The 288,358-nt window shown below is 42.2% G+C and overlaps 2 protein-coding genes across 6 annotated transcripts; one reads left to right on the top strand and one right to left on the bottom strand.

Annotated features, from left to right (window-relative positions):
* The first annotated feature begins 48,511 nt into the window (after positions 1-48,511).
* LRCH1 (leucine rich repeats and calponin homology domain containing 1) lies at positions 48,512-250,177 on the top strand. 5 transcript variants are annotated; one of them, XM_043578789.1, is made up of 21 exons: positions 48,512-49,103; positions 146,413-146,557; positions 168,745-168,871; positions 185,763-185,868; positions 191,113-191,249; positions 191,980-192,107; positions 193,448-193,511; positions 197,191-197,296; positions 199,085-199,212; positions 200,497-200,564; positions 202,919-203,005; positions 207,423-207,512; positions 207,608-207,644; positions 211,837-211,890; positions 212,615-212,687; positions 215,576-215,680; positions 223,922-224,031; positions 225,093-225,230; positions 229,586-229,663; positions 234,033-234,034; positions 236,199-236,223. In XM_043578789.1, exons 1-21 carry the CDS (start codon positions 48,797-48,799, stop codon positions 236,206-236,208), a joined length of 2,100 nt encoding a protein of 699 aa, XP_043434724.1. In that variant the 5' UTR covers positions 48,512-48,796; the 3' UTR covers positions 236,209-236,223. The 5 variants fall into 5 exon arrangements, with proteins under 5 accessions (XP_043434724.1, XP_043434722.1, XP_043434721.1 ...); XM_043578787.1 differs by lacking the exons at positions 234,033-234,034; positions 236,199-236,223 and adding an exon at positions 247,634-250,177; XM_043578786.1 differs by lacking the exons at positions 234,033-234,034; positions 236,199-236,223 and adding an exon at positions 239,040-240,346.
* Positions 250,178-263,070: 12,893 nt separating this feature from the next.
* On the bottom strand, positions 263,071-288,044 carry ESD (esterase D). The gene is made up of 10 exons (XM_043578785.1): positions 287,848-288,044; positions 284,178-284,240; positions 283,567-283,641; positions 282,904-282,992; positions 279,307-279,405; positions 276,952-277,076; positions 275,792-275,911; positions 273,951-274,049; positions 271,828-271,995; positions 263,071-263,979 (listed from the first exon to the last, which is right to left on the bottom strand). The coding sequence occupies exons 3-10, from the start codon at positions 283,632-283,634 to the stop codon at positions 263,899-263,901; spliced, it is 849 nt and encodes a 282-aa protein (XP_043434720.1). The 5' UTR covers positions 283,635-283,641; positions 284,178-284,240; positions 287,848-288,044; the 3' UTR covers positions 263,071-263,898.
* Between the last annotated feature and the right edge of the window lie 314 nt (positions 288,045-288,358).

The following is a 288,358-nucleotide window of genomic DNA, read 5'->3' as shown; positions in this document are numbered from 1 at the left end:
AGGCCAAGTATGAGGAAGCCGCCTGGTCAGGAACACCTAGACTGCATGATCACTGTTTGCAGACTGGTCTCGGAACACCAGGCCTTCTTCCCATGAGACAACTTAGAGCAGGTGGGGTCCCTGAGGCCCACGGGGTATTATAACCACCCCCTGCTACCACTGGGGGTGGGGGGCGGTGCAGCAGCCACCTGTCCAATATAGGCAGAGCCCCCACCCGTGGGAAGTCTCACCCAGCTTGTTGTCGGGGCAACCCTTGGTGAGCACACCGGTCATTTTCATAACATGGGCTCCTTGCATAACTATGACAATTCCTTCCAGACTGCCGATCAGACTTTCAGCGGTGCCTGGTGCGAGAATTCTATCAAAAGTCATAGGCTGACTTCACAGTTCTGCTTCTCTTGGGCCCTTTCTGCTGCTTCGGCTGATTCTTTCCCCTTAATCCTTTCCACGGTGTTTCAAAACCTTACCTCAATTTCCCACTTTCTAGCCTTGTTATTCTGAGTGTGGCCCTGATACGAGCATTATTTAGATCACTGGGAAGCTTATTAGAAATACAGTATCTCGGACCCCACCCCAGACAGACCAAACCAGAATCTGCTTCCTAAACAAGACCCTCAGTGATTCATACACACGGAAAGTTGGGGAAGCGTGGTCTCCTGGCACGGCTTCTTGAACTATCTGTGGTAAAAAGCCAGGGCTCTCAATTTCCAGTCCACCTAGGATCAGCACTTCCGTCAAGTAATTCAACACGAATTACCAGAAATATGAGTTCAAAAATACATAAAATAAACAAGCTCCGTTATTTTATCGTAAGCCTCAGCAAACTTCAAATTGCCTTTCAGCACACGTAACTGTAGCAAAAACAGAACAAAAAAGAAAAGAATCACAAAAAGTATGCAGGTTTATTGAAATGTGGATTTCGACAACGAACAAAGAAAATCTGTATTATGCTCATAACTTTTGGCGGTTATAACTAAACAAAAAATTAGGAGTGAAATAGTTTTCTCAATATTAAACATATCTATACCCGCTTTCAGTGAATGTTGTGTATATCAATATTTAAAGTTTTTTGTATGACAAATATATTTGCCTCTTGCTTGTTACCTATATTGCACTGATAGAAACTGTTTGGTGAGGATAATCTATATCTAAACTATTTCTGTTTTGCCTTAACGACACACATAGTAGAGCTATCAGTCTCAAAGACGTATGTTAATAAGAATGGAAGAAGAGATTTCAAAGGAATTTTAGCGAAAAAAAAAAAGTATGAGGCTGTATTCTCGAAAGGTTTTTCTTTGTAAAGTTTATTTACTTAGAGAGAGTGAGCGGGGGAGGGGCAGAGAGAGCGAGAGCGAGCGAGAGAGAGAGAGAGAGAGAGAGAGAGAGAAAGAGAGACAGAAAGGCGTGTGGGGGGAGAGTCCCAATCCACACTGGCAGTGTGGAGCCCAAGGCAGTGCTAGAACTCACGAACTCCGTGATTATGATCTGAGCCGCAATCTAGAGTTACTTAACCGACTTACCTTACCTTAACCGACTGGGCCACCCAGGTGCCCCACAAAAGGTTATTTTTAACCTTTCCTCAGTATCTGTTCTTCTGGAGAATTCTTGGCCATTCCTGGATAAACTTGCTTCGTGACATAGCTCTTTCTTTTTTTTTAATTTTTTAATTTTAAGGTCAACACTTCCGTGCATAATTCCCGTTAACCTTTTAACAACTTTAGTTACTGACTTTAGTTAGTACTATTTCTTTTGCTGTCACAGAAAGCAAGCTGAGATTCACTTGGGTGCGATTCCATGGGCTTGAACCCGGGAGGGCTCCCTACCCGGCCCCTGTGAAACAGCGTGCGGGTTAAGTAGCAGGTCTGATAAAAACATCGCTGCGAGGAATGTCATCTGCCTTCATTCTTTTGCTGCAGGTTTCCTTCAAAAATCGAAAGTGTGTAAGTTATCAAAATTGCCCGAAGTTGCCTGCAGGCTCTTAGATTCTCCTTCTTTTCAGTCTAAAAATAGTTATGAAGCAATAATGCTGCCGTAGAAAAGTAAAAGTTGGAGTGATGAATTCTTTATTATTTCTATTTCTCTTGTTGTTTACGTTGTTTTGAAATTACAGTGGATTCATGGCAGCGTAGAGGTCAGCACCAAAATACGAGGGTTATTTTGTTTAAAGATTGTGTGTAGAAATTGTACAATAAAAAAATGGTCATGTTTTGTACTTTAAAATTATTTGATAGATGTTATGTATTGTAAAGGGCTAACAGTTTGGCCTGGATATGCACTCACCATGTTCTGACTTAGAAGTAACATGTTTTATCTATCTGAGAGTTTGTGATAAAAGGTTAAGCATTCATTTGTTTTCTCTAATTTAAGTTAATTGACTTTGTTAGTATAATTGTTATTAGTATAATTGTTATTCCGACATTTCTTGATAGTGTAGTGATCAAAACGTAAAGATAATTACTACCTGATTTCAAGACTTAACATAAAGTGGGGTGGCTGGGTGGCTCATTCGGTTAAGCATCTGACTTCGGCTCAGGTCATAATCTTGTGGTTTGTGAGTTCGAGTCCCACACGGGGCTCTGTGCTGACAGCTTAGAGCCTGGGTCCTGCTTCGAATTCTGTGTCTCCCCCTATCTCTGCCCCTCCCCTGTACATGCTCTGTCTCTCTCTCTCTCTCAATAATACATAAATGTATTGTTTTTTTTAATTTAAAATTAAAATTAAAATTAAATTAAAAAAAGACTTAACATAAAGCTACAGTAATCAAGACTGTGGTTTTGGGGAAAGGGTGGACATATAGAATGATAGAACAGAATAGAGTCCAAAAATAGACTCAGACATATATGGTCAGTTGACTTTTTGACAAAGATGGAAAGGCAATTCACTGAATTCACTGGAGAAAGGACAGTTTTTTCAACAAATGTGCTGGAACAGTTGGATAGCTACATTAAAAAAAATAAACCTTGGGGCACCTGGGTGGCTCAGTCGGTTGAGCTTCCGACTTCAGCTCAGGTCATGGTCTCGAAGTTGAAGAGTTCAAGCCACGCGTCGGGCTCTGTGCTGACAGCTCAGAGCCTGGAGCCTGGTTCAGATTCTGTGTCTCCCTCTCTCTCTGCTCCTCCCCTGTTCATGCTCTGTCTCTCTCTGTCTCAAAAATAAAGATAAATGTTAAAAAAAATTTTTTAAATAAAAAAAAAATAAACCTTGATCCATACTTCTCTCCATATACAAAAATTAACTCCTACACGTACATGTAAAACCTAAAACTTCCAGAAGAAGACACAGGAGAAAAATCTTTGTGACCTCTGGGTTATGAGTGGATACTTCAGAAATGACACAAAAGTCACCATCCATAGAAAAATGACATGGTGAACTTTACTGGAATTAAGAACGTCTACTTTTTGAAAGACTCTGTTAAGAGAATGTGAAGACAATTCAGACCGGGAGAAAATACTTCCAAATTACATATTTGATAAAAGTCTTGTTTCCGGAATGTATCCAGAACTCTCAAAACTCAATAGTAGGAAAACAATCCTTTTTTATAAAACTATGGAGAACAGACTTGAGTACCCCATTGACCAGAGATGATAAATAATGGCAAATAAGGACACGAAAAGATGGGCATCGTTAACACCATTAGTCATTAGGGAAATGCAAAATTAAAACCTCAGTGAGGTGCACACCTACCAGGATGGCTGTCATTTAAAGACATGGAACACCTGATAATATCAAACGCAGACGAGGGGTCATTGCGCTGCTCACAGGTTGCTGGTGGGAACACAAAATGGTACAGCCACTTCGAGAAAGAAATTGGCAATTTCTTATACAGTAAGCATCCGCTTACCATATGACCTAGTAATCCCACTCCTAAGTATTTACCCAAGTGAATGAAAATTTATGTTCCCATAAAAACCTGTATTACAGCAAATTGCCCCAAATGAGAAAACGCACAAGCTTCCCCTAGCTGGGGAATGAATTCACAAATATGATACCTCCATACAATAGACTACTACTCAGGGATGACATAGGAATGAATTACTGATCTACATAACAACGCGGACGAATCTCAAAAAGGCGTGAGGCCAAGTCAAAGAAGGGCTGGGGATACACCAATATGCTTTGTCAAAATGCGCGGGACTGTTTACTAGTCAAGGAGGAATTTTATTGTATTTTACTGTATATCTTAAAGAAGAAAAAGAATAATAATGATGTTTTAAAAAACACCCACTGCGAAGACCCGAAGGGCTGGGCTTTATGTCTGAATCTGGTCTGCCTCTGCCACTCCAAGTTTTTAACAACTGCCTCCCACGTGATCTACATGCATTCATTTGAATAAATCTATGGATCTGAGTGAATTTAGAGTTTCAGGTAATCCACCATAAGTTAAACTCAATAAAGCAAAATTATTTTCCATCTCTTCTTGCTTAACCCTTTCTTCCCAGTCTCACTTACACTTAGTTTCCTTCTCCTCGGACCACCCACGAGGATTGGTACCCTGTTTGTTTTGACTCTCCATCCTGGAGTGATATTCTCGATCTCCAGTACTTTTCAATCACCACTTATATGCTTGGGAATCTCAGATCTGTGTTTTCAGCTCAGACTCTTCCTTAAACTCTGTTCTAAATCAGGACAACCATTTTTTTTTAAAATGTTTTATGGGTCAGGAATTTAGAAAGGGCTCAGCTGGATGCTTAGTATCCATCCTCCAGCCATCAGTTATGTCGCTGGGACTGGAGGAGCTACTCGATGATGGCTCCTTCACTCACCTGTCTCCATGTGGGAGGGGACAGCTAACTACTGCCGCGGACTCTTGGCTGGTAGGTCGGCTGGGCTGGTCCATCAGAGCATCTATCCATAGTCCTTCCATAGACATGATCTGGGCTTCCTGTAACGTGCCACAAAAATGGTAATTCTTTATGTCATCAAATTTCATTAAATTGTGCCTCACAGTTTCCAAGATAGCGTTTGAGAAATTCTTTGCCAATTCATGCGGCAAAGTAGAAAACACAGCATTGGGGGGGGCGGGGGTAGCCACGTGCCTCAGAAGAACAAAGAACAGATTTTAGCACTCTCGTGGAGTTACAAGTGGGATTTAAGTATGATACTGCATCCTTAACGCATCCTTAAATGCTTGCTCTGAGCAGAGCTGCGTGGCCAACTGGAATACTCACCTGAGAATCATCACCTGTGATAGAAATAAGCTTTTCCGTTCTTTAGGCTACTGTATTTTCAAGTCTCTTTGCTACAGCGCGTTAACCTTGCTCTAACTCCTACGCCCGTCTTACAGACAAGGAAATGAGGCTTGAGCGATCATACACTTTCTAAGTTTTTTCAGCTGGAGTGCAAACCTCCAGGTGATTCCACTCCAGGTATTAGAGACTGTATTTTTCCCCCCTGAAATTGGCTTCGCTCTGCTTTCTCTTCTCAGAATTTCGAATCTTTCCATGAACTTTCATACGAGTTTACTGCAATTGATGAAGGCAGTTAATGAAACTTTTAAGTCAATATAAGGTTTATGCTCTGGAAGGTGGAGTGCTAATAATAAATAAAATATTGAACATTTTTTTTTTAAGTAGTGATCTCTTGCTTATCAGGATGTTACTACCAGGTAAGCTTTTGAGGAAAAACCACAGTTGGTTTCCATCCACTGAAAACCACAGTCTCAGTGATAGTGAGCACCCTAGAGAGAGCAAGGATGATGGACTACTGAAGAAGAATTTAAGGTAGACATCAGGAAGAACATATACCTTATACAGTCAGAGGAAAACATGATGCATAAATATTCATATGAAATATTCTATAAAAATTTTGAAGACCTTGATAGGCGTTGTGGTAGCAGTCATGACAGCTGGGAAGAATGTTGTGTAGTCATTTTAACACTTAACTCTTTACTCCATCAATCATCCCATGAGGTAGATAATTGTAACAATTTCAGGTGTTTGGAAATGGACAGATGAGGTAACCCTACAGGGTGCAGTAACTCCTGGTTACACCTCCAGGAGTTGTTTGGTTGTTAGGTAACAGCCGATCAAGCTTGCCTCTCTGACAGGCGTGGGTAGATGAGACGGAATGGGTCTCCATCCACAAGACTCCACCTGAAGTAGAATGACATCCAGTTCCCTTTGTCAGCCGTGAAATCTGATGAGTGGTCATGTGCTGAGAGCTATAAACAAGTTTATAAAGAGCCAGGATATAAAAAGGAAGACAAATCTAAATACTCTTCCAAATGCTTTATAAGTTTTGAGTGTATTTCCTACCATTAGGTTTTTTTTTTTTTCCTTTAGAGAGCACAGGAAAAGTGAAAATAGTTAAGAAGCAAAAAAAGACATTGCTAGTAGAACTTGCATGTAATTAAATGCATAGAGGCAGCTTTTGGGTGTCAACCCAAGAAGGATTGGACAAGGGAAAGAAGACAGGCCGTCTGCAGGTGTCCAGAGTTCAGGGAGTCTGCTTGACCACGGCTAAATTTCTCACCATTATCAAGTAGTGCCTAGTTCTCAAAGATGAGCTAAGCAGCAAGGAGCCATCTGTCGTCTCCAGATTGGATACACTCAGAAGTCTTATTGATTTTGCTTTACATTTAAAGGGGATTGGTACCATACAACAGCTTTGTGTTCTTGGAAGGATGAGCTTTGTTCACCACGGAGTACATCTAAATGCTGATCAGGCAGATTCCTAGTGGTTATTAATACCTGGTGCTAATAGCCAGCTCTGAGAATACTTGAGATAATTATGCATGGCTTCATTTTGTCATGTAAACATTCCAAGAACCCAAACCACTGACATCTATCTCTGTCAGCATCATAGGCTTGGAGATGGGCGAGGCCTCGATTGTCCCTATCCTTGTAGGACTGAGTAGGAGGTGGGTTGTTTGGATCCAGACCTAGATACAGGGTATACGAGAGGATTCAATTACTACAAACAGGGTGTGGGTTGGGAATTGGTCTCAGTGTCAAAACACAAGGCCAGTTCTCAGAATTGGGGAAGTAGCCTGAAGTTAGATCAGCAACAAAGGAGGACTGATCCTTCGGCCAGGAATGTAAGTCTCAACAAACAAACTTTAAATCCGCCAGTTGAAAGTCTGGGTGGGTCCTTCAGGCTGGGGCAGGACTGAACCTACATATGGGGACCCAGCTGCCCAACTGGTGAAGAAGAAGGATAAAGAGGTTAGGAACCCAAACAAGGCCCGCCACGGAGGGTTTGCTCCCGTCAATTGTGGGGAGATGATTAAACCCCAGAGATTTGAGTTCTGTTAAGATGAATTTATATAACAAATCTTTGCAGATAGGTATTCTGAACCAGGTTTCCTTTTTGGGATAGGTCTCAAATGTGAATTAATGTGTCATCTAGGGCAACCTTTACAATCCCTCCATCTAGCCATAAACCAAAAAATCCTTCAGAATAGTAGTCCCCTGAACGTTTTTAAGAGTTGCCTAAAACTATCCATAATTTTTGAGCACCTGCATTTGCATTAATCTATTTATAAGTAATATGCCTGCACAATTTTCCTAAAATAGTCTATATATCAAAAAACAGAAACAAAGAAACTTAAAAAGGATGAAGTAAAGAATACATGGAAATTCTAATACGATGCTGTTGCACCCCAAAGGATTATCTGGGGCCCCCTTTGGAGTGAACACATTCCGTTTTGGAGGTCTCTCCTTTAGAATATTAATGGGGGGGGGGCGCCTGGGTGGCGCAGTCGGTTAAGCGTCCGACTTCAGCCAGGTCATGATCTCGCGGTCCGTGAGTTCGAGCCCCGCGTCAGGCTCTGGGCTGATGGCTCGGAGCCTGGAGCCTGTTTCCGATTCTGTGTCTCTCTCTCTCTCTGCCCCTCCCCCATTCATGCTCTGTCTCTCTCTGTCCCAAAAATAAATAAAAAACGTTGAAAAAAAAATTAAAAAAAAAAAAGAATATTAATGGGGAATGACATGGTCTGAACGACATGACTGAACTTTCAAACTACTTACGCCAGGTCTGGAAACATGATTTTTCTTCCTCCCATCCATCAATTTGACAGTGCACGCCCTATAGAGTTCTATCTTGGGCATTCTGAATTATTCTGATTAATGGCAGACCGCACCGGCCTCAGATGGCAATGTTGTTCGGCCCTGATCATCATATCGAAGCTAGAGTGTGCTGCTTTATTTTCTGCACAAAAAGTATGAGGCTCCAGCTGCTGAGGTCAAAGGCCAAATGAGACGTCACCAGATGCTGAATCCGGGAATTCTCCTAGCACCTGGGGCTCAGGCTCAGAACAGAATGTATCCACTTTCTGACGATCTGGGGTCCTGGGATCAGAGGACAAGCACAGCTGGACAGAAATATGCTGCCAAAGCCATCCTGGAAGTGCCTTGTAGGACTGCACGATTGTAGCTGTTACCACCTCCAGGCCCTTAAACATGTGAGTCTGAGCCTCAGACACCAGCAGAGGCCCTGCTGAACCCCCAGACTTGCCGAGGAATTCAGAAAGGCAGTTTGATATCTACTTCTCCATAGACTCTTAAAAGAACGTTGTTTGTTGAGATGTAATTCATATTTCATGACATTAACCCATGTAAACCAATGCAGTGGTTTTTTGTATATTCACAGACGTGTGCGACCATCACCATAATCAAGTTTAGGACGTTGTCATCACTACAAAAAGAAATTAACAGTTGATCTCCCTAAAGCCCTGCCATTATTTAATCAGCTCAAAAGATCCTCCGTTGTGGGGCTTTTTTCCACGTTTCAAATTCTCAGAGGAGAGAATCTGATCGGGTGAGATGTCTTCCCTTACGAGAGTCCCTTCTGGCTAGGAACAGAGTTGCCCAGCACAAATACTATCAATGGGTGCCTGTCCCTCTGTTGGGAGCTACACAAAGGTAACCCACCAACCTCCTGAGCCTTTATAGTACCCTCTTTTTTCCCCACCTCTAGGCTGTCTGCTCTGCAACCCATCTTTCTCACTACCACCAGATCATCCAAGAAAATCTTTCTGAGAAAGTGAGTGTGAGGTCACATTCTTGACGTCAGGTGTGATCTCTCCTGAAGGAAGCGAGCTTCCTAGAATCAATTTCGCATGGAAACTTGATCCTGGGAGATGGACCTAAGGCAGGCAGGTGAGGGAGCTGGGCCTTTCTCCAGTCTTTCATAATCAGAAGAGCACGAAGAATTAAGCCCTACAGAAAGCGATTTGAATGACTATTTTCTCAGCAGTCCTGAGTCTGTAGTTAGTTCCATTTGAGACACACAGTAAAGAAGTTGATTTGTTAGAAATGCATTGGAAGCCTTAAGGCACTAAGGGTTAATATTTTGGGGGAACTCTGGTTAAAAAGGGTCAGCAGACTTTGAGGAGGTTAGAGGTCTAGGCATGTGCTTCTGAGTGGTGGTTGTCCAGGGGGTACTCCCCCTTCCCCCATCCCTTCTCACTCATGTAAACACATCTGCGTGCAGGCATGTGGAAGCTAAGGGAGGACTTGGAACCGAATGGGACCACACCTTCACATCCTGAGAGCAAACCACCTTTTATCAATTGTATAATCCTACTATGTTTATTGTTGTGGCGCCAGAGTTTAATCAAATCTTGCTTAACGTCTTTGTCAGATCTTGGGATTACCGAACCATTGGAAGAGCCCTCTGTCCAGCTTGGTCCAGAGATCCCCTTGCGACCTCATAATGCTGGAGCTGACTGCCACGGACCCATTAAAAAGTAAACGTGGACCTTGGGGAATAAGATCTCACGGGGGTTTTCTTTTAATTCTTAATAACAGAGGATCTGGATATTTTCTTGAAGATAAAGAAAGCAGAGATACCTAATTAAAACTCTCTCAGCCGCTCATCCCCATCTGTAGGGTAGCTTGGAAACTTCCATGCCTCCCTCACCAGCCAGTCACAGTCTGGACCTCGCTCTCCTTTTTGTTCCCTCTGCAACAGCCCATATCTTAAACACACGTACCTTAAACCTGTGCCTTCCTCACTCTGCTCTCTTTGCTCATGCTCTCTGCCTCTCTCCTACTCGTTCTTCAAGACGCTGTTCAATGTCACCTCTCCTATGAAGTTATTCATCCATCCTCTCTCCTCCCGACAAAATTAGAACTTTCTCTATTCCAAGCCCCCACGGCCCTTCACACACAATTCTGTTGCATGACTCTCCACATTATTAACCTCACAGGCTCCCGCCAAAATCGTGTATTTCCCAAGGGTAAGGATCTCTCCACATCGAGCAAATTATGTCTTCACAGGTGTCAAAGAATGTTATTCAGTGAATCCACATAAAGAAATTGCACTGATAATTTTTTGTTAGGAGGGAGTCCACCAGTTATTTCTAGCAATCAAACATAAGAGGCAATGCTTGCTTCTAATTTGAGAAAGGCAAAGAATTTTCCCAGAAACCTTCCCAAGAAACTGTCATCGCATCACAACTATTCTGATCAATTCAGAAGAAGTGACTTTTGCCCGAGTTACTCTAGTAACAGGGTAAAGGATGGCTACTTAAGTGGAACTATTGAGATTAGTTGAATTTCACTGAATTATTGAATTTTATTATTGAATTTCACTGAAACAAAATGCCAGCATTATTCTGTGCTGCACAAGATCTTCTACAGAAGGCTAAGGCTCAGTACTGTAGGGGTGATGGTCAAGTGTTTGTTTTCTTTCTCTTTTAAAATTTTTATTTATTTATTTATTTATTTATTTATTTATTTATTTAGAGAGCAGGGCAGAGAGAGAGAGAGAGAGAGAGTGGGAGAGAGAGAATCTTAGGCAGCCTCCACGCCCAGCCCAGACAGTCTCACTACTGTGAGATCATGACATTGGCAGAAATCAAGAGTGCGACACCTAACTGACTGAGCCACCCAGGTGCCCGAGGTGTTTTCTTTCTTTGTCAAAGAGGAGAAAAGTGAATACTGAAATCACTTGAGAAAAAAAGTGGAGAGACTACAAGCTGTTTGCCTGGTTAGTGACGATGTCTTTCTCGGCATAAAGTGTCACGTAGATCCTACATGCCGTTTAGTGTGAGGAATTGTTATTCATCTTGCCCTAGCAGCATTTGGAACTCATTTGAGTTCTATAGGCGCGTGTTCACATACCTACAGTTGGAGTATCTGATTTCATTCTCCAGAGCAATGAGGAGACCTCACAGACTGCAATATAAATATGAGACTTAAAAAAAAATTTTTTTTAATGTTTATTTATTTCTGAAGGAGAGAGAGACAGAGTGTGTGGGGGGGGGGGTGCGCAGAGAGAGACAGGGAGCCACAGAATCCGAAGCAGGCTCCAGGCTCTGAGCTGTCAGCACAGAGCGCGACGCGGGGCTCCAACCCACAAACTGCGAGATCATGACCTGAGTCAAAGTCGGACCCTCAACCAACTGAGCCACTCAGGCGCCCCAAATATAAGAGACTTTATACAAATCAAGATTTGATCCCGAGGGAAGGGCAAATAAGAAGAAAGAAACAAAACACAACACAAAAAGTAAACAAAGTTAAAAGAAAGAAAAAAAAAGCAGACAGCAAGTCTGCAAAGGGAGAGCAAAAGCGTGGTTTTTGTTATTAGGATTCCTTTTGTTTTCATTCTCAAAAGAGTCAGCCAACTTAAATTTCCTTTTGCATTTATTTCCCAAGAAGGCACTTTTGGTGTCCAGGGAAAGTGCCAAGCTGAATCGTTTAGAAAATCTATTTACTCCGGGTAAAAATACTACACAAGCAACCACTTTTGTTCTTGCTCCAACTTCTTTTCTCCAATTTCCTATAGGGATTGGCGTGAAAACCCCCAAACCAAAGGCTTAAGTGCTGGGTCTCGGGACAGCAAGGAATGGAGTCTGGGAAGTCACATCCCACTCCTCATGGGAGGGGCCAGAGGTGAGGAGCTTTGAGAGGTGGTGTGGGAGGAAAGAATTGCGTGCCGAGCCCCACCCCGTCCCCCCCACCCCCACCCCAGGAAAGATGAGGAAAGACGCAGTGCACCCTTGACCTAACCTTGCAGGTGGTTAGAAGGGTGTTTTCCTTTACTTTATGCTTGTACTTCGAGAAACAAGCCTCTTACTCCTACACTGCGTCTCCCTGTCACTCATATGTTCACTGCGTAGTTCCTCTTTTTTATTTTTTTAAGTTTATTTATTTATTTTGAGAGAGACACAGACAGCGTGAGTGGGGGAGGGGCAGAGAGAAAGAGAGAGAGAATCCCAAGCAGGCTCTGCGTTGACAGAGCAAAGCCCAACGCGGGGCTTGAACTCCGGAACCCTTAGATCATGACCTGAGCGGAAGCCAAGCATCGGACACTTAACCGACTGTGCCATCGGGTGCCCCAGTCCCTCCCACCTTTTTCAACTGGTGTCCTAAACTTCAAATTCATATATCTCAGTGCCCCCGAGATACTCATCCTCTTCTTGTTCCTTCTCTCACTGCCTTCCCAGCTGCAGCCTCCTGGTCCCGGCACCCCTGCTCCCCCAAACACAAAGGCAACACATCGAGAAACTATCTCATTTCCGCACTGTCCCTAAACCTCACCCTCAACCCTGGTGCCAGGCCACCAGTTACTAAATTCCGGTGAATTTCTCCCCGGGCTCTTTCCCACTTCCTCCCAACACCCTCTCTTCTTCCGCTGCTATCATCATTTCTTCCTGTATAGCACTCTGTTGTGTGCAGCAGGTGCTTCAAGAATGTTTGGTTTTGACTAAATGAAAATGGATCTTCCCATTAATTTGCCATAGGGTGAATGCCTGTCTCAGATTCCTTAGAGCTAGGCTGAAAAAGCAAAACAGAGCAGGATCTCATGAGATGGCTGAGAGGGAGGAGTGTTAAAAGGGGATATAACCCAAATTTCCTCTGCTCTCATCAGCCTGGAGGATGGAGAGCAATCAGTTAATATTTCACAGCGCTCCCCATCTGTCTGGTCTTAACCACCCTTTTGAGCTAAGCTCTGCCCACAGAGTAATATACAATGATCTCGATCCGTGGCTTACAGGAGTGCTTCTCAAAAACCCCAACTGTCGGCAATCTTGTTAAAGTACAGATTCTGGTTCAGGAGGTCTGGGGTGGAGCCTAAGTTTCAACATTTCTAACAAGTTCCCAGGTGATGCCGAGGCGGCTGGGGTGTGGGCCACACTTTGGGTAGCAAGGGCTTGGATCATCTCTTTCAGGGCAAAATCTCTTTGCCACCAACTCTGGCACTGTCGACCCTGAAACATTAAAACTGGCTTAAGGCTCCACAGTGTCCAGATTATGCAGCTGCGGCTTCCCGGCAGTAAGGACTCTCGTCCAAACGGGAAAGGCTCTTGGAACTGAGAAACTCTCAGACAAGTCCTCTGCAGGCTCAGAAGGCATGTTTTGAGGCAGATGGGCAGTATTTCAGGACGGGACCTTTACGCAGGTATGGGCGTGCTGCAGAGACCCAGCAAACATCCAGAGGCAGATAGGAACAGCACAGCAAGAAGCCGTTGCCGCGCTGGCTTGAAGTGATGGGGACTTGCCGAAACCTGGGGCCGTCAAGGCTGCCACACCACATCCTCTGAGGCCACCTGAGAGGAAATCCTCAGCTATAGCCAGAGCCACAGTGATAAAGCAAGGAGGAAGGAGGCAGGGGCGGGTGGGTGGTGGGGATACCCCAACCCGGCTCCCCTCAGTGGTGAGTAGGGTTGGCCAACTCCAGCTGGAAGAGAGAAGGTAGGGGGCCCTGTGACCCAGTCCAGTGGGGGGCAGTAAAGACCAAGAAGTGGATATGGGTTGGTTGGTGAAAAATAAACACTTCATCAGCCCTTGCAATAAGAGATTCAGAGTGGGTTGAGAATTCTCATCCTTTTATAGAAATACATGGCTACTTTAAAACATACCATCCCTAAGGACAGAGTGGGGGAAAGGCCACCGAGGCCAGGCCAGGCCCAGCAGTAAGCAAGCAATAGGTGTGGGAACCATCTCAGGCAGTCCTTGCCTATTTTGGCTCTAGCCACTACACGGAGAATCTGACCCCAAACTCTCCCACTTTACCCAACAAGTTCATTCTTTAAAGGGCTCTGGGCAAATGCGTACGAGCTCAGTCCTAACTAACGTTGCTGGCTTTTCCAAGTAAAACCCCTGCTTTCTTTTCCAAGGAGCACTATCGTGTCTAGGAAAAAATAAATAGGAGAGAATGGTTTCCGCACACTCAGACCCCCTCCAGATGCATTGAAAACTCAGCGAAGGAAGCCGGGGCAAACCGATTATGGGAAAACACGTAGGACGTTTGGACAGAAATGTTACCTGTGAGTTTGTCCCAACAGAGTCATAGCAAACTGCTGAGGCTTAGCACATCCAGCTCAGGAGCGTAAAGGATTTCTCTGACCCCATTGCCTCAGAAAAGCTCAATAGGTCACATTTCCAGCTTGGACCACTAATGCTCCTTTGGCTTTCCCTTCCTACACACAAAATTTCAGAAGTCACTGTGCTGCTGAATTTCCTTTGGTAGCAGAAAAAACAGTCGTCGTTGAATGCAAGGAACTGATCTGACCTGGAGTCAATGATGTCTTCCTGCAAGTGACAAAAGCCTGTTTCCTCCAGCTGATAATGACACTCTGGAAATGTGTTGGACATGCATTTCAGAAGCAAATAATCCATGGCAAATATGCAGCCTTGTGCCTTAATCGATTGAAAATGAAGACTCCTATTTCAAGACCGTTTTTTTCTATTGGGGCCAAACACATATAACAGAAACCTTCCAATGTGGACTATTTTGGGGGTGCTATTTTTGTACTTTACTTCATTAGTATTAAAAGAAAATTAAGGGGCACCTGGGTGGCTCAGTTGGTTAAGCATCTGACTTTTGATTTCAGCTCAGGTCATGATCTTACAGGTTGGTGAGTTCAAGCTCAGAGCTCAAGAGCTTACAGGTTGGTGAGTTCAAGCTCAAGAGCACATCAGGCTCTTTGCTGACAGCACGGAGCCTGCCTGGGGTCCTCTGTCCCTGTCTCTCTCTGCCCTTTCCCCCCGCTTGCTCTCTCTCTCAGACTAAGTAAATGAACAGTTTAAGAAAAAAACCTTTTATTGAGGTATAGTTAACACACAATGTTATGTTAATTTCAGGTGTGCCACATAGGATTTGACAACTCAAATTATGCTGTGCCCACCGGAGTGTAGCTACCATCTGTCATCATGTTAACCATTTTTAAGTGTATATGGTCAGTGGCATTATGTACATTAAGAATCACATTTTAAAAATAAGTTGCTAAAAATGGGCCCCTGGTCTCTCTGAAGAAATACACCCAACAGGGGTAATAAAGAGCTACAGCTTTCATTCTGGACAAGAAGGGGAAAATGTGAAACTTCCACAGGAGTAATGTTATAAGCCTAAGCAAGAAAAAAAGATCCCAAATCCCTCTTTTCCAGGTAGGGAAGGCGAGTGAGGGTATTAAGGGGCTCTCCGCTCATCTTTCATCAGCTTCAGGAAAGTTCCCTCAACCTTTGCTGGATACACCTTTGCCGGATAACACTGCATTTGCAAGATTCGCTGACAGGAAGTGCATCTTCCTACACACGGCAGGAAGACATTCCCCTGACCCCACACAAAGGAGTATGGTTTAGCGGGAAACTATACCGTGCGTTGGTAAAAGCTAGACCTTGGAGTCCGAAAGATCTGGTTTGAGCACCAGCTCTGCTGCTTCTGGTATTGTTGTAAGACACTCAAGCAATTTGCATCTTTTTCCTACCTATGAAATGTGCGTTAGCGTTACTGTCTACTTCATAGATCGTGGGGGATTAGGGTTCAATTAAATAAGAGAGTTGGTCAGGATGATAGGTTCTGCTGCAGTAACAAACGAACCCTGACATTTCAGTGGCTTCACCTGAGAAAAGTTCACTACCTGCTCATGTCACAGTCTGAGGCCGTGGCTTTCCTTCAAGAGCGCTCAAGAACTTGGGCTGTTTCCAAATAGCAGCTCTGACATCCTGGAGGTCTTAGCTTCCTGATGAAGGGAGGAGTCACACTGGCTCTTTACTGGCTTGGCCTCCAAGTGACTATGTCCTTTCTGGTTATGGCCCATTGGAAGTAAGCCTATATATATTAGATATTAGAGTCACAGCAAAACAACAGGTGACGTACTCTAAAGGGCCACTGTTTAATGGATTATTTACAAAGCTGTGAGCAAGGTTAAGAGACACCACAAGGGATGCTGAGGCACCTCAGGGCTACCAACAGCTCAATCCAGAAAATCCTGGACTTTCCAGTACCTGAAACTCAGGGAGGGGATGTGAAATAGGGGGTGGGTAGGAATAAGTAGCCTAAATTATCTTTTTTCCCCGTCCCTCTACCTCTTGCTGCTGCTTCCTCGTGGTCGAACTCTACTACAAACCAGAAGTCAGTGGAGCCTGGGTGACAGCATTCATTCAAGGGGAGCTTTCTGGGGTCCCAGGACAAGGGTGGAGAAGTGGGTCTGGGGCAACAAATGGAGAATGTTCGGCAGAACGTGCAGAAGGCTTAGCAATGTGCTGAGCACGTAGTTTGCACGAAAACGAGAGAAGGAAAGAAGTCAACGGTTAACTTTACCTCTGACAAAGAGAAATTCACGTTTGCTAAGGAGAATGTTTCTCTCAACAGCACAGATTTCTCAACAAGGGCTCCGTGTCCAAACTGGGCTGTCCTTCCTCCCTCGTAAAAGATGAGTTTGACAGGAAGAATAGTGTTTTGTTTGCAAAGTGAGAAACATTGATAGCTCTGCCCCAAAGTACTTTATCTGCTCAGCCCGCAATTACAACCTGAGTTAGGACTAAGGGCCCAGTTACACTGATAAGTTGCTGTTACTGTTTTCATTCTTTAACTTGCCAACAAGATCCTCTGTTCCCTTATCTTGTCCTGGGGTCGACCCAGTAAGAGCAGGAGAAGTTGAAATTCTGACACTTCAAAGCACAGGACATTGTGAACAAGCTCACTAGTTGTTTGAGTTGGGCTTCACTAGGCTGGACTCGGGGCCAAACTTTCCAAAGTCGAAAGCTTGGTAACACGGTTTCTGACGTCTCCTCATATGTAGCTTCTCATCTGCGTGTAAGGTGAATGATCTTTTCCAAGGATCAAATGCATCCCTGGTTTCCTTCCCACCGTGGTGTGTTTTGATGTCAGAAACTCATAGACGGTTCGAATTCGAAGGAAGTTTAGAAGTCATTTTGCCCCACCTCCTCCCATGCCATTAATGCCTTGAAGAGATTGGGGGTCCGCTTTTGCTTGTCCGCTTTCAGTGACAGGAAGCTCCCTGAACTAACACCGGCCCCATCTTTGCGTGTGCTTGGACTCAGGGATGGGGCTTTGCCACCATTATCTCCTTCGCTGCTCTCGGTTCTCTGATGTTGCTGCTACCATTTGCCCCACTTCACAAAGCAGGAAACCTCTCACAAGGCAAGAGAAGTGACTTGTCCAAGGATACACAACTAGACTGCCGTGCGGCAGGAGTCCAAACCCGGGTCTGATTTCCCCCAAACCCCAAGCTTTTCTCCGGTGCTTTTCAGGACCACCCATTCCCACCGGGAGTCTCTGAAATAGTCTTACCTGTAGTCCCCATAATTTTAGCTAATTATTCTAAATTTTGCGTGACATCGAACAATGGGAATGAAAACTCTCTTAATGGGACTATCCCATTTTATACCACTCTACCATCTAGGAAGCGCGTCAGAGCACTTCTCAACAGTCCTGTGAGATAGTCAGTGTAATCTTTATTTTACCTGTTAGAAAGCTGAGTTTCAGAGAGTTTACACGTGCTCACATGTGCAGCCTCATGGTGGAGCCAGAAACAGAATCCATTTCCTTTAACTCCCGGTCCTGGGCTCCTTCCATCCCACGATGCCACTGACTCGGTAAAACGTGAAAACTCAGTGTATTGGCTGTTGTTGCAGACTCCTCGAAGTGCCTTTGTCTGACCATAAGGAGAAATCACTCTGGCCCCGGTTTCCGTACTACTTCCTGTCTTTTTTCCAGCACACCGTGGCCTCCTGAAACGTTGTCCTGAGGAAGTTCAGACTCCCTGATAATAAACCCGTCCCATGCCCACGCCTTAGATCTGAATCCCGATGAGAAATTCTGTCTCCATCAACTTTACCACTTGACCTTGGTCCAAACTAGTCCTGGCGCTCCTTGGTCAACACTGTTCCTGAGACTGGATCTTAGGGACAGGAGCGGTTCAGACAGCAGGCAATCTTAGGGCCTTCACCCTTGTACAGTAGTACAATGATGCTTCTCTTTGGTTCACAGGATGCCAAACAGCTGCTTCCAAATATCCAGGTGCTTGGCATCTTGTAGAACAAAACTTTGGTTCATTGGCCAAACATCCCATTATCATCTAATCAATCAACACATGCCATAATGTTTTGGCATTCCGAAGACATTATGCTTAGAAGTGATTAGATTTTACTATTTCAGCCTTCAAAAAGTATCCCACAACAAAAGCTCCACACTATTTTCCAGCACACAAATCTTCTTTCCCTGTTGCTTGCCAGTCTGACAAACAAAAAAGGTCCCCCACATTTTACAAACTCTTTAATCAGCTAAACACATCTGCATCAAAGGCCAACATGTTCTTTTGTTGAGTTACCAGAGGAAAAAGAAAGTCTTGGTTTTCTCTGATGTGATGAAGTTCAAACCAGTACAAACAAGACACATTTTAACCTCCTTTACCCTGTCTTTGGGTTTATTTTATTTTTTAATTGAGGTGTAAATGACATATAACATTGTATTAGTTTCAGGTATACAATGTCGTGATCTGACATTCGTACATATTACAAAATGGTCACCATGATAAGTCTAGATAACATCCATCACCGTACATAGTCAAAATTTTTTCTTATAATGAGAAATGTGAAGATTTATTCTGTTAGGAACTTTCAAATGTCTTTGGTTTTATATCCTGTACTTTACACAGGTTAGTCAATGAAAATTATTTCAGTTTTTCCTAATTGTTTTTCTCTTACCCGGCTACTTGGAAACACATTTTCCAGATAATTCATAACGAGTCCTTGAAGCGGTCTCCAGTGAACAAGATCTTCAAGCTTTCCCTCCAGGAGAGATGATAGTTTTTTCCCCCCTGGGAGATTCCAGATACAACCAAAGCTTCTTTACTTCCTGCTGGAGCTGTCAATCTACTGTTACTCAAATTCCTAACAGTATCCACTTTGTATTCAGCTATCACTACATTCGTCAGACTGTGCTGAGTGCTTTGAAGACGTCATGCATTCAGTTCTCTCAAGAAGCCATTTTAAAAACAAATTTATTTATTTTTTTTAGTCATCTCTGCAGCCAACGTAGAGCTTGAACTCACAATCTTGAGACCAAGAGTCACATGCTCTTCTGAATGAGCCATCCAGGCATACCTCCCAAGAAGCCTTTTTGATATATGACAGCATACAGAGGGTCATCACTTTGGTCAAGGTCACACAGCTACTGGGCATCAGTGATTATTGGTGGTGATCGCTGGGGCTCCAGAGCCTATGGGCCTAACCCCTCTTTCTTCACTGGCTTTCAGAGTGATCATCTTCAAACACAGGATGGAATCCACTAGCCCAGGGCATGAGGTCCGTCCCAGGATGCCCCTTCCTTGTCTTCATATGCCCTGTGCTACCATTCCCAGCATAAACCCTGAGGTTCATCCTCACAGATTGCAAGTGTTCCTGCCAAGCACTCCCTACTCTCCTCACATGCAGCATCGTACTTGCCCAAACTCATACTCTACATGCTCAACATCTTTCCATGGGACAATTCCCACTCAGCAAGCAAGGACTACTCCAAAGTTAATTCCTCCCTGAAGTTCACCTGACTCCCTGCTGGTTTCCCCTTCTTCCTTGACCATGCTTACAAATTCCTTCCTGGGTTATAGAACCTAACACATTTATTGTCCTTTGAATCCTAGTACATGTTTTGAAATAATTTGTTTGCTCATCTGGCTCTCTCACCAACCTGAGAGCTTCTTGAGGACAGGACAGATTGCATCCCTGTGTTTCCATGGCCTCTCAATCAGTGTTTATTAAATAAATGATGAACTAAAAGTATACAAGTTATGAGGATGTGTGAGTGATTACTAACATTTAACACTTCCATGGAATGCAAAATGTTCTAAATTTGTGCCTCTACAGGTTTCTTAGAATGAGCCTCAATTCTTGTCTTCACAATTAAATTAGCCTTTAATGAGAGAGAGACAGAGAGAGACAGAGAGCTCTTTCTCTCTGCATTCCAAAATCCCAGGGAAGGACCTGATTGACTCAACTCTGACACTAGAGCGATCACCACCAATAATCACATTACTCTGACATGATTATTCCCACGTCATTGGGAGGAAGTTGCGATTCTATTCAATGAGACCGGGGGTGGGGTGCTGAGCTAAGAAAACAACAGATGTCCACTATAGTCTAGGGTTGGAAAACAATCTCTTACCGGGGTTGGCAAACTCTTGTTTTTTTGGTCATCCCTCTCCATCTTTTGGAGGTTTTCATAAAGGCCTCTTAAAAGACCAAAAGGTCACCAAAACTCAGAGAAATGCCTTTCTAATAGATGCATCAGGGTCTGAGATTTTGGGGGGCACAAAAGCCTTCTCCAGAGTTTTAAAATTACCTCATGTAGGGAGCTGTGAAGGTCCTTTCTCAGAAAGCCAGAGAATTCTTTTTTTTTTTTTTTTTAATGTTTATTTAGTTTTGAGACAGAGACAGAGCATGAGCGTGGGAGGGGCAGAGAGAGAGGGAGACATAGAATCCGAAGCAGGATCCAGGCTCCGAGCTGTCAGCACAGAGCCCAATGCAGGGGCTCGAACTCACGAACCGCGAGATCGTGACCTGAGCCGAAGTTGGACGCTTAACTGACTGAGCCACCCAGGTGCCCTGAGAATTCTGCTTACTGACAGTACTATTTGTGTCGCTGGTGGAAGTTTCAGGGCAGTGAGGCTTTAACAGTAAAAATCTGTCAGCACCAACATACACAAAGCCAATGGAATCTAGAAGCGCTGTTCGTGTTGGGCTCAAGTCATTGCCCTGTGGCACCACGCGCTGTATTTGAGAACAGTCCACAGAGTCTCTCCAAGCCCTCTTTCCTCAGCTGTAAACATGGAATAAACAACACAGCTGAGTTGCTGGGAGCACAGAGGAAAAATCAAGTGCAGAAAGCACTCGTATATGAATGTTATTTGCTTGTGCCATTTTAGGAAGAAAATGGAAAATAATTGAAGCGCTCATTTAAAAGGGAATATGGTAAATTAGTTTTGTGTAACTTCTCCTCTGTTGGCATTACGTTTTTTGCAGTAATCAAAATGAAAACTATACCAAAAAAAATGGAAAAATGACTGTGGCACGTTGAATGAAGAATATCAATGGTATATTTTTCCATCATAAGTTTATAAACAATATGTATGCGTAGGAAAACAAATGAGAAAGGGGGTCAAAAGAACACAATTTGGTTTTTTGGGAGGAGGCAGAGTTGGGTGAGTTTTTTCCTTCTAGCTTGATTTCTGTCAGTGTTGTCTGTGCTTGAAATTATATTTAAAAAAATCCTTCTTTAAAATGAAAGAAAGCAATTAAGTTTTTAAAGACATTTTTAAAAAATAATTGTTTATTTTCGAGAGAGAGAGTACAGGGGGTGGGGAGCACATAGGATCTGAAGTGGGCTTTGTTCTTGAGCTCCATGCAGAGCTTGAACCCACGAACCTTGGGATCATGACCTGAGCCAAAGCCAGACACTCAACCACCTGAGCCACCCAGGCGCCTAGAAAGCATTTAAGTTTTGTCCCTGATTTCTCATAGGTGTCCGCTGAGAGAGGCAACCATGGGGTTCTTGGCCCTTTGCCTGAGTCCTATGGAATTCTGTTAAGTCTTCATGGAGTCCTGAGCCCAGGGAAGAGACCTAAAGGCGGAATTTCCCAAACGCTGGGATGGATGAAGACATACTGCATCTTGGGGCGCCTGAGTGACTCAGTCGGTTAAGCGTCTGACTCTCGATTTCGGCTCAGGTCAAGATCTCATGGTTTGTGAGTTCAGGCCCCACGTTGGGCTGTATGGTGACAGCTCAGAGCCTGGAGCCTGCTTCAGATCCTCTGTCCCCCTCTCTGTCTGCCCCTGCCCTGCTTGTGCTCTCTTTCTCTCTCTCTCAAAACTAAGCAAATAAACATTAAAAAAAAAAAAAAAAAAGACATACTGCCTCTTAAATAGAGATGGACACGGGGAGGCCGGGCACATGTGGGCGAGTTGGTAGAATTCCCAATATTTTCGCCTGCCCGCCACCTTTTTGCCCTTCTTCTGGTATCTGTGCCCAGTCTTCCTCTGGGAGACCTGCTCCTCTCCATCTCAGTCGACGTGTCCCAGGTGGAGATGGGCTATGGAGGTTTAGAAGTCAATCGGCACTTCCGTCAAGAATCATAAAGGCCTCGAGATTTTACCCTGCACACGCACACACACAAAACTATTACTCGCAGCCAAAGCAATAGCTAAAGTGTCGGCAATAGCTATTTGCTCTGCTCTCCCGAGGTCCAATGCCACAGGGTGGCAAAAAGGGACAGAAGACGCCTGCACACGTAGTGGGTTGTGCTACGGCACAGAAATTCAGAGCCCTGGGCCCAGTACGTTTTGAGCAAGCAGGGAGCACTGTTGCCAGCAAGTAAGTCTCTTCTCTGCACCCCCCCACCGCCATGAGAACGACAGGCAAACTGGGGGTCCTTGACCTACTCAGTTGCCCACGTGACTAGCTCCAGAGCTGCTCAGGAGAGGAAGGACAGACGCTGCGGTCTGGCACACCCAGCAGGTGCATTTCAGATACTCAGGGCCACGCACCCCCCAACGGTATCAGTTTTGCTTGGCCATATACAGAGGTGTGTGTGTGAGCCAACGGGAACTAGTGAGGTGAAATAAAACCATCGAAGCTTTTGCTTCAGATGACAGACAACTTACTTCCTGTCTCACCTCCTCCTCACATGAGAGTTTAGAAGAGCCACCTTGTGCCCAGTAGAGAAAAGTCGGTGTGAGAATCGCACCTACTCAGAGAATGCAAAATTGACAAACGGAGACGTCGGGAAGGTTGTTCTGATGTCATTACTTGAACGCGTGTAGAAAACAAGGCTTAAAACCAAGCCACGTACCTACAGAATTTCCATTTGTGGAAGGCAATTTAGGTATAGTTTTCTGTCACTTGCCAATAGAGACCTAATGGACACAGAGACCAATGCAAACCTGTATTAGCCAGGGTTCTCCAGAGAAACAGAACCCGTAGTGTAGCTAGATGATAGCTGGGTGGCGAGATAGAGAAAGAAAGAGAGAGAGAGAGATTTATTGTAAGGAATTGGCTCAGGTGATTATAGAGGCTGACAAGTCCCAAGGTTGGCAGTTAGCAAGGCAGAGATACAGCAGAGCTGATGATAAGGCTCTAGTCCACATCTGAAGGCCTGAGACCAGGAAAGCTAATGGTGGGTTTCAATTCTGAAGGCCAGAAAAAAAAACCCCGTGTCTCAGTTCAAGGCTGCCAGGCAGGAGGAACTGTCTCTTACTCACAGGAGGGTCAGTCTCTCTGTCTTCTCCAGGCCTTCAACTGATTGGACGAGACCCACCCACATCAGGGAGAACCATCTGCTTTACTCAGTCTACCAATTCCAGTATAAACATCCTCCAGAAACACCTGCACAGACACACCCAGAATAACGTTTGGCCAAATGTCCAGGCACCTTGAGGCCCAGTCAAGCTGGCACATAAAATTAGCCATCACAACACTTTTATTGTGAAATTATATTCACCAACTGTTATGTATGTGCTTACGTCTTTTTCTTTGGTGGATCCTGAAAGGCCCTAACTAATTCAATTTTGCAATTTTTATTCTTCCAGACTCTTGGGAGACAAAGGGGCTCCTTCGATGAATCGTTTGTTGACTCATTTCATCCAAGGTTTTCTTAGGGGTTTTAAGAACTTAGAACTGTGTTTTCATAGTTGCATTGTTCCTTAGGCTAAATTGAATCTCCTGGGTAGAGCCTTTCCCCTTTATTTCCCCCTTATTCCCCCATACACACCTCTCCTCTTCCTGAAATAAAAATGGCGGGCAAAAACCAGGGGGAGGGTAGATAATTTTTCAGGATTAAAATCTATTTGGCTTTCTCATGCTATTTTAAGTTCATGATCCTGTTCAGTTGATATTCATTTCACATGCCTGGCTTTCATCACAATGATTACCCATTTAATTACATTTTAGCTGAAACAGCCAGATAGCATTTCAGTGAGGTTGAGACAAACCTGAGCCTCACTTCCAGGCTTTTCTGAATCCTTCTATTTCTCTGTGTTATCTTTACAGGCAGACTTTAATACGGAGACGACAATGTAGATAATTAGCCTTCTAATGGTGCCAGGTACATTAAAATATGGCTTGATTTCATTTCTGTTCCACATTACGTCTTCACACATGGCTCATCCAAGTATTTCCCCCCCTGTAGGCACTTCTTCTCAAGGGGATCAGCAGTCCCTCTGCCAGAGGACCAGTCAGCCAAGAAGGAAAGTATGTGAATGAAACCTCATTCAGGAAGGAAGGGGGTTTCTTTTCATTTTTTCCCAGGGCTCTCCATCTTGACTGTAGAGTGGAAACTCCTGGCCTCTCCAGATGCTGAGGAATTTCCCCCAGCCCCTCAGCTCTCTGGGAGAATTGAAAGGAGGCTTGCCTCTCACTGGCTCCTCTCCACGGTCCCAGACACCGATAGAAATGGTGGAATAATGGCTCCGTCTCGTTTATCTGCCAGCAAGCAGAGAAGGTCTGCCCCTCATCTCCTCCTCAGGGAGCTCAACAGAGGGCTTTCCCACCCTGCAAGGGGAGCCCTGAGTCCTCTGCTATTTGACTTGTGACGGGTGAATTTGTCAGGGAGAATAGGAGGCTCAGGGTTAGCCTTGGGTTAAGCCACAATCTCTAAGACACCAGCTGTACTTGAAATATAGCTGTTGAGGGGCGCCTGGGTGGCTCAGTCGGTTAAGCGCCTGACTTCAGCTCAGGTCATGATCCCACAGTCCGTGGTCCATGAGTTCCAGCCCCGTGTAGGGCCCTGTGCTGATTGCTCCGAGCCTGGAGCCTGCTTCGGATTCTGTGTCTCCCTTTCTCTTTGCCCCTCCTCTGCTTGTGCTCTGTTTCCCTCTCAAAAATAAGTAGACATTAAAAAATAAAAAAAAAAAAAAAGAAATATAGCTGTTGTTGTATTGCCGCTAAGTGTGGCTTCTTGTCTCTTTTTAAAATTTGGTTTAGAATCTGGAGGAGAGACTAGGCAACAGCTTCGAGCCCCAAACCTCCACCCAGGACATGAGAGAACTGGCAGGGAGTGCAGTGGGCTGGTGTAATAACATGGTACCGAGTTCCCAAGGAAAGACGAGCATGGAAGTCTAAAGCCGTGTGGAGCGTGGGGACCTGTTTTCCCCCTTCCATTCTTTTCTGCGTCCCATCAAACACGTAAGGTGGTTTTGACTGCAAGATATTGTGGACAGCAAGTGAGTCACAAGCCAGTCTTTGGAGTTCCCTTTAGCTTTAGCCTCTGAGATGCGAATGCAAACCATTAAACAAAAACACAAATGAGTGTCATTTGTTATTACGATCAAGCTTATGAATATGAGACCTCCAAAAAAAAAAAAACTAAACATAATTTAGGGAGAGATGTAAAAAGAAAACCTGAATAAATGGAGGAGTGGCATGTTCCTGGAAAGGAACACTAAGTTCTATAAATGTGCTAATTATTCCCAAAATAATATGTTGGTTTCATGCAGTTCAAATCAAAATCTCAATGAAAAATTTTGGACACTCCAGAAAATGATTTTATTTCCCTCCTCAATTTTTTATCATGAAGGACTTTTAAATAAACATAAAAATTGAAAAAATAGTAGAAAGAACACCAAAATATCCACTTAGATTTGATAATTGCTAATATTTACCTATTCATGCATGTTTGTGTGTATGTGTATGATTATACATGTATTTATGTGTATATATACGTACACTATATTTATATACACATACCAAAGGGGTGCCTGGGTGGCTCAGTCGGTTAAGCGTCCGGCTTCGGCTCAGGTCATGATCTCGTGGTTCGTGAGTTCGAGCCAGGCATTGGGCTCTGTGCTGACAGCTCAGAGCCTGGAGCCTGTTTCAGATTCTGTGTCTCCCTCTCTCTCTGCCCCTCCCCTGCTCATGCTCTGTCTCTCTCTATCTCTCAAGAATAAAAACAAAAAACAAAAAAAAACTTACCTACACATACCATGTATATACATAATTGTACTGTGTTCTTTATTGTTGCTGAATCCTGTGAAACCAAGTTGTAGACATTGTTACACTTCACCTTAAATATTTGGATATCCGTGTCCTCAAAATACAATTTCCAATATAACCACAATGACATGATCATGTCGAGAAAATTAATAATGATTTCCTAATACCTATTTCATATTTAAATGTCTCAGTTGTCCTGAGAATGTCATTTATTGCTGCATTTTCCCCTTCAAATCAGAACCTAATCACGCATCACAAGTCACATTTTGTTACTATGACTCTCTAGTCTCTTTTATTGTAGAAAACAATCCCTCCATAAGATTTTTCACATCTTAGGCTTCTGGAAATTAGTTTTGTTATTTTGAACATCATTTTGATCTTCTGAAAGCATCAAGCCATGCTTTTGGCCTGGACGTGTCTGATTATCTCTTCATGGTGCACTTTATCTTACTCTTCTAGACTCTGTATCTTGTAAAAAAAATTTTTTTAACATTTATTTATTTTTGAGAAACAGAGACAGAGTGTGAGCAGGGAAGGACTAGAGAGAGAGAGAGAGAGAGAGAGAGACACAGAATTAGAAGCAGGCTCCAGGCTCTGAGCTGTCAGCACAGAGCCCGAGATGGGGCTTGAACTCACAAACCCTGAGATCACGACCTGAGCCGGAGTCAGACGCTTAACCGACTGGGCCACCCAAATACCCCTAGACTCTGTATCTTCTAAACAGGCTTGATTAGATTCAGAGTAAACATTTTTTAAAAGGCTATTTTATTTATTTTTGAGAGAGAAAGAGAGAGAGAGAGACAGAGAGAGGGAAAAAGAGGCAGAGAGAGAGAGGGGGAGACAGGGAATCCTAAGCAGGCTCTGTGCTGTCAGAGCAGAGCCTAATGTGGGGCTTGAACTCATGGACCATGAGATCATGACCTGAGCTGAAATCAAGAGTTGGACACTTAACCAAGCCGCCCCATTAAAATATATTTTAAAGTTACCTTTGCTAAGTCACATGAACACACACACACACACACACACACACAACAAACTAGCATGGCTTCTTCCAAAGAGAGCTATGAACACAGTATTGACAATGCACTTGTTGACTCTGTTCCATTGTTTAGGATCATATTAGAACAAAGTCCCTTTCAGCAGAAGCCTATTCAACAGGCATATTAGAGAAGGACGGATGATGCTTGCAGTTGAGAAGAAAGAAACAAAACAAAACAAATTCACACAAGCAAATAATGGGCCAGGATGTAATAGGGCTTTTCCCTGCTCTCCTGGAAGGCAGTCTATTTACTCAAGAGTGAGTGTCAGTACCAGCTTTGAAACTAGAACAAAATACCCCACTGATAGCCTGAGTGAAGGTCATGAGAGAATGACGGGGAGAATACGGTGCAGTCCCAGGCAAACCGGGACTGGGGAGGAGAGCTGGACCAGAAGCCAGGGCATGGCTGCTGTGCAGGCAGAGGGACGAGGGGAAGAACACAGTTGTGTCATCGCACTGTTTCCGAGTCCGTACCTCTGTGTGTCTTTCTCCATATGTAGACCTAACAGGAAAAAAAATTACTACCCCTATTCCTCCCACCCCAACCCTGAAACTCTAATGGGCTCTGGAAACAGATAGATGGTGTCCTGAAAAGGCCTTTGTTCTGCTCTCTTCCTTGATGGGTTTCTGGCAGCCGGTTGGAAAGCAGGGGTGAAGAAAGCTAAATCACTTTGTCTGACAGAGTCACACAAACGGTACACAGGGGCGAAGTGACGATATCACTGCTGTTGGCGGTGGCTATATGGGACCCCTAAGGACAGGCCAGCCTGAAGCCAGCCTTTCTGGGTGAGCTACCCTGTGACATTCTCAGCTGGGCCCCTCCCCCTCTTGCTACAGCTGATCTCCTAGAATGAAGAGTGGATTCAATTGGATTTGACCTCCAGGGTGGATTATTTTCTAATGTAACCAGAAAAAGTGTCCTCTTCCTACTTTTTAGGAATGAAGAGAATACTTTGATAACTATAATGCTGGCATGGGAGTTGAGTAAAACTGTCCCATTGTTGGGGCGCCTGGGTGGCTCAGTCGGTCGGGTGTCCGACTTCGGCTCAGGTCATGATCTTGCAGTCCGTGAGTTCGAGCCCCGCGTCAGGCTCTGTGCTGACAGCTCAGAGCCTGGAGCCTGTTTCAGATTCTGTGTCTCCCTCTCTCTCTGACCTTCCCCCATTCATGCTCTGTCTCTCTCTGTCTCAAAAATGAATAAACGTTTAAAAAAATGCTTTTTAAAAAAAAAACTGTCCCATTGTTTTGCTGACAGTATTGTCCTATGCTCACTTCCTCTTCCTCCCTCCCAATGGCAGCACAGACAATGTGGAAGGGACAATTCACATAGTTGTACAGACTCAAAAACATGGGCTGAATAAGCTGTTCTTGAGAGAAAAGCATAGTCCACACCTCTTAGATAGGATAATCTAGTTCAGATAATCAAATTTCTCCAATAATGGTTCACCTCTCTCTTTTCATGTTTTTCTTGGAAGTCCCAAGCTCCAATCGATCTCTTATTATTTCTTGGTGATGGAAGCATCTGGGTTCTACCTGAGAGGAGGCATCCAAATTAGATATGGTGCTATACACTTACGTCAATTGATCAAGAGGGTTTTCATTTGTAGTAATTGCACAATAACTCTTGAATGCTACGCTAAGCCTAAAGCAATTATGGAATATGATTATATCAGCCGACTGCCTTGCTTTTCATCATCCTGCAGTTAAATGTTTGCAGCATGCATTTTGAGCCCAGGCTACAAACTGGCATAAAAAGCTTCTACTCTGTGTACTTTTCCATAGTTAAAAACAACAACAACAACATTCCTTTAAGGCACACACATTCCTTTAATAGTCGTATGCTATTGCCTTTTTTTTTTTTGCTATTGCCATTTTTTGATAAAAACAAAACTGTGCTCAGAGCATAAAATTCAAATAGTAGAAATAGTTATGTTAATAAAAGTAGCTAACAGTCCTTCAGGGCGTCCTACTCATTAGGTACCAGGAATGATACAAAGCATTTCATAGACAGTATGGTATGGTAAGGACTGTCACTGTATCATACCTGCCGTAGGATCCCTGAGGCCTGTCGCCACACTGGGCACTAACCCTGTATTTGGTGGGTCACAGGGAAGTGTGAGGAATCTAGGGGGAGGAGCCTGGCAGGTGATGTGGGTGTTTCTGGGGGGGAAGAGGTGGGGAGTATGTTCAGGGCAGCTGGTATAGAAGTGTTGCCTATTTGAACAACCAGTACAGGTGAATCCACCTGCTGAATATCATTAAATGCTGCCGGGCCCTGTGCTACAGCTCCTATTCTCTACACAACGCTGCAGGGAAATCCTTCATTTACATCCATTTACAGAGAAGTATATGAAGGTTTACAGAATTAATTCATTAGTTATTGAATTAATTTTAATGTTTATTTTGAGAGAGAGAGAGAGAGAGACAGTGAGAGCGGGGGGAGGGGCAGGGAGCGAGGGAGACACAGAATCCGAAGCAGGCTCCAGGCTCTGAGCCATCAGCACAGAGCCCGACGTGGGGCTTGAACTCATGAACTATGAGATCATGACCTGAGTCGAAGTCAGACACTTAACTGACTGAGCCACCAGGCGCCCCAAGGCTTACAGAATTTAAAGACCTTGCCCAAGATCACATGGCGAATACAAGGAATTAACTAACTTAAAAATTAATGGATTTGGGGGGGCACAGTTTTAGGTTTATAGAAAGGCTGAGCAGAGAATATGAAAGTTCCCATATACCCTCTTGCCTGCACACCTTGTTTACCCTGTTATTAACATCTTGCATTAGTATAGTACCTGTGTTATATTTCTTAAGCCAATATTGATATGTTATTATTAACCTAAGTCCATAATTTACCTTAGCTTTCACTCTTTGTGTTGTATATTCTATGGCTTTGGACAATTGTATAATGGCATGTGTCCCACATTACACTACCGCACAGAATACTTTCACTGCCCTGAAAACCCTTGGTGTTCCTCTTCGTCACCCCTCCCTCCTGCCCCCCGCCCCCTGGCAACCCCTGATCTATTTACTGTCTCCACAGTTTCACCTCCTTCCAGAATGTCAGATAGCTGGAATCATACCGTCTGCAGCCTTTTCAGAGTGGCTTTTGCTGACCAATATGCACTTAAATTTCCTTCAGGTCTTTCTGTAGCTTGAAAGCTCATTTTTGCTCTCACTGAATCAAATTCTGTTGTCTGGATGCACCACTGCTTGTGTATCTATTCACCTACTGAAGGACATCTTGGGTTGTTTCCAAGTTTTGATAGTTTTGTTCATGAACATTCAGGTGCAGGTTTCTGTGTGGACATACATTTTCAACTCATTTCTACAAATGCTTAGTACAATTTCTGCATCACATGGTAAGAGTATGTTTAGTTTTATAAAACTGCCAAACTGCCTCCTAAAGTGGCTGTACCTTTTGAAGTCCCACCAGCAATGAGTAAGAAAAAATGAAGTGTTGAATCACTATATTGTACACCCGAAATTAGTGTAACATGATGTGTCAACTATACTCAAATAAAAGACTTAAAAAAGAGAAATAACTAACATTTATACGGAATTGTATAATTTACAAAGCACTTTTATCTGTATTAACTGTACCCGGATCACAGAAAGACATATGTCTCCCAAAGTAAAGTCCATAAGTATGTTGTAACGAGATGATGGACTTTTATGTGTAATTGTCAGTATGAAATAAAGGCTACTACTTATTTGGAATCTATGCAGTGAACTGCAATGGTTTACTTTTTTTAAATTTATTTGTTTAATTTATATCCAAGTTAGTTAGCATATAGTGCAATAATAATTTCAGGAATAGACTCCAGTGATTCACCCTTACATATCACACCAAGTGCTCATCCCAACAACTGTCTTCCTTAATGCCTCTTACCCATTTAGCCCATCCCCCCACCCACAGCCCCTCCAGCAACCCTCAGTTTGTTCTTTATAAGGGTCTTTTATGTTTTGTCTCCCTCCCTGTTTTTATATTATTTTTGCTTCCCTTCCCTTATGTTCATCTGTTCTGTGTCTTAAATTCCACATATGAGTGAAGACATATATTTGTCTTTCACTGACTAGTTTCACTTAACATAATATCTCCCGTTCCGTCGTCGTAAATGGCAAGATTTCATTCTTTTTGATTGCTGAGTAATACTCCATTGTAGGTATATAAATACCACATCTTTTTTTTTTGGTCATCTTGGATGAACATTTGGGCTCTTTCCATACTTTGGCTATTGTCAATAGCACTGCTATAAATATTGGGGTGCCTGTGCCCCTTCGAAACAGCACACCTGTATCCCCTGGATAAATACCTAGTAGTGCAATTGCTGGGTCGTAGGGTAGTTCTATTTGTAATTTTTTGAGGAACCTCTATACTGTTTTCCAGAGTGGCTGCCCCAGTTTGCATTCCCACCAGCAACACAAAAGAGGTCCTCTCTCTTCGCATCCTCGCCAACATCTGTTGTTGCCTGAGTTGTTACTTTTAGCCTTTCTAACTGGTGTGAGGTGGTATCTCATTGTGGTTTTGACTTGTATTTCCCTGATGATGAGTGATGTGGAGCATTTTTTTCATGTGTCTGTTAGCCATCTGGCTGTCTTCTTTTGAAAAGTGTCTATTCATGTCTTTTGCCCATTTCTTCACTGCATTATTTGTTTTTTGGGTGTAGAATTTTTGATAAGTTCTTTATAGATTTTGGATACTAACCATTTATCTGATAAGTCATTTGCATATATCTTCTCCCATTCCGTTGGTTGCCTTTTAGTTTTGTTCATTATTTCCTTTACTGTGTAGAAGATTTTTATCTTGATGAAGTCCCAATAGTTCATTTTGGCTTTTGTTTCCCTTGCCTCCAGAGACATGTTGAATAACAAGTTGCTGTGGCTGAGGTCAAAGAGGTTTTTGTCTGCTTTCTCTTGGAGGATTTTGATGGCTTCCTCTCTTACATTGAGGTCTCTCATCCATTTTGAGTTTATTTTTGTGTGTGGTGTAAGAAAGTGGTCCAGGTTCATTTTTCTGCATGTCACCGTCCAGTTTTCCCAGCACCACTTGCTGAAGAGACTGTCTTTATTCCATTGTATATTCTTTCCTGCTTTGTCAAAGATTAGTTGGCCATACGTTTTTGGGTTCATTTCTGGGTTCTCTATTCTGTTCCCTTGATCTATGTGTCTGTTTTGTACCAGTACCATACTGTCTTGATGATTATAGCTTTGTAATATATCTGGAAGCCCAGGATTGTGATGCCTCCAGTTTTGGTTTTCTTTTTCAGGATTTCTTTGGCTATTCAGGGTCTTTTCTGGTTCTATACAAATTTTAGGATTGTTTGTTCTAGCTTTGCGAAGACTGCTGGTGTTATTTTTATAGGAATTGTATTAAATATATAGATTGCTTTAGGTAGTGTCGACATTTTAACAATATTTGTTCTTCTAATCCATGAGCATGGGAATATTTTCCCATTTTTTTGTGCCTTCTTGATTTCTTTCATAAGATTTTATAGTTTTCAGTGTATAGGATTTTCATCTCTTTGGTTAGATTTATTCCTAGGTATTTTAGGGGGTTTGGTGCAATTGTAAATGGGATCAATTCTTTGATTTCTCTTTCTGTTGCTTCATTATTGGTGTATATAAATGAACCAATTTCTGTGCACTGATTTTATATCCTTTGACTGCTGAATTCATGGATTAGTTCTAGCAGCTTTTTTGGTGGAATCTTCTGGGTTTTCCATATGGGGTATAATGTCATCTGCAAAGAGTGAAAGTTTGACTCCCTCCTTGCCGATTTGGATGCTTTTTATTCCTTTGTGTTTGATTGCTCAGGCTGGGATTTCCAATACTATGTTGAATAACGGTGGTGAGAGTGGACATCCTTGTCATGTTCCTGACCTTAGGGGGAAAGCTCTCAGTTCTTCCCCATTGAGGGTGATATTAGCAGTGGGTCTTTTGTATATGGCTTTTATGATCTTGAGGTATGATCTTTCTTTTTTTTTTTAAATTTTTTTTTCAACGTTTATTTATTTTTGGGACAGAGAGAGACAGAGCATGAACGGGGGAGGGGCAGAGAGAGAGGGAGACACAGAATCGGAAACAGGCTCCAGGCTCTGAGCCATCAGCCCAGAGCCTGACGCGGGGCTCGAACTCCCGGACCGCGAGATCGTGACCTGGCTGAAGTCGGACGCTTAACCGACTGCGCCACCCAGGCGCCCCATCTTCTTCTATTTTTAATGACTGCCTTGCTGGATAAAGAATTCTTGGTTGCATATTTTTCCGATTCAGCGCATTAAATATATCCTGTCACTCCTTTCTGGCCTGCCAAGTTTCTGTGGATAGGTCTACACAAACCTGATCTGTCTTTTCTTGCAGGTTAAGCACTTTTTTTCCCTTGCTGCTTTCATAATTCTTTCCTTGTTCATGTGTTCTGTAAATTTGAGTATGATATGCCTAATTGATGGTTGATTTTTGTTGAATCTAATGGGAGTTCTCTGTGCTTCCTGGATTTTGATGTCTGTGTCTTTCCCCAGGTTAGGAAAGTTTTCCGCTATGATTTGTTCCCATAAACCTTCTACCCCTTTTTCTCCCTCTTCATATTCTGGGACTCCTGTGATTCAGATATTATTCTTTTTTAACTAGTCACTGAGTTCTCTAAATCTTATATCGTGCTCTTTTGACTTAGTTTTCCTCTTTTTTTCTGCTTCATTTTTCTCTAAGTTTGTCTTCTATATCGCTGATTCGCTGCTCTGCTTCATCCATCCTTGCAGCCATGGCATCCTTTCGAAAATGGATCTCAGTTATAACATTTTAAATTTTCGTTCTGACTAGATTTTATTTCTCTTCTCACTGTGGAAAGGAATTCTATGCTTTTTTCAGCCCCAGCTAGTGTTTTTTTTTTTATCATGATTCTAAATTCTGGTTCAGACATCTTGCTTACATCTGTGTTGTCATCTGGCTGTCATTTCTTCCTGTTCTTTCTTTTGGGATGAATTCCTTCATCTTCTCATTTTGGAGAAAGAAAAAATTAATAACATTAAAAATTAAAAATTAAAAACAACACAAAAAAATCAAAGAAAGGATGCTAGATCATAGGTGTGTGTTTGTCAGGTTGTTGAAAGAAGAGAGAAGATAGATGCTGTTGACAGAATAGAGAAAAAAGGGAAAGAAAAAATTTTAAAAAGGGGGAAAAATTAGGAAAACACTTGAAAATTAAAAAAAAAAGCGATAATGTAGAACTAAATGAAATGATGAGAGTAAAATAGAAGTTAAAAATTTACCAAAAAAATATGGTAGAAAAAAATTAAAGACAAATCTTTTTTATAAAAAGTGAAAATAAAAATAAATGTTTTCTCTTTCTGTATTCAAGAATAAGAAAAGAAAAAAAATGAATAGATGGACCAAAGAACAGAATGAAATATGAATGAAATTACATCCAGTTTCCCCTAGAAGTAAAACTATGAAGCACTCTATACTGTAAACTAAGCAGGTGGAGAGACTTGTGGTGGTCCTCTAGAGCTTGGTTGGTATAGTTGGACGGGGCTTGGTGTAATAGCTCTGTTCTCCATTAGATGGTGCTTCTTAGCTTACTGGATCACTGTAGATCACTGTGGCGCATGTAGGCATGTATGCGCATGCATTGGAGAGGTGAAAATGGCGTCACCCAGCTATCCAGTCTCTAGCATCAGAATTCTGTGCACTCCCCAATCAGTAATCAAGCACCCTTCTTTTGTCTTGGCTTCTGTCCAATCCCAGCTTCTACACTGTCCGTGACCAAGCTGTCAGCCTGCTAAGCAGCATCTCCCTGCCGAATTTTATCTCAGATGGGGCTGTGTTTTCAAACCCCTCCCTTCTGAGGGCCCTGTGCTTTTGATCCACTGGGACTCTCTAGGGGAGGGCCTCCCAAGCAATGGCTGGGGTGCAGCCAGCCCCTCGGGAACATTCACCCCATTGCACTGCTGCAGAGGCCCAGAGACTGCAGCTGGGTGGCCAGCCTGCCCCAGAAAAAGTTCATGTGATCACGTATCAGGAGCATTTCAGGGATTATGGTAAATCACAGCACACATCTGGCACCAGGCTTCACTGTTCTCTAATGTCCTTGTTACAACATCAGCAAACATGGCTGTTCTCCGGGGTCTGCTGGGACCTTTGCCTGTAGGGAGACCACACAGCCTCTACCAAATGTCCTCTCATCAGGGGAATTGCCTTTCTGCATGTGGCCCCAGGACACCTCAGATCTCACTGTCTGCTCCGAGGGATTCACTCTTCCCAACAGAGCTCCACCAGGTATCGAGCTGTGGAGTTTCAGACTCTGTGCTACCCTGTTTATAGAGTCTTAATGGTTTTGAAACCCTCTCCTTTCTCGTTTCTCCTTTTCTTGTTCAGCCCCGTATGGGTGGTTTCCACTCTTTTTCTTTCTCTCCGTCTACTTTCAGCAGAAGTATTTTTCCTGTATTTTCCTCCCTGTCTCTGTCCTCTCTCTACAAGCAAAAACAGCTCCCTACCCTCCACAGCTTCTCTCTCCCCCAGTTCACCTTGCTGCACCATGTACTTACTGAGTTCTGTGGGTCAAGTTATGCAGATTGTTATGTTAATCTGCAGATCAATTTTCTAGATATGCAAGATGGTTTGGTACTGATCTAGCTGCATTTCAGGGACAAGAGAAGCAGAAAACTTCCATGCTGCTCTGCTATCTTGGCCCCTCCCCTGAAATAGTTTCTTTGTATTTTTATCTTAGTTAACCTGCATAACAATCTTCAAAGTTAGCCATTGTCATTCCCATTTTCCTAGAAAGGAACCTGAGACTCAGAAGTCAAATATATTGCTCAAGATGACAAAGGAATTCAAATCCTGGGCTACCTGTTGCCATATCCTGGGTTCATTACTGTCTACCACATTACATTCCCTCAAATTATCAGGGAAAATCGTGAAAGACTTTGAAAAGGGGAAAAAAAAGATAAAAGTATCCCTGAGTGTTCTGTCTAGTGCATGCTTCTTAGTTATCTTCCTTTTCACTGTCTCAGAGCTATTTTACAACTCAGTAAATTACAGAAAGCTAATCATAATGCAAATGATTCTTGTCCACAGAGTTGCAAATTACTTGTGTCTGGTGGAGTGCAATTGATAATTGCACTCTGGATGGACTGCTTTTTGTTTCTGTTTGTAAATTCATTTCTTAATTCTTTATCTGCCCGTATAAGTGTGTATTTGTTTCAATTGTCCTGTGAAACAGCTGAAATACCTTACAGGTCCAATGATTAGTTAAGGAGTTAGATACATACTTTGACATGTGTTTCCATTTTCTATTGGTATGACAATCATGATTTTACCCTTCAAGATTATCTTTTAACAGAATGTACTTTGGAGGCACCTGGGTGGCTCTCAGTTGATTGAGCGTCCGACTTCAGCTCAGGTCATGATCTCACCGTTCGTGAGTTTGAGTCACACGTCAGGCTCTCTGCTGTCAGCATGGAGCCTGCTTCAGAGCCTCCGGCCCCCTTCCTCTTTGCCCCTCCCCCCTTAAAAATAAATAAACATTTAAAAAAAAGAATGTATTTTGCATGTGTATGTACCAATAGAATCAGAAAGTGTCAGTATTATTTCCTTCTCATGGTTCCTTTTTCTACTTTAGGGATCTACAACATCAGCATATGAGGCAGGGTGAAAATTTTGATCACTCTGGACTTTCCCTAAATCTCACCTTTTGCGATTGATGGTTGAGGTGGTCCTTCTCTGAATTCTTTCCCCAGTGCTACCGCTACATTATTTCTCATTATCCCCTGAAACATTTTCTCTTGTTCTGCAAAATTAAGATTCTCTGCTGATTGATACTTTAAAAGCAAGGTGCTATTAGTAGGGGAATATACAATAGGAGCCTAATTAAGACTTTTAGAATTGAATTTAGGTGTGTATTTCACACACCTAATTGCATGAAAGATTTTATGTGTTTTGTGGATTCTTCAGGATACTCGTTTCTTCTGCCAGCCTCAGGCTCTTCATTAGCCATTTCTAGTTTTATTCTCCTCTGACGAGGCAGAGGATACTTAAGAGATATATCTTTCTCCGGGTGAGAAATGTCAGAAAACTTGGTAGAACAGAAAGATGAAATTGTTGAATTGTTGATTCAACTGTAATTTTGAGAGTCATGACATTTCAGAGAACAAAGATCTTAGCCATGAACCATCCAAACTTTTCATTTAACACGTGTGGAAACGGAGTTCCAGAGAAATTACATGACCGGGCCTCTGTAACACAGCTGACAGGTGACCTTGCCAGAAATAGGGCTGCACCCTCATTTCCAGTTCAGTTCTCTTTCCATGACACACAGCAATTCAATGACCTTGACCTTCGAGAACTCCAATTAGCACAATAAGTTAAGAAATAACTATAGTATGCATTAGTTTCCTGAACTTCTCTGATCTTATGAAATCGTGCAGTTTATAAAAGCTTATTGTTTTACTCATTTGAAGGAAAAATGAAGGGCAAGGTTAATGGTGGCAAATGCGCACTTAAATTACAGCTTTCAAAAATAAATTTTAAGTTAATATCAGACTTCCACTGTCCTCATTACCTGGACTAGGTCATATGACTGTCACACATTCCACCTCTTCCATTTATGAAAGCCCTCTGGGATTTTCTCTTAGCTTGCTGAAGTTAGGCAAGGCTGGTTAATTGATGCTGAACACATATTTGTTTGCCTACTTAATTCAATAGTTAATGACTAAGAAAATAGTCCATTATTAAGAGCTCTGAATTTAATATCTCTCATTTGCATTCAAATTATTTTTTAAGTTGAAAAGGAAGTTTGGGGGCGGGGGGTAGTGAGTAAGAGCCTGGCCTTATTTTTAGAAAACCTCAAGCCTAGAGGAACCCTTGGACTTTCAGGCATGATAAAGAGAAACAGTTATTATAATGCAACCATCTGGACCCAAATGGTTCCAGTTATGGGGAAAGACACGTATAATTAGAAACAGTGGAGAACAGCGTAAGCTAATCAGTAGCAAGGACTTGAAAGATTTGTGCTGATCAGGAAGCTTCTGTCCACTATCTGGGGTCTGGATTTTAGATGGTCCCATTCCCACCCCCAGTGTGCACACAGAAGTGCCAACTGCACAAGGTAATCAACATGCTTCCCAGTTTCCCATCTGAGGATATGTGAAGACAGGAAGTACCCGCTTCAGTTACAGATCTCTTCCAGTCATAATTCACTGAATGACCTGAGTAATCTAGAACCCCTTGGGGATAGTGTTGGGTGAAAAATCTGCTTAATATATCCACCGAACTCAGTAGCAAAGCCTTTGCTTCCTGATTTTTAACCCCGCAGAAGTAATAGGCTGTTAGATAATATCTGTGCCTACGTGTGAAACAACTCGAACAGCGCTAAGTTGCTAGGGAAGAGGCGGGTGACGGGTGACTTAAAGGTAACTCAAATACGTTTATGTCATTTACCACACGCTCAGCCCTACGTGGGAGGAACCTCGGTCATTTGTGTCCTGGTTGCAGACTCATGCAAAAGAGATTCCTTGTGTCATTCAGAAGTGAGTCTCACGCTGGGAAGTCTCATGCTGTTCCTGGGGGCAGGTCTGTGCCCCAACCCATAGGCGGGTGCCCGTATCCTGCTGTTGACATATGGTGCCCCATCATTAGCCAGATGGCAGAAATGCTGGAAAAGACCTGAGCACGCATGAATTATCTAACCTGGACTGTGGGAGGCCATTAGGAGGGCTGGGCGGGGATCAAATCTGGTGTGAGGCTGTGGAAGCCAGAACAGGAGTTTAAGTCCATGGTCAGCAGGGATGAATCCTTGTCACCAGCATCACCTCAACTACCCTCCACCTCTACTTCTGTTTTGGAAGACAGTTCCAATGTCACACAATTCCCTCTGTGCCCAAAGGAGATACCAGGGGTTCAGGGGGAGAAAAACATGCTATATCTAAAAAAACCAGAATCTTTTCTTTTCTTTTTTTAAAACAGAATATTTCCCAAGATAGTCTTGTGGAACAAACTATTTTTCTTGATATGTATATTTATTTATTAGTAAGGAAGGTTTATTCAGAATCAGAGTTGATTAGATGATGCTTGACCAGCCCTAGAAGGTTCAGAGTAACTCTAATACCTTTGAATTGTATACAAAATGGTGCGTGTAGGAGTTAATGTTTATTTTTGTGGCAAGAGGGTGTCTCTCTTGTCAAAGAACCTCAAAGGATTTGAAATACCCGAAATGCTTTGTGGCCACTGGTATAAAGGCCAGGGAAACCCAGCCTTTCTAATCATGGCAAAAAGTATCCTGAAGGGTCACCGCATGATGTGGATGTCAGGTAACACATGGCCTTGTATTTTGCCTGGCCCTTGGGGACTTACATCAGTCCTCAGCTAGCTGAAGGCACACTGCCTGTCATGTTTCAGAGACAAGTAGCTAGTCCCATCTCAGGTCCCTCGGACTAGCTCCCATGAAAGCCCTTACCCAGCACCCGTCCTGCGGGCTAGCACCCTAGATGACTCCCCTTGCATAAAGTCCTATTCAGGCAAAAAGCAAATGAACCCCACTGATAGAAGGGCAAGAGCATATGTCCAAACACGGCAGGTAGCAGCGTAGCCTCAGGCGGGACAGGGAGAACGCAATGGACAGGAAATGACCTGGGGTCTAGCCCACATTCTGCACCGGCCAGCTGCATAACACTGGGTACTTCACCTTCATATACTTATTTCAGTGTCCCAATCTGTAGAATAGGGAAGTTGGACTGCATTCCTGAGGACCCCCTAGCTGAGGACATAACACACCACGTACGAACTCCCTGGTGGGCCTCTGTCTGCAGAGACGTTATGAGAGAGAACCGGTCTGTTATTGGGAGCTAGTTCATTTTTCCATCTTCAGCATCAAGCTCCATGTTTTAAGACATGTTGGAGTTTTGCAATCCATAGAAGGATTAGAAGCAAATGGACACCCCCAAGAGGAAAACCATCACTTGTGGGGAGTATCAAGATTTCAGTGAGAGGTTAATGTGCTAGTTAGGGCTGAAAACCAAAGATCAAATATTTCTGATTACAACGGGGTGCCTGTTCTTTGGCTTATGATTTGGAAATATGGCTCATAAATCTCCCCCACCCACCTTCAACCTCCAGTTCTGCTCTTAGCAGATCATATATATTTCGATTTTTGACCCTTTGCATCTAATCCCTAAGGTGCATTATTAGTGTTTTCACTTCGGTGTCCTGACTTTTTCACTCCAGACTCAGAGGAGGCCTCTGAGTCCTTCTAGCCCTCCTGGATTCCATGCTTCCCATCTCCCCCCTTTTCCCGTATGTTAACCCCCCCCCCCCCCCCCCCCCCCCCGCCCTACTTCCTCCCGCGGGGCCCTCTAGTCTTCCCCTCCTCGCCGGCTTTGTCCTGTACTCTCAAGTTTTCTCAGATCTTCCCTATCTTAAACATTGAAACACTTTGCTCTGCTCTATTTGCCTGTTTAGTCACCTTTTCATCTTTTTTCCTCCCTGAAATCTCCAAATCCTAGGGTAAGTCGCTTCTATCTACTGTATCTACTCCCTTTGCTTTCTTACCTCTGCCGTCTGGACGTTCACAAGCTATCCTGGAAGTGCTTTCTCGAAGATGGCTTTCCGTGTTCCCGTCTCTTTGTCTCTGGCATTTGATATAACCGAGGGAGAGGAGTGCCTTCCACCACCGACGTCCAGCGTCCAGCGCTGATGGTGGTTAGAAGCCACTGGGCTAACCTCGGCTAGGCACGGAGGCTCTGTTCCCTCTTCCTTCCCCGCATTTCTCTTCCACCCGGTCTTCCGCATGCCCTGTGCCTCCCTGGCACTTCTGGTCTATCCCGCAGAGCATGTTATCACTTACATCTTCCTCAGGACTCTCCAGCAGTTCCTCAAGCACTTTTGATCCAAACTCAATCTCCTCAATTGGTATTTAAAAAATGTAACTAATCCGCTGCTTAGAAAGAGCTACAGAGGCACTAATAAAACATTTAACTGGAAAAAAAAAATACCGTGGGAAAGAAACATCTCTCTCCCAGCCCATTCTCTTAGTTTTCTTTCCCAGATGCAATCACTGTTAGCAGTTTCTTATATATCCTGGCAGAGATATTCGGTGCCATGCAAGTGCTTCCTGATTGGACTACAGCTCACCACTCTGACTGGGGCTCTGTCCTTTATCCCAGCCACCTGGGCTGGGGCCCTATTTACCTACTGGACGTTTGTCCCAGGGTTGGGCTCTACCATACACACTCCCAGACACCGGTTTGTGATTTCCCTCAACTCGCATGAATCTGAGACTGTCCTTGCCCTCACTAGATTGTCTGGGGCTTGGGGGGGGGGGGGGTTGGGGGCTGTGATAGACCTGCAAATCACGCCCTCCCCTGTGACCTCTGTGAGGCGTTCCAGTAGTCCTTCCTGGTCAGTCCTCCGTCCCAACCCCACTAATTTTGACTCTGCTGTTTTCATATCAACCCGAAATTGGAGACGGTTCTAACTGGTTTTGCATCTGAACCATGGTGAGTTATCTGTTCACCTGATTTGCCAGGAAGTAAGAATGAAATGACCATGTTACTTTGCTTCTGAGCTGTCGCTTCCTTGCCGGGCCTGATTCCTAAGCCCAGGTTGACCCCTCTTCTAATGATGCCCTGGAATGATTGGAGAAAGAACTTGAGATTCTCCACATCTACCCTTTAAATCCTGCGCACATGAACAGCGATAACATCTGGGTGCAGAAAGCTTAATGCCTTTATAGCCAGAGTGCATTTCCTGCTAAATCCAAGGAGAACAGCTCCTCTGGGAGACACTCTCTAGTTCTGCAACTGACTAGACAGTAATGACAGCCCTGCCTTTGGAAAATATCCCTGTAATGACATCAAGAGTCTTAAAAACTGCCTTTGGGGAACATAGAAATTACTGTTGTCGTTAGATGCGCAGTACCTTAAGTACAAATAGGAAGACGTTCTTTTGTTCTTTTAAAACCCACCTAATGAACAGCAGGCCTGGAATGGCATTTGCTGAGGAGGTGCTACATTCGTGACGCTTGGCATCATTTTAAATATTGACTTGGAGGTAAATTTTGATCTGTTTAACAGTGATGCATTATAGATACCATCAGGAGAGAGATTATCCCAATCTAGAGTTTCACAATGTGTGGACTAAGGATGACAGTCTTGTAGGAAGAGGTTTAGCAGTCAAATAAAAATATATGAGAAAAGCTGGATATAAAGCATTTCTCTTTCTTGCATGTCCACGATGCACATTAGCCCATCAAAGACTCTGAGAGGTCCTAGAGTGAAATAGCCTCTAAAATTTTCTATTAACCTAAACTTACCTGGCAATGAAACCCTTTATGCACAATGCCTATTAACAGCCTAAAGAACTTTGGTTCAGAGGAACACATAATGGACAAAAATGCTGCTTCAGTTTATCCAAGCAAGTGAAGCAATTTATTTATAAACAAATAATTGGTTCCCAGAAATGTTTCATGTATTCATTATATAGTAGTCCCCCCTTTATCCACAGGGGGGTACATTCAAACACCACCCCCCTCCTGCAGTGGATCTCTGAAATCACAGATAACACCAAACCCTATACTGTTTTTTTTCCTATACGCACATAGCTATGATAAAGTTTAACTTATAAATTAGGCATGGTAAGAGATTAACAACCATAACCGTTACTAAAATAAAACAATTATAACAATATTGCTGTGAGATGATAAAATGCCGATGTGATGACACAAGGTAAGCTGAATGACAAAGGCATTGTGATGTAGGGTTAGTGAGGCTGCTATTGACCTTCCGATGATATGTCTGGAGGACTATCCACTTCCACACCCTGGTTGACCACACGTAACTGAGACCACAGAAAGCAAAACCGTACATAAGGGGAGACCACTGTATTACACGCCAATAACATAATATGCCATTATATTATAAACCAGTAACACCCAGTATAATACATGGGTGAAATATTTAGGGGCACCAAGCACAGTGAACATATTATCTAATAGTATCTATAATCGAATATTTACATTCACATCTTCAAAAGACCAGTTACTCAAAAATACACTTATCAAAATATAGCTGGTTGTCTTCAATCCTTAGTTTCCAGTGGCTCTTCCTCTGGTCCCCTCTTGAGAAACTTCTGACAGGACCTGAGGGTCAGTTATTGGTCACTGACATGTCCCCCCCCTTCGATATCAACGTAATTAAGCCTAAAAAACTCCTTTCCTCACTATCAGCTTCACACCTGGGTGGTCCAAGCTTTCTTTCCCACACAGGCTCTTTCAAAATGCTATTAATCTCTCTGAAGTTCTAGGTCAGAATATTGTCTTCTTGCCACACTGTTGGTTATGATATTTCATGTACGTAATTTATAACATATTGCTTGAAAATAATTTAAAAAATCACACAAAATTGGCATTTTTATGAAATGAAATAATTATATTTATGAAAACGGAACAAAGATTAAAGCCTATTAATTCGTTCATTCCTGGATAACTCCTCTGTTGGCATTCAGGGAATGTTCTAGAAGGCAGCCTCTTTGAGAATCTTATCTTGATGGCCCAGATTTTGTGTTTTTTTATTTAATAGGAACTGCAGTGGAAAGGAGAATGGAAATAAAATCTCCCTGGTCTAGGAGCCGGGGCTCTCACAGTCTGGGAGAAAACGGGAGAAAGAGGCAGGGTAGGGTCTGGCCACACGGTAGTGGCTGCTGCTGTTTTTCTCCGTGAGAAGTAAAAATGAGCCCCTATGAGGGGACTGAGGATTTGTGTTAGTGGGCTGGAGTGAAGAGGGCAAAAAAGCTGGATCCAGACAATAGGCAGCTGTGAAATATTTCAAAATCCAAAGGCAGGCAATATCCTCTTTTCAGACTTATGATAAATTCTGGAAGTAGTTTGTAGGTGCTTTGATTTCACAGTAAGTAACTTTAAAAAACTTAATCTGAAAGCTGACTCTAGTCGCCTACCATTTTTTTCCCCAAGTAAGAATAAACTTATTTGCCTAGAATTCATCATTAGCATTGTTTGAAAAAAATAAGAAAGGCACCATCCCACATGTGCACACACCGTCCAACATTTACATTTGATGTTTGAAATCAAATGCGTTCAGCTTTATGAAAAACCTGGTACCTTGTCCTAATTTTTCTCATTTTGCTAGGTTCACTTTGTCACTGACCAACTGGTTCAGATTAGTGTTTTGGAATGCTAGAAGAATCTCCTCAACATGTCCGAGATAGCATTATTATCTTTAGAGAAATTCATGTTGGTGCTATTGGTTGCCTTAGAATATACAAACGTCTCAGACAACGTTATTTGTTGAACCTTCTAGAGAAAAAAAGGCCTGAGCTCTGTCCTTGATGTACTTACAAATGAATGAATACAACACACTCTGGTCATTTCCAGATAAGCATTTACTGAATAAATACTTACTGACACAGTACAAAGAGAATACTCAAGTATGAGATCATGTGGAAGGAGTAACAAAAAGGGTGGTGTTAAGCAGGGAATGTTCTTGCTCCTTTCTTAAGAAAGAGGAAACTGAGGCCGAGAGGTTGGAGGATATCGGGGTAAAAGGATGTGAGTAAGTCCTGGCTCTGGCTGTCAAGGACTGCTGTTGTGACTGTGGTCATTGTGTGTTTTGCTTAAATTTTCAGGAGAGTCTGACAGGGAACTCCCCTGCTTGGGGCTGACTGGATCTTGTGTCAGCCCCTTTTACCTAATTAGCTGTGGTTGGAGGGGACAGTCAGGACCGTGAGGGACAAACCTGGGTGACTGTGACCGTCTCTTCAGCAAACGCTTTGAGTTCCTACCAAAAGAGAATTCTTGGTGGTTTTCTGAGAAGGTGGTATACGCCAAAGAGCCCTGCTCAAATCTATCTGCTGTTCTTAATAAGTTTGAGTTTTATAAGCGTGTCCATGGCTCTATTTTTCAGGCAGGAATAAAAGAGTTGGGTTTTAAATGTGGAAGAGTCTGGGATCTTTTCTAAGCACAAGAGGAATTTTTTTTTTTAATTCTGAATGTTTTGATTTATTGATGAAACTGATTAATTTACTCCTACTAGCCAATATTTTTTAAAAAATTTTTTTTCCAACGTTTATTTATTTTTGGGACAGAGAGAGACAGAGCATGAACGGGGGAGAGGCAGAGAGAGAGGGAGACACAGAATCGGAAACAGGCTCCAGGCTCTGAGCCATCAGCCCAGAGCCTGACGCGGGGCTCGAACTCCCGGACCGCGAGATCGTGACCTGGCTGAAGTCGGACGCTTAACCGACTGCGCCACCCAGGCGCCCCTTAATAGCCAATATTTTAATCTGAGAGTATTTCTATTTCCCCCATTTTCTCAATCATTTGAATTCTGTTAACTTTGTAAAATGATTGAAAGGTACTAAAGACAAAGCATGAAAACAATCTGCTGACATTATCCAAATAGTTTATACACGATTATTTGTGGACCATCCCAAAATGAGGTTATACAGAAAAACAAGGGGGTATAAAGACTAAAATATGGTAAATCAAATATATTAATTAGAACTCTTGGTTGCACTGACAGAAAACCAAATAAAATTGACTTAGGTGAACAACAGAATACATTGAAAATATACTAGATATCTCATAGAAACTAAAGATGAAAATCAGGAACAGTCAGAATCCAGGGTTTGAACATAATCATGATCCTCTTATCCCCTGGGTGCTCTGTCATTTGGTCAGAAGTCCACTTCTGGACTAATCAAGACGACCACCGGGGGGGTCAATGTCATGTCATAGCACGGCTACTATCAAAGAACTGTATGTATGGAGTGGGGAGTGTGAATGGAAAGAGGGTATTTTCAGAAGATGTAAAAAAGAGTATAATAACAAAACAGATATGTCCATCTTATTGAGAAAATAGAGAAGCAAGATAGCAAGAGAAAATAGCTTGTCAAGTTCTTGAATGTTTACAAATAATCAAGGTCAGTTTTAAAGGTCAAGTACTGGGGCGCCTGGGTGGCGCAGTCGGTTACGCGTCCGACTTCAGCCAGGTCACGATCTCGCGGTCCTTGAGTTCAAGCCCCGCGTCGGGCTCTGGGCTGATGGCTCGGAGCCTGGAGCCTGTTTCCGATTCTGTGTCTCCCTCTCTCTCTGCCCCTCCCCCGTTCATGCTCTGTCTCTCTCTGTCCCAAAAAAATAAAATAAAATAAAATAAAGGTCAAGTACTCTCCTCCAATTGAAGGAAAAACTCCTTCATTCAGGAACATAATTTGAAAGACATATCAACAAATGGTAAGCTGTCGATTGTGCAATAGATAGGTTTATTGTACAATTGGCCTGTTGTGCAATGCTTAGTTACTAATATTCATTGTGCACTCATCATACACAAAAGTACTATTCTAGATATGGGGTGGGAATTACAAAGATGAATGGGTCCCTCCCCTAAGGGGTTTACACTTTAGTAATCTGTAGAAGAAAAAGCAAACTATAATAACTTGGTGAACCTAACATGAGGATCCATCACTTGTTAAAAAACAAATCCTGAATTCCTATTCTATCATTTCCTCTAAAAAAGAATCTGCGGTCTTAAAAACAACAACAACAACAAATGATGCTCTATATGGTGCATCCCCACAATTTGTGGTCTGAACTAAATTTGCAATTTGCTGGATGTCCTCACTCATACCTTGCATACTAATCACACAGCCTTACCACCTGGTCTCAGCTGAAGGTATTAATTGAAAATTTTTTCTGTGTCTGTTTCTCACTCATCTATTGGGGAAAGACCATGAAGAAAGGGGAAGGTAGGTCAGTTTTTAGAAGTGATGTAAGTGTTCTTTTATACATTTATTATTATTATTATTATTATTATTATTATTATTTTCAAGCCTGGTTTTTAAACGTCTAGGAAGGAGGTTGAGGGGAAAAAAAGAGGTGGTGAGAGAGGAAGTTGGGGGAGGAAACCAGCAGGTGGCGCTTGTCTCCTCCGATGAGATAAGAATATTTGACTCTACCTAGAATCCTGTAGGATTTAAGGGTCCACTGTGCATGCAGTCAATGCAAGTGACATAGATCATGTCGTACTTTAATGCCGAGTACATGAAGTCACAAGTTCCAGCCTGTTATCTAGGCCATCATCTTTCTGAACTACCATTTAAAAAATGGGCTCACCTATCCCCCAGGTTGTAGTATTTTTGTACATGTATTCTCACCTCTCCTAGCCAAGTCGCTTATAGGGACCATCAAGACTTGGTTATCTCGCGCAAATAAAGGCCCCAGAGAGCTAGACTTGAAACTCCGGAAAGGAGTGGGGCTTTATCAGTCTTCACCTGGTCCGCCCTAAGGTGTCAGATGTTCTGTCGCCACCGGTGTGTTAGCCTTGGTCTGGGCAGAAGGTGAATTTGTACATGTCAGTCCCCATGTCCTTTGGAGGCAGCAAGAAGCATCACGAGGACACTTTGACGGCACCTGTGAACAGGCTCAAAATGTGCTGAGTTACTGGCTAGTTGGGGCCACTGGTTTCTTACCTTTCCCTGCACCATCCAACTCTGGGGCTCAGTCAGCCCTAGTCAGCCCTCCTGTGACAATGGATTCTGTCTGCCATGAAAACTGCCCTCACTTTGAAAGTCTTTCCTTCCTTTCTGTGTCTGTAGTTTTCCCCCATCGCTCAGAAAACCTACCCTACTCTTGTCTCTTCTCCAGCCTGGGAGTACATAGGAAGGAGGCCAACCCTATAGTCCAAGGGCTGCAAGTTCGTATCCAGCTCCGCCTCTGACTGCACGGGTGGCCTTAGACAAGTTTCTTAACTTCCTCTGTGGTCTGGGAAACAATTTTTCCGCTCATGGGATCCCTGGATTAACGAGATTAATTTGTAAACTACTTAGACCACCGTTGGTTCCTTGTAGGTGCTCCGATGCCAGGAGCAGGGATAGACTGTTGGTCTGACCGTACAGTGAAAAACTGCCTGTCGGGGAACTTCGGGTCAGAGAGGCAGAGTAGTTCGCAAATTTGAGATCATAACCTTTCACCTCCCCATGATCTCACTGTATTTCAAACCCCATTTATTGCCTCGCTGGCGTCTTCTGAGACTTCCTAAAACCTCCGGTCTCCCAAGATACCCTGGGCAGCGAAAAGAACCCCAGGGGCCTTCGGCGTCTAAACCAAGGTGACCCGCTGCAGGGGTCCGGCCCCCCTGACGCACCCGCATTGCCGGGCGGAGCGCAGCGAAGCCGCGGGGGCCGGCCGGGCTCCGAGCGGAGGAAGGCTCCGGGCTGGACTGACAGCTTGGGGAAGGAGGAGGAGAGAGCGGGCGGCGCGGCGCGGCGCGGCGGAGGAGGGGAGAGCCGCGGAGAGGAGGGAGCAAGGGCGGGAGGAGACACATGCGCGCTGCCTGCCGCCGCCGCCGCCGCCGCCGCAGTCCTTAGCTTCCCGGGGACAGGAAACCTTCGAGACCGAGCTGCCACTGCCGCCTCCCCGACTGCCCCCGTTCGGCGCGCCTGCCACACCCTCCTCCCCTCTTCCACGATCTTTCGGTGGGGCACTGCAGGGACTCGGCCCGCGCTGCCGTCTCCCCCTCCCGGGGGAGCGCTGTGACCCCCCCCGCAGGAGCGGCGGGGCGGGGTGGGGGGGCCCGGGAGAAGATGGCGACGCCGGGAAGCGAACCCCAACCTTTCGTCCCTGCCCTCTCGGTGGCTCCTCTGCACCCACATCATCATCCCCACCACCATCCCCACCATCAGCACCACGGAGGAACGGGAGCCAACAGCGGGGTCGGGGGAGGCGGCGGCGGCGGCAGCGGGGGCTTCAACCTGCCCTTGAACCGGGGGCTGGAGCGCGCGCTGGAGGAAGCGGCCAATTCCGGGGGGTTGAACCTCAGCGCCAGGAAATTGAAGGAATTTCCCCGGACCGCGGCCCCCGGTCACGACCTCTCGGACACGGTGCAGGCAGGTGAGAAAGGGGCGAGGGGCAGGCAGGGGGTGTGGGTGACGGGCTGTCGCGCCATCCCCCCGCGGCGGCCAGTCTGAGATGTGGCCTCGCTGGGGGTCCTCTGGCCGGTGCTCTCCCGGGTAAGGGGCACGCGTGGGCGCCGGAGAGGTGGGCCCGGCCGAGGGCACGGTGGCCACCGCCTCGCCGGGCGGCCTGCGGCGCGGCGCCGGGAGAGCCGGGGTGCGCCTGGTCGCGGCGGCGCCCGAGAGCGCGCGGGTCCCCGGCTCCGCACCCCGCGGCGGCCGCGCCGGGGCAGTGGCGGCCGGGCAGGCACTGGCGGGTGCGCCGCGAGCGCGCCGTGGAAACGGGAGGTTTGGGGCGGCCGCGTCGGCTTCCCGGGCCCCCGCCCCGGGCCGGGGAAGCCGAGCGCCGCGTCCGCGCTTCCGACCTGGGCAAGCGCTCCTTGCGTCCCGGCGTCGCCGGTCGGACAGGAAAACCCAGACAAAGGTGGCGCTCCCGGGGCCAACCCCAGGGCAGCGGCGCGGTGCCGCTAGGCCCCCTCGCGACATCAGCGAGCGGCCGGGCGACTTGGTGCAGACTGCGAGGAGGTGCCAGGCTTCCTGTTTCTGCGCCTGTGCGAGGGAAGAGCCGCAGCCGGTTGTCGCGACTCGGAAGGGGCAGCCACTGCGCCGGCGGTCGGCTGGGCTCCCGCGTTCCTTGCCCCTAGCTAACCGCCCACACCGTTTGGTCGCCCCGCGGAGGCCCCCTAGTTCCCAGTAACCGGATCTTTGCGGGGGCCCGGGACGGGACGGCAAGGCATATTAAAAGAAAAGTAATTAAAGTGAGCCGGTTTTCCTGTGTGAGCCCGACAAGTTGTAACTCGCGCCAATGAGCAGCCAGCTCTTTTCAAGTTATGTCATGTATTGACATATTTCTGAGACGTCTGCTTTCTCTTTGGTAGCTGGAGTCACTGGAGCGGGATCTATAAACAGGAAGGAGGGTGGTGGAACTCGATTCGGGCCTTGGTTTCCGACCATCCGGTTCAGCTTCCCCGGGGAGGCTTTGTATCTTGGCAAGCGCCCAACATTTCCCAGCGCAGTGGGTGCCCCATTTTGGAACCACTGCCCACCCCTCCTGGCTGTCATCACCTCCTGGGCCGAGTGTCAGACCCCTCGGGTACTGGTTGGCTCAACTCTCAGCTCCAGATCTCCCAGTTTTCTCTCGTGGGGGAAGCGGGGGCTGGGCGAGGGAGCAAGGCTTTAGGAGCTTACGTTTCCAGTGCTTGCTTTTTGTTTTTGACTTCAATTCAGTAAACATTTATTGAGCGTCCTAATGAATATTTAGAAAGAATTCCAAGTTCGCTGGAGGCAGAAAAGGCTCTTGAGGGTCATTACGCTTTGTGATTTGGGAGGGAATTTCCAGAGTTGAGCTGTCAGCAGCTGGGGAGTCTTTTGATGGGACCTCTTGGTTACATTTTTCTCAAGTGGAAGTTATTCCAAGAATTGCCTGAATCATTAACTTAAAAAAAATCTGTTAAGTTCTACTTCCCTTTTGCTATAGTACAGTATACCAGAGACTATCGGGAAGGACTGGATATGGAGCTGGCATGACCAATAATATATGTTTGTACCTTCAGTAGGGGGGCTTCAAAGTTGCTCCCCGGCTTTAGTTATGCAGACGGTTACTCCCAAAGCTGAATGAACGTGATGTGTCTGCTGAGTTGGCATTTCTTTGAGACCCATGCTTTTAAAAGCAGGGACCATCTTGTTCAGTTAAGACCTTGCCATGTGAGGTAAATGCTCAACAGCATTCCTGTTCTCCTCTCTGTTTTTGCTTGTGGTGAACTTGGGTTGTGAGCTTTGCCAGTTTTTAATTATGACCCTCCCTTGCATGTTTAATGCTCAGAAAACTCTAGTTAAGACTCAGAGTCTTAACGTTAATTTCCCAACAGCAACAACAACAAAAAATGCAACGTTAGTTATGGGCCAGGGAATGTCACCAAAGTTTGTAGAAACTTCGGATATCCCAGAAAAGATAAAGCGTATTTAAGGTAGCCAGCCATTTCAGGTGAAATTTGAGTACCCCGGTGTATTCAGGGGTTGCTTCTGGCAAAACATCTTTGCCTCAGGTCAACAGCTGGCTGTGAACCAAATGCATTCTGCCCTTTGTTCTAAAGAAATATTTACTGGTCACTGTTCTTTATTTGGAAAAGCAAAAATCAAAATAAAGCAAGAGTTAAAGTCACCCCCGGTTTGCACGGTGTTCTAGCAGAGTGCCGAGGAAGAGGAGTAATGCGTATGATAAAGAAAGTGGTTTTTCCTGGGTTAATATTTACTTTTCAGAACAGCTCTTGAAATCAGAATGGCACATGAAGATTCTTAAAGACCCAAGCTGTAAAGTGTACCTTCTCATAAGTTTTGTAAAACAGGGAGTGACACAGAAAGCCTTTTCTCCCTGTTGGGTTGTGTAATACAGGCCATTTGGTTTACTCCTTGTAAAAGTACCTCTTCTGGCAGCCCCGTATGCAGAACTGCACTCTGGGGCAATGTAGCCGACCTGAACGGAGTTGGAAACTGAGATATAAGTGCAGAAACATAGAGGCCCTGGGCCACTGAGTAGATAGGTATCTAAGCTCTGTCACTAAAGTGCCTACGTATTTTTCACAGGGGAAAAAAAACTCCCAAGCCCTCACTTTGAGCCTATTGATTTACTCATATTTGAGTCAGAATAGTTTTGTTGTCAGAAGTTAGTCTTTCTGCAGGTGAGAAAGAGAAAGGCTCAGCTGTGCAGGTGTGGTGGCAGAGGTGACATTGGCTGAACGGGAGAAGTGTGAACCGAAGAGCCGCGATTAGCGCTTGGCTTTGCCGTGTGCCGAGTCCTTTATCTGCACTATTCCTGCTCAGTCCTCACTGGAATCCTGCTCGTATCCTCATTTCCAGCTGGGGAGATTGCGATTGAGAGATGTCAGGTACTGTGCTCAAGATCATACCCCTGGTTAGATGGTGAGCCAGTGATTAGACCCTGATGGTTTCACTTTGGCATTGATGTTCTTGACCATTTTCCTCTGAAGCAGAGAAGAGGTGGAAGGAGCAGAATCCCAGAGGCTGTTTGGAGGTTCATTCAGCCAACATTCATTCCCCAGGTACCTACCAAGCACCTCTAAGGGTCAGGCGCTGTTCCAGGCACCAGGGATACAGCCGTGACCATCAGAGAATCCGTGTGTCCCTTCATAATGGAGTCCCCGTTCTATCTGGAGGGGGATCGGGAGAGAAATGAGGACATTGATTTTGCAGAATGAGTAGGAAGATTTACGGTATAAATATAGTATCCCTGTCTTAGAAATAGTCATGCTGCGTTGATTTAAGGTGACTTGAGGTGGTTTGCAACAGTAAGAGCACAAAGGGTGATGGGTAATACAGACTGAAGCACAGAACTGGGACTGATAAAAAAGGACACAGATACGTGCATCAGGAAAGTGAACGTTTTTCCCCCAATGCTGATTTATTAAGTGTGTCATTTTGGGATGAGAAGTTCAAGATGGTGTGGAATATGACTGAGAAAACACGAATTGAAAAGAGGAGTAAGAAAAGAACGTGTCTGTCTCAGATCGATTGCAGGAGGTGCTAGAAAATAAAAAGCAAGCCCTTGGACTTGATGGACAGACAGTTGGTAAAAACTGGTGTCATTAAGGAGAGGGCGGAGTATATCACAGCAGTATCTTTTCGAGGCATTTGGAAGCAGGAAACACCGGACGGGAAATGGAGAGCCTACTCAGGCAGGAATATAGAAGTCTGGCATAAAAAAATGACTCTCTGTGACCTGTATGTGCCCATGCGGAATGTGTAGGAGATTGCAAGGTGAAGACAAGACAGGAATGCATGAGAAGTTAGGTAATAGTTCAGGAAGTTGCCGGAGCCTCAAAGCGGATCAAAGCGAGATGCTGAATAGCATAGATAGACGTTGTCTGCGAAATTCAGAAGAAAAGGTTTTTCCAGTTAGGCTGGTTTGCAAAGACTTTCAGAGCAGAGGCAGGGTTTGGGTGAGGTTTTGTAGGATGGATTGGTTTTGGATAGAAGTGCCCATGAGCTTTCTGCGGTCGAAAAGATGTTTCTGTGATGGGGAGTGAGAACCTGATGCTCTAAGATCTGTGCATAAAACAGAAGGAGAGAGCATTTAAGCCTGTGCCTCTGGTCATGTCCTCCCTCCCCACTGTCACCATGTAATGATCTAACAGAGAGCAGGGTTCTTAGGACCTTTTATTTGAGGACTCTGGAGATGGCTGAGGCCTGGGATTTGTCAGCCTGCGGGACTCACACCCTAGTCTGTGTGAGCTAGCTCTCTGAAATGTCTGTATGGACTCAGAGACTCTTCTCTGAGATCTGTGGGCAGGCTTATCTGCTGAATGCTGACACCCCCACTCCCATCCTCCAGCGACCAAATCCTTGGGATATCAGCGCTCTCTTAGTCACTGGAATTCACACGGGACTTGATACAGCAATCTATGTATTGTCAAGAACACGTTCTGTTCCATAAATTGGGCCACAAAGACTTTTCATTACATGCGTGATGAAACTTTGGAAATCATGTGTCTTCTTTTTTTTTTTTAATTTTTTTTTAACATTTATTTATTTTGAGACAGAGATAGAGCATGAATGGGGGAGGGGCAGAGAGAGAGGGAGACACAGAATCGGAAGCAGGCTCCAGGCTCTGAGCTGTCAGCCCAGAGCCCGACGCGGGGCTCGAACTCACGGACCGCGAGATCGTGACCTGAGCCGAAGTTGGACGCTCAACCGACTGAGCCACCCAGGCGCCCCTCATGTGTCTTCTTAAAACGTACCTGCTTTGATAGTTACATCTGGTTTCACATTGTTTTTCTGCTGTTGTATTGGATTTATTATTGCCGTAGCTGCCATTTGTTGTGGTAGTCACTCTCATATAAATGTCTGTACTTACTACACGTATTCCAAATACTTCTCCATTCATAAATGATCATTCACAGCCTTTCCTTCACAGTATGTTGTCTTCTGTTGATCAGTTCCTTCCTTGTTAAGGCGTAGAGGGCTTCTAATGGTGAAAGCTTTTAGGACATCCAGAACTCCACGTATATGGCGGCTTCGAATCCCATCCCTATGTGCTCTTACGTGTGTCTCTGTGTGGCAGAGATGGTCTCCACAAACACGTTGCTATTCTCAGTGCTTGCCTTAGAAGCTGCTCTTTATTGAAGAGACAGGAGCACACTAATCAAGTTTCTAGAAGAATAGCGTACGATTATAGGCCACACAACCTCCGGGAATTTTTGGTCTGTGCCACTTTATGAAGAAATGGCCCAGGGTTTGACCTTCATCACTGAAATGATCCCACTGGATAGTTTGTCCGTCACGGCGACATCTTATTTGATTTTTGGTGAGTATAGGTCATTAGGCCAAAATTGGGCACCTCACCACTTAAAAGTTTTTACTCAAATTATTGACTAAAAGGTTTTTTTTTTTTTTTTGAGTTCTATGGCAAACTTCAATTTTTTCATGCTGTGGTTTAGACATTCTTTTGTGGTAAGCATTTCAAGGGTAAAGGCCTTTTGAAGTCCGTGTTAGTGTTGATCAGTTCAGAGGTCAATTTCCTTTTACTCTTGTCCTTCTGGGGTGTCCAAAGACTTTTTCTGTCCTGATACTTAGCTTCATCATTGCTTGTTTTTAAACATAACTTTTTTCCCCTCTTTGTGTGTACTTGCCTACGTTTCCCTTTATGTCTATTTTTCTGTATAAATATACAGAAATATAAAAATATGCAAAATAAATATACATAAAGGTATAGATAGGTAGTAGATGGATGATAGATAGAAAGATAGATAGATAGATAGATAGATAGATAGATAGATAGATAGCTATTTTGTGTTTAGAGGGGCAGCATTTACTTTCTCTTACTCAGTTCTCTCCAAAAGTCACCCCCACCCCTCCAGGTGCTGCACCGATTATGTTTTTCCAGAAATAACAGAAATGCTATTAACTCAACTTACTGTCCCTGGCAGTGGGTTCACCAGTCAGGCCACATAACTTGAACTCTTGTGTAAGCCTCACAGAAACCTGTTTGTGACACTCCTTTCCAGATTTGGTTTCGTATTTTGGAAAAGGAGTCTTCTGCCTGAGAGATACATCAGGAGAAACTGCCCTGGGCTTAGATCTGGTAATGCCACTAATTTGTGAACTCTTCCAGTGACTGAGTCAGTTGTTAAGGATTAAGGCAATTTGGTGTTAATTGCAGTGATTATTTCAAATTATAATATTATAATCTATCATAAAACGTTTAAGGATATAAGGCATAAAACCCAACTATATATTTACATACCTGATGCCTTTATTTATATGTAACCTGTAGGAGGAAGTCTAGAGGCTTCTGTTACAGATACTCCTGGTTGTTTGGTTTTTTTTCCCACCAGAATTCCAAAATTTGCAGTTGCTGTGATATTTCAGACAGGTTTTTTGTTTTTGTTTTTGTTTTTTTTCTATAAGATGGGAATTGTTCAACCCAAAGAAAAAAATCAGCAAAAACAAAAAAAAAAAAAGGTCAGAATTCCACATAAGCCTTAGTTTGGGAAAACTAGGTCTACCAATATAGACAAGCTGGAAGCATGCCTGTGTTTTCATCTTAATTTAAGAGTTCGGTAGTATTGCTTCCATATACTGTAGTAAGAAGTCATGCATTTGGAAACCATCTGTTCCCACAAAGTAATTCAGAAATAAAGTGAGATTGTTTACATGAACAGAAAGTTGACGAACTGTGAGAATTTGGTTTCTCTTGCATACGCCAGCAATGCAATAGAGGAGAAATGCTTTTATAATCAGACTGCTGTCTGTGTTCATAGTTTTTCCCAACCGTATCCCCCTTTATCGGCCACCAAGGAGGATATAGGTAAGGGGAAACAAAAACGAAGTAGAGAAGAATGATATTTGATTTACATGACAAATATAATATATTTTTCTGTGATGAGAAATTGCTGCTCTTCTGTTTATATGCTGTCCGTTTACAGTTCCCAAGACCCTTCCAGGGCATTTTGGTTACCAGGATCAGGCTCTGTGGGTTTGGAATCTTCCTTGATGCTTGCTTTTCTTCCTTGGGCTGTGTTTCCTCAATCTTTTTGCTGGAGGGGGGTCATAAGACCTTGAGAGATGAATAGGGCCATGACCTCTCAGCTCAGTGAGTCTTGAGTTTCCTCTTCACTGTTGTCCCTGCATGGGCAGGAAACGACCCCATCTTAAGTTTTTTAATCCTCTGGTTTCTTCGGTGGCCTTGCTTTTGACAGCTGACCCCTGCAGTGCAAGACACGGTGTTTTGCTACACAGCGTATTCCTCTAATATCCTTTTGTGTTTTTGATGTTCATGCCATTCAGTGTTAGGAGTGACATCAGTATGTGTGACCTGGTTCCATCAGCGTAGCTGATTTGACTCACGTTATCTCTGCAGGGAACAGTGACAAGTTAGAGAAGGGCGTCAGCTGCAGACTGTCTGACTTGACTTTCCTCTACATGGCCTTCATTTAGCTTTTCCAGGCCATTTCCCTCACTTGCCCCTCCTGCCCGCCCTGTAGGATTCTCTTTCTCCCACTCTCATTTCGGCAGATCCCCAGGCCTTCCCCAGGCTCCACAGTCTCCCCGCCAGCCCTCCTTGCAGATCTGAGCCCTGAATCATATATGACCCCAAGGCACCTTTGCAGTATTTCCTTATGGCATTTTTGGCTAATTATTACCTGCTTCCTTTGGTACTTTTCCCGTGTTTAAGTGGTTTCTCTGCCTTTATTGGCCTGGAAGGTCTGGCTAGGCAGGGTTTTTTTTTTTTTTTCTTTCCTTTATTTTTATATGTGCCCTCCATGCCTATCACAGAAAGTGCTAGATCTACATCAGTGGACTGTTCTATCTCCTCGTTCCTGCTCATGGCCCACTCTTAGTCTCTGTACTTTTAATCCATCATCTCGGATCTGACCAGATAGCTTAAACCCTGAGCATCGGTGCCCTCACCGGCAGAATGGGAATAATATGTATTTAGTAGAGCTATTGTGAGGACAATAATTATATGGATACCAGAACATTATCAAGTGCTTTCTCTGTGCCAGATGTTGATCCTAGTGCTTTATATGTAAACCTATGTATTAAATATGTGTACTCTAGGTATGGCCTCATTTAATTCTTGCTAAGTGTTCTAACTATAGTAGGAACTCCCTAACTCTTCTAGCTGTTATCTGGATTCCTCCTGACCTCCTGTGTCTGGTTCCCGTTCATCTGCTTCTGAAATGCCTTTCTTGACGACTGTGGCTTGAAGAGGGAGTTTAGTTATCTGGAAAACGTCCATTCACATCTCTCCCTCCTTCAATGACTGAGGACACTGAGGCCCAAGGTCACACAGGAGGGCGGTGGGTAGGCTCCTGAACCAAGGCAGAGTCTCACAGCCTGACACCAAAGAGCTGTTTCTGTGGAGCCAGGAGGCTACCCCGGCATAGATGGAAGAACTCCTACCCTTCATAGAATTCTCAGGTCACACTTTTCTGGACCCGCCACATGGACGGTTGCTCAAAGACCAAAAACTACTGTGAAATCTTTAATAACGTATGGTTTAAAACCAGGGAGAATAAGATATATAACTAATAGTGGTTAAAGATGAAATATGTTAGTTCAGGATTTTGCTGCATGTGGTTTGGGGGGCATGCATGGGCCCCAGGTAGATGGGATTCCAAATACTGAAAGGCGTGTTGGACAGTCCCCGGCCTACAAACTGGAGGCCCGCAGCAGTCTTTCATTTCAGTGTTTTTCTTGGAATACATTTTCCTGTGGAAATAAAGCAGTAAGTGGTGGTTTGGTTCTCCCGCCAACCGTCTATTTAACCCTGGCAGCGATGGGCCTTCATATTAATGGTGGTTTCTCATTGTTTCTTTGGAAAAACGCGGCGTTAGTTGTAACATGAAATTGTGAATCTGGAGATCTTGGCATCAGGCTGTGAATGAAGCCCCTTCCTCATGGGGATAATTCCCTCTCCTTTTATCCTTTCCGACTGAATGCCAGAAGGTTTCCCTCCCCTCCTCCAGGTCCCTGGGTCCGTGGGTGCTCCTTCCCACCGGTATGGGGAGCTACGGTTGGCCCAAGTCAGAGTGTCTGCTCTGGGACTCCACAAGGGAGGGTCTGGCCCAGCAGGAATTTAAACACTTCTCTCCCAGGGGTGCCTGGGTGGCTCAGTCAGTTAATAAGCCTCTGACTTTGGCTCAGGTCATGATCTCACGGTTTGGTTCGTGAGTTCGAGCCCCGCATCGGGCTCTGTGCTGACAGCTCAGAGCCTGGAGCCTGCTTCAGATTCTGTGTTTCCCCCTCTCTCTCTCTCTGCCCCTCCCTGGCTTGTACTCTGTTTCTATCTCTCTCTCAAAAATAAACATAAAAAAAAAATTTTAATACTTCTCTCCAAAATTTTTATGTTTTTTATGTATTATCTTCTCAATTTATTAAGTTTAGAATTTTGAAGCAAGTTCCTGAATCTCACTGAACTTCAGGTTTGTGATTTGTGGGAAGTGAAAATGCTCTTTACCCCTCAGGGCTGTGGCAGTTCCTGAGGGAAGGTGCAGGACCGTTTTCTTCAGTAAAATAAAGAGTTGGAAGTTGTTGGCATATTATTAGCATACGGGCTAAGAGCACACTGTGGCTGGCTCTCAGTCCTAGCTCCACCAGGACGTGGCGAGTATTTAACCTCCCTTGACTCCGTTTCTTCAGCATAAAATGAGGGATAACAATCACAGAATTATCGTGAGGAGTAAGTAAACGAATATACGTGTAAAGTGCTTAGTTCAGTGCCTGGCATTGACCTTTGCCATTATTTTTATACTCTATTATCTTTAGAAAAGATATTCAGGTTTTTAAAAAAAAATGGTCATTTATTTATTTTTTGAGAGAGAGAGAGCACAAAAGCAGGAGAGGGGCAGAGAGAGACGGAGACCCAGAATCCGAAGCAGGCTCCAGGCTCTGAGCTGTCAGCACAGAGTTCAACATGGGGCTTCGAACCCATGGACCTCAAGGTCATGACCTGAGCCAAAGTTGGACGCTTAACCAACTGAGCCACCCAAGCGCCCTGAGATTCAATTTTTTAAAGCACAAAAAACCTAAACTCCTGGAAATTTTGTGACATTATAAAATGATTTTAATATCCAGAATGCTTGCGTATACGTGCTTTCACTGTGTGTAAGCATTACTGATACTCTTTGGCAGTCTTTGGAAGATGGTGGAGTAGGTGGGATTTATTATTCCAGCTCTACATAGAGCCAAATTCTATGTAGTGAGGAAACCCGGATTAGAGGGTGAAATGGTTTTCCTTGGGTTATGTTGCTATAGGGCGGTTGAGCCAAGACAAGGTCTTCTGAGTTTTTATGTGATTTCTATTCAGCTAGCAATATAACAGCGTTCTTAGGTCTGATTTGATTTTATCAGGACAGAGAAATCCTGTGGGGGACCAGGCTGATGAGAAGAATGAGTCCAGGATCCTCCCAGTAAAGGATGGGGAAGTGTGTTCCAGTGCCACACTACGTATTCAGGCCAGGAGTCTGGGGACCAAGACGAGGCCAAGAGTCTGGGGACCAAGACTGGTTTTTGGCCTCAGGATTGGAGGGTGGGAAGGAGTGGGTGAGGCCTCAGAGGAGGGCTTGCCTTGCAGCTCCCTGCCCTGTGCAAGAGTCCTGACACTGATTTAAGAGTTTTCCAGATGGGGCACCTGGGTGGCTAAGTCTGTTAAGCGTCTGACTTTAGCTCAGCTCATGATGTCACGGTTCGTGGGTTTGAGCCCTGGTTGGGCTCTGTGCTGACAGCTCAGAGCCTGGAGCCTGCTTAGGATTCTGTCTCCCTCACTCTCTGCCCCTCCCCCACTTGCGCTCTGTCTGTCTCTTTCTCAAAAATAGACATTAAAAAAAGTTTAAAAAAGTAAAAGCGCTCTAGAAAATATTTAAAAGCCTTCTAGACAAATAAGTAAATGAATAAATAAATAAAAGCTTTCTAGATTAAAATAGATAACTTTTTATGCTCTTGGCAAAAACAATTTGTGAATCTTTTTACATTTTGGCAACTGCTCTGAGGATGTTTAGCAATTAATTCTTCTATAAGATGTGAGAGATGTCTATGAGGAGGCAAAGCTTTAAGAATGGATATATAGACTTCAATGCTTAAAGGTATCTGTTCTTTTCTCACTGTTTTCCTGGCATCCGGCATTTATTTTGAACTTTATTCAGGTATTAATTCTTTAAAAGGCTTGTGATAGGTTCAGTATCATCCTGAAGTTACTGGTAATGGAACTGAAAGGGGGATGTCCTCTGGATCCAGGTTCCTTAGGAATATTTCTTCAGTCTTCACGACCAGCTTGCAAGGTAGGTACTATCCTTGTTGCCGAGAAGGAAATGGGTCAGTTAGGCAAGCTTATGGTAGGTTTGTAGATCCAGTAAAGACAGAGCAGAACCGGAGTCTGAACTCTTGTGGAAAGTTCTGGAGTCTCTTGCCAGGCTCTGTTACGGTGTCACTGAATATGTACAACTGGAGGAACAGACTACAGGAGGGGATTTTGTCATGAGAATCAAGGCCATAGCATTTTGACAGGCAGTCCCTGGGGTGACTCAGATAACGGAGCTTGAGCTGGACTCAGACTCTGGACTACTTTCTTTCTCCCACTAGTCTGAAAGCGGGTGTGGGGACACAGGTACAGGTGCAGCGAGTTCTAATCCTCACCTGTGCGTAATGGCCAGTTATCAGCTCCATTCTGAGGACTGCCTTTTAAAGAAGCAACAATTACTAGTTTCAAAAATTCTCCAAGGTTTCTGTTGTTTAGAAATGTAAATACACATTAGGGCTTTTAGTTTTGGTATAAAATTTTGTTAGGCTGTATATAACACGTGACCTAATTGAACAACCCATTTAAACATTACTAGATTTTTTTTCCCTACTATGAGAAATGAATGAAGAGCCATTGGGTGAGTGAGCAAATAGTTTACTTTCTAGAACATTCCCTGTGTAACACAAGTGTTTATATTCTAAAAGTTTTATTAGGTAGTAATCATTGATTTGGTTTCTAAAAATGCGTATTACTTTGTCCTACAGATCCTTCAGTACACTAATTAATTGCTTTTGCAATCTTATAAATGGGATTGAACAGCAGCCCATTTTGGCTAAAATGGCAGCATGGTTTATGGCTAAATAACCAAAATTTTTTGTGTTGATGCAAATTGATCTAAGTCACAGGAATCTGATTGTTCAGTTGAAGGCAGATAGACGTCTCTTTGTACAGCTCCCTCGGAGGTGTGGGTGATAATCTCTGCATGCAATTTTAGGCAATTATATGTGTTTTTCTGGCCTTTAGAAAGCCTGGATAAATGAAAGTTAGCTTTAGTTGTGCTATTCATTCCTGTGGCTGTAGTCTTGCAATAAACGCTGGCTGTGGTTTGTTCAGATATTTACAATTAATGCTTTCCTGTATCTATGCAGTACTTTAAAGGAAGCTATAACTTTGTGCTCGCTAAGGTGCCTAAGTCTGATCTGGTTTATGAAATTCAGTTGGTGGCTGTACAGGCTTGCTTCTGCACCCCTCCCACCCCCAGAGTCCTGATATCTTAATGAGGACTTGGTATCTCAATATGAAATTTGCACAGTGGGAGTTCTGAGGTAATATGCCCTGATAGAGCCCCCAGTGTCTGCCTCTTAGAGAGGGGATGACAAAGAGAGGGTACCCCAGCTAAGTGCTTGCATAATCAGGCAGCCTGCGTCTTTCTAAGGTGGTTGTTTCGTTTCATTGTGTGGGGTGCGTTGTGCTCTCTAGTGTGTCAGTGTCTCAGGCCCCTTCTCTCCTCTGGCTGCCTTGTTTGTAACCTCTCACTTCCACACGGTAGGTTGCTTGATGAGCCTCATGAGTTTTGGATGAGAGACGTCGGCTTTCTAACATACCACTTTGTGATCTGCAACACTTTGAATTTGGAAGAGAGCATTTGGTCACTGTACACATCATAAGACGTGCTCTTACAGGGTGCACATAAGTAGCCTCATGCTAAGTCCAGCTTGGGTTATACCGCTTGCGCTGGCTTAATGGATGATAGCAGCTCCTGATTTGGACGCTAAGTCCTATGATCACTCCACTCATACGGGACCATAGACACCATCTCTCTCTCTCTCTCTCTCTCAAAGTTTATTTATTATTTTTTGAGTGGGAGGGAGAGAGAGAGAGAGAGCATGCAGAGGCAGGGCAGAAAGAGAGGGAGAGAGAGGATCCCAAGCAGGCACTGCTCAGTCAGCACAGAACCCGATTTGAGGCTCCAACTCACAAACTGTGAGATCATGACCTGAGCCGAAATCAAGAGTCGGAGGCTTAACCAACAGAGCCACCCAGGTGCCCCACCATCTCTCAAGGATAAACTGAAAAGGAGACCAATGAAGTGACTTGCACATCCCCCTGCCCCTCCTCCACGCCCCTCCCCAGTGACTGTCAGATTAGATCAGGTCTAGAATCAGAAGATTTTATCCTGGCCATCTCTGTCAACTGCCCGTACTGCTATGCTTTGGCTGTATGTCCTTTGGCTGGTTCCTCTTTTTAACTTTCACACCAAGAAACCCTCACAGGAAGGTGTTTGGCATTCATTGTTAATTTTAGTGGGCAAAACGCAGTACTCATTTAAAATGTTTGAAATATAGTGTGTGTAAAAGGAGTCTACAGAAAATGTGGGCATGATTTAAATGATGATAGTGAAATAGACACAGGGCAGAGAGCCGGCAGGACGCGGACTGGGGGTGGGGATGTGATCACCTGGGAAGGTACAAGGTGTGGTGCAAACAGTCTGTGTCTTGATTGTAATGTGGAGTACCCAGGTGTGTGCATTTGGCGGCACTCAGGGAACTCTACCCTTGCAGATGGGGGCATTTTTTGTTTATAAATTGTAACTTAGTAAAGTAGACCCATTATTCAACTTACAAAGTAGACCATTTGCAATGTGTATTTTAGCTCTTTGCGTGCTGTGTATTCCCGTTGACGGGCTATTTTAAAACACAGAATAATTGGGTCTTTATGGCCGAATCAATGCCTCACTGTTAGAAGACTGATATTTCTATTGTAGTGGGCAGATTCTTTGATCTTCATTTTCTTTATTTTGGAACAGCCTGTTAACTGTCTGCATAGACATACTATAAAATATTCTAATTCTATTTATGAGTGGCATTTTATTTTATTGATGGACAAAACCAATACTGAGTTGTTTTCTACGACCACTGGGCTGCTCATGTCGGCTAATGAAGTCCATGGCCCAAGAGCATTGGTTGTATGTCTCTTGGGTTCCAGACACTGTGGAGACAGGATCCCATTCTTCTCCCCAGCCTATATGATAGGTGTCATCTACCTTATTTAAAAAAATTTTTTTTGAACATTTATTTATTTTGGAGAGAGAGAGAGAGAGAGTGCTTGTGTATAAGCGGGGGAGGGGCAGGGAGAGAGGGAGACACAGAATCCGAAGCAGGCTCCAGGCTCGGAGCTGTCAGCACAGAGCCTGACGCGGGGTTCACACCCACGAATCCTGAGATCATGACCTGAGCCGAAGTTGGACGCTTAACTGACTGAGCCACCCAGGCGCCTCTGGTGTCATGTACCTTAAATGTCATCAAGTACAGAAACTGAGGCTTGTGGGTATTAAGCAGCTTGCCCAAGATCCCCACATGGGATGTGGGGGAGCCGGGGTGTGAATCTCATTTGTCTGACTGTAAAGCATTCCCCTTTCCCACCATGCACACTGTCATTTAGAAAGGACTGCCCTTTCCTGGAGAAAGGGGAGCACTTTGTCTACTCCCTGGCTGTAGCTGTAGCACAAAGACCATGTGGCATATCATTTCCAGACTTCCTACATCACACCTGTGACTGGCATACCCCTTGCCCAGCCTCCTTCTGTGGCTCTCTCCTGCCTGCCCAGTCAGGGTCAGCCGCCTGCTGGCAGATCTGATGGGTCCTGGACTCTGGCGCCACCCTTCTTGTCCCACTGGGTTTTCCTCACACCCTCCTCAAGGACCCCTGGGGCTCCAGCTGCCTTTTCCTGTCGTGTCCCCATATGTTCTGGGTTAAGTGGCCCCACTTTGCCTTTGATCATACCTTTGCTTTCCTCTCTATTTGCCAAGTAAAATAAAACAGAAAACAAAACAATAAAAAGTAAAACTCCAGTACTCCAGTGCCTGTCAGTCCTCCCCAAATCTCAGCTCCTGCCGCTTCCGTGATGTCCCCGATCCCAGTCTCCTACGCTCCCCGTTCACCTCCATCTTCTCTGAGCTTCAGGCTTTGGGTCTGAACCAGGTGGTTTAAGTGATCAGGTCCCTCAGTTATTCTTTAATTTCATGTCTGTTCTTCCCAATTCAGAACAATAAGAATGATAATCGCTTTATTTATTGGGTCTGGTGTGCTGTGCACATTAGGTGGCTTTTTTCCAGCAGTCCCCAAGGAGGTAAGTATATGTTTTCTCCCTATCTGACGGATTAGGAAATTGAGGCTCAGAGAGGAATGTCCAGGTACTAAGTGGAGAAATTGAGATTCAAATCCAACTTGACTTGAGTGGTCACATCCTACTCTTGACTCCTGGCAAACTCCTTGAAGGTAGTGGAAAGAAAAGAATGTGACGTTTATTGTTTCTTTACCAGAGACTGGCATAAAAGGAAGTCAGTTCATGTGACTTTTACACTAAGGCTAAAAATTAGGTATCATGGCCTCCGAAATCCAAGGCTCAATTTTTAAAAATTTTTTCTTTTTTTTTTACATTTATTTACTTTTGAGAGAGAGAGACAGACAGAGCACAAGTGGGGGAGGGGCAGAGAGAGGAGACACAGAATCCGAAGCAGGCTCCAGGCTCCCAGCCATCAGCACAGTGCTGACACGGGACTCGAACCCACAAACTGTGAGATCATGACCTGAGCCGAAGCCGATCACTTAACCAAGTGAGCCACCCAGGCGCCCCCCAAGGTTCAATTTAAATGATTTACTCCAGGTCACAGAGCTGATAAGTGGAGACATCAAAATTAAACCAGGTCTTTCTGCCCCTAGACATGCTTTGCTCTGTGCATGAAAAACTCCATCTATATTTCTTTCTCTTAATTCTCTCCAGGGCCTTTTATTTCCTTTTTTGTTCTCTCCAGGGCCCAGGTGGATATTAGTGAAACCTTTCAATTAGTGTTAGGTTGATTGAAAAAAAAAAAAACAGGTTCCCTTTTTTTTCAAGTGTAGATCCTTGAGTGGTGGGCACCAACTCTCTTCCACACTTGGCCTTTTGTGCCATGTAACTGAGCGGTGCTGGCTGTGTGCACTGGGTTTTCTTGAAGTGGGCCAGGTAGGTCATCTTCCAGGGCTGTGGGGGCTCCTTAGAATGTACATGATGTGAGAGCTTTACCAGAGTGAAATAGCAAAGCGCTCAAATCACCACGTCTCTGTCACTGGCTTCCGTCTTTTTTTTTTTTTTTTGCTGTGACCATTCAAGGGGTTGGAAACCGCGGTATTTGTTCAGGTCGTGGGCTTGGAGACCAGGTATTCAAGTCGGCAACGGATCACACAGCAGTGTGCCTAGTGGCTTGGAACCACATTCAAGGCAGTTAAGGTTAGGGTTCTTGCGTTTCTGCCTATTGGCCTGGTGACCTTGGGCAAGTCACTGGGAAAGCCCCGCCCAGTACCTATTTCAGAGGGCTTTGGGAAATTGAGTATGTAAGGCATGTAAAGCAGTGCCTGGCGTATGAGAAACACTTCGTAACTGTCAGCTAATATTACTTGTTCCTTTTGTTTGCTTCTTTGTTGTCCTTCTCCCCTGCCACCGTCAAATGCTGGCAGAGACCTTGTTTGTCTTTTTCTCTTGTAACAAGTACCGCTAGTTCCCAGGACGGTGTCTAGCCCATGGTAGGAGCTTTGTAAATATTTGAGCTCAATAAATGAATAAAGTGGACACGTGAATGAATGCCAGGCTCCATGCTGGATGATTCGTATACAAGTGCATAGAGTGAACACGGTGCCTGACTTCGTGGAGCTGCCACTTTGTCTAGTGGAGAGGAGCCTGGACATATATCGTGACCAATGGTGACAAGTGACACACAGGGAAAGAGACTATTTTCGATGGCACGATCAGGGAAGAAGTGGCATTTGCAGACCACGTTGTATGGTTGGCTGATAAACGGCATACCTTTTTCTCTTCATCTGTTTGGAGATTTAAAATAATTATTTGTGGGTCCCCCTCTCTGCTTTTTAAAGCAGTTCCATCTCAAATATTTGCTCTCTTCAAACATATAAACCATTATGTGCATGTTCTAAGGTTTTTAAAAGGAAGGCAAACAAACCTCAGCGTTGTAAAAGATTTTAAAAAGTCAACCAAGTAACTTAAAACTGTTTATGATAAATACGTGTTTACTTTTGGTTGCTTGGTATTAATTTTTTTTTTCCATTTTGGTGTGTGGGATATTTATTGGTTTTTCTTCATCTTCTCCTGGTTCGTTTGGATAAATTCAGCCAGCAAAATTCTTTTGGGCAGCAGTAATGTTAAAGATTCTGCTTAGTCTTAGGATGAAATTTACATTAAATATTTACATTCTTTTTTTTTAATGTTTATTTATTTTGAGAGAGAGAGAGAGAGAGAGAGAGAGAATCCCAAGCACGCTTTGCGCTGTTAGCCCAGAGCCCAACGTGGGGCTCGATCTCACAAATCCCATGAGATCATGACCTGAGCTGAAACCAAGAGTTGGACGCTGAACTCGCTGAGCCACCCAGGCGCCCCTACAAGTACATTCTTGAATGTTAGAATAACAGATTCTTTTGGCTAGTGGGCGATGAGATAACTTGAAAAGATCGAGTCAAAGTATGCCTGACGGATAAGAGCCATTCTTTAATTAGGGTCCTGACTCTGGCTGACCATAGGAAGCAGAGAACCGCTAGAAGGCTCTGTGTTGCTTTCCTCCATTATCACCAGCATGGCAAAGTGTGTCCTCCACTGCAGGTTAATTAATGATCTTACAGGTGTGGAGTTTGAGCTCAGCTCCGCATCCCAAACTTCGGTGAAGTTGCCTGCTGTGTGACTTGGTTGCACACAGCCGTGGGGTATGCGTGCACCGCCATCTATCTACACAAAGCCCTGTTACTCGGCCTTGTGGTTAGGGCACTGGAGCTGTGCTTGGAGGGGCTTTTCATCCCTATGCTCTGCACTCAGATGGTTCTCTCTCTAAGCTGAAGGAGACGTGGCTCTGTCACGTAGATCTACTAAACTAAAAGTGTGTTTGAGAGATGGGTACACAGTGCTCTCTTTTCAAAGCCTTGGACAGGGCTTGTGGTTTTTAGCTTCTGGAGTTGACTGAATGTTAACAAAGCTTCTTGAGCCCTGTCTAGCGCCTTGAAGACAGTGGGAAGTCAATGTGTGCTCACAGGAGCCATTTATCTATCTATCTGTCTGTCTGTCTCTTTCTCTCTGTCTCTCTCTCTCTCTTAAAGTAGGCCTCATGCCCCGTGTGGAGCCCAATGCAGGGCTTGAACTCATGACCCTGAGACCAAGACCTGAGCTGAAATAAAGAGAGTCAGATGCTGCCCAGGTGCCCCAAACACGGGAGACATTTAATTTGGATTAATGATAGGATCCATTTGAGTTGAATGATACAGCAACTTGCTCAATTTATGTTAAGTGCATCATCTTGTCTTTCTCTCTATTTAGATTTTTCTTGAAATGCTTGTTGGAAGCTCTTTTTGGCCTGGATGCAAGAGTGAGGCTGGCTACTAAGCCCTTGAGCTCATGCCTCTGGTAAAGTAGTAAGGAAGCTCTTTTGGGAAATTCAGAGGGAGTGAACATGATGAACAGGAGCGAGGGCCAAAGCCCTGGCAGGGCTGATACAAAACAGTACATCGTCCGCAAGTAACTAATGTTTGACTTTGGAATGCATCTTTGTTTTTGGCAGTGGGTTTGCCTCCTGTGTTCTGCCTGGACAAACGTTGGGCTTAGTCGGCATTCCTTAAGCACGTGCTGATTATGGCCAAAGAAAGTGGCAGCCTTGAGGTATGCTGGTGACCATCTGGATTAGACATTTGCTACGGACCTTGTGTTCATATAACACCTCCCTAAGCTAGAGAAGCAAGAAACCGAAAGGCACTTTTAGTGAGGTTCTCATGAGTGGTAGCATGTTTATGCAGGCCCCAAATGAGAATGTTCTCTTCTCTTCTCTTCTCTTCTCTTCTCTTCTCTTCTCTTCTCTTCTCTTCTCTTCTCTTCTCTTCTTTTCTCTTCTCTTCTCCTATCCTCTCCCCTCCCCTCCCCTCCCCTCCCCTCCCCTCTCCTCTCCTCTCTCTTCTCTCTTCTCTTTTCTCTCTTTCCTTTCCTATCCTATCCTATTCCCCCCCCCCCACTTTTTTTTTTTTTCTGTAGGATTCAGGTTCTCTCCGTGTAAAAATTCCCAAGTGACACAATTTAAGTTCCTTTCCTTCTGATAACATGGAGTCCTGACCAAAGTTGTCACTTGCTGCTGGACTCTACAGAAATAATTGTGTTCTTTAAGGCGATGATCAGTGTATATTCTGAGACCCAGGAGGGGCTATCACGACGTGTTCACAATGCTATTGTTGACTGGAGCTCTGAGTTTTAAATGTGGTCAACTTTGGTGCCCTTTGAAAGATTGGGGAGCATGCTGCTTCTCTTTGGATGTCCTCAACCACTCTGCCCCAGCCAGAATTAGAGGCTCCCTCGTGTTCCCATGCAATTTTGTACTTTATGTCCCTCATTGTGTTATATTCTCTATTTCTCTGTCCTCAGCATCTGAGCACAGTGCTAGGCCCACATGGGGATTTGTGGTAGTTTTCCATTACGTCATAAGAAATTGCCACAAAAAACGTAGCCACTTAAAACAACACAGCATTTGTTATGTCACAGTTTCCCCGGGCCAGGAGAAAGGGCACGGTTTTATGAGGTCCTCTGATTTGGGTCTCACAAGACTGTCATCAAGGTGATGGCCAGGGCTTCCCCCCTCTGCTGAGGCTCAGTCTTCTTCCAAGTTCATGAGATTATTGGCAAAATTCACTTCCTTGTGGTTATAGAACTCATGGTGGCTTTTTTTTTTTTTCTTTAAAAGAGGGTCCCAGTTCCAGGCCCTCTTTAAAAAGCGTTGCCTTGGGGTGCCTGGGTGGCTCAGTCGGTTAAGTGTCCGACTCTTGATTTCAGCTCAGGTCATGATCTTGCGGTTCCTGAGTTCAAGCCCTGCAACAGGCTTCCAGCTAACAGTGTCAAGCCTGCTTGGGATTCTCTCTGCCTCCCTGTCTCTCTCCTCCCCTCCCCTGCATGCTGTCTTTCTCTCTCTTTCAAAATAAATAAACTTCAAAAACATGTTTAAAAAAAAAAAAAGCATTGCCTTAGGGCTCAGTCGGTTTAGTGTCTGACTCCTGATTTCCGCTCAGGTCATGTTCTCACGGTTCATGAGATCCAGCCGTGCGTCAGGCTCTGTACTGACAGCAGAGAGCCTGCTTGGGATTCTCTCTCCCTCCCCCCTCTCTGCCCTTCTCTCCCTCCCTCCCTCAAAATAAATAAATAAACATTAGAAAAAAGCACATTGCTTGATTAAGTCAGGCCCACTCAGGAGCCTCTCTCTGTTTATGAATTCAAAGTCAACCAGTTGGGGAACGTAATTACTTTTGCCAGATCCTTTTGCCGTGTAACATAATCATGGGAGTAATATCCCGTCAGATTCACAGGTCCCACTCATATTCAAGGGGAGAGGCTTATACAGGATATACATAACAGGGGGACAGAGATCTTGGGGACCATCTTTAAAATTCTGCCTACCAGAATGCATGCTCAATAGTGTTGAAAGAATGAATGAATGAAATGAATTAATTTTGACAGATGGCAGCATAGCGACCGGCTTTATTGTAAAATGCGTGAGAGAAGGTATTGAGGTCCTTACTGCAAAATGCAGTTGCGTTTTATCCCAAGTGAGCTGTTTCCTGGCAGCTATAAAGGCATAAACAGAAGAGAAGAAATACAAGAAAGCAAGGAAGGAAAAAGAAAAGAAGGAAATTGCGTCTTGGGCTGATTTCAGGAGGCAGCTCCGAGGAACTCTACCCACCCTCTGGTCTGCTGATGTTTAAAGTTGGTCAGAGACCAAGAGCTAGGGGTATCTTCTCAGTTCTGCCCCTGGGCTTAGCCACTCTGGAAGCAGAAAGGTGGAGGCAGTCAAGGGCACCCCCCCCCCCCCCCCCCCGCCGCCTCCTGTCAGCTTTGCTTTTAGTTTCCAGAGACGGAGTCTCTGCCGTAGGCTGAAATAAAAACCTGACTCTTTATTCCATCCCTTATAACCACATGCACATGCGGTATCTCTTGGAACCCTCCTGCAGTGAGATGCATTAGGTGTGGAAAGGAAGCCTTAACTTCAAATCTCCTGGCTGTGGTTGGCTTTAAAAATCAAATTGAACCATGGCCGTCTGTGTTTAATTTGGAAGAACAGAAAGGATGTGTGCTTTGTGGCGCCCACGTAGTATAAAAGTCTCCATGACATAATACCACTCTGCCCAGCCTTGGAAGCTTCCCGTGCAGACAATGGCTCTGCTTCCCTGACAGTTCCCAGGCATGGGTGCCACCTTGTGTAAACAGTGCTGTTTTTAGTGAGTTGCAGAAGCAAAAGGATGACACATTAATAGCAGCTGGAGGGTCTCATTAAAATTGGGAGGAAAATATGAAGACTGGAGCCTGGTAATGTACAAACAGTAAAAGAGTCTTTGTCTCATCTGATTAACAATTGGATACATTCTGGTTGCCTTTCTGGATTGTAAGAACCAGCATTCTGCCGGAAGTACTGTGTTTTTCTTCTCTACAGTAGCCTATCCCTGTTTTTCAATTCTCTTATTCCCTCCAAAATTAATGTGCTGGTCCTTTGCAGTCCCTTGAGAACCGAAATGGCTTTGGTGGCTGGCCTCCATGAGCTGGTGGAGAATCAACTAGGCTGAATTTGGGAACACCTGAATTATGCAGTAAGATGCTAACATCTTGGGAGGTGGCAGCCCGGGGTTTGGCTCTCCTGTCTGGAAGGGCGGGGACGCAAGCTGTGGGAGAGCTCTCTGGGGAGGAAGAGTGTTATTAATGATTTTAACTGGCTGTCTCTAGCTCTGCAGGGAAATCTACATTCTGCTAAACGTTCCCTCCCTCATGAAGAACGTGGTTTTCCCAGGTGTGTAGGTGGGGGACTTGTTGTGTGCAGGGCAAAGGGGCTGCATTTTCAAGAATTTGTATGTAGACTTGGCAATGAAAACAAAATAGGCCAAAGGAATGGTCTTTGGAAACCTGGTCTGGTTGACTCAGCCGAGCAGGAGTGTGGTCATGTGCTCGACTGCAGCATCTAATTATGGGCAGAGATTGCAGACTGTTACCTGATACGAGCCCACCGCACACAACTTAACTCTAGGCTGGACCTTCGGTAGTCATCAGTGATTTTTTTTTTTTTTTAACCCATCAGAGAGATATTAATCACTATAGAATGCCATGGATCAAGATGCCAATATTAGATCAATTGACATGCTCTGTGTTTCTTGCCTATGGTTATTTTTTCTGTATCGGGAATAGTGTTTCCATATATGCCCATTTTATAGCTAGTGAGAAAAAAAATGATCTTTATATTAGTCCCTCTTCCAGCTGAGTTGAATAGAGGGGAAAGCCGGCTCCTTTTCTGGGGCTGGTCACTATCCGTCTGATGATGTGAACGATAAAGAGGTAATAACACCTCCGTAATCACAACAAAGCAAATAACCTTTAGTTTCTTTCCTAAATCACCTTACCACATTTCACCATATTCACACCTTTCAGAGTTAATTTTTCTGCAGACTCACCCAAAGGCAGCTAGCTGCCTGCTGTGTCTCTGACCTACATCAGCAGTGTGGACATTGAAATACTTGTCAGTTAAATCTAATTTCAGAAACATCTGTCTCATTGTTCACCATCTTGCAACTTAAAATATTGAACCATGAGGTGCCTGATCTTACCTCCTGCATTGTAACTTTGTTAACTTTGTGTAACTTCAGGGTAATTTGACAAGACTATAGTCTGTACCTGAGAAAGGCAGGTCCAGAAAGTGGCTACTGAAGGAGCCCAGGGCAAGGGAAGCTCTTGGGCATTTTGGCATGAACATTTGTTTTGAGTTTCTAGCCCCAAGGCCTTTTCATAGAATTTGTTTCTCTCCTGGCCGCCCCCCCCCCCCCCCCCGACCCTTGCCTCCAGTTTTTAAAAAATTAAGTCTCTTTTAACCCAAACATTCTTATTTGGTAGTGAGCTAGCTCTGGAAAATTGCCTTATAGAAGAACTATTTTCTGTGAAGAAGTTTTAAAATGACTTCTATCACTTGTGATCAGATTATAAGCTGACTATAGATGTTTCTAAAGATCTGAAAATAATAGAAAGAGCTTCATTTATTTTACTTTTTCTGATCTCCTTACTGGAATCCCGTGTTGTTGGAATGGGATATGAAATCCTACAGGGTGCAATTTGCAATTTGCATCCTAACCAGTAGTTGAAATGACAAGAGCAAAACCACTAAGAAGCATAAGGGATTCCGTGGCTTCTTGTAGTGTTAGCATGTAGCACATTGCTTTGTGTTCCAGGGGCACTGACATTGGAACTGGGGACACTTACTTTTTTGATCTGGGACAGATCTGTAAGACTGATAAATGACCAGTGAATGTATATTTTACAGCAGGGCTTGAATGATGAACTTGCTTGTGAGACCAAAAGAAGTTCCTTCCTTTTTTTGGCCTGGACTGATCCTGCAAGATGTGGATTAATCAGTGCAGATGTATTGAGAAAACCTAATGTCACCAGAGAAACATTTCTGACGTGCAAGATGGACCAAGATGGGAAAGCTTAAATGCATTGCAGTGACCTTGGAAGGGACAGAGCCTTAGGGGCAGAGTTCTTTCTCCCAAAGAGGAGCAGAACACAGGGGGAAGTGGTAAAAATTCCAAAGTTTTCAGGGCTGAGTCAGTTCTAATGAAGCTCCAGGAAAGGGAATTTGTGTACAGGGGCTGTCTTTGGGCCTTTGATATTGTTATCATCATTTTTTAAATGCTTATTTATTTATTTATTTATTTATTTATTTATTTATTTATTTAGAATACCAAGCAGGCTCTGTGCTGTCAGCATGGAGCCTGATGCGAGGCTCAAACTCACGAACTGTGAGATGATGACCTGAGCCGAAATCAAGGGTCAGACGCTTAGATGGCTGAACCACCCAGGCGCCCCTAGGCCTTTGTCGTCGTCGTCATCGTCATCATTATTTTATTACTGTTAGTAGCAGCAATGCTTCAGATATTGGCATGTGCAGCTGGAACTCATCCTCTTGCTGGTAGATGTACCACTGAGTAGGCTTCTAGATCGCCTCACCAGTGGGTCTAGCATTCACCTGCATAATGAAATAAAGCAAGACACAATCTCTGTAGCACGGTGGTACCAGAAACTGGGTCCACGTTCCATTTCCATCCTGACATTGGAACCTTGCCGGTGTTGGGGTTTTGTTGGGTCCTCATTGCCTCAACGAACCCCACGGCGGCAGGGGAGCTCTTGCCTCCCGCCTCTGACCCCCTACCCCCTTAACCCCCTGGTTCACTTTGTACACTGAGTGGAATATGGCATTGGCCGTGCCTGGAGCATCTTAGGGAAAGGCTTAAAGGGAGGTGAGGTAGGAAGGCCAGGGACAGAAATGAATGCAAAACCACAACGCGCAGGGGAACGCGCAGGAGTTGGGATGAAGGCAGTGGGCCCACAGGGTCTGGAGATGGGAATTGAGGGGTGGGGCTGCAGTCAGACCAGCAGCATCCACCCAATGTGTGCCATGTGTCACCCCGGGCTCCACGCACACGGGATTTATTGGTTCACCAAAGTCTCGCAAAGGCCCTGGAAGGCGAGCTACCATCACGATCATCCCCAGCGTAGATACGAGGAATCTGTAGGCAATCTTCCTGCTGTGACGTGGCCCCTTCGGGGGCACAACCCCAGCAGTTTGGCTCTAGTTTATGCCCTTAACTGTTACACCGTCTTGAAGACAGCAGGGGGCAAAAATCACAACCAAAGCCGGCTTCGTCCTTCAGGTTATTCCAGCCACCCTGCCTCTCCTGAGTCGTGGGGCTTGAACTCACAAACCACGAGATCAGGACCTGGGCTGAAGCCGGACACTTAACCAACTGAGCCACCCAGGTGGCCCTCCGTATCCACCTTTTTAAAAAGTTTTTTTTTTAAGAAAGTGAAGGCTGCAAGCTAAAAGCTGTTCATTTCACAGGACTCTGGCAGTTGAAAAAATCTGACTGAATTGTAGGACACAAAGGACCCTTGTTACCAGGCTTTTCCACCAACGGGAAAACAGCTGTTGCTCTCGTCTTTTCTATCATTTCATTTTTCCAGTGGCCAAGTGGTTGCTTTTGAGTTCCTGTAGATGTCTTCATGGGGGACGAGCGTGGTTTGGGTGGAGTTAGACAGTAAGTGTTACCAAGCACTTCACAGAGGTTGTTGAGCTCGGGAATAAAGGCCCTACCCCAGCTCTCCCAACAGCGTGCACCACAAAGACTTACTCTCTCAGAAAGAAAACAGAGGACAGTTCCGTTCAGCCAAGGGTGGAGCCGGGAACTTAATCCATTTCTCAAAAATGTATTCCCAAGAAATCCATGTTGATCAAAGCCAGAGGCATCCAGTGTCTGTCTGTTGCAATCTCAAGGAATATTCTGCCACGGATTCTCCAAAGACTGATCTTGATGTCATAAAATTGCAAACCTTTTTATCTTTAAAAGTTTGTCAAGTCTCACATTCCACGTTTAATTCTGACAGCTACTAAGACAAATCATTTCTAGTTTCCCTCTTTTTCAAAGGTGTTGGTGAAATTTGCTCAATGATTGCTCATCCTCCTCAATCAGCCAGGTCAAAAGCACTAATATTCTGGTCTTTTCTGGGTGCTAAAGAAATATAGCCCTGAGAATCCTGGCCAAATTTAAAAGAATGGATTTCACTGTACCAAGACATTTTTATCGTCAAGTTAAGTCAGTGATCTATCTCATGCATGGGGGGTCTTGGTTGGGGATATGGAGTGAGGTTTTGTCCATGTTCTGTGGCTTATCTACCCTTCCTCCCTTTTGTATGGAAACCTTCTAATTCAGAAGCCACTCTGTGAATATTTGGCTCTAGAGATGCCTTCGGATTCCTGGCTGCACGTGTGAATGTCAGTACTCACATATGTTAGGTCTAAGCAGTTGAGAGTCCCTAACCTCCTTCGGTTTCTCTTCTGTTTCATAGAGTAGATATTAGATGTTAGTGATGTGATTTGATCTGATTAGATCCCTACAAACGTTTGACCTTAATCATTTATTTGTATCATTTGTTAACATTTCAACCAAGACTTTTTTTTTTAGCTACCAAGATGTTAAACTGCATGAAGTCAGGAAAGTTCATATAATGTGTTTTCCCTTTATACAGAAGAATATTTTCTAGGTATTTTTTTTAGAGGTGATGTAGGTAGTGGTTAAGGACCTGACCTCTGAAGTTTCCTTATACAGATCCTGGCCTGGCCACTTGCCAGCTGTGGGGCCTCAGGCAAGTTCCTTAATCTTTCTGGGCCTTATTTTCCTGTTCTGCAAATTGAGGATGAGAAAGGGATGCTGGGAGTTTTAAGGGGATAATCCACCTAAAGCTCAGTACTTGACAGACCGTAGACATTCAGTAAATGCAAACTAATATTTTTGTGTTCCTATTCATTGGTATTTTATAGTTTTTTAAATTATTTTTTTATTAAAATTTTTTTTTAATATTTATTTTTGAGAGAGAGGGAGACAGAGTGTGAGCAGGGGAGGGGCAGGGGAGGGACAGAGAAAAAGGGAGACACAGAATCCAAAGCAGGCTCCAGGCTCTGAGCTGTCAGCACAGAGCCCGACACGGGGCTCGAACCCATGAACCATGAGATCATGACCTGAGCTAAAGTCAGATGCTTAACTGACTGAGCCACCCAGGTGCCCCTATAGTTTTTTAAAACAGCTTTTTAGTAGTAAACAGGGAAGTGATACACGTGGACCGATACAACGAATTTTTGAATGGAACAACTAAAATAGTGAAATCAAAACCTTATTAATCAAAGAATAATTGAAGAAACCAGATGTTTAGCCTAGAAAAGAAAAAAAGAAGTGTACAAACAGTAGTAATGTTCCAGTATCTCAGGGGAAACCTGTAGCTTTTGTTAGAAATTTATCTTAAAAAAATTTTTTTTTAATGTTTATTTATTCTTGAGAGATAGAGACAGAGCATGAACAGGGGAGGGGCAGAGAGAGACACAGAATATGAAGCAGGCTTCAGGCTGTCATCACAGAGCCCGACATGGGTCTCAAACCCATGAAATGCAAGATCATGACCTGAACTGAAGTCGGACACCTAACCCACTGAACCACCCAGAAGCCCCTAGAAATTTATCTTAGTGAGAAAAATCACATAAGATTAGAAAAACATATTTGTTAGTAAAAATTAATCTGTCTGTAACTTTATCCAAAGTATGTATGATTCTGAAATTCTAGGCAATGGGACCTAAACTCAAAGACAAAAGGATAATTAAGACATTTAAATTATAGTCTGTTCAATTTACCACTGGGATAGTTATAATTTTAGTTACAGAGTAGCTTTCTTCTGGGGAACCTAAATTTCCTTACACACATCCGCCTCATTCCTTCCCACAGCAAGTTATGTTAATCTCAGTGTTTCTCACTTGATTTAAGATCTTGCCGCCCACGGTGTGGTCCACGGATCAGCAGCGTTGGGATCACCCGGGAGCTCACTCAGTCACGCAGCCTCAGGCTTCACCCCAGACCTCCTGAATCCCATCTGCCCTGCTGTGTAGCCTGTGTTGCTGATAGAACAGAGACGCCCACTCCTTTCTTTCTGATGATGATGCACTCTGTGAAGACGTCCCACACCCTGTGTTCCTCTCCTTAGGCTTCTTAACTGTGCCCCCGTGTGCTTTTTTTTGAGGCTTTGTCCCCTGGATTTCTTCCTAAGTGCTCTGAACTTCATAGCTCTTTATTTCTTAGTTTTACCAGGGCATTTCAGTCTGGTGACAACTGTATAGTCAAAACCCACGTGGTATCTATTTAATAACGTTTTGTAAAGTACCACTTGTTACGAAAATGAAGTGGATCATCCTGAGCTGAAGCTATATGTAAAATATGGGTGGAATTTGTGCGTCAATCGGGAACTGATGGGGAAGGTTATTTTGGTCTGCCCTAAAAGTTACTCTCCAAGCTGCTTCCACACGACCAAGCGCTGACAGAGCAGAGAGTTGCGAAGTTGCTTCACTACTGGAAAGTAAACGGAAATTTATGGGATAACAGTGACATTGAGTAGAAGTAGTTTGTTAAGAGAACTGTATTTTTCATAGGTAACTGGAAACATTTCCAGCTTTTAAAATGAACAGATGTCTTTTTCTCTCGTGATTAGTAAGGTTTTAGAAAACGAGCAGGGGTCACTTGGTACAATTTCTGACATATGGTTGAAAACCTTGTGGATCTCTTTGTTATTAATAAGATGTCTTAAAAGCAGCTGGCACGTGTATATTTCTGCTGTTCATAAGCATACATTCTGTATTTCTCTAATTTGCAACAGTGTTGTAGTAACGAGTGTGGTATGAAATTAGTTTTCCTGAATGTGCTTTACCTACGTATGCATGATTCACTCAGATAATTTTCATTCTGCAGGTTACGTCTATCTTTTTGGTTGTAACTGGGTTTACTGGGGATAAGAATGAACATGGTCATTCCCCCCCCCCCCCCCACCCCAGGACATTGGTATGATAAATGTCATTGCAGTACTAAGAAATCCTTTTCTGCTGAAGAACAACCACAAAGACTGTGGTTTAAGACTTTCTAAATTTTTCTTTTTTTTTCCTTTTTAAAATCTAAACCATATATTCAGATTTGGTTGTGCTTCCCGGTGTCTGCTTTCAGATTTTTCTCGACTTCGTGTTCTCCCGGTTCTCAATTATGAATCAGGCCAGTACTGGAAACAAAACTTGCACTTTCAAATTTTGAATTTTGAATTTTGAAACCCTAAAAGCATCATGCATTCTTTTCACAGGCCAGAGCACACAGACATGTGTATTGATCGTGTAGCGGCTAGAAATAGTTTGACCTATAGGAGACACAAAACACATGACTGTTAGAATAAAGAGAGGGCAAGACAATGACAGGAGAAAGACCGGTGGGTGTGACCACAGAGATGGCACATTTTGCTAAATTCAGTATGGTACTTGTTGCCCAGAAAGCCTTAGGGAAGGCCACACACGGGGTCCATGGCTGCCTGTCACATGTGGTTGACAGCCCTAGCCAGGCTGAGGAGAATGTCACTCATTTGTTTGTTCTTTCAGCCAACTGTGATTGAATTCCTTCCCTGGGTTTTGGAATTGGGCCGTAGCCGCAGCAGTATGTGTATGGGGGTCAGGATAGGGTCCTGCTGTATTTTGTCCACACCAGCAGCTCTCCCTAGCATCAGGTCTCCCCAAGCAGAAAGGATTGTTAGACATTTTGTGTAGATGTGGTTCACGTCACCCAGGGTTTTTGTTTCAGCTTCAGCAGAGGGGACAGAGACTCTCAACTGGGTCTTGATGTCTTTATCGGGACATCGAGGAGTAAGTAGGCCATTAAATGACCTCAGTCGTACCTTCTAGCTGAGACCCTTGAGATGCATGGTTTGCTAAGGATCAAATGCTATAAGAAGATGCTACAAGAAGCTTGTAAGTCTAGACCTTTCTTTACCAATCCCAGTTGCTGATGTTGTAAATGTTCTAACAACACCTCCCTCGGCATACTGCTTCCTGAAGACGAAGTTTATCTCCATTTGTCCTGATTGTAGAGGAGAGTGGAGGGATGGCCTTAGGAGCCATCTTTGTTCCTGACCTTATGTGCCACACTTCCGTTAGTCACGGAACGGCACATTTCTGTAAAGAAGACATGAATATTTGCGTTCTGCAAAGGCCGGGTAGGTTGCTTTGCAATTAGAATGTGCGGATTGTTTATTCCTATTAAGGGAAAAAATACTGAGGCTTGATAATTGATTTTTGGCACTGATGAATCAAGGTGGATTAGACAACCCCTTAGGACACTCCTGATCACCTTGCAGTATGGGAAAGACATTGTAGAAGAAGGAAATCAGCAAGGGTGTTGGAACATATTGTGGGTGCCCGAGAGGAGGTGTTTGACTCAAGTTAAGTTTTAGATGGTCCCTGATTTAGGAACGGGTCTCTTAGTAAATGCTTTTCTTTTTTTCTTTTGTGGCATTTATTAGTCAGGAATCAGAAGCACATTTCATTAGCCCTCCCTTATCTGTACTTGCTCTTCCCATAGTGTCATTTGCCAGAGGCAGGTGATCCTCCCTCCGAGGCACCTTCCCGAGGTCAGTAGTAGCGTGACACTACGTCACGGTGCCTGCTGCGTCGTCAACTGCATTTCGTCTCATCACGTGGGCATTTGCTTATCTCCTGTCCTCACAGGAAGGAGGAGTAGAGTGCGGTCAGACCTTCTGAGAAGGACAAAGAGACCACACTCCCATAGCTTTTATTATAGTATAGTGATAAAATTGTCCTATTTTATTATTTTTCTTGTTAATCTCTTACCGTGCCGGGTTCATAAGATAAACTATCACAGGTGTGTATGTATAGAAAGGACACAGTATATGTAGGGTTCACTGCTATTTGTGGTTTCGGGCATCTACTGGGGGTCTAGGCACGTATCCCCGACAGGTAAGGGGGCCACTACTGTGGTTTATTGTTATTGTGGTGGTTTTAGAACAAGCTTTTAGAGATGGATTTCATTAAATGCTACTAGTTTTGTTGGAGAAAGATTGAAACAAATCTACCTTTTTTTTGATACCTGTGACACTATAGACCTGAAATTAGGTCTTAGGTGAGGGAACTCTGCGAAACTATGAAAATACATGTATCATTCATGTTATTCTTTGTAGTGTATGAAATAAATAATCTCCTTGGGGCGCCTGGGTGGCTTGGTCGGTTAAGTGTCCGACTTCGGCTCAGGTCATGATCTCACGGTCCGTGAGTTCAAGCCCCGCGTCAGGCTCTGGGCTGATGGCTCAGAGGCTGGAGCCTGCTTCCGATTCTGTGTCTCCCTCTCTCTCTGCCCCTCCTCCGTTCATGCTCTGTCTCTCTCTGTCTCAAAAATAAATAAACGTTAAAAAAATTAAAAAAAATTTAAGAAAAAAAAGAAATAAATAATCTTCTTTCTTTCTTTCTTTCTTTCTTTCTTTCTTTCTTTCTTTCTTTCTAACAGAGAGGGTGAGGGGCAGAGAGAGTGGGAGAGAGAGAGAGGGAGAGAGAGAATTCCAAGCAGGTTCCACACTGTCAACATGGAGCCCGATGCAGGGCTCAAATTCACAAACTATGAGATCATGAACTGAACTGAAACTGAGTCGGATGCTCAACCGACTGAGCCACCCAGGGGCCCCAGCCTCTGCTTCATCTTCTCGATTGCTGAAACTAGTTTTAGTGTTTCCATTTCATTTTCAGTATCACAGAGTATTTCAGGGATAGTGGGACTATGATTATTAGCATTATAAAGATATTTAAATATAATTTAATATGAAAAAATCAAAGGGATGTGCAAATTTGAGGCTGTCTTCCCCCCTTATGGGTAAATCCAGTCATAGATCTCTGATAGAATTGTAAATGCCGAGTTACTTGATTTTTCCTGACCGACTTATCTCAGAGTATTTATATTTACAACATGCTGTGCATGAAACTGTGAAAACCTGAACCATACAGTTTCATTATCATATAAAGTTATAGAATGTTTTTTATTTACATAGTAAATCTGGGATAGATTATAGCAGAAACTCCTATAAATCTGAGATACTGAAAGTGGTAGCAGTTTTCAGAGATAAATAAGTAACTTATTAGTCTGAATAAACATCTCTCTGCTAGTTACAGATAAATAATCCATAACTTTCCTTGTTCACCCCTTTGAGTTTCCTTATAGACATACCTACTTCGTTTTCACATGCTTAAGGTCTTAGCAGTATTTTGCCCCACGTTCCCCACCCATCTTTTTATTATAAAGGAGTTCAAAATAGAGAAATTGAACAAATAGTAGTACATTGAACATCTATACATCTACTGCCTAGATTCATTAATCACTGTTGTGCTGCATTTGCTGTGTGTGTGTGTGTGTGTGTGTGTGTGAGGGTGTGAAGGTGTGTACATATATGTATATATTTTTGCTGAATAATGGGAGATAAATTGGAGTAAGCAAATACCATGATGTGTACCCCTTACTTTCTTAAATGTCTATTTTCTAAAAATAAGGACAGTCTGCATAACCACAATAAAATTTCAAAATGTGAAAATCAACAATAATTTTTCGTGACATCTGATATCTAGCCCGTATTCAGATTTGCCCAATTAGCTGCAAAATTACTTTTCTGACAGTTTATTTTTTCCCTGAACTAAGACCCAGGCAGTGTTTATGCCTTGCAATAACATTTTGGCCTTTATTCTAGAGTCTAGAGCCGTTCTCTTACATTTTTGTGTGACATTGACTTTCAGAGACCAGGCTGCATGCCGTGGAGAATTGCCTCACACTGAGGACACGCCTGATGGATGGTTTCCCTTGGGGCCATTCGGTTTTCTTTCACTCCTGTATGTCCTATAAACTGGAAGTTGGGCAAAAAGTTTGGAGGTTGTTTCTCTTACCTTTTTTTGGGGGGGGGGCGGGGGTAGGGTGGAGGAGCTTAAGAAAAAGTGAATGCTGTCTTTTCAGAACAAATTTCCTTAAAACCCAGGCATCTGAGAGAATAAGTAGAGTGGGGAGAAATAAAGACTTTATTGGAAGGCAATACTTGTAAGCTTATTTATTTACTTTTGTTACTTTATTTTTGAGGGAGAGAATGGCAGAAAGAGAGGGAGACAAAGAATCCAAGGCAGGCTTCCCTCTGTTAGAGGAGCGCCCAACACAAGGCTTGAACTCGCAAACTGTGGGATAATGGCCTGAGAAATCAGGCGCTTAACCCACTGAGCTGCCCGGATGCCCCAGTGTTTGGGAGCTTCTGATTAGAGTCTCTTCCTTATTTCAAAAGACCTGAAGGAAAAGTCCCTTCCTGTCTCCTGTCCTTTGGCCTTCTGTGGCACCTGGCCTGTGTGCCCCCAGTAGATCATTTTCGCAGTGTGGCAACTGTTGTGTGTCCTTTTTGTCTTGCCTCTCAGCCCACGAGATCCTGACAGCAGGAATGATCTTGATTTTATTGGAACAATTCAGTGTTACCATATTGAATTACATTATTTTGCTAGTTTATTTTTATTTAAAACTTTCTTCTTAAGAAGTTTGGGGAAAGGAGTTTTCTGGATCCACGACTTAGTTGTCTCTGCTGGGCGTGTGGATGTTTTCTCAAATACTGGATGGATTCACCCTCTCTCTCCTGTCCTTAGTTTAGCCAGTTTGACACGTCTGGTCTTCAGATACTCCCAACTGAAGTGAGAAGGTAGGTGTGTGTATCAGCAGGTGTCCTGGGTTTTAGGAGTTGACGTGTATCTTCTCTGAAACTAATTTTCTGTTGCCTGTGGTGCTGTTTCTCTTAGCGCTTTGCCTGCTATTCCCGCGGAAACATGTGGACTCTCTTTTATTCTCACAGAGCTTGGGATATCAGTTAGACAAAGTCCGTTCCTGCAGGGACATTCTCATTGGCTCTATGGCCCTAAAATGTTGTGCAAGTATACTTTTTTTGTGTGCCCTACAACTTAGCCTAAACTTTGCTATAAATGGCAATGATTCTGAATTGCTTTGGTTCCATGCCAAATGCTGGAAATAATTTTGGGATGTAAAAACAGAGCTTTCACATGAAAATATTTATTTTACGGGCGGTTGATAAGCACGCATGTGTGTTCTTCATTTTCATAATGAATTAGTTCCTTTCTTCAATTGCAAGAATAAGTCTTCATTACTATCTAGTTTGTTGGAGTGGAAGTGATTCCAGTAGGATTATTATGATTTCGTTGTGACTCGCTTCTGGAAAGGCATCATGGAGTGAATATTTTAATGAGATTTGAAGAAAAAGAAATAGTCTGTTTGACCGTGCACTTAATAAGAGGAAAGGCGGCTTTCGGCATTCGGTTAAGTATCATTTATTTAGGCAGTGCTTGAGGCTAGCCACCAGGTTCCTCGTGGCAATTAAGACGAGAGTCTGGATTTCAGGGAGCTCTCAGTCTAGCAAACCTAATTAAATTAGAGTTCTTTGACCAGGAAGGGGCCGCAGAAAGTCATCAGATCCAGCCTGTTGCCTTAAGGCAAGTAAGATATTAACTGCTGTTCCCAGGTGAGCCTTTGAAAGCCGTGGTGCTGCTTTGAACAAATAAAGGAGAAGAGGGGACGGCAGCCTGGGCTGTCTTACTGCACTTTTCCTTTTCATGTAATGGTTTTATTTTCAATTCAATGAACTAGGTTGATATCAAGGACAATAATATTTAGAGCTTGAGAAATTAGAGGAGTTCGGTCATCGGTTTGCAACTTAATGACTTGCCATGGAGCCCTTCTTAAACTTTGTAATGGAGCTGGGTGAAAAATGTCCCTAGTTTTCGAGCCTTCCCCAGTGTCATGTGGTATTTAAATAAAAATCTGAATTTTGTTTTACAGTGTTAGAAGAGCCAAAGCTTCCCACCCAGCAGTACTTTCTGTGACTCAGTCCTTATTTGGAACTTAGTAGCGGGATGTTGAGATCCTACAGATCTTCCTGGTGTGCACAGTTGGATAGAGTTTTGAAGTATCATCTCATCCCATTAATAGAGAATAATGGTCTTCGTGGCTTTGGATCTCTGTAAAAACAGAGGAGGGTTCCTGATTCCTGCTGTGGCTAATAGGCGGCATGCCCTTCCAAGAGACTACATCACAGTGTAACCACTTTGTGGCCCCTGAAAATGTAATGCCTGTGACAGTGCCCTATGATATATGCCACTGTATTTTATTCCATCCTTTTAGCTTTTAGACTTCCCCTTTTTCAATTTGGAATAGGCAAGGGTGCAGAGTTCTTGCTCTGTATCTTGCAAGGTGTTACGCCCTTCGTATGGATGCTGGGGTTCCCTGTGACTGCCATCACTGGACTTTGTGGAGTCACACTGACCTGGATAATTCGCTTAATCCCTTGATGTCTCTGTTTCTTATCTATAAAGTGAGATTAAGTTGCTAGACTGTGTTGAGCTTTTAGGAAGTACGTCGTAAGTGGTACTTAGCGTTACTCACACCGCCTACGTTTCTGCTAGTATTATTATTCTAAACCCCTCATTTGGTCATGTCATTCCTCTTCCCAATCTGTGTTCTTAAAGCTGAACAACCTTCGGTGATTCCCTCCTGCTTATGGGTTAAAATCTAAACCCCTTGGTTTGTCGTAGGAGGCCCCCTATGATCGGCCTCTGTCTTAGCTTCCTGGGCTCATGCTTCCCTTCCTGCTTGGATTGGTATAGAAAATGCGGACCAGCTGTCATGCCGAACCTGCTGCTGAATTTACGGCTTCCGGAGTTTGTGGGTTCTCTCCGCCTAAAACTCCCTGGTGATCTGCATTCTTGCCTAATCTTCTCTCCCTGCCCTGTCCTCTCCAGTTTCCACCTGCGCAAATCCCCTTGTGCCTTCAGGGTCCTGTGCCCAAGGTAGTGGCCTTTCCTACCACTTAGGAAAGTGGCCTTTCCTACCAAAAAAAAAAAAAAATTTTTATTTCCCTGAAAATAATGTTAGCCTCCTCTAAATTGCTAACCCTATATTTATAGCTCTCTTAAAACCCTAAGGAACTTTATTTAGAACTCAGATCATTAAGACATAGTAAGAAGTGTTCAGTATTTTCATTTCTTTAAAATGAAAGTTAATCAATGTACAGTTGGCCCTTGAACAACATGGGTTTGAACTGCAAGGATCCACTTATAAGTGGTTTTTTTCAGTTAATACAGTACAGTATTATAAATGTATTTTCTCTTCCTTGTGCTTTTCTTCCTTTTAAAGTTTATTTATTTTCGGGGGGAGGGGCAGAGAGAGAGAATGAGTGGAGGAGGGGCAGAGAGAGACAAGAGAGAACCCCAAGTGGGCTTCCAGCTGTCAGTGTAGAGCCTGACCCGGGGCTTGATCTCATGAACCGTGAGATCATGACTTGAGCCAAAACCAAGAGTTGAATGCTTAACTGACTGAGCCACCCAGGCACCCCTTCCTTATGATTTTCTTAATAACATTTTCTTTTCTCTAGTTTACATTACCATAAGAATACAGAATATAATATAAATAACATACAAAATATGTGTTAATCGACTGTTTATGTTATTGTGTGATTATTGACCAGTAAGGCTTCTTTCTGGACACAGTAGGCCATTAGTAAACTTTTCGGGGAGTCAAAAGTATACGTGAATTTTGCATCGTGCCTAGGGATTTGTGCCCCTAACCCCTGCGTTGTTCAAAGGTCACCTGTATTTTCAAACATTTTTCAAAAAGAATTGAAACTAAAACATTTGTTTTTCTTTGGACTTTTTTAAAATTTGTTTTCCTAAGAGCTGAATTGATTAGACAAATTTAGTTAACTAGAACATGTCATTCTTCAAACATTTCTTCGAATCCCAGCACTTGGTAGCTGATTAGGTCATGCTAGAGAATACAAAGGCAGCAATGAAAAACTCTGCACAGAGAGTCACTGGATTTTAGAGCCAGGAGAAACCAAAGTGACTTTCGTGAACCGTCATTGTGATCTGAATAAAGCACGATCTCATGTAAGCAAGGCGACGTTCTGAATAAATTTATTCTGTGAGTTGATCCGAGTGGCTAGTTTCTCTAGCAGCCGTCTCGTAAACCAGGGGGCACACTTGTACATTTGCGGTGTGACCCCCTAGTCCTGCCCTGCCAGCAGCACCATCCGGGTGGGGACCATTCGTCCCGTGGGAAGGTCCTGAGGTGGGGACAATGCTACCCTTACATCAAGTCCAGGGAGCAGTGAATTTCCCCTGGTGGACCCATATTTCACTTCCCGTCTTTGGTCTCTGCCACTTTCGTCTCCTCTTCTGAATTTTAAAATCACCCTGGTTTGATTTCCTATTTGTTCACTGTGGAAATTTTGGTTCGGCAGGCCCACAATAATGATAGAGAAAAAACACTGTGTTTTTTTGTTAGCTATTTTTTTATCATGTATTATTTCCTGTACAAAGCCAATTTTAATTTGATGTGGTGAAGTTTAGAGGTATCATTATGAATTAAGTATTATAACTTCAAATGATACAAGATTTGAATGAGATAGTGATGATGATAATATTACTACTACTAATAAAAATAATAAATAAGGGTTAACTCACATATAGCATTTACTATGTGACAGGAACAGCTTTTGGGGTTTTATGTATTTGGCTTACCTAGTTAATTCTCACAGTAATCCTACAAGATAGTGATTATTATTATCCTCACCAAAGCTCAGAGAGCTTCAGTCACTTGGCCAAGATCACCCAGCCAATAAGTGGAGGATTTGGGATTTGAACTCAGGCAGACTCCAGGAAACGAGTCAAGATATCCTTTGTACTTTCCTTTATACCCTATAATCTTATATTTGGCCCTGGACCCTTCCTTAATTTTAGAAAAAAAAGTGGAAAATGCAAATTTAACAATTAAGTAAAACAAACATGTATTGTAATAAATTCCCAAGCTGATAGGGAATTGTTCCCAAGGTTTGTTTGCTTATAAGGTGTTTAAGAAAGACACTACAGGACAGACGCAGGACCCTTGTTTTGGGGGCCAGTGCTAGTGCAATTGGCTCAATGAAAATACATGATTTCTTGTTTCCCAGAGAATAAAGATCCTTCGACTTAAAGTCACGGTCATGCTGCCTCCTTGAGACGGGTAGGGCCCTAGGACACATACCAGGTGCCCTGGGAATTTGGTGGGGGGAGAGAGGACTGCCTGCTGAATGCGACAGTAGGCTTTGATAGCTAAAGTTTCTCAGGTGAACTGAATGAGTCCATATTCCTTCCCAAGTGGCTGCTTCAGTTAGCTGCAGTGAACGAAATCACTGAATCACAGTGGCTGCAAATTCTGAAGAAGTCACTGCCCCTCCTTTTCAAGTGTATGGTTGGTGCCTTCTAAAAATAAAACCTATCTGGCTCTGAAATGTGAAGCCTGTAGTAAGATCAGATAACAAGAATGTAATTTAGGAGAACCTGATTGGCTCCCGTTATACCACTGCTGGCCCCAGATTCCGCCAGGAACCATATGCCTTTATGGCAGACTGGAACGAAGGCACCATTGGGTTCCACGTTTTCTTTCTCTGGGGCACCCAGAGGGAGAATCGGGCTGGTGCCAGCTGTTTGAAGAAACCGCAGCTTTTCTGACGTGCTGCCTGTAAAACTGCCCGGATCAGGTCACATGCTCGCTTCCTCGCCACCGATGTCACACACCCACTCGGCATCCCTGTAACATTTTCAGATTCTTTTCCAGGTCGTATGTCCATGTTGCACACGCAGAACGGGTAGCAAAGGAAGCGCTGTGCGGCTTTATATTCATGTCAGCATTTTCACTCAGGACTGGCAATGGATATAAACTAACCTCTGTAGCTCTCCTAGGTTTATTACTGACATCTGTTCTGCCTGAACATATCCAGCTGGGGCTGCAGCCGCATCTGCACTTTCAACTTCCACCTACCTTTTTGTTTTGAATGTAATTTTAGATTTTGTTTGCTTTGCATCGTGAACTCAGAAGAGAAGATGGGTTCCAGCTATGACTCAGGGTGAGTTCCTGTGTCCTAATTCTACATTTCTGGAGCATTTGCACCTGACAGGAATTGACTCAAGGAAACAAAAGAGAACAGGAAAGGCCCTAGGCACATACTAGTTGGCCCAGACACAGACTGTTGCCGGCGACGGGCACAGAGCAAAGGCAGCCACATGAAATCAAAAGCATGGCTCAACATTTGTTCTTTGAATATTTTGTGTAGGAAAAGGGGTGGTAAAGGTGGGAAGGCAGTTCTAAATGGTGAGCATAGCCTTACGATTAGACGCAGGGAATCATAACTTTAGTGCTCAGAAGCTTTTTGAGTTGTGATGTCAGAAAGGCTTTGAAAAAGTAACCAGTTTTGAGATTTAAGAAAAGCAGAAGTGTTAGAGAGCAGGGCTTCCTAGTTTAGGAAAAGACTGACAGGAAGGTGGGGCTGAAAGCTGTCCAGCTGTGATGGAGGAGGGAGACAATAAAGAGTGGCTCCCTCCCTGGAAGCATGCATGGCTTAAGTGATACGCTCTTTGATGCTAGCAGAGCGTATGGCTGGTGAATTTTGAACTTGCCGTGCAGCTCTGAAGAAACGCTGTGATCCTAACCAACGCCCAGGGTACCTGGTGCCTCTCCCATGCCCCTAAACATTTTCTGCTTGGAGGAGGCAGCATGATTTGGTGCAGTCTGAGGTAGTGACGATAAAATCAGAGTCTTTACTTCTCCAGAGAGATAAAAAATTACTTGTTATTGTGCAGGGATCTTGTATCAACTGCATTATGTCGGTCATGTTTCCATTTTTATAGTGTAAGACACCCAGTGTTGCCATGAATAGTAAATAGAAGAAAGCTGGGCATTTTTCAGTCTTGAATTTTATCTTAAGCATATGTATGGAAATGAAATATTCAGAAGAACAGAGACATCTTTGTTAGCGTGTGAAAGAATGCCCGTGAATTCTAACTTGAAGTTACACATTCAGATGAGACTTTAGAGGCATGAATAGACAAAGGGGACGAGATGAGGAAGTGCTTCTGGAGATGGTGGGAAATCCCGTCGTAGGTAGACCGGTGGCTGTTGATTGGATCAAAGTCATGCACATGGGGTTGATGTTGGTAGCCAAGACTGCTGGGCCTGTGGTGGTCACCAGTTTGCCCAATCCTTGGGCTGCTGAATTTGGGGAGCCAGGGGAGTATTTCCATTGTCTCTAGCAAGCAGTGCAGCTCAAAATACTTGAGTTTTCAAATGGATTTCAAAAGGGTCACCCCTAATAGGTTTGAATAGATTTTGTATTTATTAGCATAAGTTTAACTCTAGGAGCGTTCCCAAGTTGGTTAATATCATAGATCATCATTTGTGGGTTCTGTTTTTGCGAATTTGCCCACTTGCTAAGGTTTATGTGTAACCCCTAATCAGTACTTACGGTACTTTTGTGGTCATTTGCAGCCCAGTGGCCAAAAATATGAGTTCCTGAAGGTTGAGTTCAGACTAGGCCATGCTCTGCCTTCTTGCTTCTTCTCTCGTATTGTGTCTGTTACAGTTGGGCCACATTTTTTTTTTTTTTTTTTTTTTTTGCAATTTCTGTACTTTTTAATGTGATGTCACTATTTAAAATGCCCCAAGCTAGTGCTGAGTGCTACCAAGTGTTCTAAGTACAAGACCCAAAGAATACAAAAACACTAATTCAAAGGGATACGTGCACCCCTATGTTTATGGCAGCATTATTTACAATAGCCATATTATGGAAGTAGCCCAAGTGTCTGTTAGTTGGTGAATGGATATATATATATACAATATATATATATATATAAAACATATATATATTTATAATGGGATAAACAAGAATGAAATCTTGTCATTTGCAATGACATGGGTGGAGCTACAGAGTATTATAAGCAAAATAAGTCAGTAAGAGAAAGACAAATACCGTATGATTTCACTCAAAAGTGAAATTTAAGAAAGAGAACAAAAGAGCAAAGGGAAAAAAAAAAGACAAATCCAGAAACAGACTTAACGATATAGAGCACACTGATGGTCCCCAGAGGGGAGGCAGGTGGGGGGGATGGCTGAAATAGGTGATGGGGATTAAGGAGGGTACCTGTGGTGAGCATCAGGTATTGTATAGAATTGTTGAGTCACTATATTGTACACCTGAAACTAATATCACGCTGTATGTTAACTGGAATTTAAATAAAAGCTCTAAGAAAATAAGGTGCGTGTGTCTTTTGGAGAAAATGTGTACGGTAGGCAGTTTTTTTTAAGTTTATTTGTTTGTTTAGAGAGGGAGAGAGAGCACACAAGCAGGGCAAGGGCAGAGAGAGAGAGGGAGAGAGAGAGAATCCCAGGCAGGTTCTACTCTGTCACCATGGAGCCTGACGTGGAGCTCGAACTCACGAAGCACGAGGTCATGACCTGAGCTGAAATCAAGAGTCGGACGCTCAACCAACTGAGCCATCCAGCTGCCCCTATAAGGCAGCTTTGTTCAGACATGAGTTGATAGTGCTGTTGGCTGTGGGTGCAGGGCTAATGGATCAGCAACGTATATCAAATAAGGGGTTTCAAAACAGAAGCACACATAGAACAAGGTCATGTATTGATGGATTGACTAAAATGTGACCAGAGGTATGCAGGGAACCTAATCCTGTACGTCCCCTAGTAACAGTGCTTTGGTATTTGCTAATCCAGTGTTGAAGGTGACCTTATGGGGCAGAATTACCATAAATAATGGGGATCAACCATATGTAGGAGCACTTTCCTTCCATCCCACCTGTCTCCTTCAATTTCTTGGAGCATAGATCATTAACCGTAGTACTTCACCACCAGTACCAGAAGTTCTGGGAGCCTGTGGGAGGTTCCTGGTACCACTGTGTAGTTGGTTTGTCACCATAAGTGTGGAAATGTGTTGCTGTGCTGGTCCCGAACCACACATCTAGCAAAGTGGAGCGGAATTTAAACTTTCCAGTTTCTGAGCCGGTTTCAGAGTAATTCCATGTATAGTGTACTTTTTCCTCTCCAAGTTCCAGAAACACCACTATTTCTTTATGTGTAAAATGGCCTCTTTTGAGCAGCCCTGGGGGTGGTTTCCTCTGGTGCTCTCGCAGCCTGCGTGCCCCAGTTCAGTGTATAGTTGGTATAAAAATAGGCAACACAGGAACTTGGCCATCCGTGGGAGATGGTGGCAGATTTAGAGAAGCTCTTGATTCTGAATGGATGGTATTCTGCAGGTTCAAGAAAAAGTCTGGCTTCAAAAAATTCGGTACTCCCTCTGGCTTCTTCTTTTACAGTTTCACACCCTATCCACCACCCCATCCCACCCTCCGAAAGAGAAGAGGACACAAACAAAACAGCCTTGTCCTGTGTTTTGAGGAAATGGTTTTGTGAGGCTGTTTGGTTAGACAATGAATTAAAGTGTCAGGACTTCCGGGATGGGCTTTCAGGAAGGGAAATGTATGTGCTGCAGAGCCTCGCTCAGCTTTTAACAAGTTGCCCTTTGCTTACAGAACTGTGGGTAGCACCACGGTCTACACACCCCAGGAGGAAACACTGAATTGTGTGTGTGTATGTGTGAGTGTGTGTGGGGATCTTTCTTTCTTTCTTTCTTTCTTTCTTTCTTTCTTTCTTTCTTTCTTTCTTTCTTTTTCTTTCTTTTTTCTTTCTTTCTAATGTTTATTTTTTGAGAGAGAGAGAGACAGAATGCAAGTGGGGGAGGAGCAGAGAGAGAGGGAGACACAGAATCGGAAGCAGGCTCCAGGCTCTGAGCTGTCAGCATAGAGCCCCGACACCGGGCTCGAACCCATGAACTGTGAGATCATGACCTGAGCTGAAGTTGGTCACTTGACCGACTGAGCCATCCAGGCACCCCTATTTATTTTTATTCTTTTTAATGCTTATTTATTTTTGAGAGAGAGATAGACACACACACACACACACACACACACACACACACAGCACAAGTGGGGGAGGGGCAGAGAGAGGGAGACACAGAATCTGAAGCAGGCTGCAGGCTCTGAGCTGTCAGCACAGAGTCAGATGTGGGGCTCAAACTCAGGAACTGTGAGTTCATGATCAGCTGAAGTTGGACACTTAAGCAACTGAACCGGGCACCCCTATCTATCTATCTATCTATCTATCTATCTATCTATCTATCTATCTATTTATTTATGTATCTTAAGTGAAATACGCATAAAATGTATCATCCTAACCAATTCAGTAGTGTTGAGTATATTCATGCTGTCTTACGGCCAGTCTCCACACCTTCCCTCATCTTGCACAACTGAAATTCTGTACCCCGTTCCCCCTGCTCCCAGGTCCTAGAAACCACCATTCTGCTTTCCGTAAGCATGGATTTGACTATTCTCGCTACTTCAGGTAAGAGGATTCATCAGGTATTTGCCTTTTGGGGACTGGCTCCGTTCACTCAGCATATAGTGTCTTCAAGGTTCATCTAAGTTGTAGCGTGTGTCACAATTTCCTTTTAAAACTGAATAATATTCCCTTGAATGTATATATTACACTTTGTTTACCCATTTGTCTGTGGATAGACACTTGGGTGGCTTCCACTTCTTGGCTGTTGTGAATAATGCTGGCATGAACGTGGGTGTAAAGATCCCTGCTTTCAGTTCTTTGGGCATGTACCCAGAAGTGGAATTGCTGAATCATGTGGTAATTCTATTTTTAACTCTTTGAGGAACCACCATGCTGTTTTCCATAGCCGCTGCGCCATTTTACATCCCGTCAACAGGGCACGAGAGGCCCAGTGTCTCCACATCCTCTCCGACGCTTCTCATCGTTGTTGTTTTGATAGTAGTCACACAAAGGGGTGTGAGGGATATCCCTGTGGTTTCGATTTGCGTTTTCCTCATAATTAGTGATGCTGAGCATTTGTTCATGTGCTTGTTGGCCATTCGTGTATCTTCTTTGGAAAAATGTCTTAAGTTCTTTGCCCATTTTTCACTTGGGTGGTTTTATTGTTGTTGAGTTGTAACTTTTCTTTATACGTTCTGGATATTAAATGCTACCCAGTGTTAAATGTGGTAGTTATATTAAATGTGAAAGGTGTTAGTCCTTTCAAAGAAAATGTCCCTATTCTATTTTCTCACACTAGGGCATTGCCTGTGTGACATTTTGCCTCTGTGGGATTCAGGAGTCATCGTAATGCTTTGTGTTGCGTATTGACTACTCGGGCCAGGGTTTTAAATGTAGAAATTTGAACATTTTTACCCTAGTAATATCTTTATGGTTTGGGAATGTGGCTTCCTGTCTTTCAAACCTTGTTGTTATTTGTTTTGTTTTGTTTTTTGGCATGTGCCTTGTAAACACCTGGATTTGAAATCGTTTAGGTGTTTTACAGTAGTTTGGGTAGTTGGATTACTTCAAGCCAAGAATAACAGGGGCACCTGGGTGGCTCAGTCGGTTAAGCCTCCCTAGCTCTTGGCTTCGGCTCAGATCACAATCTCACGGCTCATGGGATCGAGCCCCACATTGGGCTCCACGCTCCCTTTGCTGCTACTACTCTAAATTGAGTTTACTACAGAGCCCACAACAGTGTTTCCAAGCTTTTGAAACCGTGACCCCCCCCAGTAAGACATACACTTTACATCCTGACCAGTTTCACACACCCGACCGAACCTAAAGTACTTGTTGTAATGAGCATCATCCTTGCGAAGGATATGCGTTTCCTTTTTTGTGGGTGTTCTGTGGCAACAGTCAACTTTTCTGTTATGGTCGATTGCCTGCTGCTGGGGATTCTGTTACATTTGTAAGCCGTTTGATTGTAGAAGCCCTGCTAGCTCTACTTGCTCATTGAATTTTACCTGCGTTGCTGTTCTTGGGAGGTGGGAGCAGATGGAACATCTCATAGAAACAGCTTTGTTTGGAGGGAGAGGTTGTTCGCCAAGCAAGGCCCAGCGGGATGGGAATCACACAGCAGCCCCCCTGCCCCTTAAAAGCACAGGTTCATGGCCACTGGGAACAGCATGCTGTTACCGGCCTCGAGGATATTTAAGGGGAGAAATTCTTACTTCTCTTTCTTTCTTTTCTACACTTATTAACACAACGTGTGGAGGAAACGCATCAGCCTCAAGTCTGGTAGTCTTTTAATTCTCCCTCTTTTCTCCAGTGCCTTTTCTTCCTTCCTACGGAAAAGGGAGTTCCATGCAGCCAGAGATAAATAGACTGGATGGAATGATGTGAGGGGGAACTGGCTTGGGAGGTGGAGACTGCCTGATGTAAAAGTTTATGTTTGAGGCGGATAGGGAAAAAGACTCTTTAAATTAAGGAAAAGTAAGGTTACAAAATTTTAAAATGATGAATAGAGGGGATGATTAGCAATCATCTCGTTGGTCAAAGGTAATTAGAGGCTTTTAAAAGATTCAATGGCGATTCTGTGTCTCCCTCTCTCTCTGCCCCTCCCCCGTTCATGCTCTGTCTCTCTCTGTCCCAAAAATAAATAAATGTTGAAAAAAAAAAAATTTAAAAGATTCAATGGCATGTCCTCTAAGGTTGATTCAGTATTTTCTGGAATTCTGAATTTTCTTATCCATTTGAAATCCAGGTGGGGCTTGTCACAAAACCATAAAAGAATTTGAGTCTTAGGTTAATAAGGATTTCCGTAGCGATGTTTAGGTGGCCGGCCACCCCATACCCGCCAACCCCAGCCCTGTGGAGTTTCTGTTCTTGCCCTGTGAAGATCCCGCAGGACCAGAGTGCTTTCTGTGGGTGGGAGGTCTCTCTGCAGGGTCACCAGAGCCTGGGATGTTCGGAACACAAGCTTGGCTCGCATCATGGCGTCAGCACTTCTGTCTAACTCTTGACATCCAACTAATGAGTCCAAGTTTTCAGCCACTTTCTTTTTTATTGGGAAGAAGGAGCCTGTCTCACAAACCTGAGAGTTAATAGCTGGTGTGGTGTAGTTGAGTTTGTAACCTGGATGTTTCTGGGTTTGGCCACTTGCAAGCATTGCCATGTAAATTAGAGATCATGGATCCAGTCATTGGTTTAATCAGTGGTGACTCTGGCTGTGGATTCAAAAGATCAGAATTTGAGTCCCATCTCTTTCCGTTCTAACTGTGGAGGCTTGAGGAAGCCACTTAATCTGTCCATGTTTCAGAGGTGTCAGGAGGATGAAGTGCAGCTATGAATAGCTGGTCCTGAGGAATCTTTGGTTCAAATTGAAAAGAGCCGACATTTTTGAAGGTGGGAAGGTCTTTGGAGATGATCTAGCGTCATGTATAACTGAGACTCAGAGAAATTTAAGTGCATTTTGGTTGTTCCCTTGCTGTAGCAATGGTAGCGCCGTGATTAGCACCCAGAACATGTGTCATTTAATCTGGAATGGGGTGTCCACTCAGGGTTAAGAGGACTGGTTTTGGATTAGTCTCTAGTGGGTCAGAATTATTCCCCTGCACTTTATAGTGTCTGTAGCCTTAGACAAACTACTTAACTTCTTGGAGAAAGTCTTCTCACGGGATTAAATAAAACTAAAAGTCTTTTTTTTTAACTCATAGGGGTGTGGTGAGGATTGAACGGGGTAAATTTATGCAAAGCGCTGAGCACAATGTCTGGTGCATAGAAAATGCGTAGTGTCATTATTATTTCTTAATCCAAGGGCATTGCTTTTGATCCCCCTCCAAGCAATATGCTTCTCTGAACACCAGACTGAGGTTCTGCATGGTCAGAGTGGTTTTGATAGCCATTATTCAGTACTTAAAAAACAACAAAAAAAGTAAATTTAAATAAATTTCTTTGTTGTTGAACACATGGCTATATTTTTATAATAAAAAATCTGTGTGTTGTGGCTCCATCTTTTTTTTTTTTAATGTTTTATTCATTTTTTAAGAGAGAGAAAGAGCATGAGCAGGGGAGGGACAGAGAGAGAGGGAGAGACAGAATCCAAAGCAGGCTCCAGGCTCCAAACTGTCAGCACAGAGCTCAATGCGGCGCTCGAACTCACGAACCGTGAGATCATGACCTGAGCCAAAGTCAGACGCCCAACCAACTGAGCCATCCAGGTGCCCCCATGGCCCCATCTTTTAAATAACTTTGTGCCTGTTGCGGTTGATATGATCTAGGAAGGAGAAGCCCTCTTCTTCATTATATGCTCAAACAGAGATATGGACAATCTCCAGATCACTTCTTTCTGGCATGGCACTGTATTGGGAGCATGGGTGTGTCTGATCACGGAGGGAGTAACAAAGCCACACTGTGGAGTTCTGAGGTATTGGGAAGCTGTCCAGTTTCCTCCTGACCCTGACTCAGGTCTTCCCTGAAATCTTCTGCCAGCCCCATTCTCTTTCTGTCAGCGGCCTCCTTACATAACCCAAAGGCTTTGTTTCCTGAGCTGATGTCTGCAGAGGCGTTCTGTGTCTAATAGAAGAGAACTAGGAGGAGAGTTCATATGTGTCACCAGAGTGAGTAGTTTAAGTGGAAAACTGTGGATGCTTACATTGAATGCCATCAATAAATTTGAAATTATACCTACCATAGACGACTTAATTCTTTTTTTATTACCAAATGTAATTTGCCAAATTGGTTTCCATAGAACACCCAGGGCTCATCCCAACAGGTGCCCTCCTCAATGCCCATTACTCACTTTCCCCTCTCTCCCACCCCCCGTCAACCCTCAGTTTGTTCTCAGTATTTAAGAGTCTCTTATGGTTTGCCTCCCTCCCTCTTTGTAACTTTTTACCCCCTCCCTCTCCCCCATGGTCTTCTGTTAAGTTTCTCAGGATCCACATAAGAGTGAAAATATATGGTATCTGTCTTTCTCTGCCTGACTTATTTCACTTAGCATAATACCCTCCAGTTCCATCCACGTTGCTGCAAATGGCCAGATTTCATTCTTTCTCATTGCCAAGTAGTATTCCATTGTATATATAAGCCACATCTTCTTTATCCATTCATCAGTTGATGGACATTTAGGCTCTTTCCATCATTTGGCTGTTGTTGCAAGGGCTGCTATAAACATTGGGGTACATGGGCCCCTGTGCATCAGCAGTCCTGTATCCCTTGGGTAAATTCCTAACAGTGCTATTGCTGGGTCATAGGGTAGACAGACAATTCTATTAGAAAACTCTTTAAGTACTGGCAAGTTTTAAGTATTTAAAAATACTTTTTAATCTCCTTCGCCTCTTTAAATCAGATGCTTTAATATTCAAAGTACCACGAAAGAGGTTATGTTCTGAAGACCCCAGTGAAACTCTTTAATTTCAATGATACACAGATTTTGGGGGGGGGTACAGTGATAGTCTCTAAAATCATTTGTCCTTAATTGGACAATATTAACAATAACATAATAATAACAACAATATTGTTGAACTTTCCTTTCAAAATTAGTTTGTTGATAACCACCCCCCCCCCCACTTTGTTATGCTGGCTGCAATTTCTTCCTTGTGTTATAGAACACCGTGAAGGAGTATTGATGAAACTGAGGGATGGGCTTGTCAGATTTAGCAAATAACAGTACAGAACACTCAATTTGCCTTTGAATTTCACATCAACCATGAGTTTTTTGAGGTCTAGGTATGCCCCGTGCAAGAGTTAAATAGCAATTTCAGATAAACAGAAAATAATGTTTTTGTGTACCTCCCATGCAATATTTAGGACATAATTACACTAAAAAAAAAGATTGGCTATTTATTTGAAATTCAGATCTCTCCATTTTGTGTGTGTGTGTATTTCCCACATGCAAGGCTTACGTTTGTCTGCCTTTTCTCCCCCATGATGCCGCATAAGCATGAATTACAGCTGGAGCAGAGCAGGCTGAACTGGTTCTTGTTGGTCTTGTTCTGCCCTCAGCTTCTGAATTCCTACGAGGTTTATCTTTTTCTAACCTTTTTTTCATGATCCAAGGACTGAGATGTACTGGAACAGCCTGATGGGAATTTGTGACCTGCTTTGAGGTAGGTGAACTAAGAGCATAAGTGCTTTCATTTCACCCCAGAACTATCCAGGTTTCAACCCTTCACTCTGAGGAAGCAGACAACGTGCTGACCTTTATCCAATCAGCAGCAGGCAAACTCTATTAGTCCTAATGCAGTGATGAGGGAGAAGGGTGCATGTGAGAATGTTCTGGGCCATATTGGATACCGGCTGAGGTGTAAGTAAAAACTCAGATCTGGGGCTCCTGGGTGGCTCAGTCGGGTCAGCATCAGCTCTTCATTTCGGCTCAGGTCCTGACCTCACGGTTTGTGGTTTCGAGTCCCACGTTGGGCTCTGTGCTCACTGCGTGGAGCCTGCTTGGGATTCTTCTCTCTCCCTCTCTCTCTGTCCCTCCCACACTCGTGTGTGCGTGCTCTCTCTCAAAATAAATAAATAAACTTGAATTGAAAAAAAAAACAAACAAAAACTCAGCTAGATGAGAAAAACGTTGGGCTGAGTGGCAGGCAATGAAGTCACGGCACTGTTTCCTCAAGAAATCAGCCCATGAAGTCCCCAGGAGGGGCAATCCAGTTAGCACAGGGCACTGCTGAGAAGTACAGCGAAAGAGCCCTCTTCATCTCCCCGTTCCAAACCTTAGCCGTCCTGAATTTAAAATCATTTTTCTCCAAGGAAAGTTGGAGTGACATGAAAACACACGTGTCTGGAATTATCTCTCTGAGCCCTTTATAAACAAACAGACCAAGACTTGGAAGGGCACACCTTAGGTTACAGAGTGTTTTCCTGGGCTGGTCTCCAGAGCTTCCTGACTCTGGAACAATGATGTGTTCTTTCCATGCTGCTTTACGTATTTATTTTACAGCAGTCTTGTGCTTTTTATCCACTCATCTCCACTTGGAAACGCACTTGTGGGCTGCGGGAGCAGAGGTACAGAAACTGTGAAGTGTTTTCTGTTCAGAGGTTCCGTAGACCCTGTGTGTCTGGTTCTCAACAGCTGCTGCCCCCCATCCTCTTTCCTTTCCTTCTCTCCCACCCCCCCACCTTCTTTTCTTTTTTTTTTTTTTAACATTTATTTATTTTTGAGACAGAGAGAGACAGAGCATGAACGGGGGAGGGGCAGAGAGAGAGGGAGACACAGAATCGGAAGCAGGCTCCAGGCTCCGAGCCATCAGCCCAGAGCCTGACATGGGGCTCGAACTCACGGACCTCGAGATCGTGACCTGAGCTGAAGTCGGACGCTCAACCGACTGAGCCACCCAGGCGCCCCCCCACCTTCTTTTTCTTAATAATCCTAGCAGATTTTTTTCCTCATCATGTGCCTATAAATATTTTTGTTGGGCATTCTGGAATTTCTAAACATCCTGATAGGGGAAGTTGGGTATTTCTTCATGGGACGAATTCCTTAAGGAGAGAGTTGCACAGTTTTGATTTTTAGTTTTCTTCTTTCATTCAGTTTCCTTTGCTGTCTAGAAGTGTTACATTTCTGGTTATAAGGCCAGCACCAGACTATAATTTGTGATAGTGGCTGGAAGGTGTGACTGGAGTTCTTACTTCAGGTTTAATGGTGACAATTCACTTGTAAAATACAAGATGCTAGAACTAGGAGGTTTGACCTAGTCCAACACTTAGCCTCACTGGAGGAAATGGAGACTCAGAGGCGTGAAGTGACTTGCCCAGAGTCACACAGCAGTTAGTGGAAACTCTGTGAGTGGGGCTGGGTTGCCGAACTCCTGAGCAGAGCTCTCTCCCAACTGTTGAAGAAACAAGAGTTCAGTTTCATTGAGATGTTCCCTTAAGTTCCCCATTTCTAATTTGGACAGGTTTTTGTTTTGTTTTGTTTTGTTTTTTGTTTTTGTTTTTTTGGGTGGCAGTCATTCTGAAATGCTCTGTCTTCTTAAGTCTAAACTGATGATATAGAATCTCCTTTAGCCTTTTCTCAGTTTCCTCCTCCTCCTCCTCATTATCCTGTGAGCATCATTTATTTGTAGCTTACTACCCAGATGCCCTGTGCTAGCATGAAATACTGAACCCTCTGCCCTCGGTTACACGAAAACTCCAGGATGACAGGCCTTCTTAGTGCATAGGTTTAATACTGTAACATTTTGGTATCCTTCCTCCTTGTCATTTATCACTTTTTGTTCCCTTCACTGGTGATATTTATAATGGCATTTCCTTGCTCCCCAGTCTCACTTTGCTGCTTTTATTTTTGTGGTGAACCAAGAAATCCCAAGCCCCTTGGAAGTATGTGTGTTTTGTTTATATTTTCGTAGAGAGTTGTCTGGAGGAGTGGGTACCTTTTTGTGACTGGTGGGATTTGGCAAGGATTTTTACTTTATTTTTGTGCTTTTCTGTAAATTGGAACTTGTTTTTAAAACAAAGGCTAAAATTTTTTGTAATTAAAACGAGGCTATTTTATTTGGAAACTTAATGTGCTCCAGTGGTAAATAAATAGATTCTGAGTGAGGATTGCTCTTGCCCTGAGACCATGATCCATTTTATTTCTTCTCATTGGAGAGGTTGAAGCAAAGTTCTACAAACTTTAAAAAAAATTTTTTTTTAATGTTTATTTTTGAGAGAGACAGAGCACGAGAGGGGGAGGGGCAGAGGGAGGGAGACGCAGAATCCGAAGCAGGCTCCAGGCTCTAAGCTGTCAGCACAGAGCCCGACGCGGGGCTTGAACTCACAAATGGTGAGATCATGACCTGAGCTGAAGTCAGACGCTTAACTGACTGAGTCACCCAGGCGCCCCTAGTTTATTTATTTATTTTCGAGAGAGAGAGCACGGAGAGAGAGACAAGAGAGACAGAGAGACAGAGCACAAGTAGGGGAAGGGGCAGGGGGAGAGGGAGACACAGAATCCGAAGCAGGCTCCAGGCTCTGAGCTGTCAGCACGGAGCCCGATGTGGGTCTCGAACTCACAGACTGCAAGATCATGACCTGAGCAGAAGTCAGATGCCTAACCAACCGAGCCACCCAGGACGCCTACAATTGTTTTAAACTAAGCCCAAGGGCCGCCTTTACTGTGATGTCATTGTCTGAATAGCCACCTTCCGCTTCCTGTCTCAGCTCAGACTCCAAAACCCTGCTCTGGTACTTGTAGTGTGCCATTTGCTGTTTTCCATTTTTTTTTCTCCCTGTGCATTTCCTGTCCTCTGCTAGGCCTGTGCCGCTGTTATCTTAAGTCTTCCCCTTAGTCTCTAGTGCTAGCCATGTGCTCAGTAGGTACCCAGAAGTGATATTTATTGCAGTGACTTGTCATTTTCCACGGTTGCTTCCCTGGGGGAATCTTAGATTTGTCTCGATGGTTGAGGCTGTCTGCTGAGTGATTCCAGGGGTGTGAGAATCTGCTACATGTCATGCATGTTAATCTGTCTAAATATGTAAGATGTTAAGAGATTTTACATTAGACAGGCCCCCCTCAGCGTTTCTGGATCTATAGGGCAATCCAGCTTTTAGGGGTGGAGTAACAGAGGCAGAGAAGAGGAGTTTGGGGTAACCAAGGTCATGTAATGAAACATAATTGAATTGAAAAGACTTGAACCTAATCTGATCCATTAGTAGGCTGAAATTATATATATATAAATGTTTTTGAATGAAAACCCCAATTTCTAAGGGCCTTTCAATTACACTGAAATGTAATTCACTAGTGTGGTAGGTCAAACAATGACCCCACCCCCCAATAGATCTCAAGTCCTGATCCCTGGAACCTGTAAATACATTACCTACCACAGCAGAAAGGACTCTGTAGGTGTGATTGAGTTAAGGATCTTGAGGTGGAGGGGTTATCTTGGATTTTCCCCAGTGAATCTAACGTAATAACAAGCATTCTTCTTGTCGGGAGGTGGGAGGATCAGTCAGAGAAGGAGATTCAGTTGTTGGGATGGAAACAGAGGGGCCGGTGACACAGGGCCAGGAGCCAAGGAACGTAGGCAGCCTCTAGAAGCTGGAAGAGGTGAGGAGTGAGCCTCCTGGAGGAACCCGGCTCTGCCAACCCCTTGCTTTTAGCCTTGTAAGACCCATTTCTAACTTCTGACCTCCACAACCGTAAGGCGATAAATACATTTGTGTTGTCTCAGGTTGCTGAGTTTGTGGCGATTTGTTACAGGGGCCGTAGGAAACGAATAGAGCCTGCTATTCAGAAATTTGTAGTTTCTGGACTCCTGTTGGGCTATGAGCACCCAGATACTTAGACCTGAAGGAAGAGAAGGGGTTCTCACAGGGTGTGGGGCTAAAGAGCTTTCCATTTTGACATATTCTCAAGGGGTCAAAAGAAGATCCCTCATAACACAGACTCTCCCCCCCCCCCCCATACACTTAACACTCTGCAGGAACACATACACATACATGCACCTGCACTTAGGTGGAAACAGTTGAGAGAAAGAACGCATATTTCAGTTGGTTTTAACTGGCTGAGTGCCTTGAGTGTTCAGATGCTGCCCAGAATCTGAAGAATATGCCCAGGAAAAGGTAGATACAAGCTGTTGCCTCCCTCAGGTTGAAACCAACACTGTTCATTAACATACGTGGTGTCAGGTATTTTCTGTCAGAAATAACCAACCCCTTCCTTTAAACATTTCCACTTTCCATACAACACATTTAAATTTTGGTCCCATTTTACTGATATCATGCACAGCATAATATAAGCTCTCAGGCCCTAAGACACCTTGGGGAACTAAATGACATTTGTTACCTACCAACCAGGGGAACAGCTTCCGTGCAAGTGAGGGCTGGGGTTGGGTGGGGGCAGGGCGGAGAGGGTCAGTGGGACAAGGGAGGTCTCTCTGTATGAACTTAAGCTCTGGGAGAAGGATCTACGACACTAAGTGCATCTGTTTGCCTTTTGTTTTAAATTTTTTTAATGTTTACTATTTGTGAGAGTGAGAGAAAGACAGAGTATGAGCCGGGGGAGGACAGAGAGAGAGGGAGACACAGAAACAGAAGCATGCTCCGGGCTCTGAGCTGTCAGCACAGAGCCCGATGTGGGGCTCGAACCCACAAATTGTGAGATCATGACCCGAGCTGAAGTCGGATGCTTAACCGACTGAGCCACCCACGTGCCCTGTGTTTACTTCTAATACTGTTGATAATTACCAATTAGTTTTGAAGCAGAGCTGAGGGCAGGGCATTTTCTGTGCTCATAGGGCAGTCTTGACTTCCCTGTCCATGAGCTACCAGTTTTATAGCCAGAGTTGAAAGGCGATGAGTCACTCTGTATTCACAGATTAGGCTACGAGTTGCTGTTGGATGCACTGTGACCCCATGGTACAACCAAAGCGGTCTAGGATTTGTGAGGGGGGATCGTGGGTCACAGATGCCTTCCTAAAGTGACCAGAACTGGGGGCCCAGTGGACATTTATTTCCCATAGTCCAAATCCAGTTTTGTTTCCTAATCTCTTGTGTGAACAGCAGTCACAGGGCAGAAGAAAAGTGCAGGCATGTCCCCAAGTCTTTTCCAGATGTGGTGCAAAGAGAGAGAGGGAAGACAGTACTCTCATCAGTACAGTTGATTTGCTTTGGAATTAAAAAGAGACTGACACGTTGTTGTGGCTGTTGCTGACCATATTTTCCACTGACAGTGCCGTGTGTCATTTGGGGTAACTTTGACTTTTATTTCCACTCAATTTGAGGAAAAGACCACGAGACACAATTGGAGTAAATTCTGGAAAAAAGAAGTAAATGCATTGTGGAGTGCTATAAAGTCTTTTCATAATGTGTTTGATGAACATGCTTTTATTTTCCATCATTCTTCAGGAAAGTAAATGCACTGCATATCCCTCTTTTGAGCAAAGTGGCCAGAGAACGATGTAATCCTCTTTTAGAAACTTGGCCTGCCCTCACTTGCTCATCTCATGAAGGGGACGAGGGAGGCGTAGAATTGTGTGCTCGGAACTGTGGGAGCCAGCTGAGGGAACCAGGTGGAGGCAGCCTCTTCCTGATCATTTCTTAGCATCCACAGAGCCTTACTGACTTGAGGTTAGTTGTTCATGACCTTCAACCTGTCATCATACTTGAAAACAGGATCGGTAATTTCTACATAGGGTGGGCATTGAATACCATACCACGTCAGTCTGCTTCGTCTGCTGAGGTCAGCTCCTTTGTCACATGCTCCACATTTGGGCTTGAGCATGAGGCCCGAGGTCTGTGTACCTTCCCCCTTTTGGGGTGCTGTCCTGGGATGGAGTCCCAGGGCTGTTGCCGTGGGAAAAAACATCTCCATTCTTCATCCTTGAAGGGTGACAGTTTTGCTGACAAGACCTGAACCTTAGTTGTCTCCAAGTTTGGGAACCACTTGTGTCCCCTGCTATTCACTTGCATGATCCCTGTGATTAAAAACTGTATTTTGAGAAGGCTGACAAGGGTACAAGAGAAAAAAAAAATCAATGTATTTTTATAAACACTTGACGAGTAATCTTTTCTCTTTATTTGAAGGGTTAAGAGTTTACTTAAGGAAGGTCGCATGGAGAGCTTCAGAATTTCAGAATGAAAAGGGGGGGGGTCTTAGATTAACTAACCAAGTAGCTAATTGATTCATCCAATCAGAAAGGCTTCTCGAACACCTACTGGGTAGAGGGTTTTGTGCGGAAATGCACTTACATGTTGAGCACAACAGATGTGGTTCCCGTCTCAGGGAGTTCACGGTCTAGGGGGTTAACAGACAATATTCAAATAATCAAAAAAATTTATCACTAACCAGACACTAGAAGAATGGTGAGTCCACCAGAGGAGGGGCTAGGGGGCTCTGAGAGCAGAGGTGGGAAGGGAACCAGTTCTAACCTGGGGAAGGGGGATCAGGAAGATGAATGGGGATTAATCCACAGGAGGGAGCAGGTGATCTGGTTGTCCACCGTCCAACACACACACAGCTACTTCCGGGTTTCGCAGGCAGGGAAAGGACCCTTTTGACATCTTCAATAAATGTCCATACAGAAGGAAGACCTGTGAAGAAAGGAGAAAAGGTTGTGTTTGTATTTTACGTGTCGTGGTCCTCAAGATGTCTGGGAGCTAGCGTCTCCATTTCCTTGTTCTTTGCTTTTTTTCACTGTTCATGGCCTGTGTTGTCAAATCACACGAAAGAGAGCCAGGAGGAAGTGGAACGCTCACTTCTTAGGCCTTACTTTCAATTCTGGTGCAGAATTATTTGGGAGAGAGTTTGAAATGATAATCCCAAATGATTTCTCCCTTTGGATGACTGTAGAAGCTAATCACGCAAACCTTGTCTTCAATACTTAGTTGTATCCAGTTCTCTATGTTTTGCTCCTTACTTTATATTCAGAGGCAGATTTCCTACAGTAATACTGATTTATCTGGCCTCTTTCAGACCATATCATCTTGTTTGTTTTGTGTTTTTTTAAGATGAGAAAAAAAATGGTCACTATCCTGTGTATTTTTTCCTTTTAAAAACTTGTAAACTTGTATTAATTTGCTCACCCACACCTCCCTCCCCAGGGGTAATAGCACAATATCTTTTCAGATATGTGTTCATCTGGTATGTTCTGCATCATCTATTATGCCAGGACATTTAGGTACACTCTGTATATAATGACATCAACTGCAAAGGGATTAGGAAAACGGCGTAGAATGTAATTTGCTGATTCTGCTAACATACATATTGAAGAGATGACATCACTGTAAAATGTTATTTGGGAGACAGTTTTACAACCAAAGTTAGAAACAGCTTTAGAGGTGTGGAGTCTAGAAACCTTCGCTTTTTTTTTTTTAAATGTTTATTTATTTATTTATTTTTTGAGAGAGAGAGAGAGAGAGACAGAACATGAGCAGGGGAGGGCAGAGAGAGAGGGAGACGCAGAATCCGAAGCAGGCTCCAGACTTTGAGCTGTCAGCACAGAGCCTGACGTGGGGCTCGAACTCACGAGCCTTCGAGCTGTGAGATCATGACCTGACACGAAGTCGGCGGCTCAGCCGACTGAGCCACCTAGGCGCCCCATTAGAAACCTTTGCTTTTTGCTCTCGGTTAGGATGACCATGGTTTGGGAAGCTTTTGGAGAATGTGGCAGCCTTGTGTCCTCAGTCGTTTTTGCGTCTGAGAACCAGCCTTGCAGTTGTCATCTAGTGAGGTGGCCCTACGCCCTCCAAGCCCCCATGCAGGTCCTCCGTGGGTCTTCCAAGATAACATCTATTTAGGCTACTAAGGGCCAGCCTTTCTCAGCCTGCCCACATTGGAGTGAGCCTTGTTTGGACTGAGCTACCACAGCTCCCTCCCGTGGGCTCCTCTGGACATTGAGGGGCTGGTCCATGGACCAGACCTTCTGGAAAACACCTGTGTAGCATCCAAGCGCCACTGTGCTCCCATGACCCAGAGCTGCGCTGCCCAGGGCTATAGTCCGTGGCCTCATTTGGCTAAAGAACACTTGAGATATGGTGATACATATGAGGACTGGGATTTAATTTAATTTAAATTAATTGTAACTTATACTTTAAAACTGATAGATCAGTGAGTGGAAAACTTAAGCATGTGAGTTTACTTTTTCAACTGTTAATTTTATGCTCAAATATTTCCAATAGGAATTCAGCACCCAAACTGAGATGTCCTGTCAGTGTAAAACACACACCGTATTTCGGTATTAGAAAAATGTTGAATGCGTGTTGAAATGGCCACCCTTTGGATATGTTAGGTTAAGTAAAACAGATGATTAAAATAATTTTACCTTTCTAAAAACTGCAGCTACGAGAAAATTTAAAATTACTAAGTGGCTTGCCATATTTTGATTGTTGGGCGCTGATCTAGAGCTTACTGAAGGAAAGGTACAAGGGCCCTCTTCGTGGGGGTTGTGTGAACGTGGCATTAAGTGCGAGGAGGCACAGTACGAACCCCCTCTACTTGGTAGTATCAGTATCGCCGAAGGCAACAGGGCAATTCCTGGCCTTAAGGAGACCTCAGTTTTCCTCAGCGGAATAAAACGGACAGACTGTTACATTGGACAAGAGGTAGATGAACTTACATAAAGGATATGAAGGAAGCTTTAATAGTTAGGCAGTGAAATACAATAGGTCTTTTAAGAAATTACTTTTATGTGTGTTGCTTTTTAAGGGGAATCCCTACAATAAAAATGTGTATATTTATGGACACATTTATTAAGGTGTGAACATATGAATAAATGAGTTTGTGTAGTTTTATCTTTCTGTCACACAGTTTTAAATGTATATAAGCAAGAAATAACTTGATATAAGGAAGACATCACTTGATTTTCCATCATGCTGTGGTACTGGGCCAGTTGGATTATGGGCTCCAAGTGTAAATTCATAAAAAGAGCTCACAGTTTGGTTGAAACCTCCACCTCTTCGGAGAGATGGGCTTGTATATGTGTTGATTTTGAAGCACCCACTCTTGGCGTGAGACCAGTTTGATCACTTTGAGAACCACTACCTTTTCATCTTGGTGTTTTCTGGGGAAAACGTGTAGCTCACGTACCAGAGCTGTTCATGTGACTTAGGCTTAATTTTGTGTTTTCGAAGCAAAATCATAGGGAAAGGATAATTCTGTACTCTTTGTGCATGCTTGTTAGATACACAGATGATTTCTAAGAAGACACTAAAATGTTATGAAGATAACAAAGCTGTTTCCTTGCTTATCTTTAAGGCTGTGTATTTTGTTGATTATGCGTTTGGTCAGTTAAGAACCAAAATGTGAGGAAAACACTTTCATTGTGACCTCTTGAAATCACAGAATGCAACGATTGTTCGTGAGGCTTCCTGGTTAAGTATATGTGTATAGGTGTACCTTGGTGGATCATGTAATTTGTTGAAAGCCCATGATATTTCCTACTCATCTCCAATGCAATATATATAGTTTGCTATTTATGTACTTGGTCAGTTGTTAAAGAACCAAATGGAAATCACTTTCATTTTGACCTCTTTAAATAATAAATCACTGCATGATTTCATCATACTTACACACACACACACACACACACTTAATCATACTTACACACACACACACTGATGGATGACATAATTTATAGAAAGCCAATGAAAAACTGCAGAAACCTGTCATTTATACATTATGATTTCAGATCACCATTGTAGATACTACCTGATTTTCAGTTTCCTTAAACAAAAAAACAACCCATGAGCTTCTCAATTTTTGGTTACCTCTCTCTGCTTTCTCTCTATCAGTCATCACCCTCCCCAACCCCACTCATTTCTTCCTTGATAATAAAACCCCAGCTTTGCTCAGTCCTCTCCCATCCATTGCTCTAGGTATGTGGTCTAAAACATGATTGGCCAGAGCTTTCATTTCTCAGCCTTGACTGCTCCTTAGAATCACTGGGAGATCTTTCAATTCAGATGCTTGGGCTGTGCTCACAGAGATTCTGATTTAGTTGGTCTACCTAGCTTAAGCCATTTTGAAATAGGTTCTTTATGACATGTAGCTGAAAGCATTCTAGTAGACACAAGATCAGTAAGGTGACCACAGAATTTATCATTCAAGTCTGATATGGTTCTAAATGTCTTCAGAATTCCTACTTCCCACTCATGCTTTTGAGGTGGCTTGGTGCAAACACATTCTTTTCTAGCATCAAAAACACTAGCAGGTTGTTTTGTTTCATAAATGCTGCCCACTCTTTCTTGGTGAGCCAGGTTGTATGCGGTTTAGTCTCGTGATGCTGCCCTCATTAATTATGCCTTTTGAGGTAGTGTGGAGTGATGGTGTGTGATCACTGAATTTTGGGGGTCTTTCGTCTGGCTCCAGAGAGATGAAATTGTTAGCGAACGACTAGAAAAAGAACATGAAAAGAATAGGGAAACGTGGACATGAACAAAATTTTCATGACCGTGAAAATGCGATACACGAACAAAATGATAAAACGTAGATCGTAAACATCTGTCAAACAAATCCTTGTAAGGAAAACATTTTTAAAAAAATGTTGACTTCGTAAAAGACTGAGGTAACCAAACCGTTCTTAGAAGAGCATGCACGGTTAAGGGAAGATTTAAGAAAGAAGGTCTTAATAAAAGCATAGATGCTCTTTCTCAATCCCCTCTAGAATTTTACCTTGAGTCACGTTTGCTGGTTGACATTTTTGTTTTTCCTTTGAAAATGAATAGTTGCTGGATACTCCTTGTTTCTCGTACCTTGTATATTATTGTGTTAACTCTCTCTGCTGGGGACTTCGAAACTTAGATGAAGGGCATTAGGACATTCAAGATGGGCAATGACGTAAGACGGACTTACTCAGTTGTAGATCACGGTGCCATATCAGAACATTCTGTCCCGGGGAGAGACAATAGTGACTCAGAAACTCCTGTTGGAGTTGTATTATAATGCAGAAAACCATTCCAGAATGGTTTGGGCATCTGGGATACTGACTTCATTCCGTGGCCACATGTCCTTATAAATTTAATTGTCAGGGTGCTGTCCTTTTTAGGGCTATGCTGGTTGCATGTCCACACTGATCAGTTCATTGCACAGCAGTGAGCCTGAGTTATTGCTCTGATGATTTAGTTCTTCTTCATAAAAACAGTTCTTCCATGGCTAAGTGGCAGGAGATGCAACCAGCACCATTTTTGCTTTGTAAAAACCCAGCATTAACCTTCCTTCTGTTCTGACCTTCAGTGGTTATGTGTTAGGACCTGCTTTTGTGTTATTGTTTCCCCAGAATACAAGAGATTTTAAGTGCAAGAGTTTTAGACATGTTTTGGCTCCCAGGAATGGGTTTCAATTGTGTTTTCTTCCAGCACATGCCCAACTACGGTATTCAGTGTGGATTGTCTTAAAAATCACTAACTCTTATGATGATGATGATTATTATTAGGGGTTTGATGGAGAAATTTCCCAACAAGTTTTATGTTTTGAGTGTCGGTGGGGAAAACCCGCCAGCTGAGGTGCCTGGTCACTCCCCTGCCTTTTCCTCACCCTTACACTCCTCTGGAAGGCAACTCTTGTAGTTACGGCTTGCACACAATTTGAGTAACTGCCTTGGATTTCCCTCCTAGAGTAATTAAGCATCGTTTCTTGGAAATGTAAGCATGAGACTGAGAATTAAGTTGTGGTAACACATTTGGCAGAGGAATTGTGTATTGGGAAAAGAAAAATATCCTGGAGTGAGTTTCAGTTTTGCCGATAGGGGAACCGGCTTTATTTAGCGAACTGGAACACGACAAGACCCTGGGCCCTGATGGCAGTACTTTCTCTTCCCAGACGAGTCTACCTGGGCACAAGACCAGCTTCCAAATAAAAAACTTGAAAGTAAATGGCACAAAACAGAGACAGAGCCCTTTCAATAAAGCTTTTATACTATGGCACCATAAAAATAATTTATTTGCTATCAAAAGAAGCTTAAAACAGAACCGCTGTCTGATGGATGGCTTTTCCTCTGCCCTTAAGATGACAGTATCTGTCACCCCAGTCCTTGGCTGTAAGCCTAACCTATAAAAAAAAATAATAATGGTGTGGTGGGGCACCAGCACCTACTAGCAGGTGGCTTATCTATTATTTAATGAGTTTCTAAAAATGAAAGTAAGTGTAATTTCTTGAGTCACTTACTTCTAGATTCTGCCCAGAGAAGTTTAAGTAGTATCATATTGAAGAACAGGAGTGAACTATCGTTTAAAAAAAAAAAATGGCCCAGAATAAAACCTCCCTTCTCTGTGAAGGTAACTGATCTGAAATATTTTTGTATATGTGTTTTTCAGGGGCAGCATAACACAGCATTCAAAACTCTCAGTCTGTCTGTGTCAGGTGGACAGCTCTGTGGGCGGGCTTCTGGCTGACTGGATATGTGTTTTTGGTTGTTTACACTTGGATGCTTTGGATGGGAATAGAAAGGGAGTCAGCCTTTCATTTCAGGCAGAGGAGTGTGGTGAATTAGACACAACTTTGGACTCGGGTCCCGGAGAACTTGGTTCTCATCCCGGACCAGTTACTTACTAGCTGTGTGGGCAAGTCACTTCATTTGTCAGAACCTCCCTCTTTCCTTTTGTGAAGTCAGGATGTCAGCTCATTTGTGTGGTCCCTTCCAACATTGTGTTTTTGTGAGTGGGAGCCTACGGCATTTGAAGTGGGAGCCCATAAAGGGTCATCGGAGCTGTATAGTCTTATTTGCTACTCAGAGAGGCTGAGAGAAGCCGGGAGGTGACATAGAGCAAGGCTCTTGTGGGCCAAGTCCCCACTTCAAGCCCCCTGAAGGTCTCATGATCTTGGAGGTCACTGGTCCTTCCCTAACCCTTCTCTTTAAAACACATGTGTCGACGGGGCGCCTGGGTGGCTCAGTCAGTTGAGCGTCTGACTCAATTTCGACTGAGGTCCTGATCTCAGGGTTGTGGGATTGAGCCCCGTGTCAGGCTCCACACTCAGTGTGGAGTCTCTCTCTGTCTCCCTCTGCCCCTCTCAACGGCTCATGCGTGCATGTTCTCTCACTCTCTCAAAAATAAAATTAAGTTAAAAAAAGGCACGTCAGGCCTTTTCTCTATTGTCATTAAGCTGTATTTCCGTCTTATTTACTCAGATTCTTCATAAAGAATGATAGCTTTTTTTAATAAATTAAAAGAAAGTTTTTACTTATTTTTGAGAGAGCGCAAGCAGGGGAAAGGCAGAGAGAGAGAGAGGGAACAGAGGATCTGAAGCAGGCTCTGCAGTGATAGCAGGGAGGCTGATACGGGGCTTGAACTCATGAACTGTGAGATTATGACCTGACCCGAAGTCGGACGCTTAACCAGCAAAGCCACCCAGGCGCCCCGAGAATGATAGGTCTTGAGAAAGTTTCTGGAGCAAGATAAAAGCTCTCCTCCAAGGTAGCTCCCCTCCCCGCCCCCAAGCTATTTTTTTCGTAGGAATGGTGGGGTATCATTTCCTTCTTTTGCATTTGTTTGTTGGTTCATTCATTCATTCAATAAATGTTTTTGAGGGGTGCCTGGGTGGCGCAGTCGGTTAAGCGTCCGACTTCAGCCAGGTCACGATCTCGCGGTCCATGAGTTCGAGCCCCGCGTCAGGCTCTGGGCTGATGGCTCAGAGCCTGGAGCCTGTTTCCGATTCTGTGTCTCCCTCTCTCTCTGCCCCTCCCCTGTTCATGCTCTGTCTCTCTCTGTCCCAAAAATAAATAAACGTTGAAAAAAAAAATAAATAAATTTTTTTGAGAGTCTGCCGAGCACTGGGTATTACTAGATACTTGGACACAAAGACAGGTAGGACAGGTCCTACCTTCAAGAAGCTTTATACCTTGGTAGCGACGCCCTCAATGTGTTACATGAGCTCTGTATGTGTGTGTTCATATATATGAAATTATAGCTCCTTCAAAGTTTAGCAAAGCTTGGTGTGTAGCAAAATGGCACTGAATTTTGCTTTGATAATTTCCCCTCAATTTATAAAAAAAGTTGCTGCAAATGATCGTAAAGAGAGAGTCCTCTTCGGCATTCACTGTGGAGATGATGTTGAGGACATCGACCTTACACTATGGCAGCCCTCTCGTGGGCATTTCTTCGAAGACTAAGTTTCATATAAAATGAAATAATAATAACGACAAAACTTAGTGTGCCCTCGGAGGGATTTTTCCCCTTTGTGACTGTACATTTTCTCCCTTGTCATTCATGTTTTCTTGTTTAGTTTGGCCCTGAGGAGGCTCAGAGCTGAATTCTGTTGTTAAAGTAGCACTTTCCTGCCTCTGTAGCTCTCCCTCTATTGTGTTTCCCTGTGTGGGTTTTACTATTTTATTACTACTAGGTAAAATAATAACTACTATATGGATAGTGCTTCATAGTTTACAAATATTTTCAGAAAAAGTCTTGTCAGATTCTTGGGATCCATTAGCTTCATAAGTCCCCATTTAAATATTTTCTTCTGATTTCTTTTAGTTTGAGAAGTTGGGTTTGAAGCAGTGACCAAGAATTTCCAGGAAATCCATTAAGGAATGAGTTATTCACCAGAACAGGCTCAAAGTTAGGACGTGGGTTTACAGGACACAGGCAAGGAGATGGTAAAGTTATATAAAGAGGAAAATACTGCAGTATAGAAATCATCTTTGGGGTAATTTATTCATCTAGAGAGATCACACACAAAGCTCAGTGTTTGAAGTCAGAAGAAAGGAGAGTGAACATTTGGATGGAAGTGAACAGTTGGATTGGCACGACTTTTACTACTGTTTTTCCTTTGGAAGATGGACCAAATTGTGAGCCTTGTGGATTTCATGTGTTGAGAATTTTAGCTAAAATAGATACTTATGTTGAGACATTTCCTAAATTCTACACCCACATACTCAGTCTTTGTGTTACTGCCAGGAACACATTTTCCAAAATGCCAGAAATTGCATTTTACTCTTTAAATATTGGGTTTAAATATATATTCAAGAGAAAGAGTGCATTTAATTTACTTTTGGCTCAGTAATAATTGAAACTATGAATGGAGATAATGTAATTGTTGTCTGTATTGGTTGTTAAGATATTTGGACTCAGTAACACATTTATGTGTTTCCAAATTTGACAGATAAAGGGTGCAGAGTGCAAACTCCTTCCCATGTCTGTCCCCAGGCACACAGGTCACCTCCTCCTCTGTCAACTGGTGTCAGTCACCAGTTTCTTGCATATCCGTCTGGCTATGCCATAGAAAAGAATATTATTTTCTTCCTTTTTTTACACTGATGATGATGTGCTATGTTCATTGTTCCATGATGTATGTATTTATGTTCGCTTAATTCCTGAGGGGAAAAAAAGGAAAAGTATAGAGCAAATGGGGAGTCTGTGGTATTCCCCTCTACAAACGAGTGTGGGGGCTCAAAGGACAGTGTTGTAATAATCACAAAAACCTTGATTAGGTAATCAGTCAGAACATGGAGCTATGTAGTGCTGAGGTGACTTGGGGATGATCCACCACGTTTTTGTGAAACAATGGTGACTTATGGGGCCAACGTATGGAGGAACTTGCTGTTTGCTTTATTATTTATGGGGAATTTTGCCTTTGGGTTTGGACATTGCCATGCTTCTCATTTAATCTAAGTTTTAGTTACGGCTGTACTCAATTAGTGCTTATTTCCTTTTTTCCATTTTACAGAGACATTGGGTAAATAACGTATGAGCTACTTTATTTCGCATGGGAAGCTCACTCTCCTTGGTTGGGAAATGTGGGACGTTCACTGAGTTCTTAGTGAGTTTAAGGTAAATTGTGGGCTCTGAGAGCAGGGACTGGGGCTTGGCCTGCCATGCCCACCCATGCTGCTTCTCTTCAGTTGACCCCTCTCTTCATGTTTTACACCTCGGCACCCGGGACATTTTGGCGTGGTAGAGCTATGTGTGAGCACAGTTTCTTGTACCCAGCAGGCTTATTATCCTTCTCCTCGGCCCAGATGGACGATCGTTCAGCATCATGTAAGCACAGTGAATCAGATTCCTCCACCTGCAAAATGACATTCGCCAGTCTGTGGGAGGTAGGGTGCAGGTGCCCCAGCGTGTTGTCTGTGTCTGTTCACACACCCGTCTTTCCCACGTAGCTGTGAGTGGCTTCGGGGCAAGCGCTGTGCTTACCCCTAGACTCTGGCACTTTACGTAGGATGCCGTGCACGCTGAGTGAATGCAGATGAAGCTGGCTCTCCAGAGCTCAGTTCTGAGTGTAGGACACTTGAGTACCGTATAAACAAATTTAGACCTTGGTTGGGGGCAGGAGGAAACAGTAAAGGAGATGCATGCGGGAGGTGGGGCAGGAGCGTGGCAGGCCTCCATGGGCATTCTCACAAATTATTCCTAGTGGCCTCAGGTGAGGGGAGACTTTGGGGTAAGGGGCTAGTTCGAAAGCTTTTGACAAAGGTGAGGGATGATGGAGCTCTGCGTTGCCTAGTTCTCATTGCCGTAGCTAGGTTTCTCAGGAAAAAAGTACATCTTCTATTAGATGTATGCAGTATTCACAAGTGAATAAATCTGACATTGGGACGGCACAGAGAGCCCAGTATCGTAAAGGAATATAGGGAGTTAGTAGCTACCTTGTAATCAGGAAGGATAATATTTTTTAAACAATTGATTTTTTTTTTTACACTGTATTATGATAATAAAACTGAAAACTCGTCAGGCGGCTGAGAGGTTTGCATTCGTCTCTTGATCCTGCAGACATTCATTCACTCATCTAGTCCCGTTCTGTGCTCATGGAAGCCAGAAGAATTTAAAAGATGGTTACGATACAGGGTAATTATGCCTATGTTTCAGATATTGAGCTCCAAGGGTAAGGAAATCTTGCATTATTCTTTATGTAACAGAAATGTTTATGCAAGTCTGTGTGTAAATCAGCCCTGAGTAAATTGAATCAAATGGAATGTGCTGACAGAAGTTGCTATTTAAAAAAACCCAGTGATGAACCTTTTGTGAGATAAAGAACTTCTAAAAACTGAAATCCAAATAAGTACACGCTCATTTGCGTGGTTTTTCCCAAGGCAGAGTGTCCTGTATCTTCTGTGTTGATTGAATTCTGGTTGGCCAACCACCTGGTTGGTTAATGGGGTGCATACCATGAACCAAGTCAGTGACACTGAAGTCCTCCAAAGGAAATAAACTAATCTACCGTTGTACGAAATCGGCTGTTAATTAGGTTTTAAATTCTCCAGCTTGGGTGAGTGTGATTGCATCTTTCCTAACAGACAAGCATCTGCAAGTGCAAATCCTGATGACATCCCTAGCAGCAGGCATTAACTTGCAAACCCTTGTAAGTGGATTGCGTTTCCAGTATCAGGAAAGCTTCCTGACTCTTCATTTCACCATGGAAGTTGGGTCCTAGAAGACTAAGTACGACCAGTACCACTCCAACAATGCCGATTTTTTTAATAAACCCAAAGGGAACTACCAAAGAACCAAAGAACGTGTAAGTTGGAAGGAAAAAAAGAAATTCTCAGGTTGTTGACTTATTTACAATTAAGGCATGCTAGAATTAGGCTAAGAAAATTACTCTGTAATTTAAACTACCGTGACAGCCTCTAGAAATGACCAGCAGCATTCAAGAGCACCGCGGTCAGGCTGGCATTTCTGTCTCCATCTTTTTACATTTGCTTTCGGTGTTGTAAAAAGTTTGCCATTAGCTATTTCAGTAAAGCGGCTTTGTTGTTCGATCATACCGCTCGTTGAGCCGAAGCCTTTTGGGAAACAGCATTTGGAGAGAGACCCATGGTGTCATAGCTGATCCCACTGGCACGTGTCCCAGAGTGAGCAGGGCTGGAAGCTTTTAGCGTAGTTGAAAGATGCCAGTCTGTCATTTGCATCCATTGAAATTGAGCAAGAGATTTCGGCTTGAGTTTTATGTTATGTTATACCACCAAGAGCAGCTGGTGAAGGGCTGCAAATTCCGTGTAAGCCGGGACCTATCAGCTGGTGTGTTTAATGGAATCCTGCTTCATCTTGGGAGCAATTTCTGGGGCGTAATAATAATAATAATGCACACTCGTGGTGAAAGATGATGCTCGTGGTTTTAGAACGTGCAGACTGAGTAGGGGTCTTGACATCAAGGTGGTAGTGGGGGAAGGCAAATATTCAATAAAAGGATCGTGATGAGGAGAAAGCAGATACTTTCTGGGATAAGGAAAGCCACGAATATGTGATCAGTTTAAGAGTTTTAAGTAACATGTTTACAAAATGTGAGCTTTACAGCACTAGTAATAGTAGGCAAAGCATCCAGCCTCTAGCTTCGTTTAAAAAACTCTACTCCTGGGGCGCCTGGGTGGCGCAGTCGGTTAAGCGTCCGACTTCAGCCAGGTCACGATCTCACGGTCCATGAGTTCGAGCCCCGCGTCAGGCTCTGGGCTGATGGCTCAGAGCCTGGAGCCTGTTTCCGATTCTGTGTCTCCCTCTCTCTCTGCCCCTCCCCCGTTCATGCTCTGTCTCTCTCTGTCCCAAAAATAAATAAACGTTGAAAAAAAAATTTAAAAAACAAAACAAAACAAACAAAAAAAAAAACTCTACTCCTTCTTGGAGGGTCACTTGCTTTTGTTCAAAGTCAACCTTTTCCCCCAGGGATGTGTTTAATTAAGGCCATCATCTTCCATTAGTGATGATGCCAATTGGATCATTCTTTTCACTCTTCCTGTCCTGCCCCCTTTACTTGACTCAAAAAATAATTTGTGCCACCATGTGGCTTGTTTTTAACTTGCAAAAAATTTTCTGCAGGACTGAGTTTATATGAGATTTTAAGATTTGTGGGCAAAATAGAACACTCCATTGTGAGACCTTCCTTCATTCATTTTTGTCCTCTGGTGCTTGATTTGACTGGTGCGGAGTTAAAGAATGGATGTGTTCCACGCCTTATTGAGGAAAGCACTGAGAACTGGCCAGGTCCCACTTAACTTAGTTTCTGAATGACAGGGCTTTGGCACGCCCTCGGTCTCTCCCCATTCCCAGCCCATCCCACCTCATTAAGACTTGGGCTGTTGCAGCTGACAAATCTCCATTTTCAGTGGAATGCATGCCTTTATTTTTTTCCCTGCTGAGAAGGCATCAATGCCTCTTAAAATGGTGGCTTGAATTTGTTGGGAGTTGGAAAAATCTTGCAGGGAATCAGTGGAACATGGAGGGATTCTGTTGTGAGAATGTGCCAGGGGGCAGGGCAGTCGAGGGAGCTCCTTGCAGACTTGAAATTCAGCCGCTTATACTGGTGACATAGTCTGTTTTAGGGTGAAGAAAAAAAAAGAAAAACCATAGTAACCCCTTTGGAATGACCTAGGGATGTTATGACAGAAGAATCTCAACATAATGAGTTTATTCCAATGATTCCAAATAGGTGAATTACTTTTTCGAGATCTGTTTTCACCCTGGTTACGTGTGCAGTATTTGCCTGTGGAGTGGAATGCCGTATGCAGCAGATTGATTGTGATCTGTAACCTTCCTACCACGGAAACTCTCCCTGTTACTTTCTTACTTAAAAAGTTGCAGTACTGGGGCACCTGGGTGCCTCAGTCAGTTAAGCGTTTGACTCTTGGTATCAGCTCAGGTCGTGATCTCACAGTGGTGAGTATCGGGCTCCACGCTGGGTGTGGAGCCTACTTAAAAAAACAAAAGCAACAATGGGGCACCTGGGTGGCTCAGTGGGTTAAGCGTACTACTTCGGCTCAGGTCACGATCTCATGGTCCGTGAGTTCGAGCCCCGCGTCAGGCTCTGTGCTGACAGCTCAGAGCCTGGAGCCTGTTTCTGATTCTGTGTCTCCCTCTCTCTCTGACCCTCCCCTGTTCATGCTCTGTCTCTCTCTGTCTCAAAAATAAACATTAAAGATTAAAAAAAAAAAACAAAAGCAACAAAAACCCCAAAAGCCAAACCTTAACTTTGACCTCCCACAGCTTCTGGGTCATGTGCACAGAGACCCTTGATAGTCAGTTCAGCCTTCTCTTCAGCAATGCCCCTGTTCTGACCAGGTTCTAACCATATCCACCTGATTACCAGCAACCATGGCAGTATGGTTTTATCTGTTGCCAGGATGCCAGCCCTTTCCCTGGCCCAATGCTCAATGATGCCCTTGGCCTGTTGAGGTTTAAGCTTAAGAATCTCCTCTTCCCTGAGTCCCTCAGCCTCAAGTTAGGACTATCCTCTCCCAAACTCCCCTCACATCCTATATGCGCCTCTGTGTTCCAGCTCTTCATTGCTGTGGAACAGATCACCCAAAACAGTGCCTTAGAACAGTGGCAGTCATTTATTTTGCTCATGAATCTGGAGCGTTGGCTGGGCACAGCTGGGCAGTTCTGGCCTGCGGTCTCATGTGGCCACACACATAGTGGGGCGCCACGTCCCCTCAGAGGTTCCTTTGCTCATGGTTTGGTGCTGAGACCTGGAAGATTCCTACAACTGGCCGTCGGAACTGCTGGGGCTCCTGGGACATCTCTGTCTCTCTCTCTTCCCGTGTCCCTTCTCCATATGGCAGCCTCAGGTAGCTGCATTTCTTCCGAGATGGCTGAAGGCTCCTGGAGTGAGTGTCCCAAGAGAGACTGGCAGAACCTGCCTAGCCTTGAAAGTCACGCACGGTTGCATTAGCAGCACTGTATTCATGGAGATGGGTACAAAGACATGCTCATGTGTGGGGCAGTTACACAGACCCCACCTCTTGATGGAAGGGGTGTCATAGAATTAAGGGACATGGTTGTTTTTTTTTTTTTTTTTTTAGATTTTGAACTGTAGTAAAATACCCGTAACATAAAATTTACCATCTTCACCATTTTTAAGTGCCCGGTTCAGTGACCTTAAGCACATTCGTATCATTGTGCAGCCATCACCATGTTTATCCACGGAGCTCTTTTTGTCTTGTAAAACTGAAACTCAGTATGCGTTAAGCAGTAACTCCCCATTTTCCCATCCCCCTGGCCCCTGGGAACCACCATTCTACTTTCTGTTTCTACTTCCTGTAAGTGAAGTCCTATGGTAGTTGGCTTTCTGTGGCAGGCTTATTTCTCTCAGTGTAACATCCTCAAGATTCATCCAAGTTATAGCCTGTGTTAGAATTTACTTCCTTTTGAAGGCTGAATAATATTCCATTGTATGTATACAGTAAGGAGGTTTTATTTAACCATTCATGTGTCGATGGACACTTGGGTTGCTTCTGCCTTGTGGCTATTGTGAATAATGCTCCCTTGAACATGGCTGTACAGTGAAGGCCATGTTTGAAAATCAGCTCACCGTTACGGTTCGTTCTGTCTTTTGGTGTCCTTTTTCTTCACTGCCCTGGAAATACTTGAGAGCAGGAACAGTGACTTTCCAACTTTAAATCCCTAAGGCCCAGCAGAGGCACAAAAAATATCTATTAGCCGAGTCACGAATGGATCAATGGATGCATGGATGGATGGATGGATGGATGACAACTACTACAGAAGATAGAAGGTTTCATTTCTGAAGTGTGTCAATGGCTATATTGTGTGATACTGAAGATGGGGCCATCCCATGATGTACATCCTAAAGTAGCCACTGCCGAGTTGTACTCTATTATTTTAGTATCCTTATTGGATAGCACCTGGTACAGAGTGAACATTTTATAAATATGGGTTGAGTTGAGTTAAATTGCAACTGGGAAGTGGAATTTGTAAGATGATGTTTTAATAATCTTTCATCATTTTCTGTCTTCCATTGTGCATAACACGTGATCCTGTATGAGTAATTTTGTGAGTAATTCGAGGAGTCGTGAAGTAGGACCACTTCCTTGGTGTGTTGACTAGTTTCCATTGAGTTACATTTGAAGCCTGCAACCTTGATCATGACACGTTATGTGCCAATTGTGTAATATTAGACTTGGTTTTCATTGCCTCCCTTTTAGCCCTTTTCACAGGCAGGCATGGGTGGTAGCAGTTCTTTCTAGAGCACAGGCCCCTTTACACTGGCAGTGACTGTGGATGGCATCGTGGCTCATAATCAAATTCATGCATAGTCTGTGTTGCCCTTTCATTTTTGTTAAAATTTAAAGACCAGAGACGATGGAGGACATCTGTTAATCTATCAAATAAACAGCCAGGGCGTCTGGGTGGCTCATTCGCTTAACTGTCTGACCCTTGATTTTGACTCAGGTCATGACCTCTTGGTTGGGGGTCAGCTCAGCTCTGCCCTGAGCGTGGAACCTGCTTGGGATTCCCTTTCTCTGTGCCCCTCCCCTGCTCATGCATGAGTTCTCTCTCTCTCTCTCTCTGTCTCTTTCTCTCTCTCTCAAAATAAAAAAATAAACACTGAAAAAGAAACAACCTTCTTTGCTTTTCTTTGCCTTCTTTTATTATCCACCCCCATCAGAGGGTCATGCAAAAAAAAAAAAAAACCCACAAAACAAAAATGAAAATTAAAGTGATCATAATATCCTGATTTCCTGTTTTATTATAAATGAGATAAACACTGGGTAGTGTTTTCCTGTAATTTCTTCCTGTATGTTCTTCAAATTAATGTTTGAAGAATGGTTGGGAGTTTCCATAGGCCTCATACATTTTTTATTTAGACAGTAGGATAAAATGGAACAGCTTTGGATTTGGAGTCAGATAGGCTTAAGTCTGGATTTTGGTTCTGTCATTTACTTGTAAATGTTCTATTTGGAAAAGGTAGAACTAATAATAGTGATCTCTTGGCCAGTTGGAAAGATTCAGTCCAACCCAGTTGACCTGTGTCTGAAAGTCTATGTGTTTCTAGGAAATTTGATAGTAACAATTTGATCTTCAGCATCTGTGTGCTTCTGTATTTGTAAATATAAACATGAAGAAAGCTGAACCCGCCATGTTTCTGGAAGCTGAGGTACCAAGAAGGGATGGTTCTGCTTTATCTCTTTCTTTTTGCTTATCATGGCATTTGAGATAAGGCTGGATTTTTATTTGACAGTTGGGGAAGTTGAGACCCAGAAAATTAGGTGGATGATGCAAGGCCCCGTAGCACATGAGAAGCAGAGCCAGGGACTTTGTCCATCGTTATACTGTATTATTTATTATATCACTGCCCATCCTACCATTTTCCCAGTCTTCCCCCCACCTCCGTTGCAATCCCAATTCACTGTACTTCAGTGCACTGTGCACACACACACACACACACACACACACACACACACACGCTGGATGGCAGAGATCAAGAAGGATGCAGTGTCCGGCTTGTTTTCCACGGGAGTCTGCCAATACTGTTCCAGGTTAGACATGGTCGATGCTTGTTGATCACTTACAACAATAGCATATTTGGAAGAGCTAAATATAATTCCTTCTTTCTAGGTTTTCCTTTTCATTTGTAGTTTTTGGGCCCGTGTGACAGACGTCCTCGAGGCACCCACATGATTTTCTCTTTCTGTCCATTTCCACGGCCTGCATCTCTGCTATAACTTAACACAATTTCTGAAAACCTCACCTTCTGCAACATCGTGCCATCAAATGAACGTGACTTATGGGAGATATATATATAGGGTTGGGGCCAACCACTCTAAATCGATGCCACTTTGCAACCAGAGGACTAACAAAAACGATAAAAAGCAGAGTAAAAGCAGCACAGTTCACAAGGCGTATTAAATTCTTACTGTATGCATACGTATTTGGATAAACATGACTTGAAAGTATGAAGAAATGGGGGATGCTTGATGGAAGGGGATGGAAGGGAGGAGATGAAGCCAGTGAGGATTGAGCGATGAGAGGGAAGTGAACAAAGGTCTCAGAGACTTTTGTGCAGAGGGGTACTTAAAGGACCCGGGGCCCAGGAACCTCAGGCTGTGCGGGGAATGGACGCATGGGTTCTTGTGCTGTATGTATGGAACATCAGCTTCACTGCGTGGTCTGTGGAACGTGTTATTCATGGGCAATTTCAGATATTCAAGTGGCCCATTAACTATCCCTGAACCCTGGAAAGTAAATAGAGATCTCTCAGAGGACTTTTCCATGGAACTTTATTTAATACCTTGTTGCTGTTAAACTTCGGAAACCATGTGACAAAAGGCCAAGGACAGCGTTGCGGAGCTTCTCAAGGGTGTACAACCTGGGGCAAAATCAGTAAGCAAAAGGGCAAACTGATGAGATGGGATCGAATCCTTTGTGGGGGCAAAAGACACCTTTCCCCAATGAAGGGAACAGTATCAATGAATACTGTCTTCTCAGGGTCTGTAGCCCGTTTCTGTCTTTTATTTTCTATATCTCATTTGTTATTTTTAACTTTTTAAAAAATACTAATACTATGGAAATGCATTCTGTGTCACCTGTGCACCAATCAAAAATAGGTATAAACACCATGAGTGCCTCTAACTGCATGGTTCTGGAAAGGTTTGAAAATGATGGAAAGTGGCTGGCTGAAACTGGCCATGGGCACTTGACTGGGGCTCCTGAGTAACTTGACCTTCAATTCTGTCCTCACCAAACCTCTCACATCTTCAGGCCCCATCATGTGGGAGCTCAGTGTATCCCTGTATCTCACAGAGGTCTCTGCTGGGTAAGTTGGGGGATGGTTTATGGCTTTCTGAGTCTTTGGGGTTGGGGAGGTGAGAGAGAGGGCTTTGTAGAATAAGATGTGACAGGAGAGACTAGAAAATGGGGCTAAATAGGAGCAGGAATATGAACTAGGAGCCAGCAACACAGGCTGGAATGTGTGTCCTACATCTCTTTCTGGGAGTAGCTTGCTAGAGTAGCTCTCAGACACTAACCACGATATAAGGACTGTTTGACCAAGAGCCACATGTGTGGGCCACCCTGCAGAAGTTAGGAAAGGCAGTCATCTCTCAAAGCTGGATGGAGCAGAGGTGTCCCCTAGTGGGTGGTAATTGAGCAGGTCTTTAAAGAATGGACAGGGTTGGGTTAAGTGGAGGTGGTGTGACTGTAGGGAAGGAAAGTGGGGTCGAGAAGAGTTTTGGGACACGCGGAAGATATGGAGCGGTTCCTTGGGGCACGTGAGGATGATAATTGTGACGTCCACAGACCTCATTCCTGGAACTACAGGGCAACTGATCTCTTTTCTTTTTTCTTTTCTTTTCTTTTCTTTTCTTTTCTTTTCTTTTCTTTTCTTTTCTTTTCTTTTCTTTTCTCTTTTCTTTTCTTTTCTCTTCTCTTCTCTTGTCTTCTCTTATCTTCTCTTCTTTTTTTTCCTCCCCTCCCCTCTCCACCCCTCCTCTCCTCTACTCTCCTGTTCTTTTTCTGTTCTTTTTTTTCTTTTCTGTTCTCCCCTCCCCCCTTCCCTTCTCTTTCCTCTCCTCCCCTCCCCTCTTCCTCTTCCCTTCCCTTCCCTTTCCTTTCTTTCCTACAATAGTCCTACCAGTCCCTCAGAGAATACTTATTGAAAATTAATGGTAATGGCCATATGGGAAGTCTCAGAGCTTATCTAGGATTTGGGTCCCTGGAGCATAATTGGTGGGTGGAAAGCAGATGGATGGGGCAAGAATATTGTTCTCCTCCTACCAATGACAGTTGATTATAAGTTATAAAAATGGGCATTTCCCTTGTGGTCCTAGGTTCTAAGATTATTGAAGGTTATTAGTATTTATTATGACTACTTCTTCAGCAAATGGACCAAAGAATGACATTATTTAGATTTAACAGGGTTGGACTTATGGCTTTCATAAACCGGGGTTCTCTGAATCTAAATATGTCTTATTTTACCGTGGCCCATCGTATAAGAATCCAAGGTACATTTACTACGTCTCTGAGGTCCCACAGTTGGATAAGAGCTCCACCCAATAGTCAGTTCTGTTTCTCTTTCACTTGCTCTCTGCCAAGCTTTTGTGTGCAGTAAGATATAGAGCCTGGGAAAGGACTGCATTGTTTGTTAAATGGAAATTAAACTCAACGTTGAGATTTTGGATATATGAAGAGAGGGGCTTCTTGACTTTCCTTCCTTTTTAAAATGCAGTTAAACTGATATTCAGAACAATGGTGGGAAAGTACTAATTAGTCTGTGAAGGATGGTAAAATAAACGAGGTGGGCAGTGACTTATGTAAGGCATTTATAAGCTCCTCACTCCATAACTGCAGGCTTAGGGGAGGCTGGGTTTTCTCGGGTTTTCTGCAGTCCCACACAGCTCCCTTCTAGGGCTGCCTCCAAGAAGAGAGGTGCTCCCTATGGCTGGGAATCTTTCCGTGTGAAGGCTGCTGGGAGACCTCAAAAGTGGGATCTGCCCCCTCCTTCCTCTCTGTCCACTCTATTTTAGAGCTGCAGTAAAGATTTGAGGCTTTTTGCAAGCTTTCAACTCTGAGGTATTTTGGACAACTGTAATTTTGTTTGTTCTCTGCTATATGCATGTGGTTTCCTAAAACACAAGTGTGATTATTTTCTGCATCCTTTTCATAGCAAACATTTCCCCCTAAAGTACAGTCTCCAAAAGTGGGTTCTCGAGTGCACTTGACATACAGTCTCCTTTGGAATGCTGATTGAGAGTGACTGTCTCTACAGCGAACAACTTGTTGTAGTTTTGAGTTTTGCCGGGTGGCTTCAGACCCTGTACTGCTCTTTGCCTCTCTTATGTTGCACAGCCAGACGTGCCCAGTGTGTTGTGTATTTTCCAGGAAGCCGTGAGCTGCTGTGCAACTTAATTTGATGGTGGTGAGGGGGTTCTATAAAATAGCACTTTGGGTAGTTTTCTCCATAAAATAGCAATTTGTGGAAGACGGTTAGCATGTAGGATGGACACTGGAGCTAGATTAGTTTGGTTTGAATCCTAGCTTTTCAACTTTCCCCCCACCCCCCTGGTAATTTTATTGTTGCCTTTTACTGTCAGATTTTTAATCTAGCTGGGATTCATTTTGTTGTAAGGAGTCAAGTTTGGATCTAGCTATCCTTTTTTTTTTTAATGATTTTTTTTCTTGTGGTAAATCCATAACATAGAATTTATAGTTTTAAGCACTTTTAGGTGTACAAGTCAGTGGCATTAAATACATTCACAACTTTCGGCTGTGTGTCATAGGTCAAAATGTTTTGCCTCTCTGTGACTTAGTTTCTTCATCTGCTAGTGGGGATAACACCCCCATGAAGGTTCTGTTGAGACTCTGAGTTAGTTCATAGAAAACACGCAGTGTGCACAGGCCACAGTAAGTGTTCAGTGATGATTAGTGGCCATGGCAACACGTAGTACCAGAAGGCTTGCATTTGCTAGTAGGAGCCATTGATGAGCTGGTGCCCATATGTATGGTGCGTATATTATGTGAAAGCGTAGTTGGTAGCAACCATTGCGACTGAATCAGTCTAAAGACCTAGAGAATTCTCAGTGCAGGCACCGGATAGTTTGCCTCATTTTTGTGTCCACTTTAGCATGGGACTAACATGCACTTTGAACTTCAGGGGAAGAAAAGATTCTCCAAGATTTAGATTTCAAATTGTTTGCGAAGCAATCAGTAATGTAAAGATACAACCCATTCAGTCTTCACGTTTAAAGTATAATGCAAGAAGCTTAAAGGGGGTGGGCTTCTGAATGTATTCTACGAACACTAACTCTTTTCGGAGACTTTGATAAAAAGCTCTTGCTTTAAAAAAAAAATGATAGCCGTGATGATTTGTTTTCATGAAGTCTAGATGAGTAAATCGTGTGATCATAATGAGAGGAGAAGGAGAAGTCTCAAGAGAAGAAGCATTTTGTTTGTATTTAAGTCTTCCAGATATGTTTGAAAATAATATACCAGTTTAATATATTTTCGTAAATAATTTAGGTAAACCACACTTCTATTATAGTTTCTGGTAAGTGATAATCTGAAACAGTTTCTATTTTATTACCAACAACCTTTTTACTTTTTAGTTCAGCAAGGAGTTTCTAACTAAATTTGTAAAAAAAAATGCAGAAATCATCTGAAATAAACTATTTCTAGCCTTAAAATCCGTGTTCCTACAATAGAATATACTATATTCAGTCACCATCACAAAAATGTCTTTCTTATCAGTGCTGCCGTAGCTAAATGTGAACTTTAAAAATGGGAAAACCAGGCACTTTGTAGACAGTTCATTCTTTGTTTCATATTTTTTGGGCCAAGAAAGAAAATTGCCCAAGGAAGTATTTCTGGAAGGAGTCAAACTTTTCAACTGCCTTGGTAGTTTAGCCTACAATATTTTTGTTGTTTTAGGAATTGATCGTGACCCTAAGTGTAGCCGAAAGAATACACATTTGTAAAGCATGGATCGTGATTGGTTCCTAACAAGTGAATGATAATGTAGCAAATAATGCTGTCATCATATTACACACAGTTGGTCAGGGGGTCAGCATAAGACCTTCATTATCGCTGAATTGTGTTATAAACACGCGGGGCAGAGTGCTGTAGTGGACGTAACACTCGATCTTGGTTCCGGAAGTCTGAATTCCAGAGCTCGCCATGGTGCCAAGCCCTTAGGTTTCAAGAAGTTGTGATGGGAAGCAGAAAGGCGTGGCTTAATAGTAGCAGCTTCTAGAAGGTTGTTTTCTAGTTCATTTCCTTTCCTCATTTCTCACATTTTTCCAGGACGACATCATGTATAGTGACTCCTTATTTATATGCTAATGTCCTTCAAACCTACATTTTAGCCAAGGCCTCTCCCATGGCCTCCAGACCCACAATCCCATGACCAGCAGATCACTCTGCCCGGTTGTGACATAGATATCTTAAATCCGTATGTCAAAAACTTAACTCATCCGACACTTCTAACGCACCACTACCCTGTTTCTTTTCCTGCTTTCCTTTTGAGCAAGGAGCATGCTCCCAGGCATTTACCCCAAAAGCCAGAAACCCCAAGATGCCATCAATCTTTTTTTTCCTCCTCACTTTTTATGTTTAACCGATCCCTACACTCTGCCGATTGTACTTTATAAACGTCCCCTGTCCATTCCCTCCTGATGACAATGGTGGTGGTGGCGGTGATGGGGTCCATTCCTCCATATCAACTTTTTCATCTTAATCCAGGCCCTCCTCATGTCTTACCTGGAATTTTGTGGCTGTTGTTTTTTACAACTGGCTCCACGGATCCCTGCTCAACATCAGTCCCATGTGCCTCTGCCATAATGCCAGTAACTTTCCCTCAACACACTACGCCATCCCTCCATTCTTCATCTAAGCTGTGTGGGCCAGTCTGGAGGGAATGATCCACTTGCCCTGGCAGTCACCATACGCTTGTCTGGAGAGTCAGCTTAGAGGCCAGTGCCTCTTTGAAGCCTTTTTCACCCTTTCAGACAGAATTGGTATTTAACCATGCTGGTAAGTGTGGATCTAATTCATTGTATGTTTTCGTTTACTTCTCCACCTCCCCTGTTGGATTATTTGGATCATTTCTTGAGGTTATGAACGGAATCTTAAATGCATACCAGTATATGAGGACATCCAATAAATGAGTGAGTGAGCACGTGGATGGTTTTCTCGGGTGTGGGAAGGGATTGGGAAGGGGCCACACAGCCCTTTGGAGTCTGCCCTCCAGCCTCTTGACTTCCTGCTGAGCAAGCTTGCATGGGTGACTTTGCATGGCTCTGTCCAGTTAGATATGTGCTTTGGGGCCACAGCTGCAAAATATAAGACAATAGTTTCTTAAAATTTCCAGATTGAGGTTTTTTTTTTTTTTCCAATGTTTATTTATTTATTTAGAGAGAGAGTGCTAGTGGGGAAGGGGCAGAGAGAAAGGGAGAGAGAGAAAATCCCAAGCAAGATCCATGCTATCAGCACAGAGCCCAACATGGGGCTCTATCTCATGAAACCATGAGATCGTGACCTGAGCTGAAATCAAGAGTCAGACGCTCAACCAAGTGAGTCACCCAGGCTCCCCTCCCTTTCTTATTAACTACTTCATACTTTGTCTCTCCTGAAATCTTTAACATCTTCTCCCTCCCTCCCTGTCTGCTATTTGGGCTTGCAGGCAATCAGGAAACTTCCCTCTGTGCCCTCTGTGCCATCTACTCAGTTATCTGCATCTGTGCCCATACCCACTGCCTTACCTCCTTTGCTGGAGGGGGATTGTCCATGTTCCTGTGGAAGACCATGATCTCTGCTTGAGCTCCTTCTCGCCTTCTTAAAAACATCACTCCCTTCAATGTCTCCTTTCTCTTCTGATTCATGTTCCCCCCTTTTCACTTGGTGATTCTCATCAGCATACAAACCTGCTGGTATTTCTTCCCCTGATACTGTGTGCCCTCCAGCTTCTATTCCATTTCTCTGCTTTTTCCACAAGGTGCTTTGATTTGCTTAAATCTATCGTAACCTATTTTTCTCCTTCCATACTGTCTTCTACTCTTTAAATTAAAAAAAAAAAAAGATCGTGTGGGGGCACCTGGGTGGCTCAGTCGGTCAAGCATCCGACTTCAGCCCAGGTCACGATCTTGCGGTTTGTGAGTTCCAGCCCCGTGTCAGGCTCTGTGCTGACAGCTGGGAGCCTGCTTCAGATGCTGTGTCTCCTTCTGTCTCTCCCCCTCCCCCCTCTCACTCTCTGTCTCTCTCAAAAATAAACATTCAAAAAATTAAAAATTATAAACAAAATTAATTTTGGTAAAAAATAACATAAAATTTACCATCTTAGTTGTTTTGAAGTGTAAAAATCAGCAATACACGCGCACATTGTTGTGAGGCTGCTCTCCAGAACCTTTTCATGTCACAAAACTGAAACTCCTACCTGCTCAGCAGTGATTCCCCATTTCCCTCCCCCTTCCCCCAGCCCTTAGCAACCACCTTCCTGCTTTCTCTCTGTATGAACTTGACCACTCTAAATACTCCTTCCATTCTCTCTTGAACCCACTTCTAACAGCTTTTCCTCCTATATTCCCCCTGCGCTTCTCAAGGTCACCTGTGACCTCCCCCTGGCCGGATGCAACAGTCCTTGCTCAACTGTGGGCTCATTTGACCCAGCAGCCAAACTGGGCACAGTGGATCCACTCCCTCCCCCCTGAGACGTTTTCCTAAATTGGTTTCCAGGAGACCATATTCACCTGAGTTTTCCTTCTTCTCACACACCTCCTTAGTCTTCTCTTCATTTCCCACCTCTGTACATCAGGATGTCCCGGGGCTCAGTGCTGGGCTCTCTTCCCCACCTTCGCTGAATCCCTTGGTGGTCTTAGTTATGTCTTTAAGTGTCATTTATACTCTGACAACTCCCACTGTTTGGATCTCCAGCCCGGATATGTCTCCTGGGCTCCAGGCTGGTGCACTTCCCTATCTGATGTCTTCACGTGTGTCCCTCAAGGCCATCTCGACACTGATGTCTCTCCGTGTTCCCCACAGTGTCTGCCCACAGGCTTCCGCATTTCAGGATGACAGCTCCACTCTTTGACTTCCGGAAGGCAGCATTTGGAGACATCTTTAACTGTTCCTTCTCTCTCAGAATCACGTCCAGTCAGCAAATTCGGCCACCTCTCCTTTCAAAAGATGTAACCTGAATCCCACCGCTTCTGGTCGTTTCCACTCCACCGCTCAGGTCTAGCCACTCTCTTATCTTGTCCGGATTATGCAGTAACCTCCTCGTGGGTCTTTCGGTCACTGTCCCTGCTTCCTCACAATTGTTCTCAGTGCAACATCCAGTAAGATCCTTTTAAGAGATGAGGAGATCCTACTCAAAACCCTCCAGTGGCCAGTAAATGCCAAATCTTTACCAAACAGAGAGCCCTATGTGGTCTGCAGTCCCATGACCTCCCTGGTCTTAGTTTCTTATTTTCTCACCCTTGTTCCCTCTGTTTCCATTTGCTGTTCACCCTGGGGAGAAGGTTCATCCCCCAGATGTTCCGGTGACTTCCTCTCTTATTTCCACCCAATGCCACCTGATTTGTGAATTCTCCCTGGTCACCCTGTTTAAAATTGCAGCCCCCTTCTCCATACTTTCTATTACCTTTTTCTCTTTAACATGTGCCACTGTCTAACATACTATATATTTTATCTGTTAGTTTTGTTTAGGTCACCCCAGCTGAATGTAAGTTCCAGAGGGCAGGCATTGTGCCAGGGTTCATATAGCGGGTGCCCAAGTATTTGTTGAATGACTCTATAGAGAAGAAGCTTCTCCCCCCGCGAAGAAAATTATAACTCATTGTCCATTTCCTTCTCCAAACAGAAGTTTCATTTGAAATTTCAAGTTCTTGTTTTATCTGAAAGATAACAAAGCTGAATTTAAAATTCCCCAACACGATGTATCTACTTTCAAAAAAGCACATACAGATGGAATCGTAATTTAGGTTCCTCTGAACATTTTTTATACACATAAAATATCATTAGTAGTAAAAACACTGTATCCATTGTGTACAAGAAAATTCCTATGGACTTTCAAATAGACTCAAATATAAAACTTGTTGTCATATCGACTATTGCATTTAAATGTTATAGTAGCTTTAGGTTTCCTGGATTATATCTTAAAAATATCACTGGTGGTATCTTTGAGGGTTTTTTGATAGAATTTGTGGTAAAGTTTATGGTCCTCCTTCGACCTCATTAGCATCTGTTGAAACTTCTGGATAGCTTTTGAAATTTTGCCTCATTTAAGATTAATCAGTTACTGATAATTAATTATAACACCATATGGTATAAATTTTGAATTCTGTTTGATTTCTAATTCAAAACGATGGCTCTTACCAAGTACTTAACACAAGTATAGCACTTGGAAAATTTGAATAATGGGTTGTGTGGCTACTGGAGCTGTGATTTACTTCACAGTTAATAAAAGGAAAGATTCATTTCTTTGTCTTGGAACTCTTTAAAAATGTACCAGGACATTCCCATGGCATTTAGAAAATCTCCTGGAGGGCCAGTAATTTCATTCTAATTAAAGATAATTACAGATCATACGTGGTCTTATGCCTGAGGTTATTTACCATGTTGTAGCAAAAAATGATAAATTTTTTTAAGTTTATTTATTTATCACTGACTGAGCCACTCAGGCGCCCCTAAAAAAATGGTAGTATTTGATTTGCTTCTAAAGGCTCTTTTTAATAGGTGAGACCAAATCAATAATATATGTGAAGTGCTGTGTAAACTATAAAAGCACTGCACCCTTTTTACCTTTGGGGGTAGTCTTAACTTTCTTGATGGTTTTATTTAAAATCATTTATTTTTAAAGTGTATAATAAAAGAATCTAACTGATGGTTATGGGTCACTGCAGTTAAATAGACTTTTTCGCAATATATTTGATTTCAGAAGCTTCCAACAAAGGTAAAAATCCTGGAAAAAACTTTGTGGCTTGGTCAGTGTTCAATTAGAAAGGGCTTTCTTTCTGGCAAACAACATTTCTTTTATGGTTGAGAGTTTCAGCATTTAGGTAATCGCCAGCTCACAACAGTGCATTGTTTCATTCTTGATAGCCTGGAATGATAATAAAACTCGGGCAAGCCTGAGACCATGGAGTTCACAGTTTGCTCCTATGTCTTCTCCCCTGCTCTGTGTACAGAAAGTCCACTCCCTGCCTCTGACTCCAACACATAGTGTAAGTCTGGGCATGCGCGAAGTCAGTGCTCCTCAGAACCCTTGGGACTCACTTATTCCTCCTTCAGAGTTCGCTGAACACCCTTACTGACTTGCAGCTTGTCTTCCTCCAGTTATGGTAGGACAGTCGGTAAGGGACTGTCCTCGGCGGCTCAACTTTAGTCAGGCAACAAGGTATTTGTGACATTTTGGATACTGCCCGTGTGCTTTAGCAAAGGGCCCTTGCAACTCTCTAGCCTCATCAGAAAAGCCTGGGGGCCTCTGTTCTCCCTCTGGCAGCCCATGGGGGCCTCTGTCCTCCCAATGGCAGCCCATGGGGGCCTCTGTCCTCCCAATGGCAGCCCAGAGGACCCAAGTCCTTGCCCTCCGCTCACAGCCCCTGAGCAGCTGCCCTGTGTGCCCTGCCTCAGGCCTAGCCCCGCACCCTCCCTGCTCCCTCCCTGCCCAGGGTCCCAGCAGAGTTGCTGCTGCTGTGTCTCATTTGGGCTCCTCTGCAGCCCATGGGGGGACCTGTGCTGATCTGCTGTTCCTACACCTCTCTGCAATTTAATGACGCTCTGCCTCTCTCTTCCTTTCTGTTCGGAGAGATTGTTAGAGCAGAAGCTGGGTCCTGGTTATATTTCCTTTCTTAACCGTCATGTCATATGTTGAGCTCCATGCATTGCTGCTCTATATGCATCATTTCACTTTTTAAAACAATATTTTTTAACGTGTATTTATTATCGAGAGACAGAGCGTGAGCAGGGGAGGGGCAGAGAGAGGGGGAGACAGAATCCGAAGCAGGCTCCAGGCTGTGAGGCTCAGCACAGAGCCCGACACGACATCATGACCCTAGCTGAAGTCAGATGTCCGCCTGACTAAGCCACCCAGGCGCCCCCATGGTTTTGTTTTCTGAGAGAGAGAGCGAGCAAGTGGAGGAGAGGGGCAGAGGGTCAGAGGGAGAATCCTAAGCAGGCTCCATGCTCAGCGGGGAGCCCAACTCGGAGCTCGATCCCACAGCCTTGGGATCAGGACCTGAGCCACCCAGGTGGCCCTCAGTTTTTCTTCCCAGCATTTCTGAGGTACAAACGTACCAAGCACCTAAGGTTGGCACTGTGATGAATGAGGGCACATATTTACAGATCGATGGGGGGAGCTAGAGAAAGCGGTCAGGTGAGCGCTAATGTAGTGGGGCCTGGTCTCAGAGCTGCAGGACGCTGTTCATGCTGCACGTGTGCTACTGTCCCTGTGTCGTTCCTCAAAGCTGTCCCTTTCTCTCAGGCTTCCAGCTCTGTAGGGTTAGTGGCTTCTGGTATCGTGGCGAATTTTACATTTTCCAGGATAATGTTTGTATTTTGCGACTGTTTTCGAAAACATTCATACTTTTTCCAATTGTGAGAAAAATAACATACAGCATAAAATTTACCAGGGTAGGGGCGCTGGGGTGGCTCAGTTGGTTAAGCGTCCGACTCTGGCTCAGGTCATGATCTCACGGTCTGTGAGTTCGAGCCCCACACCGGGCTCTGTGCTGACAGCTCGGAGCCTGCAGCCTGCTTCGGGTTCCGTGTCTCTTTCTCTCTCTGCCCCTCCCCCACTTGTGCTGTCTCTCAAAAATGAATAAATGTAAAAAAATATTTTAATTTACCAGGTTAACCCTGTTGAAGTGTGTAGTTGGTTCACTCACGTGGTTGTGCAACCATCCATCCACGGAACTCTTTTTTCTCTGCACCTACGAAACACTAAGCCCTCCATCCTGCCTCTCCCCTGGCAATGACCCTTCTCCATTCTGTCTCTCTAGGCTTTACCACTCCAAGCACCTCATACAAGTGGAATCATACAGTATTTGTCTGTTTTGTGACTGGCTTGTTTCACTTAGCAAAATGTCCTCAGGTTTTAAGCAACTGTAGCACGTGTCAGGACTTCCTTCCTTTTTAAGGCTGAATAATATTGCATTGTATGTATGTACCTTATTTTGCTTATCTGTTCATCCTTTGCTGGACATCTGGGTTGTTTCTACCTTTTGCATATTGCAAATAATGCTACTTAAAGCGTTTCTGTTTTACAAGAAAATTAGTATTTCCCCTTCAAATTGGCGCGTCCCACTGTAATGATGGGCTGCTTTTATTATGTGTCCAAGCCAAAATTGGCTTCAAGCAAATGGGAAATGATTTCTTGTGCAGTGAAGCCTTAGCTAAACAGAGTCTCCAGGGGATGGGTCATGACAGAGGGGCTGTAACCCCCAAAATGTTTGTTTTCAGTGATTTTACATGAAAACATTAAAATAATTACTTACATACTTCCCTCCTGTCTTCAACAGAGCATTTTAAACATAATCCTCAGATACGTGAACTGTTGCTGGATTATTCAAAGTTGTTCCACTTTTGCTCTTGTGTTACAACTACATTGTGCTGTAATATTTAGGGGGGCCCTGACATTGCATTTTAATTTTTAAATTTAAGATAATTAAAATTTAATTTTTTTAATGTTTATTTATTTTTGAGAGAGAGAGAGAGAGCGGGCAAATAGGGGAGGGGCAGAGAGAGAAGAGGCACAGGCTCCAGGCTCTGAGCTGTGTCAGCACAGAGCCCAATGCAGGGCTCGAACCATGAATTGTGAGATCATGACCTGAGCTGAAGTCAGACGCCTAACTGACTGAGCCACGCAGGCTCCCCTAAGATACTTAAAATTTGCAATATAGGTTGATACCGTGTTTGTTACCATTCTTCGTTAGAAGTGTATTTTCTTACGCTGCTTCTCTTTTCCTTATTTATTTGTTGCTTCTAAAATGCTGTGGGCCTGGAACAGTTAATAATAGCGTTTGTTAGAATTGTGTTTAAGAGCAGAAAGCCTCTTTTAGAGGTTAAGTGCAATGATTATCCTTCGGGGCAGGAACTACCTCCTTCCCTCCCAATCCCAGCCCCATATGTATGCTGGTCTTTTAAACATGTATAATCTGTAATTTTTTTTTTATTTTTTGGCTGCGCCTTGGATAGGAGAGGTACAATAAAGAAATCAGTTTTTGCTGTCAACATTTCCGTAATGTATTTGTTAGTAAAAGGCCACCTACATGTAATTACCTCTTTGTACTTTGTGGGCTTACTAGGTATCACCTGCTAATAAAATCACTGTGCCGAGTGTCTAATCTGTCACCATATGCTTTTTGGCCTTTACCAAAAGTAATTTCTATTTCTTCCTCCTGTAGCCTGTGAAAGGGAAACCTTCCAACCAACTTACACATTTTTCACTCAAAATACATTATTTTTTAAAAATTCTTTTTTTTTAATCTAAGATCTGTTGTTTGTTATTATGAGGCACTTGTGCATGTGGTATACATGATTGCCAGTTAGACTTTTAAGCTCCTTCCCAGCCCAACCAGTATATTTCTGGCTAGAAATACTCAGAAGCCAGCATTAGCTGACCTAACAATAGAGGCTTTTCTTAGAGTATTTCACGCTGTGCCAGACGCTGCTCTAAGGACTTTAAAGGTATCAAACATCTCATTTAATCCTTCCAGTAATTCAGTGGGGCTACTAGTCCTGTTATTACCCTCATATTACAGGTGAAGAAATTGAGGCATAGAGAAGTTAAATGACTATTTCCAAGTCCACACAGCTGGGTGTGGTGTGAGCAGGATTTGAACTCAAGCTCTCTGACCTAAGAGCCTGCTTTCTTCCATTCATTCAACAGATATTTATTACACTCTTACTGTCTACCAGCGAACAATGCAAAATCCCAACCCTCACGGGACTTAACATTCTAGTAGGGGAGAGCAAACATTAATAACCCAAATACAAGAATAAATGGTATGTTGTGTTAGGAGTTTAAGTGCTAAGAAAAGAAGAAAATGTAGATGAGAGCAAGGAGCTTAAGGCAGAGCTGTGGAAACTTTAAACAGGTGGCCAGGGAAGACTCATGGCTCATACTGAGGAATTATTTAACTCCTCTCTACTGTTTGATAAGACTTTTTTCCTGTTGCTCTCTTAGAGATGTAGCCTGAAATTTTGATGGACTCCCTCAAAACATTTATGTACCCGCTTATGTGCATTTAACCCTGGAAGCGTTAGGTGGTTTCATCTCTAGAGTCAAGGATGCGTCAGCCCAGGGGCTTATGCTTCACTACTGGGATTTCCAAATGTGCAGGTGCCCTGGGGGAACCCCCGGGGGTGCTGCGTCATGGGGCAGGGTAGGGTGTCTGTGCTGAGAGAAAAGTTGAAGTGAGGGGCAGTCGGATGCCAGATTGTGCAGCAGAGGGAGGAAGTTCAGGAGGGACAGAAGGATATAGCTGAGATTCTTATTTTTGTAATGTTTATTTATTTTTAAAGAGAGAGAGAGAGGGTGCAAGCAGGGGAGGGGCAGAGAGAGAGAGGGAGAGAGAGAATCCCAAGCAGGCTCTGTACCATCAGCACAGAGCCCGACGTGGGGCTCTCAGGAACCTGAGATCATGACCTGAGCTGAAACCAAGAGTCGGACGCTTAACTGACTGAGCCACCCAGGCACCCATAGTTGAGGTTCTTCTAAAAGAGACCCCTGCCCACCTAGGTGCGAGGGGATATGGGTTGTCCAGAGGGGGCAGGTGGCCCCAGACCATGCTTCCACCTAAGGAACTGTCTCTGCACTGTGGCCCCAGGAGTGACCAAGAAAGAGGATAGAGAGGCCAGGCACAGAGCATCCCTTCTCAGTCTTTGGAAAATAGTAGGTCCTATGCTTCAGCTGGCGGGTCAGGAGGTTAGATTTATATACGAAGGACACCCATTTCACCCAGTTATTGAAATATCATGATGAGTGCTAATATTCTAAACTTAAACTCTCATGATGGCATGTTTATTGTTCAGCTTGAAAAATACATCATGTGGTCTTGGCTGGAACAAGACACGACTTGAACTTCCAAGCTTAGGCCTTTTCTTCCGACCAGAAAGCAAGACACAGCAAATGAGGTTCCCAGCTGTACTGGTCTGTCAGCGCTTCTGGCGCATGGCTGTTGTGGCTGATAAGTCAGGATGTTGTTGCTGGACTGCTGGCCTCATCCAGTTCCTCCTGAGGCACCACTTTCCTTTTTTATACAAAAACAACATCGTGCTTCTGACGGTGCTGACTGCACACCAGATTCCATCGACTGTTTTTCTACCCTCCCCTGCTTATTTTTATTCATTTGGCCACTTTATTTTAGGGATTTGCAAAGCTTGTTTTGGCCGTGGCGAAACTTATTGTTTTATTTCTGGCTGCACAAGCTTTCATGTCAGTGCTTCAATTAAGAAGCGGACGTGGGGAGGACGTGGTTCTGGGGTTCCGGTCTGCCGCCCGGGAGTGTTTGCACAGAACGGTGGTGTTGCCTGCTCCTCGGTGCAGGGCTAGACCCCAGGGCACGTTTGCAGCAAAGAAGGACAGTGTCCAGGTCGGGGTGGGAAACAAGGCACTGATGCACATGCTCTTTCTGGAGAGAATTTTTAGGAGACCTGGTCAAAGGTCACTTACTTTTAGTAGAGTTGTGAGGTCCTTTAATGTCTTCTGATCAGGTATCTGAAATGGATCTCTTAATTTTTTTTTTTTTTAAAGAGATACCCAGGGGCGCCTGGGTGGCTCAGTCAGTTAAGGGTCCAACTTCGGCTCAGGTCATGATCTCACGGTTCGTGGGTTCAAGCCCCACGTCGGGCTCTGTGCTGACAGCTCGGGGCTGGAGCCTGCTTCTGATTCTGTGTCTCCCTCTCTCTGCCCCTCCCCTGCTCATGCTCTGTCTCTCTCTGTCTCTCAAAAATAAATAAATGTAAAAAATAAATTAAAATAAATAAAAAGAGATACCCATATGAACAGCTGGCTTTCCCTGCATTAGAGTCCTATGAAGCAGAATCAGTAATAGTTCAGAGCAAGGCTTTCATGTCATACCTGCTGGTTTACTTCTTACCTTGTTATGTACTAGCTCTGTATCGTCAGGCCCGTTACCTAGCCTCCCTGAGCCTTAGTGTCCACACATCACTGAGAGCTGTAACAGTACCTGCCTCACTTGAGTCTGGTGAGAAACCAATGAGGAAAAACTTAAATTTCTATGATGATAGTCGATTCATGATACATAAAAATCCCTTCCAGGTCAGATTTTTGCTGCTCTGATCAAACACTCAAACTCGTTTTTAATATACTAGTGGAGAATAATTTGGGGGAATAAAAATCTAATTGACCAATAGTTAACTCTATCAAGTCAGGTTTCCTTTTCCAAAGTAAGATTCCTGGTAAGGTAGCAGTGGGCACTCCAAACCAGACCTCTCCTGGGCCCCCTTGTCTGCCCCTAGCTCAGTGCCACCTGTTGGAGAGGCGTGGCTTAGGTAGGGAACCTGAGAGGCTGGATCACCTACTTAACTGCATTTCCCCTGGAATAGAGGGGTCACCTGGACATCCAAGGTATCCTGATGTCAGAGCCACATCCTAAAATTTATAACCATTGGTCCCAGGCTTCAGGATTTGAAAAAACTTTCAGGTGATTACAGTGTACCAACAAGGCTGAGAAATAACTGGGCAAATGTTTTATTTAGGAAAGTAGCCCATAAGCTCTACCACTTTAGAAGTACCACCTGTATCTATTTATAACAGAATTAGAAAAACAAACAATAAAAATTAATATGCATTCTTCATCTATATTTATCTCTACCTCTAAAAGCTTACTTAGTGTCACTCAGACCTACGGGGTCCTTTCATAGCTCCAGACCCATTTGCCCAGCTGGATTTGGTTGCATTGCAAGAGAAAGATTCTAATTTTCTGCTTAACACATGCCTAGTATCTGTGAGCCCTTGTTGTTTTGTCTTTCCTGGGTTGGAGAACCTTCATCGCTTCCATCTCAGTCTGTCTGTGATAGTCAGTGGGACCGCTGGGCTCCTGCCTGGGCTCCGCTGCCTTCTGGCATATCTCTGTGCTTTCCAAGGCCAAGTTAGCGACGTTCACAACTGTGTGACGCTGCGAACTGACTGTCCTCTTACAGATTTCATTACAACAGAGTCCTAGATTTCATTCTTCTGTTGCTGCTTCTTTGCTTCCTCCTCCTCCTTCCCCTTCCCCATCTTCCCCCTCCTCTCCTCCTCCTCCTTCTTGAAGGATCAGACCTTGTTTTATTTCTTTGCTTTTGGCTAACAGGAGAGATTTTGAAAAAAGTTTGTATGTTATTCCCCCCACCCATATTTATAACTGGGTCATCTACTCTAGATTATCAAAGTCAAAACATCATAATCCAGACTGACTTCAGTCCTTCTGGACAGTTTTCCCATGGTGCTTGTGGATGCCCAAAGGCACAAGGTGACTTCTGCATTAGCCTGAGTAAAGCACGAGAAAGCACACGTGCCTGTTTTTTTGCACCCTTTCTCTGTCGTCCAGTAATAAAGTTAATTGCAAAAATAAATGGTGCTCAGAGACAAGTAGGAAAAGTAAGTCATGACTCTGAAAACCATTCTAAACTCTGCAGTGAACACAGTGCTTACGTAAGTTTCGCATAATTACCAGTTTAGGCCAGGATTTCTACTTAGCAAGTTTCCTGTAGCTGTTTCCAGAATTTAGCCCGTTAGCTGACATATTGTTTTCAGTACTTTATTTTTTGAACATCATGTTTATAACTGTCTTCCCCTCTGGGTCCATGCACAGAACATGCTGATTTTCTTTTGTGATTGCATTTTGGACAAATGAAAATGCAGTGAAGATTAATTGTCATATCTTCCTAACAGTCTAGCTGAGGCACACATCGTGGTCTTGCTGGCATTATTCTGTGGAGAAAGAGTGCAGGGAACTCAGTCAGGCCCTAGAGTTAGACATACTTAGGTGTGAGTAGAATTGCTTGTCTCATCAGTGACTTTGGGCAAGCCACTGATGCCTCCTGAGACTTGTTTCCTCAGATGATGGGAACACCGCTCCGTGCGATGGTTTATTTACTTATTTTTAAAACAATTTTAAATTTACTTTGAGAGAGAGAGAAAGAGAGAGAGCTGGAGCAGAGAAGGGGCAGGAAGATGGGGAGAGAGGATCCCAAGCAGGCTCCAAAGCTGTCATCGTGGAGCTTGAGCCAAGCAGGCTCCAAAGCCCGATGGCAGACTTGAACTCACAAAGTGTGAGATCATGATGTGAACCAAACCAGGAGTCAGATGCTCAACTGACTGAGCCACCCCGGTGCCCTTCTTTGGGATGGCTTAAACGAGGTACCAGATACGAAACTCCAGATATGATGTGTGGTGTAATGGATGTGCTCAATGGATGGTGACGTGATTTACCCAACTGGATTTTAGCTCTTTATTTTATTTATTAAAAAATTTTTATTTTTGGGAGAGACAGAGACAGAGTGTGAGCAGGGGAGGGACAGAGAGAGAGGGAGACACAGAATCGGAAGCAGGTTCCAGTCTCTGAGCTGTCAGCACAGAGCCCCACGCAGGTCTCAAACTCACAAGCTTCGAAGAGCTGAAGTCAGATACCTAACCGACTGAGCTGAAGTCAGATACCTAACCGACTGAGCTACCCAGGCATCCCTGGATTTTAGCTCTTTACATGTGTCTTTTCCTTTTTTAGCTCAATTAGAACATCTTACCTTCTAGTCCATTCTAGATTTGCCTCATCTCACTTTTCAAATGATAAACTCACTAAAAATAAAAGTAAGTCTGTGTGGTTTTTGTTTCTTCAGAAACCATGTACTTAGTATATGTTGGTAAGTAAGTCGATAATTAATCATATGGGTAGTGAACTTAAAAAAATAAGAAAGGAAAACTTTTTTTTCCTGTTTTTCAGCTTTGTTTTAATTTGAACGAAGCTGATCTAGGCAACTGTTTTTATATAGGCATTGAAAGAGTCTGAGCTGTATGCAGAGTTTGTAATAAATTTCTTCCCTCTTGATGTAGAAACTGGAACACAGACCCAGGATGATAGGGAGCACAGTGCCTAGGTAAATTCTCACTAACCAAGTAGACCTGGAGGTCTGTTTGGGTGGCTAGCAATGTAGGCTAGGGCATGGCAGATGCCCAGTGTTTATACCTTGTGACTTTATTTAAATTTTTTTAATGTTTATTTCTCTTTGGGAGACAGACACATCATAAGTGGGAGAGGGGCAGAGAGAGGAAGACACAGAATGCAAAGCAGGCTCCAGGCCCTGAGCTGTCAGCACAGAGCCTGACATGGGGCTCGAACCCAAGAACAGTGAGATCATGACCTGGGCCGAAGTTGGACGCTTAACCGACTGAGCCACCTGGGTGCCCTTCTTGTAAGTTTATTTATAACGAATAGCCTGAGGCCTTTCAGAAAAAGGATTCCGGAAAAAATACATCCAGAACTGCACCATTAAAAACAAGGATTAAAGAGGAGATATCAGATACAATTTAAAATGCGGGCAATTTACGTTTTACCAGATATGCTTCCTCTTCTCTCAGCAGGCAGGACTAAGAGCATCTCTTCAGAAGCTCTCACCAGCTCTTCATTCAGCTCCTTCTGGCATGTGAAGTTAGGCTGCAGGAGGAAATTACGGAAGGAAAGTACTAAAGCTTCCCTTCCAATCTGGAGATTGTGGAGGAGACTGTCAAAAGGGGCGAGAGCATTCTTTATTCTGAGTAGTAACAAAGATACCAGACTCAGACACTAATTAGAACATTATTCTAACAGTAACTGTTCATGATGATGCTATTAGTAAGTTGAGACCAGAATTAAATATAGCTTAATTTATAAGCTATTATATCATTTCTTTCTCCTGCCATTGCATTTTCCCCAAGTTTGAAAACAGAGCACTCCTAAAAGCGATTATGTAATAAGAATATAGATTTTACAATGAAAGGACAAATTTATTAAAAAGATGTGCCAGTATTTGTTACATGTGGGTTTGCATTTTATCACTTTTTGTGATACTCCATGAAGCAAAACCACTTGGATTCTGAGTACTTTTGACAGAAAATACTTGAATTCTAAATACTTTTTATTTATATACACAAATCTGAGATCTGAAAAGAGCGTTAGAACATTTTCAGTTGCATATACTCTTAAGTTTACGTATCCGGAAACATAGACCTGGGAAATTGAGTAACTTTCTCAAACATATAACACGTGGTTATAGATTTAGAATTGATCTGTGCTCTGGTTGGGGTGGTTTCTATTATTGATTTGGTATCCCATGATCATTTAAAAGGTTTCTAGTTGAGGTGCCTGGGTGGCCCAGTTGGTTGAGCATCTGATTTTGGTTTCAGCTCAGGTCATGATCTCGTGGTTTGTGAGATGGAACCTGTGTCAGGCTGACGCTGATGGTCGAGAGCCGGCTTGGGATTCTCTCTCTCTCTGCCCATCCCCCTGTGCTCATGCTCTCTCTGTCTCTCAAAAATAAATAAATAAGCTTAAAAACAATAAAAAAGTAAAAGGTTTATAGTTATATGACAGCATTTCTACAAAAATGCCTCTATCTTTTTTTTTAAAAGCACTCATGACACTGAAACTAATAATAACATTATTATTATTGAAAATAGTTACTGAGACATTCAGCTTGATAGTGCCATCCTAGCAGTTCTCAGGAAAGGCAAAGTTTTGAATGTAAACTGGAGCCTGAGTAGAAATTTGAGTTGAATCCGAAGGAAAAACGCACGTAAAAGTTTTCTGGGCAAATTTCCAGCACCATAGCACAAGAAGATTGCCGTGTCCAGTAGAGAGTTTCAGGAAGAAAGAATGCAAGACTTTCGGAGTTTTTTTCTGTCGCGATTTTAAACATTCATGAAAAGAAGCTTGCTCCTGTAGTTCCCTTAATTAAGAGCATGGGACTTCGCGGTTTGCTCTGGCTTCTCAAATCTCTTTTCCAATGAAACAAAATTCTGCATGTAGAGAAGGAAGGTTGGTACAGGGGCGCTTGGGTGGCTCAGTTGGTTAAGCGTCTACCTCTTGGTCTCAGCTCATGTCATGATCTCAGCTCACGTCATGATCTCAACAGTTGGCAAGATGGACCCTGCATCGGGCTCTGCGCTGTCAGCGTGGAGCCTGCTTGGGATTCTCTCTCTCTGTCTCTCTCTCTCTGTCTCTCCCCTTCTCTCCCTCTCCCCCTCTTTCTCTGGCCTTCCCCTGCTTGTACTTTTTCTCTCTCACACAATAAGTAAATAAACTTAAAAAAAAATTAAAAAACAAGAATGTTGGTAGGAAGTTGTATATGTGTATACATACACAGATACATATACATAAACCCATATATGTATACACACATACATCTGTATACATACACATATGTATATATACATAATCCTATATCTATGTATATACACACAGATTATATATATATATATGTGTATGGAATTCATTTCTATATATATAATGAAATAAGCAATGCACTCACATTTCTAAAGCCACAGCCGGATGTACAGTTGCAGGAACACCCCCCCCCCCACACACACCTGTCCTCTCAACAAGAAATGCTTTCTCCAGAAACAACTACTTCTGCCGGTTTCTTCTGCAGCTTCCAGAGATAATCTATTTATACTTAAACAACTGTGTAAATATTCATTTACAAACACAAATACTAATACTGTTTCTGTACCAGGCTTTAAAAAATATATATAATATGTCTGAGAGACTGTACCAGATCAGCACAAATAAAGCTGCTTCATTCATTTTAATGACTGCATAGTATCAGCACTTCATTATGGAATATAATGTTTAATATTCTATTACACCACATGAAATATTAACAGTATGTTAATATTGATTGATTTAATTTTAGTTTTATTTATATTTATCAATAGCATATTAATGTGTAACCACACACCGATATTTAACTTGCTCTCTATTTTTTGTTCTTTCCAGCCATGCTAAAAAATGTCATTTGCAGTCATATGAGTTTATCTGTAGATGAGAAAGATTTCTAGGTTGAATGAAGTATGTACATTTGTAATTTTGATTGATTTTGCTGACATGGTCTTCATTTACATCATGTCCTCAGCGTTATAATGTGTTTATCAAACTATTTGATATTTACTAGTCTACTAGGTGAAAAATGTCCCATGTAGCTGTGATTTACATTGTTCACATTTGAGTCAGGTTGATCAGTTTTTCATATGCTTAAGAGCCATTTATATTTCCTTTTCTGTAAGCCATCTGTTCATTTCTTTTCCTTCTTTCTTTCCTTCCTTCCTTCCCTCCTTCCTTCCCTCCCTCTTCCCTCCCTCCTTCCTTCCTTTCCCCTCCCTCCTTTCTTCCTTCCTTCCTTTTTTTTCCAGAGTTTCAAACTTACTATCATTGACTATAGAAGCTCTTTATATGTATAAAAAATTAGCTTACTGGGTTTATGTATTGTAGGACTTCCCACCCTGCCCCCATTCCTTGACTGTCATTTATGTCTTTGGTAGAATTTTTGTTTGTTTTAAAATGCCTTAAATTTTGTTATGTGTTGATTCATCAGTGTTGTGTTATGCCATTCATAGGAAGGCTTTCTCCATTCTAAGATCATAAACACAAACTTCCCATGTGTTGTTCTAGTGCTCTTATGGCTTCACTTTTTAAAGGCAATCATTTAATTCTTTTAGGATGTATTGAAATAAAAGGAGTGAAATAGGTCATCCTTTGTTTCAGCTGACTATCCAGGTTTCTCAAACTGTTTACTGACCCTACCTCTTTAACCTATTGAATTGAAATGCAACCTTGACTGCACACTTGATTTCCATATATATCTTTGACCTATTTGTAATTTGTTCCCTTGACCTTCTCACCTGCCCATCACACTGTCTTATGATGTGTCTGTTAATGCCTAGGGGAGCCGGTGCCCCTCAGAGCGCCTTTTGTTTTGAGAGATACCTTGCTCTTTTTGCATTGTTATTTTACCATATGAACTTTAAAGTCAACTTGTATAATAACCTCAGCAAATCAAAAAGTATTGCAGAAGTCTATTTTTTTAATTGGGGGTTCATTCCATTATACACGTGTAGCTTAGGGAGAACTGATACTTTTTTTGATGCTGTCTTATTTACTATCAGGGAATATCTTTTCAATTGTAACCTTTGTTTTTTATTGCTTAGTAGCATTTCAAAGTTTTCTTCATATAAACTTTGCATGTTTCGTCAGATTTCCAGATGTTTTACTCTTATAATAAATTAGATTTCTTGTGTTGTATCATTTTGCTAGTGAGTGTGTGTGTGTATGTGTGTGTGTGTAGGCTATTTTTCAGCATATTCATTTTCTACCCTGTACCTTTTTAACATTTGAAATAGCTTTTCTCTTGATATTTTTGGGTTTTCTGGGAAAACAATCATATTATTTGTAAATACTGATAATTCTATCTTTTTGTTTCCAATTTTGGTTCTTCTTTTCTTTCCTTATCCATGTCAGTGGCTAGTATCTCCTGAACAATAGTAAGTTGTAATAGTGGTAATGATGTATTGTCTTGATTTTACTGGTAATATTTCTAGTAGTTCAAGGTTTAGCCATAAATAAAAGAATTCTCTCTCTCATGCATGTGTGTGTGTGTGTGTGTGTGTGTGTGTGAGAGAGAGAGAGAGAGAGAGAGAGAGAGAGAGAGAGATTATGTAAGAAATAGCCAACTGTTCTTTTATTAAGTGATTGCATTAAGAACGAATATAAATATTCTAAAACAATGTTCTGATTTATGGTGATGATGTTCCACTTGGTAAAGTTGCTAGAGATCACTTCAAATAAGTCAGTTTTAAGATATAGAAGATATACTTCAATAAAGTAGTTTTTGAAAAAGAATGTATTCAGTATTTTATCAGTACCTGTTAAGTATCTATGGAGGTGATCATAAGCGATTTTGCCTTTACTCTAGTTATATAGTGAATTGTTTAAATAATACAAAATCCTTGTATTCCTAGAATAAATCCCACATAGTTATAGTATGTTCATCTTTTTATGTACTGCTCAATTCTGCTTTCTAATTTTTAAATTTAGGATTTACATCAGTAGTTAGAAGGGAGATTCATAAATAGTTTCTTTTTTGGATACTTGTTAGGCGCTGGTATCAGTACTATACCTTACTATTCAAATAAGTATTTAGAAACTTACCTTCTTTTACCTTGTGTGGAATAGTTTGAATATTAGCATAATTGTCCCTTTAACCCTGCTTAGAATTCACCCCTGAAGCCATCGAGGCCCGTGTTTGTTTCTTTATGTTTTTATTTCTTGGCGGGTTAGTCAGGAGGATATCCCTTTGACTTCTGTTTCGTTAGAGTATTGACCTGTTTCAATATTCTTTTTTTTTTCCAATGGAGTGTGATTCTTTAAGTATATATGATATATTATTTAAGAAACATCTTCCGTTCGTACTGATTGAGTCCTTCCTCAGTCAGCTCAGCCTGATTGAGATAATTGATGTCGAGTTACAGTTTTCAAGAGTGGTAGCTCTTTTGTTGTATTTGGTTATGTCTACCATTCCCATATTTAGACCTTACGTACTATTCCATATTTTTATTGTTGACATGGTAGTATTGTAAACCATGCTGTGTGTTTACACTGCTCTGTAGACCACATTAGTAAGGTCTTTGGTATCCTTGGCCAAGAGAGCTCAGTTTTATTGCTGGTCATGTGGCAGGCACAGTGCCTGTCCTTAAGAGGGACACCGTTGATTTATCTTGGTCTTACACATTGTGGGTACTCAGTGATGCTAGTGAATGAAATACTTGTTTAGTTGTCTGTGTGTGTGTGTTTGCGGAGGTTATAAAAGACATGTTCCAAGAGACAATACATGTTATGAATACAAAATTGAATTAAATAAATGAAATATTAAATATTCAGGTATATTAAGGGATACAGCTTTCATGCTTCCCTAGGGGCGAATGACTTTGAAATAATTTTCAGTTGAGGCCTTCTATCTGGCCTGCATTTCCAAATTAATATAAAAAGCTAAAACTGTTGCAGCAATATTTTGGCTTTTCTGTATAAATTGGGTAATATGCCAGGAAAAGGAAATCAACCCTGGAGTAACAGAGCTACCAAAAATTTAGATTATGTTTATTTTAAAACATGTTAAGGAAAAAAAGTATTGATAGTTGATAATTGTATTTGATTGTGTTGAAGATTTATTGACAAAACATTCTTTCCTTTTTTCATAGATTTATCTAAAAACAGACTGGTCGAAGTCCCAATGGAATTGTGCCATTTTGTATCACTGGAAATTCTTAATCTGTATCATAATTGCATCAGAGTCATTCCTGAGGCGATCATTAATCTGCAGATGCTGACTTACTTAAACTTGAGGTAGGTTGTCTATAAAGATTGTAATCAAATTCACAGAAAAAGAACCCCAAATAATGATGCTTCCATTTCTATCAGGGCTTTTTCTTCTTGGCAATTCCTGATCATCTTTTGAAGTAAATCATACAAGGATTTTTTAAAGAACTACCTTCCATAATAGATTTGTAGTGCCATTCATACTGTTTTTGGTGCTAGACTTCTCTGAATGTCAATATGACAACATACTAGTGTTTAGTTTTTCTACAGTAATTTATATGGCAGCATTTATACCTTTTGTCTCTTTGGTGCTTGGTATATGGTCTTTGGGTATTGGTGTAGTTTTGGGAGGAGGAGGGCTAAAGGAAGCGAAAAAAGAACGTAGAGGTTTTGACCCGTTGGGACTTTGCTGGTCTTTGGGAGTTTTTGCACCTTTGGATTTTCTACTTAGTACTGTCTGAGCCTGTTCCTTTTTGGCCACCTGAGAAAATTCAAGAGCACTGAGCAACTCCAGTAAGATACGAAGTTTGCTGTCTTTGTAACCCCATTCAGTTAGGTCAGCATTTGCTGAGGACAGGCTGGTGGTCTGTGTTGATTCTCTAATTACACACAGCATATTGTCACATATTAATGCCCCTGAGTAGCTCTGAAGTTAAGAAAATAAGCTACTTTAAGGCCTTGGTTTTAGACCTTGTGCTGTGACTATCAGCTGCTCTGGCTAGGTTTTGGCTCTTTGTCTCCTAATTCCTTGACTCATACTAGACGTCAGGAGGGAGACAGAAGCTGTTATATCAAATCTATCTCTGCAAAAAAAGCAAGGTTCCAAAGTTCAAGCCTGAGCAAAGCCTTCACTCATGTCAGTGGCATTATCTTGGTGTGTAAAGAGCAGCACCTGATTAGCAAGGCTTGTGCTGTGTAACAAACATACCAAACTTTAAAGTGCAAAATTCCCAATGGACCAGATATAGCATTAACTTGTGATAGATAATAATGTCAATTCTTTTTTAGTTTTTTTTTTAAGCTAGCTACTGAGAGTTGGGGTTTTCTCTTGCTTTCTTTGCAGTCAGAGTGGGTTTCTGTTGCATTTCATTATATGTGCATAAAGTCCTACTCATGTTTTTAAGTGGCCTTTACTACTTTTGTGGTAAATGAGATGTAAATTACTATTAGCATAATCTCTAGAGACTCCTGTAGCTTACTTTCAACTTCTCCAGGTTTCTAGTTCATCTGACCATTTTGAGTTTTCTTGAGTGAGACAGTCTAAACTATTTCCGTAACAGCAGAATGTTAATTTCCTTGGAATTGCTGGATGGAGCCAACGTAGTGGTGTCTACAGAGTTTGGTTCACTATTTCCCTGAAACATCTGCCCTCTAATTCCAATCTGCATGGAGGAAATATCCCAAGAGCATATACAGTTGGTGTGTTCACTTTACTTACCTGTATCTGTCCCGCTGTGGCATTTTCACATCCAGCAGTGCTACATGTAACAAATAAGAAGATTTACCTTTGCATTGTTACACTAAGTCCATATACAATGAGAAACTTTTGGGTATAGATGACATAACTCTTCTGGGATAATATAAACTATAGAATTCTATAAATCTAAACTTAACCTTTATGTTTTATTTATTTAAAAACTTTTTTAATGTTTATTTATTTTTTGAAAGGGAAAGAGAGAGACAGAGTGAGTTGGGGAGGGGCAGAGAGAGAGGGAGACACAGAATCTGAAGCAGGTTCCAGGCTCCAAGCTGTCAGCACAGAACCTGATACGGGGCTTGAACTCACAAACTGCGAGATCATCATGACCTGAGCCAATATTGGATGCTTAACCAAGTGAGCCACTCAGGCGCCCCTATGTTAGGTTTTAAAAGCATTAATATAATTGGTTTTGGTATGATGATTTTCATGTCGAGCTTACTTGAGAGTAGAGTAACATTGTTGTCTTCCGATGATAGAAAGGATGTATTGAAGTGTGGATTTCAGAACCTTTAAGGGCAAGAACAGAGTCATTGAGACTGATGATGCTGAAGAGGAACAATGTGGGTATATTGCAGACAGTTTTGTGGTGAATTGCTAGGTAATAGGAAGAAGAAAGAAAGAAAGGGGTTGTTGAACACCCAACTCTTTAAATGTTGTTTTCTATCTGCTTAATTTCTCGTTTGCCTCTATCCTTTTCCCCTTTTATATAGATCACTTTTGTTTTGTGTTGTCTTTCTTTGCTCACATCTCTATGCTTTAATACCTATTCTGTAGTGCTGAATCCTGACTCTTTAAAGGAATTGAGAGCTACATATAGAAAATTAAGAAAAAAGTATGTCTCTTACTTTTTAGGTGTTGTATCAGGGTATATGAAAACGTAAGTACATCCTCTAAATTCTTTGAAAGCCAGGTCCTGTGTGTGTGTGTGTGTGTGTGTGTGTGTGTGTGTGTATATATATATATATGTAATTATTATATATAATATATATGTAATTATTTTTGATATGTATATGTGATTATTTTTGATACCCTTTTTTAAATTTACTTCACAAGTATAAATGTGTAACATAAAATAACGTAGGGAAAGCTTTAAAGTGACCAGGAAGATGGGCCCTTTGTTCAATTATAGAGCCTTTAATTCCCAATTTATTGGGTTTAGTTGGAATAGGTCTTCTAAGAATTGGACCATTTGCAATTGAGTTATTTTTGTGTTTGATAGTGATTTGAGGTACAATGTTGTATTTGCCTAAAAGATTTATTTGTAACTTGTAAAATAGTAGATGACTGTCACATCTGTTTATTTGCAAATATATAATACATAATATTACTTGCAAGTATATAATGATGCCTGGAAAATACCAGTGGCATCTAATGAAATCATGATCTCTTCTAAGACGTTGAGTGGCATCATCCACACAATAGTGTAGTCTGTGTGAGTTCTTCTCGTGCTCAAACTCCTACTTCACTCCTCGCCACCGTCATGCCGCTAACCAGGAAGGCATTTAGAAGATTGTGCTTGTGTGGGATCATGATACATGTCCTGTCCACAATACCCAGGATTGGGCACTGTGGCCTTTTCAGTTCCTTTCTACCTCTCATGAAAATCAAGTCAACGAAATAAAATTTATTTCTTTTTGGGTATGGTGAAGGGGCATAGTGGACTCCCGTTGACTTCGGCCTTTGGAAGAGAGGCTGTCAATCTGTGTACTTGAAAAAGAAGCAGGGGACTCAGGAAGCCGCAGACATACTGCGTTGTAGAAGAACTGAGTTGTCTTCGTGCAGTTTTTTTTTTTTCTGTGACAAATGGGGGATTATGCCAAAGGAAGAAGCTTATACTCTAGACAGAAGTGTATCATCAAATCACGACCTCATCACCAGTCTAGAGGTATCGGGGAAATCTGTATAAATTTTAGAAAATTAAAGACCAACTGTAAATTGCTTTTAGGCACACACTTAATGCGGACTCTGTCAGCTGTAGCCTGTTCTGACACAACTTAGCAAATAGGCACGTTCATCAGACTTTACAAATCAGTACCTGAAACTGCTTTCTCTTCCATAGTGCTTAGGGGTTTTTCCTCTTACTTCTGTGAACTACGAGTAAAGAGCTGTTTAGATAAAATAGTGTAGAGATGTTGCTTTTCAGATTTTCACAGATTGCATGTTTCTATCCTTAAAATTAAACACGGTCTCAAGGTATTTTTAATTTTTTCTCTTTTGTAATAAATCACATATAGGACTCACTAGTGCTGTATGTTTTAAAGTAGGAGAGATGCCATATGAAGCTACTTTGCATTGACGGGAAACATTCAAAATTGATCACACCCTGTGGGATATACTGGGCATTTCAGAAGAGGAAACAGCCATAAATATTTGATGGTGATGGTGGTAAGGATGACAACGGAGCTGATGGTGGTGGTGGTGGTGGTACTCCCCATTGCCTACACAGCTTCTTGGCTGAAGGGATGTCTCAGAGATGTTATCTCTAAGTGTCAATGGCTGCTTAGTGCCAGAAACCCAATCCCTGTCTTAGACTAGAGATGGGTGTAATTAGCACATGCAAGATAAAAACTCTGCACTGTGAAATACAGTGAAAAACACTTCAGCGTCTTCCCACACGATAGAAATGTCAGACTCGTGGAAAATACTAATTTATTGCTGTTTATGTAGCCTGTGTTTGAAGTCTCAGGGCTTTTAATCTCTGCGTCTTGGTGTTCACAACAGAAGGTTATGTTAGTTTAGTGTAGGTGCCACTGTGTTTCTTCCTGTTATAAAGTGTCTTAATCCCAGAAATGTGGCCAAGAACAATAAAAACGATCAAGCAAGAGCTGTTCCTATAGAGAACAAACACTTTGAACCTGAGCTACACAGGAAAGCCTTTCAAAGTTTAAACTCTATTTTAAGGTGCTGGAGAGGCTGTTGTTGATTAGACCCATGGAGAAAATGTACCTTAGGAAAATGGAATAACCCGGACTAGCAAAACGCTTGGCAACAGAGGGGTGTTACGAGTCTAAGACTAGGGACTTTAGCTTAAAAGTTTCATCTCAGAGAGGTTCAGGAATAGAAACTGCCAAAAATGGAAGTTCTTTACAGCATTTGATCATATTGCTTCCAGAACTCCTGGTGAGTGGTTTTACTTTCCGAGGGTGAAACACACACATCGGGAGCTGGCTTCTTCATTAGAAGCCCCCCTGTGTCTATCAGTCTATTTAGGAATAGTTTCTGAGGCATTGCCTGTGAAGGAAAGGGCAGGCTCTTGAGCAAAATGTTATCATACCATAAAAGGAATCTGTTTTGGATGCTTTTTCTGAAGCCTGGCATCCTTTTTGGCTGCTAAACAATGTGCAGAAAGAGCCAACTTCCTGATGGCCATATAACCTGTATCCCTACATTCCTTTGGTGGGGTGGCGGGGGGGCGGTTTGGGGAGGTCCTTCTGAGAAATAATCTTTAATCCTAAGAATAGCTCACTATCTGAAGGATTTGGAGAAGCATCTTGCGTGCTAAGGTTGCCTTAGCACAGATTTTATATTTTGGTTGTGAACTGAATTAATTTTTTATTCCTAAGAATTTTAATTGTATCCCTCGCCTTGCCACTGACATTTCTGAAGGTCTTGACTGTAAGATAGCATTTATTCTTTCTAGAAACTGAGAAAATTGATGGCATCTTCCTACATTGAAAAAGGGGAGGAGATTTTTTCAGTTCAAGACAAACGTGTATCCCAAATCCTTTTATGAAGGTCTTACTTTATTTTCAAAGGGAAAATGAGCTATTTTGGAACTGACCTTTGGAAGCTAGGCTGTGTTTTATCAAATGACAGATCAGCAGGAAGACACCAAAACACAGCAAACCATGTTGGAATTTGGAAGCATTATCTTAAAATTTGAAGATATTTTTTGTAGAATGCTAGAGTTGGAAATGGCCACCAGACTCATCAATAGCATGACCAACATTGTATGGGTTAAGCCTTGTCTTTTCTAGTGTGCCCACTGGGCATTTGTTTTCAAGGCAGAACCTAGAGACAGTGGTCTCTAAAATTTTTAATATATTTATAAATTTTAGCACCTGTAAAATTCTGTACATTGGCATTGGTAGCTGTCAGGCTTTATTAAGGGTGAATGAGTTAATAGTAGGATATTTCTTACCAGATCCCATTCCTTTTAGTATAGTTCATACTTGGCAAGACTTCCAAAGAGGATTTTTCCATTATGCATGTCACCTGATAATAGATGTTGTTTTAGATCAGTGTTTGTATTAAACAGGAACAGAGAGACACAAAAGGGACATTATGGCTTTGATGGCTAGAGCGCTGTCAGAATGTGTTGATTTTGTTTTCAGTTCTGCTTCTGATCTTAATAAAATTTGTAAGATCTTTGTGCTGAAGATTTTCCCTCCAAAAATGGGGTAAATACCTACGGCTAATTCATTATTTAGATATTTTGTATTTAGGAATTCTCAAAGTTTTTTTCTGCAAGTCAAAACGAACAAGGTGCAAATTAATTTATTTTTCTAGCTAGACAGATTAAAAACCCTCTGAAACATTGCCATTTCATCAAGAATCAGCTTATTCTGTTTCTTCTAAGAATATTGCAGTTTGCAGTGACAAGTACTGTCGTCAAGAAGAGGGAAAGAGAAAAAGAGCGTATACACAAGGAGGAGGGTGTGGGTTTTTGTTATAGTTTGCCTGACATTTTCACCTTTGTTATCTTGTCTGATGCTAACTATGCCCTTTAGGACAGTTTCATAGTCTTAAAAATAGTTGCTAGAGAATTGTCCAGGAGACCAACATAAATATTGAAATAAAGGAGGACTTTTGTAATTTTACACATTTCTATTGTATCTGTAGTTGGTTTGCCTTTCAAATTCCTAATACTGTGGATTTGTGTTCCTTTATCCCCCCTTTTTTAGAAGTCTGTCTGTTTTGATTGTGTATTTTTTTGTTGGATCATCTTTTAATTTCAGTGACCAATGTTTTTGGGTTTTTATCTTCTATTTCATTAGTTTCTGATTTTTATCTGTCATATTTCCATCTATTTTCTTGTATGTTTATTTTTTTTCTAATTTCTAGAGTTTAGGGTATGTCATTCATTAATCTCATAGGAGCATTTAAGGTTATGAATTTCCCTATATGTAGCGCTGTAGCTGAGTCCTGTAAGTTGTGATGTGTGGTATTTTTTAAATCACTCTTAAAACCTTTCTAATTTTCAATATTACTTCTTTGACCCATGCATTTGCTATAGAGTAGATTTTTCAAGTTACCTTCTATAATTGATTTTTAATGTTACCGCACCGTGTTTAGAAAATATTTTGTCTGATGTTGATTCTCTACCTTGGTTGAGATTTGCTTTGTAGCCTGTGTGTAGTTAATTTTGTAAGTATTCTGAAAGTATGTATGTCCTCTAAGTGTTGTATGTGGATTCTAGTAAATCCATTAAGTATGAAGCTCATCTTGTCTTTACCCTAACACGTTTTGCCTGTTTAATATATATCTGTTACTGAGAGATGCGCTTTAAGCAAAATAGGATGATTGTGGATCTGTTGGTTTTTACTCCTGTAATTCCATCAATTCTTAATAGATGTATTTTAAGACCAAGTTATAGGCCAGGTATTTTGAGCCCAAGTTCCAAAGTGTATGTCTATCTTACAAACTGCAAGTTTTATCATTGTGTAGTGATTCACTTTATCCTTAAAACGCTTTTTTTTTTTGACTTACAGTCTATTGTATATGAAATTAATAGTTATGTCTTAGCTTTCTTTTGGTGTCTTTTGCTCACATACATGTTTTCACTTCCGCATTTTCAACCTTTCAACCTTGGTTTAGGTTTGTATGTATGTGGATTTATATTTTTCTTCTTACTTTGTATTTTGTCAAGATTATCTTTGCTTCTTTTTCCCCGCCTTTTCCTAGCTTCTATTGAATATTCCAAGTTTTGTTTATTCCAGTATTTTTCTTTCTCTGGTTTAGAAATTTGTCATTATATCTTTATACATTTAATTGAAAGGTTACCTATAAATTGCAAAAGCCTAAATAAAGATCTAAAGGTAAAAAATGCCTCTCTCATCCTCCCCAAATTGATAACATTCACAGAAAGCTTTAATGGCAAGCACTCCTCTGCAAATGTATATTATTTTTATTCTATATTTTAGGTCCCTCTTGCTTTTTACCTTGATTTGAGTGAACTGATGCTCATTTGTACTTACCTATATTTTTTACCAGATTCTCTGCTTTTTCATCTCACTCTTTTTAGGATGAATCTCTTTGTTTATAGCATGCGTTCTTAAGAAGTTTCTTTAGTGATAATGTTTGTGGTAAATACAGTCTTTTTTCTGAAATGTCTTTTCACCTCATTGTTGAAGGAAGGTTCAGTTCTTGGGATAAAACTAGGCTGTATTAGTGTAAAGTTTTAAGTTACAGTTCTTTTCTGTTATATTTCAGAGATGCTGTGTTTTCTGGCCTCTGGTTTGCTATAGAGAAATCCTTCGCTAATCCAAATGATTTAGGCTTGTAGAGAATTTTTATGTTTTTCCTTTTGATTTCTCCGCCTAACTTCTTTTTATCTTTGTTGCTCTCTATTTTTTGCTATGTTATGTATAGCTCTATCTTGATCTACCTAGCTATAAACTTTGTTTTGCTCTCTGAGCCTGAAGATTCATGTATTTCGTCATTGTCTTTGTCTTTTTGCATATTGCCCCTTCCTCCATTTTTCTATTATTTCTGCCTACTTTGGGTACTCCCTGTTGGTTAACTTAGCTCTTTCATTCTTTCTCACTTCTTAAATTTGGGATAGTTTTCAAATAAAAAAAATGTTTAAACATATTGAGAGTGGAAGGACAGTACTGCTTTGAAAGCAGGAAAAAACTGTAGTATTGTGGGATCCTTAATGGAAAAGAGTCTCAGTGACTTGAATGTGTAGTGAGAGAACTCTGTATTGTGGCTTCTTAGTGAGATGTGATGCCCTCTCTTACCCTTGTAATAGTATACTTTGTTGGCTGGCTAAAAACGAACTTTGACTTGATACCGAATTTCTATGAGTTAAGTCATTTTATTATAAAATTAGATGAGGACAAGTCTGGAAGCCTTTGCCTCATTAAATTGGAGTGTGCGAGCATTTGGCTTCTTAATCTTCAGTCCTTTCTTTGTTGGATTCTGCCTAGTTAGCATCGTCCATACCTTCTTCCCTGCTGTCTTAACATGAGGGTCAGATGGAATTAGGGCTTTTTTTTTTTTTTAAATATAATTTATTGTCAAATTGGCTAACGTACAGTGTGTAAAGTGTGCTCTTGGTTTTTGGTGTAGATTCCCATGATTCATTGCTTACATACAACACCCAGTGCTCATCCCAACAAGTGCTCTCCTCAATGCCCATCACCCATTTCCCCCCTCTCCCCCACCGCACCCACATCCACCCTCAGTTTGTTCTCTGTATTTAAGAGTCTCTTATGGTTTGCCTCCCTCTGTCTCTGTTTGTAACTATTTTTCCCCTTCCCTTTCCCCATGGTCTTCTGTTAAGTTTCTTAAGGTCCACATATGAGTGAAAATATATATCTTTCTTTCTCTGACTGATTTATTTCACTCAACTTAATACCTTCCAGTTCCATCCACGTTGCTACAAATGGCAGGATTTCATTCTTTCTTATCGCCAAGTAGTATTCCATTGTATACATAAACCACATCTTCTTTATCCATTCATCAATTGATGGACATTTAGGCTCTTTCCTTAATTTGGCTATTGTTGAAAGTGCTGCTATAAACATTGGGGTACATGTGCCTCTATGCATCAGCACTCCTGTATCCCTTGGGTAAATTCCTAGTAGTGCTATTGCTGGGTCATAGGATAGTTCTATTTTTACCTTTTTGAGGAACCTCCACACGTTTTCCAGAGCAGCTGCACCAGTTTGCATTCCCAGTACAAGAAGGTTCCCATTTCTCTGCATCCTCGCCAGCACCTGTAGTTTCCTGATTTGTTCATTTTAGCCACTCTGACCAGTGTGAGGTGGTGTCTCAGTGTGGCTTTGATTTGTATTTCTCTGATGATGAGTGACGTTGAGCATCTTGTCATGTGTCTGTTGGCCATCTGGATGTCTTCTTTGGAAAAGTGTCTATTCATATCTTCTGCCCATTTCTTCACTGGATTATTTGTTTTTTGGGTGTTGAGTTTGGTAAGTTCTTTATAGATTTTGGATACTAACCCTTTATCCTTTATGGCATTTGCAAATCTGTCACCCCGTTGATCGCCAGCGTTGATTCGAGTGATCTGGCTGGCTAGGCGGGTGTCCCCTTCCTCCCTCACCGCTCCATGTGTGTCCCTCCCAAAGCTGCACACTGGATCAAAGAGGACAACCTTCTCCGATAGAGGAGGACTGTTCTTCGGTCAAGGGTATGTGAGTAGCTGCGTTCCCCTGCTAGAACCTCCAAACAAGGAATTAGGGCTTTTTAAAGGTGAGTGGGTTTTGACTGCAGTCTGGAGGTGTGAGGGCCAGTCCAGGGCTTCGCTTTGGTTTCCTTGCTGTTCTTATTTGCTTGTTAGTAACAATGATAGTAACAGGACAAATAAAAAAATTTTTTTACAAGAGTTGCTTTTGAGGAAAAAGACAGTCTTGGCTTTCTCAGCTTCCCAATTCAAATCTAAATGCATTGCTTCATTTTCAAAAGTAAAAAAAAATAGACTGTAGTAGCTGAAAAATTGTAGAATATGATGTAAAAGTATTACCCTACTTCTGAAAAGAATACCTGTGCTGTGAGAGCTCAGGGAGGGGCGATCTTGGTAAAGTAATGCAGCCAAGAATTTCAGCATGCGTAATAATCATAAATAGACTTCTCCAGGGAAGATAAGTTAAGTCAAGAATAAATACATATTCTGTGGTTCTTTATCTGGAAGCATTCAAGGGATGGAATGTTTAGGTGACAGAGTTTATTCTGTGAGGCATTGTTTTTTCACCTCCTGCCATTTCTTGGAACACCTTCATACTCTCTGGACCAGATGGACTGTCACGACAGGTGGAATGAGATAATCTCTGTGAACGGTAAGAAAATAGCCAGAAGATTTGGGTCACTTTCAGAGTTGGATCATGTGGAACTGTTATCTATTAATCTAAGCATATCCACGTTAACCTTATGAAATCAGGCAGTGTTTTTCTGATACCCCTCTTGGCAGCTGGAAAGCCATAGCAGAAAGGAATGTGAAAATAACATAAGAACATTGACCCCTTTCACTCAGTGATTAATTCATCTGTTCATGAATAGAGAATAATACATCTGGAGGAAACTTACTCGCCAGACTCCATAGGGGGTTGAAAAACAGTTACTTATTTCTAACCTCAGTGATGCCATTGGATCAATTAAGGAATAAATAAAACATTGTTTTCCCAAAGTATATTCTATGGAAAAGTGTTCTGTCAGATATAGGTATACTTAAACAAACAAACAAACAAAAAAGCCCAAAGCCCAAGTATTGTGCTAATCTGCACTATATGTCTCCCAGCAACACAGAACTCTTCCCCTCTTTTTTTGTGAGACCTACCGTTTAGCATCTCCCAGAACAGTGCTTTCCAGAACACCAGTTTGTAAACACTAATTTAGAAGAATTTTTATCACCCACTGACTCCTTTAAGAACTGACCTCATGCCTAAAAAAGGACGAGGTTAAAAAGTATGTCCCTTCATGTTGTTATATTCAGAGCCCAGGTAATCTGTATGGACTCCATGTATTGAAGGAAAAAATGAAATACAAGTAGAAGACAGAAAGGCCCAGGAAACACTAAAGCATAAAGTGTGTTACACAGAGGTGCCATCCAAACTGACTTATTTTCTCATTTAGTACTTAAAAAAAAAAAATTTACTTTTTTTATTACCTATCAAATAAAATGTGCACTCTCTTTTGAGAAAAAATTACTGCAAAGTACAAGTAATATATATGTCATCACCGGTGCTCAAACAATTGTTAATTTTTTAAGACATTTGTTCATAAGATTTTTTTTTTTCTTTTCCCTAACTCCTTTATAGGATGGAATTTTTTTGGAGGGGGTGAGAGGATTTTTTCAGAGGTTCTGAGAGCTCTATATTACATAATGAAAAAAAAAGAATGACCTTGACCAGAAGTATGAAGCAACTAAGTCTTTAAATTGTCTGCACTGAAATTTTAATGTTGCAACGCCACATCCCTATAGTTGAAACTAATCACCCGTTAAAGGGTAATTCTTTTAAAAAGGTAAAAATCAGGGGCGCCTGGGTGGCTCAGTCGGTTGAGCCTCCGACTTCGGCTCAGGTCATGATCTTGCGGTCTGTGGGTTCGAGCCCCGTGTCAGGCTCTGTGCTGACAGCTCAGAGCCTGGAGCCTGTTTCGGATTCTGTGTCTCCCTCTCTCTCTGCCCCTCCCCGCTCTGTCTCTCTCTCTGTCAAAAATAAACATTAAAAAAAAAGGTAGAAATCATGACTCTCATACAAATATAATATCCATCAAAGATTATATGTATATAATATATAATAGTATATAAATATATATAGCTCATTAATTAATAAAGAAACCGGTAAGATGTTACAACCTGTTTAAAGGAGAACTCAGCACGCACAAACACACGCGTACGTTCACACGAGCGGGCTTACTGAAGTGAATTTATGAATAGTTGTGAGAAGGCAGCAATGAGTTGCAGTTCCACTGCACTCATGACAATTTGTGCTTTTAAAAAAATTTTTTTAGTGTTTATTTATTTTCGAGAGAGACAGAGACAGAGCATGATTGGGGGAGGGGCAGAGAGAGAGGGAGACGCAAGACTCTGAAGCAGGCTCCCGGCTCTGAGCTGTAAGTACAAAGCCCGATGCGGGGCTTGAACTCACAGACCGTGAGATCATGACCTGAGCCGAAGTCAGATGCTTAACCGACTGAGCCACCCAGGTGCCTCAATTTGTCTGTGTTTCTATGCACGAAAATTACTTGTATTACTATCAGTTTTCAGTGTTAGAACAAGTTACAGGGTTGTAAAGTAAGTCAAAGACCATGAAAAACGGAGATAACCGGGAAGGGTGTACTAGACAAGCCCCGAGCAGTGATTCTGCCCATCTCGAAATCATTTACGATGTGTCCTGGTACACCAAATAATTTCATTTAGATCGTGGCATTTGTGAGCAGTTTGAATGGGACTAGAGGTAGAAGAAAAAAATCGGCAGTGGTATTCACTGTGGATTGGGAAACTCTTCGTTGCCTGGGTCCCAAAGATGGTGAGAGGCTGGCTGTGTGCAGGTGGGTGGCGGGACAGGGTTGAAGAGGCAACGTGTATGCTATGAGGGTAGCACGTTTACTTTTGTTGGCCAGTCGTTCTTCGAGTAGGTGATCTTGAGGGAATTGAAGCCAACTGTTAGGAATAGTGGTCCCTCCCCTACCATCAGTCCCCGCGAGAGACCGCCGAGACCACAGTACCAAGGGGAGAGAACAGCCCGGGATTTTTGGCAGAGGCAACCTTGGGTCATTCGACAGAGGTGCCCAAAGTCGGCAGACACTTGTGTAAAGAGTTATTAGGATGAGCCTGAGACCCTTTCACCCCACTTCACGGGGAGGATCCATAAAGGGAGTCTCACTTTCATTTGCTAAGAGTCACTAACGTCTTGCCTTAAATCTTGAGAAACCCAGTCGGAAATATGTGCCGCTACGGCGTTTGAAAACGCCGTGACCCGTCTTCAAGTGGGACGTAGGTGATGTCAGCTCAGCGAGATAGTGTCTAATCTTGTTAAAGGTTAAGGCTCAGGATTCATGGACATTTCATGTTTTCTCAGAGTTTAGGACACGCTCTTGAGCAGAGCAGGCACTCAGTGTGGAAAAATAATTCGCTTCCTGTCAGCATTTAACACCACGGCACCGTCCTCCCTTGACTTGGTCACAGGCTTTCCTGCTTCCTCTGGGTCTTTCTCTTTCTTCTTTATCCCCCGTCTGGATGTTCTTTCTCTTTTTGCACCTTGTCGCTAGAATTCCCCAAAGCTCCGCCTTTGGTCCTTAATGCTTCTCTCTCCGACCCTGGCCTCAGGTGTCTCAAATATAGTCTCCAGCTCCTCGAGTCATTTGGGCATTTGTCTTCATTTTCCCGATTGCCTAAAATTCAGTTCCTCTTAGATGCTTATTGACTCCTCGAAATTCAGTATCTGCTAAACTAAGCTCACTTTCTTCTTTCCCAAATTAGCATCCTCGTTCCTGTCCATGCTCCTGTTTTTCTCCAGCCCCCCAGCGTGGAATCTCAGAAATTATCTTTGACCCCGCCCTTCAAACTTTTACATAGACATTAATCGTTGAATGACCAGTCTAGCATCTCGTTGCCTCCTGCTTGAAATTTGGGGTCCTCCTCCTACTGTTTTCCTGGCTTCCCTTCACGTTTTATTCCAAAGTAAGTGAAAATAGGCTGGGTTGTATTGGAGGAAGGTCACACATTGATATGAATCCTAACCCACTTGGTTTCAAACCACACAGCACAGAACAACTCACCAGCTAGGCAATTTGAAGCAAGTTTTTTTTTTTTTAAGTTTATATATTTATTTTGAGAGAGACAGACACAGCATGAGCAGGGGAGGGGCAGAGAGAGAGGGAGAGAGAGAATCCCAAGCAGGTTCCATGCTGCCAGTGCAGAACCCAGTGCGGGGCTCAAACTCACGAACCGTGAGATCATGACTGAGCCAAAACCAAGAGTCAGATGCTTAACCGAGTGAGCCACCCACGTGCCCCTGGAGCAAGCATTTTAAACTCTCTGAACAATATCAGTTTTTGCATCTGAAAGGTCCAGGCTAAATGCTTATGTTACACCACTGTTGTGAATATAAATAAAATATAATTGTCTAAGTGCCTAGCACAGTGCCTTATACATAGTAACTACCCAAGAAATGTTTCTTGAATTGTCAAATCAAGTTTTACGGTATGCTGCCTCATATGTATTACAATCTGGGTTAAGAAAAATAGTGCAAAAGATCTCGTAAAAAGTAAGTGGATTCTCTAGTACGATTAGTAAAGTGGATATGCTACTGATCTGTAACAGTATTAGAGCCTTAAGTGGAACTTTGTTATTATTGGCCGTCAAGGTACATGATAGGAGCTCTCTGACAACTGATTTCCTTGGAAGAATAAGTAGGAAAAAGAGGATGTACATAGACTTATATTCATGCATTTCCATCTGCATTTAAAAATTCCTAGAAATAGATGGAGAGACATATGTCTTCAGATGGTAAACAAAAATGTTCAGGCATTTTAAATTTTATTATGAATATTTTGTATTCACGCAGTGTCCCTGGGTGGAAGTTGATCTGAGCATCTTGTTCTCATTGAAGTCAGTGTGGATATCCCTTTCTTTTCAGGTGGGGAAAAAGTGTTAAAGTAACATTTGACTTGATGGAATTGCAAGGAGGAGAAGGCAGGTGAGGTAGGCCACTTTCTGCATAACAGGAGGCTAGGGGTCCATTCTACCTGGAACATGGCGCTAGAAAGTGGGAGAATTATACTTAGTGCCAATACATATGCTTTTTTTAAACTTCTAATGTTCATTTTATTATTTTGAGAGAGAGAGACTGAGCAGGGGAGAGGCAGAGGGGTGGGGGGTAGAGTGAGAATCTCAATCAGGCTCCACATTCAGTGCTGAACCTAATGCCAGGCTCTATCTCACGACCACGAGATCATGACCTGAGCCGAAGTCAAGGTTGGATGCTTAACCAACTGAGCCACCCAGGCGCCCCTCGCTACATCCTTTAAGCCATTTAGGGTGGTTTGCCTATATGCCAGCAACAGTGTTTTATGCAGTGGTGTTTTTCAGGGCATAGGGCTCAGGCTTCTACACTCTTAATACTTACAACCCCAAATCTACATTCTTGCCTCTGAAGGTGTTTGGCAAATTAATATTCTTTGTAGCATCTCTTATGGCATTCTCTTTGAACCTGCAGTGTTCCCTGGATTGTGAACATTTAGCTCCATTTTAGGGTGAAGGAAGGGCATGGTAAAATATGAAAGAGGAAATTTAAAGCACTGGTTTTCGGAGCCTTACCCTTTCAGAATTGAAGAGCGCTGAGGAAAAAGGAGAGGAAATAACTGAGAAGGGACGAGTTAATGATGACTACACTTTGAAATCTAATTATAGACATCAGGAGTGGTAGTTGCGGGCCATTGAGAGTATAAAAAAAAAAGTGGAGTATTTTAAGCAAGGCTTTATTTATACTCAGGAGGAGACTGATAGGCTGTCACTGTGAGAAACAGGTTCAGTCGCAGGGGCCAAATATGGTACAGGGACGCACAGTGGCAATGCACCGCGCGTGGTGCAGCAGCAATCGGCCTGAATTCTGAGCCGCTGTAGACACTCACTTTTTGCTTCTTGCGTTTCTGTGAGGTCTCCTCTCCGAAGCTGACCCTTTTCCCTTCTCCAAACACGGCCCTCGTGGGCGGAATGTGAGATGGGACGGGTTTGGAGTTCAACAGCTGGTTCATGATTCAGGGACGTGATGATTCTGCGTTTCTGGTCTTGCAACATGTTAAGTCTTTGAGTGATAGCCATCCTCAAGCGGTAGACGGCGTAACTGCTTTCCAAATTCGATTTCAGCGTGGGCGCCCAGATTTTGTGCACGCACGTAATCTCAATCAAATTACTGCTTTAACAATTTCACGTAAAATATTACTAGAAGCGTATGTATGTAATTTGTATTTATAAAGTGAAAGCCAGCCGAAATATCCCAGGCAACCTGAAGCAAGGCTCTGGTTGTTGGGGTCAAGGTCTCAGGCATACAGTGATGGGGGGGGGGGGGGGGAGGGAGTGCAGGGGGAGGGGCTGGCGAGGAAGAGGAAGTCCTCTGTCATTAGGGGAAAGGAGGGTGAGACATTTTGCTATGGTGGGTTTTTCAGAATGGAGCCAGCAGGAAAAAGGAAATGGTTCTCTATAGATATTGTTCACTGAAGTGTGTATATAAAGACAATTAACAGCCAAGTGTCGTATGCAAACTAGAAAAAAAAAATCATAAAAACACTACTCTGCCTTGAATGAAAGGCAAACAGGGTATGCAGAAAACCAAAAGAACCCCACAAGCCATAAAAACAAAATTTGGTGAGGTGAGGTATCCTGTGAGAAAGGAAACTTGCTTGGTTGGCTAAAGTAAAATATTTAAAATATCTGCCATTCACAGTAGGTCGCACACCAAGCCCAGGTCGACTATTCAGACAGTAACAGCCACGGCTGCATCGTTGTTTTCTCCTCTCCCTGGCCGAGACTCCTGTAGGGTGAGCCCGGGGGTGTCTGCACCACGAAACCTGCCCTCCTTTCTCTGTGCTCTGTTGCTCTGTGCTGTAACAGCAGTAATGATGTGAGATCAGCAACCATCACAAACCTATGAAGAAAGTGTCACAGCATGCATCTAAACAGCCACAGAGAAAGTCATTCATGTGATTGTATGTTCTAGTCCAGGTTTTCCAGACCGGTAATGGTTACTTGGTTGTGTTTCAGCCTGAAATTGTACAGCCCGGGCCTGGTTCTTCCGAGCATGCCTCGGAGGGACCATCTTTATGTTTAATTGGCATATGTTTTCAATGAGTGGAACACGTAACCGTATTTTAGAAGTGGCGGCAATTTTAGCAGTTAGGAAATAAAATAAATAACTGAAACCAAACTAAGTGCACATACCTTCTTTTTGGCCCCCTACCCACTGGTTTGCTACATGAGTGTTTGGGTATGGTTTAATCTTTCTGTAGAGACTTAATGTTGGGCTGAGCACTTTTTCATCCAGAGTCTCATGTCTCATGTTAGATAGGTATTATTATTTATGTTTTATAGATGGCAAAACCCAGAGGGGTTAAATGTTCTACCTAAACTAAACGTTTGTGACACACATGAGATTTGAACCCAGGCTTTCTAATTCCACAGTTGGTGACCTCTTCCCTAGTTAACTAGGTGAATATGTTATAAAAATCTTTCTATAAATTATTTCCTGCTAAGTGAGTTCTAGCTCAATTATTAAGTGAACCCATATACTGAAAAGAGTTGTATTCCAGTAGAATAAAAAAATATATATGGTCCCCTGATCCTAAAATCACATGTCAGAATATAGTTATTTTTATTATTGCATACTTTAGGGAAAATAACTTTCTGATAAACTGATAATAAATAATGTTAAATACCACCATTAAGTCTGAAGTCATGGATATTAATAAGTGCCATGGTCAAAACACATTAAAATAAGGCTCTCAAAAAGTAAAACCATACGGTAGTGCTTTGGTTTGCAAATTCCTTAGTTCAGGAATTATGTCGAGTGAGGGATCGTGGTCCTTGAAGCCAAGAGAAGTTTATCCTGTAAACTAAAGCTGTCAAAAGTATTCAGATTATGTTGAGCTGCCTTGTTTCATCCTGACATGAGGAAATAGGCCAATAAATCTAGTAGGGAGTCGTTCGACAGAGAAAGATGGAAGAGGAAGCATTAGCGATAAAAACCTACGGTCTTCCCGCCCCTCCTCCCCCCTCCCTGTGCCATCCTCCACCCAGACTGGGCAGGGAGAGTGACTGGAGATGCTGGGTGGGAAGGCTCATCCCGCCACCACCAAATCTGTAATTTCTACTTCTGAATGAGTGGCCCTTTCCCCCCGCTAATTTGATCTTCTGTAATGAGCCAGTTAAAAAAAATTGTTTTTTTTTTTTTTAAATTATGCTTTCAGATGGAGCCTACAGGGTAGATTTGAAAATAAATGTTGGCCATTACCTTATCAGACGCTGTATGGCCTTATTTTAAACATCGTTTCTGCAAAAGGCCTGTTTTTAGCACAGAGGCCTCCAGGAGACAAGTGGGGGGCAGGATAGTGGTTTGCAGCCTGAGGCACTTACTTGCTTGAGAAAAATTGCTGCCAGATGAGTGGTTTCAAAAAAAAAAAAATACAAAAAACAAAAAAGTCAGGCAGCCGATGTGGTCTTTAGTGGGCAGAGGATTAAAGGAAACATAATTTCTCCTGTCCTTTATAAATATTTGCTGGACAGCTAATGGGTTTTTGTGTGCACATGTAATTCCTTTATCTCTTGGGGAAATTACAAGGAATAGAGGGGCATCCAGTGGTAACATACGTGCACTAGAGCTTGAGAGAATAGATCAACAAAATACAAGAAAGATGTGCCCAGGTCTGTGGCATGCTTATTATGACCAAATTTCTGGCACCTGGATTTTTCTACAGGTGACTACATACAGTATGTGTGGGACATAAATAGACGATTCCATCAGCAACCTTTAATATAAAAGGCTTGTATCCCCGTCAAAGAAATCATACTTATTTTTTAACAAATAAGTATTAAATAAATTGTATTATTAAATATTAAAATATTAAAATAGATTTTAATAAAATATTAAATAAATTTTAATACTTAAAATTAATGCTAACATGTTAATTTAAAATGCTTAAGTGTTATTTTATTTTAAATTTTCTTTTTTTTTCAACGTTTATTTATTTTTGGGATAGAGAGAGACCGAGCATGAACGGGGGAGGGGCAGAGAGAGAGGGAGACACAGAATCGGAAACAGCTCCAGGCTCTGAGCCATCAGCCCAGAGCCTGACGCGGGGCTCGAACTCACGGACTGTGAGATCGTGACCTGGCTGAAGTCGGACGCTTAACCGACTGCGCCACCCAGGCGTCCCATGTGTTATTTTATTTTAAATGAGTATCCATCCAACTGAGGGTCGATGGGGGTGGGGGGGAGGGGGAAAGCGGGTGAGGGGCATTGAGGAGGGAACCTGTCTGGATGAGCCCTGGGTGTTGTATGGAAACCAGTTTGACAATAAATTTCATATTAAATAAATAAATAAAAAGTAAACAAAACTACAACACTTAAAAAGAAAATAAGTGAGTTTCCATCCTAGAAATCCCATGAAAATAATCCCATGTACTCTCAGATATTCATGCTTCTGAATGAGCAGAACGTTCACTGCATTGCTTTTTTTTTTTTTTTAAGTTTATTCATTTATTTAGAGGGAGAGAGAGTGTGTGTGTGTGTTAGCGCAGGAGGAGCAAAGAGAGAGAGAGAGAGAGAGAAGGAGGGAAAGAGAGAATCTCAAGCAGGCTCTGTGCTGTCAGTGTGGAGCCCAACTTGGGGCTCGATCTCACAAATCATGAGATCATGACCTGAGCCGAAATCAAGTGTCAGATTGTCAACCTACTGAGCCACCCAGCCACCCCTGCATTGCTTAATGGTATTATCAGTAGCTCTCTCGGTTCAGTGTCTGTCAATGTGACAAGATACCTGTGTCAAGGTGAGACTGGGAATGGTTTAAATCTGAGTTTCCAAGCAAAGAAACACGGGAAGAATCTTGAACTGTAAGTGTTAATTTGTGAAAATAAGCATGTAGAAGTTTTTCAAAATACTAATCTTTGTTTCCTTAGCTTCTCTTCAAAAGGAAGTTTAAATATGTCTCCAAAATAAAAAAAAAAAAAACAGGCCTTATTAGCTTTTTTTTTTTTTACTAATCCTCACTTTATGAAATTACATGTTAATAAATATTTTACAACCACAGGGGCGCGTGGGTGGCTCAGTTGGTTAAGTGTCAGACTATTGATTTCTGCTCAGGTCACAAGCTCACGGTTCCTGGGATCGAGCCCTACTTTGGGCTCCATGTTGACAGCGAAGAGCCTGCTTGGCATTCTCTCTCTCCCTCTCTTGCTGCCCCTCCCCTGCTCACGTGTGTGCATACTGTCTCTCTCAAAAATAAATAAAACTTAAAAAAAATAAGTAAATGTTTTATAACCACAGGTTACATTCCAGACTATTTATGTGCCACCTTTTAATAAACTTAGTTCTCTTCCCGGAGATAGTGTCTAAGGAGGTTTTGGGTTTTTTTGTTTGTTTGTTTGTTTTTAATTTTTTTGGAGCTTGAAGAAAGCTGTCTCCCATCAGAGCACCAGGAAGTCCCCCTCAACCAGCCAGAATAGCCCCTCTGGGCTCCTGTGGGTGGATGTCAGAAACTGGCAGCCTAAGTAACCCCCTTTCACTGCCCTCAGAGATCAGGAGACAGTGCCAGGGTGGGCCCATCACCCTATTTTCCCCTGTCACTCTAACCAGGGGGAGGTGAACAGCCAGCTGGTCCTTCCAGTGCCAGGGACCTCCCCCCACCTGCCCCCTGTAGGGTTTCGATCTTCTCCCTCCCTCTGCTGGACCCTCTTAGAGAAACCTCTCTCCTTCTGCTCCTTTCTGGAAATAGCTTTCTTTGCAAATCTGGGCAATGGAGGGAAGATTGGCTGTGTCTTTTCTTGATAAAGCTTATTACCCAGGCCTTGGGTACCTGGAAGAGAAGAAACGTCAGGATATTTACAGGGGATCATCCACATGAGAAAGGTTCTTTCCAGAGCACACCATGTGTTTTCTTCTCAGCCCATCAGCTAGAGAAGCCCTTTGTTTAGCCGGATTCGCACCTCGTCATATGGGGGAGTAGGGGAGGAAAACCTTTAAAATATAATACATACAGAAAAGTGCGCAGCTCATAAGGACACATCTCAGTGAATGTTCAAAAAAACAGAAGCACTCATGCAGCCAGTAGCCAGATGAAATTTATCTTTTTATAGTGATATCTGTTTCTTAATTATAAATGCACTTTGTAGGAATTTTGGAAAACTCAGCAAAGTATAAGAAAGAGAAATGTAAAGAACACTCCTTGTACCTAATCTCCGTCCCCCATGACTACCGATAGCATCTTGGCGTGTTTTCAGTGCATCTGTCCCTCCCCCTCACACACACAGATTTATGTGTGTCCACACGTGCACACAATACCACCACCTCGGACACTTCATGCATGTGTGCGCGTATGCACAGAAGAAGTTCTACGTGGTTGCAATAGCAAGACAAACGTGTTTTTAGATATTTCACTGCCTGGTCATTGTCTCCGTCAGCAGAGTGGTGGGGAAAGAAAGGCAGGGAAACTGAATACCATCCCTCTCCTTCCCTGATGGCAGGAAAAGGGCTTTTTGTGGGAGAAGAGGTTGAAATAAATGGCTGACACACATAAAGATGGTTCACAGATTTCATTTATCCATTATTTCCCAGCAAACTGAGCATTGATAACAGGAAGTTCAGATACTTCTGGGTAGAGAACCTCTTCATGCAAAGCGGAGATGAGAGTTGTACCCAGATTTTTCTGGGTACCCTGTGAAATTGAACCCCTCAGGGTTCCAGATTCACTTTTGCCAGAAGGCCAACATTACTTTTTTTTTCTTTTAATTAGCTCCCTTGCAGATGCCCAAATAGACTTTAAGTGCAGTGACTCTTGTGTTAGCAAAAGGAAGCAGAGTCAAAATGTTGGAAATCAGGCTGGTGGTCTTTTGTAAGTTGCAGCAAAACGATCTTCTCCATCACTGTAACATGGACGGGAGGATGCCTTTGTGGTGCTCGTTTCTCGCTGAGTTTCCTGCTACATTGTCAGAAAGAGAAGAGTTGGCACCCGCTTCCCGTTGTTATTGGTGACGCAGGGCGTGATGCCCATCTGCCTCCTGGCTGGCCAAGGACTCCGCTTCTGCAGGGGGCTTGATGGGTTCCTTGTGCCGGGAAACGTTTCCCGCAGAACTGCCTATGCCTTTCTTTCCTAGAAATAGATTTTATTGTCTTTTGTACTTGGGACTTGAGGGATTACACATACGGAAACTTCATTGGACCTTTTGTATTTGTCAGACGTCTTCTCCAATCACTCCTTTCTTCTCGCTTATTCACAAACATAATCGGAAACGGTATGACGTGGCTTGTGTGTTTACGGTGTTCTTGTATTGTCTTTGCAGTCGAAATCAGCTGTCTGCCCTGCCTGCCTGCCTGTGTGGTCTGCCTCTCAAAGTCTTAATCGCAAGTAACAACAAACTTGGATCGCTGCCAGAAGAGATAGGTCAGCTCAAACAGTTAATGGAGTTGGTATGTTACTGATTTTTAAGATGCTCTTTTTATTTGTTGACTAATCATAATCTATCAAGGTAGTCAGGAAGACTCTTGTAAAGTTGGACATAGGTTGTTGGATGGCTGTATGTGATAAAGACATTAAGTGGGGAGAGGAATGATCTTGGCTTGGCTGTGGCAGACACAGTTCCTGAAATTTACAGGTTTCCTGAAGTTTACACTTCCTGAAGTCCACGGGATTTACAGTTCCTGAAGTTTACAGGTTATCATGTGGTAGTTACATCATTTTTTTCCAGATCGCATATAAATTTGTGATAAATCATGGATACACTGGCAAAATAATGTACAAATAAGTTAGTAGGGCCAACTTTACATGAATGTAAGTAATTTAGAAAGAACAGAATGCTTTGATTCTGTATGGGTTTTAGTAACCATTGCCCCAAAGTGATGTCACTCTAAAATATGACCATATCCTCAGAGACAAAAAAGTGTAACAAATGTTTTAGATGGGTAGAGATGGATTGTAAGTGTGCATCTGAGGCCAAGACACACTGTTCTATTTCAGGTCTTTCACTACTAAATGAATCACTTACCTTGTTTCTAAAATGGGAAAGAATGAATCCCATCCAGGTAAGATGGGTGAATGAAGAGACAAGAATAAGCAATCAGGCTGAAATACAATGGTCAGAATGTCTCCTTCAAGCAGGCATTATTCCATACTGACCTTGTGTCAAGCACAGCTGCTGTGATTACAACCATGGGAAAGGACACAGTCCCTTCCTTCAAGTAGATTCCAGTCTAGAACATTGATGGCCAATACCTTTTCTATTGGGTGCCAACTCCATTTAATTTCTTGAGGCCACGTGGACCACCATGGTGATGACTTAGGAGGCTCAGATAGAAAGTGCTGTCATCCCTTCATCACGTCTGCAGTGGGAGTTGGTTAGGAACGTGACAGGTTAGGAAAGTGACCTATGTATCAGCTTTAATTTTAGTATAGGAGTGAGTTACTGCTGTATAAAGGCATTGAAAGGTAAAGAAAGAGTGTCTTTTTCAGGACTCATGTGATATTAGTATCTGAAACCTATTCCAAGGCAAGGGCAAACAAAAGTAAAAATAAACTATTGAGTCTACACCAAAATGGAAAACTTTTGCACGGCAAAGGAAACTACCAACAAAAGAGAAAGGCAACCTAGTGAATGGGAGAATATATTTGCAAATGATTTATTCAATAAGGAGGTAATATCCAAAGTATATAAAGAACTTATGCAAGTCAACACCAAAAAAGAAAAATCTGAATTAAAAATGGGCAGAGGACCCAAATAGACATTCTTCCAAAGAAGACATACAGATGATGGCCAACAGACACATGAAAAGATGCTTAGTATCACTGATCATCAGGGAAATGCAAATCAGAACCACAATAAGAAAACACTTCATACAAGTCAGAATGGCTAGTAATTAGAAAGGCAAACAATAACAAGTATTGGCAAGGATGTGGAGAAAGGGAAACCTTCACACACTGTTGGTGGGAATGTAAACTCATGCAGCCACCATGGAAAACAGTATGGAGATTCCCCAAAAAATTAAAACTAGAATTACCGTATGATCCAGTAATTCCCCAAAGGACACAAACACTGATTGGAAAAGATACATGCATCCCTATGTTCATTGCAGCATTATTTACAACAGCCAAGATATGGAGGAAACCCAAGCGTCCATCGACAGATAAGTGAATAAAGAAGTGGGGTGTGTGTGTGTGTGTGTGTGTGTGTGTGTGTGTATGTATATATACGTACATACATATGTATATATGTATATGTGTGTATATATGTATACATATATATGTACATATATACATACACACACACAATGAAATATTATTTAACCATAAGAAATGAATGAAATCTTGTCTTTTGAGACAATATAGATAGACCTAGAGGGTATGAAATAAGTCAGACAGAGGAAGATAAATACCATACGGTTTCACTTATATTTGGAATAAAAACATATTGAGGGGTGCCTGCATGGTCAGTCAGTTAAGCATTGGACTCTTAATTTCAGCTCAGGTTGTGATCTCATCTCTTTCTCAAATCAAATAAATAAATAAAATAATTAATTAATTAAATTTCAAGTTTTTAAAAAATCAAAAAAAAAAAAAACCAGAAAGAGACTCGTAAATACAGAGAATAAACTGGCAATTGGCAGAGGGGAGGGGGCCAGGAGGATGTATGGAATCGATGACTGGGATTAAGTGCAAACTCTCAGTTAGAAAATAAGTCACAGAGATGAAAAGCACAGTACAGGGAATAAATGCCGTACAATATGATACTGTAATAACATTGTATGGTGTCAGATGGTGACCAGACTTAACCTTGGTGAGCACTGGGCAATGAATAGAATTGTTCAATGACTATGTTGTGCACCTGAAAGTAATACAACATTGTATATCAACTATACCTAAATAATCATTTTTTTTTTTAACTTTGTATTATTTTTTTATTTATTTTTTAAGTGTTTCACATGAGTAGGGAGGAACAGAGAGCGAGGCAGAGAGAGAATCCCAACTCTGGGTGCAGAGCCCAACACAAGGGCTTGATCTCACAACCACGAGATCATGACCTGAGCCAACGTCAAAAGTCAGACACTTAACTGACTGAGCCACCCAGGTGCCTCAATAATGCATATTTTTAAAGGATGCAGGGGTATTCCTGCCACTCAGCATCTGGACATTTGATCAGGGATCATTAATGTCTAGAACAAGACACTGGAAAGTTGTCTGGAGCCATGGAAGTGGTTTGTTTTGTCACTTAGCTCTCTGTACTTCTCCATGCAGTGGAGATGTCTCGCCCACAGATCCCAAGTTTAAATGTCCTCCGACTTAAGCACTAGCTAGTCTGTCTCAGCCCTGATGTCTAAATGAGAAAGGCAAGATGTGGGTCGGATGTCCTCTCCTGACTGAGTCCGTGATGCACAAGGCACATAGTCACATGACCCAGACACACAGCTGCTTTCCTGCCAACAAGGGGGCAGTTCTGAAAGAAGATGGATATTAATTTGGGTAGGCACACCCACCCCCAAGTTTGCTATTACAAGAAATATGTGCATGTGGTTAGGGAGTGATTGATTCAGCCTTGGAGTTGGGAAGGATTTGTAAGGGAAGAGACCTTTGAGAGGCCCCTTGCAGAAGTCTGTGTGGGATTTTCTAAACGGAAAAAGGAAGACAGGCACAGAGGAAGCATTTAAGAGAGAAGGGACGGCTTGAGCAAAGGCAAGACAGCCCAGGAGGAGGTGGCTTGCTTGGAGCGTGGGAAGCAGTTTAATCCGGCTGAGGCTACGTAGAATGACACTGGGTGCTCCATTTTCACGGCCACTGCCTTAGAGTTAGAGTTAGGCCACCTTCAGCTCCTCCACGGGGCATTCAAGATCCGTCATTCACCTCCTGTCCCTGGCCCCTTTAGTTCCAGCCATCTGGGAGTGTTCCTTGTTCGCTTCCACTTCTAGTCTTTGACACACATCACTGTCTCTGTGGGGACAGTTTCTTCCTTCTCGTCTTCTCTTGGTCAGTTCTTAACCAAGTTAGATGTCACTTCCCCCAGAAAGCCTTCCCAAATCCTCTAAGCCAGACTTAGGCACTCCCAGTGCAAGCACGCTATACTTACCACGGAATTCTGTGCAGTCATACTTTCTTCCTACTTGGCATTCTCCACACCAGCTCCCTCTATGTCTGGAAAGCCGCCGAGGGCTGTGGACAGGGATTTGCTGTTGTACCTGGTGCTCGGCATAAGACCCAATACGTGTTTGCTGAATGCTGCTCTCGAGGGGTGGAAAGTGGGCTGTGGCTTGGGACAGACTGTGAAGACTCCCAGGTGCTCAGCCTGCCAGGGGGATGACTATCTTACAATCCATCTTGATTCAGAAGGCACCATCTTAATCGGTTCCAGAAAACAAAACAATAATACGGAATAATGCTTTGGATGAAACTGATAGTTATATGCTTTTTTTTTTCTTTTTAAAGAATTCTTCTTTTAGGAGTCTGATAGACGCACAATCCAAATCTGCTAGAATTTGGATTAGGTCTTACAAGCACAATATATAACACGTTGGTTTTTTCCCCACTTGTCGGGCTCCTACAGATGGGCGGCACACAGGTGAGGTCAGTCTTCTGGAACCTGTGGGCAGCTGGAATGTGTTTCTGTCCCACTGCACCCTGGGCGTAAGCCGACAGCATGCCATGTATCAGCTCTGCCTGCCGAGCTGCGGACCAGCTCATCTGTGAATAGGTGGCCGTGTGCTGAGCCTGGGGCCAGTCCCACACCAGAGCGGGGCTTTCCTGAGATGCTCTTATCAGCCGTAGGGCTGGCCTTGTGGCCGTGGTAGAACAGCACTGTCTCCTGTCTCCCGCCTCAGGACACACAAGCTGTGGGGTGGCTGTGAGGGAGTCCTTGAGCTTTTCTTGGGCACTCTGTCCAGAGCCCAGAGGTTAGTGTAACCTCTTAGTTACACTAAAGGTTGAGTGTAACTACTTACTTAGCATTGTGTTCAGCTGGCTCTGGTGCCTTTTCTGCACCAGCAATAACCTGTTGGATCCTCGAATCCTAGAAATCCTAGAATGTGAGAGCCATTGGGGTTTTAAAAGCATCTAGTCCAAGCTCTTGACATCTTGCAAGGGTAGAGAGAAACCTAAGGTAGAGAGGCAGTGTGTGATGTACAGAAGTTCACTCTGGTGTAGCTAATTTATAACTTAAGCTGAAACACCCTCGCCCAGCACTATTTGATAGAAAGGTAACGCAAGCAGCAAATTTTATTTTACTTTATTTCATGAAAAAATTTTAATTCTATTCTGTTTTTTTTTAAGTTTATTTATTTATTTTGAGAGAGAGAGAGCATGGGAGGGGCAGAGAGAGAGGGAGAGAGAATCCCAAGCAGGCTCCCGATGTGGGGTTCTAACTCACAAACCATGAGATCATGACCTGAGTCAAAGTCAAAAGTCGGACGCTGAACTGACTGAGCCACCCAGGCGCCCCTGTTCTGTTCTATTTTTAATTGTAATTCCATTGTAGTTAACGTAGCGTTATATTCGCTTCAGGTACACAATGTAGTGATTCAAGACTTCCATATATCACCTGGTGCTTATCATGACAGGGGCACTCCTTAATCCCCATCACCTATTTCATTCATCCCCCCACTCACCTCTTTTTATTAACCATTAGTTTGTTCTCAGTAGTTAAGGGTCTGCTTCTTGGCTTGTCTCTCTCTCTCTCTTTTCCTTTGCTCATTTGCTTCTTAAATTTCACTTAGCAAAATACCCTCTAGCTCCATTCTTGTTGCAAATGGCAAGATTTCATTCTCTTTTTAAGTTTATTTATTTATTTTGAGAGAGAGAGGGAGAGTGAGCATGAGCAGGGGAGGGCAGAGGGCGAGAGAGATTTTCAAGCAGGCTCCATGCTGCCAATGTGGAGCCCCTATGTGGGGCTCAGAATCACAAACTGTGAGATCATGACCTGAGCTGAGATCAAGAGTGGGACACAACCAACTGAGCCACACTGGTGCCCCAAGAGTTCATTCTTTGATGGCTGGGTAATATTCCATTTTGTGTGTGTGTGTGTATGTGTGTGTATGCACACATCTTCTTTATGCATTCTAATCAGTGGATGGACACTTAGGTTGCTTCCATAATTTGGCTATTGTAAATAATAAAATATGCTGTAAACATAGAGATGCATGTATCCCATTGAATTATTATTTTTGTATTCGTTGGGTAAATACCCAGTAGTGCGATTGCTGGATCATAGAGTAGTTGTATTTTTAACTTTTTGAGGAACCTCCATGCTGTTTTCCAGAGTGGCTGTGCCAGTTTGCATTCCCACCAACAGTACATGAGGGTTCCTTTTTCTGCACAACCTTGCCAGCACTCATTGTTTGTTGTGTTTTTGATCTTAGCCATTTGGAAAGGTGTGGGGTGATATTTCGTTGTGGTCTTGATTTACATTTCCCTGATGAAGAGTGATGTTGAGCCATCTTTTAGTATGTCTGTGGGCTGTCTTTATGTCTTCTTTGAGAAATGTCCATTTCTTCTGCCCATTTTTAAATTGGATTGCTTGTTTTGGGGTGTGGATTTTTATAACTTCTTTACATATTTCCAATGCTAACCCTTTATTGGATATGTCATTTGCAAATACCTGTTCTCATTCAGTAGGTTGCCTTTTAGTGTTTTGGATTATTTACTTTGCCGTGCAAAAGCTTTTATTTTGATGTAGTCTTAATAGTTTAATTTTGCTTTTGTTTCCCTCGCCTCAGGAGACATATCTAGAAAAATGTTGCTGCGGCCAATATCAGAAAACCATGCTCTCTTCTAGAATTTTTATGGTTTCATGCCTCACATGTAACTCTTTCATCTATTTTTAATTTTTGCGTGTGGTGTAAGAAAGTGGTCTGGTTTCGCTGTTTTACATGCTGCTGTCCAGTTTTTCCAACACCATTTGTTGAAGAGATTGTCTTTTGCCCATTGGATATTCTTTCCTGCTTTGCCAAAGGTTAATTGACCATATCCTTGTGGGTTTATTTCTGGGTTTTCTATCCTGTTCCATTGATCTATGTGTCTATTTTTGTGCCAGTACCATACTGTTTCAATGACTACAGCTTCGTAATATAACTTGAAGTCAGAAATTGTGATGCCTCCAGCTTCACTTTCTTTTTTCAAAATTGCTTTGGCAATTTGGAGTCTTTTGTGATTCCGTACAAATTTTAAGATTATTTGTTCTAGCTCTGTGAAAAAATGCTATTGGTAGTTCGATAGGGATTGCATTAAATGTGTAAATTGCTTTGCATAGTGTAGGCATTTTAACAATATTTGTTCTTCCAGTCCATAAACATGGAATGTCTTTCTGTTTCTTTGTGTAGTGTTCAGTCTCTTTCAGCAATGTTTTATAGGTTTTAGAGTATGGGCCTTTTACCTCTTCAGTTAGGTTTATTCCTAGGTGTCTTATTATTTTTGGTGCAGTTGTAAATGGGATTATTTTCTCAATTTCTCTTTCTGCTGCTTCATTATTAGTGTATAGAAATGCAACAGATTTCTGCACATTGATTTTATATCTTACGACTTTACTGAATTAACTGATCAGTTCTACTAGTTTTTTGGTGGAGTCTTTAGTATTTTCTATATAGGGTGTCATGTTATCTACAAATAGTGAAAGTTAGACTTCTTCCTTACCAAGTTGAATGCCTTCAATTTCATTTGATTGTCTAACTGCTGTTAGTAAATGTAACTTTTTTATTAGGTCTTTGGTTTTATTATTTTAGAGAGAGCACAGATGGGGAGACGGGCAGAGGGAGAGAATAAAAGAGGGAGGTTGGGAGAGGGAGAATCTTAAGCAGGCTCCATGCTCAATGTGGAGCCTAACGCAGGGCTCAACCCCACGACCTTGGGATCATGACCTGAACCAAAATCAAGAGTCAGATGCTCAACTGACTGAGACACCCAGGCGTCCAAACAAACGTACTTCAAATGCACTGGTAGCCACATTAAAAAAAAAAAACAAAACAAAACAAAAAAAAAGCAAGTGAAATTAATTTTAATGATATGTTTTATTTAATGCAGGATGGCCAGAATATTATTTCAGCATGTTTGCGATATAAAATCAGTGAGGTATTTTATATATTTTTTTCACATTATGTCTCTGAAGTTCATGGTGTATACCAAGAGCATCTCACAGGTTGGAACAGCCGCATTTCTCATGCTCGTAGCTGTGGCCCAGCAGCTCTGTAGCCTGTGGTCTTTCACTCTGTGCGCCAGCATGATTCCTTGTGAAAAGCATTTATTTGTGACATTGGTGAATATTTCATTTGTTGCCATTATTTAACCACAAGGGGTGAGTGGCCTTGCTTAAGGTCACAGACTAAAAAAAGATTAGTTTCCATCCGTTCTTATTTATCTTTCATATCTTTTTGCTTAAAATGGCAGTGCTACTGTAGGTAACCCTGTCAAATGATTTTTAGCTATCAGTTGGAAAGAAATTCCCTGGAGAGCCTGAAATAATTCCAGACTTGCTTGGGAGGCTTTTGTTTAAATGGTTACGTGGTAACCAACTTGTTAAAAAGTTTGACAGCTCCCACCAGACCCCACCCAAGCATTCAGGGTACTTTAGAGCCAATGACGTGCTGATAAAATCACTCAATTTATTGGTCTCTGAGCATTGTTTGGCTATTTTAGAAGAAATATTTTTAAATTTCACATTAGACTCAGAGTATCCCAAACGGAGTTGTAAACTCTCTCCTCTTCCAAGTGTGAGTATTCCAGAGTCATTGCTGCTTTGAAAAACAAAAGAAGAGAACCGTAGCTGTTGCAAGAAAGGAGTTGTCCTCTGTAATTTTTAAGGACTAGAACTGGAAAACATCACCTTACTGTCTTAAATATATCCCAGTTATCTGAAACTGTGAAAATGAAACAAAAAGCATTGCCATTCAGTGATTGGCTTGTCCAGCCATTTGAGATGGTGCAGAGAACAAAGGAGCACAATTGTTCCTCCTTCCATGAAGAAGCTATTAAGAAGCACCTACTGAGATGTCCTTTTTTGAATCCATGAGAGGCCAGGATAGAGTTCTGTGCTGTTTCAGGTGCAAGAGAATTTAGGGAATCTTAGCTCTTTGGAACTGGCCCCTCCGGGCTCATTTGTGATGGGAATGACCTAGAACTTTTGGACCTTTCTGGCCTCTTTGACTTCCTTCTTTCTGTACCTCTGGTACTCTAAGAGCTGTAGCTGTATATAGATGTTGTTTTGTAAGTCTTTGTATCTGGGCGTTCTTTCTGTAAGAGAGAGAAAAAGCAATAGCGTTTACTGAGCACCTACTATATGCCAGGCACTCTGCTAGGTATATGGCATGGGCAATTTCATATAATCTTGACAATAACCCAGCAAGGTAGATATAATATCTACAGTTGGTAGACAGATTTGAGTTTCAGAATTATTTACCCAGAGCTGGGGGGGCCCTGGAGTGGTGGAGCTGGGGTAAAAACCAGTTTTGTGTGATGAAAGCCCCAATCCTTTCAATAGCACCATTCAGCTGTGCTTACTGGGTCTTCTTCTGGATCGTTTAGCATCTCACGGAGAGGGACCCCGTGGTGTTTGCTTGTTTGTTTGTTGAGTTCCTGGTTTCATCTTGGCAGTGGTTTTCCCATTAAAGTTGGGGCAGCGCACCAACAGTTGAGAGTGAATCAGAGAATGAATGTTGCAAAACTCGGGCCGTGTCTGTGTGCAGGTCTCCTCGCTGAGGAACCACAGCCGGGCAGGGAAGGTCAGTAGAGGGTGCTGGTGTTGACTAAACCTTATTTTACTCATTAAAACGACATTAGCATTTGGAAACACGGTTCTTGTACTGTCGAATCATGCCCGAAGGGGAAGACATGCTGAGTACCTGGGAAGAGATGCTGTGTGTGTGCCTTCTGTGATAATAACCGGAGAGCCGTGAAGATAATCGCACTGCGGCAGAGCACGACGAACTTGAGTTTTCTCACGGTTCCCTGAGCGGGCTGACATACTGAGGGCCGGAGACTGTCTGTCCCTTGTTTGGTTTCTTTCAGTTCTGTCTTTCTTCCGCTCACGCAGTGTGTGAAAATCGTGGCTTCCAGCTGTAAGACAACACAGTATCACTGCTCCACAAGCCTGCTCTTACACTGAAAAGCTCACAGAACCTGACTCAAGGAATATCTGATGGAACGGTGCATTTCCCGGCCCTGCCTAGACCTCTCTCTCCTTTCATAAAATGTTTGTGTAGCGAGTTTGAATTCAGGGATTGATTGTAGACACAGGATGTATCTGATTGTTGTAGAACAGGATGACCTGGTTCTGAGGAGAATTCCTCCATTCTTGGTTTTTAATTTTTTTTAATTTTACTCTTGAGAGAGAGAGAGAGAGAGAGAGAGGGAGAGAGAGAGAGAGAGAGAGAGAGGCAGAGCGTGAGCAGGGGAGGAGCAGAGAGAGTGGAGACACAGAATCTGAAGCAGGTTCCAGGCTCTGAGCTGTCAGCCCAGAGCCCGATGTGGGGCTCGAACTCACGAACCGCGAGATCGTGACCCGAGTCGAAGTCAGATGCTTAACAGACTGAGCCACCCAGGCGCCCCTCCTTCATTATTTTCATACATAACATTCCAGCCTCTGAGTCAGGTATAGCGGAGACATTAATTCATGTGTCTGCCATAATCTTTTTTCCATTCACAGTCTTTGGACATGCCTTCTAACCTCTCTGGTTTCTGCGGGACGGTTGGAAGTCCGTGGCTTGTTTACCATCTGTTCTGTTGAAGAGCATTGGGTTGGAAGGAAGGGTGTGGAGCGGAGTTTTATACTAGAAGGAGACATTCAGTAAGTGTTGGGAGGTGACAATACCAGAGGTTGCTTGAAGAAGTTTTGAGTTTAATTTTTTTTTTTCAACGTTTTATTTATTTTTTGGGGACAGAGAGAGATAGAGCATGAACGGGGGAGGGGCAGAGAGAGAGGGAGACACAGAATCGGAAACAGGCTCCAGGCTCCGAGCCATCAGCCCAGAGCCTGACGCGGGGCTCGAACTCACGGACCGCGAGATCGTGACCTGGCTGAAGTCGGACGCCCAACCGACTGCGCCACCCAGGCGCCCCAAGAAGTTTTGAGTTTAAATGAACATACTGGATTTTTCTTAGAAAGAAATTCTGACTACAGGCATTGAAGTTTTTGATGGCTAAGAAATCAAAATTGACATTACTTCTAAGTTAAGTATCTGTCTTTCAAAGTCTCTTCATTATTTCTGATGTGATAAATGGATCTTCCTACTATTACAAGGAAATTTAAATTAATTTTGCCACTTCCTTTTACATAGGTACAGAGAAGTTAAGACATTGACCTAAAGTCACACAGAAAGTCATACAGTAGACATTTCCTCCCAAAAAAAGAGTAGGAGCCCTTGATGGGAGTTACTAGCTTAAATTTCCTGTCAGACTGTTCACATTCCCTTCAGTTAACTAAAGAGCTAGATTTATTACAAAAGTATGGCTTAAGCAATGGTATAACTACACGAGGTTTTTGAAAACCTGAGAGATCAAGGTAGCTCATGAAAAAATACCGTGTGCACAGTTCCACAGGGTGGCCTGGTTACTCTGGACATCTTCCCTAACCAAGATCATCTTGACGCATTATGTGTGTTGGTTTTCATTAGAGGTTACTCCTTAAAAAATCGCTTTTCTTTTTTACAGTATTATTTTCTGAAAGTGAACATTACCTAGTTTAATAATGTCTGAACTGAATCTGGTGTTTTAAATCCTTGTGTTTCTTACATACTGAAGATAAATTAACAACTAGTACTTGATAACAACAATCCATTGGGGCGCCTGGGTGGCTCAGTCAGTTAAGCGGCCGACTTCGGCTCAGGCCATGATCTCGCGGTCCGTGAGCTCGAGCCCCGCGTCAGGCTCTGTGCTGACAGCTCAGAGCCTGGAGCCTGTTTCAGATTCTGTGTCTCCCTCTCTCTGACCCTCCCCCATTCATGCTCTGTCTCTCTCTGTCTCAAATATAAATAAACATTAAAAAAAAAGTAAAAAAAAAATCCATTAGTCTCCAGTGTGCATTTAATACTTCTAGTAAATTCCATTATTGCCTGGAAGGGCTGGCATAAAATGACTCTAACATTTTTCACTTAAAAACATGTTGATTAAACCAGTGGAAAAAAAGTATAGTTTAGGTCATAGTTAAAATTGTCCAGTTTTTTTGTTTTTTGTTTTTTTTTTTTTTTTTTTTACTCTAAATGACTAAATTGGACTGGCTGGTCCTTTAACTTAAGTTTGAGTATGTATATTATTATATAATAATTAGATTCATTTCTATATAACAAAGAATAGAATTTGTAAATATTTATGACATGTTTATGATGATTTCTTTTTGCCCTGCTTGTATATTTGCAGTATTATAACAGTAAACATACGACAATTTGATCCACTGAAGCGTGCAATAATTATTTTCTAAGACATAGTTTAAGGGCTAATAGACAATTCAGAAGGGATTCATTTGACCATTCTAAGAAGCCACTGAATCTGGAATTCACAGCTTGGTAAATTCACAACTAAATGCGGAAGAAGTGTGAGGCATTAGTGTTCTTTACTTACTAAATTCATTTTCCTAAATGTTATCTTTTTTTTTTTCTTTAACGTTTATTCATTTTTGAGACAGAGAGAGACAGAGCATGAACGGGGGAGGGTCAGAGAGAGGGAGACACAGAATCGGAAACAGGCTCCAGGCTCTGAGCTGTCAGCACAGAGCCCAATGCGGGGCTAGAACTCACGGACAGCGAGATCGTGACCTGAGCCGAAGTCGGCCGCTCAACTGACAGAGCCACCCAGGCGCCCCTAAATGTTATCTTTTTAAAATTAACTCAAAACTTGAAAAACCAGACCTTAGGCTAAATGTGGACAGACATATTTTAGAGAACCAGCCTGTTCTAGGATGATGTTTTTCATGTTCTAACCTGAAATATCCCAAAACATTTAGACTATTATCTTCTCTCATCTTTTTCCTCCTCCTCGTTCCCCAGCTAATTAAGACACGGGAGGTTTTGTTTTTGTGACGAAATTCATCGCCTCTTTAAAATTCAGCAAGGTTCGGTAACGGGGAGGCAGTAGACTTTTGCTTAATTCTGTAATATGGATTATACAATAGTGTAAAGTCTTTTTAAAACTTTTTTTAATGTTTATTTTTGAGAGAGAGAGAGACACAGAGCATGAGTGGAGGGGAGGAGGCAGAGGGAGACAGAGAGTCCGACGCCGGCTCCAGGCCCTGAGCTGTCAGCACCGAGCCCGACAGGACACGTGGCTCGAACTCACGAACCATGAGATCATGACCTGAGCTAGAGTCAGGTGCTTAACCGACTAAGCCACCCAGGTGCGCCTATGGTGTAAAGTCTTTATCTTGCTTTCTTGCTAGATCCGCCTGGGCATTTCCCCCTCATTATTTTGGCAGGATAGGAAATAACCGACTGAAGAGTACTATTGAAACATTTTGACCTTGGGGCGCCTGGGTGGCTCCGTCGGTTGAGCGGCCGACTTCGGCTCAGGTCACGATTTGCGGTCCGTGAGTTCGAGCCCCGCGTCGGGCTCTGTGTTGACAGCTCAGAGCCTGGAGCTTGTTTCAGATTCTGTGTCTCCCTCTCTCTGACCCTCCCCCGTTCATGCTCTGTCTCTCTCTGTCTCGAAAATAAATAAACGTTAAAAAAAAAAATTAAAAAAGAAACATTTTGACCTTCACTATACAGCCTTCAAAATGTGAATGGACAATTGGACTTGGTGTTTCTAATTGTCTACAGATGTACTGTCCTGTAAGTCAAAAGGAAAAAACTCTTTATCATTATGTTTTGTTTTTTTTTTTTAAGTGTAAATTGGGCAACTGCTTTCCCTGCTGGTTAAATAAACATATAAATATAGCTGAGGGGAGGTGATTTTCCTTGATAAAGCCATTACGTTAGAAATATATGTTAGAAAAAAAAATTACCTTATATCTAGGGAAATAGCATAGCCTTTCTGGCTAACCAGAGGGTCATCGACAAAATGCAAAGCGTGTTTTATAGTATACCCCAATGGGATAAGACTGAATGAGATTTTATGAGATTTTATGCTGTGAATAATCTGCCTAAATATATGTTATCTTTTGCTTCCCTCTCTCCCCTCCTTTTTTCTTGAAAGACCGATTTTTTAAAGAATTCTGCCCTTGAAGCTTCTGAAAATTTTCAGTTTTATATCAAAAATCTGTGATTCCCGTAAATTGCAAAAGGATTTTTCTTGTGCAGTCATACACAGACTTACAAAGACCTACTGTAGATGTCAATAACATAACTTCTCTCCAGAGAAGGAAAATTCCCACTATTTCTTCCCTAAGGACCCTCCACTCCTATCACCAGTGTGACTATGCCTGGCTGTGAGTCCAATAGCCTGATTTAATCTCATATATTTCTAGAAATATATACTATTAGTATATAGTATATATACCTATATACTATTTGTGTGAAGGCTCTTTTAAAAGAGAACGGAGGGGCGCCTATCCGTCTCTCTATCTGTGCTCACGCTCTGTCTCTCTCAAAAATGAATAAACATTTAAAAATTTTTTAATTTTTTCAATGCTTATTTTTGAGAGAGAGACACACACACAGAGTGTGAGTGGAGGAGGGGCAGAGAGAGAGGGAGACACAGAATCCAAAGCAGGCTCCAGGCTCTGAGCTGTCAGCACAGAGCCCGACGTGGGGCTCCAACTTGTGATCCGTGAGAATGTCATGACCTGAGCTGAAGTCGGACACTTAACCGACTAAGCCACCCAGGCACCCCAGTGAATAAACGTTTTTAAAAAATCTTAAAGAGAATGGAATGGAAGGATACTTGCTTATTTGTGACTCAGTTGAGGCAAAGAAAGATAAAGATTTCATTGAAAGGGTTTGGTTGTTGGTACTTGTGACTGATCAGATACCATAGGAATTGGGAAAAGGTAGCATTTCACTTTTTACCTCTCGTACATGGAAGTGCATGCAGAAAGGCAGAATTATTTGCTGATGCAGTGAGGGGCTAAAAGTGACTGGACAACTCTCTGGACTTTCTAATTCTATAATTATTTCCTTAGACTTGTATTTCTCTGCAGATGTGCGTTGTGGGTTATTTGTTTTGTTTTGTTTTTAAACACTAAGGATGTTTCTCAAGGAATTTTATGTGACTTTCTGGGCCAGGAGTGATGCATCAACAGCCAGCCTGGGGGTGACACCTTTGAACACCTCATGTTAGCCTGTCATGCCACCTCCCCTCGGCCAGACAGCCGAGCAGTCCCGCGGGCTCATTGCATTGTGCACTCAGCCTCTGCAGAGGCCTGCTTCATTCCCTTTTATCAGGAGTGATTTTATTCCTCTTCAGCAAGTGATACTTGTTTAGCAGCCTCGTGACCTTGGCGGATTACCAGGTCACCGGAGGATTTTTAGATGAGAAGAGATTAGAGGGCAGTGATGCCCTGTGTTCTGCATAGTTCTGTTCTTACGGGAGCTGTGGGGTTTGAGAGGACTGGTTAATGGTGAATTCTCATCTGAGTGAATGTGAAACCGATTTCTGCAATGAGGCTTTGCTGCCTTCTAAAAGGGGGAGTGAAAGGGGAAGTTTTTGCAGGTTGAGAAGAGATGTGGGGTATCTGAAGAGTTGATCCCACTGGGATCGTTCCTAGCCCAAGTATATCTGTGGTTGTGCCTTTCCAGGAGGGACCTGCCGGGATTGGTATGTTTGTGGGAGCATCCTGGGGTTCCAGCCATGAGGCAGAGAGAGCCACGGCATGTGGAGTGTCAACATAAGTGGGCTTCAGAAATTTCATCCAGCACTTCCTGATCCCTTACTTTAGTCCCGGCACTCTGCTTGGCACCAGAAGGATGGAGTGAATGAGAGCCTCCCATCTAGGAGTTCACAGGCTTCTAAGAGAAGGAAAATGTGTGCACACGTGAATACGGTAATAGATTATCCATAGGACCACCAAGGAAAAAGGGCATTCTCCGTGGGTGTTCATTCAGAGGGGGACAGTGGGGGAAACCTCCACAAAGGTTTCAGAGAAGAGAGAGCCTTGAATTAAATCTTGAAGGATGCAGGTGGGACAAGAGGACGATATTGGGGAGGGGCACACCAGGCACGAGAAGAGCCGGAACAGGTTTGGGACTGAGAAACCCTTGGCACACACTGGCGGCTGCAGTCGGTAATCACGTGGCCTAGGGATGCAAGCAAGGGCTTTCAGAGAGGTGGCGCTGGAGAAATCCATCTGAACCGTAGCTGCTGGCCCTTGCTGTGGAGTCGGGGACTTTACCCCATGGGTTTCTGAGACATTGCTGTTGCAGATGTCTGAGCTGGTAAATGATGCAGTGAAATGCGCAAGCTCCGGCAGCTCTGTGAAAGGTGGATCTGAGGGGCAGATCAAGGAGACCATTATAGTGCCCAGTGAAATGGAGTGTTGGTCTGGACAATAGAGTAGCTGGGGTGGGGGATGGAGAGCCGAGCAGAGCTTCCAGAGAAAGTGGAAGAGTGGGATTAGGGGAGAATAAGATTATAAATCTCATAGTTTTCATTCTGCACTCGTCAAGAGGCGGTTCCAGTCAACTGTTGATAGGATATTAGTCTTTCAGTGCAAAAAAGCCATCATCTGCATGCCCCACAGTCTTGGAAAATGTACTGAAACGTGTTCAGGTCCACAAACTTCCCAGCCTTCCAGTCGCAAATCCATTTTAAATAAATAACGCGTCCAAAAGATGCATTCATAGTCACAGTTTTTCACTGTCAGATGTGAGTGTTTGGTAAATAGGATGTGTGACGTTCTATTCAGAGGTACTGTGGGATGGTGGCTTCACAGGGGGCGGGCATTTGTTCCGAGTGGTAACTGCCTTGGACGCCTGACTTAACCTCCCTGAGCCTCATTTTTCTGACTGTAAATATTAAGCTGCTAATACTGCCTCAGGGGTTCGTGGTGAGAATTAAATGAGACTGAAGCCCATGAACGCAGCAGGTGCGAGGCCGGCAAAGGAGCTCCTGAGTGCTCCGAATATCCTTCCTTTTCTCTTTTTGTCCTCAGTGTTCAAAATGCTGCACTTTCCTTTTCTTCTCTGTGCTAAGCCTGACCTACAGACCAGGATAGAAATGTACCCGAGTAGTTGCCCTCATATTTAAATTCCTTAAGGAGGCACCTGGGTGTCTCGGTCGGTTAAGCGTCCGACTCTTGATCTCAGCTCAGGTCTTGATCTCAGGGTCGTGAGCTCAAGTCCCGAGCTGGGCTGTGTGCTGGGCGTGAAGGCTACTAAAATAAATACATAAATTCCTGAAGGAGATTTCACATGGGATGCTTGATTTCCTGGAAAAAGATGCTTATCATTTCTGCCTTTGCTTTTGATGCAGGACGTCAGCTGCAACGAGATCACAGCCCTGCCCCAGCAGATAGGTCAGTTGAAAGCTCTACGGGAACTGAATGTCAGAAGAAATTACCTTAAAGTCTTACCACAAGGTAAAAAGAATAAAATAGGAGATGTTCATTACTATTATTTTTTGGTTTACTTTTGTGAAGAAGGCAGTTTGTCTAGTCATGTTTGTGTATGCCTAATAATATGACTTATTATATTAATATGAATTCTGTGAATTTCACATGCAGATGACAGAAAAGTTAATATCCAACTTTTCATTTTAGTCAAGGGGTCCAGCAACACTATCATTCCCCTGTATGAGACTGTGTGTGTGTGTGTGTGTGTGTGTGTGTGTGTGTGTTAGTTTGCTCGGGCTCACATAACAAAGTACCACAGGCTGAGTGGTTTTACACAACAGAAATGTACTTTCTCACAGATCTGCAGGCTGGAAGTCCGAGATCAAGGTGTCTCCTGAGAGCTCTCTCCTTGGCTTGCAGATGGCTGTCTTCTCCCCATGTGTTCACATCATCCTTCCTCTGTGTCTCTGTCCTAATCTCCTCTTCTTGAATTTTTTTTAAACGTTTATTTTTGAGAGACAGAGAGAGACAGAGCACGAGCAGGGGAGGGGCAGAGAGAGGGGGAGATGCAGAATCTGAAGCAGGTTCCAGGCCCTGAGCTGTCAGGACAGAGCCTGACGCTGAGCTCGGACTCATGAACTGTGAGATCGTGACCTGAGCCAAAGTCAGATACCTAACCTAGTGAGCCACCTGAGTGCCCCGAATCTCCTCTTTGTATAAGGATACCAGTCATGTTGGGTTGTGGCCCACTCAAATGACCTCATTTTAACTTTATTACCCCTTGAAAGTCCTTACCTCCAAAATCAGTCACATTCTGAGGTACTGGGGGTTAGGACTCCAACATAGGAAATTTGAGGACACACAATTCATAACAGGAGTTGTTTTTGGTATGGATGTGTGATGTTCTGGAACAATCAGAACACTTTAGGTCATATACTTGGTCTTGTAGACCCAGCTATTAGGATTTCTGGCTTTGCCTATTTGGTAGACCTGGTTAGGCACCACCCACTGTGTACGGAATCTATGCTTCAGGTGAGGGCACTGCCCCTGATGAAATGGTAGTCGGACTAATGTCACTGGCAGTTTTAGTGCATTTCTCAGAGGCCAGAAGCAGGGATCCTCCAGAGTGTCAGCACCGAGACTGGTTGCCTGCTCAGACGTCCCTACTCGGGAGCCAGACTCAGGCGAGCCCTTCCCTGTGGCTGTGGGCCTGTCCAGGATGTCCCTCTGACATATTGTCTTTGAGTTCAAATAAAAAGATACAGTTGTTCAGAAATGGTGCACCATTAAGAACTTTGACAAGCAGCTCTGTAGATGGTGGTGGATCTGAATTTCAGATTTTGGGCTTCTTGTTCAGACTTGAATCAGAAGGAGTTGAGGAGCAGTGGAAGGAACACTGAATGCTTTCCCAGAAACATGCTCTGGTTTTCAAAGATCGCATTCATTTCCATCAGTTCCATTTAAGGCCCCTGGGCATACCCAGTTTCAAACATATATTTAAAAATACACATCAGGGGCCCCTGGGTGGCTCAGTTGGTTAAGCGTCCAATTTCAGCTCAGGTCGTGATTTCATGGTTCGTGGGTTCGAGCCCCGCGTCGAGCTCTGTGCTGACAGCTGGGAGCCTGGAGCCTGCTTAGGAATCTGTGTCTCCCTCTCTCTGTCCCTCCCCCGCTCACACTCTGTCTCTCTCTCTCTGTCTCAAAAATAAATAATCATTAAAAAAATCTTTTTTAAATATACCGCAAAGCAAAAGCATATATTTGGAAAGAAAAGCTAAAACATTTGGTTAATCTGACACTATTGCAGCAAGTTGAGAGCTACCTGATTTTTTCTGCATTTCGATCTTTGGCTTGAAGGCAAGCCAGTGAAGCTCATGGAAGGGAAAGAACTTTATAAAATGCACTGTGCTTTTATGGATGGGACATTTGAGTGTTTGCCTGCCACCGTCACCTTGCTTGTGCATTTTTAAAGAAGGGATGTTATGGGGCGCCTGGGTGGCTCAGTCAGTTAAGCGTCGGACTTCAGCTCAGGTCATGATGTCATAGTTCGTGAGTTCGAGCCCTGCCTCAGGCTCTGTACTGATAGCTCAGTGCCTGAAGCCTGCTTGGGATTCTGTGTCTCCCTCTGTCTGCCCCTACCCCACTTGCGCGTGCCCGAGTGTGTGCGCTTTCTCTTTCTCTCTCTCTCTCTCTCTCTGTCTCTCTTTCTCTCTCTCAAAAAAAAAGTAAATAAAAATTTAAAAAAAATTTTAAAGAAACAAAGTTAGAAACCATCTCAGCACAAAGATGTATTACTTCAATATTTGAGATGACTTGGTATAAAAACATTGTTTTTTCATTCTGTCATTGTCCAATGCATTTTGATTGGATGACATTGTTTTTCTTGGTTTGAGCAAGTACCAAGGGGAGAAACTCTTACTAACAACACATTTGTAAGCATTTAACCTTTCATAGCATTAACGGAAACTTTTCTTTACATTTAAGCTCTCATGCTAATCACTGACAAGTCATTACAAATCCCCAAACTCTCATTTTCAAAAGAAAAATGTAATGGAGCCATGGAATGGTTGCCTATTGCAGTTGAGAAGCATGTGAAAAGTGTGTCCACACAACTTGTTCTCCCTACTTCCTGTGCTCCTACCTTTTTTTTTTTAAATGTCTTTTATTTATTTATTTATTTATTTTCGAGAGCAAGAGACAGAATGTGAGTGGGGGAAGGGCAAAGGGAGGGAGACACAGAATTCGAAGCAGGCTCCAGGCTCTGAGCTGTCAGCACAGAATCTGATGCGGAGCTTGAACCCACAAACCGGGAGATCACGACCTGGGCTGAAGTCGGACACTAAACACACTGAGCCACCCAGGTGCCCCCCTGTGCTCCTACCTTGAAAGCATTCCTTTCCCTGGAAAAGATCAGTTACAAATTTCTATCCTTTTCATAATTATGTTTTCTCAGGTTTAATATTTTAAAATCTACTCAAAGCTAAGGCTTTCATTTACTGGAAACTTTTTCTTTTTTTTTAAGTAACTTCCTGAATATCAAATTTCTTTTTTGCTTCACTGGGGAGAACTCCATTAACAAAAGAGCATTGATGGTGCTTGCAGGCAGTGAATTTAAGGACTTTCCATATTTACTTGTTTTTCCTCTTTGAGTACCCCTCCCCATATGCTTTCAATCTGAGGAGGGAAAACTAGTCTGTAGCCTTAATTACCCAATCAATTTTGTGGTGGTTTTACTACAAATACTACAACCAGGAGACCATACTTTGTTTTTTCTAGGACATGAATGGACAGAGGTAAGATTAAAGGAGTCACTCATTGACCTTCTTTGCAACAAAGGGTTCCCTGGGATTTTGTTTTTTTCTTACCCCCTTTTTCTGCCCTGTTTCTTCTTTTGACCATGTCTGGGCTGGTGTTAGCACTTTCTCCCCGCCATTTTCTTGTTGTGAAACTGCCAGGCTCTCGTTTCCCTAAACTAAGATGGTAATTGTGTCCCAAACTACAATTAAAGGGAAGAGTCGTTGTAAAAGCCATTCTTACTTTACCTTATTTATTTAAGTTGCCTCTCCTCCCTCTCCTGCTATGACTTCCAGGATCTTAGCCCTCAGTCTTACTTAAAAGTCTTCATTTCCAGTGGCAAAGAGTTGAAGAAAGAGTCCAGTTACATTTTGCTACTAATTTGTCAACCTAAGTTTAGTGAATAAAATTAACTGTCTTAGAGATGGATTGATATCACTACGGATACAGCAAGGGGATATTCCTTTTGTATATAAATCTCTCTAATTCTTACCCGGGTTTTAGAACTAAACTATGAAGCGAAAGAGATCTTACTTTCCCTTTTCCTTTGACTTTTTTCATTCCATGCTGTTTTCCACGTTCCCCTCCTCCCTCTCTCCTCCACCTTCCGTTGCTCACAGAGCCTTCAAGGCAACCTCCAGGACTAGTAGGGGGTGAGGCAAATCACTTACCCTGCTCTTGAGGGTAGGGGGTGCGGACTGGGTTTGGGCAGCGAATTATTCGGGGCAGTTTGCAAACTACACTTCCTGAGTTTCTCTTGCAGGGCCGCCTGTCAGGAGCCGAGCTGGGGACCTGCCACGTGGGGTGCTCTGCTCCCTCTGTTCTAGCATTAGTCCCTCTGTTCTAGTCACTAGCCTCGTGACTCCTTGTGGAGTAATTCACATTCGCTAAGGCATGAAACAAGGAAAGTCCCTTACACGCCCAGATTGCAGTGAATAGGAGAGGAGATAACCGGTTGCTAAGAGCATCTTTGTTTGTGGAGGTTGAAGTGGCATAGCTGAGTAAAGTGAAAACCCTAGGGCTTACTGGGAGGAGAAGAGGAATTGTGTTCATGCTCACTGCAGGTCACTTCGTCTAAGGCCTGTTCACCCTCCATTTTGGAACTCCTTGTGTCTTCCAAAGCACCGTATTTCACCCCTTACCAGGTCCCATAACAAACGTGGCGAGGCCCCTGCGGACCGGAACCCGCTGGAGTGTCCCACACAGAGAGACCTTAGTGGTTTGCCCCGTGTCACTCTACTTCTCTGGCGTGGCTCAGCCTCTTTGCTCTGCGGAATATATTTGACTTCGTTCCTTGCAGCTGCCAATGTCGGTTGGAATGCTTGAAATTACTGAGTGTTTACTGTGCCACTGGGTGGGGATTTCAAGCTAAATATAATGTTCTGTCTTGTTTGTGGAGCTACAGAAGACTTTTAAAAAGCAGCAGAATGGAGCCTCATCAAATCAGGATTACAGGGTCCATTGCAAAATTCCGAATTTGATAAAATTTAGTTTTTAAAGTGGAAGTAAAAAAACCATGAACGTATTTCTTGTAACTAGTTCTGAGGTTATGCCAGCCGAGATACATTCACTGGATAAGAAAATTTTGTAATTAGCACATTGTTCGTATGCTAGCAGCTGAAGTTAAAATATAAACATGACCGATGTGGTGTGGCTTACGTGATTGTTTTGCTGGAAGAGAGGGCTTTCTGAACAATAGATATTGTAAATGTCAAGTGTGTCCAGCTTCTCTCAGAACTAACAACAATTTAAAATTATTGGGCTCCCAGTGAAAGATTTTCCCTCCCCTTTAGTAAAACATGTGACACACATACTTCATATTCCTGATGCCTCACTTGCTTTGATTATGCTAAATGATAGTTTTCCTTGTAAGCAGAAAATTAAGTTTTGAATGTTAAGCCGTTTAATCTTGTTGCTTTCTGAAATTGTTCTTTTTCTTTCTTTCTTTTTTTTTTTTTTCCCTCCCCTGTTCTTTAGAACTAGTAGAACTTCCCTTGGTAAAGTTTGACTTTTCCTGCAATAAAGTGCTCGTGATTCCCATTTGTTTTAGAGAGATGAAACGGCTGCAGGTATTACTACTTGAGAACAACCCTTTGCAGTCTCCTCCAGCACAGGTGAGGGCCCGCAGCAAAGCGGTTTCAGGGAGAAATGCTGTCAGTGGTGGGGGGGGGGGGGGGCGCGGGGGCGGCAACTCTGGGCAGAGCCGGACCTCTGATCGTCTGCTGAATTCACACTGTTTTAGACTTGATCACAGTCTCTGAAAGATGAAACCTTGGGTGAATCTGACTACAATACGTTGTCTTCTGCTACATAGAGTCCGTTTACTAGCGTTTAGCTCACTGTTCTGATCGCTGCAGTCCCAGAATTACAGGTGTGATTATGGCGGCATTGGTACGGTCGTTGGAAACTCCTTCATGGAGCGTGTGGCTTAGACTCAAGGAGGAATACATGCCTTACGTTACTGTGAGCTGCGAAATGGAGTTCAGACGTTTTCAAATATGATTGTCGGTTTTTCAGAGATAAGTTTCGAATTCAGCTGTTAAACCATGTGGGAACAAAGTGAATGCTTCCAGAAATGGGATGTTAAACCATGTCGGTTACGTGACTTCTATATTTTTTTACACTATTTAGACTTAAACACACTTCTGTTAGAATGGTTTTCTATTCAAAGTAGAATCTGGAAGAAATGGTTGCCTAAATTCTCGTATGTTTTGGAGAGGCCAAATTGGGTGCGTATTGTTAAAGTGTTATTTTAAATGAAAATACACGGTCAAGTGTCTAGGGTCTACATTTTGTTTTGCCGTTAAAAAACGTTAAAAATATGTGTTATTAATTTCTCCATAGATTTGCACAAAGGGCAAAGTGCACATATTCAAGTATCTGAGCATACAAGCATGTCAGATGAAGACAACCGACTCCCTCTATCTCCACACGATGGAGAGGCCACATTTACACCAGCACGTGGAGGACAGGTGGGTGTGACTGCAGTGGCTGAAAGCCCCTGTTTAGGATTTGTTTAGGCCAGAGTGCACCGGTTGGGTGGGTAAGTCCAAAAAATCCCTTGGTCTCTCTTAACCAGTGCAGATTTATGGTGCGGATAACCTTTCGGCATCTTGCAAATCTTACCTTCCCTAATCTAATCAATAATCGGTCTTTCTTGAGGACCGTTTGTGTATATTATAACGCATATATATGTATCTTTTTTAGAAATTTTTTTTTTCAACGTTTATTTATTTTTGGGACAGAGAGAGACAGAGCATGAACGGGGGAGGGGCAGAGAGAGAGGGAGACACAGAATCGGAAACAGGCTCCAGGCTCCGAGCCATCAGCCCAGAGCCTGACGCGGGGCTTGAACTCCCGGACCGCGAGATCGTGACCTGGCTGAAGTCGGACGCTTAACCGACTGCGCCACCCAGGCGCCCCATGTATCTTTATACATGCAATCCATACTATAAATATGGGTATTTTTTACTTATCAGTTAAAACACCCATAAAGGCTCAGGTATGCTTTTTTTTAATCATTAATTTTTAATATGCCACCAGAACATTGTTAAGAAACACTACAGGTTTTGTGTTGTAATTGTCTTTTTAAAAATGCCGCATGCATAGTTTTTGCCATTTCCTGTTTGGAACCGATGTGTTGGAATCCTTTCACATGCCCTTGGCCTTTTTGTGGCATAAATTGGGCCTTGAATTTTCAGAGAACAAAGTTCCCACGCTGAACACATGTATAGAAACACAGGCTGTTTTGAGAGGTCTTCATTGCAGAGACCTTTCCTTAACTTTTTACTAAAAGAGTAAACATGGTGGCTTAAAATCTCAGGCTACCCTAATGATCGCTTTACTTAATGCTTAAAAATGTATTCATTATTTTACTTTTATAAACATCAAATTTATTTAGTCACTGGGTAAAAGGCTTACAGAATTATTGAAAGTAACTATAGAAAAGTTAAAAGCCTCTTGTCACGTAAAAGGTAAAAGCAATTAGGTAGTTTTTGCTTTTTGTACACTGGAATCACCAAAATGAGAACATTGTTAACTGTTTCAAAGAACAGGCCCCTCGGTTAGAGTGTGAATTTATGAAACCCTGAACGCAAAGAGTTTATCTTCTACTCTGCTTAGACAGAATATCTGATTTTCATGAGGCCCTTGTCTTAACCTCCTTTAATATTGGGCTGATTCGTTGCCTTATGGTAGTAGTAAAATTTGTATAGCAGAGTCATTACTTGAATATAAATTGATGTATCTTGTTGTGAACTTCGCGATTTCATTTTTTTCTAAATGGATTCCATACCGATGGCATCTATATCAGCAAGAAGGATTCTGATTCGGGCGTTGGAAGTGATAATGGAGACAAGCGTTTATCTGCCACAGAGGTAAAGTTCGTGATTAGATATTTTTCCTTCTGTGCTTCTAGCTGGATTTGCCTGCATTCCTGAACTCCTCTGTGGTAAAGGGCATTGATGCATCTATGTGAGAAGGTGTGATTATGTTTGTGAAAGCAATTTGAAATCCAAGTGTTATAGAAATATGAGCCGCTGTTAGTTTTTTCTGCATCTTTAATATTTTGTAAATGTCTCAAGGGTAGAGTCCCTATCTTCTTCCCCTCCCACCACACTCCTGACATTATCTAGAATATTTGTTTTTTTCTTAAAGTTGATTTCTTTATATTGAGGGAGGGAGAGAGAACACACATAAATGTGTGCGCACACGAGCCAGGGAGGGGCAGAAGGCGAGGGAGATCCAGAATCCTGTGCAGGCTCTACCCTCTCAGCTGGGAGCCCGACATAGGGCTCAATCCCATGAACCGTGAGATCATGACCTAAGCCGAAATCAAGAGTCAGACACTTAACTGACAGAGCCACCTGGGTGCCCCTAGAATATTCTCGAATGCTTCATAAATATTATGAAATGACTAAGAGTGGTCTGCAAGTACCCATGAGGCATTTTTATAAATATGTTTGTTTCTAATTGACAGAATAATTTGGGAAAAAAATTATTTGCATGGATAGATGTTAAGGAGTCAAATGTGCATTGCATTTTAGCAGTGTACCCACAGGAAGTGCGATTTTGAATAGCCAGAGTTTTTTTTTTTTTTTTTTTTTTTTTAATTTTTTTTCAACGTTTTATCTATTTTTGGGACAGAGAGAGACAGAGCATGAACGGGGGAGGGGCAGAGAGAGAGGGAGACACAGAATCGGAAGCAGGCTCCAGGCTCTGAGCCATCAGCCCAGAGCCTGACGCGGGGCTCGAACTCACGGACCGTGAGATCGTGACCTGGCTGAAATCGGACACTTAACCGACTGCGCCACCCAGGCGCCCCGAATAGCCAGAGTTTTTATAGCAATATTTGTTTTCCTGAAAGTCTTCGATTGTGTTTTTTTCAGACGGTTGGATAAAAGTTTGGTTACTTGTAAGCCAAGAAGCCACAAGAGAGCTTCCTAAAGTGGTTATAAATAGCTCAGCTAGCACATTTATCTCATTTATAGTTAGATTCCCCGAAACCTTTCACTAATATACCATAAAGTGGGGTTTCTTGAGCAGGGGAGCTAGAAGGGACAGCTGGTGGAGGGATTGGATGTATCATCAGTCTTCCCTTTTGAGGAAATCTATTGAGATTTTGTGGTTACTGAGTTTTGAAATATAATTCTACTCTTTGAAGATGTAATTAATAGGTCAGTTACCCCATTTAAGGAGTTCTCTTTTGTACTCTGTGTGACTCCAAGAAACTGCCTTTTGCCTGTTCTCTTCAGGTGTTTGAGGATTAATGTGTAGCTAAGATATTACATTTTGCTTCCTACAACATGCTTTATAAAGCAATGTATTAAAAAATTAGGATACCTTAAAGTCTTTCTAATATGGAACATTTCGAAAGGAGTTTGTAGGGAGAAAAAGAAGGCCAATTTCAATAAAAGAAAATTACTCTCATGAAGCCACATGAATAGTTTACTGTGGTTCCCTGGGGGAGGAAATACTCAACACATTACTTTATAAGTTGTATTTAATTCAACTCCCTTAGCTTTATTAAAACTCATAAGTCCCCTGAAATGTCCCATTGTTTCAGAAATTACTCACCCTCAGCTTATTTTCTACGAAGTTAAAACAGACTCTGCTTTATCCTTTATCTGTTTTTTAAGGATAATTAAGTTCATTAATAAAACATCACACAAAGAACCTCATTATCCTTTTGTTCTCACTTAATATAAGTAGGAGGCTAAAATCATTCTAAAAGGAGGCCAAGGGTTTATTCTGTCCCTTTTAACTACATGCGTATCTTTGGAATTTTGCTAAGCTTTCAAGAGAGGAGGAGGGTGGAAGGAAGGACCACAGAAAGGATTTTATATTTGACAGTATTGAGTGCATGAATCTTCCCTCGGCGTTTTTGTCTGGTCTCACACAGCCGCCTCATTACCTGAGAACACCTCCAAGAAATTTGTAGAAGGAATAGCATTCTGACTCCTCCTCCAGTGTAGCTTTCTCTTTTCACTTTGTTTGGCAATTATGTTGTCATCTCACCGCTTACTAGGGTTTATCTGGCTCCCCACTTCTGTCTCCCTGTAGCATTTGCAAAGCACATCTCACTCCTTTGGCTGTTGCCATTGTCTGAGTACATTTAGCGTTTGTCTCTAAGAAGTTTAAAACGTGTTTTTCTCAAGATAAACATGCAAAAAAATTGGCGGCTGAATGAATATCTGTTTACTGGATGAAATGCACACTTGTTTTGCATCGGTTTCTAAACGATTTGTGCACCCGTCCAAATGTAAACAAACACTATCCTGAAAGTCACGGCTTCAAAAATTGAGGAACAGCCCACAACTCCCTGAAATGTGTTCTGTGGAGGTTCATGATCCCTGTGATTTGGAAAGCTTTTTACTAAATAGGAACACTGAAATGGAGACATACGAAAGTCACCGAGGCTCTATATTTCATTTGTGACGGAATTCTAGATTGTCTGCATAAACTTCATCAGCTACTGTGAGAAACTAGCGCCCCAGAGACAACTTATTTTGATTACTGAATTGAAGCCTTACTCTGAAAATTGCACGGAACACATTTCCTTTTAAGTACTACAGCCATTCAACACTTTCATATATTTGACGCAGCCTAAATTCCTATATTCTTCAACCTAAAACAGGGAAATAAACTGAAGCTTAATGTTGCACATAAGATGCACTGTAAATTAATGAGGTATTGTCACAGATATTGTCTGCTTTTTAAAAAAATTTTTTAATGTTTATTTTTGAGAGAGAGAGAAAGAGAGAGCGAGCATGAGTGGGGGGAGGGGAAGAAAGAGACAGAGACACAGAATCCGAAGCAGGCTCCAGGCTCCAAGCTGTCAGCACAGAGCCCAACATGGGGCTCAAACCCACGAACCTGGAGATTATGACCTGAGCTGAAGCCAGACGCTTAACACACTAAGCCACCCAGGTGCCCCCAGATATTGCCTGCTTTTTGTGACGAGCTGCATGAAACCTTAATGTAGTTTGGGAAATTGGTATTGTTGTCAGATCTCAGAGTATCATTGCTATTACAACGATTGGTTGGCCTTTGGGCCACTGTGATATTGACCATATTTATAACATCACACTATATATATTTACAGTTATTCCATTGTTCTGTCAGGTATTACATAGTCCTTCTTAGTGCCCTGACCATTGCTCTTAGGTTGGAAAATGCCATCAGGTACCTGACAAAATTTTAGCTCAAAACATGTACAGGGAGACACTTGAGTGTTAATTCAGTGAGTTTTGACAAAGCGAACACACCCATATTACCAGCTGCCAGTTCAAGAAACAGAGCTTTACCAGTACCCCAGAAAGCCCACTCATGCGCCCACCCTCCAAGCCAAGAGTTATCTGGACTTCAAACACCATGGATTAGTTTTGCTGGTTTTTGAACTTACGTAAGTGGAACTATGCTTTGTATCTGGCATCTTTTACTCAATATTATGTGTTTGAGAATCACAGTTTTGGTTTTTTTTATCATATAGCATTCTCTTAATCTACATTGAGAACACTTGTCCCTGGAATAAAGCAGTGCACTATTCCTTTTTAGCCTTCTGATGAAGACACGGTTAGCCTCAACGTGCCAATGTCAAATATCATGGAAGAAGAACAGATCATCAAGGAGGACTCGTGCCATCGCCTTAGCCCAGTTAAAGGTCTGACAATGAATGATGGGGAGAAAGTGCTTGTTTTTAAGTTTCAAATGCTACATTTGCAATCTGTCCCGATAGGGCCTTGATGATAGCTAATGCTTATTGAGCATTTCCTGAGCACCAGGCTCTTTGCTCATCTGTGAAAGTGAGCCCATTTAAAGTCCAAAACTCCAAAATTTTAATCATCTCCATCTTACAGGTGAGGAAACCAAGCCCAGACAGTTTAAGTAACATGCCAGTGATCACACAGCTAGCCAGTAGTAGAGTTGTTCTCGTTTTGAAGATTTATATAACAGTCTTTAAATCCACTCTTGGAAAGAAACTATTGCTATGTAGACCTATTAGGCAACAACAGCTGTGGTAGCACATGAAATCCCCAAATCTCACTGGCTTAACACAATCCAAATCAAGTCTACACGAGAGTTAGTGATTGGCAGGCAGCTCCCCTCCAAAGACCCACGCTGCTTTCATTCTGAGATTCCACCATCTTTAACACAAGACTTCCAAGGTCCTATTTTAGGGCAGAAGAGGGCTGAACGTGGAGGTTTGCTCACAAGAGGTTTTTAATGGGCTGTGCCTGGGAGTGCCCATCTCTTACAAGCTAGGCTCGGACATGTGGCCACTGCTAACCACATGTGAAGGGAGGAAATATAGTTGAGATGTGTGCCTAGGAATCCACTTGACTTTGGACACGATAGTTGACCTTAATTCTCTCACCTATAAGTGAGATGGTTAGATTAGGAAATATCTAATTACCTAATTACCCATGGTCTTCTGTAGCTCTAAAGTTCTGTGGTTCTCTAATAATCATCAAATGATCGCTAAGCACTTTAATGTCCTGCCTACCTTGAAAATCCTAGCAACGTATTTCATAAGTTGGTGGAAGCCCTCAGTTGATTACATTAGGGCAGGGTTTTGATTTTGTTTTTTTTTTTACTACTCCTATTTGTTCAGTGACTGTTAAAGAAAATCCTAAAATCTAGTGTTTGCTGATTTTTAGCACATGATTTCATGATAAGTGAATAATATAGAACTAGATTAATATGCAGATCATCTCCCTAACAGTTTGAATATGCCCTCATTAGTGATAGGGGAGCTGTGTGAACCAACTAGCATTTGCTTTCACTTCATACCTTCAGGTTTTTTTAGTTTAGCACATAAGTTTAGCATTTATGTTTATCTGAGGTTATGATTGGAACCATACAGTCTCCAAAAATTATCACTGTATACTTCATGCAAGAATATAACTGCCTTTTTAGTAGATAATATTTATAACATTATACAGTATAGGAGGTAGTGTTTTAGGCAAACTTAAAATAAAAGAATTCTGTGATTTGTTACCAGTGAGTTTTTTCCTCTTTGTTCTGGAAGTGGGTATTCTGCTAGGGGGGAGTCCTTAAAGGTAGCCCTCCTTGATTCTTTTTAGTTTCCAGATCGGGGAGAAGAGATCTGTTTGCTGTTCCATTTGCCTCTTTATACTTTCTTTCCTCTGTTTCTTGAGAAAGTTACAGGAGATCTCATTGCTTTCATAAGGGACTAAGCCACGAAGAGGAGTTGACTTTCCAGTTCATTTTGGGGGGCTTACCATTTCTTTTACTTCTCTCACTCCTTTTCCTCCTTTATTCATCTTTTCCTGACACCCTCAGGGAAGAGAGAAGTGGGGTCACTCATACACCTCTATAAGAGGTAAGAGAGGAGACTGAAATAGTTAGCTGGTTTTGAGGTTCATCTGTGCTTTGCTCGTCTCTTCATGAGACCGTCTTTTTGTCTTTGTCTGTATTTTCCTGATAGGGGACTTTCATCAGGAATTTCAACCAGAGCCTTCCCTTCTGGGGGACAATGACAACTCAGGAGAAGAAAGAGACCAATTTACTGATGGAAGAGATGTTCTCCATTCAGAATTTATAACGTATATTAAGGCAAGTTGAGGATCAACTAATTTTTTTTTAAATCTTCTTTTGTTTGGCACCTTAACATTTAAGTTCAAGGTTACCAATCTGTCACCTTAAATGCCAACGTACTGCCAGTGTCCTCAGATTTTTATAACATGGAACATCTTCTCAAAGTTTGGGGTGTCTATTTTCTGACATTAGGAGCTGGTCCCTGTCAGACATACCTCTCCGTTTGTAAATTTGTCTGATTTTCTTTTATATTCAGTAATTGGCTTGGCTTTTCACCGCTCAGTGCATCAGGATAAGTTTGCAAATGTAATAGAATTGCCATTACCATCTAGTAAAAGTTAACATGGAAAGGGATTCACATTCTTTTCAATGCATTCTAGGTGAATACTTTTCTTAGAAGTATGTCCATTGTAAAAAAGAGGAAAGTGGAAATTTTTAAAATCTGGAAATGAATGTCTTCTCTTTCTGGAAAGGTCACTCTGAGGCATTTTCTGTTAACTGTTTTATACTTTTTCCCCAAGAACACACACACACACACACACACACACACACACACACACACACACACCCCTCGTCTCACAAACAGTACAATGCGTATTCTCATGTGACTGACAAACCCAACTAATAATGGAGGAATCTGTCAACAGCAAGAGGTGCTAAGAGGGTAGTAAGAAATAGAATTAAGCTTTACATTTCTGACTCTAAGTTAACTGGTATTGTGGTCCTGGGTCAGATCTCTTTAATTTAATTTTTAATTGTGGTAAAATATCTATAACATAAAACTTACCATTTTAGCCATTTTTAAGTGTACAGTTCAGTGAAATATTCTCATTGTTTTGCAGCCATCACCACCATCCATCCCCAGAACCATTTTTATCTGGTAAAACTGAGACTTCAAACCCATTAAATTGTAATTTCCCATTCCCTGCCCCCCCCCCCACCTCCCTTGGGAGCCACCATTCTGCTTTCTGTCTCTATGGGTGACGACTCCAGGGACCTCATATAAGTGGAATCATACAGTATTTGGCTTCTTGTTACTGACTTATTTCACTGAGCATAATGTCTTGAAGGTTCACTGTGTTGTAGCACATGATGGAACTTCCTTTTGAAGGCTCGATGACGTTCCATTGTATGTATAGACCATATTTTGTTTATCCATTTATGTGTAGATGGACACTTGGATTGTTTCCCACCTTTTGGCTGTTGTGACTAATGGTCCTGTGAACATGGACGAGGGCAGGGTTTGACTGTTGACTCTTGATAGCCAGTGGCTCTCAGAATTCCCGTATGTTCTGTCCACAGGATAGGGCTGAGGACTGTGAAGAACTGTTACGGATAGAAGAGGACACGCACTGGCAACCTGAGGGAATGTGAGTATCCAGGGCCTGGTTATGAGCTACCTGTAAAGTTCATGGTTCAAGCAGAAGGCAGCCCTGTCATGATAGAATTTTGGTCTGCTTTACTTTGGGTAAGCCTATATTCTCACCCAGTGATTTTGATAAGTTTTTCTTATCATTGATTAAGTTTTTCCTATCATTCCTATCAATAGGTTTTTCTCTGTCAGATGCTTATTGTCATGGTATTGGGGTGTTACGGTGCAAGGTCACACCTCTTCCTTGGCCTTGAGTTTCATCTGATTGGAGGCTGTGGATAGAATGTGATTCAGGAGATTATATGAAGTTTCTACACTGGTGATTCTAGCTTACTGCCATTTGTCTGAAGAAACCAACAACTGGACCCAGAGCAATACGTAGTCCCAGTCACTCTTTACCTAGCCTTCAGGTTCAAGATCTGAGAAAACCGTATACCTCTCATGTCTTGGTCCTGTGTCTAAAATTGTAATAGCTAACATTTATTAAACACTCCATGCTCGGCAGTGTTCTAAGTATTCCATAGGTAGTAACTGATTTCATCTTCACACCAAGTCTGTACGATAAGTTCTATTATTGTCCCCCATTTCACATATGACAAAACTGACGCACAGAGAGATCAATGATCTTGCCCCAGGGTTACAAAGGGCTGGCATTGAACCCAAGGAATCTCACATCACATGGATATCCCTTTAACTCTATTGCACATAAAGATTTACTTGGCCAGCTTTACAGGGGCGGGCCTGAGTCATCTATTATATGATGAACCATTTCCAGGGGAATTGAATATGGACCATGTGGCATGCAGTAGATTTTTGGTTCCCAGGATTTCGTTTTCCATGATCTGGCATGTGGGCCTGGACCTTCCTTCATATCTTGTAGGAGACTCCCCCTTAGTGAGTCTTTATTATATTAAAAGGTGTTTCCACTTAGGGGCGCCTAGGTGGCTCAGTCGGTTAAGCATCTGATTTCAGCTCAGGTCATGATGTCACGGTTCGTGGGTTTGAGCCCCATGTCGGGTTCTGTGCTGACAGCTCAGAGCCTGGATCCTGCTTCAGGTTCTGTGTCTCCCTCTCTCTCTGCCCCTCCCCTGCTCATGCTCTGTCTCTCTCTCTCTCTGTCTCAAAAATAAATAAACACTGAAAGAAAATTAAAACAAAGTTTTTCCACCTAGAGAAACACGTTGACCTATATTCTGTAGTGGAGAGCAGGAACCATGATCAAATATCTCTTGACCTTTAAAAACATTGCTGGGTACCTTTCACATCACTGTCCTGTATTATCTATTCATTGAATATATTTCTGTAATATCAAGGAGGACTAGCTTGATTATAGAATCAAAGAATTATAGGGAAGAGATTTTATAGGGAGGGTGTTCTTTTAAACCACAGTGGACTCTGGAACAATGCAGGAATTGGGGGCACCAACCCCAGCACAGTTAAAACCTGTATATTACTTTCAACTTCCCCCCACCTGCCAAATTTTACTACTAAAAACCTACTGTTGACCAGAAGACTCACCAATAACATAAACAGTTGATTTGCCTATATTTTGTATATGTATTATATGATGTATTAAAAACATACCTAACTTTGTCTGAACTTTCTCAGTATTCCTAGGCTATGCATTTCATCTGTGAATTTTTTCAAATTGCTGCAAATCTCTAAAAAATTTTCCAATATATTTTTGGAAAAAAAAAAAAAAAACCCGTGTATAAACGGACCCGTGCGGTTCAAACCTGCATTGTTCAAGGGTCAACTGTGTATAAGGCTTTGGAAGCCCCATTCTAAATCTTCTATCTAATCATTCTCAACCCTGCCTGTGGAGCCCCAGTCTCTGGCTTGGCCTTTTGTTCAAGTGCCACAGATGATTTTGCTGCCTGAAGAGCCTGCACTGAGTGAGAACCACTATCCCACAGCAAAATCCCATATTGTATGAAAGCTGTAAAACCAAGCAAGCCACACTGGTAGCACTGGAGTTGGAAGAGGCAAAAGTATTGTAGGCCTGCTGCATCAGGGCATCCCCCCAGGGCTCAGGAAAGCACAGCGAGGGAACCACCCAGAGAGCACATCGCCTTGATTTTCTAGAGGAGCAGATACAGGCCCGTGGGCATTGAGACTTTGTGTGAGCTGCTATTTAATAGCAGAGCCAGGCTTCCCCCACCCAGTAGCTCCATTTCCACTACACTCTGGCCATCTCCTCTGCAGGCTACTGACACACGTTCATTATAAGGTGGAGTTTGTGGAAATCACTTTTACATGTGAGATGCATTTTTATAAGTGTGCTCTTAAGAATCTAGATAATATCCATGTTCTAGTAATCATTGTCACTCTTATGCTTGGTTCATGCTACAGAATAAGTTCATCCAAAGACCAGGATGTGGATATGGCGATGATCGAACAGCTGAGAGAAGCGGTAGATTTGCTGCAAGATCCCGACAGGTACGTGTGTCTTTCCTTGGCCCAGGTTTCGTGTGAGTGTATCGTCTCGCCTTTAAAAATGTCTGTACACAGTTTGGGGTCAGTCTAACCCCCAAAAAGGAAAGGTTTTGCAAGATCCATAAGCGTCAGAGTCACACTTCTGGAGTGATGGAGATCGTTCCCCCCTTTTGCTACCCCTTAATGAAATGTATTCACCCTTCATGAACTTCATATGGGAGGTTTTGGCATAATTCTTAGAAAATAGCAACACGATGAAAATGCATATTTGATGTTGCCTCAAGTTCAACTCCTGACTTCCAGAAATACCAAGGAGATTTTCCAAAAATGAAAGAATTGTTTTATCAAGTGCTATCGTATTTATTTTGAGATGCCAAACTTATGTTACCTAAACAATATATTTCTAAAGATTGGGGTTATGAGATAAGTTTTTAATTGAATTGGCCATTGTCATCAGAGGCACAGAATGCAGTAGATACATTTTTTGGTTTCTTAGCAAAGGATCATGGAATTCCCGTGAACAAAATATTTTTCAGTAAGACAATATAGCCAGTATCAGGTACTAACTACTTTATCACTAGGAAAATAGATCCAAAGCTTATTCCTGGTAAACTGTTTATGGGCCTTGTGGACTTAAATATGAAAATGATACGGTCTCATAATATGGTGAACACAGAAATTATACCACATTTTGGCAATTCATGAAAAGGGTGGTTAGCAAGTCCCAGAGTGCCAGTAATGGCTCACCACCAATGTTGCTTGGCCCTAAAAGAATAGTGATGGGTCAGTGGGTTTGGCTGAAAGTCTTTAGCGATTGATTTGAAAAGCATTTCAGTTCTGTAGACATTAATTGAGTGCTTAGAGATCATGGGAAGATCTACTGCGTGCACCTCTGGGGATATAAAGATGAACAAGACACAGCCCTTGCCTTCTAAGAACTTAAGCTATGGTAGAGAGATGGCTTTGAGGAGCTATTTGTAAGTGTAATTGATTTAGGTGCTTAAAGTGATAGGCTCCAGTGAATTCCTGGCCGCAGATGGAAATGGGGAGATGGCGGGGCTGGCCTCCCTGAAGTCTGGGGTAGTTCATCTGGGCCTTTAATTACATTTCAAGGAAATTACATTTCAAGGAAAAAGCAAACCCTGGATTGAATTAAAAGCTTAGGCAAAGGCATGGAGGTCAGAAGGAGTGGAGCAGGCGTGGACTCTACCTGGGAGGCTGGGGTCTGGCCGTTTCCACCTTTTAAAAACCTGGGCAGTGCTTCTGATGCACAGCCAGGGCTGAGAAGCTGTGGAGGGGCAGTCGGAGGGGTGCTGAGGATGTCTTCAAATGCTGTGTTGAGGAGCCCAGACTTTATTTCATATGTAGAGGGAGGTGGTGGTGCTTTAAAAATACGATTATTCGTGTTCCTAATTCTCCCTGCTGTGTGGCTCAGAGCCTGGCTTATTCGTGAATGCCTAATCAAAGCACGTTCTTTAAAGGGCTGCGTTTCACATTCTAAACCAGGGAAGTCAGTGAGAGGGTGGGAAACGGGGACAAGAGGACACGTGTGTGTGTTGTATGTGTTTGTGGGAAATTATAAGGAATGGGGAAGCAGCTCATCTGGGGGTAAAGAACAGATTTTGGATCAGCCAGCCACAGGTTCTGAACCCAGCTCCAACACCACTAATGTGGGTTAAGATATAACTATTCTGCACGCCAGTTTCCTCCTCTGTGAGATGGGATCCACGTACTTACTTTTTAGGATTGTGAAGATCTGAAATAATTTATAAACTGCTAGTAGGAAGGCAAATTAGCAAAACCATTCTAGAAGACATCCTAGTAGTACATGGCCGTTGTCTAAAATATATGTAAACTTTTTGAAATAAATTCTAAAAATGTATCCTAAGGGATGAAGAGATATGAACAAAGATTATGAGGGGAAGATATTTTTATAGCAAACATTTGGGGAAAATGAAATAATGTAATATTTTAGAGATACTTAAATATAATTTGGTCCTTTATAAATTTATGTGTATTTTTTTTTTAATTTTTAAAATTTTCCAATATATTTTAGAATGCTCATTTTAGGGGCACCTGGGTGGCTCAGTCGGTTAAGCGGCCGACTTCAGCTCAGGTCATGATCTCGCGGTCCATGAGTTTGTGCCCCGCGTCGGGCTCTGTGCTGACAGCTCAGAGCCTGGAGCCTGTTTCAGATCCTGTGTCTCCCTCTCTCTGACCCTCCCCCGTTCATGCTCTGTCTCTCTCTGTCTCAAAAATAAATAAACGTAAAAAAAAAAAAAAAGAATGCTCATTTTATAATCACTTTAAAAGTATATAAAATGCAAAGCTTTGATCCCAATTATATAGACTGAATTAGGTCTTATTTGTGTCAGAAACAGACAAAAAATTAAAACTGGAAGGAAATATATTACTGTGGATGTTTTTCTGTAGGTATTTCTAAATTAGTTTTTTTTTTTTATACTTTTATGAATTGTAGACCCTTAGCAGCAGGCACTGTTGTAGTTCTTTGGCAGGTTATTTGCAGTGGGTGGTGAGAACAGTGTGAAGGAACAGTGCAGACTGGTTAGATATGAGCACCAGGTTTCTGGTTATCTGAGATGGGGAAACAAGAGGGCCCCAGGGCTGAGGAGAAGGATGTTGTGGTCCGCGTAGGACGTGCCGAATAAAATCCAAGGTGGCAATGTCCATTCTGCTGCTAGGAGTTTGGTTCTGGGGCTTCGAGACTTAGATTCGGAAGTCATTTCGTAAGGTGCTGCAGTAACAGAGCTGTATAATGAGGATGAGCTTCCCAAGGCCAAGTGTATAGATGGGAAGGGAACATGAGTCCAGAATCGAGACTTAAAGTGTGACATTACAGAGAAAGGACCCCCCTTGGGCTCAAAGTTAATATATTATTTCAATACTTGTACCTTTTGCATTTTGTATCACGCCCCCAATAAACGTTTCTTACAAATTTGAGATTGATTAGTATGTGAACCACAAAGTGAAAAAGAACAGCCTCATTTGGGGGAAATAAAAGTGGCTGGGGAATGTGGGCCCGGAGCCCAGTAGTGAAGATCTCGGTGACCTGGAGGAGGGTTCCCAGCTCTGGGCCTTAGTTTCGTCATCCTTCATGAGAAGTGCGATGAACTGAGGACCTCAAGATTCCTCGCTAGCTTGGAAACATTTGAGGCAGTGAGTTGCCAAGAATGTGGAGCCAGTGGAATGGTGGGTGTGTGCTCGAACTGCGAATTGCGGAAGAAACAGCCCTGAGTAACTTTCCAAGAGCTAATTGATTTGCATCTTTATGGAATGCTATTTTAAAATCGTATCATATTGTAAAACTTTATATGGCTTTCATTTGCTGCCTAAAATAACTCACTACTTTGGCTGCTTTCGATCTTTGTTGTTCATCCTGAATAATTATCATGATAGGACAGTTCTAACTTATAATAATGTTTCTGTGAGCCAGTATAATAGCGATAAAGAAAGGGTCACTGTTTGTTTCTATTAAGAGAGGGCTCTTCAAGAGGTCACTTATTTCTAGCTGCTTGGGACTGAATATTAATAATAAAAATACACATAAATATTGGGTTTTTCCTTTATCTCATATTTCATAGGTCCAAACTTTTTGTTGTTTGCGTTAAACCACTGATTATAGGATTAAATTTTAGAGGTTTACCTTTCATACAAACTTAACATCAAAAAAACCTAGTTGAATATTGGTATCATATTTTGTCTTTGTCTTGGTTTCTTTTTTAAGGATTTCTGATTATAGATTTGACAGCATTTTCAACAGGGCATATATAATATGACTCATCCCTACCTTTTATAGTAGCCTTGTAACTTTCATATGACTTACAGAAATTCCTGGTTTTATAGATCTTAAACAGAATTCAACTCTTAAAATTGCAGAAATTCAGAAACTATCTGTAAGGCAATTTCAGAAATAAAATTGCATATCAAATTGCTTATGAATTCTAATTTTTTAAAATGAGAGTACTAGTATATATCAGAGATATCTTCCTATTAAAACAAAATGCCCTTCATACATGTAACATAATATAGTACTCTTAGCAATTTTCTTTACCTCTATAAATTAATCAAGTTCTAGAATAGAATTTTGTGCTACCTCATGAATATTATGACTTTGGCAGAAATTGCTATTATATTGCAAAGAAGTTGTATTTCAGTACCAATAGCAGATAGAAAATGATGTTCAAATTATATAAAATTTTGCACATGGTGGGAAAATACCATGTAGCTTGAAATTTCTACCATAAACCTTTGATTGCTTAATCTAATGATAAACATAACTTTTTAATATACTAAAATTATAAACTAAATATGACCCAAAGCATTGGATTTATTAAAATCATAGAACCTACGAAAAGTTTAACTAACAAACATGCTAACATCTTTTTTTCCTACTCTTTAGATTAAGCACAGATGTTTCAGAGAGAAATGTTGTAAACTTTTATCCTGTGGAATCAGCAGAAGCCTTAGACTTACAAGATTCTGCACTAAAGTATGTTGACCTTTTTGTAACTAAATGTATTTTCTCTTTCTACATTGAAGTATGTATGTTTTAAATTCCACTTTATATCCTTTTTTTTCCTACAGTGGTCAAATACAGCTGGAGACCTCTCCCGTTTGTGAGGTAAGGCCGCTCTTGGATTAACCAGAGCTCTGTGCAGTCCTCCACCATGGAATGGTGGCTCCCGTATTCTACAAAGATTTATCATTGGGATAGAACAGTCATTGAACCAATATTTGATTTTATGAATGGTCTGTTTTTCTAATTTTGTATACTTCTGCCTTATTTAGTTTTCCTGTGTATTATACTTCCATCTTCCATTAAAGGTGAGGGTCGGCTATTTCCATTAAAATCTCGAAATTTCTTGGGTCAGATGGTCTTGCTGAGCCAGGCAGTAGCAACTGAGATCCCTAAGGAACCCCGAGACATCAGAAAGCGTAGGCCCATTCATTGCAATTTTAGAGCCAAGAAGGAAGCCTCGGAAGTGGCCAGGAGAAAATAAACTACAAAAGACTTGAAAGGCAAGGACAAATGATTTGAGAAGTCCCTAGGAGGATTAGAAGACCTTAGCAGAGAGACCTGGGGGAGTTATTTGGGGGCAGAGTAAGGGCAGAGTTACGGTGTGTGAAATGTGGTTGGCTGCCGAAAGCAGTTTTGACTAGATGAGCCTAAACGGTCCCAGAGAAGCAGTTATATAAGTAGGTTTGAGCTGGTGACTTGGGAGTGAAACCTGGGTGGCACTCTAATTCATCTCTCCTTAATGAGTGGGTTTAGGATGGCTAATTCCGGTATACACACCAGTTTATGTCCCCTGAAGTGTCTGAGCATGGGGAGTGTAGTGAAGCAGTTTCACACTCTTTACTAGCGAAGTCTGTGTTGAGGAAGAAGAGAGAGAACTACTGTGATTTCATTGTTGAGAGCCGTGCCTTAGAATCGTGTTGAGTTGTTGGGGCGCCTGGGTGGCACAGTCGGTTAAGCGTCCGACTTCAGCCAGGTCACGATCTCGCGGTCCGTGAGTTCGAGCCCCGCGTCGGGCTCTGGGCTGATGGCTCAGAGCCTGGAGCCTGTTTCCGATTCTGTGTCTCCCTCTCTCTCTGCCCCTCCCCCGTTCATGCTCTGTCTCTCTCTGTCTCAAAAATAAATAAATGTTGAAAAAAAAATTTAAAAAAAAAAAAAAAAGAATCATGTTGAGTTGTAATCCTACCTCAAAGACTTGCTAACTGGGCAACTGTGGGCTATCTCTCCAAACTTCACCTTCATTTTCTCTAAATTGGGACCAGTCTCACAAGCCGGGGCACCTAGGTGGCAGCTATTACTCTGACTCTGCCACTCTATTGTTGTTATCGGTGTGGTCCTTAGAATTACTGCACCGTGTCTTTCCCGGTAGAGGCATCATTGGATTACCCAGTTCTGGAACATCAGGAAGCATCTTATGTGAGGGCTGCCCCAGCACCATTCCAACGGGCTCTCTCCTTTGAGACACAATACTTGTGATCCTGTGCAGGCCCACTTTTCTATTATTGAGTGATTGATGATAGTTGATCTGCTTTTCTTCAAAAGCTTCCTCTTTGGAAATAATTTGAAACTTACAAAAATGTGGGGGAAAATTGTTAAGATTCTATTAAAAGTTACCAAAATGGCATCCTTTTACCTGGAGTTACCTATTATCAACGTTTTACCTCATTTGCTGTATTGTTTCTTGTCTTTGTTTCTCCACACACAGTTCTTTTTCTGAAACGTGTGAGAGTTTCATACATCATAGTCCTTTTTTCCTAAACATTTCAGTGTACGTTTTCTGAGAATAGAGATTTTATTTTACCTAACTACGTTTGGTTATCACGTTCATAAATTTACATTGATAAAATGTTTTCATCTCATCTACCATTCATGTTCCAAACTTTTCAGTTGATCTAATGATGTTCTTCATTTTTTCCCTTCTAGTGTAGGGCCCAGTCTAGTGGCAGGTGTTGTATTTAGTCATGCGGTATCTACAGTTTCCTTTATTTTGGAACATTTCTGTAAATTTTCCTTGGTTTTTATGGCCTTGAAATTTTGAAGACTATAGCTCTCTTCTCAATGGTGTATGCCCCTTATTTTGTGGGAGAGAAGTTCCTCCTATTTCCCACGTTTAGATTGAGATTCTATGTATTTCATTGGGATACTGCACGGGTGATTTGTGTCCTTCTCAGGATATCCCCTATGTCTGTGTGGCCCTCAGAGATGATGTTAATTTGATTACCCAATTGTTGCTTAACAATCATGTAATTACTGTCCTGTTTTTCTGCTACAACCAGTAAGCATTCAGTGAACAGTTACGTTAGGACCCTGGGTGCGTGATTTCAGGAATACCAGTGAGACACAAATCCTCTAGAACAAAGATATCTCTACTCCACCTCTGATTTATAGTGTTTTGTGTTCATATATATATATATATATATATATATATATATATTTCCCTTTTTGGTTGAGTGAGGACTCCTATTTGGCATAGGAAGTTCTTACTCATTGTCTCCCTTCTCTAGGGCAGTCATCTGTCCATGACAGGCACGTGTCAATGATTTTAAAAAGGAGGGATAGGATAGCTGGCTCTAGAAGTCCCAGGGAGGAGGAAGAGGAAGTAACGGATTAGCAATGCCAGTGCCAGTGATGATACAGAACTTAAATGTGATCCTCATCAATGATGTGGTTGTTTTTACATTCTCTCCTCCATCTCATTCAGGAGGAAAGTAATATCTGTAGCGTAATCTTGACTCAGTTAGCCAGTGTTTGTTGAGTATTTGTGCTGGATTTCATCTTGTTTTTGGTGTCAAGGACTGGGGTATTAAGGATATGAACTTGTCCTTCCTTTTAAGGTGTTTTAAAAATTATGAAGGGAAGAAGACTTAGATTTTGAAAAACTTGAGAGTAGGATATGACATGGTCTGTAATCCTGAGTGTTTTAGGTGCTCTGGGAGACCAGGAAAGAGATAGGAAGTTAAGGAGAAGGAAGTAAACCTGGGTTTGGGGGGTAGTTTGGACTTGGGTCACCAGTTCGACAGGTGAGGCCGCAGTTATGAAGTGGTTTATACATCACATTGTCTGACTTTACATATACTTTAGATGACTGTCCGTATCAAGTTTAGGTAGCACTGGCCTCCATTCAGGAAGAATTGCAAATGATAGTCTCATTCATAGATAGTAACAAATTGGGGAAGGTATTGGGGGCACAACAGGAAAAAAATCAGAGGAAGGAATTGCTTATAGAGGGATCAGCCTTGCAGATACTTGTTAGTAGTTCTAACAAAGCTGCTTAACTGGGTAGGGAAATTAATGACATTTTATTCTAAATATCTGTTTTTCCTTTGGATTTGTCAAAGTTCAGAATATTTTTTAAATAGCACTCCTCAGTAGGAACAGACATCTTAAATTTATACTGATTTGGCGTAGTATAAATGAAGATGCTTATATTAGTTATCCCCAGATTTTTATTAGGGTAATCTGTGGGGTTCTTGATCACCATATGCAGAAGGCAGATCTGAGTAACATAAGCTAGAGTTTCCTCCTTGGTTGCCAAAGCAAACTGGCATTGAATGGACAACGTTAAGATCGTGGCAGGTAATTTGGAGTCCAGGCATGTACGTTTATTAAAAGCTCCCAGTGGGGTTCTGTGTATTTGGAAAGTGCTGCCTTGGACCATTTCTAAAAAACCTCTCGTTAGGGGCACCTGGGTGGCGCAGTCGGTTAAGCGTCCGACTTCAGCCAGGTCACGATCTCGCGGTCCGGGAGTTCGAGCCCCGCGTCAGGCTCTGGGCTGATGGCTCGGAGCCTGGAGCCTGTTTCCGATTCTGTGTCTCCCTCTCTCTCTGCCCCTCCCCCGTTCATGCTCTGTCTCTCTCTGTCCCAAAAATAAATAAACGTTGAAAAAAAAATTAAAAAATAAATAAATAAAAATAAAAAAAAAAATAAAATGAAAATAAAAACCTCTCGTTCAAATGGGGGGGTGGGAGCCTGCAAGTGGCTTAGTAACCTAGCAAGGCAGGTACTTTGGGCTGAACTCTTTGCTCTGGGAAATTCCTTTTCTTAGTTTGTGTGATACTTTAGATGTATTTTGTGTGTGTGTGTGTGTGTGTGTGTGCGCGCGCGCGAATGTAATAGCTGCATGTTTTTAGTAAATGTAAGTATGAACTACTTAGCTACTTAACACACTGAATAATTAATTCCATGTATATTCCTTGTGTGCCTGTGTACCAGGGATATGATGGAAGTCAGAAGGATGCAGTTCTTACCTCAATAATTTTATGGTCTAATAAATATACCATGCATTTTTTTCCTTAAGGTGCAAAATGACCTAACATTACAGAGTAATGGGAGCGAGTATTCTCCAAATGAGGTGAGTTTCCTGAAGATTCACGTAAGCTGAGGTATCTTGTGCAGCTGAATTGGAATATCTTTGACAGAAATACATAATCTGAGACTGTCATGATTCACGACCCAATTGTATTGCAGATTCTCTGGGGGAGTCTCTTTCATTAGCTATCCTAGTCTTAGCTGGCCCTATCCATAATTAAGGATTAATTTCATAAGATATATTTTGAAAAGCAAATATGGCAACATCTTTGTAGAAGACAAAGTGATGGCTCAAACACAATATTTAGAATGTCCTGGTATCCATAAATGATTCAGTGTGTGCCTTCCCTGTAGATGAGACATCTGTTCAGTGTTACGTGTTTTCTTATTTCGCTGTGTTAGGACATCATTCCTCAGATGCCCCCTCTGTGAGGTGGATGTGAGTGTGTTCCTGTGTATGTATACACATGCACGCATCTATTCTGCAGCAGAAAGGGATTGCCAGTTTCACATGATTGTAGAATATTTTTTTATTGAGCAGATAACAATTAGCTCTCCCTCCCCAAACAACATTCTGTTGATGATGCCGCTTAAAGCATTTGCAGTGCGAAGATGCACCCAATATCAAATTTTTTGGTCCGGGCTACATCACAAAGCAGCAAATCCAAAAGGTAGCGGTCTTACTATAATCCTTGAACGTAGAGAAGCACGTATAGTTCTGCTTTCGGGTGTTGTTTTTAAACCGTCTTTTCTTTCTGATCCTGCAGATTAGAGCCAACTCCCCTGCCATCTCTCCTACCGCCAACAGCACGGGGCCGTTTGGCCTGAAGCCTCGATCAGGTAAATGAAAACCTCAGCATCTTTGTACTCGTAAATACTCAGTGGCTTCTCCTGAGTCTTTTATTAAATGTCGATGTTCTAGCGTGAGCAGCTGTGAAGGAGCTCGGGCGAACGTGAGTCCGGGGCAGGGGGGCGGGGGCAGACTTTGGAGCCTTGTTTTCAGTGAGTCACCTGTTAAGTCCATGCTCTCAGTAGCAGATACCTTTCCTCCTTTTCAGTCAGAGCGAAGAGAAAAGGTGATGGGGCATGTGAGTGGGGCAAAACTTTTCCAATGAGTCTTTTATCCAGGGAAGTGAAAATAGCCAGCCCTTTGCCCCAGCGGTTCCTGGTACCCTGCTGAGCTAAATTTAGAGCAGCCTCTGGGAGAGTGACTCCTCTAAGACATCGCTTGTTTGCTTTCTAGCCCGTGTAGGGTTATGTATTTTCTCCTGTAACGGTGATCATTTCGAGGCTCACATGAGCGGTCAGGAGTCATTTCTTTAAAAGAGCCTTTCTGCTTATATTACCTACTTTCTTTTAATTTAGTGTTAGTATGTTCACAGGTGTAAATTCTAGCAACGTGCAGAGTAACTATTGATTTTAAAAAGAAGGGATACGCATAGAAAAAATTGGTTCTTTTGATTTCTTCGCTCAAGTTCTGGCACTGTCTACCTGGTTGTAGGTCCTTTTTTGTTTTAACATGTTTAGTTCTTGGTTTACACTCCCCACTATAATGCTTTTAAGGAAGTGTTAAGAAAGGACTCAGACACATGTAAGCAAAAAGCTAGTAAAGAATGTAGATGTTCTTTGTTTTTTCAAGAAAGCATTTTGGCAACAGTAGAAGTTATACATGTGTATATTTTGTAAAAGGGTACCATAAAAATATAATTTCTTTATGAAGGATTTTTTTTTTTTGTATTTAGAGCAAGTTGACTGATGGGTAACATGTAGCCAGGTGTTAATTGTTTCCTAGCATTTTGGATGGGTGCTAAGGAAAAGCTATTTGAGAAACTGCCTGGACATGGGAAGGATTAGCAGATGTTTTATGGAAAGCCAAATTGTGTGTGAAATAAGGTTCAAATGACTGGCTTCCTCATGTATGGAATGAGCAGAGCATATGCAGCCAGATCTGGGCTGGGCCTCCGTTTCCCTGGGGTCTCAGGTGTGTGCTCGGATCAGGTGGGCACATCTCATCCGTGCCTTCAGTGCTGGCCTGCCGGGAGAGGACCTCAGATTGGGCTACAGACTTGCTCCTCATCCTTACAGGCAGTTTTACATAATTTCGAAATAGTTCATAATGGAGCAAACAAAAGTTGAGTGGATCTCCAAAGAACAATATTCTTTTGAGTGTGCATCTTTACAATTTGGTTGTAAAATTGTCCCAGTGATTCCTTTTTCTTCCTTGTGTGGAGTCCAAACTCAGCTTATCAACATTGTGCTTGTACTCTTCAACCATTTCAGATTCTTTGTACTGGTGAAATAGAAATGGGGTATTTATTTTGAATAGCAGAAAACAGAGATAATTTCCTCTCCAGGCTTCCAAACTTCTAAAATGCTGACTAACCACTGTGGAAATTGTTCTAGCCGTTGAAAGCTTTGTGGAGTTTGGTTGCTATAAATAATGCTGATTTATCTTCAGGAATATCAAGTGGCATGTAGGAACTTTATAAAACTAGCATTATGTATTGGGGAATTTTAAATTTTGTTTAGTGATTTAAAAATATTACAGTACATATTTTTCCCATTTTCTAGAAAATAATATATATAGTGATCTTACTTGAAGATCATATGATTTAAAAAGATAGAAATTCTTTTTGACCGAGTAGCTTTGAAACTTTAAAAAGCCAATTAATTTTTATTTTAAAGTTAAGTATATGGATTTATGTGGTTTCTGTGTTATAAATAAAAACAGACTGCTCGAATCAGCAAGTTTGGATAAGAACTTAGATTCTTAAATAGGCTGCTAGTTTTCTTCAAAAGAAAATTTTTTCCTCAATTGTGTTTTCCTTCAAGGAAAGGCAACTACATATACTCAAAGATTCATTCCTAGAAGCGTGTCCATTTATTGTACTGGCCCTGCCTTAGCATTGAAAAAAAAATGGTACAGATATTTCCTCAACGTGTAAAATTACTAGATGGATATTTAGTACAAAAAAGATGTCATTTCATAAATGACAAACTCAGAAGTGCTTGAAATTGATTAACGTCTGTTGGTGAATTAGGTTCATTGTTAAAGAGACTCTACTAGTCAAAATTGTTTTCCTCCCGATCAGTATCAAAGACAATGTTGAGAAGTGTGTGTGTCAAGGGTTGAGGAAAGATTTGGCCAGCTACAGCCATCAGTAAAGCGTGCCAATAGACTTTAAAGAGAAATTTTACATTGCCATGGGGGAAAAATTGACAAATGGTAAACCCAGATTCTATAATAGTCTCATTTCTAAATAATGGATATATTTACATATATTATTAAGCTGTGTCTATGTAGCCAAATTTTTTGTGCGAATGGTATTTGCTACAATTGTTACTTACTTAGAAGGTTTTTGAAAAAGGTATCTGGTAGGTCTTCTGCTTTTTATCTGCATTATCTATGGGTGCTCTTCCTTTCTGCTGACGTGATTCATTAGTACTCTGAGTCTGTGAGCTTGCAGAACTGTTAAGATTAACGATATTAACTGCATGCAAAGTATATGATTGATAAGTACTAACACTCGGTTTTTATCATTCTTTTTATTTCATGCGCCATCTTTCATTCTTCTCCTGTATTGTACATTTGAATTTAAATCCCATGATATGAAATTCGCTTCATTTCCATACAAACCTTATGCCATTTGTGAAATGCTGCTGTCCCTTTGGTTTTTCCTGGTCCTTGTCCAACTGTACGCGGACCGGCTCTCTCGCTCTCCTGCAAGACCCAGCCCTCACTCTTCCTCCTATCTCCTTCAACAAACTTACACAGGCACAAACATGGGACAGCTCTAGCTACAGTGTTCCATCTGAAGGAGACAGTGACAATGGTAGGTGGCCTTGTACCTTTTCTTCAACGTGCTCATTAATAAGCCAATGAATATACTAAACGTTCGTTTCTGTACAGCTGAAGATAGAGTATATTCACCTGCATGCCTGATATAAGAAATAATGAGTAAAGCTGGAAAGTGAAGTCCAGAGCAGTGCATGTGGATTGCTGTCTAGCAGTTTGTTCAACTACGTTTAATGACCTTGAATATTCTGAATTTCGGGAGGACTTTACAATAATTTCTTTCTCTACCTTTTCTGCTTGGGTTTTTTGGTGTGTTTGCTTGTTTACCAAAATTTGGGAGTGTCTCTGCTTCCTCCTGCATCTCAACAAAGTGTGTTTAGAGTTTGATCTTTTATTATCTATACTCACCATGTGAGATTTTTAAGGTAATTAATACCATGGCTGATCCCGGAGTGGTGCACTGAAAAGAATCTTAACATTGAGAAATTTCTAAAAATGAAGAGAAAGCACCTGCCTTCTCCCTTTTTAAAAAAAAATTTTTTTTTTGGTATTTGCACATTTTGACTTTGGACACCTTCTACCTTTGTGAGGGTAAGCTCACACCTATATAATCGTCAGTTGGCCTGAAAATCAAATGTGCCAGTAAAAAATTAAAGACAGCTAGTTGGGAGTATTATGAATGTCTTTTAATATAATGCCATTACATATCTTAAATAGCCTAAAAGATGAAAACAAAATGTAGTTATTTTGATCTACATGTCACATATATCAGAATCTCCATTTGATCTAATGTTAGTTAAGAATTTAAACATTTTACTGTATGATACTGAAAGGGCGGGCCTACGCCAGCCGACTCCATCTTGTTCTGTGTCCTTCACCTTGACCACACCTCCTCCCCTTGACTCCATCTTGTTCTGTGTCCTTCACCTTGACCACACCTCCTCCCCTTGAGTAAACCCTCCCTCACCTGCCGGACCCCTCCCCAGGACCCCTCCCCAGCCAATCGGCTGAGGCCACAGCCATTACCTCACCAACTGCCCCCAGGCCCCAATAAAACCTTTGTCCTTTTGAAACACGTGCTCTTTCCCTGGTATCTCACCGCTGCGTCGGTGCAGGTAGGGGATTGAGCTCGAGCTAGCTCGAATAAAGGCTCTTTGCTTTTGCATCGGACTCGGCTCCCTGGTGGTTTTTGGGGATCACGAATTCTGGGCATAACAATACAAAATGCTAAAAGTAATGTTAAATGAAATAGTATGATTTATAAGGAAGAGAAGTGAGATGTGAGGTATAACCAAAATGCAAACACAATAGGAAAATAAATTTTCTGATAGTAGTTATTTTTTAATTGGAGCACGTTATATAGAAAATATATATTTAAAACATTTGCTGTGATTTCTGGTTAAAATTCAATAAAAAAGCCTTTTCCAATTCCCTTGTGTAGAAGGGTAAATGTCTATTTTGGCAGGTTAATTGTAGAAGGAGTTCTATTGTTTCATAGATTTCTAAATTTTTTAACTGAAAATAAGTAGGCTGAAACAACAACGAGACACAAGTCCCTCCGTATACCATCCCATTTTAAATTCTGGAAGTTGAAGAGGGCTCAATGGAAACTTTTTTGATAAACTGTTTCTATACTTAAAAATAAAAAAGAGAGGGACAGGCATTTTTGTTTTTCAGAAAGCACAGCTATTTATGGATCTGCTGTTGTTTAAAAGGAAGCAAAGCCTAAAATGAAAGATTTATGTGTGATTTGGTATTTCCTTCAGAGTGATATCTGAAACCAAAGACTTTTTTTTTTTTTTTTTTTTAAGCTGGAAAAGATGTAGTCATGTTATATAGCAGTAGAATCTGTGTAGACGAGCCAACTAAAACCAGAAGGTGAGGGCACGTTGGTACTTAGCGGTGGAGGTGAGGCCACAGCGGGGCCCTGATGAGGCCCCATTTCTCTACTCATTCTGTAGCAATTTATTGAGGACTCTTTGTGCCAGACTGCCGCCTTCTTATTAAAAATCCTAAAATTCTCATAGAAATGAATAATTACAGAAATCTCTCTGAAGATAAAATAACCTTGCACTACATGCTTGGTTTTTTGTGTGTGTGTGTGTGTGTGTGTGTGTGTGTGTGTGTGTTTGTACAAGTGCAGATTCCAGGGATTCATGTGTAACGATGAAGCCATACCACAACCATAATAAAGGAATTGCTTTCAATATTCATGTGGTTCCATCTGTCACATCAGATAATTGGTGGTTGTCATTTCTCCCTATTTGCAGTTTGTCTATAATATGCCATGGTCGACAGCTCATTTTCTATGCAGAAATATTTGTGCGGGTTCCTAGATCAGACTTTTCACATGCTTCTTCATTCTCTTTGTGCTACGCTTGGCCTTGTGATCTGGATGGATTTTCCAAAGCAGTTTTTAAGTTGATGAAGATGCACTATACGTATTCACAAGCACACAAGCTAATCTTGCAAGAGAAATACAGCCTGCGTTTTTAGGTGGTTCTTACTCGTTCCTTTTAAGTAGGAGATCCCCTTTCGTGGCCACTCTTTGCATCTCAAAGCTGATGACCACATCAGTTTTGTTTCCTCCTATTCCTATTATCCATTATCTGTGTCCGTCTCGACTTTTGTAAATAAATGGTATCTTCTTACCAGCCCAACCCAGAGTAATGTAGCTTGTCTGTCATTTATATTTTTTCGTCATTATTTTTGGTAAGTTGGCATTTTTAGACCTTGTTCACTGTCTGGCTTTATATTGAAATCCCCCTTTATTTAAATTCTTTTCAATATGTCACTCCAGACATGTCTCATTTTCAATTCCCCATTTTTTCTAAAGCTCTTTCTTCCAAGGAATGAAACATGGCAAACGGGTTAGCAGGTCCTTGGAGGTTTGAATTGCCACGGCCCCCAGGGTCCGGCCTCTTGAGACGGATGGGGAGTAGGTGTATAGGTCTGCCCGCTCCTGGTGTTGGAAGGGGCAGCTTCACTTCAACTGGTTCTTAACGTAGAAACTTCTCCTCTTTCTTTGGCTCTTGCGCCCTATTATTACTCTGCCTCTTTCCTGCCTAACTGCCTTCACTTTGAAGTGAAAACTGTTCCTGTATTCTTTGGAAACATTGTCCCTTTTTTATTTACAATTAGTTCGTGGGTGCTAATTTATACTTATTGAAAACTGGCCTTTGAGGCGCCTGGGTGGCTTAGTCGGTTCAGCGTCTGACTTCGGCTCAGGTCATGATCTCACAGTCCGTGAGTTCGAGCCCCGCGTCGGGCTCTGTGCTGACAGCTCAGAGCCTGGAGCCTGTTTCGGATTCTGTGTCTCCCTCTGTCTCTGCCCCTCCCCCATTCATGCCCTGTCTCTCTGTCTCAAAAATAAATAAACGTTAAAAAAATTTTTTTTCATTGGCCTTTGAATTATCACTGGAGCGTGAACGAATGGACCTATTCATCTGGGGTCAATTTACAGACATTTTCTGAGTTTTTGCAATAATCTTGCACCTCTAGGTATTCTTTTCCGCAGACAAAAATGAGGAAATAGGCCATGAGAGATGTTTTAGCAATTCTTAGCCCTGGCTTCATTAGAATCATCTGAGTAATTTTTTTTTCATGTTTTATTTATTTTTGAGAGAGAGCATGAGCAGGGAAGGGGCAGAGAGAGAGAGAAGTAGGGGGGGCGGGGGCAGAGGATCCAAAGCGGGCCCTGTGCTGACACCTGCAAGCCCGATGTGAGGCTCGAACTCATGAACCATGAGACGTGACCTGAGTGGAAGCCAGAATCTCAACCGACCGAGCACCCAGTGCCCTGAGTCATCTGAATATTTTTAAGACTACAGGTGCCTATCCCCCACACTCAGAGGTGCTGATTTATTTGGTGCCACATGGAGTCTGCACATTGATTACTTTTTTACTGATTTTGATATTATGTTAGCAGGTAAAAGTCACTAGCTTAAAATAAATTGCCCAAAATATGAGCATTTTGAGGGCAGAGAATATATCTAATTCATTTGGGGGCACCAGAAGGGAATACATAAATGCATTAATCAGATTTTTAATTCGCATTAGCCTGGATCTTAAACCCCATGGTATTTTTTTCAAAGCCACTATATTTTGCTGCCCTTGAACTTGTGTATTTAATATCACACACAGTCTAGCTTTTAACTTACAAGGAGAAACCAAGAGCTACATTTCAAAACCTCATGCATCCACAGAGAAGAAATCTCCTGTCATTGTTAAATTTAGGTAATAAAGGTTAATAATATATATAGACTGATAATTTCTATACCAAGGGTGCATTTCATGTAATAATTACATAGGCATTTCAGGCAATTTTTCGAGCAATGGGTTTTCTTGGTTTAAAATAACGGATATTCTTAACAACAAATAGAGAAATGTGTTTTTTTTCCCTCGCATATTTGTAAATGTCTGTTGAATGTCTACTTTGTGCTAGGCATGATGCTCATTATTATGGATAAACTCTGAAAAAGACAGACAATATATATTTTATAGAATTTTTACTCCAGAGTCTAATGTGTTCAGACCTGGAAACCAAGTTTTGGTAGATTTTTCATGACAGGAAAAATTCAGATGACTGATTATCAGGGTAGGATAGTCTCTGCAAAGATGCTCTCCAAATAGACTGATCTTTGAAGGAGGGAATTTTTGAAACACTTGTTTCATTTTTTTCATCCATCAAACTGCTTTGTGGGGCAGAATGAGATACAAATTAGAAACAGACATAACCTCTCACAGAGTCATAATGGAGAGGAACAGATCTGTACTGTAAAAGAGAAAGTGATGAGTGCCATGAGAGACACAGATAAAGAATTCTGTACGTGGATAGCTCAGTCCCAGGTCAGGGATGAGGCTGAGGAGGAAAGGGAAGGAAGTGGTAGAGATAATGGAAAAATCAGGGGAATCTGACCTGTACCTGCAAAGATGAATTTGACGTTCTGCAAACATATTCATCACTCCTTGCAGGATCTTTCCTTAGAGATTTGTTTCTCTGGCTAAATAAATTACAAATATGAGCAAATAATCTTTTGCATTCTTTGAATGTTATTCATTAGATACATAGTAATTAAATAGTTAAGCACGACTGATTTTCTCCTGCATCTTAAACCACCTGTCTCTTCCTACGCACACTCATGCACACACACACTCATACACACACACACACACACACACACAGTCATACACTCACTCTACTCTCTTGTCCCTCTTTTTTTTTCTTCTTCTTCTTACTTACACTTAAGTAGGATGGCATTTGATTTGAAAAACAGGTGCTAACAGTGCAACTATTCTTAAGATTGTCTTAGAGCCTCAAGTTAAACTTCTCCCTCCCCTGAATTAAGTAAAAAAAGTTCTTAAAATTTAGTGATGCTAAATTAAGGAAAAAACAGAGTAATTCTTCCATAGATCAGTTTCCCAAAGCTTTGGTCCAATCTGGTAACTGCATGTATTATTTAATTATGACTTGAAAGGAAAGAAAAAAAACTGTAGGTAATATTGTCAGAGCTATCATAACGGTCCCATTAAAATTACTGTGTCACAACAGACCCAGCAAAATAAGCAAGCATTTATGTGCTCTTTGGATTTATTATTAGCCTAAAGAGTTTAATTTTTCATGTGTAATTAATCCATTTAGGAAACAAGTAGTAGTATAGCCATGGTTTCCAGTAATTTTAAGTACATTTGACGTATTCACTTAAAAAAAAAAAAAAAAACACGGTTCAAATGTGTTTTAACACTTTGTGATTGCTTAACATTCATAGAGCAAATGCCCAAGCATGCGTTTTATATTTTTAATATGTATGGGAATTTAAGATGAAAAATGAGGCCAGAACATTAAAACCCAGACACCATTGCATTATCTTATCTCACAGAGGGTTCTAACAAGGCGTAGATACTTGAATTGTGTGCTGTTAAACAAAAGCTCATGGTTAATTTAACTTCCTGATAGTTTCATATTCAAAAAGAAATCTGCCAATGAAAACATATTGAAAATATTAAGCACGCTGTATTAGATAAGATTGCCCCTAGAAAAAAGGCAAAGGAAAATAAAACCTCCAAAGAAAACATTAGATTTGTTTAAACGAGGTTGGGGCGCCCCTTGCTGGCTAGTGTATATATTGCTCAATTGTGTTCACATTCCTGGACTTTTTTGGTAAATTTGGTTGACTTCTTTTCTTTGGGGGTGTGGATTATTTCTTAAATTTTACACATAAATATATATCTCTTCTGGTTGTCATATTAAATGGGTAGATGTTTTTTGTTGGTCTTGATAGGATGCAAAGGCAAGTTTAACGCATTTCCAATTTCTTCCATGCTTCCTTCTCATTTCTCTGTGCTCTGCGAACTTCTCATCTCTCCCTGCTGGCTTACTGTACCCTGCTTCCTTGGCTGGACTTGCCTTTATTTTTGAAACAATTGGTCTCCCTTCTTGTGGGTTTGGTTTTTGTGGGTCTCGGTGACAGCCCTTTGGGGACACGTCTTTCGCTCTTTTTGCCCGTGATTTCCCTGGGTGTCCCAGGCCGATTTCCCTGGATGTCCCAGGCTGAATCTCTGTGAGGTTCTGGAAAGTGCTGTGTCTATTAGACCACCTTCTTTCTCCCATCTACTGTCAATCAAAGGCTTATTAAGATGTGTCAACTTTCTAATCTTCTGTAGAGCATCAGAATGCTAATTAAAATATCCTATAACTGATTTAGAAAGAAAATACTGAGATGTGAGAAGCATAATGCAAGCCGTTCATTAAGGTGATTTGGTACAAAGGTACCCATTGAGAGTAAAATAACATAGTTGGGTGAGCATGTGATCACTGACTTTAGGGAGTGGAGTCCACATTTAACTTTTATTTTATTTTATTTTTTTTAATGTTTATTTTTATTTTTTAAATGTTTTTAAATGTTTGTTTATTTACTTTTTGACAGAGAGAGAGAGAGAGAGAGAGAGAGAGAGAGCATGAGCAGGGGAGGGACAGAGAGAGAGGGAGACACAGAATCTGAAACGGGCTCCAGGCTCTGAGCTGTCAGCACAGAGCCCGACGCGGGCCTCAATCCCATGAACTGTGAGATCGTGCGTGACCTGAGCCGAAATCAAGAGTCAACCCACTGAGTCACCTGGGCGCCCCTTAGTGGTTATAATTTTAAAGACGTGAAGCCAAAAATGATCTCTTAAATGGCTTCTAATGTTGCCAACTTTTCTAAAAGGAGTCTATGGTCATCTCTAAAGAACTGACTTTTGGGGGGCGCCTGGGTGGCTCAGTTGGTTGAGCGTCCGACTTCGGCTCAGGTCATGATCTGACGGTTGGGGGGTTCGAGCCCCGCTTCGGGCTCTGTGCTGACAGCTCAGAGCCCAGAGCCTGTTTCGGATTCTGTGTCTCCCTCTCTCTCTGCCCCTCCCTTGCTCATGCTCTGTCTCTCTCTGTCTCAAAAATAAATAAAACATTAAAAAAAATTAAAAAAAAAAAAGAAGAACTGACCTTTGGGATATGCTGTCAGAGTTTTCCCCCTCCACACTTAAAATATGTAATCCTATGTATTGTCACTTAGTTCTTAAGTCAGGCTTATAAAAAATTTTGGCTAACAGAAACATTAACCTGCCATGATTTTCAATGTGTAAAGCAAGTCTTGAGTCCTCTTATTTGAATAAAATTATTTGAGTTTATGAAAGGATTGTGAAACCCCAGGTATAAATTAACACTTAGAATGAAAGCAGTAGGAACAGAGGGAGGGGAATCTGTCAGGGATATGGCCTGGCATGGTTCCAAGGATGACCCAGACCCTTCCCTGGGTCCCTGAATGCTTCCCTGGATTCACTTTGTTGTCACCAAAAATACAGCTTCTGTTACTCTGCATAACTCACTACAATTGAAGATATAATCCTTGGGGGCGCCTGGGTGGCTCAGTCGGGTAAGCGTCCGACTTCGATTCAGTTTATGATCTCACAGTTTGTGAGTTTGAGCCCCGCGTCTGGCTGTGTGCTGACACCTCAGAGCCTGGAGCCTGCTTCGGATTCTGTGTCTCCCTCTCTCTCTCTGCTCGTCCCCGGCTCGCACTCTAACTCTCAAAAATAAATGAACATTTGAAAAAGAAAAGAAAATATAATCCCTTAGAATAGTCAAACCAAGCTTTCTGTGTGAGGTCTGAATTTGCTTCCATGAGTGGTTAGTGTGCTATTTAGGGGTAAACTATTTGTTTAGCTTAACTATGCGTAGTCCTGTACGGCAGCCTGTGGTAGGCGCTCTTAATAAAGGTTTTTGTTTTTTTCCTCTCTGTTACAGTGTTTCTGAGACCTCAGAGAAATTTGGAATCTATAGACCCACAGTTTACAATTCGGAGGAAAATGGAACAGATGAGAGAAGAGAAGGAATTGGTGGAACATCTCCGCGAGGTACCCGAGAGATAGTATATAACCGAATAAGTGCCTTCAGGGTTGAGGCAGCATTCTGTATTTTCGAAAAATCGACTTTGAAGCACCGTAGAAAGGGACCTGTAGGACTCTAGCAAACAATCAGTATTCACAGCATGGGAGCTTTGAAGGAAGAGAGAGAGAGCAGGGCTGAAGAGGTCCTCGGGGTGGGAGTGAGGGGGGTTGGCTGTCAGAGGGCAACCGTGAGTGTCGTGTGTCCTAGCCATGTGAGTGTCAGGATCCTGGCTGTGATACTCTGCTGTACTTTTGCAAGTTGTTACCTTTGGGGGAAACTAGGTAAAGGGCACACGGAGTCTCTCTAACATTTCTTGTAATGGAGTATGGATTTATAATTTCTGAAGATAAAAAGTTCAGTGTTGTTAAAGGGATAAAAATGGATTTCTCAGTTAAAACATTGTGTGAGAGGGGCGCCTGGGTGGCTCAGTCGGTGAAGCGTCCGACTTCGGCTCAGGTCATGATCTCGCGGTTCGTGGGTTCGAGCCCCACATCGGGCTCTGGGCTGACAGCTCGGAGCCTGGAGCCTGTTTCAGATTCTGTGTCTCCCTCTCTCTCTCTCTGACCCTCCCCCGTTCATGCTCTGTCTCTCTCTCTGTCTCAAAAATAAATAAACGTTAAAAAAAAAAATTAAAAAAAAACCATAATGTGAGAGAAAAGCATCCCTCAATCCCTCGTCTGCCCCTCGAAGGCCATCAGAACCAGCTGGGCCTGGTTTCTGTTGGTCGCCTCATTCTGGTTTTCTATTTTCATAGCCAAGGCTCTGGCAACATTGAACTCAAGAAGTAATTCCATTATTCCTTTCACTCAACTTATTAAAACTTGTAGGCGCGGCTGAATTTGGTTTTCTACAGCGGAATTTTTACTGTAATATCTTTCGGAAAAGGTTCAAATAATGTCAGTGTTTTCCAAATCTTCCTATTCTTCTTCCCCATAATGAAGTTAGTGTCTCAATTCATAAATACCCGTACCTGTTTCTTACTGTCAGTTGCCTGGTAACAGCTGGCTTCCTTCTGATTCCCCCACAGAGCATCGAGATGAGACTCAAGGTCAGCCTGCATGAAGACCTGGGGGCCGCACTCATGGATGGCGTGGTCCTCTGTCACCTGGTCAATCACATCCGCCCACGCTCCGTCGCAAGCATCCATGTCCCGTCACCAGCAGTTGTAAGTAACACCAGATAAAGGGAGACTAACTTTTACATAAGACACACACTTTCGGGGGACGGTGTTGCTCGTTAAAGATGAGTTGTGATTTAAACAGTGAGGAGTCTTTCCAGAAAGCTCTTCCGGTTGGTAGCTTCTCTTCTTTTTTTTTAATTTAAAAAAATTTTTTTTAACGTTTATTTATTTTTGAGACAGAGGGAGAGCGCGAGTGGGGTAGGGGCAGAGAGAGAGGGAGATGCAGAGTCTGAAGCAGGCTCCGGGCTCTGAGCTGTCAGCGCAGAGCCCGAAGCGGGGCTCGAACCCCCCAACCGTCAGATCATGACCTGAGCCGAAGTCAGACACTCAACTGACTGAGCCACCCAGGCGCCCCAGTAGCTTCACATCTAAATGGGATCTCTTTCTCAATCACTGAGGCTTTTAGGATGACTCTGAAAAGACATGGATTCTGTATAAAATGACATCAGTAACCTCTCCAGCCAGAGTTTGGTCAGCCGGGCATTAATTCAGCAATTCCTTGGTGCCTCACTTTGCTCAGGTGGGGTACACTGGAGGTCCTGGGGCAATAATGAGAAAAGACTGACTGAGTGAAACTCCACCAACACCCTCAAAATCCGCTGCTCCACTGCAGGGAGGTAAAGCTGGATACAGAAACCTCTTCCTGTGGATCACAGAGCACGTTTCCATCCAGAAGAGGGTTACAGAGTCACTTCTTTGGTCATTCAGATGAGGGTGGGGGAACCAGAGATAAGCTTGTCTTTGGAGTCCTATATCAGGTTCAGGCAAGTAGGAAAAAAAGAAAAATGTCTATCCACACTCTCCACTGTTCATTAGGAGAGGTGGGGAGAGTTTTGGGGCTCTGCAGGCAGTGTTTGGGCTCAAACTCTAGCTCTGCCTATAAGCCATGTGACGTTGGGCAGGGATTTAACCTCTCTTTAACTTGATTTGTTCTTGGACATGTTCTTCTGAGGATAAAATAAGTCCCCCGCATGTGATACATGCACGAATGTAAGCCATTGATGTCATTAGTGTTTATAGAACAGGTTTCAACATTCAGAACCCCTAATTGCAAGGCACAGTGCTCATAAAATATCACATAATGAGTGTTTTTCTCCCTCCCACCCCCCCCCAAAAGCTCACAATGGCATTATTGATGCTTTTCTTTTGGCAGCAGGAGAGATTAGCTAATGAATCTACTCCAACTGTCAGCTCCCTTTCTATACTATTGAACATATTTTTCATGGAAAAGTTTTACCCCCTTTTTTTTGCCTCAGAAATTAGAGGAAAATGATCAATTTGTCTCTTCAAATCTGTGCCTAGCTTGCCTTAGTTTGGGGAGCAAATTCTGTCCTATAATCTGCTATGAAACTTTCCAGTATTTTCTACAAATGAGGCCCAAATGGCTATAAAGTTGTGTGAGCCATGTGCGAAATTCACATTTAATAGTTTTTCCCAATTTAAAAAAAAATTTTTTTTTTTAACGTTTATTTATTTTTGAGACAGAGACAGAGCATGAACAGGGGAGGGGCAGAGAGAGAGGGAGACACAGAATCTGAAACAGGCTCTAGGCTCTGAGCGGTCAGCCCAGAGCCCAACACGGGGCTCGATCTCACAGATCGTGAGATCATGACCTGAGCCGAAGTCGGACACTTAACCGACCAAGCCACCCAGGTGCCCCCCCCCAATTTTTTTATAAGAGAGAAACTGTGACTCCTCATAGCCTCCAGTTTGAATGTACAATTAGTTATATTATTCACAGTGAATATGAGTCATGTGTCTAAGCATTTTTATATTTTGTTAATCCTTCAGGAAAAATGATGCACTCCTTTAAAAATCTTTTGGTTGTCAACCTGTTTTCTTTTTTAAATATTTTTTCAATTGAAGAAATAATGAGAAATAATGCCCAACTAGAGAAAATAGAGAAATGCAGAGGAAAAAATAATATCAACCTTTTTTCCACGAGCCAAAGACAACCACTGCTAGCATTTTGGCCTCTCTACTAACTGCTAGCATCCTTTCTGCGTTTAAGGTCTTTTATTGAATGATGAGCTACTTATGTATACTATTTAGTAGTGTTTAAAATGTATCAAAACCTAGATTTTCCTCACGTCACAAAAATTCTTCATAAATATCCACTTTAATAACTGTAATGTATTTTAGCTTGCATTATCATAGTGTAGTTTTCCTTTTTAGAAATATGGGCTGTTTCCAAATGTCCACTTACCTAAAATTCTTCGGGGAGGTTCTCGGAGCCCCCTTTGATCAGCCCACCAGCTGTGCTGCAGCTGTGGAACCTGCTTTTGGTCCTAGTCTGGGCTATCATTGTCTACTCCAGTGTTTACGCGGGCTCTTCCCTCTAAACTAGAAGGCTCCCCCAACCTTCTCTCCAAATGTCCTCATCTTGCAGCCTCACTGGCTCCCATTGCTCCTGTCCCTCAGCATCTACAGGAGGCAAGCCATTCTTGGGCCCTTAAAACTGAGTTAGGTTCCGTTCCTTGATTTTTTTTTTCTCCTAATAGTCTCACAACTCAGACCTCTACCATACTAAACTACAATTTCCTGCAACTTACTAACATTTCCAACTAGACTGGAGGTAAGTGACCCTGAGAATTGTGTGTTTCGCTTCCACGGGTGCATACTTCACAGCTGGTGGAGTATCTGACACATGGGAAACACACAGTGTGTGCCATCATATCTGCACCAACAGAATGGATGCCTTTTCTGCCCACGTTATTGTCAATATCAAGCATTCTAACTTTTCATTCACAAAACTAATAGTGTCCATTTTTTTTATGCGAAGCAGGTGTAATTTTGATTCTTTACCATTGACGGGATTGAACCTCTAACTATTTTATTTGTAGTAAGTGCTTTTCTAGCTAAACCCAGACGACAATAGTAGAATGGGCCCTCCTTCAGTTCCAAAGATGGGAAATATTCTTGCGTTGACTTTACTGGGTTGACCTAAATATTTTGAATGGTATTGGGCATCTTTGGAGTTTCAGAAAAGGGCCCCACAAAATCCTAAGTACACAGAGGACGATGAGGGCCTGGAGGGTTGGAGAGACAAATACTCAGGTCTCAAATGGTGAAATGCCTCTTGGTGCCCTGTCAGCTGGGCCAGCTCCTATTCTTCTGGTAACCTCATGTCACATTACCTAAGTCTGTTCCTTCCCTTTGCATAAGGGTGAACGTGGTGGCCTTGTCCTAAGACATGCCTGGGAGTGAGCAAAACCACCGAAGCAGCTTCCTGCCCCATCTTTGCAAGTCTCACGTTAAGGGGTACCATTTCCTCTCTAGCCAAGGTGGAGAATGCTTGTTTAGCCTCCAAATTAAATGGTTCCATGCCAGCAGGTTTTCTTTTTCCCTTTTTCTGGGGGTGGGAGTGGGGGGAGGATAAGGAGTCCCTTTTTAAAAAGTAAATAATGCGCAAACAGATTTTTGTGCTGAGTGGTGTGGACCCTCTAAGATGGGCTAAGAGTCACCTCACTCTCGCTTACTTTTCACAGGGCAAAATCAGTCTTTATAAAATATTACTTCCACACCCAGACTGTTGGATTCAGTCATTCTTCTTGCTCCCTTTTTAAGGGAACTAAGAGTAGAATATTAAAATTTAACAGTAAAGCTTTTAAACTTACCATGTAAAAATCAAACTGTGTGAATCAGATGTACCTGTTTTCCATCCCACACCTTAGAGGCCATCTGTAACCACAGTCAACTCAACTGTGAGAGGCCATTGCTTAAATCCTAAACAGGCCACCATTTTTATGCTGTTTACTTCTGTTGCCTCTTTCTCATCAAACCCATTGCTTTGGCAGGAAGGAGATTAATTGGCCTGCTGAATTTAACCCTTCTTATAGAAATATATTGCTGTTGGGAATAGGTGATGCTTATGGTATATTAATAGATGAACGAAAGCAGATTATGCAAGAGTATGATCCCATAAAAATTATAAGTATGCATGTATGTGTATATACATATACATACATATATATATGTATATACACATACATGCATATGCAGAAATTTTCATTTATACACATATATATACACATGTATATACACATGTAGAAATCCTGCTTATATAAACATCTATGTGTATACATGTGTTTCTGTGTATCTTTTCACACATGCATATACACATACACAATGTCTGGAAGAATATAATCCAAAATATTAATAGTTCTTATCTCTAGGTGGATGTTTCTGGATGATTTTTATTGTCTTCTATTTGCTTAGGTATTTTTTCCCTTCAATGAACATGTGTTACTTGTGCCATTTAGAAAGGTTAAAATTTAACCTGTTATTAAAAATCATTTCTCTTTTAATAATTAATTATTTCTCCATATTTGCATTTATAGCCCAAACTTAGCATGGCCAAATGCAGAAGAAATGTGGAAAACTTTTTGGAAGCCTGTCGAAAATTAGGAGTACCAGAGGTAACATCAAACTTAGTCCCAATAACCATGTTTTGGTACCGATTTCATTTAATGCATGTGTTTGAGACCACTGAATGAATGTACAGATTTACACATCCTTTGTACAGACTTTGTCCAAAGTCTCAGTCTTTTTTGAGGAATAATGTTGAATAAGTTACATAAAATTTTAGCTGAATTCCTCTATTACAGTGAAATTAAAATGGCTTAAAGCGGTATTGGTCAATACTGAGGGAAAAGAGAGTAGACTTTCTTTAAGATTTTGAAATAAATGCAAAATTCCAAACTTGAGAAAAACATGTAGTCAGCTTGATTCTCTACTCCAAGAACAAAAATTGCTGAGGCTCCATTGAGCCATCTGGCACGTTCCACAGGGTAGAATTTTGGAGGTGATGGTTTTCCTTATCCAAAGCTGTTATGCAAAGCACACCTGTAGTGAACTCCTAATTTGTTGATTTCCATTCTGTGTAGTTGCATTTTGGGTATGTGGATCAAAATAATATTGAAAATATTGTAATTATTGTTATTATTATCATTGATCATTACCACTAATAATAACAATGTTTGTATGTTGCTTTGTAATTTGTTAACTGTTCGCAGTTCCATTCCCCCATTAACCCACTGTAGATCCAGTTGGCATTCCTTATAGCGAGCCCAACTATAGGTGGCTACTTTGTCTTTCTCCCAAGCTAAGCCCCACCCTCAGCCTCAGCCTGATGGCTAATTTGGGGCTTTTAAAGGCTTTGCTATTAGTAACAAAATCCACTCAATCTGGGGATAAGTTGAGAAGTTGATCATCATTGTGATAAACAGATATGGACAGTAATTACATTTTGAAAAATTTTCTTCTATGTTTTCTAACATGCCAGGGATAAAGTAACTACAAACTCTGCTGTGAAATACTGTTTATGAGTATGTGAAGGAATTGCGTTGCAACGTAATTCTACTCAGTGGTAGCAGTTAGTTATTGGAGTTGAGAAAGACTTATTCTCCCTCCCACCATCCCTCCCATCTTCCTCTTTTTCCCTCCATCTTTCCTTCCTTCCTGCTTTCCTTCCTTTCTTCCCTCCCTGTCTTTTAGCTTGTTAGGGTTCAAAGGTAAGGGGTTATTAGTGGTGCATTTTTTATCTTATTTGAGGGCAAGGAGAGAATTATTAAAGCACCATTAAGTCAGAACTGTATCCATAAAGAAAACCTTATAAATTCACGTTTAAAAAGAGCGTAATCTTTATATAATGGATGAAATGTCTTTGTGATCAATCCAAATGTCTTTCAGTAATGTTAATGTTAATCTGTCTCTATATTGCATGTGTATGTTTTAATATTGCATATACATTCTCAGCTTCAAATATTTGTGAAAATTCTTATACACCCACTCTTTTTCATAATTTGACCATCATGGGCTAATAAGATTTCCATGTGTGAATCAAAACTATCCTACTAGGTTTCAGACGATAAATTATTTGTGTCTGTGCCAGAAAGCACTGATGACTTACAGCCTAATCCCCTGTGATATTTTTAAACTCATCAAAAAAAATTTTTTTTGGCTTGTGGTGATACAAAATGAAATGGAAATGCCCTTAACCAAGTGTTGTGAATAAAGGTTGGTAATTATAATTTTCTTCCAAAGTAGGGAGAAGGAAATTAAATTACCATAATATGCAGAGAAAATTTTTTCATAATTTCTGAATCATGCCCCTAGCAAAGTGTCCCTTGCACTAATCAGTAGCTCATAATTTCCGGGAAGATTGAATTACAGGGAATAAATAACCTTTTTTGCCAGTATCCCATTTAACTATGCTTAGTAAGAAATATATTACTTAGGCCAGTTTTGAAATTTTTTAAAGATTTGAGGTGACTTTCAAGTTTGCACCGTGTGTAATGTGCATATATGCTTGTGTGCATGCTTGTGTGTGTGTGTGTGTGTTATCCATCCTAATGGATAATCCAGTAGCATTTCACCGGTGACTAGAGTTACATGAAGCTTTTTGCTACTAGAGAAAGTCTGTTGGTTAATTAGCAATTGAACTTCTTTAATCAGATGTGTTAAAGTAAGGAAAGAATATTCTAGTGGAAAACTAGAAATTGCCATTGGAAGGCAATTGGCAAATCTCCCTGTATGCTCAAAGGAGCATACTTTCATCTCACGGAATGAATTAGAAATACATGATTGGAAACGAAATCTTTCCTCTGGGTGTATGATAGTTGGGGGAGGGGTGAAATGACTCCCTTCCCCTTAGGTATGCTTCTTTCACTAGCGGGGTGAAGTTTTAATGTACATGTTTTAATGTAGTATAAACAATTGCTTATTTACACTAAAAAATAATATATCACAAGCCTAATTGCAGAAATTCTCCATTTACAGTCAGATATTTGAAAAGGCTGGTACCTGAAAACACAGAGAACCTGTGCCATTACTTTCTTAATTGCATCACATTTAATATTTGGGTACAAAACAGTCATTGATTTCTCAGTCAAAAACATAGTTATTTCCTCAATTTGCAAGCTTTTCCTGCTTCTCCACCCGTTACTTATCTACTCACTTACACTCACAAGTCACAGAGATCTTGAATTCTGTATTTGATAAGCTAAATACTAATTGACAGTGATGAATCACCCTGTAAAGCCTGAGAAGTCACAGCTGTGCTCTAAGCTTTGCATTTGTTGTCTTTTGTAATAGAATCACCGTTTGAAACTAGAAGGCAAAGTCAGCATCGGCAGCTTCTATAATTTGTCAGGTTCCTGTGGATGGAATGCGGTTGCTGAGCAGATTTAGTTAAATTTTTACAAATAAAGTAATATGAAGGGATGGAAGTAATTTTAAAATTGTTCCAGTTGTTCTAGTGCATTATATTTTCTTTAGAAGTCCCCATGGACACAATCCCAGCTCTATACTTCGGGGTCGGTCAAGGTTCATGAAGCATTTTACTCTGCACTTGGGTAGCGAGGTTCTGGTGTGGCTTACTGTAAATGTGGCCCCTTCAAATTGGCTGCATTTGGAATTGCAGGCAGGGAAAGCAGCCCAGTCGGTGTATTTGCAGGAGGTTAGCACATGTAGACGGGTAAGGCACCTCCAGAGCTCTGGTGTGTGGTTTGTGACGTGTGGGTAAGGCTGGATCCTTGGCTCCTTAGTCGGTGGGGACAGACAGGATTTGGAACAGCAGCTGCCACTGATGGAAAGAAGATGACATCACAGAAAGAAGTTACCGATGGGGACCTGGAGAAATTCTGTTAGGGTGACAGGAGAATTGCTTGCCATCAACTGAGAGGGATTTGGCATGAGGTGGAGGTTTGCTGATGAGAATACCAAGGAAAGGTCCTTACAAATGAAGTAGACAGAGCGTTTGTGGACAACTTTCTTTCTCCATGCCGGGATGACATTCTTTCCAATAGTTACTTCTTTAAAAAAAAATTTTTTTTTTAATGTTTATTTAAAAAATTTTTTTTTTCAACGTTTTTATTTTTATTTTTGGGACAGAGAGAGACAGAGCATGAACGGGGGAGGGGCAGAGAGAGAGGGAGACACAGAATCGGAAGCAGGCTCCAGGCTCTGAGCCATCAGCCCAGAGCCCGACGCGGGGCTCGAACTCCCGGACCGTGAGATCGTGACCTGGCTGAAGTCGGACGCTTAACCGACTGCACCACCCAGGTGCCCCTAATGTTTATTTTTGAGAGAGAGAGACAGAACGTTGAGTGGGGGAGAAGGAGAGAGAGAGAGAGAGAGAGAGAATCCCAAGCAGGCTCCAGACTCTGAGCTATCACCACAGAGCCTGACACGGGGCTCAAACTCACAAACAGATGGTGACCTGAAGGGAAGTCAGACACACAACAGACTGAACCACCCAGGTGCCTCTCCTTCCGGTAGTTACTTCAATGTACGTTATTCTTCCTTCCTGCTGTCCATTTTAAGTGCCTTGGGTTTTTGGTTTTGGTTTTAGGACCAGTTCCCCAACTAAAGGGACACAAACTGAGTGAACACAATGTGGAAGAAGAGTGAGTGGGTGAAAGGGATCTGTGAGCCCGAGGAGGGAATGCATAAGGTCTGGGGTCAATGATCCCCCACTTAAGCTGGTAACTAGTTATGTGCCCTGAGGCAAACTCCTTAAAATTAGCAGCAGTTAACCATTCGTTGAGGACTTGTTATACATGCATCATCTTAAAGACTTCTTATACATGCATCATCTTAAATGCTCACTGTTGAGGGTCGGAGGTAAATATTTTCTCGCCGTACTCTGAGGAAACAGAGTCCAGAGAGCTTATAATTCCCTAAACTCACGCTCACAGCTGGTAGCCATAGACACAGCGGTTTGAACCGGTTGAGTCCCCTGACCCCCCTTCCCCCCAGTGCAAACTGCAGGTGTTGGGACTTGAGGAGTAAATATAAGCCCATTCTTCAGAGCCCTCGAGTCTTTTCAAATGGCCAGCTCGGGAGGGGAGGGAGAGCTAAGTGGGAAGACTACAGATCGTTCTCGCCTCCTGCATCAGCCAGAGCAGTTTCTGTTTTGTCAATAGTATATATTAGATTTCTAGCTAAGATTTTCTTTGGGGGGGGGGTGGGGGCGGTTAGGAAGCATCCTGTTGCTAAGCTTAGTTTGAAAATCACAGACCTCTCCACTTTCTCTGAGCTGTAATACTCCATGAAAGTTCAGCTCCGTAATTACCTCTCTCTCATCCACTGCTTGGCGGTGGGTGAATTCACCGCGGGTGCATCAGGGTGCCCTGGAAAATCTGGGGATTGGGTGGTGGTGCCGGCATCAACTTGATCTTGAAGACCGACCTCCCGCTGGTGGGCTTCCAGCTTCTTGAGGATATGTTCTTTATATCCCCCCAAAATCTGACCTGAAGTCATGAGGCTATGAATGGACAGACTGAGGCTTCTTTTCTGAGTCACCTGGGCCACGCTTGGCCTCTATGCTTGATGTAGAAGATTCACCGTTGATTATTGGGGATTTCCAGTTGGATCCAAATTTAGGGCTGTTTGGGGCTCTTTTTAGTATTGTCTCCGCTCAAAAGAAATCTCTGACTTACAAAGCATTAAAGTTATTAGAAAATAGAGAATTATATTTTGGTTCACAAGGGAAATTTTCCTACTCGGTTTTAAATAAGGAGCCTTGGCCTCAGACCTCTGTAAGGAGCTTAATTTAAGACTTGTTTTCTTTAGAGGAGAAGGGAACTCAGATGAAACGCGCTTTGATTTTGAGCCGCCCAGCCTTTTGTAGCCACTGTTGTCTGCAGAGGGAAAACAGAGGAGGATTAAGGGCAGCAGCTCTACCTCGGTAGACACCTTGGCCGCACAGGGCCCCCACCTGCCTGCCTGAGCAGCGCAGACGCCAGGGGCTTGCGGGACCGTAGGGTGTCCCTTAGCTTCTACATGGGCCAAAGGGAGTTACAAATAACATCCTCGAGGGGCACCTGGGTGGCTCAGTCAGTTAAGGGGCCGACTTGGGCTCAGGTCATGATCTCGTGGTTTGTGAGTTCGAGCCCCATGTCGTGCTCTGTGCTGACAGCTCGGAGCCTGGTGCCTGCTTCAGATTCTGTCTCTCTCTCTCTCTCTCTCTCTCTCTCTCTCTCTCTCTCTCAAAAATAAACATTAAGTAAAAAAAATTTTTTAATAAAATCTCAGTGCATTTGGATTCGAACCATGATCCTGTTGCTATAAGAGGATTGTGTTGATATGGCTGAGTCTTCCGTGCCTTTCATATTTGCCTTTCGTTGTTTTCTAAAATGGGATACAGTAATTGAAAGTGTCAGTAGTAACTTTCCTACTGTCTGTGAGGGTTTAGGAAATTTGTAACTAATCTGAATTATTTTTTTTTATTGGCAGGCATTCTATAAATTGAAAACACGTTGTTGTAATCTTGAGGAGAAATGAGTTCTTTCTCTTTGACCTTTATGCCTCTTTTTTTCCCCTTTAGCATCAATTCAAATCATAATAAGTACTTTTCTGGGATAGGCTGAGATTCTTTTCTTTTTAATGTTTGTTTGTTTAGAGAGAGAGTATGCCCTTGTGAGCAGGGAACAGGCAGAGAGAGCGGGAGAGAGAGAATCCCAAGCAGGCTCCATGTTGTCAGCACAGAGATCATGACCTGAGTCGAATTCAACAGTCAGACACTTGACTGACTGAGCCTCCCAGCTGCCCCTGGAATGAGATTCTTACTACAAAATTCATTTGGCTTTTACATTTATCTTGGTTAATTCTGAGTCTGAATAACCAGAGGTGAAAACCAACACATTTATTGTTTTTGTTAACAGCAATTTAAAAATTTGTAATAGATTAAAAAGGACCAGTCTCTAGCTTGTAAAATCAGGCCCAATTTCTTACAGAATTCTTACATTGAGAACGTAAGAATTCTTTCCCACTGTGCTTCTGTCTGGGCAGTGGTCTAACAGCCTTTCATGAATGCACGGTTGAGAAGAACCATTTTAAAAGCGGCATCTTCAGAAGGTTTTAAGTTGCAATTCTAGATAAAGTAGTTTCCTGATACAACAGTTACCCTCCAAGTTCATAAAATTGATGATTAGTTCTGTGTATTTGGAGAAAACTGTGAAAACCCTTCACTACCTCACTCAACTCCCCACCAGATGATACCTTGTCAGTCAGAGCTTTACATGCTCAGAATGGCTGTCAACGTTCCTGAGCTATGTTACCTTAGGTTTAAAGAAAAAATACTTTGTAATCGTGTTGACCTTAAAAGTTAAAATTATATTTATTTAAAAAAAAACTTTTTTAAAAAACGTTTAATTTTGAGAGGGAGACACAGCACAAGTGGGGGAGGGGCAGAGAGAGAGGGAAACACAAAATCTGAAGCAGCTCCAGGCTCTGGGCTGTCCACACAGCCCAACGCAGGGCTCGAACTCACAAGCTGTGAGATCGTGACCTGAGCCAATGTTGGAAGCTTAACCAACATTGAGCCACCCAGGCGTCCCTAAAATTAATAAAATGAATATATTCTAAAATTGCTAGAATTTAGACTGCAGAACACTCACAACATTTATAATCTAGACCTTTTTCCAGATCTGTCTACATTTCTGTTTGCATCCACAGTATTTGGGGAGGCTCGGCCAGTCTTTCATAGTAAGCTTAGTCACACATTCTTGAATTAACCTTGGCAGTTGTGATTTCTGTTCTTTGTAGTGGGAATTAGCATCCGCACTTGCCTCTGAGGACTCTGAGTGTATTCACTGTGCCTTTCAAATGCCTTGCAGTAATTACTAATGCTCTGTCCTACAGGGTGAAATTTTGCCTCTTTCCATTTTCTTCCTTTTTACTATTTTCCTGTTTTAATTCTAAGAGAAAAAAAAATACACAATCTCTAAGTGCCGCTCATTAAGACTGTAATTTGGTAGGCACAGGATCAGAAAATTCATTTCCCCCAGCGGTTTCAGCCCTGTTTCCTAGCACAGCGTCCTTGAGGAGGTTGCTGTGGCAGTTCGGGCTGTGGGACGTGGGGCAGAATCAGAGCGCAGGTCTCAGAGGACCCCAGCAGCCCACACTCCACATGTTACGGTGATTCCAGTTTTTGCCTACCAGACAATCTTAGACCCATGCCTTTTCCTTTAGAGATCACAATTTAGTTTAAACCAAACACCATGGACTGTGAGTCTGGGCCCTACCCACTTTAGTCTGAAATCTGAATTAAGCCCCGAATCTGTGGCATCACGAAATTAATTCCAGGACAAGAAGAATGGTCTGTGTAGGCTCCCCATGCGAGAAGTGTGCTACTCAAGAACACTGTAAGGACTGTCCGATTCAAGTTCTTGGAGGGCATTGCTGGGGAGCAGACCAGACATTTTCCCTAGGGTTCTGGGAAGTGTTTTAAAGCATAGACTGGAGGTAGAATGATTTGCTTTTGCTGTGGAAATACCCACTTGTGTGAAAATTCACATTTCAGTTTGTGGACGCCTTATGTCTTACGTCTGCTTTGCTCAGATTTCACTGGTTCAGCACCACATTGCAATAGAGAATTCTTATTGCAATAACACGTCTTTCCTTAGATGTTTCCCCATCTGCTAATCCTTGACCAGTGTCTCTCTCCCAGTGAAATCAAATCTATGTGTAGATGTTTTAATTCTTGGGAAAGTAACAGCAGTAGCTTGATTCCTCCGAATCCACTGAGAAAAGCTGCATGATCTGAATAGATGTAACGTGGCTTACTGTCTTTAAAAAGTCTTAAGAACAGCATCTTTACCTTCATAAATTAAAATTAGAATGTTTTTAATCTTATCCATCGTGCTTGATATTATAGCGTTTCTTTTCATCTGAGGGCATCAAGCTGACTTCAGAGGGTATAAGACAGCATCTTTATCTTAGAAGCTTTCAGTTGCTCTGTGATTTGCACCTGCTTAGCAATGAGGCTAAAATAAAGGGGAAAACTGTGGCAAAGTATGATATAAAATATATATCGTATATATGTTTTTAAATGCTTTGCCAGATTTGAAATAAAGCTGCATGTATGAACTATACCTTAAATAGTTTCAATTCTTGTTTCATTTGGACACAAAACTACTTTGATGTTGACATATCAGTCATAATCAGTTATAATCACTGTTAATGTTAATCTGTAGTCCTTTCCAGTTCAGGAAGTCATTGTATCAGGAAACTGCTTCCTGACAAGAGCAGATATTTGGAGGCCAACTCAGAAGACCCGTGCCCTACCATAGGTGTTTAGTGATGAATAAATTTACATGATTATCCCACGTCGGGGGGTGTACTTTTATTCTAACCGCACATCTAAGAAGCCTCCTTTAGACTTTTGGTTTATGTGTGACTGCAAAAACATGAAATTTAATGTGCTTTCTGACACATGTAGGAACACAAGTAAAACCAGAATTCCCGGGAGTCTATCAGTAACCCTAGAACAAAAATGAATTAGGTGTATGTGTTACCTTTCAGAGAGGAGTACTTTATATTCATTGAGTCTTCATAAACCAGGGTGAAAAAAATACATTGAGAATGGTGAGGACAGATGGGGATTCAACTTGGAAGCTTATGTTTTGCCCTTAGGTGAGGTTATGTCCTGAACGTCCCTAGTGAAAAGCTCTTATTTCTTTGCCGTTGGTGAGCACGTGATACCACCTGGATATTAAAACTGTTTGGACGCCAGTAACATCCAATTGAAGAGCGTGCTTTTCCTTAGTAGTGGCTTTGTGGGTGAAGGATTTCCTTGTGCTACTTGCATAAAACACTTTGGGTATGCTACTTTGTTTTGTAACCGGTTAAAAAATCTTTGGTGGAATGGGTTTTACCTGCTTTGAAATAAGGGGTTAGTCTTGCCATTTGCTAGTAACCAAAAATGTGTGCTTCTTTCCAGCTGTTCTTCCGTGTAGTTTTAATTGTACGCACTGTCTCTTTCTGTTCTAATGGCTGCCCACGGAATAGGCCGACCTCTGCTCTCCGTATGACATCCTGCACTTGGACTTCCGTCACATTCGAAAGACTGTTGACACTCTGCTGGCCCTTGGGGAGAAACCCCCACAACCAACTTCTGCCCTCCGCTCCAGGGACCTTATAAGCTTCTGTCTTGTCCATATTCTCTTTATAGTGCTGATCTATATCACTTACCGCTGGAATGCTCTGTCCGCATAACGTGTGCATGTGCATCCAAACAAACACTCTGCTGTGTCACCCTGAGCCATCACAGGGCCCTTCCTCCCTCTGAGCCTCTGCCTTGCCAGCTTCCATCCCTGTCATCTCTTCAGTAGTCTCTCGAGTTTTGAAGGGAACGCTACAAGTCAGGTTTTCCCAAGGCACAGACTTTATAGAGTACAGTTCCCATTAAATAATCTCTCTCGCTTCCTAAAAACCACTGACAGCAGAGTGTATCGAGACCTCATGCTTTCTCACTCACATAGCTGCCCTGGGTAGAGTGGAAGAAGATGCCAGAACAGGAGCAGAGGGGATTTAGGATATGGAAGTCTTTCCTTTGGGTCAGTGTCAGATCCTAATTCAGGAACGGGCAATTGAGGTGTAGTGGAGCCACCTTGCAGAGAAGACAGGAAATCAGCATTTTGGGCCCAATTCAGTCTAGAAAAGTCTTTAATAATACCGTTATTGACCAAGTTGAAAAATACCGTCAGTGAGTGACTGCTTTGCCGGCCATTCAGTTGGTTTCCTCCCTGTTTCCCTCAATGGGAGGGTTGCTGCCCACTTCTACCCTGAGCAAGCCCCTCTGCCCTGCTGCAGGGGAAGGAGCTGTGCAGCACGGGGCTGGGGAAGGAGGGGCCATTGCTGTTAGAGCACCACCTGGAGGCTTCACTTGCACATCACTTCCCGCATAGTTTTACCTTTTACTCCTTGCTAGGTCTACCCTGAGGCTCTTAGAAAAGCATTTTCCAGAAGGGATTTCTATTTTTAAATAATGTAATGGGTCATTTTGCTTTTTTGCTGCATCACATGATAGCTTCAGGTCAAGAACGTGATGGATTTGACTGTATTTGTTTTCAAATAAAGCCATGAGTCATGGAACATTCTTGGTCTGAGGACGTGGGTTACTATGGCAGAAGCCAACAGTAAGATTGCTCTCCTTTTAGCAGAATGTAGTTTCCCTAATGACTTGACATTTCCATTTAACCTTCAGTTTCCAGTGACACGAGCAAGCTGCTTCTATTCCTAAGTAAGCTTACAGGATTATATATTAACTAAATCTGCTTTTGGAGCAATGTGATCGATCAGTTTGTAACTAAGAGGAAAAAAAAAACACACATTAGAATCTTGTCTTGGCCAAGATATTCCTGGTTCTGGGATTTCTGTTTCTAATATGAGAACGCCCTGCTTGAGGTTTGGACAGTTTCTCCTCTGCTTCATTATACATCTGGGTGCCACGTACTATTTCTTAAATTTGGGGGATGATGACATTAACTTCCTCAAGATAAATTTCTAGTTCCCTGAGATGCGAAGAGTCTCCATCCATGGCTACTAAGAAGATAATTTTAGTTTTCTGAACGTGTCCATGAATCCAGGGGACTTGAGAATATGGAAAACCCACATAGTGAGAAGAGTATATTTATAAATCTTTTTTGTTGCTAAATCAAGTCAGATTTTCTAACTGGAAACACTCTTCCCTCAAAGATAGCTCTTCCCTCCTGATTTTGTGTGGACTGGTGAAGTACAGGGTATGCGGAAGTTGTCTAATTAAGCTCGGTTATGTATAAACAACCCACAGATGTACTGAATTGCTTCTGGTACCCTTCAGTCTGTAACACAATTAAACCCCTTTGTGCAATGTCTGATGAGTACCCTAAACCCTAAGTTGCTTAATAAACACATTTCAAGTGATTCTTCCAGGTTTTTATCGGCCCATCGATACACTGATCTGCCCACCTAGAACAGCCTTTGCTTTTCCATCTGGCTCTACCTTGCACTGACGCTGCCCTGTAATGATCACTGTTGTTTGGTTTGTTTCTTCTTTGGGAAGGGTGGGGGGCAAAAGGGAAGAAGGGAGATGACTTACAGGGGGGCACTTGGAAGAAAATCCTATCAATCAAAACAGAGTAGAACAATCATGTGAGATCAGATTTAATTTTTGGTGCTGAGCTGACATCATTCTCTGGCTCTGTCCATATTTCAATTCTGGCCTCAAAGGTTCTTTGGATGTGCTTTCATTTCTCCTGTCATTAATGTATCTGTCCCCTGACGTGCTGCTCCTCTTGGGATCTGTCGAATGGCATTTTTTTTTTTTTTAAATCAGGAGGCATAGTAACTAGCAGAGCACAATTAATTTAGCCCTTTAGGCAAAACTTTGAATGAACTGTCTTGCCCATTGTCAAGCTGTTCATTTCTATACAGAATATTAAGCCCCCCCCGTGGTTCTTCCCCAGAGTACCCGCACACCAACTCATATGCTCTCGTGATGCCTGCCGTTACAGTGTGACTGGGGATGCAAACTGATGTGCTTGTCGTCTGAGAGCTGGTCGGGGATTTAGTTGTGTGATTTGTACGTGCAATCCTAAATTTCCTTCCTCACACAAGAAGGACCATTTTCCTAGTACTTCCTTCCAATGCCTGCTAAAAAGAACCAATTATTTATGTTCTGTCTTTGAAATAAAAAGATTCAGCCAGGTCACGATCTCGCGGTCTGGGAGTTCGAGCCCCGCGTCGGGCTCTGGGCTGATGGCTCGGAGCCTGGAGCCTGCTTCTGATTCTGTGTCTCCCTCTCTCTCTGCCCCTCCCCCGTTCATGCTCTGTCTCTCTCTGTCCCAAAAATAAATAAACGTTGAAAAAAAAAAATTAAAAAAAAAAAAAAAAGATCTATTTGAAATAGAAGGTTCTCTTTCTCCAGCTGCCCCAATTGATGGCAGCTCGCCACTCAGTGTTAGGATTTCTACAGTGTGTCCCAGCTAATGTGTCTCTTCATTCCTTCTATTTATGGATTCGTAATTTGTAAGTGGCTCACAGTTCTGGGGAGAGACACCTATGAAATGGGGCTGGGGGAGGGGCGCTGCAGAACTCCAAAGTTAGACAACTAAGTAGGAGGTTCATCAATGAGAACAGGTAAAAAAGGCACTTGATATCCTGATACCATTTATTTGTAAGAGATTAAATTTAGTGCGAGGGTCGTCTAAAATCCACACTGGTCCTTGTCATAAGAACAAAGGATGTTTCACCTTACAGGGTAAAAGAAATGGACAGTGGATTAAAATTTCAATGCAGTGGCTTTGGATTGAGTGGAAAAATATTTTAATCCCATTTTAAGAGATGCTGGGTTTTTTAAAAAAAAATTGTTTTAATGTTTATTTTTAATACAGAGTGTAAGCAGGGAAGGGGCAGAGAGAGAGGGGGATACAGAACTCGAAGCAGGCTCCAGGCCCTGACCTGTCAGCACAGAGCCCAACGCAGGGCTCGAATGCCCATTGAGATCATGACCTGAGCCTAAGTCAGACGCTTAACCGACTGAGCCTCCCAGGTGCCCTGGAGATTTTAGTTTTTAAGATTAGGCTTCAGGTTTTGAAATTAGTTCTCAATAAAAAATCAGATACATAGAATGTGTGCTTTTTTTCTTTGAGACTATCAGGGTCCAGTTCCTTGGCTTTTCACTGCGATTTTATTTGTGCCTGTGTTCATTCATTCATTCATGCCTCAATATTGAATGAGCACTCTTTGAGTAAGGCTGTGTGGTAGACCTGGGGGATAAAAAGGTGACCATGATACATGACCCCGTCTTTGAAAATCTTGCAGTCGAGACCAGGAGCCGGCAAAATTTTTCTGTAAAGTGCCAGATTGTAAATATTTTATGCTTTGTGGGCTCTACAATCTGTTACACAAACTACCCGGTCCTGTTGTGGTCTGGAAGCAGCCATGGATGACTCATACATGAAGGGGCGTGGCTGTGTCCCCATAAAACTTTGTTCACAATAACAGGCTATGGACTGAATTGGTCCGCAGGCACTGGTCTTTGGAGTCCTGATCTAGTGGACAAATAAAATGGAATTCAGTGTGATATGAGATTCTGCAAAGCACAAGGCAGGGGATCGGACCCTGATGGGTAACGGTCTGTGAAGCCTTCTTGCCCTTGTGCCATGTTCCCTGCGACCTGGAAGAGGAATAGCCAGATGAGGCGGGGGATGTGTTCTGCGGAGGTGAGAAAAGGGGCGGATGTGTGTGGAGAAAGAGGCGTTCTGGAGGGAGGAAGCCCTGGAAGATGGCCTGGCTGGAAAGCAGAGAATCAAATGAGGAGTGACGAGACGCCCTCTCAGTCTGTAAGGGTTTAACGTGGTCTCCCTCTTAGTTGGACAACACTGACCCTCCTGAGCAGGAACTGGAAACTCTCTCAGTGTGAAAATAATGCAGACAGTCTTGTTGTAGGTTCACTCACTTCAGTGCCAGGAACCCGCATGTGAGCAACAGACTGAACGATATGGAATCTACTGATGTAAATGACTTTGGTTTAGTCAAGCGGCTGGCCTGGAAGGAGGCATGCGGCCATTTGGGAGCACGAGGAGCTAGAGAAAGAGGACAGCCAGGCAGGGCTGCTCCCATGAAGCGTTTTCGGCCAGGGCACGATCGATGTCTGTTTCTGTCTTTGAAGAGAAGCCGAACGAGGATCCCCACGCGATGTTGAATTTGTTGGGGGTTACCAGGATAGGACTCCGAGGGTCTAGAGGCCTCTTCCTGTCCCAGGGGCCGCAGATGCACCATACTCCCCCGTTGAAGGAATTTCTGGGAAGGAGCTTGGTGTTGTAGAAGGGGCCCCAGCTTTGAGGTGAGGCTCATCTTCAGATCCTGGTTCCGGTACTTAAGAGCTGTGTGACTTTACCAGAGTTACTTAAACTCTCTACGTCCCCATTTTCCCATCTGTAAAGTAGAGGGATTATACCCACCTTGCACAGTTGTCATAAAGAATTAAGCGATGTAAATCTGTAGCATTGGCACCAAGCCTGTAGGAAGGGGCCCGGGAAGCCTTCCTAAGGTAACATTTAGTCTTTCTGGCTTGCCTGCCTTTTCCAGCCCTATTTGCTGTGACTCCAAAAAGAGCTGGATGAGGGGATGTGAGGGAACCTTACTGATTCCACCATAGGAGAAGCAGCAGCAAGCACGCGTTCTTCGGAGGGGATCAGAAGCATTATATTTCTGTAAGATACTACTTCATGACTCTGCTCTGTGCTTTGAAAGGAAACACAGCAATGGTGCCACATTCTCAAGAAGAGCCACTAGGCTTCTCTAACAGGGAAATTGAAATGCACTTAAAGTTCGTGTAAATGTACAGTGATCCCCGCTTTAAATCCATTTTAGACCGGTTTCGGTGGCCCTTCTCTGTCCCTTCTGACCCAGCCATAACTCTACGGCAGTTCCTTCCCCATCTCAACTTCTAGGTCACTTCAGGGACCCTCTCCCCATGCCCCCATGGACGTGCAGTGGCAGGTCCAGTGTGTGGAAGATGGCCTTCTGGCCTTCCTTGCTGTCCTTGCTCAGCCTGTCAAGCAGTGCCTCAGCTCATAATTCCATCAGTCTTCACCCCAGTCCTGTGATGATACAGCCTGAACTGCCATGTTTTTGTTTCTACTAGCTCATGCCAGTCTTCCTAGGTTACCACCAACTCCATCCAAGTAATCTGAGGGCACTTCCGGGTTTCTTCAGGGCATGTGAATGAAAGGAGAAGAGGCAGGAAGGATGTGAAAAAGTACCTTTTTCTGTCTCCTGTTTACTTCTCATTGCCAACTGTAAGGGTGGAAGGGAGAGCCTTGGACTCTGCACCAGGTTTAGGAGTGAGGAGACCAGGAAGTGAGAAAAGGAGACCAGGGAGAGAAAAGACCAGGAAGTGAGACCAGGAAGTGAAAAAAAGACCTGGGAGAGAGGGTGAAGCGAACTCAGCCTGTGATGTCTGCAGAAGTCCTGTCAGCAGGAAGCTGAGACCTCAATACTTTCCCATCCCTGTGTCTCTGGAGCCCCCAGCCTTTCCCAACCATGACCTCTAGCTTGGAACCACTCTTTAATGGGACCAGGGCAGTCATGAATGGAGACATGTTGAATCTTAAGCAGGACTTAGGATAAGGCACGTAGCCCCAGAAAAGCCATGTTGTACACAGTTTAGACCCTGTGGAAATATTAGTACTTAAATTCAGGAACATTTAGGACTAAACATAAATAAACACTGCGGTCAAGAAGCAAAGTGTCTTTCAAGATGGCCTCGGTCATATGCTTCCTTCTAAGATTTCTATTTGTGTTCCTCACCTAGTGTTCAGTTGATCTCTTACTGTTTTTCTCAATGATTTATTGAGCTTATGTGTCATATAAAACTCATTGTAATTTGATGCAAATACTTTTTTTAGAGTTGTTTATCTTTTAATTAGCTTGGGTTTGTTTTTTGTTTTTTTTGACACATAGAGGCTTTAAACTTTAAGGCATAATCAGTTGTTTCTATCTTTTGTGATTTTTATACCATTTTTTAGCTTAGATAATTTTCCATTTATTTATAAGAGAAAATGCTAAATATTCATGTCTGTTTTATTAGGAGAGGTGTTTGATTTAAAAAAAAAAAACAGTTAACACTTTAGGGGCACCTGGGTGGCTCAGTCGGTTAAGCATCCAACTTCAACTTAGGTCGTGATCTCATGGTTGGTGAGTTCAAGCCCCACATTGGGCTCTGTGCTGACAGCTCAGAGCCTGGAGCCTGCTTCGGATTCTGTGTCTCCCTCTCTCTCTGCTCCTCCTCCATTCGTGCTCTGTCTCTCTCTCTCTCTCAAAAATAAACATTAAAAAAAAATTTAATGATTAAAAAAACAGTTCTTTAATTCATTTCAAATTGATTTTAGCATATGGTGTAAATAGAAGACTTTATTTTTTCCCCAAGTAATGCCTTGTGTCAGGTGCTTAACCATAATAGTGGCCATTTGTGATTTCCTACAAAGGCAGATGTCAACTTATGTGCTGTGGGGATCATAAGAATGAAGTAAATACACTCCTGCCCTTGTGGAACCAATCTTAGCAATGAAATGCCAGATTGGGGTGATTTCACAAACCATGGCAAGTGGTGTCAGGGAAGGATTATACACTGATGGCCGGCTGTGGCATGCCCATCCTGTACTAGTGACAGCTCCTGACTCCCAGACAGAACCTCCCATCCTTTCTCAGATTGTCATGTGGCTACTAAGTTGGCCAGCAGCATAAACCTGCACATGCACCTAATATGCCATTGACAAGATAATCCTATTATGATACAGATCAGACACATGAAATAATGGTTGAAATTGTGCTTTAAAGAATCAGTTGTCCTGTGTTGACATGTGGCCATTTCTTAAGACCTGGTGCCAGAGAGAGTCAGAGATACTCTTAATTTACCACAAGTTAGGGAAGGAGATAGGGATAAGGGAAAAAAGGTGGTTGAGAGAGTGTAGGAAGATGACATTTGCAGACAGTGGAACAAATTACTTGAGATGTCATGGTGTGTCCTTTAAAGACCTTTCTGAGGACAGAATGCCTGTATCTGTGGTAATTTATGGGGAGTCCTGCACCGAGGAAGTAGGAGGATCTGGTTCCTCAAGCACAAATCACATGAGACGCAGAAGAATTGTCCAAGATCCTGATTGGCTTCATGTTAAACACTGTGTCCGTTGCCTGGGGTGTGATGCACGTGCCATTTAAACTGCCCTTAAAAACAGTGGCCATTGGGCTGTGGAGAACATACCATGATCTGGTAGACAAGAGGGAGTGTTTGCTGTGGATTCTTTTCCTAGCCAAGGAGACATACTCAGCAAGGAGATTCCCCTCATTTCCAGAGCCAAATGACAAAGGTTTGAAATTATCTTGTGTTCTTTTGTAAACTGTTTGGTTGAGCATGCAAGGTTCTCCCCATAAGGAGTGATTTGTGTCGATTATTTTCCTTGACTCACACGTACTGGCCATTTCCCAAGAGCAAAAATACAACATGAGGAAGTAACAGGACATTTGTGTCTTTGACAGTTTTATGAAAGAGTCTTAAAAGAGACACTAATGAAGGCTGTGGTTAAAATTACTTATTTACAAGGCTCTTGATAAACCATGAAGAAAGGATACCAGTCCACCAGCATGCCTCCATTTCAGAGATCACAGCAAATAAAATCAAGGTTTATGGTCATTATAACGGTGCATGGTCAGTGTATAAATGAGTATATTAGTTCCCTTAAAATGTGTGAGAAGCTACTGGCAATTTGGCTTTATAAGAATGTAAGCTAATATATTCTCGGTGTTTGGTTTCCACCTGACTCTATGTAGCTCAGTTATTTAGCATAATGTTTTTTAAAATGTTTGGATCTATTGCATATTTCAGGATGACTGGGAGACTTTCTGGAATGACCTCCACTTGTGAAAAATCAGTATTTTCTCTGAAAATACAGAAAAGATCTTTGCCAGTGGGTTGAAAGCAAGGGAGAGAGCACAGTCTGAGATGATCAGACAGGCATATGTCAGAGCTCAACTCAGCTCCTGTCAGTGGTGTCCTAAGATTTTATGATTATGTTGCGGTCATCTAAAAATTGATGTTTTGTTCTTCTCCCTTTTAGGAAAAACTGTGTCTACCCCATCACATCCTTGAAGAGAAAGGCCTGGTCAAAGTGGGCATTACTGTTCAAGCATTACTAGATGTAACGGTAACGAAGTCTCTGTTCACATGAAACCAGCTCCTCTCCTTTGGGTCGGTTCAGACTCGTCTCTCGTCAGAGATCCTGAACTCTGCTCTCAGCACCTGTTCCTCCTACCCTCCCGCTCACTACCTGTCAGTTCCCTGGCTCTAGTTGCATTGAAGGGAGGACATAAGGGAAGATGTTTCTGCCTTTCAGAACTGACCTCCACTGTTAAGATATGAGAGAGATTTACCTTAAAGCCAGTGAGGGAGCTGTCTGTGAAGAACTGAGCAGCACATCGATGCCTTTTACAACCTCCTTCCATCCCTACGCTCACCTACTGCCATTACCGAAACACCAAGCACAACCGTTTTTGCAACAAGACGCATTTGTTTTATTCAAACCAAACTTCTTGTGTATTTGGTGGGGGGAGGGGGGGGAACTCAATCAGGTTTTTCACCACCAAATTTTTCAAGACGTTTCTTGAGACCATTGCCTTTTAAAAAACTATTTTCGACATACAAAATATTTATATAAATATTATTTATTAGTGAGTTGTTATTTCATCCTTTGGATGCAAATTGTAAATTAGGAAACTATTTTATTACTGCTTTTTTGTGGTTAAACACTTTATTTTAATATTATAAATATTGAATTATTTTCTATGCTCTTTGGTGTGCAGTAGTTGTAGGTCTCAGTAATCACGTTTTCTGGTGTTTGTGACTCAGAAACAAACAAACAAAAAAATGAAGCCAAAAAACAGGTGCTTCTGTGACAAGAACTGTTTTCTGGGGAGGCATTATTTCCACTTTGGTTCATCGAACATTGGTTTTATTTATATTTCTGCATTCCATCCAGTTTCCTACATTCCAGCAGCCCTGTTGTCCTCTCATGTAATGAACTGACTGAAATCGAGAGAGCACCCCAAAGTTATCTGTAAATAGCTGTGATGGAAAAAAAAAGGCACATTAAACTTGAAGATGAAATGTGAACAGTTATTTTTTTGGATTCAGACTTATTTTGCTATGCACAAAACATTCACGTTTTTAACACAGAGAAGTAGTAAGTGTTAGCATCGTGCGTCTTGAAGTATAATTTTGCACTGTAACTTGGGTAATGAAAGAAAGTCTAACGCCAAAGGTAAATAATCAGGAAATGGCATCGGAAAGTGGAGGTAATAAAAAGATGTATTGTTTAACCAAAAAGCTTCTTGAAGGACGGCTCTGACCGAGTGAGCCAGAATTACTCATGGCACGTAGGGCCCGGATCAGGAAACCAGCACTTCTTACCACTGCCAGTCTTAAGGGAGGAAACGATTGTGAGAAAAGCAGATGTGCTCACTTTATTGTAACTTAGTTGGTGGCTTCCAGAAAACGCTGCAGGATTCACGGTCTCTGGTGTGAAACCGCGGAAGTGAGTTAGCAAGTTGGTGGGGCAGCCGCATGAACACCCAGGCAGGCTCCGGAGAAGGTTAGGTAAGTGGCGTTTGGAGACGGAGTGGCTTAGGAAGGAGTGAAAAGTAAGTTCGATCAAAGCACGACTAGAGAAGAGCCAGCGAAGGCAAGGGAGCTGTGTTGGTTGGAGAGATTCACATAAGGCTTAACAGACACAACCACCTATTTGAGGCCGTTACGTGCACGTGCACTCGCCCATCCCAGCCCTTCATCTTCCGAAGTCTCGTGGAGGCTGACTGCAGCTTCGCCTCCATGAAAAGCCATTGTAAGTTTTTAGAGCGGCGGCAGCCACAATTCACAAGACAAATACAAGGGTGAACACAGAGCAGAGGATACCGGGACGATGGTGTGCATTGAACCGCGGACTGACTGCCGTCGGTCAATGCCAGCATCTGCCGTGGGCAGGATGGAGGGGTTACTGAAAATGGTCATTTGCATTGGCAGCTAGCGGTTATTTCCTGTCAAATAAATGTACTGTGCACTTTAAGCTAACTTAAAAGATGTTTTAATATTTTCCTGTACTGCATAAATACCTGTTTTATCGAATAGCATAATGATGTAAAAAAGACGTTTTGGACAAAGAGCGTATTCAATGTAAACAACAGGCCAAGGTTGATACAGAAATAGGAACTTAGTTTGCTGCACCTTGACGGGCATTCAGAATGCAGGGTCCTGAGATATTTTTTTACGTGTATATATTGGCAACATGAAGCTCTGTAATCCTTGTTCTGAGAGGGGTTTTTTTTTTCCCCCAAAATTAAAATATTTCTTTGGATATTCATCTTCAGTATTTTTCTTAAAGTTGGCTGTATAATACAAATGGCTTCAATACTTTGTGCAATGGCTTTTTTTCTTTTACGTGCAGTCCTTGTATGGCTAAGACGTCTTCAAGATCCTTGTACACTGTTTATATGTGCAATAAAATGTGCGTGGCCAGCTGAGAGTCCCTAAGTGGACAGAATGTACATAGTGCGAATATCCTCTCTTTTATTATTTAACAGTCATTAAAACTTTGAATTTGTACAAACCATCTTCTGACTGACTGACCCATCTGATGCAAAGGTTGATTGTAGTCACCAAAGAAATCCTAGCGTGTCATTGATGAAATAGATTGTAGCAATTATGTAGTGTATATGTATGAGTGTGTGGATGTAATATATATATTGTTTTTGACAAGTTTTTTCTAAAAAAAAAAAAACTTTTTTTTAATGTTTAGTTTTGAGAGAGAGAGAGAAACAGCATGGGCAGGGGAGGGGCAGAGAGGGAGGAAGACACAGAATCCGAAGCAGGCTCCAGGCTCTGAGCTGTCAGCACAGAGCCCAACACGGGGCTCGAACTCACAAACCGTGAGATCATGACCTGAGCCGACGTTGGCCGCTTAACCAGCTAAGCCACCCAGGCGCCCCTGACAAATTTTCTTTCAAACTAAAATCTTCCCTGGAAGCGCAGAGCGCTTAAAGCAGAGTTGCTATGAATGAGTGGGAGTGGGAGTGTAGACTCAGAACTCTCCGCCTGTCTCTTGGGTGGCAGCTCCAGAAGGTGTCACTGAGGAAGCCTGAAGGTTCTGGTGGGTGTTGAACCACAGCCTCCAGTCCTTTCTCCTCAACTGCCCCCTGTGGAATGTGACCCACGGAGAGCTAAGTGGCTGCCGTGAGAACACCTCCCACAAATCCAGGCCAGGGTTTTCCCACACGAGCAGCCTATCTCTGGTAGACGTGCAGCTGCCTTGAGGAATTCCAGTGAGAACAGTGGCTGGTCGTGTCCGTCCGTTCGTCCCAACCACACACAACACGCGAGAGCGACAGCCTAAGCAGGGACCGGTGTCAGGGTCTCCACGTTTAAGATCTATTTCTGCCGAGTCGAGAAAACCGACACATGGCCCCCCGCGTGCCGATTGGGGATGTGGCTCCTGTGCCGCACCTTGAAATCGTAGCTCTCTTAGGCTTCTGCACGTGATGCAGGACCAGCACTCATGAACTCTGTGCGTTGTAAGTCGGCTGGAACAACCGGAGAATGTGTGAGGGGCAAACGAAGGTGAGGCCACGGGAGCAGAGCACCGGGGGGCCTGGCAGGGGCATCCGCGCCGTGCAGCCATGTGGCGTTGGCTGCAACTGGGGACGGTCCCAGAGACCGAGTCCTGGCCAATGGCCACCTCAGGGGCGTCTGAGAGATCCAGGCAGCAATGACCCCGGTGGGGCTGGTTAACTAACCTCCCAGCTTTCCCAGGAGGGCAGCTAGCAGAGCCCAGATCCAAGTGAGTCTGGTCTCTGGGGAGGTATGATGGGGGGGGCGGTTCTCTTAAGACCTGGTAGTAGTCCTTGAGTGTGGGGCGTGTGTGGGAAGCAAGGCCCACTCTCAGCCGCTACCTTTACTCCTCACACTCACACGCTTGTGGGCCACCTTAATGGTTACTATTTATTGAGTGGCTACTGTTTGGGGCGAGCGTTTTTTTCTGAACTGTAAGCTCCCTTAAAACAAGGCCGCTTGTTGTCTGTTTTGTTCTCTGCTGATCCCCCCATTGCCTGGAACAGTGCTTGTCCTGTAGGAGGCCCAAAAAGATGCCATTGAGGAGAATTAATGAACCCTGCATACATTATTTCAAAAACTCTTGCCAAAATGCTACCAGGAAAGAATTTGTGGACTCCTATACTCCCGTACTACATGCATCCAGTAACTAACTAACCCTGCCTCCTATGCTGTGAGGTTTTGTGGTTCTTACCTGACATTGCCCACGTGGCTGTTGGTTCAAGAGCAGCCACCTTATTCAAAATTGAGCACTAAATCTCTTCCCCAAGATTTTAATTCTTTTCCTGACGACAGGAGACAAAAGACATAAAACCTGGAACAGACCCTGAGGTTAACACTGGCATTCAGAGAGATGTAGCGACAAGAAACAGGGAAGAAACCCCTGATGTTTGCACTCCTGGCTCCAGTAGAAAGAGCCTGGAATTTCTAGAGCTTGGGTAGTCAACCCCTCCCTGAGTCCTTTCAAGAGGCTAAGACTGTATAAAATCCATTTAAGTTAGACTTCCATCATTTCTAATTAAGACTACAAACTAGTAAGGAAAAGACAAGACCGGGAGCCTTCAAAGAGCTTGTTCAAACTCACATCAAGTGAGAAAGAGCAAGGCAAGGTCAAGTTCAATTGTAAGGCATGTGTCCTGTTCACTGTACAGGAGGCATCCTGGCAGAGCTGACCAACTAGAGTTTCTAGAGTTAAAAAAAAAAAAAAATGACTATGATGCTTTCAATGTTGCCAACAAAATTGGGATCATCTAAACAAGAGTCCAACTGGCTAAATCTAAATACAATTTTTTTTTTTTTTGCCATAAAAACAAGAACAAAAGAAACACCTGTGGCTGTACTGGCAGCACGTATTTTGGCTATGCTTAGGATTTTGGAGATACAAAAGAAAGTATATATTCATGGGATAAAACTTGATAAACTGAGCCTTTTGGGACCAGTTTTAATGCCAGTAGCTAAGACAGATCAAGGCCAGGAAAAGAGGTTTACAAAACAGGTTGAGCACAGAGGAAGCATTCCTCACATTGAAATGAGGTCTAGGAAGAAGTTTCCAGTTTCCTCGCCATTTCTGTTTTGGTTTTTTTTTTAATTTTGGAATTTTTTTCTTCTGTTTATCGAAGTGATACAGGTTCATCATAGAAACTTTGGACAGTATGAAGAGATTGGGGAAGGTCACCTGCAATCCTGTCTTATAGAAAACTGTTAAACTTTTGAAATATTTCCTTTGAGACATCCCTATGTATTTTTATACAGTACAACTTTACGTACTGTCTTTTTTCCTTTGTTAGTACCAGAGGATATGCATTTTCCCCAGCATAGTATTATTTGCTGAAAGAAAAAATGGGGATTCACTGAACAGCCACCAACAAGATATTTTAGAAGCCTCCTCTGGAAAAATGTCCAGTTCCTAGAGTCATGTGGTCTTAGGTGGGCAATACCTAAAGGAACTGGACAGACCCTGAAATAGAAGGGCCCTTAGGTCTTTGATGGGCACAGGGAGCCTGCGGAGGGATTGATAACAAGGTAGGGCTAGAAAGGGAAGGTGGCCAATAGGGGGCGCATTCTCAAGCCACTCCACAGTGAAAGACTGAAGTTCAATCCTGGAGGAAGCTCTGGGAAATGGTACAGAACATCTCATACCTCAGAATTATCCTGGCCAAACTCTCAGGAGGTATTTATATCCACCCCCAAAACTCCTTCAAAAACATGCCTAGAAATGCTTAAAAAAATAAATGTATGCACGTATCAATGCTTTGCTTATATAAGAAAATAAGGAAATCCCCAGATTCTCCAGTTCCCTCTCTCTGCCCCTCCCCGGCCCTCTCTCTCAAAAACAAAAAATAAACATTAAAAAAAAAAAGAGGGGCACCTGGGTGGCTCAGTTGGTTGAGTGTCAGACTTTAGCTCAGGTCATGATCTCACAGCTGGTGAGTTTGAGTCCTGCATCAGGCTCTGTGCCGACAGCTCAAAGCCTAGAGCCTGCTTTGGATTCTGTGGCTTCCTCTCTCTCTGCCCCTCCGCTGCTGGTGCTCTGTCTCTCTCAAAAATAAAGATTAAAAAAATTTTAATAAAAAGTTACTTTACCTGTGTTCCCCTCTTGTGGGTCTACCTGATAGAAATGACCAATAGGCTAAGTTTTTCCTAAATTTCAATATACATCAGAATCTCCTGGGAGAGGGAGCTGGAGACCAGAATATCAAAATGAAGGCGACGCCATGATGGTGCTGGGAGAACCGGTCCATCATCCCCTTGACCAAGAGATGGTGTGTTAACTAGTGGGCACTCCGTGACAGAGACAGATACATGGGCCCCGTCAAGGTGGGTCCTGAGCGGGATCTGAAGCTTGCAAAAGCCAGCATCCATAGAGAGCTGTATCTTCACTGAAAGGATAGAGGGGGAAAAAATTAGCCTATCTACAAAGAGAGATGTCAAGGAGAGTAGCCAATCCTCGGGCGAGAGGAAGTGGGAAAATAGCAGCTCCTGTGATGTTGTTACTAACAAGCCTCATCTTCCATAGATTCATGCTTTGAATTTCCGGTGCAGCTGTGGTCTGGGAAACCCCGAGATGAAGAGTATTTACTTACAGCATCTCAGGGTGTTCACACCCCGGGACACCGAAGAGAGGAAAAAGCAATCCCTTGCTGAAGCAGGCCCCACAGATGCCCCGGGATTACACCCAACCGAGCGTGAGCTTCCTGTGCAAAATCGCAAAAGAGGTTCTGAAACTTGAAGCCTGAAATGTTTCTACTTAAATGTAGTGGTGAGACTCAATGTGAACTGGTGGGAGGCTATTCAAGTATTTATTTATCATCTTAGTGTGGTGTTTAGAAGACAGCAAATACAACACAGGAGAGGCAACGTAGAGATGGTACTTGAGAACTTTCTGAAACTGAGAAAGCATTTGAATGCTTGGATTCAGGACACACAACAAATTTCAGGCAGGACAAGTGAGGATACATGTATACCTGTCGTGAAGGGGGAAAGACAAGGTGACCCTGAAAGTGAAGACAGGAGCCCAGACTTCTTCATTCTGCCTTCTAGTGGATGGGTGCTCCACTCGTAAAGGTACTTGAGGAGGACCATCTAAACAGGTAGGTAGAACCCTCCACCAGCAGTACTGGAAATCCGTGTCACCATACAGCCAGGGCTAATCCAGCTGTGTCTGACCAGAAGATCTGAAGAAGTACACCTGTCTGTGGGCAGAGGACCCTGTCCTGGCGAGCAGGTCTGGAGCTGAGTTTTAGTGCGTTACGCGAAGTGTCATTGAGAATGCAGGACAAATGTCTCCAGGAAGACAGTAAAGAGGTCTTTTCTGACAAGGTCCAAGAGGTGATGAGACCAGAGGAATGGAATGCAGCTAACCGTTGAAAATCCACCTGACCAGCCTCGGAGCTTCTCGTATGCTGGACTTGAGGTCAATTGGTTCAGCAACACTCATGAAAAAAAAACAAACTAAAACTGCTGAGGATTTATAGAGGGCGGCGGGCACAGACTCAGTAGTATTTTACAAGATCACAGTGTGTAGGGTGGAGATGGGATTGGGAAGGAGAAGCAATGGTAGGTAGGCAGTCTACTTTCCACTGTGGTTACAACGCCAAAGTACTTGGCCAGCAAACTCCTTAACAACTATCATTTTTCTCTGAGAGGTAAAAGAAAGCTTTTGATCTCTTGGAATGTGATCGCCACATAAATACCTGTTAGAGTCACTGAAGCTGGGGATGGGGGCAGAGGGAAAGACGTGCCTACTGCCCGAGGAAGATTCCATATAGGTAGACTTCACCTTCCCCTCAAAATACTGTCTACGCTCCTGTCCTCCCCAGTCCTTAGTGAATGTTCTTCAAAGAGTGTTCTATAAACAGTGCTGCAGCACAATCTCCATTAGGGCAGGAGTCTGTGTTTGGTTTACTACTGTATCCTCAAGGCCTAGAACAGTGGCTGATACATAAGAGGTGTTTGGTAAATATTTGTTGAGCAGATGAACGAACAAATGCCTTCAATTTCTGTTCATTTTCCCTTCTATCCTTATCACTGTATTGAAAACACTCATCATAAAGTCATGGGTCCCGTCCCTATGGCTTCTTCCTGTATAGGGAAGCATAAGGGATGGTTGACCACCTGCTTCTTGAAACCCAAGAATTTTCTTCTGATGACATTTTAATAAATGTTTATTTATTTAAGAGAGAGGGAATGCACTTAAGTGGGGGAAGGGCACAGAGAGAGAGGGAGAGAGAGAATCCCAAGCAGGCTCTGCATTGTCAGCAGAGCCCTTGACCATTCTACTCTCAGCCCTTCCTCTGCTACCCCTCGCCCCTGACCAAATATCTACAATAATGAAAATAAGATACAGAGCTAAAGCCTTCACTTGGGTTATTTTATTTGATCCTCACCATGGCCCTAGGAGTAGGCCCCATTATGGTCATTCCTCTTTTACTCTCCTGAGTGTGACAGGAAGTTGTAGTGGGGCTCTCTCTGTCCCAGTTCTGACAGAGGTCCCCAAGTAGTGGGCACTCTGTTCGGCCACCTTCCAAAGGGAGGCGCTAGGCCATCTGCAAAGGGGATGCCAACCCAGCTCTGTCCAACACCCCCTGTGAAGGGGAAGGAGAAGAGCTGAGAGATCAAGGGTTTTCGGAGAAAGTTGCGGGGTGCGGTGCACTTCCCTGGCCTTGCCCTGTCATGGGAGATGGGCAGCTGGTCTACCTCCTGCCTCATCACATGGGCACACAGGGAGTATTTGGAAAGCCTGATGGGTGCTCCCTGGAGTCTTTGACACAGGGGCCCGGCATCTGAGTCCTGGCCTGTGGGGTGGCAGGACAGAGAGAGGGGCCACGCTGGGAAGGAACGGTGCTCCCTCTGGGGTGCAGCACAGGACACAAGCTTCTCCAGATGCAGTCTCCCTTCCCCCGCACAAGGGAACTGCTCTGGAGATAAGTTCTTGGGGGGGGGGTGGTGGAATGGGCCATGGCTGCAGCAGAAAGGATGTGGGGGGGAAACGCATTGTGAAATCCCTCAGCACGCAACAACTGAGTAAGGCTAGCATATTAGCAGGATTATCTCCGAATCCATATTTTAACAAAATGTTCATTCCAACAGCTGGGATACCCTCTCTGCATGATGCAGCACGTTCGGGCTGGATTAGCCTACATAAGGCCAGAATGTTCTACAGTCCATCAGGCCTTATCTGTATCTGACTAAAAAAATGAGTCATTTGCCATTTTCTTTGGAAAACTTTATTTTTTCGTGTGTGGTCTACGGTCATTGTCCTAATCAAAACACTGGGTGGCAGTATTTTTACTGAAATGATTTCATAAGCGCCCCGAAAGGAGTAGGTTTCTGTCTTGTGAGAAGAAGAAAAATCCTACTTCACCAGCAGTGAACAAAAAGGCAGTCCGCCATCAGTCCACCACCCGCACAGCCCGTGCTGAAGATTCCAACTCCAGATGCAATGTTTACCCACACACACACACACACACACACAGACACACATATAGCACACGCAGACGCGCGCGCGCACACACACACACACACACACAGACACACAAGCCAGAACGCCATGCCGGAAATACTATCTTGATGAGTTAAAAGAAAAGTCTGTTGCCTCGTCTAGTTCTCACCTCCATGCCCCACTTTGAATGGTACTTGGATCTAATGAACCCGATGAGATGAAAATGCTAATACATTTGACTGGTTGAGTATATACACCATTGTCATCCAAACAAAGGCGCTGCCGGGGGTCTGTTCTTTACATTCTATTGCCAGGAAGTGAAGTGCTCATTAAACACGGCCAGTGCCAGGCTGACACCTGGTGCCAAAGGGATAAGAATGAAATTGGAAATTCAGTGCTCTTGGACTGGATTCCTGGTCTCCGGCCAAATACAACAAGGGTGTACATTCCCTTTATTTTATCTCTGAAGACCAAAAGGACATTTGCTCCTGGACTGACTGGGGCTCCACAAACACCCGCAGAAGTTTACAAAACTATGTTCTCCTGGAGGAAACGATTGTATATCTACCGCCAATCACTCTAGGTACAGGGTGATTGCGCAGCTGATATTCAGTGTGTTGGTTTTCACAATACTTTTACTCAAAAAGTTACGGTGGGGGAATTTTAGGGGGAGAGGTCTCACACATGCCGCACGCATCCACGGTATGGGTAACTATTTCCATGTCATTGCACGTATCAGCATGCCAGTAGGTTACGGAAATTATAAAGCATGCACAGAATTATACGCTTTAACAGGAGGGGGATGAACTCAAAATAAGCATAGACAGAAGCTCTTATGCACCCTCCCAAGATAGCACGCCTCATTTTGGAGGCCAGTGACACTGATGTACCTGGTCACTAACATCTGGATAGGAGAATGGTGATTTCAAAGGCCATCTCATTCGGCTACGCTCCACAGCCCTGTGAGTTAAACAGCGTAGGAGCTCTTGTCCACCCCATTTGCAGACAAGCCATCAGTCCCAAGGTATCTTATAGATGCGGGAGTCATGTAAGGTTTTCTTCTTCTGAAAGTCTCACTGTGTCACAGAGTAAGTTAATTCTATTTTTTTTTTTTTTTTTTTTTTTTTTTTTGCGTTTTTGAATCAGAATTGAAATTCCCAGAAGTATAAAGAAAGTAGAAGGCATGAAGTTGTGTTTCTGGGCCTTGACACAGCTGGGTGTAAGCACTGTTTGTTCTTTCTGGCTTTCCACATTTATTAAACATTAAGGTTTAAAATTAATGTTTTACAACCCCAAATATATACGCGTAACTTCCGTTTGTAAAAATGATGTCAGTCATCAAAAATAAAGCCCTTTGACTATCATCTTCAATTCCGAAGCTCTTCTTTTTTCCCGGAAGTAATGGCCATTTATTTTCATTCAGACCTTTTCCCATGACGTATTTGTACCTCTGGAACATATATAACACATTGTGTCGGTGGTTTAAAAACATAACAGTACTGAATTATGTGCATTGTTCAGCAGCTTATTTTTATTCGTAAACACTTGGGGCTGTTCTCATATTTTCTCCACGACAAGCAATGTTGCAATGCAGGGCCTGGCCGGGTCTACTCTTGGTCATGTCTCCCCACGAAGCTGCTGGGAAGTCATTTTGCAGCACCATACGTGGAAGCGTGCCTGGTTTCCTCACCGACTTGAGACACCACCACCCCCCGAATTGGTCTGCAACAGGATTTCTTTGGTCCACTGCACTCTTCTGAGTCCAAGCCTATTTTCATGATCGCTGCTTTCCAACGTGTCTTGACACCAGGTAGAGCAATTTGTTCTTTTTCAAGAAAAAAGCGTATTCTTCCGTATGAATTTTATAATTAGCTTGTCAATTTCCATAGAAAGCATTGAGATTTGGGTTAAGGCAGCATTGCATCTATAGATGATTACTATGGGGTGTGTTAATACCTTTACAATATTGAGTCTTCTGTTCCATTAATATATTGCTCTCCATTTGTTCAAGGTTTACTTTACTAAAGACCTTGTACAACTCTTGCTCGGGTGATTTCTAGGTACTTTCGTTCTTCGTTGCTGCTCTAAATGGGATCATTTTCCTTTTATACTTTTTTGTTAGATTATTGGGGCGACTGGGTGGCTCAGTCGGTTAAGCATCTGACTTCAGCTCAGGTCATGATCTGGAGGTTTGTGAGTTCAAGCCCCCCGTCAGGCTCTGTACTGACAGCTCGGAGCCTGGAGCCTGCTTCAGATTCTGTGTCTCCCTCTCTCTCTGCCCCTCCCCTGCTCATGCTCTGTCTCTCTCTGTCTCTCAATAATAAATGCTAAAAAAAACACATTAAACTTTTTTGTTAGATTATTTATAAGCTGATAGGAAAATTATTAATTTTGAGATGTTGATCTTCATTTGAATACTTTGCCCCCCATCTTGAACACAGCTGCTGCTTCTGTCCTCAGGTCACCGGTGCTCCTGTGGCCACTGCTGCTACTTGATTTGCTCCATCACTTCTGCTCTCCTCACCAGGAAGCACCACCAATCGTATGTCCTTTCTTCACCCAAACCCGATAAAATGAAAGCTTTAAAACAACAACAACAACAACAACAACAAAACCCGACACGTGGCAGATTTGTTTTAATAAAGTGATTTTGGTTCCAGAAGTTTCTTTCTTTTTTTTTAATGTTTGTTTGTTTAGAGAGAAGGAAGGGGCGGAGAAAGAGGGAGACGGAGAATGTCAAGCAGGCTGCGTGCTGTCAGCACAGAGCCCGACCCAGGGCTCTATCTCACGAACTGTGAGATCATGACTTGATGCAAAATCAAGAGTTTCACTCTCAACCCACTAAGCCACCCAGGCACTCCGGTTTCAGGAGTTTCATAAACCAGTGTAATCTATGTTGTATACGCTGTGTTCATCCAGTGTGCCCAAATGCAGATCTGCAATTTTTCTGATGAGAATATGCAAAAAGGTTGCTTGGCTAACTTGGAATATGTTTATGAGCTCTTCTATATAAAATTCATGTCTCTTTGTCACAGCTTACAATACATATATATTAAAAATATTTTTAAGGGGCACCTGGGTGGCTCAGTCGGTTAAGCGTCTGACTTCGGCTCAGGTCATGATCTCGCGGTCCGTGAGTTCGAGCCCCGCGTCAGGCTCTGTGCTGACAGCTCAGAGCCTGGAGCCTGTTTCAGATTCTGTGTCTCCCTCTCTTTGACCCTCCCCTGTTCACGCTCTGTCTCTCCCTGTCTCAAAAATAAATAAAACGTTAACAAAAATAAAAAAAAATATTTTTAAGATGTTAGCTTAGAATTTTTCCACTGTAAGATTTCGTGAAATAGTTTTATTTAAACTCCACTTGCATGTTCAAAATCAGAGACATCATGAGCTGATTTTTTGAGGCGTCACATATTACATATTACCTTCATTTCTTAGTGGTTTCTAAGTGAGATATAACATTACTTGAATCTGTAACTGATGTGGCCACTGGAAATTTTATCCCCCCAAATAAGTGTCCTTCGTGTAACGTTGGAAGTTTTTCTTCTTCTTGCAGTATATTTATGATCTCGACAGAATAACTACTTAATGCATTTTTTAGTGTAAACTTCACAAAATAACACATATGAAAAAATGTATAAACCTTTTTTAAAAATTTTTAAATGTTTGTTTATTTATTTATTTATTTATTTATTTTTGAGACAGAGAGAGACAGACAGAGAGAGAGCATGAGTAGGGGGAGGAGCAGAGAGACAGGGAGACATAGAATCCAAAGCAGGAAGCAGGCTCCAGGGTCCGAGCTGTCAGGACAGAGCCCTCCATGTTGCACGCTCATTTTCACTAATGTAGCATATTCCACTTCTGAATATACTCCAATTTTACCCCTTCTGTGTAGGTGGACATTTGGATTGTTTCCAGATCGTGGCTATTACTAGCAGTGCTGCTAAGAACATTCTCATACGGGTTTCGCATGCCCTTGCTTCTCTACCTCCGGGGGAATCGCTGGGGAGGAACACGCGTGTTCCACTGCGGCAGACTGGCCAGCTCCACGCCCACTGGCGGACTACCACACAGCCTCGCCAACACTTGGGGTTTCTGCCGTCCTAACCTTAGCCCTGCAGGTGGGTGTGCAGTAGTATTTTATTGTAATTTTTATGTGCATTTTCTTGGTCCTAGGAAGTTAAGCACATTTTCATGGGTTTATTAGGCATACTTACATTGTTTCGTGAACTACCCATTCGAATCTTTAGGCCATTTTCCTGTTGGTTTCCATCTTTTTAAAAAAAGGAGCTCATGGGAGCTCTTTAGATATCTAGATATAAATTCTTTATCAGATATGTTTTGCAAACAACTCCACCCTCTTTAGGGCTTGCCTTTTTCTTCTCAAAGGTGGCTTTCATAGTATTGTATTCTTTCCTAAAGGGATCATAGAGGGTTTTACGACATCTGTAACCCAGGAAACGTGTCAATTCTTTTGCCTCCTTTTATACCTGATTCTGTCAGGTGCCTTTTAGAAGCACACAAAACTAGTATTAGGAGGTCAATTTTAGGTTATTTTTTTTTTACTATGAAGTCATGGGAGATGGTTCCTTATGTGAGCGACTCTGAGAATTATTTCCAGTGGGAGAAAATATTTTACATTTAGGCATATATAAGAATTCATCCCTCCCCAGGCCAGTCTTTGCAGCACAGAATAACAAGCTTAAATTTACTGGTTTCCTATAGATCCTTGACAGTTGATTCTGTGTTGTGAAAGAGTTCATTTTTATTACAGTTATCATTGGCTAGATGTCAGCAATTATTTACTGAATATTTAAATGTTTTGCATTTACCTTGTAAAAGGGCAAAGCAACAATTTTCTTATAATGCTGAGCCAACTTGGCAGAGTAAAGCTCCCAGTCATCCAATCAAACACTAATCTAGGTATGCTATTAAGGGATTTTGAAGATATAATGAAAGTCCCTAATCAACTGACTTTAAATAAGGAAGATTATCCTGGATAAAACGGAGGGCGCCACCTTATCAGGACTTAAAAACAAGGCTGAGGCTTGCTCCAGACAAGAAATCCCACCTGTGGGCAACTGCTTCAGCCCACAACTGTGGGGTCCCATCCTGCTCATGAACCTCCCTTCTGGCCTGCCTTATGGATTTTACACCTGCTTAGCCAGCCCCTACAATCACAGAAACCAACTCCTCATAAAAAAATCTCTTTATATATCTCCTACTAGTTCTGCTTCTGATTAAATTTGCAGCTAATACAGCGATCTTAGAAGTACACAACTGCTTTTCTTTACAAAGGAGTTACCAAAAACATGCACAAATTGCACGAATTAAGTGAATTTATTAGAGGACATGAGACTGTTTAGACTAGAACCATTTTGTGTGTAGCTCACTATGGGGCTCTAACTTGGCTACTGGTATTTCAGTAGCACTAATTTAAGAAATTCTAGTACAATCTAATTCACATTTAAATGGTACTAATTTGATAACTTTAAGAACCTGATGACTTCTTCGATTACCATATTAACACGCATTCATATCAAGTGTTTAAAATGTATAATCTGTGCGAAACAGGTGAAAGGGATTAAGAGTACACTTATCTTGATGAGCACGGAGTAATATATGGACGTGATGAATCACTATATTGCACACCTGAAATGAACACAATGTTAACTACACTGGAATGAAAAAAAAATTAATGTATAATCTTCATGCTTCTCTAATAGAAAAATGTTTTTAAAATAATCTGGGGAGCCCGGGGGGGGGGTTCAGTTGATTAAGTATTCAACTTCAGCTCAGGTCATGACCTCAGTTTGTGAGTTTGGGCCCCCTGTCGGGCTCTCTGTTGTCAGCAGGGAGCCCTCTTTGAATCCCCTGTCTCCCTCTGTCTGTATCCTCCCCTGTTTTCTCTCCCCTCAAAATAAACAAAAAAATAAAATAAAATAGTCAGACTTCATCTATCATGTTTCAAAATGAGTTTATTCATATTAAGTTCGTAAAAGTAACACAATTTGGTATTTACAAAGAGACTGATTACTTTTCTTGGTGAGCTCACCAAGCTAAATTTCTGCATGTAACTACAGGAAAATATCTGTTTACAGAAACATATGAAGCAACTTTCCTTACATAGAGCTATTTTCAGATTGAGTCTTATTATTTAATTCTCGTCTCTTGAGAAATCCCAGAAACCAATGTCCACAAATCTGTTTGGCTTAATAGATAAGAAAAGAAGTCTCATTGGATTGGGTTTATGAAATCTGGCTTCTAATCTTAGCTGTCCCACAAATAACTGTGTAATGATGGAGAATTTACTTAATCTTTCTGAGCCTCATTCCTTACTCAACAACAAATAGTTACTAAATGCCTCCTAGAAGCCAAGTGGTTGGCAGATACTAGAGACAGAACAATAAACATAATGAAGACAGTCCATGCCTTCACAGACTTAAAGTCTGGAAAAGTGAGGGGTTTAGGCTAAATTACCTCTTAAACCAATTCCTGAGTTAGCATTCTATGATTTAAATGCGATTATATTCATATTCTGTGGCCTGAGGTTAATACAATGATTTCCAAATAACCTTGAGAAAGCTGTAATGTATTAAATATTTCCCAACATTGGCAAAATAACTTTTAAGTCAAAAGCAGGTTTTATATATTCATTCAGAAAGTGATTCAACTATGGAATGATGATTTTGAGCACTATGAAATCCAATGCATTGAAATCATTTTTCCCAGCAATTCTGTTTATTACAATTTTATAATCCTGAAAAAATTTTCTTATCTGAAGTTTTTTATGCATTCAGGTATTTTGCATGATGTCTGATGTGATCAGTAATAAAGGTTGCAATGAAGTAGTAGCTATGATCATAACCCTAGAAGACAAAAGAGAGGAACATAAGATACTTTCCATTCAGAAACATCAAAGACATTAAACATATCTCTCATGTCATTTAATTATCTGTAAACAGTGAAAAAAATTACAGTATAAGGAAGACTTATAGTCAAAATCAAGCTTAGGGGTGCCTGCAGGCCTCAGTCAGTTAAGCGTCCGACTCCTGATTTTGGCTCAGGTCATGATCTCATGGTTGTGAGATTGAGCCCTGTGTTGGGGCTCCCCACTGGCATGGAGTCTGCTTACGATTCTCTTTCCTTCTGTCCCTCTCCCCAGCTCATTCTCCTACTCACTCAAAAATAAATACATAAACGAACAAATAAAGTCAAGCTTATACTTGTACTTCAACATTTTCTCTGAGCATTATAAGAACAGCAAAAATATGAAGAAAAATAAACATTCTGTATAGCTTAGTTTCTAGATGCTGCCATTACTATGCAAAGAGAGGAAATGACACATTAATTAAATGTACAGGATATACAAATGGTCCTATCAACAAGGGCTAAAAGAATCAGAATTTAAAGAAGTCAGAAACATAGGCAAGAAGTTTTGACTCACAGAAGAAACACATTAACATCGATAAGACAGAAAGTATTAAAACACAAAATAAGCACACATAAACAATATAGAGAAAGAACAAAAAACATCCAATGGTCAAATGTTGTCTGGGAAGTTAAACACAGACATCATAAAGTTTTGTTACAAATTCTACTTTCTACTCAATAAAAGTCTATCACATCATCATTTGAGGAAAAAGGAAAAATTCATTAAAACAGACATCCCTTAGCAATAAACCACACTGGGGAAAAAAGTCAGTAAACTGTTTAGAAAACAATCATGAAACAGAAAGAAAATGTAATTTTCTGCCAAGCAGTTGAGTTGAAACGGATCTCAAACTATCTGGTCGATTAAATCCACTGACAAAGGGGCACCTGGGTGGCTTAGTTCGCTAGGCATCCGACTTCGGCTCAGGTCATGATCTCATGGTTCATAAATTCGAGCCCCAAGTAGGGCTCTTTGCTGTTCGTGCGTAGCCTGCTTCAGGTCCTCTGTCCCACCCCCTCTCTCTGCCCCTTCCCTGCTCTCTCTCTCACAAAAATAAACAAAAAAACTTAAAAATACCCCCACTGGTACAGGTCAATGGACAGGCAATGCCCCCAGGGGCATCTTGAATACAACAAGAGGCTTTCTAGAGGAAAAAGAAACAAAATTAAGCTGGGAAGAACCTAAGGGGGTTAAACAGCAGGTAATCTGGGGGCAGCCTCCCTTCCAAAACACAATGAACACGCAAGGTGAATACACCGAAAGGACATAAAAGTCTTCAGATTTTTAAGTTTTTACCTTAATCTTGTGAATGGTCTCTGATGGGAGAAAATGGGAATTTTCCTAAGCACTTAAGAACCAAAAAGAGCCCTAATAAAAATATCACCTGGGTTTCAAGGAACAAGGCAAATCCCTAAGGTTTTAGCGAATCGGTCAACGTTCTCCATCTCTTACTTCCAGGAGCATTCGGGGTTCGTATCTCAGAACGGCAGTTAATAAAGAGTTCTAGTATAAAGTCATCAAAGCAACTCAAAAGCACTGTCTTCTATTTACTGTGGCCGAACCATAGAAGTGAGTCTGACAGGAACGTTGTCAAAATTAAGACTGACCTTTGGAATTATTTGGCTTCACATTTCTCAACGATAAGACGAGGCCCAGTTAATTCAATTTGGAGCTAAAGAACAATTTCTTATGTAGAGAAAGAAACGTGAAGAAAAGCATTTTCCATTCATGGAATTCTTGAATTGTTTTACCAGGTTAACCAGGCCCATGATTTGCAATCCACAAACCCTAGGGAATACAGTCCCAAGTAGTAGCTGCTGGTTTCTAACAGATGAAATGATGTATCTGATGGACAATAGGGACCAATGCAAGGGAATGGATGCCCCAAGCACTTGAGGAGCAAAGTCCCTACGGTGACTGCGTATGCTGTATTTTTATGCAGTTTCACAGATGTTTAATGCCTTGCAGTTTCAGGCACATAGTGGGTAATCACTGTTACCACTGCTATTATTATTTATTATATTATTATTATGACTATATTAGAGAAGTCCCAGGGTAAAACAAAGTTACAGTTTTGAGCTCTCAGGGGTGTACTGCAAAAACACAGTACGTTTTATCTAAAATACCAAACCGATGCCCTTGACTTCCATAATGATATTTTCACAGAAGATCCACCTTTACGAGAAAACAGAAAATGCCTACTGTGACACACCAAGAAAGAGTTAAAGGCAGGAGAACACATTTGAACTACTGGCATTCTGGTACAGAGAAGATCCTTATATAACCTCAGCCAATTGTGTCATTCCTGACCAGTCATGATCTATTTATCAATATGATTAAATGGGGGTGGGTCCTTTCATCAAATTCTCTGAATCGGTTTGGTTTGTTAGGCAGCTTGCACAATTATATATATCCGGCGACACTTGAAAGAGCCTAGGTTTCCTCTTCTACCTCCCACTCTACATGGAAAAATCATCAGTAGCAAGACTCTCTCAGAGTATAAAAATAAATGAACACATTTCTTTCATTCTTCACTCGGCTCTCAAAAAAGCAGCAATGCTCCAGCAGCTATGATGAACATTTGTCCTAAAGGGCAGTGCTTTCCTACATATTTTCCAGACCCAATTAGAAAGGTGCACGTATGAATTCCTGGGTTATTAAATCTCTTCAGAATACAAAGAAGACTGTGGAAAAGGTGTTCACTTGTTTACTTAATAAACAATTCCTGAGAGTCTGTGCTGGGTAATCGTGCTGAGTATGAGGATACAGGGACGCCTGAGAGATCCCTGCACTTCTGGAATTCTGTGCCATGTTCTTACTGTTCTCTGACAGGCAGTGCAGAGGCCAAAACCACCTATGAATCTTCAGAAAGGGCCTTGAAGAGGTAGTATACAGCCTTGCTTCGATGTTGTTTCTGGAAGTTTCCATTAGGTCACTGAAATTTTTCCCTCACAGTGTAACTTTAAAACTGAAAATTAGACAAATGAGGCTTCAGAGTAAAATCTGATCTTTGTATACTATCAGGACTCTGCTATCTAGTGCTTTTTCAATTTAGATTCACTGAAGCCAAAAACAGAAAAGGAAAAATTCTATGAGGTGACAATCATACAAATGCCTCTATGCACCACACTTAGCTCTCAACTTTTTTCTGACAGTAGAGAGTATGTACAAAAAGACCCTGAGAGGGGTGCCTGGGTGGCTCAGTAGGTTAAGCGTCCGACTTCAGCTCAGGTCATGATCTCACGGTCCGTGAGTTCGAGCCCCGCGTCGGGCTCTGTGCTGACAGCTCAGAGCCTGGAGCCTGTTTCGGATTCTGTGTCTCCCTCTATCTCTGCCCCTCCCCTATTCATGCTCTGTCTCTCTCTGTCTCAAAAATAAATAAATGTTAAAAAAATAAATGAATAAATAAATAAATAAATAAAAGACCCTGAGATTTAAAACACCAAAAAGAAGTAAATAAATGAAGTTGGGTAAAGCATGTACATGATTGTGATAATTTTCTGCCTTTCTCCTCCGTTCACATACTTCTATATACACCCCATTTTTTTCAGCTTACTTAATTCTTCACCACTCCCATTTCATAAAGAAATACAGTTATACTGTACTTATAAGCAAATGATAAAGCAGGTAAAAGTCTCGGACCTAAGGTCATCTGAAGTCAGTGGAAGCCGGCCTGAAAACCTGAAAGCAACTTCGCCGAAGCTATGCCCAGTCATGTCTACTCAGTCGCTCATTCAATTATAACAAGCCTAAACAAAACCTTCAGACTGTGGCCCTTGCCAGAAGGAAAACTGAATGAAAAACTGCCCGAGCTAAAGACTGTGACTGGTTATTTCAATACTTTCTCGCTTTCTTTTGTTTTCAGAATTCAAGAACGTTTTGTCTTGACTCCTCATTAAATACACCCATCTATGTTTTTTACTTGTTTAGGCTATGAGCATTTCAGAAATAAAAAGTTTCTTTATTTTTTTCCCCCTCTAAGAATTTCATCAGTGTTTTACTTCTATGCTGTTTTTATAACACGCTTTATAGAGATTTTTCAGTCTCTGTTGGCAGGCTGAAACTTTGTTGGTGGTGGTAACAACACAATTTCCTGGCACAGCCTCGCAGGGGCAAGAAGAGGCATCCAACATTGTGAGTGCCAAGAAATCATTTGGAAAGAAACGGTTTGTTATGTTACTTATAGCTATGGTTAATACAGTTAAACACATTACTTTACAATCAAATCAGTATTTGGATTTCTCAAAGTTGGTTATTGATCCAAAACAGGCAATTTAAGTGATTAAATGTTTAAGTATTTTAACTAATCTAAGTAAACCCTATTACTTAAAGAGGGACACTCAGAGAAAAAAAGGTATATCCAATATATTGGTTTTTGACATATTTTTCCTCATGTGTGTGTGTATGTGTGTGTGTATATATATATATAATATGTTACACAGTATATTTATATAAATTGTTCACACGTTCAAAATATTAGGGAAATTAAAAAAAAACAGGAAGATTGTTCAGATCTGTTGCATAAGTTAGACGGAGAGGAGGCTGTGCATAAGTTCTCGTATTAACTAATTCCATCCCTCTGTTCCTCAGAAGCACTGCTTTACCGTGCTTGGGATTGCTTAGACGGATGACAGGAGGTCAAGTATTTTCATTTCAAGTGACCTTGCTTCCAATCCTGGTTCTACTGTGAACTAGTTGTGAGACCTTAGATACGCAGGTTACTTTTCTGAGCCCATAAAGTACATGGACAGGAGCCATATTAGAAAACCCACAGCAAACATCACACTAAATGGGGAAATACTGAAAGCTTTTCCTCTAAGATCAGGAACAAGACAAGGTACCTACCTCTGCCACTTCTATTCAACATAGTACTGAAGTCCTAGCTAGAGCAATTAGGCAAGAAACAGATATAAAAGGCATACAGATTGGAAAGAAAGACGTAAAATTATCTCTGTTCATAGATGGTATGCTCTTCTCTGTACAAAACCCTAAAGCCTCCAAAGTAGCAGGATACAAAAGCAACACACAAAAATCAGCTGCATTTCTCTATACTAGCAGTGAACAGTCTAGGAAGGAAATAATGCAAATGGCTGTATGATTCCACTTAGAGGAGGTACTGAGTAGTCAGATTTACAGAGAAAGGGGAATTATGGTTGCCAAGGGTTGGGTGCAGGGAGGAACGAAGACGTGGTGTTTAATGGGCATAAAGTTTGAATTTTACAAGATAAAAGGGTTATGAAGACGGATAGTGGTGATGGCTGAGCAACATTATGAATATATTTATTAGCAAAGACATGTACATTTGAAAATACTTAAGATGGCAAATTTTATGTATAGTATTCTGCCACAACAAAAAAGTTGAAAAAAATGAAAGAGCAAACAAACAAAAAAACAGATGGGAGAGGACAAGAATGGTCTCTCATGTGGTCACATAAAAATAAAATGACCTAATGCTGTGAAAACATTTGGTAAACTGCAATGTGCCACATTATACATTGATCTAGATGTATCTGGACATTTATCATCGTAATTACACGTTTTAGATCAATGTGTCTGACACAGTACCCTTGAACATGAATAAAAATGTTTTTAAAATCACAATCATTTCGGGGCACCTGGGTGGTTCAGTTGGTTGAGATCTGACTCTTGATTTTGGCTCAGGCCATGATCTCAGGGTCATAAGATTGAGCCCCACATTGGGCTCTGCACTGAGTGTGGGGCCTGCTTAAGATTCTCTCTCTTTTTCTGCCCCTCCCCCATGCACGTACACACTCTCTCTCAAGAAAAATAAAACTTAAAAAAAAAAATCACAATCACTGGGAATGCAAGCTGGTGCAGCCACTCTGTAAAACAGTATGGAGGTTCCTCAAAAAACTAAAAATAGAACTACCCTACAACCCAGCAATTGCACTACTAGGCATTTCTCCACGGGATACAGGTGTGCTGTTTCGAAGGGATACATGCACCCCAATGTTTATAGCAGCACTATCCACAATAGCCAAAGTATGGAAAGAGCCCAAATGTCCATCGAGGGATGAATGGATACAGAAGATGTGGTACATATATATATATATATATATATATACACACACACACACAATGGAGTATTACTCGGCAATCAAAACGAATGACATCTTGCCATTTGCAACTACGTGGCTAGAACTGGAAGGTATTATATGCTAAGTGATATTAGTCAATCAGAGAAAGACAAAAATCATATGACTTCACTCATAGGAGGACTTTAAGAGACAAATCAGATGAACATAAGGGAAGGGAAACAAAAATAATATAAAAACAGGGAGGGGGACAAAACGTAACAGACTCACAAATATGGAGAACAAACAGAGGGTTACTGGAGGGGTTGTGGGAGGGGGATGGGCTAAATGGGTGAGGGGCACTAAGGAATCTACTCCTGAAATCACTGTTGCACTCTATGCTAACTAACTTGGATGTAAATTTTTTTTTTTTTTTTTAAATTTTTTTTTCAACGTTAATTTATTTTTGGGACAGAGAGAGACAGAGCATGAATGGGGGAGGGGCAGAGAGAGAGGGAGACACAGAATCGGAAACAGGCTCCAGGCTCTGAGCCATCAGCCCAGAGCCTGACGCGGGGCTCGAACTCCCGGACCGCGAGATCGTGACCTGGCTGAAGTCGGACGCTTAACCGACTGCGCCACCCAGGCGCCCCTAACTTGGATGTAAATTTAAAAAAATAAAAAATAAAATAAAATCACAATCCCTTGTAATTTACAGTGTTCATTTTTCATCCTGAAATATTTTGTTTATATATTCCTAAGCTTATAAATAATTTTTTAAAAATAAAAACAGAATTCCTTTAATTATAACTGTATTAGCATAGAGTTAGGTGAGCAGTGGATAACCAAAAGTCATTTAGTCAAGGAAAACTTGCCAAGCAGCACAATGTTTAGGTTAGCACCTAACTCAAACCGTATAAATTGCAGATGTGTGTGAGACCAATGGTTGATAGCCTCTGAGGTTAAGGTGTACACGAAGTGAAGAGTAATTAAGCTTATTCTTGTTATTTCCTGTGAGAACAGCCACATGCATGTAAAGAAAGACATATCCAGTAATCTTGTTATTCACTGGTTCTACGGCCATACAAAAAATTATAAACACTTTTCACTGCCAAAGGCTTTCTTTTTTCTATGGAATTTGGTCTTAGATATCATTAATTTAATCAGAAGGCTTTCACATTAAGTATCTTATTATAATTTTAAAAATATCTTACTAGGGGCACCTGGGTGGCGCAGTCAGTTAAGCGTCCGACTTCAGCCAGGTCACGATCTCGCGGTCCGGGAGTTCGAGCCCCGAGTCGGGCTCTGGGCTGATGGCTCAGAGCCTGGAGCCTGTTTCCGATTCTGTGTCTCCCTCTCTCTCTGCCCTTCCCCCGTTCATGCTCTGTCTCTCTCTGTCCCAAAAATAAATAAACGTTGAAAAAAAAAAATTAAAAAAAAAATATCTTACTAGAGGTAGTTTTCCAAATTCCAAATATAAAGTATTATGGAATCTTGCCTTTTTTAAAAAGTTTTTTTGAAAGAGAGAGAGAGAGAGAGAGAGAGAAAGAGCATGTGAGTGGGGGGAGGGGCAGAAGGAGAGGAAGAGAATCTTAAGCAGGCCCCACGCCCAATCTCATGAACAACCATGAGATCATGACCTAAGCCAAAATCAAGAGTTGGATGCGTAACTTACTGAGCCCCCCAGGAACCCCTGGATTTGCTTTTTTATAGTTACTTGGAACAAGTTGAGGTTTCCTGGGACTCACCTCTTGTAATCTAAAAACAACAGGGACTTTCTTTTCTGTACAGGCAGCAATGAAGTTATCAGGTAGTAACTGTCCATCTGAAAGGAACTGGTCATCTTTCCCTTGATCGATTAATATGTCCAGCTGAGAACCTGGGTAGGACTTCACAAGATGGGTAGCATCATAAGCCTAGAAAAAGAAAAACACTGAAAAATAAATTTGAAAGTACCCAGAAAGATATTCTTCAGAACAGACCACAGTAGAACCAAATAGAAATTTAAAGTCATTTAAGCTCGAAGGCCTTTTAAATCAGAAAACACTTTTTACATTGGTTTGTCTGGTTTTTATTCACAAGATCTTCAGAATTCTATGTCCCAATTATAGCCTCTTTTCTACTTCCACGCAGTCCTGAGCCAGTGGCAAGAGTTCTGAATCTCAGCATTTTTCATAGAATATAGCCTTTTCCCTTCTAAACCTTTGAGGTTTTTAATCATCTCGTAACTCCAAAAAAAAAAAAAAAAAAACCAAACAAAAAACCCCACATCGTATCTTTTCCTTTATGAATCCCACCACAAATTGACTCTTTCTTCTAACTCCCTTGTATCTTTTTCTATTTCCAGATATTCTTTGTGTCAAATAAACAGTCTGTTTTGTTGTCTTCTCTTTTTGGCTTTAGTACATTCAGCCTTCTCTTTTATGGTGTTGAATAGCACCAAATATCTGCTATCCCCATGATCTTTCAGGAAGATTTAATTTAAATAATCTGAATCATATAAACAACTCCTCAAATTTATGATCTCAGGAGCTGCCACTAGTTAGAATTTTATATTTTATTATCCACTTTTAAGTATTCTTGATCATTCATATATATTCACTAGCCACAACTTCCATGCACCAATCAAGACAAACAAAACCCCCAAGATTTCCCCTTCTAAAGTATCATGCTTTATTAAGACTTGCTTTCTTTAATCTTAAAGGAGAGAGTGGAAGGGGATCTATAAAGTCCAACTAGTTCTAAATTCTGTGATTTCATAGTCCTAGGAGAAGGAGAAAAATTATAGATAGTCCAGGAGAAAAATTATAGACTCCTTTACCGGTTACCTGTGCCTTTACCTCTCCCTTCCTTTCTCCCAACCAGCTGGTCTTTTGCTCAATGCTTCTATGAGACCCTAAGCCCCGTGTAGATGGGAAAGGTGATCACTTTTGTGACCTAAGGTCTCAGAACTCCACATAGACTCTGCACAGTGGCAAGGATTGCTAACACTGATGTATGTGCACTGTCAGCTCTCAAACTGCCTAATAGTATCACGTTCTGCATTCTTCCACTGTAACAAAAATCTAAGCCTAAGCAAAACACGATTCTAATTTAGTGACTACAGGATTAAACCTCTGCTTTGTTAGAATTTCAACGACCAATCTTAAATAAAATTGAGATGCACGGGTGAATGACCTGGAACACACAACAGTAAGACAAAAAAGTTTTTCTCTTCCCCCACTCAAGTATTTCCTACTTGTTCACATGCATATGATGATGAGTACATTTGCAAAATATTCAGACTCTTGGTGAAGTTTGCAAATAGTCTATTTCTGCACAAAAGTCAAATGAGTCTCAAGAGAAAGAGCCATTTTTAATTTTCATTTTGAAGCATCTGCTCCCATGCTTCAAAAAGCAATCTTGCTATTGGGAATGTTCACATAGATGTACATTACACAATATCTATTTTTAAAGACTTTTAAGTCTGGAATTGACTATCTCAATCTGAGAGATGATGGATTTTGAAACAGACACATGAAACAATTAAAAGGCCAGGACTCATGGTTCCTGTTGTACAAATGAGCACAGGGTTAAGAGGCAAATCTAAATTTAGGGATAAAATGTGGTATTTTTTGGTAATGTTACTTAAGAAATAAACATGTAAATTAATCATTAGGAGAAAAAACATGTAGTCTCGGAATGTCTGCCACAATTCAATACAATGAGGAAAAGGGCTTTTTTTTGTTATTATTATATGTATTTCCTTTTGTTAATTATTTTTAGCTCTGCGTCTGTGAGTGAGCTAGGAATATAATGTCTGCGATACGTAGCTTCTTCACAAATTTGAAAACTTAAAAATGAACATTAAGACAGCCTTCCCAGTACCTACCTTCCATTTATTTTGATCTGTTCCCAAATATCCACTGAAGGCTTTTTTGCCCCAAGGACAGAGCACTGGGTTGCAAATTGGAGCAAATGCTGACACAGACTTCAGAAACAAAGGAAATTTAAAAACAAGTTATATTTTGCAAAATCAAACAGGAACACGTATTTGCAACTTGCTTAAAAACTCAAAAGTTTATTTGCAACTTGCTTATAAACTCTGACTTGCCATGAAAACTACTTGTGAACAATTCTCTGTGAGTTATCATATGTGCTGGGACGGCAGGCCTCTCCATGATACATCTCTCATGTGTTCAAGTAAGAGAGCTAATTAACCATAGGTGCCAACATAGTGGAAAGCAAAACATTACATTTCATTAAATAAGGCACAAATGCAAGTTTACGTTCAGACTTTCTACTCCTTTTTTCCACTTAAAATTAATTCGTAGTGATATAAAACAGTTTGTACCTACTTTTGTGAGGTTATTAAATCTGAGACACATTCTTTCTCTTTAAACAGGACCAAGAAAGCACTGAACGATGCCCTTAAATGTGGCAGAATTTTAATACAACACAATTTTGGGTTCTAAGCAGTGTTGTTTTTCTTTTTTTTTTTTGAAAGTTTATTTTTTATTTGGGGAGAGGGGGAGGGAGAGGGAGAGAGAGAGAGAGAGAGCGAGAGAGTGAGAGCGCATGAGTATGTGAGCCAGGGTGGGGAGAGAGAATCCCAAGCCATCTCCTGTCAGCGTGGAGCCCGACACACAGGGCTTGATCTCACTATGAGACGCTTAACCGACTGTGCCCCCAGGCACCCCTATGCAATGTTGTTTTTCACTGGGTAAGTGGCAGAGATGGAATCGCTCAGTTTCAGAGCACTTATCACTGTGTAGGTTTATCAAAGTCTAACGCTTTTTTTAAAGGACAAAAAAACAACTGAATTTGATTTTCTTCCTCAAACGTAATAAACGGATTGCCTTACGTACAAAAATATAAGACCATTTTATTTATTTATTTATTTATTTATTTATTTATTAAAAACCCACTGCCAGGACTTGAGTTAATTCAACTTTATATAGCAAAGCCTATTAAAAGAAAAATATTTGATGCCGCAATAAGAAGCTGCCATAAGAAATATTTTCACTTCTCAGTGGCACACCTGAAATGACTAAGAAGTTCCTTCTGGGGGAAGGAAATGGATTAAACAAATCTTGAGGTATCCGACAGCCCTGTGATTTTAAAGACAGAAGCAGTCCTGAGATTATGCCTGTTTCAACATTCCCTTTTGCATGGTATGCTGCTCTGCCAGTCAGACATTCTACATATGGTGGTCATTCCAACTTGGCTCGTTTAAACAACAAAAAAGTAAAGCTATACAGTTTCAAATAAATGAATGGAAAGACTGACGATGTTATCTATCAGTTACGCTGCAATCCAATTTTCATCCAAGGCACTGAGAAGAGAGAATTCTTCACTTTCACAAATCATGAGTATCATCTTCTTCTCTCAGAACATCGAACTCAATTAACAAATATATTTCCTGGTAAAAATGTGATATATACTGCAATAGTAACAAGAATACGACTCAAGCTACAGTTTGAATAGAAGCAGTAGAAATTGCTTTATAATGTTTTTAGTAGACCAAATGTGATAGAATTCCTACACTTCTGATTCTGGAGCATATAATTTTGTGTTCAGTTTAATGCTCTTCCCCTACAGCTCATTCCCAACACTAGAAAAGTTTAGTCCCAGTACTAATAATAATATCCTACTATCGCTCTTTGTAAATAAAGTTCCTAATTGATATTATCCAAGAGAAATACTTGTCACTGGAAGCTTCGGTAATCTTACTTTGTACTTTCCAGGATTCTTCAGAGCACATATCAGAGCTCCGTGGCCTCCCATGGAGTGGCCAAAAATAGACATCCTTTGGGGGTCCACTGGAAAATTGGCATTTATGAGTTTGGGAAGCTAGAGAGAATTTAATAATATGACAGAAGGTATGAGAAGTAAGTTTAAACTTTTCCAAAGTTACATAAAATAATTACACAATCAATACTTCCAAATCTAGTCTTACAATAGTATGAACTAATAAAGATGGAAAAATAAAAATCTCAGGTAGACAAGGATTCTTAACGTAACACTGGAGAAAACATGGTACATCCTTCTAGGAAAGCAGCATAAAGAAAATGATGCAGAAAGAACCTTTAAAATGTCTAAAATTCACTTCTTGGCATCTATTCTAAGGGAAAAGTCCTTAGGGGGGAAAGATGATACATAAAGACACTCAATGCAGTAAAACTTAATAGAGTAAAAAATATATGTAAATATATAAGTATCCTATATTACAAAAAAGTAAATTATGACACGTGATATAATATTATGAAATTATTAAGGTTATGTTACCAACAGAGTATTAGAAAATGTTTGTTTTATACAATTAAAAAAATGAACATGAAAAAAAACTTTTATAATTCTAGGAAAACTAGTCATAGAAAAAAAGTCTGGAATATACCAAAACATAGTTGTTATTTGGGGTGCAGAATAATGGATGATTAAAATTTTGTATCATTGAGTTTTATGATGTACATATGCAAAATTTAGAAAAGTGCATAAACTACACATAAATATTATTAATAGAAGCAGTGATTTAGCTACTTATTTATCCTTTCTAACTAAGCCTTGGTAAATCATTACAAAATATGTCTGAATGAACTGGCTGCCAGAGAAATGAAAAGTTTTTTTATATATTATTTTCTTTGTATCCTCTGGGTAGTGTATAAAGGTGTCAATATAATTATTACCCTCTTTAAAAGTGTACTTAATGTTAACTTCAATTGTAATAAGACTATTGTACAAGTAAACTTTAGAACGTTCACTAATAAATATGTACCAAATAGATTCAATACTACCACACCCTGATTTAAAATTCTCAGGACTAGAAGGACTCTGTGTCCCAAACCAAACTATTGGCAATCATCAGTTAATAAGTACAACACAAATGAAATTACCTCCTCGGTTACGTAAGAATACATTCTGTAGTTAGTTTTCCAAGGATCTTCAGTGGCGTCCACATAAAACCCAGCACCAGTGCCAAAGTCCCAGCTCTCATCTTCTCCTTTAATATTGCAGCCACCTATCAAGGGAAAATCCTGTGGTTTCACCTACTTCGCAGTGATAACCTGTATTTCGTAACACACTTTTAAATGAATCTGAAAGTTCATTTGCATCTGAGCTGATCACCAGCTATTGCAGTTCTCTGCCTCTTAGGGCACATACTTCCCGGCCCTCTTGTCCCTCAATAGGGCCACGTGACTAGTTCTAGTCAATGAGGCAAGGGAGGGAATGCCCTTTCAGGCTGGAGAATTCACTGCCAAGGTGAGGCACACTGATATTCTTTGTGAATGAAATGTCCTCCAATGTATTCTTTTTAAAAAAAAAAATTTAAGTTTATTTATTTTTGAGAGAGACAGAGACAGAGTGTGAGCAGGGAAGGGGCAGAGAGACAGGGAGACACAGAATCCAAAGCAGGCTCCAGGCTCTAAGCTGTCAGCACAGATCCTGAACTCACAAACCATGAGACCGTGACCTGAGCTGAAGTTGGTTGCTCAACCAACTGAGCCACCCAGGGCACCCCTATGTATTCTGAATATATGCTTCTTCACTGTTCACCTCTCAAAGGGCTTATATCCTCTATCCTTCTAAAATGTGCTGAGATTCCTTCTCTGATGACCCCTCCCCTATTACCAACACTTCTTTTCAAGGGAAGGGAGACAAGATGCTTGTGCTGAGTTCACTATCTTGCACTGAAAATGTCTCCTTATGTATTTTGGAATCACTCCATCATGTTTCCCCTATTTATTCATCCCCCAATGGGATTTTCTTATAATCTTTTAAAATTTATTAGGTTTTATTTTATATACTTCTAGGTAGTTAAAAAGCCAACTGAGACTGTTAATAGAATTATGGTAATACGTAATTTCAGGGAAATGACCTCTTTGTAATACTCAGTTTACTCATCCAGGAACATGACATTTTTCCATTTATTAAAGTTTTCGTTTATGATCTTTGGCAGGTTTTGCAATTCTTTTAAAAAATAATTCTTCATATTTTTAAAGTTTATTCCTAGGCATTTAACATTTTTGATAGTACTCTGAATTACATTTTTTAAAAAGTAGGCTCCACACTCAGCATGGAGCCCAATGTGAGGCTTGAACTCATGACCCTGAGATCAAGACCTGAGCTGTGATCAAGAGATGGACACTTAACCAACACTTAGCCACCCAGGTGCCCCTGAATTAAATTTTTTATTACATTTCTAGTGAGACCTGTCTTGCTTTGGTGTATTATATGTGCTGTGAAAGGAAATGCACTACTTCCTAAGGCCCGCCATTTATCTTCCAGATAGTTTTAGCTGCCATTTTTTTAAACATAATTTATTGTCAAATTGGCTTACATACAACACCCAGTGCTCATCCCAACAAGGGCCGTCCTCAATGCCTATCACCCATTCCCCCACCCCCCGCATCCGCCCTCAGTTTGTTCTCTGTAGAGTCTCTTGTGGTTTGCACCCCTCCCTCTGTTTGTAACTATTTTTCCCCTTCCCTTCCCCCATGGTTTAAATTCCACTTCCAGGGGTGCCTGGGTGGCTCAGTAGGTTAAGCATCCGACTTTGGCTCAGGTCAGTTCACAGGTTGGAGCTCCACGTCTGGCGCTAGCAGCTCAGAGCCTGGAGCCTGTTCGAATTCTGTGTCTCCCTCTCTTCTCTCTCTCTGCCCCTCCCCGCTCACACTCTGTCTCTCTCTTAAAAATAAGTACACTTTAAAAAAATTAAAGACAAGTAAATTCCTCTTCCTGACACTTCTAGGGTCACAAAGTAAGCTTTAATTCTGATGGACTGAGTTTTCAAATATTGATATTTTCATTTCTTCAATGTAAGCATTCTAGTTATTTATATTAAAACGAATGCACATTTCACTGTATGATTGTTTGATGAAGAGAGGATGAAAAAAACCTAATTTTCATGTGACAAGGCAGTTTATCTTTGAAACAGAAAAACTTCTTATCCATCGTATGTTCTTTTGGCACTGGTGCCAATATGGTATATTAACCAAGTTGCTCAATCTCTGTTTTGAAGCGTCTTCATCTACAAAATGGGAATAGCAAAACTGTCTGTTCTTGTAAGAGTGATGTCATGAGTAAAATTCGCAATGAGGAAAATATATAGCACAGTCTTTTATAATCATGATTATCACCTGAAAGGTTGAGATAACAGCAAAAATATGAAATACATTGTATAGCGTTACACAACTTATACTTTAAAGATTCATATTTTTACAAAGAATATCTGGAACGAGAACACTTACGAGGGCTGGTATCTGGAGCAATGACGACAAGGCCATGTTCTGAGGCAGCTTGATGATAACCAGACTTTGATATGAAATTTTGTTCCGTGCAAGTTAAACCTGCAGATGAATAGATTATTTCATGCTATACTGTGGATAGCTGATAAGAGTTAATCCCTGTATGATATGGGAAAACGAGCTCACTTACTATTAATAAAAGGCTTTTTTTAAAAGAAATAGTTCTAAAGAAGATAATAAAGTTCCCTTTCTTGTAAAATTTACAACAGTATTAATCAAGAACTGTCTTAGGTTAAATGCTCCCATAGCTGTCCTTTCAAAGTCACTCACTGAAGTTTTAATTACTGAAATCCTTAGGACCAGATGTATTTGGGAATCAGAATTTTTCAAACTGGAGAATGTTATATCAACCGGACTGGGGTGCTGTCAAACATGCCAATTAAATGTGTTACTATTCCTGCATTAAAACATAAATACAATAAGTCATCATAATACTATAAATAACTTATAATTGTTTTATATATGAGTAGTCCTTAGCTACAAAATTCTGCCTGATCATCTCTGTATTCTTCACTGATTTAAAAGAGAAATGGTCGCCACGTACCTTAAATTTTAGCCTCAGTTTTTACAGCTGTTTCTTCCATTTTTCCTAGCTATCTAGCCTTTTCAGACATGTGACCGAAGAGATGACTGAATTTTCTTACTATAGGAGCCTAATACTGTAATGACGTGAGAATGGCCAAGAATAAACTGGCAATAAATGACTGAGCTAAGTACTGCCCAACCTAACACACCTTTTCCCGTGTCCAATGCTAAATATTCCACTACATCTGATGATTAGCAACATCAAAGCTTACTAGTATGCATGACTCAGAATGAATTAACTATGGAACACTTTTATAGTTTCTATTTATCCCCTAACAGCCAGCACAGGGACTTATGAAATAGTTGCTAATGAAGATTAAATTCATAATTACAAGATACAAAGTTACGAGTATCATGGTATAAAGCGTTATGGGAGTTTATGTTTAAACTGTGAGGACACTACTTTCACTAGTCATGGCGGAGTACAGGGTCCTTGTTTGTCTACCATGTTCCTTCCCAGTACGTCTTCCAGAGATACTGGAGCCGTATCATGAAGGAGAGCTGCCCCAAATACTGCTAAAAGGTTAGCACTCTTGCTGACCTTAATGTAAATGTGTTTAGAGGCAAGGTGATAGTGTAAAAAGAATGTCTGAAAAGGATTTCAGACAGGATCTCATTCTAAAGATGTTACTCAGCCACTCATTGCCTAACCAAAATTAGGCAAGTAAGCTGAATATTCTGAGTCTCAGTTCTTTCATTTCAAAAATGGGGATAATACTGCTTATGTTTATCTTATACTATGGCTGTGAGGATTAAATGTGGTAACATGTAAAAAGCCTTGAATTGTGCCTCGGACACAGTGCACAGTGTCTTACGCTTAAGAAATGTCAATGTTTAGAGACCAGAGAAAAATTTGTTGTTTTCTAGTCAGAACACAAATTCCTTGATTAATGTAGGAGGGAATAAACTGTAGACTCCTAGAAGGGGAGATAATTCTACTAGGAGAATTACTCTCACAAGTATAAAGACGGTTACAAATTAATATCCACTAGATCAACTATATTTTCTATGAAGAGCTTTGAGGGTTTTTTTTGTTGGTTGACAGGTTTATTGAGGTAGAATTCAGATGCCATATAAGTATACAGCTCGACTGTTGGTATATTTACAATTATGGAACACTACCACTATCTAATTTTAGAACATTTCTATCACCCCAAAAAGAAACCCCATACCCATCTGTGGTCACTCCTATTTTCACCCAACCCTCCCTCCATGGCCCTAGGTGGAGGAATTTAGGGCCTTATTATTATAGTACCTCTTACACAATACCCTCCTGGTACTTCTGATTTGGTTATCTTTCTTTCAGCCAAGAGACAGGTCTCCAGCGGCTGCCGCCAGAAAACAAAATGCAAAAAGAATAAGAGAAGGACTGAATCCAGTGCCAGGCTATGAGTCAGACAACTTGTTCACTCTGTCAAGGGATCTTGGGTAATGTATAACTTCTCTGGGCCTACAGAATAGTTATCTATTTTCTTTTTTGTTGTTTGTTTTAATTTTTTTTTTTACATTTATTTATTTTTGATAGGCAGAGAGAGAGAGAGAGAGCACAAGCAGGGGATGGGCAGAGAGAGAAGGAGACACAGAATTCGAAGCAGGCTCCAGGCTCCGAGCTGTCAGCACAGACACCGACGCGGGGCTCGAACTCACAAACCACGAGATCGTGACCTGAGCTGAAGTCTGACGCTCAACCAACTGAGCCACTCAGGCGCCCCAGTTACCTATTTTCTAAGGTGGTCTTCAGCTATACAATACTGTTTCTAAAACAAACATGCAATTTTGTTCTTTCTTTTGCTTTTGGCAATACTTGTTGCTCTTCTAGCAAAATCAGATTGCTTTTTTCAACCACAGAAATGGGCCGCTGAGTTACAATCACACAGACACTTAATTTTTGCCTTTTATTTATTTACTTAAAAAATTTTTACCTTTTAAAACGAAATATGTATTCTCATTTTAAAAGACTGGTATTTGGGGCTTATCCTTGATAAAACATATGTAAGTGGGAATTTACTAAAATCAAAGATATAAGCAATTTTAAGGTAACAAAAAGAGCCCTCTATGATATAATTTGATTTCTACAGAGTCTCTCCTTACAATGTTTGCTTCTAAAGATAAAATACCAACAACATCTTGTGAAATAAGTTAGCAGGGAGCTTCAAACTACTGGCGGCAAAGCCTTACTGTCTCATAATCCATCCTACAGTCTTTAATATTCACCACTGCTTAAGAAGCTTTAGTATTCTTTTGTGATTTCCCAGACTGTTGCCAGAGAAGATTGGTGGAGTCCAATTAAAACATTCTAGAGAAGGCTATGAAAAAGTTATTTGCTGGTAGTTTCTAAGTAGTGTATCGTGGGTGCTCTGGTGTTTTACCTAATATTGTTCTATTTGAGTGGTAAAATCTCCATAGACTTCCAAAATTCTTAGGTAGGTACAAGTTAAGTAATTTTTCTTTCTTTTTTTTAAATAATGTTTATTTATTTATTTTTGAGAGAGAGAGAGAGAGAGAGAGAGAGAGAGAGAATGCACAGGCGAGTGGCAGGGAGAGAGAGGGAGAGAGAGTGAGAACGAGAGCAAGTGAGAGATTGATTCCCAAGCAGGCTCCACACTGTCAGTCCTGAGCCTGACACGGGGCTGTAACCGACAAACCGTGAGATCATGACCTGAGCAAAGTCGGATGCTTAACCGACTGAGCCACCCAGGTGCCTGAATAAGTAACATTTCCAAGCTCTTGCCATTTTCTGTTAAATTACTTGGTTTAACTTTAAAAGAAGTGAAATAAATATAATTCCATTGGGTTGAAGTTATTCTCAGGATAAAGTAAGAGTTGACTAGAAGAGGCTCCTAAAGTCCTATAAATGGCTCAGAAAGCACACGAGGAAATCAAGATAAAAGAGTAAGATGAACCAGTTAAAAGCAAAAAGAAACTCCTTCCAAAACTTAAATGCATAATACTTACCAGAGAGCCAATACAGCGCAGGGCATTTTCCAGTTTCTGCCTTGGGTGGTAAGTAGATAGCGAATTTCATTTTGCAGTTCAGTTCAACACTGTAATTTTAACAGCCACAACAAAAAAATCAATGCCTCAGACTGGTTAAGACAGAAACATAAAAATAAGTGTTTTAATGTACAAAATAAGTGATTCTACCAATATTTAAGGAACATAACTTGATCCTTAAAGAATGGGGCCAAATTAGCATACGGATCTATTAACCAACTTGAGTCTTTGCTGTGCATGGCACGTAAGTCACTTGGGGGATGGGGGAATAAATTAAAAGAATAAATGTAACATCCTCAATGTAGCACTAATATTACTAAAAGAGAAACTTTTTCTGTTTCTAAAGAAATGTATGAAATAACAAATCAGCTTTTATAAAAAATGAATTCTAAAGATCTTAAATTACATTTTTGCTCATGGGCACTGAAATGTACCACATCTTTGTTTGTCACTCATAATGTATTATAATCACTAATATCACAAATGAGGTAATTTTGATAAGAACTATATGCATTTTTCTACGTAAACAGTAATTTTGTGCAACAGTGATCGTTCATGGGCCTATTAAGGAATCAAATAGAAGCAGGATGAAAGATACTAAAATTAGATCTTCTTAGTAATTACCTGTCATGTTCAAAAACTTTCTGCAATCCTCCAAAGCACTTGTTACTGGAAATCTGTTTCAATGCCATTCTTCTCCTATTAGTAAAGATCAAGCTCATTCATTTCTACATTCATTCTTGAAAAATTTGAAAACTCATTTTCAGATAGATTATCAAACATGCAACTGTTTTCCACTTAGAATATTTTTTCACATGCTAATTTTCTCTGATAAATAACATTAAGAAACTGACTCACTTTCATGCACACAATTATACTTGTTATGCACTTTAGGAAACTTTAGTACTTTGGTATGTCATTACTAATTTGCCTAATTTATTAACAAGCTTTCTTTTTTTTTCTTTTTCTGGACTGCTCCAAATTCTTTTCAGAAAGAATTTTAATTATTTTATCTCCCTTTCGTTCTGCCCCTCCCCTGCTCATGTGCGCTCTCTCTCTCAAAAATAAACATTAAAAATTTTTTTAAAAAAATGGCTAATAGTTTACTTGTCAACTCTAACAAAGGAATCAAAGAATTGGTATTACTGATTATGGCTGATTTTAAAATGGGAGGAGAATGATGTAATAATAACCATTTTGATAACAGTAAGTGAAAACATTTATTGAGCACTTACAGCGTGATCGCCACTCTGTGATATGCTCACCCCGATCAACTTCCTCGTCCCGGGAGAGTTTTTCTGAGAAAGCAATGTACAACTTTTAGATCAACAATTTTCCTTTTAAAAACATTAGTGAATTAAAAGTGCAGCTTATCGTTGGGAGATTTTGAAGTTTGGTAATTCTTTTCTCTCCAATAAATCTTTTAAATGTCATAAATAGTTTTAAACTTAAATGTTAAAATACCACACATTATTAATTTTTAATGACACAAAAAAAGCTGGAAAAGCATCCTTACCGTAAGTGCCCGCTGAGCAAAGAACCTTCTGATTTGTATCTCTTGAGGAAGGTTCCCTTCCCCTCCTTATTACAGACCAGCCAAACACACTGAATAGAAAATCCTCAGAAACTGGAAACAGGTATTACCACTCTAGTTGTCTTCTCAATGAATATGTTCTACATAATTTCTACTGATATGCTGGGTTCTACAGTACGCTGATCAGTTGTGGTGTTACGGTCACTCTAAAAAAATACTTAACAATAATCTTAAAAAGTTAATCTTGGAAATGTCTTTGCAAAATTAAAAAAAAAATTAGTTTAAATTCCATCTTTTAGTAATGTCCTCAGTAAATCCAAATACTTAGCTTTGCATTGGAAAGCTGGGATTTGAACCAGGAAGCCTGACAATAGGACATCTACTCTGCTGCTATACTCTCCTTTCCTTGGAGGGTCTTTAAATACTCTCTTTGTTAGACACTCTGAGATTAACTAATTTTATAGGATTAGGGTTTACAATTATAGAGACATTACCTTCTATCACAGGTGTATGCATTTAATCTATAAAAGATCAATTTTTAACAAAGTTTATAAATGTTATTAATTATTGACTATTAACTTCAGCTATTCTTATTTATGATCCTAACTTAAATAATACACTGACAAAGACAGATGCATAATTTTAGCATATATACATAAGACCAAGGAATAAATTTTTTTGCTGAATTATTCTATAAGGATGCCCTATTAAATTTAGTAAGGACTGTCTGCTTTCCCAGGCCATGGTACATCTAGTAGATAAGAGATAACTAATAATTATTTGTTGAATTAATGAATAACTTATTTTATTAACTTCAGACTACCAATTATATGCAAGTTTAAAAAAATTGTTTTTTAACATTTCTTTATTTTTGAGAGAGAGACAGACGGAGTGCAAGCAGGGGAGGGGCAGAGAGAGAGGGGGACACAGAATCTGAAGCAGGCTCTGGGCTCTGAGCCATCAGCCCAGAGCCTGACGCGGGGCTCGAACTCACGGACCACACAAGATCATGACTGGAGCCAAAGTCAGACTCTTAACTGACTGAACCATCCAGGTGCCCCTCATCCAACTTTCAAAGTAACATATAAGAAATATAAATTTACCTGACCAAATGCTACTTGCCTTTTTGTCTGCACCAATCCTCGCCTCAGAGAGAACTCGAGATCCGGGTTCTCCTACTCCTGCCCCTTCTCCCTTTCCTTTTCTCTTCACACGCACTTGCCCTACCTCCCCATTCCCTATGTTTCTATCACATTTTCTAGGTGGAAGAATCAAATTCTGCATCTCTAGGTCCAATCGTTCTCACACATTAGTGCCAGAATTTAAATGTCTTGCTGGACCCTTCTTCCAAGATATGTCACCAGCTAACAAAACTCAACACATCTGGGGCATCAGGGTAGCTCAGTAGGTTGGTTAACCATCTGACTCGATTTCGGCTCAGGTCATGATCTCACGGTTTGTGAGTTTCAGCCCCACACGGGGCTCTTCACAGTGCAGAGCCTGCTTGGGCAGAGCCTTCTACCTCTACCTCTATCTCTGCCCCTCCTGCTCTCTCTCTCTCTCTCAAAAAATAAATAAGCTATTAAAAAATAAAAAAAAAAAACCCTCAGCACATCTAAAATGAAGCATCTGTGTCCCACCTTCAAACCATTTTCTTTCCTTTGTTTGCCTCTCTTTTCATCCATTCCTGTCTATGTGTGAAATGTCTTAAAGTTACTCCTTTGAATTCTCACTGCTACCATCCTAATTATACACAAGAAATGAAAACTTAGGCTCCTGCTTTGTTTCTTTCTTGTATATCCCACTAAAATCAATCCTGCATGGAAGCCTAGGGCTTCAATACGTGAATTTATTGCTTAATGGATACCTATACACATTACATATTCAGGCCTAACATGGCCTGCATGCAATTGCTGGTCATTTTGATTTATTTTTTATTTTTAAAAACTGTGATTAAAAAACACATACCATGAAGTTTACTGCCTTAACCATTTTTAAGTGTATAATTCAGTTGTGATAAGCATGTTCTATCAATTTTAAAAACATGGTTAGCCTGCCCACATTAACTAGCAGAAGAGAAATCTTGGCCATCTCCAGGCTGCTGCTACAGGTGTAGGGCTTATCCGACTCACCTAGTGGTTGAAACCCACTCTGTTATTGAAACGAAAAATAATGCAACTAATTATATATATATTTTCAGGTTTGAGGCCATTAAAACTTCATAAAATTGAAACTATGAAGAAATGACAAAAGGTAAATAAAGACGAATAAAACTTTGGTTTATTTTGGCATATATATAATACTTGCCCTACTTTGGTAATATACTTTGGTCACATTTTAACTGCGGTACTAAGCATAATCTCTTTTCCTTTATAAACATTCATATGGCTGGCCCACATATACATTTCTAATCCACCGTGGGAGGAAAAAATACAGCATCCACGAATTCCAAACGCGTTAACTTCGCTCTCAAAATTGTCTTCAACGGTCCCACATTACTTTTTTGGCCTCACTTTCTATTACCTTAAATCAGTCAAACTCAATTATGCACAATCCTAGTACAGCCTGGATGTTTCCACTGGGTGGCTTTACTCAACGCTATGGTTTAACAATTTCAGAGTAGGTTCCTCAGAGTAGGTTCCGGGGCCAGACCCTCCAGGTTAAAATTCCGGCTTCACCACGTATATCTAATATGTATAATATCTAATACGATAGAATATTCGTGATTGCTCCCGAGACTAAATGAGTTAATTCACTACTGGTTGTGACACTGCTATGATATGCATGCAAATGTTAGTTATTATTATTCCAGCAACTTTGAATGCCCTCCTTCAAGATCTGCTCCAATGCCAGCTCCCTGGCAACGCCTTCAGGGGTGACCTCCGGACCCCTCCAGAACTCGCAAAACATTTACGACACGAACAGACGTACAAAGCGCTCGCTGACCCCTGAACGGGGCGCTTGGCAGGGCCACTAGCGCTTTGGGGTCTGTTTCTCTATAAACTGGGTACACATCTACCTCGTGCAGTGGAGATCGGGTCAAAGGGCGGGGAAAATCTATGCAAAATGGAAAGCGCTAAATAAACGTAGCGGAGACCGTAGGCCCGAGCACCCCATTCTTGGAAGTTCAGTGAAAGAAACGGATTCGGGACGAGGCCTGCGTCTGCAGCCAAGGTCCTGGCCTCGGTGCCCAGCGCTCGGCCTCCGGCCTCGGCTCGATCGCAGGCGGGATCCCGGCCGCAGTTTCCGCGATCAAGCCTGCGGCGCCACTGGCCTCAACGTCCGCCCGGACCAGGCCCCGCCGCGTCGCGGGTGCAGTCCGAACCGCAGGCGAGCCGAGGACATCCAGGCCTCAGTCCAGGCAGTCTTACCTCTCGGAATCACCGCGGCAAGGAAAGGGGCGGCAGCTGGAGCGCAGAGGCGGGGCCTCATCATGGCCGCCGGGGCCAACGTTTGGGGGAGCCCATCCTTGACCACGCCCCCGCCGGGCCCGCCCACTTACGGGTCTTTGCTCTTGTGTCCCTTCTCCCGCGCGGGGTCAAGCCACAGCCACGCCCCTCGGCTCCGCCACGCCGTCTCCGCCCTCCCTCACCGTGCGCTGCTCCGCCGCCCAGCTGTCGCGGGCTCCTCTTCCTGCTCCTCCTGGCCTAGCGTCCCTTCGTGAAGGACCAGCTCGTCCACCGACCCGGGTTGTTCCCGGAGGCCTGAGGTCTGGCCCCACTTAACTGGTGGAAAGGGTTTACACGTAGGCTTTGAAATTATTTAAAAACCAGGTTATACTAGGGAGTCTGGAAGCCCCCAGGCCCCCAAATCTTTCCAGTTCACCTCCCTGAGAGCTGGAGTTCAACAAGCGGCATTTTTATTATTTATTCATTTTTATTT

Source organism: Prionailurus bengalensis, chromosome A1 (assembly GCF_016509475.1).
Source record: "Prionailurus bengalensis isolate Pbe53 chromosome A1, Fcat_Pben_1.1_paternal_pri, whole genome shotgun sequence".
Lineage (NCBI taxonomy): Eukaryota > Metazoa > Chordata > Mammalia > Carnivora > Felidae > Prionailurus > Prionailurus bengalensis.
The sequence above is the reverse complement of the archived record's forward strand: the minus strand, read 5'-3'. Positions and strand labels throughout refer to the sequence as shown.

What these genes read in the sequence shown, in the direction of transcription:
- ESD (XM_043578785.1), bottom strand. Translation starts at nt 283,634, where the DNA reads ATGGCATTGAAACAGATTTCCAGTAACAAGTGCTTTGGAGGATTGCAG. An exon ending in AAAGTTTTTGAACATGACAG is followed by an intron (nt 282,993 to 283,566) that starts GTAATTACTAAG and finishes TTAAAATTACAG; the next exon opens with TGTTGAACTGAACTGCAAAA. An exon ending in AGAATCCTGGAAAGTACAAA is followed by an intron (nt 274,050 to 275,791) that starts GTAAGATTACCG and finishes TTGTTTCTGAAG; the next exon opens with TCTGTGTCAGCATTTGCTCC.
- LRCH1 (XM_043578786.1), top strand. Translation starts at nt 48,797, where the DNA reads ATGGCGACGCCGGGAAGCGAACCCCAACCTTTCGTCCCTGCCCTCTCG. An exon ending in TTACAAGATTCTGCACTAAA is followed by an intron (nt 207,513 to 207,607) that starts GTATGTTGACCT and finishes TTTTTCCTACAG; the next exon opens with TGGTCAAATACAGCTGGAGA. An exon ending in TGAAGGAGACAGTGACAATG is followed by an intron (nt 215,681 to 223,921) that starts GTAGGTGGCCTT and finishes TCTCTGTTACAG; the next exon opens with TGTTTCTGAGACCTCAGAGA.